This window comes from Pipistrellus kuhlii, unplaced genomic scaffold (assembly GCF_014108245.1).
Source record: "Pipistrellus kuhlii isolate mPipKuh1 unplaced genomic scaffold, mPipKuh1.p scaffold_m20_p_12, whole genome shotgun sequence".
In the NCBI taxonomy this organism is placed as follows: Eukaryota; Metazoa; Chordata; class Mammalia; order Chiroptera; family Vespertilionidae; genus Pipistrellus; species Pipistrellus kuhlii.
In genome coordinates, this window is record NW_023425427.1 from 12,769,772 (window position 1) to 13,058,129 (window position 288,358).

Consider the following 288,358-nt stretch of genomic DNA (forward strand, 5'->3'; position numbering starts at 1 on the left):
TCTTCACAATTAGGAAGAGAGAGAGCTCCTTTGTTTAGGGGATTATGTATTCCCAGCTGTGATTGACAGACACCTTCCATAGTCACCCCAACTTCACTGTGCATGCATCTATATCCCCTCTGTTGGACCCCTTTCCCCAATGACCTGTGGGAAATGGGCTGGTGGTTCTCTGGGGAGTGCAGATTTGCAGCTTTCTGATGAAGTTGCCCAAAGAAATGCCTTTAATATCTGACTTTCCCTTTGTTCCTTTCCTAGTATAAGGAACTAGCTAATTATATTGGTATCAATAATACTGTGGTATACATCCTTCCACTTATATGTCCACATATAACTAGTTCTCTAAAACAGATACCTAGAAGTAGGATTGCTACCTTGAAGATTACACATATTGAAGTCTGTGTAAGATGTTGCCAAATTGCCGTCTAAGACTATACTAAGTTATACATCCAGTAGTAGAGCATAAATGGGACTTCCCACAACTTCATGATGATCATCATTAAACATCTGTCAGTGCGGTAGGTAAAAATGTTTTATTTTTTATATGTATTTTCCTGATTAGTAGTAAGGTTGAACATCTTTTCATATGTTCATGGATCTTTTGCATTTCTTCTCCTGGGTTGTGTTACTTTTTAACTATGCGTCTTCTATTTGGATTACTTTTCTCCTGATAAAACAATCCAAAAAACTGGGATTTGAAGGGAAGGATTGTACTTTAGTGGGGAAATGAAAAACATTATAGTCAAACTTTTATGCTATATTGTTACTGAATATTTTAACTCAGATTCACTCGTGAGTAAATTGAGTCAATATTGTTAGCCACTGGGTAGAGTGAACCTACTAAGATAAGATAGAATGTTGTGGAAGTTTCACTTAGTAATGTGACAAATCACTTCTACAACTCAGGTATCTCATCTGTAAAATGGAGATATTATGGACCCGATAGAGTTGTTTGGAAGATGAAATGAGTTTGATGTGTAGAAAAGGCTTGGAATAGTGCCTGGAATAGGGTTAAATGCTATATAAGTATGAGATATTATTACTATTACTATTATTATTATTATTATTATTATTATTATTATTATTATTACTATTTCCAGGTGGAAGATTGTAAACATGTGCAGTTAAGCAGAGTTTATACACACACAAAAAGTGGTGATTTAATAAGAAATTCAAAAATTGTGTGTTTGAATGCAGCGTGTGACTTGGGGAATAGTTTGGTGATTAATATTAAATCTCCCAAGAGATGATCAGGTATCTGAGAAGTCCACTCAAAGCTGCCAACTAGCTGTTTGAGTTACATTTATCTCCTGGAGTCCAGATAGGCAAGTGGGTGTGTAGTAGGAAAGCCAAATGAGCAGGTGTCCTACCGGAGGACATTCAAAGCAGGAAACGCCAGTAAAACATCCAAACCAAAATCCTTTTGAGAGACATGGAAGTTAGGAGCTCCTCAGATGCAATGTAAAGAGTGGGAGAGATGCACCCCAGGGCCAGGGACTTAACAGGAGTTGAGTCAGAATGAGAACAGGCAGCGAGAGAAGAGGAGGCAGGACAATTGCATCAGTCGTGTTCAAGCTATAGGCCTCACTTGTATGAGCCAGTAGATGTTAGGCAGGCGTAAGTGCAAAGGATAGGACTCACCACCCAGACCAAGTGGAGAATGACCAGGCTAATACCACCTCTGCCTTGAATAGGGTTAAATGCTATATAAGTATGATATTATTACTATTATTATTATTATTATTATTATATAGTAAGGTTCCTTTGTGCCGCAGACATGATATGCAGCGATCACTCTGAATCCAGGGCTCTAATGACATTGATTATGACACTAAGGATCTGCTCATCATGCTGAATTGGCAGGGTTCAAACACATAGATCCATTTTATTAGCTCAAGAAAACGCTGCACCCTCAATTGGTAAATGTAGACATGAAAATGTGTTTCAAAGGTGTAAATATTAAGAGGCTTCTGTAACTAGGGAAAAAATGACATTAATGAGGGAACAAGAGATTGTTTTTTTTCTAAAACATGAAGTATAATCATTGTGAATTCTTCCTAAACTAGGAATTCCACAATGAAAAGTTTACTTCCCTATCCTTCTCCTGCTCCTCCTGGTTCATGCTTTGTATTCAGTGCAGAAAGTTATCTTGTACTTTCTTTTTAAACTGCTGTCTGAATATTTAATCTTGACATATTCCCTGGAGACTCATTCTGGTATTGTAACCTTTCATAATTAGACATATTTGTATGTTATTAAAGTCTTACAGGGACTTTTCATGAGTTTAATTTCAGCTTCAGGATTCATTTGACTATCTGGTTGCTGCTATTGTAAAATTATATCAACAGCACAAATCATAAAAGCATCTTGTCCATATTTGGGGGTTGGGAAGGACAAGGAGCTGGAGGATGGGAAGAAATGGGATGTGACAAGGGTCAGGAAGTAGGATGTGAAAAGGCTCTGACCTTGGAGTCAAAAGGTGCATGATTGAGACATGTATCACCACTTACCAGCTGGACAAGTCACTGAACTCTCTTACATTTGTAAAATAAATAACTGTAGGAGTTATAAAGCTAATATGTATGCGTTTTCCCCATAATAATTGCTAACACTTCTGAGTGCATAGTAAGTGTCAGGAACTCAGCTAAGTGCATTATATGGATGATTTTATTTAATTCTCACAACAACCCTATGAGTTAGGAATTATTAGTTGCCACATTTTACAGACGAACAGCTTAGAGAAGACAAATAACGTGTCCAAAGTTACAAAGCTTGCAAGTGTAGTAAGTGGGGGGTTAAGCTTAGCATTATCTCCAAGATTAAACTTAATCACTGTTTTATGTACAACTTTTTTCTATGTTTTATTGGCTCCTAATACACTTATCAGCACAAAATAACTTTTAGCCAGTAAGCCAACGCTAACTCTCTAGAGTTCTCTGTTTGATAAGGAATTTTGTTAATAGTCCACTTATTGCTCAATAAAACATTGTGTTTGATGTTGTTTTCATTTAGTCCTCATGAAAATCCTAATAAAGCATGAGGAGTTCATCAAAGTCCCCAATATCCAACATGGTAGGTGGGAAATGTGATTGGCACCAAAGTTTACCTAGCTTCAGGGTCTGTTTATTTAATGACAAACTATTTGGAATCACATCATATGCAGAGGTTAAGTTCTAAAGGCAGTATATAAGACAAAAATTGCATATAATAAAATTTTCCATTAAAATCCCTTTAATCACAGAACAACTAACATACATGGGCTATCCGAGGCCACATTGGAGACCAATAAGTTCAAAGCCAGAAATTCTTCCTGCATAATTGGAACAGATTGCTGTTTCTTTAATTTAGCACAGATAAAAGAGTTTATGTTTTTGAAAAGTAAGTGTCTCTAACATAAGAATCATGCCCAGCTCGATAAGATGATCATATTACAAAGTAAATAAAGCTGATTGAATAGCAAGGGAATGTTTACATTTCATGTTCTCAACCAGGGCATGTAGCTGATGAATGAATTGACTCACCTCTACTATTGAATACTTACTTTTTAAATTTCCTCCTTTGAGCACACTTAATATGCTTCTACTATATACTGTGATGCCACATCAAGGGTCAAAGATAAATAGGGTAATCATTATCTATTTTATTTTTTGTTAATCCTCAGACAAGAATATTTTTCCATTAATTTTTAGAGAGAGTGAAGAGAGAGGGAGAGACAGAGAGAAACATTGATGTGAAAGAGACACATCAATTGGTTGCCTCTTGCACACACCCCAACCAGGGCCAGGGAACCTGCAACCAAGGTAAGTGTCCTTGACAGGAATTGAACCTGGGAATCCTCAGTCTGCAGGCCAACGCTCTATCCACTAAGCCTAACCAGCTAGGGGTAGGGTAATCATTATTGATTTATGTAGGCTATGAATATAAGAATGGCCATATTGGCCATAACTGTAGTAAGCATTTAAGTATTAACTTAATCTGAACCTCACCTTTCCTCTCATATCCACATAGCTTATAAAACTTTGCACACTTTTCTTATTGACCATAAGTCCTCAAGCATAGGAACCATGATGGTCCCACTATCCAATTTAATCCCAGAGTCCAGAAGGATAGCTGCAACACAATGGTCCAACTCAGGAAAGTTTTTGCTGAATAATGAATGAATAAGCAAATAATGACTGTGTTCCCTTTAAAGTTAGGATCTTGCTGCAATGTCAGAAGAACCCTTATTATTTTGTGGAGTTAATCTTCACTCAGTTTGACCCTTTAGTCCAGAAAACATGGAGAACACAATCTATTCTGTTTTCTGGATTTCTACATTTCCAATATGCTTAGTACTTTATTTTAGGAAATGTTCAAGAAAGTCAGAGGATAGATTCACTAGTCAAATTGCCTGAGTTCATATGCCTTGGCATTTACCAAACCTCTCCAAGCCTTAGTTTCCTCTTTGTAAAATGGATAAAAACAGTAATTATAGCTTTCATTCGCATGACAATCACTGTTCTAAATGCCTTCTATAATCAAGTTCACTTTACATGGCCAGGTGCCCTGTGAGATTGTGGATCTGTAAGTTTAAGGATCTTTTCTGGGCTGCACAGCCAAGCACTGGGACTCCAAAGCCTGGGTTTCTAAGCAACGCTCTATATTGCCTCACAGCGTGGTCACATTTAAAGTGACCAGCCTTTGTAAAGCATTAGGCACAAGTGTCCAGTGCATAAAGAGGTCTCACTACAATGTTAGTTCTAATCATCAGTAATAATAATATAATAATGGCATGATCTGCATCCAAAAGGGCATGGTAACCACAGGACATACTGTGATTAAGCCTCCTTAACTCCCCTTCAGAGCAGAGAACACGCTATCCCAGCTCCCAGGAGTGCTGATGGTTGGTAACTCACAACCAAGCCACTTTTGGGAAAATGCCCTTTGATAAAGGAAACAGCCTTTCCCAAGATTAACACCCTTTGGAGGCAGCTCTCTTCCCATGTCTGGATGTTAAGGCAAGGTTGGGGGGAGTCAGAGCAAAGGCCTCAATGTGGGATAGCCCCAAAGTTTCTCTGCTCCAGAGCTCCCCGTGGGGTCTTGTTGAGCTGTTACAGCTGCATCACCTTCTCCCTCAGCCCAATCCCTCATCCCCCATGGTGCTCCTCCTCCAATAAACTCCCCACATTCAGATCCTCATGTCAGAGTCTGTTTCTGGACAACCTGACCCAAGACCATAAGAGAAGACTTCACAGTACTGCACAGCTTCCTAAAGCCACACATGCTCCATAAGCATCTGGTTTCTCACAGATAATTGTATCTAGATCTCCTACAGACCACAGAAAGTGGGACACCCCTCTGATGGGCCTAATCTTTCTGGCATCATCTTTCCTTGATTGCCACATTCTTACCCAAACACCTTTCTGGACACACACCTGCCTGTACCTTCTTACTTCTGTCTTGAACCTGTCATAGACATTTTCATTGAAAAGCTAATGATAAAAGTCTGTAAAATTACTTAACTATATGAAATTACTTAACAAGTGTGAAGCCACTTCATCTACTGTAATGCAAATAAATTAAAACATGCCAAAATTTTAGAGTGCCCAAAGAAATCTAAAATTATATCACATTTAAAATGGCCTTACATTTGTTTCTTAATGTTGCTGTGTAAATTGGAATGTTGTTTTCAAAGTAATCTTAAATTGACTTATGCACAAACCTCAGCTCTCATGTTCTTAACTTAAAAACTCAAGTTACTAACAGAAAATTGTTAATAATCTTGAAACTTTCCTAAATTGTACTGGCAAAACAAAACCTCCGCTGAACCGGTTTGGCTCAGTAGATAGAGCGTCGGCCTGTGGACTGAAAGGTCCTGGGTTTGATTCCGATCAAGGGCATGTACATTGGTTGCGGGCACATTCCGGTGGGGAGTGTGCAGGAGGCAGCTGGTCGATGTTTCTCTCTCATCGATGTTTCCAACTCTCTATCCCTCTCTCTTCCTCTCTGTAAAAAAATCAATAAAATATATATTTTTTTAAAAAAAACACCTTCATTTCAGATTGCCTTGTGGCGGGGCCCAAGGGAGGCTGCAATTTTATAAATTGAGCGGCCAGATTATTATAATCTCTGTATGCATAATAATCTGGACACTCAGTGTATATCCTATATAATAAAAGGTTAATACGCAAATTGTCCCCTCAATCAGGAGTTCAACCAGCAGGCAGGTCAGCCAACTGCCCATGTACCCTCCCACTGGCCAGGCTGGCAGGACCCCACCCATACATGAATTCATGCACCAGGCCTCATATATATATATATATATATATATATATATATATATATATATATTATATATACACACACACACACACACACACATACATACACAAAGTGGCCAGATTATTATGTGTTCATAGGTCATAATAATCTGGCCACTCAGTGTATATCAGTATTTTGGGCTGGCAGGATTGAGCTTCTCTGATCAGAGCTTCTCTATGCAAAGAGTTATATAAAGGTTAATAAAATTAACCAGAAAAAAAAGGGGGAAAATAAATGTTCATGATCCTTCAATGACTGAGTTTAAAAACATAATGATCCTCTCCTAATTCTAGCAGATTTACATGGTCACTCGCCATGCCATGGCAAAGGATATTGTCTCACTTTGCAATGGCCAAGTCTGGTTGGTATATAAATGACTGGCCTTCTATTGGCATTATTTTGAAAATAAAAGGACTGTGTATTTTTATCTGTATCCAAACATTTCCACATAGGACAATAAAATAAATTTTCACTAATTGGCTAACTGAACATGTGATGTCCTGAAGTGATACTAACAAAACACAAACACAAGAGAAAGAAAAGAGCAAACACAAGCTGTCATCCCAGGACTGTAATTCTCTGAGGAAGGCGCCAGACATTTGCCCAGGAAGACATGCCCTTGTCTTCAGTTTGCCGGTAGTCCTCAGCCTATTTCTGGTACAGCTGTAAATTTAAATTGGGGGACACAAGAAATGTTTTCCAGAGGGTTTTCTATAGTTTGAATGTTTGGGACCCTTGCCCTGGATTTATATGTTGAAATCCTAACTCCAAAGGTGATGGTAATAGTAGAAAAAGCTTTGGGGAGGTTATTGGGTCATGAGACCAGGGTCCTCATAAATGGGATTAGTGCTCTTATAAAATAGGTCCCACAGAGCAGCCTCTAGGACTGTGAGAAATGCATTTCTGTTGTTTATAAGCTATGGCCTGTGGTATTTCTTATAGCAGCTCAAATGGACTAAGACAGGGTTCTCACAAGGAAAGAAGTCTTCTTTAAGCACCTCAGAAGCTCTTCATCACAGCAGTACTTCAAGTCCATCTAAAATAAACAAGTGAAACTTTTCTCCCTTACTTTCTCAGGAAAAGAGGATGTCACAACCATTTACACCAAAGTGTTTTTCTTAGAACAAAGTGTTTCCACAGACAATGCCTATGAAGAGGCTCCCTGAATCGGACAGTGGATAAGTCAAAGGGCAGGATTTTACCACTAACAGGAGCCTTTTGTCAACACAGCCCAGCAGCCCCAGCTGTGATGACTGCCTATTCCTGCACAGAACCAACCACAACCAGCAGTTTTATTTGCATTGGCAGCTACTTTTATGAATCCAATGTACCCAGTTCTTCAGTGAGGCTTTCCAGAGGCTGCTACACAATTTTTTCATATTCTCTGCAACTGGGCAGAGCATTCGGAAAAGTGGGATACAGGTGACTGGCAAACAGTGACCTGCTTGATCCCCAAGCTGGACAGGAACTGTTCACAAGTTTCTAAATTTTTTTAAACTTATTACTTACTAAATTTTGAACCTAGACCCAAATTTAAATAATGATTTAAAAAATATGCTTGCCCTTGTTTTTCACATCTTAGTAAAGTTTACAAAGGCACAAATTTGATGTTATTCTTAATTTTTTTTTATTTATTTGACCAGGGTTGGGGGGAGGGAGGGTTGGAGGTCCAGGCAATGGAATGGAGGTCTGGGACCCAGATGGAGGTCTGGTCCTAGGATGGAAGTCCGAGTCAAAAACGGAATTCTGGGTCCCTAGATGGAGGTTTTTGCCCCAGGAAGAAGGTTGGTCCCCAGAAATAAGGTCTGGACCCTGGGACTGAGGTTTGGACCCCAAGATGGAGGTTTGGACCCATGGATGGAGATCTGAACCCAGGCCCCAGATGGAGATCTGGGCCCTGAGATGGATGTCTTTGTCCGGAAATGAGGTTGGGCTCTGGGATCAGGATGGAGTTCTGGGCCTCAGAGTAAAGATCTAGTCCCAATGATGTTGGTCTGGACCCTGAATGGACTTCTGGGTCCCAGGATGGAGGTCTGGGCTCCGGATGGGGATCTAGACCACTGATGGAGGATTGGATTCTGGGTTGGAGGTCTGGGCCCCAGAATGCATCAGGGGATGGAAGTCTGTCAACCAGATGTACATCTGAGTCCCAGAGGGAGATCTGAGTCCAAGAATGGAGGTCTGGGCCTTGATGAAAATCTGGGGCTTGAGTGTCTATGTTCGGGAAGAAGGTTGGGTCCCGTGGATGGAGATCTGGACCCCAAGATACTTTCTCTTTGCTGTGGAAGGAGATTGGGCCCCAGGAATGAGATCTAGGTCCTGGGACTGAGGTCTGGGCCCCATGATTGAGGTCTGGGCCCAAGAATGGAGGACTGAGCCTTGGTAGAAATCTGGGACATGAGATGGCTATCTTTGCCTGGGAAGGATGTTGGGCCCTGTAAATGAGGTCTGGGCCCTGAGAATGAGGAATGAGATAGAGATCTGGACCTGGATAGAGAACTGGATTCTGGGTGGGAGCACTGGGAAGGATATCTGGGCCCCACTATGGAGGTCTGGGCCCCAAATGGAGAAATGGACTAGATTGACAACTAGATTCTGGTTTGAGCTCTGGGCACTGGAATGGAAGTCTGGATGGTGAAATAAAGCTCTGGGACCCAAATGTAGGTCTGAGTCCCGGATGTTAGTCTGCACCCTGAATGGACATCTGGGTCCCAGGAATGAGTTCTGGGCCCTCAGTCCTCCATCTGGGACTCATACCTGCATCCAGGTGCCAGATCTCCATCCCATGACTCAGACATCCATCATGGGGTCCAAACCAACAACCCAGTTTCCAAACCTCTATCTGGGTCCAGATCTCTCCATCCTGGGGCCCAGACCTCATTTTCGGGGCCAGATCTCATTCATGGGGCCCAACCTCCTTCCTGGGACAAAGACATCCATCTCCTAGACCTCTAGCCCTTGACCCAGACTTCCATTCCTGGGTCCAGAGCTCCAACCCAGAAATCCCATGTTCTATCTGGGACTAGATCTCCATCTGGGGCCCAACCTCCATCCTGGATCCAGATGTCTATTCAGGGCCCCTCGAATGAGGTCTGGGCTCTGGGACTGATGTCTGGGCCTCAGGATGGAGGTCTGGACTATGAATTATGTCTAGGTTCCAGGATGATGCTCTGGGACCCAATATGTAGGTCTGGGTCCAGGGATGGAGATTTGGGCCCTGGCTGAAGATCTGGGCCCTAGATAGAAGACTGGATTCTGGTTTGGAGGTCTGGGTCCCTGAGTGGACATCTGGGCTCTGGTATGGAGGTTGGGATCTGGATGTAGTTCTGACCCCTGGAAGGAGGTCTGTGTCCAATAAAGATATCTGAGACCTAGAATGGAGGTCTGTACCCTAGTATGCAGTTCTGGGCCCTGGATGGAGATCTGAGCCCTGGATACAGAACTGAATTCTGGGTTGGTGGTCTGGGTCCCAGAATGGATGTCTTGGTCCTGGTATATAGATCTAGGACCTGGATGGAGGTCTGATCCCTGTATGGAGGTCTGTGTCAGAGGAGGAGGTTTAGGTCTGGGAAGGAGGTCTGGGCCCTGGAGAGAATTCTGGGTCCTGGAATGGAGGTCTGGACCCCAGATGGAGATCTTGGCCATGGATACAGCACTATATTCTGGGTTGGAGGTCTGGTCCCCGGAGGCAGGCTTGAGTCCTGGAATGAGTTCTGGTCCCTAGTATTGAGGTCTGGGACCTAGATGTAGGTCTAAGTTCTGGATGGAGGTCAGGTTCCTAGAATGAAAGTTTGGGCATTCTGGGCCCCAAGATGGATGTCTGTACACTGGGAAGGAGATCTGGGCCCTAGGATTGAGATCTGGACCCTGGTATGGAAGTCTGGGACCTGGATGTAGGTCTGATCCCAGGATGGAGGTCTGGATCCTGGGATGGAGTCTGGGTCCTAGGATGGAGGTCCTGGCCCTCTGATGTTATTTTTAGATAGCAGAGAGTACTTACCTACCTAATTACATTCTGATTAATGTAATTCAAAAATTAGTGGCTTGAATGAGCCTAAGGATATAAAAAAATAAGTAAATAAAATAAGTTATACAAGTAAAATAATAAAGGTTCAAAATACTTTTATTTTTATTAAAATTATTTAATATGCTGATATACATAACCCTTATTGAGCATTCCTACTTTAGTTTAAATGAATGTGTTTTTAAAAGCTTATTTATTATAAGATTTTAAAAAAGGATTATGCACTTTATAAAATTGAGAAAACAAGAATTAAAAAACTAAAAGATTGAAGGTATAACAAGATGAACTCTGAAGTTCTTTCAATTCTAAGGGTCTTACATCTAGACACTCTGATTACATTCAGTTGAGTATTTCCCTTATAAAATGTAATACATTTAGATAAATGCAAAATGTGTCCTTTGCTTGCTTTTCTCTTTATTCAAGCAGAATACACAAAACTTGGTGGGCCTGATTGATTGAATGCATGACTGACTTTTGATCTATTATTTCCACAAAGGATTTAAGACAACTGGCAAAAAAAAAAAAAAAAAAAAAAAAAAAAAAAAAAAAAAAAATGCAATAGTGGGATATAGATGGTGTAATCACAAAATTAAGAAATTAATATTTAAAAGGCAAAAAAAGTCCATATACTTGCTGTACCTAAATTTTTAACTTGGTACTGAGTTTTCTGGTAAAGACAGTGAAAGGGTATAATTAGAATTCATTATATTTTTCATTTCTGAAAAGGAGATATAATACTTCTTAATGGGAAATCAAGCTTTTTCTATAAATTAGTTCTAAAAGAATTACAGAGGATTTTACTGTGTTTCCTCGAAAATAAGACATCCTCTGAAAATAAGACCTACTTACAGGTTTCCTTCTGAGTGAAATATAAGGCATCCCTCTGAAAATAAGGCCCTTCCAGGCTCTGTCTCAGAATGCTATTACTAAACATGAGAGACTTGGTCCACTGATTCTGAAAGAAATGGAGTCACAAGAAATTCACCAGGAAATTCAGGAATTGGATTGCTTTGATGATGTTCCAGAAGATGATGACATGATTGTCATTGAATAAATGAGTCAATTCTTGATACTGTAGGATTCACAGTTTGTCTGGTTTGTGTTGACAACTACCGTACTACCGTACCGTATACAGGTAATAAATTTCCTTTATTTTCATTTAACAATAAATGTGTACCATATTCTTCTTCATGGAAAAATAAGACATCCCCTGAAAATAAGACCTAGCGCATCTTTGGGAGCAAAAATTAATATAAGACACTGTCTTATTTTTGGGGAAACAGGGTATATCGGCACAAGTAAGTTGGGTAGTAGAGAAAATGTTCAACCTTATTTCTAGCTAATACTTTAGAATTTTTTTGTAGCAATTAAAATAAATGACAAGTGCATAATATTACATATAATTTATGAAGTCCAATTCTCCAAAGAAATGAACTAATGCAATCCAACTATACAGGTTTATGGTGATTCAATTTAATTGAAAGGGAGAATATGCTGATCTTTGTCTTCTATTGTGTTCTATTGAAATGCAGAGATGTTCTCAAAGACTTGAGTGACATTATACAACCTGCCTATTGAAGCCCCATACTTCTCAGTTCTTCTTTGTTTTTGTTTTTTTATGGTCTATAGAGTTTGTTTGTAGTTGTTCATAATAATAGCTAATAATGAGTGCATGTTATGCACCAGTGTGACAGTTTATAAGTTCAGAAAGATTTCTTCCTTTAAAATTTGAACCTTTTTTCTTACCCAGATGCTAGGTTCTCAAATTCATATTTGACCCATGCCTTACCCTCTACACACCACCAAGGTTACCTTCTCTTCATGAATTTTCCAAAATCACCAATAACACTCCCCATGACTTGTCACCTTAACACAAAAGAACATGTATTAGAACATTTCAATCTAAGATTAGGTCCAAGATGTGACTGAGTTTATTTGGCCAGTCATAGTTCAAATGTACTAGTATTACAAAGATAAAAGAGCAAGGGTACTTTGGAGAGACTGTCCTGATCTCAGCAGCCTCTGCCAGGTGCTTCTTTGTTTTATTTGTGTGTGTGTGTGTGTGGGGGGGGGGGGGGGGGCGCGTATTTGTTTTGTTGTTCGCCTATTGCTTTGTTTTTCACAAGTGTTTATGAATCACAAATACTCTTACATTCTTGCAAACCAGGGTGGGAGAGTGGAAAGTACAGCCAGTGCTGAAACCTCCAGTGGCCCCTATTCATTCATCAGCCCAAGTATGTGATACATCTCTCCTGAATGATGGATGACAAGTGGAGTATGGTTAATTCAGCTAGTACCTAGCGGATGGTAGTAGGAAAGTCAGAATTTGTCAGTAGTTACCGCACAGCTAATTGGTATGTATCATAAGCAAGTCTGGGAAGGTATCAATGAACTAAGATCATATACATCATCCAAGGAAAGGTAGATCCGATTATCCTTTGTACCTACAATCAGTCTGGGTTCTAATTTTCACTTGTTAAAACAAAGACACAACAGAAATGCAGTTCCAGACAGTAAATGTCGAGGATGGGTGGTGTGTGTGGGCACATGTTTCTGTGTGTGTTGAAAGTTACCAGCTCCAAAACTACTCCCCTGAGCAGTCCTTTTGTGGGTCCAAGATAATCTAAAAAATGGCAATTAATCTGGCCAGAAGGACTTTAGAAAATATTAATACTTCATGAAGTCAAAAGACAACATGAGAAAGAATAACACAATGCCGCAAGATAATTTCAAAGGAACACCGTTTGACTCGGGTTTCTGTAGATCACAGAGGTCTTTGCTCACGATGGAAGCTTTTTATGTCCATTTTTTCACGGCCCTACCTTCTTTCTAAAAGCCATGCTTAAAACACATCAAGCAGCATTGTACATATTTCCACTCATTAAGATGTTCTAGCAAAGAAAATTGGCACCTGTATTTGAAAAAGCCCAGTGCTCCTAACGTTTTCATTCTGTGATTAGAATGAAAACCAAAGAGGCTGTGAGAACTGTAAAGATCAGAGTGACAAAGATGTTCTTAAAAAAGAGAAACCAACATCTATACATATGTGGCCGTTTAAGCTATTTTGCCTTAAAATTTCAAAGTGAATAGATAGTACAGTAATTTGTCAGTTGATTCCATATTCTGTTTTAACTGTAAGGACACGTGTACTATACTGAAAGTTTTCCATACTGCTGGCTGCACACTATGCCAAGTACTTTACCTTCATTTTCTCATTCGATGATCACAACAGCCCTATAAATGCTTTCCTCATTTTATAAGTGAAGAAACTGAGGCTTAGAATTGCCATATAGCAGGGAGGCCAGGAGGCAAGAATAAGGCTGACTAATCTGGACCCTGCCATGCTGACGTTCCGAGCTGGCAGACAATCAGATGCCACTTTGCGCAATTACAAGACAGTCGATGCAGGGAAGGTAAAGAGATGCAGTAAATTGAATTTAAGTTGCACAATTTTGACCGAAGACACTTAACCACTTAGGTCTCAGTTTCCCCTTCTGTCAAATGGGCACAATGTAAAGATAATATCTCAAACTTTTTATTTGATTCAAACGAAATAATACACATGAATGCACTTTACCAAAAAGAGAGATTGTATGAATCTTATAATTATCATTAATTTCCTGAGGTGTGGTCCCTCTCTTCTGATATGGGATAGGAGCCAGGCTCCTTGCAATGCTCTGAATAAAAGTTGGAAGTGTTTTTTCTATAAATAAAATGTGTGAACTTCAGCGCATTGAATTTTTTCTTCTTTTTTGCTCCTTGAACATGTACTTATTTTCTGGTTCTTAATATATTTTTTAAATGAAAGGTAACTGGGTAATTACTGCTAGCTGCACACTATGCCAAGTACTTTACCTGCAGTTTCTCATTTGATGATCACAACAGCCCTATAAGTGCTTTTCTCATTTTATAAATGAAGAAACTGAGGCTTGCAATTGCCATATAGCAGGGAAGCCAGGACCTAGTTCAGTTATAACTTTAATTTGCACATTGCTTTTTCTTCCTTTTATTTTTCTTCACATTAAAATGTGTAAATGAGGTGCTACTTATTTAAAAGAAATAATAACCATTATTTTCTATTAATACTTCTTTGATCTCTTCCAGTTTCTAGCAATGTGTAAACAAATATTTTATATACAGAGCTAGAAGCCTGGTGCACAAGATTTGTGCACTGGGTCAGGAAGGTGGGGGAGGAGGGAGAGAGAGGAGTCCTTAGGGATTGGGAATGTGGTAACATAGAATTAATGTGCCATAAATAACTTAATCATTTCCCTATTACTAAATATGAATGTTGTTTTTGGAGGTTCCACAATGTTTCAGTTGTGCTGCAAAATACCTTTTAATTTTCACTGTTTTTTTCTTCCTTTTATTTTTCTTCTTTTTTTTGGTATTAATTTCCATGAGGCAAATTATTTTACCAAAAAAAGATTAACAGTTATGTGGCCCTCTACATGTGTTGATAGCTTGATTTTATAATTCACATAGTATTCCTATATTTTTAAAGCATCAACAATGTTGCCTTAAGTACTTTGAGATATATATTTTCATTTTCCTATGTGATTATAATTACTCTTTAATCTAACTGAACTATCTACCTAATAAAAGACTAACATGCTAATTGACCATACCTTCGCGACGCCCACCAGCCAATCAGGATTGAGTATGCAAATTAACACAACAAAGATGGCGAGTTAATTTGCATACGCAGGCACTGAGTGGCCAGGGGCAGGGTGGGATGCTTACCATGCGATGATACAGGCATTCTGCACCACCCCTGACCACTCTAGGCCTCTGGGCAGCGTGAGAAGGTGGAAAGGTGGCTCCAGGCTGGAGTGGAAAGTGACTCTGGCCAGAGCGAAGGCAGTGCCAGCAGCCAGGGGAAGGAAGGCCCATTCTTGCATGAATCTTTGTGCATTGGGCCTCTAGGCTATATACATAAAACCCTAATATGCAAATAAACTAAACAGTGGAACAATCAAACAACTGAACAACCAATCACTATGATGTGACTAGCAGGGTCACGCACAGAACATGGCATGCATTGGCAACAGGCAGCAGAACACGGAACATGGTGAACGCTGGTCGTGGCAGAATAGTGGAGTAAGTGAGTGGGGGTGCCAGACCAAGGTGGGTGCTGATTGCTGTCATCAGGGCAAGCCTCTGGTTGTTACTGAAAATTCTTTGCTCCCTCATGCTGTGGTCCCACCTGGCACTCACACCCGCTGCTGGTGCCTGGCATTGGCCCCGATTGCTTGTGGTGCCTGGCTGCTGGCCCTAATTTCTCCTTAGGGCTTTTCTACCTCCCCCTGCTCCTGAGGGGCAATTGGGCCTGGCAGCCTACTCTCTCACCCTCTGCCAGCGATGGCCCCACTTGCACCTATAGCTGGTGCCACTCGCACTCACTGATGGTGCTGGCACCAATAGTTCTGTGCTGTCAGCAGGTGAAGCGGGACCGGTGCCATCAGTGCATGGGAGTGGGAGCCAGGAGATAAGGGAGGGACTGGGGGCTGCAGTGGGAGAAGCTGGGCGGGGCACAGAGAATGGGCTGAGACCTGCCCCTGTGCCCACCACAGCTTGCAGCTCACAGTTCCTTTGAAGGTGCAAAAATCCATGCCCTGGGCCCCTAGGATTAGATCAAAAGTGAGTTTTCTCAATGTTGATATGCAAGCTTCCAAGAAGCAGTCATTTTAATAATAAAAATAGCATTTCCCCACTGTTTTTATGCCTATGGATAAGAACTTACTTTAAAATATCATCTGATATGTTTTTCTTCTTGATAATTAACATTTATAATTTTGTACCCATCCCACCATTAAAACTGGACAAAGAGGATAATTTTATTGCATAATTTAAAGGGGCACAGAGAGGACAGAATTATCTTTTGGCTTTTTAGCTCTTGACTAGATTTTAGATTTTTATTTATTTATTTATTTATTTTACTTTTTAAAATTTTTAAATTTTTTCCAATTACAGTTTACATTCAATATAATTTTGCATAAGTTTCAGGTGTACAGCATATTGGTTAGACAATTACATGCTTTAAACCAGATCCCCTGACTATGTAGACAAATAAGACTTGCTGGCATTAGTAGAATCAGAATGAAATAATAATGTATGGGCAACACATAGACACTGTAATCACTTGAAATCAAAACAGCTACAGACAATCTCCACTGCTCATCCCATCCACATACAGATGACCGCACCACTAACTGTGGACGCTGCCGTCACAGGTTACTGACCACCCACTTCTGGAGTGAGCACGATGTATAATATCTTGGCACTAGAGGAGTTACCATTGGGAGGGGTGGAAATCTGTAATAGCGAATTTAAACCACCTGATGGAGAAGCAGATAAACCAGGAAAATCACAGCTTGATTTGGAAAGCAGCAGGGAGCCAGTAGGGAGACTTAAAGAGGAAGATTGAATAGAGGCTACACTAGAGAAGGAAGATTGCTTTTGCTGAAGACCATTTCTGAAAACTTCACAGAAACATGACTGTGCTGCCAATCAGACAAGGACTTCAGGAAGAAGGCACACTGTGGTGGGAGGAAATTGCAACTCTCCCAGTTAAAAAGAAAAAGAAAAAAAGAAAAGAAAAGAAAGGCAGATATGGTCGCTATAAACAAATGGGCTACAAGTGTTTTCATTACCAGAATAGCTCTGCTTACTAATTGCATCAAATGTCAGAGCCAAACAAGAATCTTTAATTGTGAGAACAGATCAGGAAGAAACCCAGCCTACACAGCACCAGCTCCCCCATCTGTGGTCATGGTAGTAAATGTTGCTCTCCTGTTTTGACTGCTATAAAGTAAATAGGATTTTAGTTCTGCATCTGCCATATGCTGTGGAACCTTAGGCTATCAATTTATTATTGTCTGTCTGCCTCAGCCATCAGTGATTCACAAATGATTTAAAACTACCTCCTATATACATATATTAATATGTCTGCCCTCTTCTTACTTTAGGGAGAATTTTTTTTAAATCTCTAAAAAAAATGCATTAAAAAAAAAAAAGATATGTCATCTTATTTCAGAAGAGGAAAGATGCTATTTCCATCCTGCCTCATCCCAGTCAGTCTCATTATACCAGCATTTTTAATGGATGAAATGTTTTCCCATTGAGTTCTTGGTAGAGTTCCATGTGATCATAAGCTAATCACCATGGCTATTGTTTAATCAGCATGATATTGCTCAGTCTCCTCTCCATAGTGTGATAGTACTGTTGGCCGTGAGGACCAACTTCTCATTATCTTTTAATCCTCACCAAAGGATATGTTTTTGTTGATCTTAGAGAGAGAGGGATGGGGAAGAGAGAATCATTGATTTGAGAAAGAAACATTGCAACCCTACCGGGGATCAAACCCAAAACCTAGACATGTGCCCTGATTCGGAATCAAACCCATGACATTCGGGTGCACAGGATGATGCTCCAATTAACTGAGCCACACCAGTCAGGGCAACTTATTTTATTTCCCCAATGATTGACACCTCAAAAGAAAGAAGTATAGTGTTGAGGGGATTTCAGATTCAAAAGGAAGAGATCATTCCTTCAATAACAATTTCTAAATGGCTGGCATCTTTCCAGAAGATTCTGCTTCAGCATAATCATAAGATTTTTTTCCTGCCGACATCAATTGAAAATGGATGAAGGACGACTGTTTAACAAAAGCTCCCACATCACAATATGAAGCAGATCCAAATCATTTTTTAGTAAGCTAGCTTATACCAAGCAAACTCTTTCATCCTTTGATCAAGATACAAAATAAAAATAAACGTCTTGCCAATTAGGTTATGTGAAGAAGAAGCTCTTGTCTGTCTTATAAAGAATAAAAGTTCCCCTTGATGGAAATTGTCCCAGTGAGAACATTCTAGAGGCACCATCCCAAATCACCCAGATTTTCACATATTAAAATATTTTTTGTTTCCCAGCCAGCATGGCTCAGTGGTTGAGCATTGACCTGTGAACCAGGAGGTCATGGTTTGATCCCCTTCAGGGCACATACCCAAGTAGCAGACTCAATCTCCTGGAGGGGGCCCACAGGAGGCAGCTGATCAATGATTCTCTCTCATCATTGATGTTTCTATCTCTCCCCCTTCTCTCTTCCTCTCTGAAATCAATAAAAGTATATATATTTTTTCAGTTCCTTGCTATCTTCAGTATATGGTTGCTGAATAGAGTAAGGAGGATAATGAGTTACAATATTTTCAATGACATTTAAAACTGCAACCATGGTACATATCATTTCACATATGAAACAGAAAAGAGGATATTTGCTGGATATTTTGTGGGCCAATAGGAGAACAGAAAATCATAATGATTCATTATGTGTGGTATTAAACAGTAAGAAGGCCATTTCCTAAGGTCTCCTTATCTATTAAAATGTTTAGAATTTTCATTTATATACTTTGACAAGTGCTAAATAATCAAAGAGCTTTGAGATTATGTGTATCCCTGTCCATCAGTTAGACAGAACTCTAAGAGTCAGCCAGGCCTGCTCATGACACTTCCATTTCACCTAGAGATGGAGATGAAAAGAACACAGTCTTTGGAGTCAGGGGATCATATCTTGGTTTGCTTTCCCATTCTTAGCAAATGGCTCAACCTTACCAAGTGTCAGTTGCATTCTCCATAAAATAAAGATAAACCGTCTACTCCTGAAAGTAGGAGATCATGCATACAAAGTGCGTGGCATGTAGAAGTTAATATAATAATAAGCTCCAGAATAATAAAGATTTCTTCATTCCTATACATGTCCTGAAAATCTTCCTGAAAGTCTCTTTCTAAAGAAACAAAACCATTTTTCTTAAACAGAGTGCTTTTACAGATGTAAAGCATGAGGTCTATGAAGGCAAATAGCACTTAGAAAATTCCCAAATTCTTTTGGCTACAGGTATAAAATTTGTGCTATAAACTGGGCACAAAAAAGTCCCTTAGAAATGTCACAGTCTGTGATGGGCCAAGTTTTATTCCATAACTCATTTGGATAAACACTATGTTGGAATGATTGCCACCAAAGGGGAAGGAGGGAGGGAGGGAGAGAGGGAGGGAGAGAGAGAGAGAGAGGGAGAGGGAGAGGGAGAGGGAGAGGGAGAGGGAGAGGGAGAGGGAGAGGGAGAGGGAGAGGGAGAGGGAGAGGGAGAGGGAGAGGGAGAGGGAGAGGAGAGAGAGGGAGAGAGAGGGAGAGGGAGAGAGAGAGACTGAGAGACACTGCCATAATGGTCCTCCCAGGTCCTATTTTATTCCCTTGTAGTGTTGGTTTAGGAGAGGAATCAAGACATCTAAACACTCAGCCAATAATCCTGGTGGATGCTGAAAAGGCCATGCACTTGTCACAACTGATAGCTTATTCTCCAAAAAACAACTAGACTGAGGACACCACAGTGTTCTTTTTCATTTCTGAAAGGCGAACAACTATTGGCAAACCCTAATTTATCTCTGGGTAATGGGTCTGGCTTGAGTGTTTTCCTGGGTATGCCTGATCACATGGTGCAGAAGGAAGACCTTTCCCTTTATGTGTTCCAGCATCAGCAAAGCCGAAGGCCTATTTGAAATAGACAAAGGGAATTCAATTTTTGCTACTTCTTCTTTACACTGTTTTCTTAGTTCCTAATCTTCTGACTCAAGACCCTCAGATTGTCCTAAACTCCTTCTGTGAGACCCCACCTGGTCCTTTTCTATGTCCCCAAATTCCTGTGTTATGCAAAATGAATTCCTCCTGCTCCCAAAATTCCCAACACGATATCAATGTTAAAACATTCAGGGTAAACTAATTTATACTAATGTTTGATTGGTAGTCCCATAATCATGAGCTATTTGCATCTTTAAGAAAGATGACTATTGACAAAATTAATGCCTAATTAGAAAATAGGACAGTAGTTATTAGGTATCAAGTCAATATCAGCTTATTTTGTTTTTAATTGGTGGAATGAGAAAAGAATAATTGGGTTTCTACGGGGTCTGCTTCTCTAAACTGACCTAATTTTTTCTAGATTCATTCTCTCCTCAAATTCTGCCACCATCGCTTCCCTACCAACTGCACATATTTTTGGTTTGTTTTTACCCAGAAAGGTTCTCATCACAGCAGGGCCTCTGGCAACAGGGACAAAGATGTTGATGTGGGGAGGGATACAATTTGGGCTTATGGGCATTATTAATGAGCGGTGAGCACGCCTATCATCTGAATATTGGTTAAAAAAGCAAACCTACCTTGTTACTGCCGCATAAAAGCCTGACCCAGAGTGAAAAACATTCCACTTAATATTACTCCCATTTACAAAGCCAAGCTAGATATGGGTAGAACTTGAAATATGTCAGGATATGGGGGGGGGGGGGGGGAAATAGTTGTCCAAACTTTTATAAATATGTGACAAAACTGATTTCCCTGGAGAAGCCCCAAATTTCTAAGGGACTTGATAGGAGGCACAGGGGTCCACACGCAGCATGTAGACCACATGTGTCAAACACAAGGCCCGTGGGCCAAATCCGTCCCGCCAGGCCTTGCAATGTGGCCCGCACAGCGCTGTCATCACTGCACTCCGCTGCGTTTCCATCACAATGACAGTTTATGACTGTTCAGTAAACCATTTGGCCCGCAATTTAGGCTGGATTTTAGATTTTGGCCCCTTCTCTGATTGAGTTCGACACCCCTAATGTAGACCATCGGAAAGAACTGTCACAAGGACCCCAGTAGGAAGGAGGAAGCTTGAGCTGTGGGGCGTTAAATGTCACCTTCCTAGGGAACCAGTGCTGAGAACAGAATCGAAGTTCTGACACCCTCCCCCCCATGTACTTCCCTGCAGCTTTCCGGGGCCACCTCCAGGATATCTCAGCTTTCAGTCACCCCGTGGTTGGTACCAGGGAGCACAGATGTGCACAAAAGCACTTTTTAAATTGCCAGCATTTGCATTTGTTTTTGTTTATTTGACTTTCCAACGTGAGTAGATGAGTCGTTCTCATTTCCAACCTGGTAATGTAAAGAGCTTCATCGTCTCTGGCTGAGCCAATTCTGAAATTGGGCTGATTCTTGCTACCAACAATGCAGCTGGGATGAACTAAATTTCAGATCCACCCTGCCCCTCCCTCACTACATGAGGACTTCATGCAAATCACCCAACTTTCGTCAAACACAAGTTCCTATCTACAGAATGAAGATAATAATTTCAACCTGATAAAGTTGTTTTTATGATTTCACAGCAATGTTATCTCTCATGTAGATTATTGTAGCAGCTTCATATCAGGTCTCTGCTGTCCAACCTTAACCACCTTTCATCTGTTATCAACAGAGCAGCTGGAGTGTCCCTGTAAAAGCATAGGGCCTTTGCACTTGCTGTTTCTTCAGCTTGGAGATTCTTGCCTTGTAAGTATCCAAACTAATTGCTTCCTCACCGCCCTTTAGGTCCTAATTCAAAAGTTATCTTCTCAGCCAGGCTTTCTCTGGCTGCTCTATCTAAGCTTAGAAGCCATTCTCTTAATATTTCCTCTTGGTGCTTTATTTTCTCCTTATCATCAAATAACATATCCTACATTTACTAACTTGTGTTTTATTGTCTGTCTCTCCCACTAGAATATAAGCTCAATGTTAGCATTTTGTTCACTCATCCTATCTAATAAAGAGGGGATGTGCTAATTGACCCTCACACCATCACAAAGATGGTGGCACCCACAGCCAATAAAGAGGTATATGCTAATTGACTGCCACACCCTCAAAGATGGTGGCACCCACAGTCCCAAGTAATTCTAAGTTCAGCTAGGATGAACTTAGAATTTCAGATCCACAGTCCCCTCAGCCCCGCTGAGGTGGCAGGTTCATGGCAAGGCCAGGCCTATCACTCCACATGCCTGCCTCTGGAGTCCCCCAGACCCCTCAGCCCTCCAGCCGCCCAGGGTTGCCCGAGGCTCAGGTAACCAGGGCTGGCCAAGGTTTGCGCTGTTGGCAGTGGCAGCAGCAGAGATGTGATGGGGAGTCACTGTCCCCTGATCACGAGGTCTCCTCCTGTCCCTGAGGGCTCCCAGACTGTGAGGGAGCAGGCCAGGTTGAGGAACACTCCCCTCCAGGGCATGAATTTTCATGTACCAGGCCTCTAGTTAACTATAATATGACTCTATGGGGGAAAAACTCAAATTATCTGAACTATACTTTAAATCAGGTGTCCTCAAACTTTTTAAAGTGGGGGCCAGATCACAGTCCCTCAGAGAGCTGGAGGGCCGGACTATATGAACTACTAATTCCTACTGTAACACCTCGGCTGCGCTCACTGCCCAAAAAACCTGGCGGGCCGGATCAGACTCCTCTGCGGGCCGCATGTGGCCCGAGGGCCATAGTTTGAAGACCCCTGCAATCATCTATCCCCAGGAGAACCCTACAGCAATGCCTGGCACATAGTAGGAGCTTAATAAATGGTTGTTAAAATGATGACTGAATCTGAAAAATTATGATCATTGAAGCATGGAAAAGGAGGATGAGAAGGGGGGAAAGGAAAAAGAAAGATGTATGGAAAGGAAAAAAAAGAATCAGGTCAAAGATGCTCAGATTACAGTAATATAGAAAAAGAGGACCAAGCAGCAAAAGAAAGGAGGGGAAATCAGTGTATCATAACTGCAAAGCCTACAAAAGAAGCAAAAGGAAGCATAGGAAGGAAGGGCTATTCTTCATTGTTCACAGTATTCACACAATTCAGCTAGTTTTTTAAAATATGTTTTATTGGTTTGAGAGAGAGAAACATTGAGGAGTGAGAAACACTGATTGGCTGCCTCCTACACATCTGCCCCCTTACTGGGGATGAAGCCCAAAACCCTGGCATATGCCCTGACCAGGAATCAAAATGGTAACCTCTCAGTGCATGGGATGATTTTCCAACTGAGTCATACTGGCCAGGGCTCAGCTGCAGTTTTAGCATGACCTACCTGGGGTAGCACTAACCCCAGAACTGTGGGAATCGTCCCCTCTTCTATGAACCACAAGGTGAGCCATTCCCTCAAGGTAGTCGTGGACCTGTGAGAGGCCTAAAGAACATATAGTGACTGTAGGATGCCATTAGCCAATAGATCTGTTAACCAAAAACAGCACCAGGTATTAGAACTTGGTAACCCCTCCTGTACCTGGCCTATAGTTTCTACTCCGCTCATGTCTGTCTCACTGCCCACTATATCAGACCTCTCTCTTCTTCATCATGATCCATTCTCTTAGGAAACACGTGTGAATGTATATGTGATGCCGAGAATGTACGAGTCCCACTCGAGGGCATGATCACAAGCTGGAATGTGGACCTCCTCAATGCACACAAACGCCTACACAGACAAGCATACCTCCTTACTACACAGTCATGGAGTCCCAATCTTCCTGCAATACCAGGACCAGGGAATTCTACACTCTTCTCACTCAGATGCCAATCCCTGGAATCCTCTGGAACCAGAGGAATTTCCAGAAACTTCACCCTCTATTATGATTCTCACATTTCCCTCTCGGAAGCCTTTTCGCCCCCTCTAGTACTCCAGCCTTGCAAGAGCTATCTTGAGAGTCAGGTACCTTTTGCACTGAGATGAGCAGAGCATTCACTTTGCAACCTTCTTGGGGATTTTATTTATTATAGCTAGATAGAGCTTCTTCATCCTGAGGATTTAAAGCATGGTGGGAACTTCAGCTCAGAAATCAAAACAATTCTCCAGAGCTCCGAGCTAACTGTATTTGCATAACAATTTAACAGAATCCAAACAACAGGGCAAGGTCAGGTGAAATAAATTGCCAAGGTCATGCTTCTCTTGAATTGGTGATGAAATTCAGAATTGCTGATCTCCAGGGCTTGGCCCCTTGCTCTCCCAAATGATATTGTGGCATAAAATAAATTTACCGAATGTGTGAGAACCACGCACCTCCTCTTAAACGTTTCCCTTCCTTCTAATTCCAGATCTTGTAGATCACAGAGGAAAAGATGATATCATAACCCCACCGACCTCATGCATTAGCATACAAATGAAAGAATTTACTAGAAGCAGCGCTCTGGGGGACGCCTGGTCTAAAACCAGGAAATGCTGTTTGACTGGGTTTGAAACTCTCCAAGTAGGTTGAATCTCTTTAATTTCTTGATCAAAGGATTGCTTCACATTCACTGTTTCAATTCTGAGAATCTAAAACCATGGGGATCCTTAAACCCCGCAGAGGCCCACGTGCCAGAGAAGGAGGAATTGAGGGGATTACATGTGTACACGATCCTTGCTTTAATATCCTTAACTCAAAATACCTGTACACCAACACATTAGAGAGAAGCTCATTTAAAGTCACAGCCCCTTTGAACTTATCCCAGCGAACAAACTGGGTTTCAGATTGCTCGGGGCGCAGCTCCAGATTCAGAATCCTCCACGACTGGGGGAGCCCACGCCCTCCGAGGTAGCAGGGAATGTCGCAAGCTGGGGGCTCCAAGCCTTGGAGCGGGGAGAGGGGCCTCGCCAGGCGCGCAGGAAGCATCTGCCGGGAATCTCACCACCAGTGGGCGTTTAGCGCAGCCAAGCGTCAGGCTGGTGCCAGGGCTCAGCAACAGGGAGGCGCCGGCCGAGGCGGGGAGAACTTTGCGCTCCGAGCAGAGCCACCCTTTGCTGGCCAGTCGCGTCGCTCCTCGCTCCTCGGAGGAAGCCAGCGGCGGGCAGCGCCTGGGCGGAAAGAGGACGAAAGAAGAAAGAGAGGAAGTAGCGAGGGAAGTAGGAACATGAAGCCAGTGCCGGGGAAGCCCGCCAGGGGATGGCCCGCGGAGGAGCGCGGCGGGTTTGGCTGCTTCTCCGCATCCCGGCGGCCGTGAGCACCTGCTCCTCCCGCACGACCCCAAAGACATAAGTGCGTCTTGCTCGCTCGCCTCGGTGGAGAAGGAAGAGAAAAGAATCCAAGGGAGCTCATCACCCTCCTCGGTCTCCGCTGCCCCCCTAGGACTCCGGGGGGCCGGACTCAGAGCCGCCCTGCATGCAGATGGGGCGGGCGAGGATCGGGCGCCCCAGCCGCGGGTGAGCGGTACCGGCCCGCCTGGCTCCGCGCAGGGACTGGGCGGGCAGAGGATGCGAGGCGCTCGGACCCAGGAGCGGGATCTGAGAGCGGCGAGGGCGCGCTAGGCTGCCCCTCGGATGGCCCGGGGACCAGAGCTCCTGCTCCCGGGACGGCTTCTCCGCATCCAGTGAGCCAGCCGTGCGCGCGGGACCTGGGGGCGGAGACCTCAGGCGGCGGCGGCTGCAAAGGGGGGCCGGCCGGACGCAGGAGGGGGCGCGCTTTCTGCCCGCGGGTCTCAGTAATGAGGAGACTGAGTTTGTGGTGGCTGCTGAGCAGGGTCTGTCTGCTGCTGCCGCCGCCCTGCGCGCTGGTGCTGGCCGGGGTGCCCGGCTCCTCCTCGCACCCGCAGCCCTGCCAGATCCTCAAGCGCATCGGCCACGCGGTGAGGGTGGGCGCGGTGCACCTGCAGCCCTGGACCACGGCCCCCCGCGCTCCGGACGGCAGCCGGGCGGGCGCCCAGCGCGATGAGCCCGAGCCCGAGCCCGCGACGTGGCGGCCCCCGGCGGCGCCCTCGCCCGGGGCGCGCTGGCTGGGGGGCGCCTTGCACGGCCGGGGGCCGCCGGGCGTCCGGAAGCCCGGGGAGGGCGCAGGAGGGGCCAAGACCCTATGGCCTCGGGACGCCCTTCTCTTCGCCGTGGACAACCTGAACCGCGTGGAAGGGCTGCTGCCCTACAACCTGTCTCTGGAAGTGGTGATGGCCATCGAGGCGGGCCTGGGCGACCTGCCGCTCCTGCCTTTCTCCTCCCCGAGCTCGCCCTGGAGCAGTGACCCTTTCTCCTTCCTGCAGAGCGTGTGCCACACCGTGGTGGTGCAGGGGGTGTCGGCGCTGCTGGCCTTTCCCCAGAGCCAGGGCGAGATGATGGAGCTGGATCTGGTCAGCTCCGTCCTGCACATCCCGGTGATCAGCATCGTGCGCCAGGAGTTTCCGCGGGAGAGTCAGGTGAGGGCACCCGGGCTCGCGGAGTGGAGAGGGCGCCGCTGGGGCTGGGACCATCGCGGGGTTGGGGTTGGGGGAGGGGAGGGGTGTTGGGGGGGCTGAGGAAGAAAGGGGACAGGGAAGTCCTGAAGAACTTAGGGATTTACAACTTTGGTACTGTTTAAGGATTGGACCACATCGGCCGTTGGTAGGTAGAAGTAAAATGAAAACATTTCAAGCAAAAAATGGGGATAAGTGCCGGACGAAGTGGAAGTTTAAGTATAAGATCTAGGAGAGCAATCCGGGTTCTAATGACTAGCTTGGGGGCGGGGGTGAAAGGTGGGGGGAATGTGGGAAGGGCGATGGAGGATCCGTGGCTGCCAGAGTTTCACTCCCTTGAGGAATTCGGGAGCATGTGGCAGAAAGAGCAGCATCTGTTCTCTTTGACTTTAGATGTGCCTGAGCCATAGGCGGTGGTGTCAGGAAGGAAGCACGTCCCTCTGGATGCCTTTGAGTAAATAAGAAATCTGTAACTATCCCGAACCGGTTTGGCTCGGTGGATAGAGCATGGGCCTGTGGACTCAAACGTCCCAGGTTCGATTTCCGTCAGGGGCATTTGCCTTGGTTGTGGGCACATCCCCGGTGGGGGGTGTGCAGGAGGCAACTGATTGATGTTTCTAACTCTCTGTCCCTCTCCCTTCCTTTCTGTGAGGGATCCATAGAATAATATATATTTTTAAAGAAATCTGTAACTAGTACAGAAGCAATAGATAAAGAAGGGTGGTTAGTTAGGCTTGGTTATTATGTGATGGCATGAAATGGATGGGATGAGTCATTTGGGATCATGTCTTTGTCCCTATATTCTTTCTGTGAAATGTCAGGGGCATGTGCCTTGGTTGCCGGCACATCCCCATTGGGGGGGTGTGCAGGAGGCAGCTGATGGATGTTTCTAACTCTCTGTCTCTCTCTCTACTCTTCTGTGAGGGATCCATAGAATATATTTTTTTTTTAAAGAAAGAAATCTGTAACTAGTACAGAAGCAATAGATAAAGAAGGGTGGTTAGTTAGTCTTGGCTATTATGTTATGGCATGAAATGGATGGGATGAGTCATTTGGGATCATGTCTTTGTCCCTATCTTCCTTCTGTGCAATGTGGACTCAAAGGCTGGCAGTATGCAGATGCTCTCTTCAACCCACTTCTGCTCCAATTATCTAGAAATAAAGGAAGTTTCCTATAGGTTAAAAAAATCAAATATATTTTCAATGAAAGAAGCTGTTTGTAAACTTAGTTGTTGACAATAATGATGAGATAAATATTTAAGGAGAGGGTGGGGTTCTTTAAGCAATAGAAGTTGTATGCATTTTGTGCCTTATTTTTATCAAAATATCAAGGTTCATTAAGCCTTGCACAAAGTATTTATGAAACAAATAAATAGTTGGCATTGGTCCCATTGTAGAGGCTGAAAAACTAAGGAATGAGCAAGGACAGATATCAGAAGTTTGATAGAATCCATGCATAAAATATCAAGAAAGTACTAGATTTATTTTTCTAGAAGAATGAACCTTACATTTTTAATCTTAGAAAAGGCGGGCACTAGTTACTTTCAGCAGTTGCTCGGAAGATTCCTGTTTAATGCTGAATCAGAGAGATTTAATCTGCAGAGTGCAGGCTAATTAACTTTTATCTCAAATATTTCCGTCACCTGAATCTGAATGACTATAGGCAGCAGATGGGAAGGCATCGACAACACAGGTGCACAATGCTGCCAATGACCCAAGTGTTACAAACATGGAATTGCATCCATAGGGTGTATCATCATTAATATATGCGCAGCATCAGATCTAATGAAATGCAAGAGTCAGCATCACTTGTTTCTCTTCATTGCTTCTTTATTACCTAATATCTCATAAGGTGCCAATACTGCTCACAGTCTCCAGACGCCTCTCCATTTGTAGATTGTTTGGCAAAGAGTCTTAAATAGCAAGAATTTTTCCCCAAATTAGTGTTCCTTAGTTAGAAGGAAAACTGTCTGTGTTCCAGGATGGGTGTGTGCAGCATACAGCATACTACAACAAGGGACCAGAGCAACCGTGAGGCGGCATCTAACATCCGCAGACTGCAAAGGTTAAGACCCCTCAGGGGAACAGAGTCCTCTAGGGACAACCTCTACAAGCAGACAATAAAAGAACACTCGGCCACACACATTTACTTCTATATTTCAGTTCAGAAACTTTCTTTACATCACTGTTGTCCACTGTTATTTTCATGGCACACATCTTGAAAGGGAACGATTATGATATTAACTCATCTAGTTTGCCCAACTGAGGACATTTTATTTCATTTACCTTTGTGTTTTAAATTCAAACATATCTAACTCACCTTACTTTTAATATATTATTTAAATGTCACCCTATAATGTTGTATCATGAGAATGTCCAGCTCACTACCAAATCATTGTACTATATAATTTTAGGATATGACCATAATCTGCTTTCAGCAAAAATAATAACTAATCTTTCCCTTGCTTCTCCTCAAAAGTAGACCTTTCTCCAATATGCTGATGAGATTTTTTTTAAAAATTATTTAAATATAAGAGAGTGTTGAACTCATTTTACACATTAAGTAAAATTGACGTAATGTAGCCACTGTCCTCATTAGAGTCTACTGCCCAATGACCCAAGTTATTGATGGTGCCAGTGCCTGAACAAGGATGCTACCACACAACCAATGAAATAAAATTGTGTCTCTCGTTTAGACAAATCAAAATTGCTTTAGAGCAGGAGCAGCAACATTTTCTCTCGCATTAGAGCTGCTGGTTTCTTTCACATAAAGCCTTTCATTACTGCATACAGTAGGTCCTCAGGTTACGTCAGAGATCCGTTCCTACCGTGTGACGTAACACGATTTTCCCCATAAGTCAGAACCCAACTGCATAAGCACCTACGTCACTCACATGGAGCACATACACAGCAGTAATGAAGTGAAATAGTAAAAAAATTAAAAAATAACAATTCCTGACCTTTACTTGTGGTAAATAACAAAAACCATAAAGCACGTATGTACACATGTCAAAATGATGGAGCTTTTTTTATATATAAATAAATGGGAGTTGGTGATGTAACCATGAAATGACCTAGGTCAAGTTTAGTATAACCCAAGGACTGTCTGTAATGGCTTTTATGGTACCTACCACAACTTCTGCATGGAAGGAGAAACCACTGAAATGATCCAGTCTCTCAGAAAAGCATAACAGTTTTATTTCAATATACTGTTTATTCAAAACATATAACAGATTATCAGCTTGGAAGGCATCAACTTCCTTCAAGCAGGAAATCCATTGAAAAGTAAGATGGTTAACTACACACTTTTAGAAACCACATATATATTATCACAACATAATAAAAGCTCAAAGCAACATTACACACAGGATAGGGTCAAAGCACGTTTCCATAAAAAATAAAGTCTGACTTGACTACCACACTCAAGTCTCTCCTTGAAGCCAACTTATTTTATTTAGATGATCACTTGTTAGTTCTATGACCTTCAAATGATGTGTTGCATATAGATCCAGTCACATTCATATATAAATCACATTAGGTTTCTATAGTTGTTCTTTCTCTTCCTTCCCCATAGTATTGTTTCTTGTAGGAGTTTTGTATAGTTACTCCAAAGTTAGGTTTACACTCCTTAAAATTTACCAGCTAAGGTAGTGCCAGATACACATTTCTTTCTAAAACATATATCTCATGGTAATCCCATATTGGTTCCATTAGGCAAAGTTAATGGAATAATATACGTTAATTGGCTTAGATCTAAACACATGCAATTAAAAAGTGACTACACAATAATTTTCAACTCTTGTTGGATGTACCATCCACAATTTGCATGTCTCATTGAGCCATATATATTAACTAATTAATATATGTTTATTCCCTTAGAAATATAAGTGCTTTAGATGATCCATTTTCTTTGACAATGCAAGGCTAAGTACTGCAGCCTTTTTATTGGAATTTGGCTAGCACAGCACCACGTTTGTATAGCACAGGGGACAGAACAATGATACCACTATATAACTTAGGGACCTCATGAGGGGATAAAGAAAGGACATTTATTTTTAAAACATCTGCTCTCAACTGTGTTGGCTTTCCTTGACTTGCTCCAGCTAAGCACTGCTCGCTCGCTCGCTCTCTCTCTCTCTCTCTCTCTCTCTCTCTCTCTCTCTGAAGGAAATGTATTTTTTCTCCATTTCATGATGAATGGCTGATAGCAGCACCTAATTATTGCTGACTTGAAGATAAACGATTTCAAATTAAATGTCAAGTGATGCAAAACTTTTCTTAGCAGTGATCTTTTACAGGTTCCTCTTGAAGAACTGAGACCTGGGATTCATTTGGACATTTTTATTGTTAATTTGGGAATTTTTCCTTATAACAGTAATTTATTTTTCTAGATAAATAGAAAAGAGGAGACTGGCAAACACTATTCCTTAGGCAATTAGTCTGTCTCGCCCACTTTTCTTTGTGCCTGCCACAATGTAGTCAGAAAGTGTATTTGATTTTGATCTTGTTTGACTCTTACATCTTGGAGTTAACTTATGATTGAATCAGCTGAGCTAAGTATCTGAATCATCTGAAAACCAATTTCAGTGTCTAATTCCTTAATGTTTTCTCTTCTGCTGTTGCAGAAAGCACCATGGCTTTTATGCCATAAGGTGGTTTTTTTTTCATGAATACCCCTAATCAGATTCTAATCATGTTGGTTAAAAGGACTCACAATCTACCTCTACCTCTTACTCTCCAGTTAATCTTGGGCAGGTGTCTCTGTCTCTGAGCATCTATGCTTACCTGTCAAAGAAGCTACCTTACCATCCAACAGAGTTGTTTTGTGATTTAAAAAAAAAAAAAAAAAAAAAGGACTGTGGAAAATGTATAATGTTAGCTAAATACTAGTAGAGATGTTGATTATGATCTGATACGTATCATCCAAGTCATAATCTCCACTAGATCTCCATTAGTAGTTAGTAATCAAAATGGGATGTGATTTCACATATCTTCATCATCCTCTACCCACTTATTCTCTACCCACTCCCTCATTTTTTTTTCTTTAAAAAATAAAAAAGGGTAGCCCTGGCTAGGGTGGCTCATTTTGTTGGGCATTGTCTCCATGGTTTGATTCCTGGTCAAGGCACTTGCCTACATTGCAGGCTCAATCCCTGGTGGAGGGGAGGGGCATGTGGGAGGCAACCAATTGATGTTTCCTTTTCACATATGTTTCTATTTCCCTCTCCTTTCCTCTGTCTAAAAATCAATAAAATTATTTAAGTAAGTGGATTCACACATAAACACCCCCAAAATAAAGGAAAACAAAACAACAACAACAAAGAACTGGGTTCCTAAGTATGTTGCATATTTGCCTAGGAATAGAAGACATGCCATAGGTACTGTTCTATACCAGTGGCAATATTTTATCTATGATACCTCAACAGTTTCTAGAACCTTAAGGATTGCTGTAAAAGCTTCAATGTGATGCCCAAGATTTTTCAGAAAGTTTGGTCTGTTACTGGTCATAGTTTCTGCCATAGACACACTTATAATAGATCTTTCATGAGATTATAGCCACAGTCTAACTTCTTTCTCTATCCCCAGGCCACCTACTATACCACTAAGCACCCTGGCCCTTCTGGCATTATTTTCACAGCATGTCTTTCTTGATGAAGAAAGCAGTGAGCTGGTTCACATTGGCACAGGCTCCTTAGCTCAGGAATGGAGAAATAACAGTTTGCAAAGCAGCTACATAGAGTATTATTGCCATGGGGCTTCTTATAGCAAGGTATTGTTCATCTTAGTGACACAACTGAATGAGACATGGGAATCTCATTGCCTTTCCTCCTGATCACACTAGTTACCCCCATTGACATACACAGAAGAGTAGAGGAACTATACAGCACCGGAAATGTGATGCCAACTCCATAAAACTAGCCTCTGCTGAGTTTTATAGAGCATTTTGAGAGATGTATGAATAAGAAACTAATGAAAATCTCTAAACCACTCATTTGTCTTTCTTAGGTCTTTCTTTTATGGGATGGGGAAAAGTAAGCAAGGAATAAGCCAGTTGTCTACCACCTCCCTCCTTTTCTTCTTCCCTCAACCTAACACCTCAGCCAGATGTTCAGATTTCATTCTGAAGGTATAAGATTCAGACACTTCCAAGGGAGACTGTGTTTGAGCTTATGCATTGAGGGAGCAGGTACTGACCTGGGCTGGTAGTTAACCCTGACACTGAAAGCCTAGTATCTGGTTGGCCAGGATAGTCTACTGATGGAAATGAGCCTTCAAATGTTCAAGTGGTAAAGAATTAAGCAGATGACTTCTTTTATAGTCAGGCTGAAATATGCTTCATTATTACTCATGTGAGACATAGATACAGGAAAAAAATCAATTATATATATTTGTGTAACATTTATGCTCTTTAAGGCTTCTTCACAAATGTATTCCTATAATCCTCCTAGCAGTACTATGAGGCAGATAACAATGTATAGACAACATAACATATAGAGCATAGAAAGCTATGCATTGTCAACAAAGATAAGACAAATAGCTCCTTTTGAATTTAGTGTATTTGTCAGCCTAAAATCCAAAAACAAACTAGATCCATCACTGCTTTTGAGTTATCCTTGGGGGGGGGGGGGGGGGGGGGAGAGATAAACAAGAGAGATCCACTTCCAGGTTTGATTGTTAACAGAAATTTCACACTAAATATTCAATAATGCGAATTGAATTACATGAATGATGATATATCTTTACAATGGAATACTGTTTATTCAAAATGAAAATTATTTGTTGACAGAAAGATAGAAAAACATTTATGAAAAAGGTGACATTACATCTGTAAAATATAGCACTGGGCAAAAGTAGGTTTACAGTTGTATTATTTTTTTCCATACCAACTATAAACCTACTTTTGCCCCACCCCATATAAAGTGTACAATTTTATTTATAAAAGCATTAACAGTGATTATAACTAGATGGTAGAAACCCACATGCTTTTCCTATCCATACTTCTATTTTTCTAAAAATAAGTATGTATTACCTACACAATGAAAAGCAATAAGAGTAAAAACATAAGTTACCTTCACATTTCCTTACCAGGATTTTCAATACTTCAATATGAAAATATAGATTTCAAGAAAAAAGAAATTGTAGAGTATATGTTTAAATTTATCAAAGTCCTTTCATACACATTTCTATTTTCCCCCATTTATTCTCACAATTACTTTGTGAGGTAAGCAGGACAAATAGTATTACTTTCCTTATTTTGCAAATGTGACAATTGTAGCATGTTAATGGAAGAGAATAGATTTTTGAGAAGCCCAGACCTATGTTTGAATCTTAACTTTACAACTTTCTAGACATTCTTACCTAGGGAAGCATGCCTGATATCCTTGCCCCAATTTCCTGGTGCATCAAATGTGAATATCTCATAACGTTGAGGTGAGAACAACATCATGTATGCAGTAGAGTTCTAAGCAAAGTACCCAGAGCATTGTGTGTTCTTATTATGAGAATGATCATTCTGTTAGCACAAAGTGTAGATCTGTTGACATGGCAGTAATAAAAACGTAAATAATTAGAATAAGAACCCAAGTATTCTAGATTGCTTTCCAGAGTACGTTGATATGTATGCTCAGTATGAATGTGATACTTAGGCTTAGCAGACCCAGTTCCAGTGAGCCAACACAAAGAAAAAATGAAAAAACCTGCTGTTCTGAAACCCCACTGACGTTAGCATTGTAAGGTTAGGTGTGTGAAAAGTTAGCAATGAGGTGACTTGTGAGGTTGTGTTTTAACTGGTTGCTCCCTTGTATGGGTTCTGAATGATTAGATCTCCAGAGCGGTCTCACAGGAGAGATTAAGAATAATGTTCTATTCCTATTAGCTAGTATTAGTGAGCAATTCACAAGTCCTGTCTTATCTCCTACCCTAATTTCTCAGTGAAGCTTCCCAGGACCTAAACTTAAGGAACAGCCTCACTTCATCAATGGAAACAACAGCTTCACTTCATTAATAAAAGCGTTAATGTCTAGTCCCCACGTGCTGGGCTCTTCTGAAAAAGATTGAGTTGGAGCACATGGCTCGGGTTCCCAGTTTCTGCAGCATTTTTAATTCTAATTGTTGATATCTACCATCTTCTATCCAAGCAAATAAAAGGAGGAAGTGGCAAGGACAAAAACAAAACAAAAAAGGTGGTAAACCAGAGATATGGGTTCTGGAAGGACGGGAGCTGGCTTACTTTGCTGTGGGAGGGTGGACAGTGGACTCCCATTGAGCTCTAGGTCCAAATCCCCAGAACCTGTAAATATGTTACCTTCTGTGGCAAAGGGGACTTTGTAGCTGTGGTTACATTAGACATTGTGAATGAAATAAGGAGGTTATCTTGGAACATTCTGGTGGACCTAATGTAATTACATAAAAATGATGCAGGAAGAGTCTGAGGCGAAGTCACTGTGATGATGTAATGATGAACATGGAGATGGGGTGATGCATATTGAAGGGGCCCTCACCAAGGCATACAGGCAGCTGCTGGAAGTGAAAGACAAGGAAATGAATTCTTTCCTCAGAGGCTCCATAAAGAAGGCAGCCCTGCCAACACCTTGACGTTAACCCAGTAAGACTGAGTTTAGCCTTATGACCTTCAGTTATTAGTATCAAGAGAGTAACTGTGTGTTGTGTTAAGTCACTAATTTGTGGTACTTTGTTATAGCCACAGGAAAAACTCATGCCTTCTGTGACACCGATTTATGCATTGAGGAGGTGGAAAAGAGACAGAGGGCCACATGGCCCAGCTCACCCTGGGGAGACAGAGTCTCCTTCAGCTCACATGTTTTGCAGCGGGACAAAAGAAAAAAATAAGAGAGGTGACGCTTGGGTCTTTTAAGATACAATGACCCCACTTCCTTGTAACCATGACCCAATGGATGTCGTAGGCTTCTTAGGGGAGAATGGGGTTCTTAGAAAGGGCAGAATCTAACTTGATGTGGATCAAAGGTTCAGAAGTTTCCCCCTTTATATTCAGACCTTATTTGTACTAATGTAAAGACTTGTGGCAAAGGTGGTTTAAGGGACTCTGTTTTATTGAATGCCAAATATATCAAAACAGTTTGATACATGCAACTTTGAGAGATTTGTTAAGCACAGATTGCTTTTATGATGACAAAAGTAAGGTATGGCATCCACAGATCACCTTGGGTAACATTTTGATGCCTTTAGTCCCTCAAGGCTATAATGGTTTTTAAAAATTAGAAACAGTTGAGGACAATTTAAAGCAAACCTTATTGTCACTCCAATTGGGCATGGCATCAAAGAATAGAGGAAAGCAAATTTTTTAAAAAATTGTTTTAGAAAACTCTGAGTTGACATGGAATTTTGAAGCTTGGGCAGTTTGAGTTGGTCTTTCTATATTAAAGAGTGGGATTTTCCTTTGTTTTTGCAATCTAGATTTATATTGTCATCACTCTGCCAAGTGATTGAGTGCACAGTTCTAAACACAGACAGCTGTGTCTGATGTTCCAGTAGCGTTCTTAGAAATGAGTTGCCACCACTCTCCTCTCCATTAAGGGGTGGTTATTAGCTGAACTTTCAGTGTCAAGCACCATGATGGCTGCACAAGCTGCATATAACCTATTTATTTAATTTTAATTTTATTTGTTTTTGTATTGAAAACCTCAACTCGAAGTCAAAAATTATTTATATTCTCTAGGTCAAAAAAAATTTTTTTAATTATTTCCATACACAAAGTTAGATGCTCAGCATGTCTTTATCTAATAGAATTGCAATCTGGCTCAGTTATGGAATTTATTTGTTTAGTCCCAAACGGAGGTACTGAAACAGGAATTTCATTAAACAAAGAATTTGCTTCTCTGTGTGGTGAATTTAATAGGTACAGACTGAGAGCTGTTATTATGTTGGTGCTGCATGCAGAATTAATTTGAGTCACATCACACATTGTGTTATACACATAAGGAACTGCTTCAATATACACCTGATAATGAATGACAAATCTATACCTGAGTGAATCCAGTGTGCAAGCACAGAGAGCCACCTAGTGGTACCTGAAATATAACTTTATGTCAAACCATCTTATGAATCCAACCTTATAAGACAAAGGCAACGTTTAGTCCTTTTCCTAGACTTTTCACTGTGGGAAAATCTAGGTTAATAAGTGTATTCCTAGAGGGACTGGGAGAAAATTGAAAGCGACTCTTACTAACTTTAGAAATGTAGTGTGGTTAATATTTTAGTAGCTGTATTTATGAATATTTGGCTCTTTGTGCAGTGTGAAAAGATGCTGCCATTTTATTGTGTTAAGTACAACATTTATTCCTTCATTTCCAAATTTTATGTTCTAGGTAGATAATTCTGAAAATTTATAAAATGATGAAGAATAAAATAAAAGTTATCTGTAAGCCCATAACCCCAAAATCTAGACACATGTATGAGTTATAAAATTGTAAACATGCTATGAGGTTTGTTTGTTTTTTACTTATCCATATATTATAAATATATTCTATATTATTAATATTTTTCCGTTATTTTTAATGGCCAGATAGTTTGCCTTTGAATGGATTGTTTTGTGATTTTCTTAATCCCTGTTGTTTGTATTCAGGTTTTTCCCATCACAAAATCAATAACACTGCTTCTGGTGGGACTTTGCCAGCTTTATTCTCCCTTATTATTCTTATAGTTTTGGGAGCCATAGAGCACTCGCTACTTGAGTTCTATGACACCATCATGGTTTTTTCCATATTTTTGGCTCTTCCATTGTTTTTTTACTGATTGTGCTTCTTTCTTTGACTCCTTGTAGCAATAACCATAGTGCTGTGCTGTGTCCAATATGAGTGTGCTATCTCTCTATGAATACTTAGGTCTAAATTGTTTAAAATTATATCATATTTAACAGTCTGATTTCCAAGCAGTCTAATCCAATTTCAAGTGTTCAGTGGCCACATGTGGGAAGTGATTACTATGTCTGACAGTACAGATATACAACATTTTCCATCTTCACAGAAAGTTCTGATGGGAAGTTCTACTGTTTTGATGCATGGAGTTGCAAGGGACAGAAACTCCATTGAGCTCAAAAACAAGGGATTTGTGCTGAAAAACTACAAGAAAATGAAAACAAGCGGAACTGCAAGTAGAGAGGGGTTATACTACTGGAGAGTGTTAGGGCAACTGCTCTCTTTTTCTAACTTTATAACTCTAATCAAAACATCTCACTATGGTCCCTTCTTCTCTTAGTATACATTTTCCAGATATCTATTGGCTCAACCCAACAGATTTGTTACCTCTGCACCCCTGGGTTATATGTCCTTCCTTAATCCAGTCTGCACTAGCCATATGCCTGGGTTAAGTGCTCAATATAAACCTTAGAGCATTAAGTAAAATATCAAAGCCACTACACTAAAAAAAACTTACATTCTGGTGGGGAAGACATATGAAAAGACATACAAACAAATATATAATGTGGTATTACTAAGTAGAGGCAAGTGTGATAGAGGAAAATAAAGCAGGGTAAAGGGTTAGAAGAATGACTATGGTTAGTCAATAAGAGGCCCAGAGGTAGGAATAAGCATAGTGGTATGTATTTATTGAATACCTAAATATCCTTAGCACTATTTGTTAGAGATTTATTAGTGGGCACAATCTCATAGAAGGAAATGTCAATAGTATTATAAGACAATAGCAAGACCTCGTGTACATACATATGGACAGTTTTCAAGGTTTAGATTCCTGAATTTCTCTGTGGCAACACTCGAAACTAGGCTTATCCTACATAATAAAAGGCTAATATACAAATTGACAAAATGGTGGAACAACTGGTTGCTATGATGCACACTGACCACCAGGGGACAGAAGCTCAATGCAGGAGCTGCCCCCTGGTGGTCAGTGTGCTCCCACAGGGGGAGCACCGCTCAGCCAGAAGCCAGCCTCACAGCTGGTGAGCACAGCTGTGGCGAGAGCCTCTCCTGCCTCTGTGGCAATCAGACATCCTCCCAAGGCTCCTGGATTGCAAGAGGGTGCAGGCCAAACTCAGGGGACACCCTCCCCCCTGAGTGCACAAATTTCATGCACCAGGCCTCTAGTTGATATAATAAGGCTATTCTTTTTTTCTTTCTTTTTTTCAGTTTCTTTTTTTTTTAAATATATTTTATTGATTTTTTGTTTTTGCCCCCCACCCCCCCTCCCATACATACCCTCCTTCCCCAGAGTTTTATATCCATTGGTTGTAGTTATATGCATGTACGCAAGTCCTTCGGTTGATCTATTATCTCCCCCCAATCTTCCTCCCCTCCCCACTGTAATTTGACAGTCTGCCTGTTGCTTTACTTTCTCTATATCTGTCTCTTGGTTCATCAGTTTATAATGTTCTTTATCATCCACAAATGAGTGAGGTCATGTGGTGTTTCTCTTTCATCGATTGGCTTATTTCACTCAGCATAATGTTCTCCAATTCCATCCAAGTTGCTGCAAGTGATGAGAATTCCTTCTTTTTTATGGCAGCATAGTATTCCATTGTGTAGATGTACCATGGTTTTTGGATCCAATCATCTGTTGACGGGCACCTAGGCTGTTTCCAAATTCTGGCTATTGTAGATTGTGCTGCTGTGAACATAGGGGTGCATATATCCTTTCTGATTGATGTTTCTAGTTTCTTGGGATATATTCCTAGAAGTGGGATTACTGGGTCAAATTGGAGTTCCATTTTCAGTTTTTTGAGGAAACTCCACACTGTTCTCCACAGTGGTTGCGCCAGTCTGCATTCCCACCAGCAGTGCACGAGGGTTCCTTTTTCCCTGCAACCTCTCCAACACTTGTCATTTGTTGATTTGTTGATGTTGGCCATTCTGACAGGTGTGAGATGGTACCTCATTGTTGTTTTGATTTGCACCTCTCAGACAATTAGTGACTTTGAGCATGTTTTCATGTGCCTTTTGGCCTTCCTTCTGTCTTCTTTTGAAAATATTCTATTTAGTCCATTGCCCATTTTTTAATTGGATCATTCATCTTCCTTTTATTTGTATAAGCTGTCTGTAAATGTTGGAGATTAAACCTTTATCAGTGGTATTATTTGCAAATATGTTCTCCCACACCGTGGGCTTTCTTGTTTTGTTGATGGTTTCTTTTGCTGTAAAAAAGCTTTTTATTTTGATGTAGTCCCATTTGTTTATTTTCTCTTTAGCTTCCATTGCCCTAGGGGCAGTATCAGTGAAGAAGTTCTTTTGGCATACGTCTGAGATTTTGCTGCCTGAGGATGCTTCTAGTATTTTTATGGTTTCCCGTCTGATGTTTAAGTCCTGTATCCATTTTGAGTTTATTTTTGTGAATGGTGTAAGTTGGTGATCCAGTTTCATTCTTTTGCATGTGTCTGTCCAATTTCCCCAACACCATTTATTGAAGAAACTGTCTTGACTCCATTGTATATTCATGCCTCCTTTGTCAATATTAATTGAGCATAGTGATTTGGGTTGATATCTGGGTTCTCGATTCTATTCCATTGTTCTATATGTCTGTTCTTGTGCCAGTACCAGGCTGTTTTGAGAACAGTGGCTTTGTAATACAGTTTGAAGTCTGGTATTGAGATCCCTCCTACTTTACTCTTCTTTCTCAGGATTGCTGTGGCTATTCGGGGTCTTTTATTGTTCCAAATGAACTTTTGGAGAGTTCTTTCTAGGTCGGTGAAATATGCCGTTGGTATTTTAATGGGGAGTGCATTGAACCTATAGATTGCTTTAGGAAGTATGGACATTTTGATGATGTTGATTCTACCAATCCATGAACATGGTATGTTCTTCCATCTCCTTACATCTTCCTCTATCTCTTTTTTCAGTGTCGTGTAGTTTTCTGTAAAATAAGGCTATTCTTGAATAGGCTTTTATATCTCTAGATTTTCTTTTCCAAATCACTCTGCAATTGCTGCTACAATAGATAAATCTTCCTAAAGCAGAGCAACTTTCATTTTTTTATTCATTCAATAAACACATGTCAAATATAAAACACTGTGCTTCATGCTACCCTCTTGCTCAACATGCATTTTAGTTTACTATGACAATGATAACTTTTTTTTCATACTCTAACATTCCTGAGGGGTGAGCACACACCTTAACATCAGTGATTCACAACAAGACTGATTGGCGCAATTGGAACAGAATTCACTACCCTTAAGAGAGTGTATCCATTCTCCAGGTTTATTGAGCATAGTTCAAAAAAGCATTCTATCCCAATTCAAGATTCTGACATGCCTCCCCTGAAGCCAGAGAAACAGGCTACTAATCATCAGCAAATCATTACAGAACATACTCCTCAAGGCCTTCCTCACGTATGTGCAAATAACTCTTTCCAATCTGTGACACTCTGTTGAGAAACGGGCACCCAAAAAGCCTAAGATCTCTAGAAACAGAAATATGTGCGTGATATTTTTATTGATAAACGTAAATCGTTATATGAAAAAGCATTCCTCTGTTATGTATCCCTATAAAAAGACAGATGTACACCCAAGCTGTAACGATCTGCAGATGAATTAAGCTCCAGCTCAAAATTGATTTTTCCATTGGAACAATGTTATCTGTGGCTATTTAGACATCGGGCCAAGCCAAAAAGCCTGTTTGACCCATAATATAGTAGAACTCTGGCCTTAATAGTTCTGTGGTCACTAAACAATGTAACAGATTCTTTCTGTTTGAGACCAAGGGGATGTGGCGTGAGGAGGAAAAAGCAGAAGACTGGCTTCAAGGTATAGCTCCAGACTCATCTGCATAGCCTTGGAAAACCTCCCTGAGCCTCCGTTTCCTCTATAATAAATTACAACTAGTTATAAAATGGGTATCCAATGAGTACCTACTGTGCTATTTTAAAGAATTGATGTGGGTCTCAGTGACTTAATAAACATAAAAACACTAAATTTAAATTTGAAAAACAGGTAAGAAGTATCATTATTGAAACATCATTTTCTTCAGGAAAATACTCCAAGCTTCAATTTCGGAAGCCAGGACCCATCTTCCTCAGAACCGATTTGGCAGTAGGAACCCTTGTTCCACCACCTGCATTGAACCAGGGGGGTCGCTCTGTCTCTCCTGAACGGTCAGCAGTAGCTGGAAAGGGAGGCCAGGGGAGCAGGATTTCCCACTTTCAGACAGGCACTCAGTGCCCCCACGGTCAGCTGCCTCTCTTAGGGGGAAGGAGGGAGTCTGAGGAGCTGACAGGGTAGGAGGACCATAGCCAGGACAGATTAAAATGAGACAGACACTTTGGAAACCAGAGAGTAAGGCTAACACTGCCTGCTTCTGTTCATAAAATTGGCTCCTTAAGATTCCTGAGACTGTTTCTAAATAATGCCTTACACTGGGTAGGGTGACTGGCAAATCATTAAATCCCATCCTAACCTTCATTCCAAGTCTGCCTTTTAATGCTTGCTGCGCAGCGCTCAGGTAAAGATCTCTGTACATCCATTCCATCGAGATTTAGCCAGAGCCTAGACCAGGAGAAAGTGAGGATTTCCTTGAGTGCTGGGAAAGACCAGGAATACACCAACAGTATTAGCCGTGGCCTTCCAACCTCTGCCACAGTGTCCAGTGACCCCCTCACTGCCTGCCTCCATTCTTGACTCTCCATGATGTTCTCCAAGCTGCTATCGGAGAGACAACTAGTCCACTAGCCTGTTTACACCCTTTCACTACGCCCTAAGGACAATGGCATTGTTCTCCAGACTTTACACATTTATGTGCTGCCTTCACAATTATTGCTGTATCTCGGCATCATCTACTGCTATTATTGTTTTTCCTTAATTTACTGTTTTACTCAAATAAATCTATTTTTTATAAATCTTTCCACCCAGCCAGTGTGGCTCAGTGGTTGAGCACCGACCTATGAACCAGGAGGCCATGGTTCGATTCCTGGTCAGGGCACACACTCAGGTTGCAGGCTCGATCCCCGGTAAGGGCCATGAGGGAGGCAGCTGATCAATGATTCTCTCTCATCATTGATGTTTCTCTCTCTTTCTCCCGCTCCCCTACTCTCTGAAATCAATAAAGATATATATATATATATATATTAAAAATCTTTTCATCATGACACTAATGAAAAACCCTTGCCACAAATAAAAGTAAAGTGTAAAAATAAGTACACAATGAGATCAAAACAATCTTTGCTAGGTACCCTTGCCTGAGCCCTTTTTTAAGTGGGAAAATTTCCAGATGTTAAAGAAGTATTAATAACATTCTGATACCAAACCTGAGGGTTTTTTCTTGATTTAACAGGAGGATTAAATGCTAATTGAAAAGGGATTAAATGTCTCACGTTGTGATTCAGTGTTATTTAATGCCAGCTCCCTGAACAACCTAAATTCTCCCACAAACCACCAGAGGATGAATTCTAAGCGGCAACCAAGACCTTTCATTACCCGAGCCTTGCTTGACTCTTATTTCTTCTAGACGCTAACCCTTACCCTGTCCTCCGTGCTCAGCAATGCCTGAAGGTAAATGCTGTTCTCACTGCTTAGAAAGCCCTTTGCCCTGTGTCTGCCTGAAACTCCCATTCAACATTCAAGCCTTTGCTTAAATATCATCTGTGCACAGCTCAGCGCCCACCCTCTCCCCAACACTTCCCTATGACTTTCCTACCTGTGCTTTTCTCTTTTCTAGGTCCGTGGCACAGCCGTGTCATTATTTGTTAACATGTGACTCCTCTGCTAAACTGAACCCTAAGCTCAGTGTATGGCTTATAATTCATGCTTAGTGGCTATTGATGAAACTCAATTAATGGTCTGTTTCCAGCTCTTAACATCTGTGCAAACACAGCATCTGTCAAGGTGGGCTGATGTGAGCCTAAGGAAGTAGACTGCCTTAAGGAAAAGTGTCCCCTTGCACTGTGGTGGACAGAGTTCATGGCCACTCAGGATTTACTGTGTTATGTAGAACAAAGCTGGAAGAGAAAGGCCTTGAGGACATTGATTTTTTGGGGGGGAAAAAAATAGCAAATCTGCTTCTACTACCCTATTGAACTTTTCATGCATTCTTTTTGTCCCTCAATTGGTTTTCCATTTCCTGTTGCCTGCCAATGACAGTAGGTGACATTGTTCTCATGTCTTGGAGTCACAGCTTTCCCTGATTCTCATCCCCACCCCCTCCTTCCTCCAATTTCACACTATTTTGAAGCCAAAGATTCTTGACATGTAAAATTAAAGAACGTGAGAGTTGGTGAAATGTAGTTACTGGAAATAATCATCCATGAAAAAGAGGAAAAAAACACTCCAGAATTGTATTTTATCATGTCACGTCTCCTCAAACAAGTATCAGGAAATGAGACAAGAGTTCAGACCTGCTAAGAATACCCTGTTCTGTTCCTAGCTTCCCATTGTATTCACCGCCTTTCCTTCATCAAGGACAATTCCTTAGGCCTTCAGCACTGGAGGGCTGGCCCCCTGTGTATTAGCCACACCCAGAAAACTTTTCATAACATAGATTCCCAGACTTATCAAATCAGAACCCCTGGGGCTGGAGCATAGAAATCTATTTAAAAACAAACAACTCCTGGTGATTGTGTCTGCAGGTAGTTCTGAGTGTGTTTTGGGACCACATTATCCTAAGAGTCTCCCCTAATGTGATTTTTTTATTGGACCAGAAACCACCTGAAACAAAATTACATTAGGTAATTTTTTAAAGTGTAGATTTTTGGCCTCACGAGTTCTACTAAATGATGTGCTATGGCCTGATATATACATTTTATAAACACCTCCCCAGGGGATTGATATATTCACCGAACAGTTTGAGAATCAATGACCTGGGCCAGAGGTCTCACACTCAGATGCCTCATAGGGGAACAAGAAGGTAATGAAAATGTGAAAAACAGTCCCACATAATACAGTAGGGAGTAATAAAAACTGTAGGTAATTGAAGAGTCCTGACCTTTCTAAAGGCGGCAGCCAGCCACCCCTCAGCTGCAACCTGCTGTTAACTCATGGGGATATAATTTTTCAAAGGAAGCCAGACTATAGATTTTTTTTTAATTACATTTTTTAATGTAAATTCAATTAATGTTGACAACTCACTTTTTTGCAGCTTTATTGAATTATAATAGACTAGAGGCCTGGTGCACAAATTCGTGCACCGGTGGGGTCCCTTGGCCTGGCCTGTGGGATGAGGCCCAAACTGGCTCTCTGATATCCCCCAAGAGATTTCAGATTGCGAGAGGGTGAGGCCAGGCCAAGGGACCCCCACTGGTGCACTATTAGGGCCAGAGAGGGATGTGGGAGGGCTCCAGAGCGTGTCTGGCTCATCTTGCTCAGCCCCGATCAGCCAGAGCCCAGCAGCAAGCTAACCTTCTGGTCAGAGCGTCTGCCTTCTGGTGATCAATACACATCATAGCAACTGGTCAACCGGTCAACTGTCTGCCCCCTGGTGGTCAATGCACGTCATAGTGAGCAGTTGAGTGGATTTAACATCATTAGCATATTGCATTTTGATTGGTTGAATGGCTGACTGGACACTTAGCATATTAGGCTTTTATTATATAAACTGTATGATATTTAAAATATACACAAGATGATTTGATATATGTGTACAGTTTACCTTTGAGTAACGTGGGAGTTAGAGGCACCAACACCCTCATGCAGTTGAAAGTTTGCATATACTTTTTGACTCCCCAAAACTTAACTACTGCTAGCCTTCTTGTTAACTAGAGTCTTATTGATAACATAAATGATTAATGACCATATTTTCTGTTATATGTCCTATATAATGTATTCTTACAATAAAATAAGCTAGAGAAAAGAAAATATTACTAAGATAATCCTAAGAAAGAAATGATACATTTACAGTATTTATTTAAAATTTTACATAGAAGTGGACCCACACAGTTCAAACCAGTGTTGTTCAAGGGTCAACTATACATTGTGAAAGGATCCCCCCATTAAGTTAATTGAGTAAATCACATTTTTAAAACTAATCTGCAGGTGCCTGGCCGGAGAGCTGGGTTGAGTATCATACTATGCAATGAAAGGTTGCAGGTTTGATTCCTTGTCGGGGCACATACCTGGGTTGAGGATTTGGTTCCATATTGGAGCATTTACAGAAGGCAACCAATCAGTGTTTCTCTTCTTCTCCTTTCCTCTCTCTCTAAAATCAATAAAAATATACACTTAAATAAATAAATAAAAATAATCTGCAGGCCCAGTAGGGCTGGAGGATCACCAGTTTGATATTTTTGGATTAGGAAATGTCCATGCATTTGTTGTAGGAAAATATTAGCTGGAAGTACCTCAATGCTACGTAATAGGAGGTAGCAATAGGCCTCTAGCCATAGCAAATACAGTGACTTTAAGGTGCAGTTAGAAAGAGCTAGAATAAGTACATATTGTAAAGGAGAGACAGACACCTAATTTGAAAGCAAGAAAACAAGATAGGGGGGAAAGCACTAAAAGAAATGAATGTAATAAAATAAATTTTAGAAACCTTACTGTGACAATAGAGATGCGATAATGATAACTATGTACAGTGTTTGACTTATTGAGTAGAATGGTTTATACCAAGTGGATTAGCAGTATCATGTGACATATAGTAGGTACTTAACATAAAATACATATATACATATATATATATATATATATATATATATATATATATGTATATATCTAACTATATATCTATTGGCATAGATACAGATAGATATTGATATATTAGGCTCCCTTATTTTCTCTTTTTTTAACCCTTTGTTCCATTACACTAAAATTCAATAGGCACTAAAAGAAAAAAAGCTCATGGCAAAAAATTGGCAAAAAAATGTCCCTTGATACTCGTGTGTGTGTTTCTTTAAAGACAACTGATAATATTTCTATGAGATAATTAACAAGGTGGTGATGACAGAGTGATTGCCTTTATCTCTGTGAGGTCAGTGTTTCTTTTCCGCTTGCCATAATAATTCTAGGGCCTATAGCAGTTCTTTGCATATAGGAAGTCACTTGAATATCTGTTCAGGGAATAAATGAATGAAGTTCTGAAGTGATACCTGTACAGTCAATTCTGTATTTTGTTTTGCTCACTTTTGTTATGTCATGAATCTTTTATATCTCTACAAACTTCAAACAAATCATATTTCTCTGCCTCTTTTGTTCATCTTTCTTCTAATTATAAAATCAGAAAAATAAGAAAGCCTAGAAAAAAAAAGTCTTAATCTCACTCCAGAAACAATCATTCTTTCCTTGCTGAGATATTTCTTGTAGTATTTGTTATATAAAACTTTTTCTTTAAATGTGTAGAGTTTCTATGCAGATTCTTTCATTTGATGTGATATTGCTAGTGTTTTCCTGTCATCATTAATTTGTTTTATTCATTATTTTTGAGAACATTAGTTTATTGCTTTTTATCCAAAGCTTTGTGAATTTATATTTTTTTAAAGGGGGGGGGGCTAACTGGTTTGGCTCAGTGGATAGACCATTGGCCTGCAGACTCAAGGGTCCCAGGTTTGACTCCAATCAAAGGCTGTACCTTGGTTGCTGGCACATACCCAGTAGGGAGTGTTTAGGAGGCAGCTGACCGATGTTTCTCTCCCATTGATGTTTCTAACGCTCTATCCCTCTCCCTTCTTCTCTGTTAAAAAAAAAAAAAAAGTCAATAAAAAAAATATAGTGATGGGGGGAAAATAAGAAGCAAAGTTTACAGACTACTTAGTTCAGACTAAGGATGCAAGACGTGAGAACCTGGTCCGCCATGGTCTATGCACTGGAGTCTGAAACAACTCCCCCAGACTTGCTTCATTGCCTTTACAGATGCTGCATCCCATTCACACCATCTCACAAGACATACTTGGGTCATTAGTCAAAGTCAATGGAATTTACAGAGGATTTTTGATAGGGTTTTTTTGGTTTTGTTGTTTTCTTTTCTTTTTCTTCCCCTCCTGCTATAAAATGAAATTTTCAGTTCATTTCTGAAAAAAATAAATTGATCAATAAATTCACTTTGTTCTGCTTCTACATTACACGAAGCTTCATATGCAACTCAATTTTTTAAAAAGGTTGGTGATCCAACCTTCTTTTCACACTGCATTTTCTTTTCTGCTATTAGAGCTTGGAATGGCTGCTGTTGGGCTTCTCTGCTCTGCTATAGATTTGAGCGAGCTTCCGAACACAAATGGCCTTTATCTCCTCATTTTCTCCTTCTTTTGCAAGTTGGCCAACAAGCTCAGTTAAACCACCAACTGTTTTCTGCAATCGGCTCACTTTGTCCACAAAGTCCTTCCACTCTTTCTTGAGCTTTGTGGTCTTCAGGGTAACTCCTGGGTCCAGATGGGTTCAGCTCATCACAGGGCAGCCCTGCTTCCCCCAGGATGTCCTTGACCATAGCTGTTTCTCTTCGAGCTCCCCTGCCAACCCACAGCAGCCATGTGTTGCCTGTCACCATTATTTTATTAACTGCATATTATCCCAAGTTTTTGGATATACCTAGAATGTTGACATTTCAGTTCTATTTACAGTTTTTGTCATAAAATGTTTCACAATAAATGTCTTTGTTTATAGACTCATTGTCCACTTTGTAGGCTACTTCCTTAGCATATATTTCTGGAAGGTGAAAATAAATGCTAGTTAATTGGAATATTCCCAGGAATCTATGTCATATTGGTATATTTTCTACACACTTGTATAGCTCAGCATGTCTTTATTAGTTTCCTTACAAATAAGAAAATCGACAAGGCATAAATATCTTTCCCAAGCAAATTCAATTACATATCACTTTATTCTCTTTGAGCATTTAATGTAGCAGAAATGAGAAACCCATGATATTTATATTTATCCCTTTGAAGTTTACTTTCTTTCTTCCAAAATGGTTGACAGGTTTTTTTTTTTTAAATATCTTGCCAGATATATCTAAGTACAGTTCATTTTTATTGAGTTTGTCAAAAATGAGATGAGACTATCAAGCTGAGATTTTTTTTAAACAGAATTTTTCTTCAGAGATGTCTTTGATTAGTCCTTCTGTTACCATAATGGTTTATTTCTTAGGTATACCATAATTCGTAAGATTATCTCCCATACTAGGCGACTAGTTTATATCCAAACCAGGGCAGTTTTGAAAGTGAAAAGGGGAGCAGTTAACAACTACCCAGGACAATAGGCATAAAACAGGAATTGTCTGAGTACAAACTGAGACACACAGCCACCCCTATTATCCTTTTTCCATTATTTACAGACCTTGATTCTTATGTTCTGTATCCTAAAAGATTTTTCTAAAATTGTCTTCCACATCACTAATTCAGTGCTTTGCAATATTTATCATGCTTTGTATGCTTCTAAAACATATTTGAAATTTATAATAGAACTTTGTTTTCCTGTTTCCCTATTTTTCATTCCATCCTATTATTGTTCATCTCAACTTGTTCTCCTCTTGTGAATTACTCATATTTCATAAAAGTCATGTTATCCTGCTTATTGTTTCAGTGTCAGGGCCTTTGTGGGTTTTTATCTAATTTTCCTTTGGCTTCTCCAATAAATCATTTTCCAAATGCCTTTCCTTTTCTTTGCCGGCTCTGCAGCATCTTGTACAGGGCCCATGTTGTTTTGATTTTTTTTTTTTTTTTATCGGATGGATGGAGGAGTTCTTATTCTAGAACAATAGGAAATCTATCTACACCCTCTGTTTGCCAACAAACAGGCAGCATAGATTGATAATTGCCTTACTTTGAATTCACTTGTGCTCTAGCTGAATCCTCTTCTAATAAATACAGCTGGACACGAAGTTGCCTAAAACAAATCCCAGTCCTTAGCTGACACCATGCATGTGGTGTTAATGCCCTGCTGTGCCAACCTGGAATCTGCTTCTCCCCTGCTATGTTGCTTTCTGATAATATGAATCAGTAGCCTTTTCAAAATATACAGCTAGGCTGTAGGTTTGTGTATGTAAAACACAATCCACGTGTTTCTGATAAATGCCCACCTGGTTGAGAATCACTGATCTGAACCAAAAGTTCAATACACTGAATGAAGTGGATAAAAAATAAAGACACAGTTGATGGTTTGCATGTCTACTGGTATGATTTCTGATTTCGCTACCTTCTATGATGCTTCTTTTGTGAAAATTAAATCTTTCCCATACACACTCTACTTGGAGATTCAGTTTTCGTCTACATTAAAAATATGTATTTTTTTTTAATCAAAGAAGGGGAGTAATTAAATATCTTTCTGACTACTTCAAAAAGCAGAACCCATGCAGAGAGGGGTCCTGGTGACTTCTAATTGAACTAATTGATAGAAGGAAAGATATGATAGTCATAAGAGTGAAGAGCCAGAAGATCCAGATTGTCTGAGTTTGAATCCCATCCTGACGAGTTACCAGCTATGTGCTACTATGTAAATCACTTAACTTTTCATGGCTTAGTTTCTTCATCTATAATACAGGGGTATTAGGATCTATTTCATTGAGTTTTGAGGAAGACTAAATGAAAAAAACTTACAGGAAGTGTTAAGAAATTCCTGATATATACTATTGTGTTCAAAAAATATTAGCTACTGCCCTGGCTGGGTGGCTCAGCTGGTTGAGCATCATCCATACACCAAAATGTTGTGGGTTTGATCCCTGGTCAGGGTGCAGATGGGAGGCAACTGATTGCTATTTCTTTCTCACATTGATGTTCTCTCTCTCTCTCTCTCTCTTTCTCTCTCTTTCTCTCTCTCCCTCTATTTCTATCTCTATCTTTATCATTCTCCCCCTTCCTTTCTCTCTAAAATCAATAAAAAACATATCCTCTGGTGAGGGTAAAATAAAATAAAAGAAGAAATATTAATTACTATTAGTTCCAGATGTAATTATCAATTTCATTTTTTTTTCCTTATGATTCTTCCAGCTTGTAGTTTATGAAACATCCTTTCATTCCAGCAATAAGTTGATTGTGAATAAAAGTTTTCAGAGTTGTGGGCTTTCATATTTTCATGTCTCATTTGATACTTCAAGTGGGAATTTGTAGAATGCTGCATCAGATCAGTTCCCGAGTTTTATTGGGATTTTATGGATAAGTCCTTGAATAGTGATCCATCACTGTAATTTCAGTTTGAACAGGCAATCAATCATTTTATTTTTGCCTATGCCTTTATGCTATTTCCTATTTCCTGCCTTGCCTACCTCATTTCTTTTTCTATGACTTTGGTGCAGTAACTGGTTTTACTGGATAAGCTAGTGAAGTCCAGGAAGGAAGTTTTTCTGTATGGTTCTAAAGGCCCCCATGGGTGATAGCCACAAGGTGGGAAGTTTAGCTCAAAAGCAAGATATAAGCTATCTTAATAACTCAGTAAACCAGCAGATGTTGAGTGTATCAGTAAGTGCCACAGAGGAAATAGAAACCACACCAGTTATTTGAGGAGAGAAAAGTTAATCCTATCTAATAAAAGAGTAATGTGCAAATTGATGGTACCTTCGCTACACTCTCAAGCCACACTCATCAGCCAATCAATAGCAACTATGCAAATCAACCCAACCAAGATGGCTGTGGCCACAGAGCAAACAGGAGGCTTGGGTTTCCCTGGCAATGGAGGAAACCAAGCTTCCTGCACACCCTGGCCAGCCCTGGACTCCACTCAAGGCTACAAAGTTTCATTTATAGAAGATAAATAAATCCTAGATACCAGGGTCTCCCCTTGGGTTGTGGGGGTTTGTGGCCAGCCTGCAAACCACCACAGGCCCCTTGCCCAGGCTGCCCCATGCCCCAAGGGAACCCCCACCCTGATCCAGGACACCCTTTAGGGAAAACCAGCTGGCCCCCACCCATGTACCAGGCCTCTATCATATCTAATAAAAGAGTAATATGCAAATTGACTGTCACTTCAATACACAAGATGGTTGCCACCATGTGGACAAAAGATGGCTGCCACAAGATGGCCATCAAAGGAGGGCAGTTGGGAGGGACCAGGCTTGCAAGGGAGGGCAGTGGTGGGAGATCAGGCCAACTGGGGAGGGCAGTTGGAAGGGACCAGACCTGCAAGAGAGGGCAATTGGGGGTGGTCAAGCCTGCAGGGGAAGGCAGTTAGGGGTGACCAGGCTGTCAGAGGAGGGAAGTTGGGGGTGACCAAGCCTGCTGGGAAGGGCAGTTGAGGGGGGACCCAGGCCTGCAGTAGAAGGCAGTTAGGGGCAAATCAGCCTGGCGAGGGAGCAATTAGTAGGTGATCAGGCTGGCAGGCAGAAGCAGTTAGGGGCAATTAGGAAGTCAGGTAGGTGAGCAGTTGGGAGCCAGCAGTCCTGGATTATGAAAGGGGTCCCAGATTGGAGAGGGTGCAGGTTGGGCTGAGGGACTCCTCCTTGCCCCCCAGGCATGAATTTCGTGCACTGGGCCTCTAGTATATAATATATAATTAACTAGGTACAAAGTTGTTAGATGACTGGACGAACGATAAGAGAACTCTATGGTGTGAAGATAGCAAATTCTGGAAGCAGTGACCATCCCTGGAGCTGAGGATCATAGGAAGAAGCTGGGATATTAACGCTGAGAAGCTTAGAGGAAAAGCTCTGTGGAGCTGAAACTCGGATATCTGAGAAAAGGGAGTGCTGGCCATGGTGTCTCTGAGCTCCAAGGAGGGGCCTAAGGGACTTGGATCCAGACCTCTAACTATAAGGTAAAGTGATTCGCAAGTGCTGGAAACGTTGAAGAGGATTTCACGGCTTTCCTGGAAAGGAGTGAAGGGATGGGGAAGCGTTGCTGGGGTGATGCTTAAAGGAGCCTCAGAAAACCAATAGGAAGCAAACAGAAAGCAGACAGGAGGAAGCCGCCTCCCCCTCATGGCCTCTCCTGGCAGAGCCTATCAGGATCCTCCATTTTCTTCAGCCTTGCAGTCTCTCCTTAGTGGCATCCACTGGGAGAGCCTATAGGAGCCTATCCCCCAGCAAAGCTTAAATGTGGTTTGTAGACTGCTAGCTCTAGCATTCCAAAACAGAAGAGAAAGGTGGGTTTGGAGCTGAGAGACAACAGCCACATCTGGTACTCAAAGTATGAAGAAATAAATAATCATGATTGCTAGCATTCATTGCATCATTACTGTGTGCAAGGCAGCATGCATTATCCCATATGATTCTTACTAAATCTCCTCTCATAGCTAATACTTTTATCCTCATATTATTGTGACAAGATTAGGGACTACTTGTTCAAGGTCACTTAAGGACTTTATTTGCTTAAGGTCATTCAACTAGTTAGAGGCACAGCCAGGAATCAAGTTCAGTCTTTGTAGCTAGCTCCAAAGCCTCTACACAGCTCTGCCTCCTACAGCGAATGACATTGGTGCTAGTTTCTTCTGAGATGCACATATGAGCAATTAATGTCTCTTTGCTGAACATTGTTTGATTTTGTTTTATTATCAATGAAATTATCATTTCAGAGCATTTAATTTAGTATGTTAGGCATGTGTGCCTCACGGCTGAGAGCTGTGGAGACTGGGCAATTTTCCAGTTCATCTGTACTAAACAGATAGTTGAATCCGACTATGAAATTTAGAAAAAATATATATTAATGTGAATTATTTGCTTTGGCCATCTACTTTGTCTTTTAGATTTTCTGGAACAATGCCTGGTTGCCAATTGACTTTATGCCACATAATGTCATCGTAATTGTTTGGCAAAATTCCTCCCTGGGGTACATCATCACCAGAGGTTGATTCTCCTCAGTAGCCTCTCCATTTGAAAAGCAACTTGGATAAACTGATTATGCAACTTTGCCATAAATATAAATCTCTGAGTTACAAGATGGATCTATGAAACAGGGATGAAATTGGAAAGTATCAGCCTGCTGCAGATCTCTAGACTAGAGATCTCCATTTAGATAATATATTATTGCCCTTAAGAACAGATTTGGGGCATCAATCATTGCCAAACCTTAATATACCCACTGAATTCTGCAAAGGAGTACTAATATTTGCACATATTTTGAAATTCTTCATGCAACAAAACATAATTTTTGTCTTAATTTGTATTTATGCTTGAGATTTTAAAAAAACAAAAGAATTTTCTGACATAGGGAATTTGATTGGAATACACAATCACTGTTATTTGTCATTCAACAGTTTTTGATAGTTGAGACCTAGATCATTAATTATCTTAACTTCTTAGTTTCCACTCACCCACCTCAACTCTGCCCAAACTTCCACTGATCACTTACCTGTACATACTAAACAAGTTTTTGTTTGTTTTGTTTTGTTTTGTTTTGTTTTGTTTTGTTTTGTTTTAAGACTGGACTAATATGGCCAATACATGAAATCTAATCTCTTTATGGTCCCTTCTTCTGACCTCCCAAATTACTGGAATTCACTCTAGAGTTCTTTAAAACAAAGGATTTCCATGAAAAACTGTCTCTTTTACCATTAAAGAATAATTATTATTCTTTAATGGTAAGAGACACATATATAGAATAAGTCTAAGTTTGTGATATTTTAAAAACACTTTTTAAAGGCCCTTAACATCCTCATATTATGGATAAGGTAGATCTTAGAAATACCATTCCTATCAATACATTTTCTAACAGATTCTTTCATAACTAAAAGAGGAATAAGTACAGTATGAAGATACACTAGACTAGAGCATCTCATTTCCTTTGGGTCTTGGGTAGAAAGCATGAGCCTCTTTTTATATCTGTATAATGACACCAGTAAGTCTCATTTGATGAGGATTTTACCATTTACAAAGTAATTTTAGTTCACACAGCCTCACATACACATAACATCCCACAATACATCTGGGAGGAAGGTATTACTGACCCCAAGTTACAATGAAGTTATAAAGAAACAGCCTCGGATAGACTGTTTTACTGAGCAAGTCTTAAAATGAAATTTTCTGGTTTTAAATCCAGTCCTGTCATCTAAACCACTGCGGATTCAGAGCTGCTGCTTTTGAAAACTTAGGTAGTGAGTGTGTGAGCGGCTGTGGCACCAACGGCACCAACTCCGAAGACTTTAAGCACCAGGCTCTGCTGCATCAACAAAACCAGGGGTAGTCTACCAAAGATCCCCTGAGCAGAGAGTTGTGCTCTGTTTTATTAAACAATATATTCTTTAAACTGCCTTTAGATTACCCTTTGGCATGAGAAAATTCATCATCATCTGAAGCTGTTGAGATGGATAAATAATTGCCTTCTGGAAAAGATGGTTAGAATTTGCGGTATTGATCTTGCATACATATTCACATTTTTGCCATTAGCTGCTCTTACTCTTGTGTAGCCGCTAGACACTTTAAGCAACCCAACTAGGAAATATCAATTTCAAAAGGGGGAAAAATGTCTAATTGCAGTCCAGGATATGGGAACATGTGAGCATGTTCTTAAAAGAGTGAGTACATTGCCAAGGGTTATGGGAGCATTTTGAAATTGCCTATGTGTTATGAACATTTTTTAATCCTTCTCAAGGGTTTTTAAAAACATTTACAATAGTTAATTTAGTATTGAGCTCTCTACTATTATGTGAAATTCAGAAAATATGTCCTATATTCATGTTGAGAGTTTACTGCAAAATTTTATGTAAGAGTCCACAAAGTGTCTTGAAAGACTTTTAATAAACATCTGGGAGACATTAGTGTAGACCTTAAAATTTTGGAGCTGGAGGCTCACTCATCTGGTATAAAAATGTAAGGCTAGCCATAAATATGCATATAAGAAATAATACCATTGTTTCTGAAGACTTATGTCTTAAATGAGTAATAAATTGAATTTGGATCTCTAAACCAAAAAAGACTCATTCATTATTAATTATCATTATATAAATAGAACCTTATCGTGGTAAGTATCATATAGATAATTCCTGGGTCACATTAGTCTCTATGATCTTGAGCTCATTGTGGGGTGGGGGTAAGCACAGTGCCCCATTTCTCCTTTCATGCAGAGCATTCTACTCCCACTATGGTTTAGCAATACTATCACATAGTTCCCTCGTGCCAGTGGAGCACAATATGCTTTAATTGGCTCTATGTAGAAAGTCATCACAAAAATGACATTCTCTTATTGGAAAATATATTTAATAGGCACATGATGCTAGTTACTATCACTGGACAGCCCATCCTACATAATAAATAATATTAAATCCCTGAGAAATCATAAAATTCAGTTAGCTCTTCAAGTCCTAAAAATGGGAATACATTAGTCAACTTAGTGATCTATTGACTACTATTAGCACTCAGTCCCTGACATGGCCTCAGGACCCTTTATGATGAATAATAATTTATTCTGATCAGTTAACTCATTGTAGACTCTCCATCCATTCTCTTTTTATCTAGCTCTATCACATAGTCAGCATCTCCTAGGACTGTCCCTCCCACTTTTTGCATTAAGGAACTCCCTCTTTTCCTCACCTGATAATCAGCAGGATGCAACTGGTTACCATTTAGGGGAAAGCCTTGCCAAAGAATTATCAAAAGAGAAGTGCGAGCAACTTCTGACTCCATTCATCTTTCCACTGTCCTCACAAGAACCATTAAACATGAAACATGGGACATCACCCTTGCCCACAGGCTCCCATTCCAAGGGGGAAGTAAAAGTTCACTATCTACTAATTTCAAATCATTAGGATGATTGGTCTGTCATAGTTAAGGATGAAAACAATTGCCTTGATATTACCTTAAAACTGTATGCATATATTTAGTAGTGTTAGAAATGTTTCCTTAAACTAAAGATATTACCATGTTTCCCCGAAAATAAGACATCCTCCGAAAATAAGACCTAGGGCATGGAAAGATAAGACATTCCCTGAAAATAAGACCTAGCACAACTTTGGGAGAAAATATTAATATAAGACACTGTCTTATTTTTGGGGAAACAGGGTGGCAATAGTTTACTTCTTTTTTAAAAAAAATACTTTTATTGATTTCAGAGAGGAAGAGAGAGGAAAAGATAGAAACATCCATGATGAGAGAGAATGATTGGCTACCTCCTGCACACCCCCTTCTGGGGATTGAGCCCACAACCCAGGCATGTGCCTTGACCCAGAGTCAAACCTGTGACCTTCTGATTCATAGGTAGCTGCTCAATCACTGAGCAATACCAGCTGGGCTACTTCTTAATTAGATGACTCCCCATCTATATCTATTTCTTATTTCTGGAGCTTGCCAATCTGGGATATTTTAAAAAGCATAATAGAGAAATGGTAGGTATCTGTATAATGATATCTTGCCTCCTGGTATCACCAGGAGGTATCACTGGGACAACCAAAAGGGAGGTCTCTCTTGACGGTGCCAAAGATATGCAGGACCAGACAATAAACCAGCTGTAAAAGTAGAACAGTCAAAGGATTTGGGTTTGTGTTTTGTCATTTTACCTCATTATACATAAACAGTTATTGGTGGTAATAATCAAGCTAGCCAGTGCGCCCCCAGTTCAGATGATTGACGGTTACCATGGGTACAAAAGTAAAGGCATTTCTGCTGATGTAGCTTCCGCCCTGGGCTACTTGTGGACTGTAGTGCCTAATGCTGCACTCCATAAGACAAAATGGGCAGCTGGGAAATTTTGCACTGCATTTTTAACCTACTATCTCCACAGCTGACATTTCCACATCATGATTGCTTACTCTCCTGGGAAATGCTGGCATCTTTTGCAAATTTCAGTGGCTCTTGAATAACTGCCGTTGGGATGTTGCTTGCTTCTCATTTGCTGATTTAGTCTCCCACCTATTACAAGTCTGCGATTTCTTTTCTGAAATCGGTGAGTTTCATTTGCAAGTTCTAACTAAATAAGGAGATGATTGATCCTTTTGGACTTGGTCATTTGGCAATGCATTCATTCTGCTTCTTTCTTCTGGTGTCCCTTGTGTGCACTGTTCTGTGTTTTTAGATAAGGATTTGGGTAAAGAATGAAATCTGTGACCGAGGAACTAACGGAAGCTCCCTGGTCTCTCTGGGAATTAAATGAACTGTTACTTCAAAGAACCTACGGTGACCTCCTCTAGCAGCACATTCTAATGCTTTGGTGCTTGGCCCCATGGGCAGGGAGGACTGTTTTTCTAATAATGTGTCATAAATTAAATGTCATAATGTCAGTTTTTCCCATGCCCTGACTGCATACTCTTTTATCCTTGCATACTTCCTCTCCACTCTAGAGCTTTACCTACAGGTGGCTAGGATGTGTCACAAAGTGGGAGTTAATACTGTTCACTTCTTAGTTACCATTGAAGGTGTCATATTCATCCTGAACTCACATTTACCCTGAGACAAACCATGGCCAGCCCGAGAGGTGTTTTGTTTGTTTGTTTTTTTGTTTGTTTTTTATGCATCTGGCCCGTATTTATTTGTTTTGACTCGGAATTATCTTAAATAACATCGATTATATTGTAGGAAGTGGAGAGATCAGGAGAGGGACTACCAAATTGTCAATGAGGAGCCTCTGTGTTCCTCTGAAAAGAAGATACTACCGTGTTTCCCCGAAAATAAGACATCCTCCGAAAATAAGACCTACTTACAGGTTTCCTTCTGAGTGAAATATAAGGCATCCCCAAAAAAATAAGGCCCCCAGGCTAAACATGAGAGATTTGGTCCACTGATTCTGAAAGAAATGGAGTCACATGAAATTCACCAGGAAATTCAGGAATTGGATTGTTATGATGATGTTCCAGAAGATGACGACATGATTGTCATTGAATAAATGAGTAAATTCTTGATACTGTAGGATTCACAGTTTGTCTGGTTTGTGTTGACAACTACCATCCTACCGTACCATATACAGATAATAAATTTCCTTTATTTTCATTTAACAATAAATGTGTACCATATTCTTCTTCATGGAAAAATAAGACATCCCCTGAAAATAAGACCTAGCACATCTTTGGGAGCAAAAATTAATATAAGACTGTCTTATTTTCGGGGAAACAGGGTAGAATTAGGTGGGGCAGAACAGCATTAGAGGGAACAAAATATAATTCAATTAAATTCTTCCCTTTTCAGTTCTACTGCCTCTTTCCTAAGAAACTCTTGCCTGATTCCCCACTCTAAGTTACTCTGGAATGCACTCTCTGTATACTCTTTACCTTAGGTTCATAGAACTTATCACTATATCATGAATTTACTTTAAATGATACTTCCCTTCATTTTTTAAAAATAGATCTCATGAGGTAGTAAAACAGTAATTGAAAGAACGTCTCTGGAGCCTGATTTTGAATCCCATCTTGGCTTCTTACCAGTTGCCTGACCTTCCTCAGTAACATGGGGATGTTAGTAGCTCCTACATCACAGGGGTTGTTGTAAGGTGTGGATGGGTTAATGGCTGTAAACACTTAGGACACTGCTTTTCACACAGTAAGCATTCATCCAACAATCATTACCTATTATTATTTTTTCTTGTATTAACATATTCCTCACCTTAAGACTCTAAGCTCTGTGAAGACAGATGACATGTCTGTTTTATTCACTCCCATCACATCCCCAGTGTATGTTACAGTGCCTAGCGCATAATAGCAACTCAACGAATATTTTCTGAATGAAATATAGTATCTAGAAACATGAGTTAGTTACTCTGGAAGTGAATATGACCTCAAACACCAAAAAATTAAATTGGCCTCTCTATTACATTATACTGAGGTATGGAATGAACTAACTAGCCCTATTCTATCAAGATATTACTAGTAGACATGCACATGAATCCATGCACCAGTAGCTCTTTGCAAGGCCTGGCCATTCTGCACCCGCTGCCTAGAGGCTCTCCGTGGCACAGAGGCCCATCTGCGGCTGGGTGCGGAATGCTTGCCTGTCGCTAGGGTGATGACACAAGCATTCCCAGCCCCCCCAACCTTCCCCACCCCCTGCCTCTCTGTGCTTGCTGCCCAGAGGCCCTCTTCAGCTAGGGTGGAACACTTGCCTGTCACCATGGCAACAAAGAAAGCATTCCACCAGGCCACTCATGCAGCTGCCCCACTGGAACTGAGGGACTCCAGCGGGGCTGAGAGGAATGGGCGCCGCCATCTTGTGGCTATGGGTGCCTCCAGCTTTGTGATGAGTGACGGTTAATTTGCATATTACTCTTTTATTAGATAAAATATGAGCCCTGGCCAGTGTGACTCAGTTGGTTGAGTGTCCTCCCATGCACCTAAGTTGCAGAGGTGGGAATCTTTTTTCTGCCAAGGACCATTTGGATATTTATAAATCATTCTCATGCCATATAAAATTATCAACTTAAAAGTTAGCCTGCTATAGTTGGTCAAACAATTAATTAACTCACCCTAATGCCTTGGCAGGGCCAGACCAAATGATTTCTAGGGCCTTATATGGCCCATGGGCTGGACAATCCCCACCCCTGAGTCCCAAAGGTTGACAGTTCAATTCAGGGCACACAGCCATGTAGCAGATTCCATCCCAGGTCAGAGTGTATGTGGAAGGCAACTTATCACCTATTTTTCTCTCTCTCTCTCTCTCTCTCTCTCTCTCTCTCTCTCTCTCTCTCTCTCTCTCTCTCTCTCTCTCCCCCCATCTTTTTCTCCTCTTCTCCCTTTCCCTCTCCCTGCCTCTCTAAAAAAATCAACAAAAACATCTTTTTATAAAATATATACTATATGATGATATTTTAGGAAACATAATTTGATCCACTGATATCCAATTTTGCAGTAAAGAGCTATGTCACAATGAGTTTTTTTAATGGTAGCTGAACTGTCTCATTGTTTTAAGTCAGTGGCCAACGCAGCAAGCTGTTTGAATATGATAATGGTTCCTGGTGCTCAGTAAATACAGTCACTTGCCATTATTGTGTTCCTATTAAAGGAAGCCCTTAGCTTTTTGTTTAAACAGGAGAGAATGTTGTAATAAAGCCACAAGGAGGTAAATGTTCAGATGAAGAAATTTAGAGAGCCCAGTAGGTCAAGAGCAAGACAGAGACAGGTGGAAGTGAAAAGGAAGCACCCAACAGGCTTGGATGGAGCCAGAGGTAGCAAAGAAAGACAGATTTCTAACTGTCAACCACCCCAAAATAATTATCAAATATGTCTTATCAGTTAAAAAAATTACCTTTTGAAGCTTTCAGTAGAAAGATAATTTTAATAATAATTTAAAATCAGACAGCCTGAGTCCATGAGTCAGTCAGCCAACACATACTATCAAACATCAATCGAGGCTCTGAGGAGATAGTGAGGATCCAGTGCCTGGGCCCTCTGGAAACTTTCATTTCGGTAGTGAGAAAATATTCAACAAGTAAGATGGTTTTTGTATTGATCAGTGCTCTGAAGAAGGAAAAAATTGTTCTGTGGAGAAAAGGATGGATTTCATTGTGGGTGGTGCAGTGGGGAGGCTGCTGATGTTGAAGAAAAGCCCAGAAATTTGAGCTGAGCCCTGAATGGTGAGAATCAGTCATCTGGGGGAACGGTGCTCCCACTTTGCATAGAGAAGGGTCGGCATATATAATTTTAGAGAAAAATGGCTTTGAGACCACACAGGGGAGCAAGCGAGTAGGACCAGATCCTCAGGGACAAAGGGTAAAGAGTTTACATTTTGCTTTCATTGCAGTGGGAAACTAGTAAAGTGTTTTAAGCAAAGGAATGATGTGCATTTAGATTTTTTAAAATATCACTCTGTCTGCTCTCTGTAGAACTGATTGCCAGGCAGGCAGTGGTGGAGGCAGGGAGACTAGCGAGGGGCTGACACATTAGCTCAGGTGACAGATGGAGGCTCACTCCAGAGGCGGTGTGATGATGAAAGCGATTGAATTCTCAACATATTTCGGAGTGAATGGGACTTAAGGATGGATGGATGGGTGATATGTAGGAAAAAGGGGATTAAAACTGATGTTTTTGTTTTTGGTTTGAGCAATTGATGTGCATGGTGGTACAACCATGGTGACTTGGGGAGGGCTTTCAGGGAAGTGGATTTGGCACGGGTATTGGAGTGGGACTTAGAGGAAAGAACACAGGAGTCTTTGGACTTGTTAACTTTCAGATGCCTAACAGGAATCCAAAGGGAGATATCAACAAGGCAGTCAAATATATAAGGTCCAGGTTGGAGAATAAAGGGCCTAGGTGGTATTTAAGTTTAGTAGATTAGAGTTTTGCTAAGAAGAGGAGAGGTAAGGACAGAGTGCTGGGCTACTTCAAATGTAAAAAATGACACTCTGAGAAGAAGCACTGGTGAGGTAGGAAGGAATTGACATATGGGATTGAGAAGCATAGAGGATGATGTGTCTCAAAAGTAAACAACTATGTCAAATGGTATCTAGAGGTTGAGTTACAGATAGAATGAAATCAGCCTTTGATTTCAGCAGTATTTGTCATTGATTGTTTTAATAAAAATTGATGATAGGTTTGAAATCCTAATAATGGAAAATGAGTAGGTAGAGACTTTTTTTGTTTGTTGATTTTAAAGAGAGAGACATCAATTTGCCGTTCCACTTATTTGTGCACTCATTGATTGTTTCTTGTATGTGCTCTGTCTGGGGATAGAACCCACAACCTATAGGGACGATGCTGTAATCAACTGAGCTACCCCACCAAGGCCAAGGAAGTAGAAACTTTAAACATCTATAAATATTCAGATTTGTGCTGAAGAGGAGTGAAATATGGAACAGTAGCTAGAGGAGGAAAGTGGTTGATATTAAGGAAATTTGTAAGCAGATGGGAGATCCCAGGGGAGAGAAACTGCTGAAGCCAATTCCAGAACAAGGTCAGTAGGGAGGTGAGAGAGGAATGAAAAGCTGCCCATCATTTCTACAACTGGAAGTTGACAGATGCTTCGGGAACTCATTGTGGACTTGCCTCGATTCAGCTCAGAGCAATCTGCACTTCATTTCCTCGAGAATGTTAAGCATCTTCACTCTTCGCCATATACACTGTGGCAAACCAGACTAATTCAGGGGAAGGACAGGTTTATACTGTAGGTTAGCTGTCCAAATTTCCCTCTCCCCATCCTCCATGCCATCTTATAGCTTTGTCTCTGAATTCAAGTAAACAGAAGCCTTCTTGCTTTCCTTTAATGCAAAATTCAAGATACTTTCTTAGTAATAATAGATGCATAGTAATAATGCATGTGTTCTTTTTTTTAAGTTTTAAAATCATGATAAAACTTCTGTCATCTTCCTTCATCTGCCCCTTCACAGTCCATTAGCTCTTAACATAGCCTTGTTTACTTACTGCTATTTCCATTTACTTTTTTAGAATACTCTTCTAGGCTGGTTGCTGCGATTTCAGTTATTTCTCCAGTTCTATAATGGTACCTCACTTTAGGAACCAGATAACTAACTGAAAGGTTGCCTCAACATTGATACCTCTGTAGAGTGGATCATATTTAAAAGGCATCAATGCGGAGCATTTAAACAAATTGGATTATGAATAATTTATAAAGCACAATAAATGTTTCCCCACAACCAACTTGAATGTAAAGAAAATGACTGAAACATCACGCCCTACATTGTTGAGGATTCTGATTCACTTGTGCTTGTAAACAGTGCCTCGGGGGCATGTGTACTTGAGCAGTTCTGTCAGTCCTCTTGACGCTCAGATGCCACTGTTTTGATTGACACCAGAGAAGGTCTGTGTCTTCTTAGGAGGATAAGGTTTTATGGGAATGCAGATAATATTACTCTGCCCTCTGGAGAGAAACTGTATTAGTCGAATATGAAGAAAGATGACTCATAAAAAAGCGACACACCGCTCAGCTAACGATCAGGCTTCTCTGTCTAAATCTAACTGTACTTCACCATTTATTCATTCAATCCACAAATCTTTGCTGTGGGTCTCTTATTTGCTGGGCACCGTTAACTTGAATTTTTACTATAAAAGATACCATCTCTGGCTTCCAAATAGTCCAAGAAGGAGAGAAGTGAGTAAGCTAATGATGACTGTGCCATGTAATAAATGATGGGGTGTGGCGGACCAGCTGTGAAAAGTGAGGTAGGTAATACACCTTGAGGGTGAGTCAAGTCAGGAATGTTTACCTGGTGAGAGGAGCACACCCTTGAAAGATGACTGGAGTGGGTGATATAAAAAGGCGGGTGAAGAGAAAATGACCTACCTGAGAGCTGGAGCACTTGTGTAATTCCAAATGGCTTCCAATATAAAAGAAAACTAAGATGTACTTAGATACCTGAATAAACAGGACAGGATGACACCACTGTCGTGTCAAAGAAGATAAGGGCGAGGGCTGGAATACATAGAGATGTAACAGTCTGCTCTGATGGATCTGACATAATCTGGAAAGGGAGCAAGAGATAGGATATCAGAACTCTGCAGGATCATCCAGGACACAGGCAGAAAGGAAAAAGAGTATTACTAACATTGTGAAGTTCATATTTTGAGGAGCTGGATTATCAATTCTCTCTTTTTTTTATTTTTTCCTGAAAATAATAAAGACTCCCCAAGGTCCCTACTCCCCAAGTTCCCATGTCTCTGGGTCTGTGGACTGACTTAGAAAACATAATGATGATCTTTGGAGGTTCTTCCCTAAAAGCTTTTGGTGTGATGTGCAAGAGTTTTAAAGAAAATAATGCCAATAGAGGCTAAATAATGCTGTCAGAATAAACATATATAAACAGTAAATAATTTCAGAAAATTCATTCGGCTTGACTTGATTCTTTTTAGTATTAGTATTAGTATTAGTATCTAAAGTATTAGTCACTAACGTTACAATGCTCTCAAGACATGATGTGATTGCATATGTTTGTCTCGGTGGAGAAGAAAAAGCAATGAATTCTTAAATTAGTGCACTCCTCTTACCTCTGTTATTAAGGGCAATTACTTGAGGCTTCAGGACTACAGAGAGAGATGTTAGCGGGTATAAGTTGGGCAAAGCCTGAATCTTTCCTTTAAAATTTAGGAGATAAAATTAAATACAAGCAGCTATTCCTGAATTTTAAATTTTAGCCATATTCATTAAAGACCATAATGAAGGCAGACTACCTCAATTAAGCAAATTATTAACCTTTCTAATGGAAGGAGAGATCACTGCCTAATTCATGGCATCCCATAAACTGTACCGGAATCTGGGTTAGGTGAGCTGTCAGGTCCCGTTCAAACAAAAGGCTAAAAGCCTAAGTTCACTAATTGGCTTTTGGTGAATCATTCCAAATTTAATACTTCTGCCCGGTCTGATTGATTATTGTTCGATTGTTGAATGGGTATGGGCAGTGATTTGGCAAGTGAGTTCACTCACAGGGCCAGATTCTACCCAAATCTTAAATCTGAAAACTAGCCAGCTAGGCCTTTTTTGATTTCCTCATCAGGGACAATGCTCACATAGACCATCCTGAAAGAACACAGGCCCGTTCATGCAGAATTCATTGTGCTGGGCCTGAGGTCACCCAAACTGCTTAAAGAGCCTTTGAGTTTGATCACTAATTCATGAGAAAGTACTGCCTCTGTGACCAGAAACTTTAAAACTAAAATTAACATTTCCAATGCTTTCTTGCTTTGAACCAGGATTTGAAAGGTACAAAGGATTAATTATGTTAATGTGTGCCTCGTAATGCGAGTGAAATAAAATGTCATTGCAGCAAAGCTTAATTGTAATTAGTGGATCACACGTTTTGAGATAAGGTGCTAATGTGGAAATTTACTGAGACACTGTTTAATGGCATGCTAAGACTCTTTCCAAAATGAATGTGTGCTGCCGAAGTGACCACATAATACTATTTCTTTTTTTTAATATATTTTATTGATTTTTTTACAGAGAGGAAGGGAGAGGGATAGAAAGCTAGAAACATCCATGAGAAAGAGACATTGATCAGCTGCCTCCTACACACCCCTTACTGGGGATGTGCCCGCAATCTATGTACATGCCCTTGACCGGAATTGAACCTGGGACCTTTCAGTCCACAGACTGACACTCTATCCACTGAGTCAAACTGGTTTTGGCCACATAATACTATTTCTAGTGTTAAACTGGTTCATGACAGGTATCAAGCAATGAATGGGAATCAATTTTATTTTATTTTTACATTTCCAAATGAAATAATAAGCCATTATGCAATTAAAATGACTTTATAATTATGAATTTAATCTGAGGTGCTAAATTAGTATATATAAAAGCCATATCACATCACAATTAGTTGAGCCATGGTTTAAATGTATAAAGTATGTACTTGTATTAATTTAAAAAATGGCCTATGGAATTGAGAAAAAAAACTTGTGTCAACTATGGTGTTAGTTCTAAAGGGTATTTAAAAAAAGAAATCATCAGCATTTAGCTGAGTTTTCATTCTTAGTGTAATAAAGCAAATTAGCATGTGACATAAGCCATCTCTTAATAATGGTTTTAAGCTGCATTGACATAATCAAATTTCCATAGGAAATTTAACTTGCATGCTAGACAGTTTAATTATCTGGTGCACATTTCAATAGTTTCTGGCCCTGTTGTGAATTCACTTGTCAAAAATTTAAAAATATCTTTAAAGAAAATATGCCAGAGTTTGTCACCAAGAGTGTCTATAACAGTAATTTGAATAAGTTTTCATTATCTGCAAAATCATCTGCTTGCTGATGCTTATAAATGTGTTGGTTCATTCAAGTGTTACTTACTTTGACCAAAACCTGGATTGGTGATATAGGACCTAAAATCATTCTTAAGCCAACATCTTTATTCCAAAAATGCTGAAGATGTAACAAATAATATTGTCCTCCTTAATAGGAAGATGAAAAAGTTGACTTAGAATTTGAAAATTATATCTAACTTTAATATTCTACTCCAGAAATGCCTCCTTTACCTTTATCTGGTTACTGACCTTGCCGCCCCTACCTGTCCAGGAAACAGTTATTCAGATGCATTGTGTCTTTTATTTATTTATTTAATATATTTTATTGATTTTTTTATAGAGAGGAAGAGCGAGGGATAAAGAGTCAGAAACATCAATGAGAGAGAATCACTGATCAGCTGCCTCTTGCACACCCCCTACTGGGGATGTGCCCTTAACCGGAATCGAACCTGGGAACTTTCAGTCTGCAGGTCAATGCTATATCCACTGAGCCAAACCGGTTTTGGCTGTGTCTTTTGTTTTTATAGTGCTGTCTACTTCATAACGCACTTTCACATGTATAACATCATGTGGTTCCAGCATTGCCCTGAAGTAGGTGGCTGACTATTCATTATTCTCTTGTCACAGTTGAAGAAATAGATATCAAGTTTCCCAGAACAGTCCTGAATTCCAGTCCAGCCCATAGCCTCCTCATTCTGCTAAAGCTGACCCATGTTGCTTATAGGATGATCTTGATGTGTTTTACTCTTATTGTAGACAAGATTTTGATATGAGAGTTATACTCTTTCTCTGGCTTAAAGTATATTAAAAGGAGCTGCAGGGAGTTGATAAGAGTAGGCATGCTGACACAATGAAAAGGGACAGAGAGCAGAGAACCTGACCCCGTGGCAGGAGAGAGAGACAATACACTCTCCAAAGAGGCTCGAGAGCTCCAGCGTCAGCGGAATCTCAGCTCCTCTTGGTTCAGCACAGAAGCCAGCTGCCTCCCTGTCCCTGGCACAGGGTCCTGCAGCCAGGCACAGTGACTGGTGTTGGCATCAGAATGCTGTGAGAAGAATCAATTTATGCCAGCTCACAGAAGTGTGATCATTTTATTAACACTAACAATACTAATATTAATAAGCTAATATGTACCAAGTACTGCATGTCATGTATGCGATGAAGCCTCCATGGTTGTCAGATTCTGCCTTCTTCCAGCCTTATCCAACTTTCCCAGCCATCCATGGTCACTTGACCACCAAGTGCAGACTTGGCCTTGCCCAGTATCCAGTACTTGTCTAAATTGTAGGCAAGAAGGTTGTGAAGATATTTGCCTCATAATCTAAACCTCAAAAACAAAACCACTAATTCTTTTAGTCTAACTCAAACTTCAGACCCTATTTATTGTCATAGTCTACTGCCTTATACCTACACTGTCCTCCAGGATGTGACCTGGTACTGATAATAGTACCTCTGGATTGAAGCTCCATTAAAGAAAGGACCACATTGGTCTTATTCTCTACTTTGGCCTCAGTAGTTAGTATCTCTAGTGCCTGGCCCAAAACAGGTACTCAAAATAAGGATTCAATTCTGTTAAATAAATTGAATGTACCAGTCTAGCCTTTATACTTCAGTTCTCTTAGTGTAATGTTCCTAATATTATTATCATTATTACTATCATCATCATCATCATCATCATCATCATTACAAGGAACCACTTACTACTTACTCTGTGCAGAGGCATTGTATACTTTGTTATTTAATCCTCACAAACATTGCCAGGCAGCTACTGTCATTTTCATTGAAGAGAAGTGGAAAATGAAGCTCCGTGAGGCAAAATGATTTTCACAGAGCCTGCCACACACAACTGGTAAATGGCAGAACCACAAAATCAAACAAAGATCTGAGTCTACTTAGGGCAGTGGATCTCAACCTTTCTAATGCCGCGAGCCTTTAATACAATTCCTCATGCTGTCGCGACCCACAGGTTGAGAACCACTAGCAGGGTCGCCTAAGACTATTGGAAAAAAGATATTTACATTATGATTCATAACAGTAGCAAAATTACAGTTATGAAGTAGCAAGAAAAATAATTTTATAGTTGGAGGTCACCACAACATAAGGTACTGTATTAAAGAGTCGCAGCATTAAGTAGTTGATAACCACTGACCTAGAGCCATCATGCTTTTTTCTGTGGCCTCCCATGGGAATTGCAGTGACCTTATGAACCCCAGACCAAGGTTTTGAACCTTGTTCCTTGCTGCTAGTTTTTCCTGATGTCAAATGCCCACATTTCCAATAACTGCCTGTTCCTGTTTCACCTTTTCCTGTGTTGGGGTATTTTGCTTGACCTAACTCTCTCCTAAGCACAGTATGACTACTTCTGTAAAGTACTGTATAGCAGTGATAGGTTTCATCCCCAGAGGTTGCACCTGGGTAGGTCTATCTTGTATGAGTAGGCTGGGAGAACAGGGCTCAGAGAATGAGCGGCAGCCAAAGGCTTTCAAAGATACCAAGAGTCAGCCAAGAGAACGCATAACCAGCTAGATTCTAGAACAAAAGGCAGAAGTGGGGTGGAACACAGATGAACTAGTTGAGTATCAACAATTAGATGGGCCCGGCTGGCATGGCTCAGCAGTTGAACATCAACCTAGAAGGTCACAGTCAGGGCACATGCCCAGGTGGTGGGCTCAATCTCGAGTAGAGGGTGTGCAGGAGGCAGCCAATCCATGATTCTCTCTCATCATTGATGTTTCTCCCTCTCCCTCTCCTTTCCTCTTTGAAATAAATAAAATAAATTTAAAAATAATAATATTTATTAGATGGAACTAGAATGGGAAAAATGCATGATCAAAAGCACAATGCAGGAAGCTTGAATGATTGCCACGACTTTTGGAAATAGGGCCCAAGGAAAGAAGGATTGAGTTGGTTCAAAGGGAACCGCATGCGTGCTCCTACTATTTCTTCTGCCTGAAGACATGCATCCTAGTATTCATGGCTTGGCTGGTAATATGTTTTCAACACATGTTTTGTTGGATGAGTAAATCAGCCATTTCTTTTCTTTTTTTAAGATACTGTTAGGCATGCCAACACTCCCTCCTAAGACTAGGTCAATCTACCACTGGTTGCTCTATTCCAGGAGGTCAAACCAGCCTCCCCAATATTGCTGCAGTGAAATAGCATGATTGGCAATATTATGCCAAGTGTACCATGCAACCAGAGTGCTACCTTCTAAAGCATCCATTCTATTTTACTACTCTGTTACATATTGTTTTATAAATGTACTGGAGACCCGTGCACCAGTGGGGTCCCTCGGCCTGGCCCTGTGGGATTGGGCCAAAACTGGCTCTCAGACATCCCTTGAGGGGTCCCGGATTGTGAGAGGATGCAGGCCAGGCCAAGGAACCCCACCAGTGCATGATCAGGGCCAAGGAGGGATGAGGTTGGCCAGCTGGGAAGGGAGCACAGGAGAGCTCCAGGGTGTGTCCAGTCTGTCTCAGTCCCGATTGGCCAGACCCCAGCAACAAGCTAACCTACTGGTTGGAGCATCTGCCCCCTGATGGTCAGTGCACATCATAGCGATTGGTCAACCAGTCAACTGTCTGCCCCCTGGTGGTCAGTGCACATCCTAGTGAGTGGTTGAGTGGCCTTAGCATATAATTAGTGTATTATGCTTTCATTGGTTAAACGGCTGACCAATCAACCAGACACTTAGCATGTTAGGTTTTTATTATATAAGATCACTCAAAAACCTGAGGGATATTTGTTGACACCCCCATACATATTGGTTGGACACCATTATGGATGGTAGTTTCAACTATGAAATTCAGTAGCATCTAAGTGAAAAATTGAGTGTTTCCCACTTTTCTTATTCTACCAAACACAAAACAGATGTCATTAATTATACAACTGAATTTCTCTGTTAAATTGCTGTTAATGAAGAAATTCAACTCTTCTGATTTCACAAAATTTGCTACAAATGGGAGGGTGAGTGAAGAAAGAGGCTGGAAAGCCAAGTGCATGCTGGGCAGCAGGCTGGGCCCCCTGACTGGCTCACATATGCCAGCCACCCAAGGCATGCCATTCTAACCCATATCGGGACACATCCTAAAAGTGACTTGATCCATGGGCCTTTAGGATTACTTGCAAATAATTGGAACTATAAATATTAAGACTACAAATGCCAAAGCTTCCATTCACATGCTCGTATCAAATGGAGGGAACAGTGCAGAGGACTGGCCGAGAGCACAGGCTTTTAAGTCCTACACATTTGGGGTTGGGATCCAGGCTTCCTTTCTTAGTAACTGCAACCTTGGGAAAATTATTCTTTCTGAGCCTCATTTTGGTCATCTATTAAAGGAGGCTGATCACTGCAGTCACTTCCTGAGGCCATTGTTCGGATAAAATAAGGGACTATACATAAAGCACTAGGGACATCAGTAGCTAGTATTAGCTTTTCATTTGTATTATTATTAGGTTATAATTTCTGGGCAAGGTCCATGCATTATGTTTGCCTGTATCTTTAATGCAGCCATAAAACTAGTTCATTTCTTTAAAGGCCTGGGCTTCTAAAGGAATAAGCTTTAATTTTCAGGAAAAAAATGACTTCGATATCACATAAGTCCAATGAGGTGTGAGATGAGAAACAGAAACCTTCCTGCAGCCTCTTTGGCTGAGCAGTAGCTATAGCAGCATAGAAAGTCGGTTCTGGGCTCCTTAAACACTTCAGCAGCAGCAGACTTATGAAAGGGATGGGATTTCTGTTAAAAGGAGTGGAAATATTATGTTCATTTGAGCTTTCTGAGTTTTGGCCTAGAAGGCAAAACTGAATAGGTTTGCTTGCCAGGAAAGAGCTAAGAGAATTTCATCTTTTCTCCACTCTTACAGCAAGCCTGGTTTCATTACCTCTTTTCTTCTGCCAAGGGAATATCTCACAGCTCTCTGGCAAGCTCTTCACTGCAGCCAATCCTGTTTATGAAACTTTTACTGATCCAGAAAATAGCTTAATCTGTTCTCTCAGGGACAACAAAGATTGATGGGGGATCTCTAGCAGTTGGCACCAAAAATTTCTTGAGTTGTAAAGTGACAATAGAACTGGAAAGTGGCTTGGGTTGGGGGGAGAGGGGGTGAGTGGTACTCTGCTGTAAACATGATATCTGCCAAATGCATGGTCTCCCCAGCCTGAGACAGTGTGGCTGTTTTCCTGGTAAAGAGTTTGTGTAATTGGTATTCGTGAAAGACACCTATTTCAGGGACCATTGTTTGAAGAGAGACAAGAGAAAGGAAAAAGAACAATAGCAAAGAGAAAAGCTGTCCCACAGTCAGTCGCTTTAGCAAGCTCTTCCAATGCAACAACTTAACTCAAGCAGATTGTAGCAGCCGCCACCACCGACCCTCGCTGTGCCAGGCACTTTCCATGTGTTTATCTCCTTCTTGTATTTAATTCTCAAAGTGAATTCATCCCGTTTTGAAGATGAAGAATTTTACTCCAAAATACTGAATGACTTGTAGAAGACCACAGAGCTCCTAGATGACGCAGCCGGGATTTAAGCATATGTTGCCTTATTTGGTTAAATATGTATGTTTTTTGAATCATTATATGTTTAGCTATATATAGTGAATAATTGTTTTTATATGCATTCTTTATTTTTTTTAAAGTCTCAGTTAGAAAATGCCTGTATAGTGAGACACTTGCACTCACCTACCCCTACTAATTGTAATTATTGAACTTTTCCTAGAACAGCCTTCCCCCTTTCCAGTTTTTTCCTGAAAATTAAATCTTACTCCTTTAAAAGCCCAGGCCTATAAAGAAATTAAAAGTTTGCATTAAGGAATCAGGCAAACATTATACATGGACCTTGCCCAGAAATTATAATCGACACTAATAAAAGAGTAAGATGCAAATTGACCATACCTTCACAACACTTACCAGCCAATCAGGAGTGAGTATGCAAAGTAACCCAACAAACATGGTAGGTTAATTTGCATACACAGGCACTGAGTGGCCCGGGGTGGGACGGGACGCAAGCGTTCTGTACCACCCCAGCCACTCCGGGCCTCTGGGCAGCGTGGGAAGGCAGAAAGGCAGCCCCAGCCAGAGCAAAGGCAGTGCCAGCAGCCAGAGGAAGAAAGGCCCATTCTTAGACAAATCTTTGTGTATTGGGCCTCTAGTCTAATAATAATACAAATTCAAAACTCATAATAGCTACCGATGTCCCTAGTGCTTTATGCATGTTGCCTTATTTTATCCTCACAATGGCCTCAGGAGGTGATCAGCCTCCTTTAACAGATTATCAAAATGAGGCTCAGAAAGATTAATTTTCCCAAGGTTGCAGTTACTAAGAAAGGGAGCCTGGATCCCAACCCCAAATGTGTAGGACTTGAAAACCTGTGCTATTGGCCAGTCCTCTGTACTGGTAAAAGCATGTGAAGGAGAGCCTTGGCATTTGTAGACTTAATATTTGCAAGTAATCCTAAAGGTCCCTGGGTCAAGTCACTTTAAGGTGTGTCCTGGCATGGGTTAGAATGGCATGCCTGTGTGGCTGGCATATAGGAGCAATGAGGGGGCCCAGCCTTCTGGGCTAGCTTGCATCTGGCAAGAAAAGAACATTTTCCTCCCTGTCTCCATTAGAGCTTGCTCCTCACATACTGTTTAATGAATCCCTTTATGAAAAGTGTATGATGGGCCTTTGTTGCAACTGGGGACAAAATACCAGATCTAGAAGTTCTGCTAGGAATGGTCTTCTCAGTCTTTCAGGGAAGAGATTATGATCATAGCCCAGGACTTGAAGCCAAGAGAAAAGAATCCTGTTTGACAGATACTCTCATGTTGATTAAGAACTGTGCTAGAAGAAGTGATTGAGATATATTCCTAAGTACTATCCTAAAGAAGCTTCCAATCTAGTGTGATAGATAACCACATAACCAAATAGCCACACTGTGGTGTGAAGAGTTCTGTAATAAAGGGTTGGACATGACCCCATGACACAGACATGAGATGATTCATCCTGTTGGTCAGCAGTCAGAGGAACCATCCAACAAAAACCCAGTTGACCACTGCTGGAAATCAACAGGGCAAAATATTGTGAGAGAAAAGATAAAAGTGTAGCAGCAGCAACAACAGAAACAGTCATAAACACTACATACACTAGTTTTTCTGGAAATCTGCACGGAAAGGCTGAGTTTTGAAGGATGACGATGCATACAAGCAAATGCATTTCCAGGTGGCCAGACCAGGATATCATATTGTGTAGGCATGGAAATGCTCAGTCTGACACAAGAGAAATGCACTGTCCATTGAGACTTGTCTTGGTGTGCATACTTGGAGTATAGGAGATTAAAGACTAGGAATGGCCTCCTAAGCCATACTATTGATTTTGAAATATTTCCTATGAGTGATTCAGAGGTTGTGGTTCAGAAGAATGATATGATCATATTCATGTTATAGAAAGAAAACTGGCAATAGAATAGGGAGCTGAAGCCAAGAAAACAGTTAGGAATAGTTTGTTTCTGCCAGCTAAATATGGAGCTTGCATTCCTGTGCTCTTTGCTTCTAGAAGAGGGTTAAGGCAAAGGAAGAAATAAAAAGGAAGAAGGGAAAAAAAGAAAGCTGAAAGAGGAGGACAGAAAAAAACTCTCTGGAGCAATTTATATGAATCAGTAGTAGGAGTGAGGAAGCAAAGCTTTCATTCCTCTTATCTCAACCTCTTCCAGGGCTTCCCCAGCCTGCAAACCAGGAACTACCTTCCGGATACTGTCTCCTGGTTTTTGACACCTTTCTCTTTTTTGCCTCTCATATCTAATCTTGTCATTAGATTTTAATTTAAAACACACACACACACACACACACTTTTCCCATCCCCCTTTCTATTATTGTCAACACTGGCTTCCAGTGTAACAGTGCAATCAAGATCCTAGAGGGCTCAGTTCCTCTGCCCCTCTTCCATGGAATGCAACCTATAGCTGATCCCCTGAATACTCTGCTTTTATCATTACAGCTTAATTTGGAAGGACAGTCAAATTCTCAAAATAAGTTCTAAGGTTCCATCCTACCTATTGTGTTCATTTACTGCCTTTGGCCATAGTTTTTCTCCCAAAAATCCCTTTGGAATCCTCATTCCTTATTCTATACTTAGCAAATCCTATTCCTTTTGACATTTTTTGTTTGTTTGTTTGTTTGTTTGTTTTGTTTGGGGTTTTTTTGGTGGGTAAAGGCCACACTTCCTTTTGTTCAAAGGCTTGAAACTTTACTGAGAAAGTCCTCCTCATTTCTCTACTGATGTTATTGACTTGAATGTTGGACAGTTTCTCAGAAATAGTTCAATTGTCTAATAGTTCCCAATGGGAACATACTTAGTTCAATGCAGCCAATATTATTGTGCACCTAATACGTGTAAGGATTTGTGCTGAACTTTCTCAGGATGTCAATATGAAAGGATAAATGTGTCCGATATCTGCTCTTGGGAATAACACTTCAATAAGTTTATTCATTAGAGGACTATTTCCACTTACTTGATTAGTAAGTAATTTGTTGACTTTCCAAATATGATATTCTTTCTTCATGGAATTGGTGAGTTCTATAAGTAGATGAAATTGTGATGGAAGCTACATAAACACACATTTCACAATAAGAATCCATTCTCAGTATATACAGAAATGTAAGCAAGCCTTCAATATTGAACTTAATCTTAGTGTATGTATTGTTAATTATGCCATATATCTTATTTTAATCGGGCTGCTAGAATGCAGACTGGGTAGCTTATAAATAACTGAAATGCATTTCTCAGCTCTGGAGGCTGGAAGTTCAAGATCACAGTGCCAGCATGGCTGAGTGAGGGCCATATCTTGGGTCACAAGGCAGCCAACATCTCACTGGATCCTCACATGGAGGAAGGGGAAAGGAAGGTCTCTCCAGCCTCTGAGACCTTAATCTCATGTGGGTTCTTTTCTCATGACCTAATCACTTTCCTGGGCATTAGTATTTCAACATATGAACTTGGGGGGAACACAAACATTCAAACCATAGCACCATGAATATTAGAAGTGCCTTCCTCAGCAGCTAGAAATCTCAGAAACTACTATGATGCATCCATTTCCCACATCATCCTATATAATAAAACCCTAGTATACCAATCAACCAAACGCCAAAAGAACCAGTCACTGTGACATGCACTGACCAGGGGGCAGACAGCCAATGAGGAGCTGCCCCCCGGTGGTCAGTATGCTCCCACAGGGGGAGTGCTGCTCAGCCAGAAGATGGGCTTAGGGCTGGCAAGCACAGCAGTGGTGACGGGAGAGTCGCCCACCTCTGCTGCAGGCGGACATTCCCCGAGGGGTCCTGGACTGCAATAGAGAGCAGTCTGGGCTGAGGTTCTCCCCCCCACCAGTGCACAAATGTCATGCACCTGGCCTCTAATCCTTATATAAGTACCTGCTATTAATTTTAAAGGAAAGCAAATGTAATTTTTTGAAATATGTTGAAATACTAATGCCCATTTCACCTGAGAGGAAAATTTAACAAACAGGTTCATACCAGTAATAAGTAGAAATGGGATGCATAAAGGGCACAGTCTGGAAGGAAATAGACAGGCCTGATAAACATTAAAGACCAAATGTATATATAGTTGTGTCACCCCAATAGTTAACACTAAGAACCAGCTGATAATCTTAGCAAAAATTATAAGGAAATCAGTTGTAAGGAATCAATAATCCCATTAGGTAGGAAACATAGTTTTCCAAATTATGGGAATTTTATCTCAGGTGTGCATTTAAATATTACAGGGGAAAGTATGAGGATTAAGGCTCACTAGAAAGCAAAAGTACCCTATGTTTTAATCCTTGGCCAGAACTTTCTAATTGTTCTTTTTCATATCTTTAAATACAGAATCCCCTTCACCTACAGCTGAGTTTAGAAAATTCATTAAGTTCTGATGCTGATGTCACTGTCTCAATCCTGACCATGAACAACTGGTACAATTTTAGCTTGTTGCTGTGCCAGGAAGACTGGAACATCACCGACTTCCTCCTCCTCACCCAGGATAACGCCAAGTTCCACCTCGGGTCTATCATCAACATCACCGCCAACCTCTCCGCCACCGAGGACCTCCTCAGCTTCCTGCAGGCCCAGCTGGAGAGCATCCAGAACAGCACGCCCACCCTGGTGATGTTCGGCTGCCACATGGACAGCATCCGGCGGATTTTCGAGATCACCACCCAGTTTTGGGTAATGCCCTCTGAGCTTCGCTGGGTGCTGGGGGACTCACAGAACGTCGAGGAACTGAGGACAGAAGGTCTTCCCTTAGGGCTCATCGCTCATGGGAAAAAAACGCAGTCGGTCTTTGAGTACTATGTGCAAGATGCCATGGAATTGGTTGCAAGAGCCGTAGCCTCCGCCACCATGATCCAGCCAGAACTTGCTCTCATTCCCAGCACGATGAACTGCATGGATGTGGAAACCGCAAACCTCACTTCAGGACAATATCTGTCAAGGTAGGAAGCGAGGCCTGGGTCACATCCCCATTCACTGGGCTGGGACAGGAAGTAAAATGTCCCTGTCTGTCTCCTTTGCAAAAGCTTTGATTCTGAGAAGCTTCAAGCTCAAATACTATTTCTGGTTACGTGAGGCCAGTATTTCATGATCTGTCATCTGGAATTTGATCTGTAGACTTTTAGCATATAGTGTGTAGTGGGGAACATTCAGTCTTACTTTTGAACCCTGGCTTAGTCCCATACTAGCTGTGTGCCCTTGGCAAGTTATTTAACAACTCTGGGCCTCAGTTTGCTAATAAACTGGGTTAATATTGAATAGCTTGATATAATAATAAAGATACCTTGAAATTATATGTGAAAAGTACCTAACATGATGCTCAGCTCATAGAAATGCACAAAAATGTTTCTATCCCTGCCCACACTTTTCCCTAGCAACAGACCTGGACAAACATTTAGTCAAGCAGGAAACAGACTTTTCTCTCCTCCCAGGTGCTTGAGACAGTATGCATAGGGGTTATAGGCATAGAACCTGGAACCAGACTCTGAACTTGAATTTGGCTCTGTCACTTGTGTGACTTGGTCAAGTTACCTTACTTCTCTGAGCCCTAGTTTCCTATTATATATTCCCTAAGGTAATCAGTAGATCCTACTGTCCATGGAGACATTGTGATAGATACATAGGTAGGTAGGTACATACATACATACATACATATATACATACATACATAGAAAGAGAACAAACTTAAGAGTTCCTACAAGAGCATTACACACACACACAGATATATAGATATTTTTTTAATTTAAGTATATTTCCTCTCTAGTTCCTCAGTCTGACTCAGAAGCTAAAATGAAAAAAGCCATTTAAATGAAACAATAACCCATTTTATAGAAATGGTTTTCATGATCCCCCAAAAGGAGAGTATCCTTAAAGGTTACTTTATAAGGGCCTAGATTTTTTTTCTGAAGAGGATCACCCATGATCAGAGAAGCCAAATCATATGGCTATTGGTCTTTCAGAGGGAAAGGCTTAGCTCTAGGCTTGAACCCATTTTTAGGCAATCCTCTCAGAACAGGTCCTCTGACCATATTGAGAAACACAAGGCAAGCTCACAGTGTCTTACCTTTTAGAAAGATGATGATTTAATGAAAGGACAGGAGGGCCTAAGCATTTTACATTTAATTTTACACCTGTAAATTAAATACTCCCTAAAGAAGATTGTTAATAAAATGAAAAGATTATTTACTAGGACCTTTTTAATGATAAAATTAGGTGTTCTACCATAATCTGATCTTTTCATTTTCCTCATATTGTATTTGAAATTCCACAAGATAAATTCTATGAATACTTTTATTTTATAGATTATGTCTAGATTTAATCTACTAGTACATAAGTGAGGCTCAAAATTTTGTCTAGAATAAAAAACATTCACCCTCATAACAAAAATATAAGCAACGTTTTTATTTATGCTTCAGAATAGTCATTATTTTAAAAGGACAGGAAAAGCCACTTGTGAAAACTACATTAAGTTATTTAGCATCTTTCTGTCTCGTGTACAAGGGAGAGCCCAAGAAAAATGACTCTGTTTGGATCCTAAAAATATTTAAAAACTACAGGGAGAAATATTTATTGACATGGGTTATAACATATAGCTGAAGGGGTTATTTTATCAGGATCATACTGATCTCTCTGGCTTCTCCACATTTAATTTATATGTGAGTTATATCTCCTTCCATAAGGATCCCATGGCACTTTGCACATGAAATTATGTACGAATCATCACTGTTTGCCTGTGTCTGACTTGTGAGCCAAAATATGAATTTTATTAAGTGGAAATATTACTTAGCTTAGTTTAATACCTAGCAGATAGCAATCACTTAATAAGCATTTATTGAAATTGATTCAAAAAGGAGCCCTGGCTGGTTTTTCTCAGTGGTTAGAGTATTGGCTCTGGGAGCAAAGGACCATGGGTTCGATTCCCTGTCAAGGGCACTTACCTGAATGGCAGGTTCAATCCCTGGCCCCAACCAGGGTTTGTGCAGGAGGCAACCAATCAAAGTATCTCTCTCACATTGATGTTTCTCTCTTTTTCTCTTCCCACCCTCCTTCTCTTTCAGTTTCTCTAAAAATTAATGGGAAGGGAGGAATATCCTTGGGTGAGGATTTATGATAGATAGATAGATAAATAGATAGATAGATAGATAGATAGATAGATAGATGGAAAATACATTTTATATTATGTTTATATCCTACGTCAAATGTAGCTGTAGGAGAAAAACAAGTGGCTGATAGATATACAACATTTTGCTAATGGTATCTAGATAAGTTTTCTTCTGTTACTTTTTCTTAAATAAAATGTTAGGTTTGTGAATAATCTTTGTTCTTGTGGCTATTTCCATAAACTATAAAAGCTCTAAAAAAAGATTGTAAGGTTTGGAGCCCGCCTGCAATTCATATATATAAGGATCATGACAATATGCTCACCTCCATGGATATGCTTGAAAATGAACTCCGAGAACTTCAAGAAATATGCCCAGGACTTCCTAAACTCCTTGGGAATACCATCAAAGAGAAAGTTTCAGGGTTGATCAGGAAAGGTCAAGGGAAGTGGGCAAAACCCTGGATAAAGTCTGCCTTAAACTATAAAACATCTGTAGGTTTTTCATCATTCTTTCTTATGTTGCTGAAATCAAGTCTTTTCTAAAGTCACATCTGCATGCAGTAATTTTCTTAATTGGTCCTGAATTTTGTGACGTTGACCCCGCTTCCTAGCTGCATAATGAAAGCCATGGGGATAATGAGCCATGAAGAGCAAGTGTCAGAGTTACGCAAGCTTTCATTTCTCACGCAGTCATTTTCAGTTTGGGCTGACAGAATTGTTAACATTTTTAAATGTGAATGAAATCGCCAAAAGCGTGGCTTTTCCAGCATAGCCTTTTTAGATGAGAAAAATCGCTTCTCATGGCAGACTACATAGATATAATTACAGGTCTAAAGGATTTTACTCTTCCTGGGTCTCCACAGGCCAGAGCAAATGTCCATCACAACTAAATGTAGATAAAACCCGTAGGGGGGTGGAGGTGTGTGTTCGAAACATGATCTTTAACAATTTATTTGCAAGTTGTTTTTATTAAATGTTAACGATGTAAAGCAATGAAATCGGATACATTGTTTGGTAATGGTTTCATAAATATGTATGCATGGATGTTTGGGGCAGCCAATGAGTATTTGTTGAACTAGGGTGAGGTAGACAAAATGAAGACTTGCCTGCTATCTTTTGGAGCGGACAGCCTAGCACATGATGTTGAAAAGTAACTAAATGGTTATAAAACAAAGGATACTGATTCTTAAAAATAGAGGTATGTTAAGATACACAGAGGAGGAGGTAATTAACTCTTCTCTGATGCTTGGTGATGAGGGAGAAACACTGTTTGGAGCAAATTCACAGACAATGCAAAATCCCCGAGACCCAAAAGAGAAATTGAGTACAGTTGGAGCATACATTGCATATGAAGAGGATTTGATATGATTTTGGAAAAGTAGTTAATTTGATAGCATGCCACACAGGACTTTAACGCCAAGCTAAGGAATTTGAATTTTATATGCGTACTGGATATCACTTGAAAAGCAGAACATTAGCCGTGCCATATTATAAAATCGTAATCCTGTAACAAATTAATCAAATGCGGTAATATAGCATGAAAACCTTGCAAGTCATTTTTAAAAACTATTAGGATATAAATTTCTGTATATCTGAAAATTGGTTTTAACCTTGCCCATATTTATTGCTTTGTTGCATTCTAAACACAAGACTCTGGGGAAAATGAACAGGATTTGGGGGACTTACCTGCTGATCCTAGGATTAGGATTTGCCCATGTTTACCTGAAAACCTGAGTCCTAATGAATCTATTATACCTGAGTAATGCACAGCCTGATCAAAGGCAATTAAACTTTAAGAATTTTTTGCCGAGACTGGTTTGGCTCAATGGATAGAGCATTGGCTTAGGGACTGAAGGGTCTCGGGTTCGATTCTGGTCAAGGGCATGTACCTTGGTTGCAGGCATATCCCCAGTAGGGGGTGTGCAAGAGGCAGCTGGTCGATGTTTCTCTCTCATTGATGTTTCTAGCTCTCTATCCCTCTCCCTTTCTCTCTGTAAAAAAATCAATAAAATATATTTTTTTAAAAAAAGAATTCCAAGAGTCTCCTCATTGATACACACCTTGTTCCCCTTGGCCTAAGAAGCCCCTGATCCTTTGGCCAATTAATCATAGTCCTGATAGTTATTCTAGTTTCTATATAGAATATGGAATCTTGCCTTCTTTAAAAAACATATTTATTATTATTGATTTCAGAGAGAGGATGTGAAAGTGAGAGGGAGAGAGAATCATCAGTGATGAGACAGTATCATTTATTGGCTGCCACCTGCACTCCCTCTACCTGAGCATGTGCCCCGACTGGGAATTGAACCGTGACCTTCTAGTTCATGGGTTGATGCTCAACCACTGAGCAACACCAGCCGGGCTTGCCTTTCTTCTTTGAACAGGTTCTATAGTTCAGTTCTGTATTAAGTAGGTAATGATTAACTTATTCGTTCACAAACATTTGTTGAAGCTTACATATGTGAGGCTAGGCCCTTGGCTAATGCAAGAGACACAAAGAATAGAAGACAGAGACTCTGCTGTCAGAAACTTTCAACCTTCTTTATTTTCCAACCGGGAAGAGGACATGCTCCTATTATCTACAACTTTTATCCTCCCCCACCCCCCTAACCCCCCTATGTAGCTGCTTGTTGATTATTCTTCATTGGGACAACATCCATTCTATAGTGATTATCCTTCAGCAATAGCTGGCATTGTTAGGCCCAGAAAGAAAAAAGACTAAAATACTCATTCCAAAACCACAAGGATATAAATTGATGATGGTCCCCATTTTATTCCTGGATATTAAGAGAGTTCCAGGAGAACCTGAGGCTACTTGATTTGATTCTAATTGGGGGTATTTCCACCCACCTTTACAATCATTTGCTGGCATTGTGACCCCACCGAAATTGTCTAATCTCTGTGAAGCTTTAACTTCCTGAACTACAAGGCTCCCTACTTGGAAAAGTTAAGTGGTATGCCTAAGATTATTCAGCAAGAGTACGTTATCAGGGGAGATTTACATCAGTCCATCTAAATCCAAGTTCCAGGATCGCTCAGAATTAATATAAACTTTCCTTAATCGGGATCTCATTGCTTTATATTATTTCAGCCAAAAGCTATATAAATCAGGAGGCAGGATTACCCATGTATAGGCATTCTTGTCCTAAGGACGCCTATCAAGCCAAATTGGTTAGCCTATATGTTCGACAGGTACTGAAAAGAAATGCATCTGCATTGAACATGTAAGTCAGGGTTTGAGTACTGGTAACACTGGCTCCTTGGATCCCCAAGGAGAACCCGTTGCTGTGGGCTGACCTACTTTGTCCAGCTCTTACTTCTCCATAGCTTCTCTGCCGGGGCTGCCAAGGAGTCGGTACCTCTGGAAAACACATGTGTTGGTGTTATGAGTCTTAGGGACCAACCCTTAAGATCTGTTTCCAGATATTTTCAATAGGAACTACTATCACTGGACTAATTTTGGCTTAAATCCTTTGAATTTGCCCTTCTTTCTCCATTACTTAAGTCATATCAACAGTTGAGTCTGAAATTGGAATGTTTCTAACTTTAGGAGAGCTTCCAAGCTTTTATTTGCACGAAAGATAATTATGTTCTTTGGCTTTTTTACTTTGTGTGCATCTACTGTAAAATTTGGAGAGGAAAAAAAAGAAAAAAATTGTAAATATGTCAAAAGGAGGTATGAAGATATAGTGGTCAGTACTGCAGCTCTACTCTGAGTTCCAGATTTGTCTCTTGAGTCACTTCAATCTGTAGACCCTGTAACCCTTCACATGGATGCTTGACTGGCAAATACTGCATAATGTCCCGTTGCCAGGGCGATGCTAAGGGAAGGGATGTCAGTACCTGGGCTAGTGCTGGGGCCAAATCTAGAGATCTAGAATGAATGAAGTTGGAGTTTTTCACAAAGCAACCAGGAGCAGTCCAAGGGGTGGGCATAAATCACACACAGTTATGTGGAAGAGTGGAGGTTTATGCCAAAAAACAAAGGGAAAGGAAAACAACCTACAGAACTAACCACCATGTGGGAGAAAAACAGAAAAAGAGCTCCAGCTTGCCACTGTGCCACATGAAACCAGAAAGAAGAGAATGTGGGCCCATGTGTCTGATCTAGACATAGTGACCCCTCACATACACCAATAGTAACACAGCTGAAATTTTAGATTAAACTATGACCCAAGCACATAGATTAGTATTTTATTCCCCTTGGGAAAAAAGTCAAGAAAAAAAACGGTCACCTACCCCTTCCTTTCACTTGCAAATAATTGAGTTTTGCAGATATTGGAAAAACAGATCCAAATGTTTCATATATATAAGTACATATGTACATTTAATATGTTATTAAATTACTGTTGCCCATTAACTGATAAAAATCTATTTTAAAAGATGAACTTTGTAAGTTGCTTTAATAGATAATACAATCAATGATTACAGTATGTGGGGCCCTTTGCTCTGAAGATTGAAATTCAACAATTTCTATTTCCAATTAAATTCCTTATCATTGGATAGATTTCCCAATGAGCTACTTTCTATTATTGATACTATCCATCATTATTCAGGGGGAAATGAATTGGAGTTTTAATGCTTGGAACAATCTGTGATTGCAAATACAAATATTTCCTAGTAGGCAGAGCCCTGATATTCTGGCAAAGTGACAAAGAGGTCTCTTTAAGAGATTCATGTCTGATTTGATTTGTGCTGAAGACATGTGTTCAACTGCATTTACCCCACAGGTATTATCAAGCAGTTACTCTGGCCAAGCCCTGTATGTTGCCTAAGATCTAAAGATGATTCAGATAGGCACCTAGATGACCATCTCTTTTGGCTTGATAGTCTGCAGTGTTAGGAAACAGAGCAGTGGGAAAAGGAGGGTTTGTTCATTCCTAACAGCAATTTTGTGGAAGAGATTGCTCTCAAAACGTGTAGAATGTCAAAATCCATGCCTTTGAGGATCTAACAATCTAAAACTTTGAAGATAGATTTAATTGGCTGCCAAATATTTATATGCAAAGGGATTAAGCAGGATTCAAGAAGACAGTTGAGTCACTTTACACTCAGCTCAAGAAATCATCTACATTTAATGTTTGATTTGGGGAGCTGTCCCATGCACAGAGAACAAAATCAAAGCAATGCCCTTTGACAGAATGGGACCATCCGTGAGCTCTGCAGCTAAGAAGGCAATTCATGTGATCATAAAAGGGAGGCAGATACCACAGGGGTCTGCTTCAGTGAAAGATGCCACAGAGTAAAAACTGAAGTAGTAACAGCTTGTCATACAAATAGACAATGATTCTCCAGGGCCATAAAAAAGGAAAGATGGCAAAAGAGACATTGAAAAACATGAAGGGCAGTAAATGCATGGACCTCAGAGGGTACTGGGAGGGGGCCTAGAGTGGCAACAACAAAAAATACTGAATTATAGATAGTCAATAGCTGATTTAAGACAAGATCTCTTTCTAACAGGACAGAATATTGGTATAAGATCCACCAAAGGGAGGAGAAGGAGGGAAAGAAAAAGAAGATAAAATTCAGAAAAAATAAAAATAAAATCTAAGAATATTAAAGCAATAATGAGATAACCATTGAATACCCACATGCCAGAAACTGAAAGAATACTGGAGGGAGGGGAGATAATCTATAGCCTGAGGAAGAGATACAATATGAGAAGGATTAGAAAAAGTCTTGAAAATTAAGAAAAATCACAGATTAAAGACAAATATATATATATGTATATGTATATGTATATATAGCTGATAATTCAGACAACTGGAGGTCTATGGAGGTGTGAATTGGATGTACGTCTTCTGAAAGACATGAGATTATCCAAAGAGAATAGTTTGAGGCTCCTTAGTGATAAAAAAAAAAAAGGAGAGAGAGAGAAAGCAACAATATAAGTGTGAGCTTGTGTTAAATGCAATCTACACTAATAAAAGAAAAAGATCAAATTGACCCGTACCTCCCCGATGACCACCAGTCAATCAGGAGTGAATATGCAAATTAACCCAACAAAATGGCAGGTTGATTTGTATACACAGGCATGGAGAGAAAACTGAAGGCTCCAGCTCCAATGAAGACTAAAGACTGAAGACGACTGAAGACTAAGAAGGCTTGGCTTCTCTGCTGCGGCTGGAGCGAAGGCTTGGGTCCTGGGTACCAGAGGAAAACTGGTGCCAGCAGCCAGGGAAGGAAGGCCTATTGTGCGAATCCTCATGCAATGGGCCTCTGTAGTGTAGAGCTGTGGAAGATGTGAGGTTTGGATTGGAATATTTGTTCTTTGATGCAGATATGAATCATATGAAGAAAAGATGGGATTTCTGAACATCTACTGAGCTCTCAACTCTCCATCATGGGAAACATTGGGAATAGTCCTTTGTTTTATACTGAAAGGACTTTATTGAGCTTTTCTACTACAATCAATAGATCTGGAACTAAATTAAATGTGACCAAAAAATACATATTTAGATTCTGTGCCTAGGAGCAAGTAAGCCTGACAAGAATTACTACCGTAGTATGTGCTGCTGATGAGGGGAAGATAGGGGAGTTGGGCAGAATGTCACTAACAACAACATAGCCAAAGATTTCTAATCAGGCAAAGGCAAAAATCCCCAATTAGAGTTCTCACAGGCTAAAAAATTGTATAGAGCTTTTATGGAAGATGAACAAATCTCTCGTTCCTCAGGGGGAAAATATTAAAAATGGTGAGATGATCATGGGAAAAGAAAATCAGCTCATTTTTCAAGATATAAAAGAATGATAGTACAATTTTTTTTAATAATACAAAGAAAGTTCCCAAAGGGGAAAATAAATTTTAAGACTTTACAGAGCAAAATAGATATTCCCATGAACACATATGATTAATAGACAGCAACAATACAGGAAAAGAGCAAAGATATGAGAGCAAGTTAATAAGAGATAAACAACAAATGAGAGAAGCAGTTATACAAAGAGACAAGTTGGTGAGTGAAAAAGATTAAAGTAGAAATAAATATATGACCTAAAAACAACTGGGCATGGAAGAAGACACATTAAGATGATGATACATTTAAAAACAAACAGGCAGATTCAAATGTCTCCAAAATAAACACTAGAAAAAAATGCAGTTATTATATTATAGAACTAGTTCAAAAGCAATAAAAGATACAAATTTATAATAAATATAAAAATATAATATTAGTAAAACTTTATATACTGAATAAAATAGAAAAAAAATTGGGAAACAACACACCTTAAAATCTTTAGGAACATGACATTTGTACATTTAACATTAATAAATTTTAGCAAATTTAGAGTTGGTAAGAGACCCTTAGATATTCAGATATCAGTAAAATGAAATGTGAGTAAATTTAGTAGCTAGTACATTTTAGCAAGTTTCAAAAAATAGGGCATGAATAATGTAGTTAATCAGATAAGTGAAGGTAACTGCTGCAGTTAATGTTCTATTGTTAAAGAATCTATGAACACAAACATGTCCTCCTCTGAAAAATTACACTGAGTGGCCAAATTATTATGATCTCTGAACATATAATAATCTGGCCATTCAGTGTATATCCTATTTAATAAAAAGGCTAATGTGCAAATTGTCCCCTTGACCAGGAGTTCAACCAGCAGGCAGGCTGGCCAACCGCCCATGTCCTCTCCTCCTGGCCAGGCTGGCCGGCCCCCACCCATGCAAGAATTCATGCACTGGGCCTCTAATATATATATGTATGCATTCAGAAATCATAATAATCTGGCCACATGGTGTAGAAGTGGGAGAAGACCTAGAAAGAAGGGATTAAGACAAAATCCAATTATTTGAAGAAAAATCCTTAAGATAGTACAAATGATATATTTGTGGCTCTATAGCAACTAATTTCTAGAAAAACATCATTTGCCAAAACTGACTCAGAAAAATAAATGGAAATCCTAATTTGGTTGTTTGAAACAGCCTTCTAACTTGTCTTTCTGCTTCTGCTCTTGTCTTTCTTTAGTTTATTCTCAGCACAGCACTGTGATGATCCTGTTAAAATGTTAAGTCATATCGCTTCTCTGCTCCAAACCCACCAGTAGCTTTCCATTGCATGTAGAGAAGAACAAAGTCCTTACAAAGTTCTATTTTTCCCAATTCCCTTCCTTATACTAATAGGTTTTCTCTGACATCATCTTCAACTCTCCTGCCTTTCACTTCCCTAGCTGCTCCTCAAACATACCAGCACAATCCCACTTCAAGGGCACTGGACTTGTTGCTCTCTCTACAGAAAATGCCTGTTTTATTCAGATATCCTCCTGGTTGAGAAAGTGATTAAAAACAAAACAAAATTCCCTTTATTCAGTTCTTTACTCAAATATCACCTTCTTAGAAAGGTCTTTTTTGGCCTTTCTGATCTAAAATTTCACCCCACTACCACCAATCCTAACACATCTTATTGCCTAACTCTGCTTTATTTTTCCTCCTTTGTACTTAGCAGTATCTAATGTCTCATACACATTACCTATGTATAATATTTATTCTCTCTCCTTCACTAGAGTACAAATTGGATTGATTTTTTGTTTATTTTATTCACTACTATATCCCCCAACACTTAGAACAGTGCCTGGCACATAGTATTATCCTATATAATAAAAGGCTAATATGCAAATCGTCCGAACTGTGGAACAAATAGTTGCTATGACACACACTGACCACCAGGGGAAGATGCTAAACGCAGGAGCTGCCCCCTGATAGTTAGTGTGCTCCCACAGGGGGAGCACCCCTCAGCCAGAAGCCTTGAGCCAAGCTCACTGCTGATGAGTGCACCTTTCCCACCTCCATGGCAGCGCTAAGGATGTCCAACTGCTGTCTTAGACCCACTCCCCACTGGGAGCGGGCTTAGGGAGTGGGCCTAAGCCATCAGTTGGACGTCCTCTGAAGGCTTCAAGACTGCATAAGAGGGTTTCAGCTGGGCTGAGGGACCTCCTCCATCACCACCCCCAATCCCATGCAGGAATTTCATGCACCTGCCCTCTAGTTAAATAAATAAATGATTGAATGGGTGATGTGTTGTTTTGTTAACATCTTTATTCATTTGTTTTAATGAATAAAAAATTCTTTAGTACATCAAGTTTTATGTGCAAATGTGGCTTTTAAAATATATCTTAAACACATTCACCACTAATCTTGTTTATACTGTGAACTGCCTCAAAATATTTTTACATAATTTGCAAAATGCAAATTTTACCTCAGCTCCTATGTAAATCAACATGTATTCTTAGTGCGATAATTGAGGATTTTTATTAAAGTAATAAGTTACCCCATTGCAAATGAACTAATGAGAGGAATAGTGCAAGGCACAGTTCTAAACCAGGTTCTCACTTATACAGTGACACCCAAGCCTTTGTCATAGTGTGACAAAGCTACTGAAATATTCTTCTAAGTGGTTACCCAGTCGCCATCTCTTCCTTCCTAAACATACGTTTCATTCTCAGATCAGTATTACTAAGGCAGGTCTCTGGTTATATGAAGCTCAAAAGTCCTCAGAGCTCCAACCAGCTCATTGCACTAACCACCTCCTTGCCTTTCCTTACAACCTTCCTGGATCTGAAAGATTTATTTAGAATTCATATCTAGGCTAGAGCAGCACTGTGGTCAGCACATAGTGTGGTGTTGTTATTTGTTCCTGCGACTCGGGCTCTAAATTTCTATTTTAAAAAATTAAGATTACTTTTCTCCTTTTTTATACCGACATTGCTCTATGGGTTTACACAAAGTTGATATTCAACTAAACACTCCAGATTTTATTTATATGACCTTCCATCGGGCAGAGTTTCACACATTCTTAGTATGGTTTGTGAACTAAATGCAATCGTCTGCAATTGGCCCTTTTTATTTTTATTTTATTTTGTTGATCCTCACCCAAAGATTTTTTTTTTTTAGAGGGATGGAGCATGCACCCACGGTATATAACCTTGATCAGTATTGAACTCTGGACACTTCGGTCCGAGAGCTATCACTCTGTCCACTGAGCTAGACTGGCTAGGGCTTTGGCCTTTTTAAATTACTACTTTTCTTTTTTAAATTATGTGTCTCTCTTTTTTTTTAAATATATTTTATTGATTCTTTACAGAGAGGAAGGGAGAGAGATAGAGAGCTAGAAACGTCGACGAGAGAGAAACATCGACCAGCTGCCTCTTGCACACCCCCTACCGGGGATGTGCCCACAACCAATGTACATGCCCTTGACCGGAATCGAACCTGGGACCTTTCAGTCCGCAGGCCGACACTCTACGACTGAGCCAAACCGGCTTCGGCAAATTATGTGTCTCTTGATTGTGCCATCTTCTCTTTACTTCTACTGCTATTATCTTAGCCCTCGTTGCCTTAAGCCCCTGTGGGGAAAAGCAGAGAGGGGGGAAAAGAGGAAGCAAGAGGTGAAAGAACATTATTCCTTACAACTGAAACTATTTCAGCCCCTCTTCCTTCCAAACCATTTCCTAAGTAGCTAAGGGGAGAAATCTTTCTAAAATCAAATCTAATGATCACTTCCTTCCCCAGATAAAATTCCCTCAATGGCTGTCCATTACCTTCATCGTGGCCTCAGACCTTTTGTAATTCATTTCCCACCCACATCACCAGGTTGGCAGGCAGAAGTGGTTAGGGGTAAGCAGGCAGGCAGGCAGGCAGGAGAGCAATTGGAAGCCAGAAATCCTAGATTGTGAAAGGGATGTCCGACTGCCCATTTATGCCCGATCCCCTGAGAGGTCCCAGATTGGAGAGGGTGCAAGCTAGGCTGAGGGACATCTCTCTCCCACCCACCCCCTCCCCAGTGCACGAATTTCATGCACTGGGCCTCTAGTAATGTCATAAATGGGCATTCTCTGAGTCTTCGTTTCTTGGTGCCAATTGCATAGTGAAACTAGCTCTGTGCTCTGGGGAAACTAAAGACATTTCTATTCTGATTGGTTTGCTTTCCTGTGACAAATGAATACCTCATAGACAACTGAGATCAACCCTGGCCATCTTCAGTATCATTGTCACTGATAAGGCAAAATTGTTTTACTGGAATGACGGGGTTATGTAATCTCTGAAAGATTTCTGATAACTTCTTAGTGCCTTCTTTCCTGAGATAACTTAAGTATATATTTATTCATTGGTAGTCTTTCAAGGGCCCATTCAGTTGAAAATCTATAATCATTAAGTCCCAATATTCTTAAAATAATGAAGGGCTCCTCTTTCTACAACTTTAACTTTATTTTCCCAACCACTAAAGTAACAAAATGAAATTAACCTATTTATTGCTAAACACTTTATTTCCTAGGCTATGTCAGCAAGAGTGTGCTCTGTGTGTGTGTGTGTGTGTGTGTGTGTGTGTGTGGTGTGTGTTTCTTAACAAATGTAAAAGATAAAAGTAGGTCGCTCATTAGAAACACAAATGTAGTCATCCTTTCCTTATGGTACCTAGATAATTATCAATTGATTAATCTGTATATTTTAATGACTTAGATCCCTACTTCTCTAAAGAAGCAGAAAAGCATTTTAAAGTCTACAATAACTGAGACTTCATTACTTGTTGCAAAATAGAACTCATTTTAAGTGGTTAAATCCCACTGGGGAGTGCTAACATGAATAATTACCATTACATGCAATCTACCAAAATGAATAGTTTCACCATTGCATTTACTGATAGTAGCATCTTCAAATATGATTTACATTTATATCTCTAATGAAAATTAGTACATTCTTCACACTTTCTGATTTCTCTATCTCCCTTCTGTGGCAGCATAACTTCTTACTGCTTGTATTTGCATTTGTAAACTACAGGGTAATGTTTGTGGCAGGCATTAGATGAATGTGTCTTGCTGAGAGCCTAGACTTGTAATATCTAAATTCCTCAAAAATATATTTTATTTCACTTTAATTCCTTTTCATTTGAAATGTGTTTTGAGTACCCTCTATGAGTTTATCATAATGTAGAATTTTATGTCTCCCACCTGAAAAATGATACTAAAAGACAGGAAAGTGACCTGAGGACAGCCATGGTAAAAAAAAAAAAAAAAACTTGAATGACACAAAAATATTACTATTATCGATATATCTGGAATATCTGTTACATGTCATGAGATAGAGTATGTTCTTTATGTGCCTTATTTCCAACCCTTACCATAGAGGAAGTATTAGCTTACCCATTTTTCTGATTATGAAGGTTAGAATTCTGTAAGTTGTCCAAGGATGATGCTGGAAGGTAGCTGGACTAGTATTCACAGAGGTGTGTCTGATGTCAAAGTCTGGGCTTCCATTCTGACACTAGGCCACAAGCAAGAGTACATAGGTGCCACTAGCTTTCATGTAACCTCTATTATATTATCTTCCTAGACTCTAGAGCAGTGGTTCTCAACCTTTCTAATGCCACGACCCTTTAATACAGTTCCTCATGTTGTGGTGACTCCAATCATAAAGTTATTTTCATTGCTACTTCAAAGCTGTAATTTTGCTGCTGTTATGAATCATACATAATATCTGTGTTTTCCGTTGGTCTTAGGCGACCCTGTTAGTGGTTCTAAACCTGTGGGTCACAACCCACAGGTTGGAAACCGCTGCTGTAGAGCTTAAGACCATCAGAAAACACAGATATTTACATTACAACTCATAACCATAGCAAAATTATAGTTATGAAGTAGCAAAGAAATAATTTTATGGTTGCGGGGTCACCACGACATGAGGAACTGTATTAAAGGGTTGTGGCATTAGAAAGGTTGAGAACCACTACCCTAGAGAGACAAAGCATTTTCCTGTCCCACCCATGTCAAAACATATATATACTGTCAGTGCCCTGGTTAGCAGAGTTAGGAATCAGTGTATCATTCAGTTCATAATTTTCCTCCCTTTGACTTTTGGCAGAAGCCCTTTCTAAGCCAGAGCCCATTGTTATTCTCTAATGACTTAGAGGGAGGGTAGCCTGAGGCTTCCCGGAGAACTGCAGGCCTATTTATCATCTTTCTGTTTGTCCCCCAGACAATAGCCCACATGCAGCTTTCACTGGTCTCAGGGCGGCAAATATGTTGATTGTTTTCACTCTACCAAGAAAAAACACTGGTAACAAGACTTGTCAGCTTTCTAGAATTATGAATACAATTTTTAAGCAATTATAAAAGTACTAGAGGCCTTGGTGCACAAAATTCGTGCACTCAGAGGGGGTTCCTCAGCCTGGCCTGTGCCCTCTTGCAGTCCAGGAGTCATTGAGGGATATCCCACTGCCTCGGAGGTGGGAGAGGCTCCCGTCACCCATCGTTGAGTCACCAGCTGTGAGCCTGGCTTCTGGCTAAGCAGTGCTCCCTCTGTGGGAGCGCACTGACCACCTGGGGCAGCTTCTGCATGGAGCTTCTGCCCCCCAGGTGGTCAGTGTACATCATAGCAACTTGTCGTTTTGCTGTTCAGTCAATTTGCATATTAGCCTTTTATTATATAGGATATGTATATTTACCAAAACTTATTCCTTGCACCAAAAAAATATTTATTGAGCTGATTTAGTTGTAATCAAATGTAATGACCAGAAAAAATGGACATGTTAAAGATGTTGAGGAACTCTACAGTTTGGAAAATATATAATTATCAGTTTACAGCAAAAAACAATTAACACCTCCCTTAACTAGGAATAAAGAAATTTGGAGTAAGATCAAGAGCTAAGGATCTAGCCAGGATGTGAGGGTAGGAGCTCATTGGCTCAATAAGATAGGACTCTTCTCCTAGAAAGAGTTCAGATTACTCATTCCTAAAGAAATTATAGGCAATGCCCTTTTTTTTTTTTTTTTTTTAAAGATCAGAGTTTCTTCTAAGACAAAGAAGTAAAAATGAGCATGGCTTTCTGTCTTTGGCTTCACCTCTCTCTTTCTTTTTGCCTTTGCTCCTCTTTCCCAGGTTTCTAGCCAACACCACTTTCAGAGGCCTCAGTGGTTCCATCAAAGTAAAAGGTTCCTCTATCATCAGCTCAGAAAACAACTTTTTCATCTGGAATCTGCAACATGACCCTCTGGGAAAGCCAATGTGGACCCGCTTGGGCAGCTGGCAAGGGGGAAAGGTTGTCATGGACTATGGAATTTGGCCAGAGCAGGCCCAGAGGCATAAAACCCACTTCCAAAACCCAAGTAAGCTACACCTGAGAGTGGTTACCCTGGTTGAGCATCCATTTGTCTTCACTCGGGAGGTAGACGATGAAGGCTTGTGCCCTGCTGGCCAACTCTGCCTTGACCCCATGACTAATGACTCTTCCATATTGGACAGCCTTTTTAGTAGCCTCCATAGCGGTAATGATACAGTGTCCATCAAACTCAAGAAGTGCTGCTATGGATATTGCATTGATCTGCTGGAAAAGCTAGCAGAAGACATGAACTTTGACTTTGACCTCTATATCGTTGGAGATGGAAAATATGGAGCCTGGAAAAATGGGCACTGGACTGGACTAGTGGGTGATCTCCTGAGTGGTTCAGCCCACATGGCAGTCACTTCCTTCAGCATCAATACTGCACGAAGTCAGGTGATAGACTTCACCAGTCCTTTTTTCTCCACCAGCTTGGGCATCTTAGTGAGGACCCGAGACACAGCAGCTCCCATTGGAGCCTTCATGTGGCCACTCCACTGGACATTGTGGCTAGGGATTTTTGTGGCTCTGCACATCACTGCCATATTCCTCACTCTATATGAATGGAAGAGCCCCTTTGGTATGACTCCCAAGGGGCGGAATAGAAGTAAAGTCTTCTCTTTCTCTTCAGCCTTGAATGTCTGCTATGCTCTCTTGTTTGGTAGAACAGCAGCCATCAAACCCCCAAAATGCTGGACTGGAAGGTTTCTAATGAACCTTTGGGCCATTTTCTGTATGTTTTGCCTTTCTACATACACGGCAAACTTGGCTGCTGTCATGGTCGGTGAGAAGATCTATGAAGAGCTTTCTGGAATACATGACCCTAAGGTAATGCTTCCTTTTTAGTTCTCTTTATCATCCATTATAACTCCATATATTGTGTCTTATGCTGTAGTTTGTCTATGTTCTTTCATTGAAAACAAAAAATTCCCTCAGCTGCCTATAGACTAGTCCAAAAATCTGTTGCCTCGTTGAATTATATGTTTTATTGTTGTATTAAATGCAACAAAAAGAGTGAAGCATTTCAGGGGGCATTTGTTCCAGAGAAAGTCTTTCTGGTAGAAACATCTATTAGCACAGTTTTTCCCTGTGTTATTTGACTGATAGAATGGCTATCTGGGAATAATCTTACAAAGCATATTCACCCAAAGCAGATTTCAAAAACAGATTATTTCTCTTGAGAATTAATGGGAATAAATATTTAGTATAATCCATATTTTAAATAGTAAAGCATCTTTTTGTCACCATTAAAAAATAATAAATGTTAAGAACTAACATTTTATTATTAGCTCCCAAAGTCAAATGCTAAAGATCTCAGTAGGTATATAAGAAAGAATGCTGAACTAACTGAGGTGGCAAGATTAGAAAAGAACAGGGTGTCCTTATAGAATGCAGAAAGCTGTAGAACTGGTCACCTTGGGTTGGGGGTAGGTCACCAACAGTTACATTACAATTGCCCAAGGACATTTAAGAAAAATGTCTCTAATATAGGCTGCCTTTTTTTATATTCTAGATAGTTGACCTTAAAGGTAGAAGGAAGGAGGATGGTAGAGTTCAGATGAACTGGTAAAGCAGTGGTAAGTTTCACAAATCAGACCCAAAGATTGCCAAAATGAAGTCAGGATGCTATGCAGGAGAAATATAAAGCAATGATTTTAGGGGATTAAAAATACAATCATACAGATAAAAATACAATTTACATAGCAGTAAAACACATTTTTAAGCAGAAGAAACAATCATTCCATTCCCCACTTTACAGCAATAGAAAGGTGAACTTAGAAGCCTAGCCCAACCCATAAGACAAAGTGAGTAAAACTGGATAAGGTCAACTTTCTGTTATAACCAGCAAGTTCTTCATGCGGTGAGAAAGGCCTACATGTAACCACGTTTAATTTGAGATAATGAATTGATTCTGGCTGCTTAAGTATCTGTAATCACAATGTCAGATAACTTTCAATGAATGTAATAGCTCCATTTTTCTTATTGATCATGACTCTTTAGTATGCTATCTACACATTTCACACAATTTTAAAAAACTGTTTTAAGAGTTAAGAATGTGAACACCTCATCACCATTTCAGCATTGAGATTCATTTGCTTCAACCAACTAATTTGAATCAAATAAAATGAAAAGCAAAAAGCTGAGCAGGACAGAACAATTTGTGATTCACTACATGTTCCAGTAGCCAAGGCAGCCTGGGATCTTCTTTCTTTCTTTCTTTCTTTTTCTGATGTGATCAGAGGGAAGAAATAACCTTTTTTCTGGCTGCTCTTACAGAGAACCTCAAGGAAGAAGGGACTGGCTTGCTGTGCAAATAAAATTCCAAGAGGATGGTTCTATCCTCACCTAACTATTTGCCAGAATAATTTATTTTACATGAAAAGTAATACATGTAGTTTCTCATGGCTCCGAACCATGGTCCCCCATCATGTCTCTTCTGGGAAGCAAGTTCCATGCTTCAAGGCAGGTGGGCTCTTGAAAGCATGAGACCAGGAAAGAATCTGAGTAATGTATTTAAGAGATTATATAGGCATTTCTCTGACATAGAACTAGCACTATTCGTTATAGGCAATGCAGAAAACAGAATAGACAGATGGAAACAAACACCGCTGGCCCATCATCCAAAGTCATTTTCTCTTAGCATTGTGAGATAATGGACTGGTGGTAAACATTGCAGTAATATTTTTATCCAACAAGGTCTTCACCTGGGCCTATGATCTAAGGCAGTGTTTCCCAAACTTTTGACATATGTGTACCCCTTCTATAATTTTCATAATGCTGAGTACCATCTCATACTCATGAGAATGTAGAATTAGGTGCAGCTAAGCACGGTGCAGTGCATATCCCCACCAAACTCCGGTGCAATGCGTACCCCCACCAAACTCTTCCTGTATCCCTGGATGTATGCGTACCACACTTTGGGAAACATTGATCTAAGGTATAGACCTGGGCATTCTCAGAACCTTCCAGCCATTGACATCCAGTGTGCTGAGATATAAGACAAGATGAGAAATATCACTTCATAAATTGTGAAGTACTTTGAAAAATAAACCTTATACCTCTGCTCTTGGAGTTGAAGTGGCCCAGCTGAAAGGATACGTGAGCATCTGAAATGAGCTATCTGCTGATTTTAACAGACTTTCTAATTCTTCTTTTCCAGCTTCTCACTTAAAATGCCCCCCTTAGCCCTATTCTCTAATATATTTTTTTTTAAGTGTCAGCTCCTTAGAGAGAATAGGAAGCTAGTGTCATTTTTGTATGGACAAATTATGGCACTGCTTTAGAAAAACAGTCCTAGTGAACGTTCAAGTAAATATTTAAAGTTGAATAGACCCGCTGAGAAGGCAAGAGCAAACTTTAACCTGAAATATTAAAGGAAAGGACATTCGCACAGCTGTAGCAGGGATAAAGCATTTCCCCAAACAATAAAGACCATCTTTATTGATCTTCATAAAGCAGCATGAGGCTGCTTCATAAAACATAGGAGATCATATAATAAAAGCTGGCCTTGAAGAAGGGAGGGACGCCAGAAATCCAAGGCAAGCGAGACATTGAAACCAGAGGTTGAAGTGAGAGGAAAGAAAGCTGAACTACTCTAAGCCATTCATTCTTTCTTTAATTCATCTGATCACAGCAACTTCTGTTCCAGGCGCCATGCTAGGTGGCTGGGTGTTAAATAGTGAGCAAAACAGATATTGTCCTTGCCACGTGGAGTTTATGGGAAGGGAAGACATTTATCAGGGGAGCCCATCCACCAGCTAATGAATTAAATTGTGGGAGCTTAAAAGTAAGTTAAGGCCAATTACAACAGAATCAGAGAGCCTCACAGGAGACCTGATCTACCAGAGAATCAGAGAAGGGCCCCCCCCCCCCCCACCCAGATCCCTTCCCCTCGGAAAGCAAATCTAGCTGAGAACTAAAGAATGTAAATGAGCTCACGGGGGTTGGGGGGTATTAGGAGAAGAGCATCTCAGGGTGACTGTTTAGTATTCTAGCTACATTAACACAAAGTGATATTTCTACATTTTTTCTGCATAATTTCAGCATATGCAGAAGCCCCTAGACTGGAGGGAGAGGGGTACAGTTGTTACCATCCATCATGAGCTAAGAGCCTGAAAAGCCAGGAAAAGGGAACAAATGGATTTTGATCATCAGACGTTCTAGAGAGAAAATTTCTCAAAAGAAGAAAAGTCCAAGCAATGCTATAGTCTGAGGATAGGTGCATTTCCCATGAGCTCCATGTACTTCCAGATCGAAAAGATATGGGGGAAACTCACTTTGGCAACAAAAATTCATACTAGATCAGAAAAGCATCCTCTATAGGAATTGCATTAAAGCAATCTAATGTAGAAACATAAAAGATGATTTGGATAAAAAAATTAAATGTGCTGATGGTAGTACACATTTTGTCAACATATTAAAAACCATTGAGTTATATACTTTAAATGGATAAATTGTATGGTATGTGAGTAATATCTCAATAAAGCTATTTTAATAATAAGCAAACAAGTAAGTTGCCATGTTACCAAATTGGAAGGCAGGATATTGAAAGATGTCAAATTTTCTTAGCTTAACAGCTCTAAAGCGAATCCAGTCAAAATCCCAAAGGACTTTTCTTGTTTGTTGCTTAATCTTCTAAAAATAATATATTAACATTAATATAAAAACAGATTCTAGAAATTTGATATTAAAAACTTAATACTAGCAAAACTAACAGAGAAGCTAATACTCATTGACCACTCCCATATGCCAGACACTCTTGAAAATCACATTAATATAATATACACCCTCCATTAAGTAGTAATGGAAATTAAAATAATCCAAGTAAAGCAACTTTTACAAAAACGCAAAATAAAATTAAAAAATAGTTAAAAGTCTTGTCAAAGCCCTGAGTGGTTTGGCTCAGTTAGAGCCTCAGATTGCAGGTAGGGGGTCCCAGGTTCAATTCCAGTCAGGGGCACCTGCCAGGGTTGTGGCTCAATCCCCAGTGGGGGGCATGCAGGAGGCAGCTAATCCATGGTTCTCTCTATCATTGATGTTTTTTATCTCTCCCTTTCCCTTCCTCTCTGAAATCAATAACGTGTGTGTGTGTGTGTGTGTGTGTGTGTGTGTGTATAAAGTCTTGTCAGATTTTAATACCAATATTAATTATATTTATCCTGAACAATTAGTTCTTGCTCTTTCATTCTCTCCCTTCTGGTCAATGTGAACTTGGTAAATGGCAAGATTCTCTTTGTAGGCTAACATCTGGAGAGCTTGGAGGCAAATTTCTTGCCTACTAAGAGCAGATTTATTGTCATTGCTTTATGCATTTAAGCATGATTCCTGGCTTCGTGTTGTTTCCTTTTCTACTTCATCCTACTTTAATTTATGCTATTCTGCATTTTGTGACCTTTAAGCTACTTTAAATCCTTTCAGGAAGAGAGCAAGATATATTTTAAGTAGTGTTCAAATCAAATAATAAAGAATATTAACAGCAATCCAGAAAAAGAAATAAAATTGACTGAGAAATATAAAAATGTTAAATCTTACATGTAATCAAAGAAATTCTAACTGAAACAGTAATGAAAAGATATTAATTTTTTTCCTTTTTATTTTTGTTAATCCTCACTTGAAGTTATTTTTCTATTGATTTTTAGAGAGCGTGGAGGGGAGAGGGAGAGAAACATTGATTGATTGGTTGCCTCCCTCATGCTGATCTCCGAAATATATGCCCTTGACTGGAATCGAAACCAGTACCCTTCAGTCGATGGGCCAACGCTCTATCCACTGACCCAAACCAGCTGGAGCTGAAATGTTATTTAGACCTATCAGATTAGAAATCTTTAAGTGCTGGTTCTCAATCTTGGTGGAAGCACATAAGACTGGCATTGGCATACATTGTTGTTGGAAGGGAAAGTTGGCACAATAATTTCATAAATCAATTTGGCAATTTGTACCAAGAGCCTTAAAAGGGGTCATGCCATTTCAGCCTTGATTTTCACTTCTAGGAATCTGTCCAAAGGAAATAATATGTGAACAACAATTTATTGCAAAGATTCACTGCTGTCTTGCTCAAAATAGCAAAAACTTGAAAGCCAGGTAGATATCCAACAGTAGCACAATTACATTGTAACATTTCTCCTAAGTGTTATAAAAATGTAGCCAGTAGAGATGATTTTGAATAGTTTTTAAATGTCAAAAAATCAAAATATCATGTTAAATACAATAAAGTTAGGATATAAGAGCATATCTATATTTTCAGTTTTGCAATATGCATATGCATGTGCTATACTAGTAAAGAGAAGTGACTAGAAGGAAATATAGCACAATGTTAACAGCAGCAACATCCAAGCACTGTAATTATAGGAAATATTTATTATTTCTACTCCATGCTTTCTGCAATGGGCCATATGTCATTTATGTAATGGGAAAGTACATGATAAGCCAAGTAGGAATGAGACTATTTGAGACATAAGACAATAATGTCTTCTTGTCTTAAAAAACAAACAGTGTTTGCTCCACATGTGCTGCCGCTGTCCGCAGCCTTTCAGCTCCAGTAAGAGGAGTTCCTCAATGAAGAACACTCCACGGTAAACTGTTTTCATCTTAAAGATGCTGAATTTTCCACAGTTACTTTATGAAACAAATTTTTATTCCCACCCAGTTTATTTCTCTCACAGGACTTAACACAATCTGAAATTGTCATGGTATCTCTTTGTTTACTAGGTAATCGACCCCCTGTGTTTTGCTCATCACTAGATCTACACAGTGTTGGGTGAACAATTAATATTCTGTAATAAATGGATAAAAATTTGCAGCATCATTGGATTAAGGATAGAACCTTCTGCAGGGATTACTTTGAAATCAATGCTTTGGATAAGACCTTTCATAACCATTCTCATCCTAGATGCTATCGAACGAATGGAAGGAAAACTCCAATAAGGGGTGCTGTACTGTGATGCAAAGGGCAAAGTCTCTGTGTTGGACAGATCTACGTTTCATGTATGCCTCAATCAGAGTTTAGTTGCGTGAAATTTAGCTAACTTCTTGCCATGGCCCCTGTGTCTTACTTTGACAGTATTCCAGTAGGTAACGGATGTTAAAGATCTAACTAAAGTTCTGATTCCACTCACCACTCAATTATAAACTTCACAAAGGTGGAGACCAGATCTATCTTATCCACCTATATCCCTAGAACAGTGGTTGGCAAACTCATTAGTCAAAGAGTGGCAAACCATGGCTCACGAGCCTCATGTCCTTGAATGGAGTATGACACAGATGATACTGCCCCAGCCTAAGTGGCTCTTGGTCCCCAGTGGCAGATTGTGGAGTTTAGGTCAGAACTGTGTAGTGATCCAGAAAGGATGAGACACACAGTACACGACACTTATTAGGAGTGGACAAATGTGTATTTCTCTTCCCTTCCTGAATGTTCTTCAAGGAACTTTAGGAAAACCATCAGGACTTAGCTAATTCAGGTTGATAAATGGGAAACAGAACAAATGAGTATGTGATCTGTTTACTTCCTCATCTACATGCAAAATAATTTTGAGATGGTTCTTCATAGAAATTTTAAAATAACTGTAGCCTTATTACTTTCAAATAGATATACTAATTCATACTAACTGCGGCAAAGCATTTTCAATTAGACACCCTGCTGTATTTGCTTTAATGAATGTCTAAGTTCACTTCCTTCATTTGAATACAAACAGAGAATATGCCAAATTTTTGCAAAACTTTCTCATAAAATAGAGGGAAATAGACTTATAATTTTGTCTACATTATTAACCTGCTTAGCGAGCACTCTCTTCATACACATACTTTCTATATCAATGAATATGTCATAGAAATAGGGAATATGCTAATAGACCCTCACACATATCCCAAAGATGATGGAGCCCACAACCATTAAAAGGGCAGTATGCTAATTTACTGCAACGCCCTCAAAGATGGAGGCATCCACAGCAACAAGATGGCAGCACCCAGTCCCCTCAGCCCAACCAGGGCACTTTATCAGGAAGTTGATGCCTAAAAAAAATGTCAAATGCCCAAAAATTTTAACAGTGCTAACCCAAACACAACCTATCAATGTTTACTTAAATTATATTTCAACTAACCTGGCTAGTGGGCTCAGTGGTTGAGCATTGACCTGTGAACCAGGAGGTCAGGGTTTGATTCCAAGTCAGGGCACATGCACAGGTTGCAGGCTCAATCCCCAGTGTGGAGCATACAGAACACAGCCGATCAATGATTCTCTTTTATCATTGATGTTTCTGTGTGTGTCTCTCTCTCTTCCTCTCAGGAATAAATAAAAATATTTTTAAATTATATTTGAACTTGAGATTCCCCCCCCCTTACACACAAGATCTGAAGTCATAGAATTAATGGAGGTGAATCTATTGACAAGTAAGAATGTAAATGAATGTAGAATATAAATATGGACATCTCTTATAGTTTATGTGTTTAAAATGATGATCAATCAACATCTTGAAGGTCCTACATAAACTTCATAACTTCACAATAAAAATATAGATATAATTTCAGTAACAGGGACTGGAAATAACAATGTCAATAAATAATAATAATAGCATTTATTGGATACTTTCTATGTTTGAGGACTATGCTAACTGCTTCATATGGATTTTCCTCATGTAAACCTTACTGCATTCATACACATAAGGAAATAGGGCTTAAAGAATTTATGTAACTTTTCGAAGGCCATATAGCTAATCAATGGTAGAGACAGGTTTCATACTCAACAACATCTGACTGTAAATTATTTTCTATGCATTGTTTTATTTGCACATTCAGTAAGAATGTCCTCCATTTATGCCAGCCAGCCCTTTCTTGACCCTTGAACTTAATCTGAGAAAACTGCTCATACACAAAGCTGATTCAAGGACAGAGACTTCTGCTGAGGCTGTGACATTGGCATTTGTACACACATAATATATGACTGAGTATGGCATGAAGAAGTGAGACTCAGAGTGTTCCAGCAAGAATACGTCCTCCCAGGTACTTCAAACCCTAAGAAAAAGGAGCAATGTGTCTTCATAACATCACAAGCCATTTGTAAAGCACTCCATTCCTTCCCAAACCCTTTCAGTCCAGCACCCAGTTTATCCTCTACATCTGTTGGCAGAAAGCGCATTTCAGGGGAGAGGAGACTGAGGCTCAGAAAGGTTAAGTGACTCTGCCAAAGTTCCAGCTTTCTAATTTCAGATCCATGACCATTTCAATGCCAAGTGCTCCCTCGTGTGAAACTATACTAAAGAAACGACTGGACATTCAAGGGTAGGGATGCTCATGGCTCCCAAAGCTTTGCTCAGCACTTCAGGAAGGTAACTTGAGAAAAAAAATTATCAGAACAAATAAGAAACTCACAATATGTTCATTTAATTATTGCTCCATGCACATCTAGAACTTGTGAATTACCTTAGGTTTTTAGATGGTTTAGCCTTCCAGGGAGCTGAATATTTTGCAGGTCAAATATAAATTGAAGCAGCTAGTATCCTGAGAGGCAAACTCAAGTCCAAAAATACTGAATATATTTTACTTGGTGTCATGTACCACATGACTAATAGGCGGCAAGGGCTTTCAGGGTTATAATTTTAGCCTGAGGTTCTGATAACTACATGAAATCCTTGAGTGGTTTATGATATCATAAGGTGAAATTATAGCTCCCCATGGGCAAAAGTTGTCGAAATGCTTTCAAGCATTGAGTGCCGTTACTATCCTGTCCTTAATGTCAATTATAGGAAAAACTATATTAAATGCCTAGTCATTTTGATAAATGACTTCAAATATACAAATTGTGTTTTTAATGAAAATGGCAGACGGGCAATTCATTTACCCATCTATGCTATAAATATTTGTAAGTCGCCATATACCTACCACTAAGATAAGGGCTGCTGTTACAACGATAAACAAGTCAGATTTCTAACCCTGTCCGCAAAGAAGTTTCATTTTAGTGGGGGACTTAGACATTTCATGATCATAACGTTGTGATAAGGGTTTTGATGATGAACTTTACCAATGTGTTAACAGGAAGCTGACCAGCTTGGGGGTGGGAAGCACAATGAGAAAAGGCCTCCTTGAAGAAGTAGTCCTAGAGCTGAACTCTGAAGGGTGAATCAAAACTATGAAGGAGAAAAAAAGACGAAAGCTCATTCTTATCAAACAGATGAGAGTGAGAGAGAAAAAAAGAGACCTTGAAAGCAGAACACAGAGATCTAACCTCCCCCAAATGATGGAACTGCTATATGGATATGCTAGAGGAAAAATCAGGGATCAAAAAATATTGTAACCTAAGCATTAACAAGAACTATATATGCACATATGTATATACATACATAGTACACATATATATGTATATTTCATATGTATATATGATATATATTTCTCATGTTTATAATATATGCATATAGTATATATAGCACAGCATATATATATATATCATAATGTATTGTATAATGTATACATATAGTGTATGTGTATACAGCACAATATATAATCTATATATACAGGCAGTCCTTGGGTTACATTGGACTTGATGTATGTCATTTCGTGGTTACATCACCATCTCCCATTTATAGTATTTATTTTTTTTAAAAAAGTTCCGTCATTTTGACGTATGTACATATGTGCTTTATGTTTTTTATTATTTATTTACCACAAGAAAAGGTTAGAAATTGTTATCTTTTAAATTGTTTTTACCATTTCACTTCATTACTGCTGTGTATGTGCTTCATGTGAGTGATGTAGGTGCTTATGTAGGTGGGTTCTGACTTACAGCAAAAATCAGATTATGTTTCAGAACTTCAAAGTATATCAATAATAGGTGGAAAGGAAAAGTCAATTAGAGACTTACAGAACAAAAGACTAACTTAAAAATGTGCCCCACATTCTAAATAAAGATCCTCAGATAAAGACAGCATTGCTTTTTTTATTTTCTGATATTTATTAGTGATTCTGTTCCCCAAAAGTAGATTTCACTTTAAAAATGACATTTTTAGAAAGTCTCAATAATGTACCAGTTATAAGAGACACATTTAAAACAGATATAAGCTAAAAACATTTAAAAGCTTGAATAATATAGTTCAGAAATATAGAAATTATTTTTAAATGTATTTTGTCACTTTAGAGTTTATCATAAATTCAAAAATTGTAAAAGGTACTCAAATAATTATTTCCTCTCAGAAAAGCTGTGTGCAAATGAAACTCAAAATAATGAAATATTTGTAACATTTTTGCATTAAGTGCTGTAATATAGTCCCATAAAGAAAGAATCTAGCCTTTGGGAATTGTAAATATAAAATCTTGCTCAGATGTCATTCCTGGGACAAGTGGCATATAATGACTGAAGTTTTAATAGCCATTCTTACTTGGAATTTTTATGCATTAATAATAGTTGAAGTAAAAATGAACAACATTTTCCAAATACAATAACTCAAAAATAAATGGAGTCATTTGTACACATTTTTTTAAATCACCTTGGGCTGAGTCAAACCATGGAAAAATTTAACTTAAAGAAAAACTCTTCTTTCTCCCAAATATCATAAGGATGTAAAAACAGGATTATAATGGAAGTTGTCTTGCAACATTAGCTGCAATGTTCATTCCCCTAAAAGGCATAATTCAGAGCTGTTCAGAGTTATGCATATTAGAGGAAAGTTTGAATAGATAAAAAACTAAATGCTGATAGAAAACCATGCCTCATAAAAAATTTTTAAAAAATAAATAAATAAAAAAGTTTACTTGTCTAGTTTGCACTGAAGGAAAAAGGAAAATATAGAAGTGCCCCCTTCAGCCACATGAAGATACAACAAGAAGTCAGACACCTGGAAAATGGCCCTCCTTTCACCACGCTGGCACTCTGATCTCAAACTTTCAACCTCCAGACCGTGAGAAGTCCATTTCTGTGGCTTATTTTTTAAGAAAGGAAATATTTTTTAAGAAAGGACCAAGTATCCCTGGTCCAAGGGGTGGGGGGAAAGCATGAAAATTCCAATCACAGGGCACTGCCCAGGGCTTACTGCCTGGGATCCTTTGTCGACCCATAGACCCATCAGCTGTCAATTCCATCACTAGTGGACAGCGCCTTCCATGTGAGGAGATGTGAGGACTACCAGCTCTCTGGGGAATCACTCTCCAGGGAATCCAATGCAGAAGTTGCTTTCCTCAATAGACAGACTGCTTCATAGAATACTCAAAAACACTCCTCTTGGCTTCTTTTCCTCTTCTCTCTGACTTCTGAGGTTCATGGATGACAGGGAAAGTATCTCGATCATCTTTGTATTTTCAGAACCTGGTACAGATCTGGCACTTGATCAGCATGAGTTGGGGGAAAGAAGAAAGATCTCTGAGTCTTGTTTCACATGAGAAAACTTGTGTTTGATCTTGTCTCTGCTACGGGACTGGGCTTGGTGATCCTGGACGACGTACTGAAACTTGATGCATCAAATTTTCACCTAAGAAACAGAAATGAAAATTAAAATACCCACTTATAGCCCTGCCCTTAAGCAATTATGAGATGATGTGTATACATTACCTGAGCACAGTGATTGGCCTGTACCAATGTTCAGTAATGATTTGTTCAGTCTGTTGTAGAATTGTAGATGACCATAATCCCAGTGTACAGATGACAGGCTGAATGAAGGACAGATAATACCTAATATAGGGGCTGAGGACCCGCTCTAGTTATTTTGCTCATACTTCTAACAATAGGCCACGACCAAATGCGTTCTTGGTTTCTCCGGCAAGAATTATAGCCAACAATAACGGCATTCAGGATTTATGCTTTGACATACATCTTGAAAATGAAGCCTGTGACCATTTTTAAATGGGAATTCTCAGAAGAAGCCCAGAAGTATTACGAGGGAATATGAAATTCATTTGTATAATTTACAGACTTAAACTAACCCTCCAGGCAAGTGGCATTAATTTTAAAATCTGAAAGGAAAACAACACACACACACACACACACACACTGAACTTATTGTGCCCCTCATTATCAGAATAATAAATCAGCCGGCAAGTTATGCTCTGTACCTAGAGTCTGCAGAAGGATATGAAGAACAATGAACACAATTTCATCCTCAGAAAATGTGTGATTAAGATGAAAACACTGCAGTAAAACCAAGAAAGGAAGTGTGTTCACTGTTAAGTGCCCAGTTAGGATCCTGGCCTCCCTGTCAAAGTAGCCTCCTCACCTGACTTTCTATCTCCTCATCCCATTTTTTTTCTTTATTTTTTTCTCATTTTCCCCCTCTTCTTTAATTTATCACTGTCGGTAACTATCTGGCTTGCCTTTTGTTAGTTGTTTTTCTCCACAGGGGTAGAGACCTTTTCTATGTTATTCATAGGGATTATTAAGTGATACACAGGATATTAAATATATATGTACTGAATTGATGGGAACTTTGTTCTTAAATCTATTATCTGACCCAGAGATCCTAACACGTAGGTGGCAGACAAGACCAAATCAGAGACATGCATGCTTGAAATCTTTCAGCCAGAAATCATTCATTTCTTCTTCCATGATCTTCTTTCTATGAATTAATATAGTTCCAAAAATATTAATGAGGCACTTTGATGGTTTCTAAAACAGTTCAAAGAAACTCATATTCCCTTTAGAACTACATTCAGTAAACAGTTACCTGCACCACACTGGGATTAGTGAAATAATGAAAATGTGGCCTGGCCTGCATGGCTCAATGGTTGAGTGTCGACTATGAACCAGGAGGTCACAGTTCGATTCCCAGTCAGGGCACATGCCTGAGTTGTGTGCTCAGTCCCCAGTGGGGCTGTGCAAGAGGCAGCTGATCAAGGATTCTCTCTCATTATTGATGTTTCTATCTCTCTCTACCTCTCCCTTTCTCTCTGAAATTGAATATATATATATATATATATATATATATATATATATATATATATATATATATATTTTAATGTGTACAAGGGAGAGGTGACACCCATAAGTATAGTTCTCTCTTTCTGGGGAAAATCTAAAAGGAGACAGGACAGTATAAACCTGGATTTTAAAGGAGGAATAAGAAGGACCAACATAATTGGGAACCCCAGGCAGAGGTAATAAATACCCTATGAAAATTGGGTCAAATGTCCTGAGCACTAGGCTAAGAGACAGAAGGTCTTCATTAAATTTCTGGGCTTTCATTTATAGTTGTTACCACTGTATCCGTTACATGTTAGTACAGTAATATCACTTAACCAACAGCCACAAAACATTGGTGGCATACAACAAAAAGCATCTATGTAGCTCAAATACTTGTCAGGTTTAGTTGACCTAGTCTGGGCTCACTATATTGGGGGTCAGCTGGTTGTTGGCTTCAGTACTTGCTGGGCTGAGGTGGCTCTGCTCCACGTGGTTCCTCTTCCAGCAGCCTAATCCAGGCACATCCTTCCATGGTGATAGGACAAGTAGAAATGTACATGCTCTTTTCCAAAACTGCTTATGTCTTGTTGGCCAGCATTCGAGTAACAAAAGGAAGTCCCCTGGCCAGGACCAGAGTTAACAGGGAGGGCACTCAAGGTCACATGGCAAAGGATGGGCATCAGAAAGGGAAGAATTGGACCCATTAACCCAATCAATCAACTGTACCCACTTAATCTCTCTAGAGTTTGGTTTCTTACTCTATAAGTGGAAAACACAATCCCTCCATCTTTTTTATTTTTTAATTACACTGGACATTCAATATTATTTTATATTAGTTTCTGTTGTATAGCCTAGTTGTTAGGCATATATATAATTTATGAACTGGTATGTACCCTCAATAATTCTAGGACCACCTGTCATCATACATAGCTATTACCATATTATTGGCTATATTCCTTAGATTGTATTTTATATGCCTATTTTGTAACTACCGATTTGGACTTCTTAATCCCTTCCCCTTTTTCACCCAGTTTCTCAAATCTCCTCCCATCTGGTCATTCTCATCTATGAATTTAACAATTTCATAGATTATTGGAAGGAAATGTATAGAAGGTGTTTGGAAGTTCTTTAGCTGAAAAAAACATAGACCAAGTTATTATGGAAATCTAAGAGATGGGTGTCACTCTATGGTTTGCCTTTCATCTAGCCCCGTGGTTTGCAAACTGCGGCTCGCGAGCCACATGCGGCATGTGTGGCTCTTCCACAAAATATCACAGCCTGGGCAAGTCTATTTTGAAGAAGTGGCGTTAGAAGAAGTTTAAGTTTTAAAAAATTTGGCTCTCAAAAGAAATTTCAATCGTTGTACTGTTGATATTTGGCTCTGTTGACTAATGAGTTTGCCAACCACTGAGCTAGCCATACATTTAGACAAAACATTAGTTCCTTAGATAAAACATTAGCCTCCCACAAGGCTAGTTCATTTTCCAGGCTATAATAAAAAAAATACAAAATAATCTAATATAAAATAATATTGAACGTAAACTGTAATTGAAAAATAAAATTTTAAAAATAACTTCCAGTTACAGTTACTTTTTTATACCAGTGAGACACACTTAACTTCTTTTAAAAAAAAATAAATAAAGTAAAAAAGAAAGCACACTTTAAAAAGTTAGTATAAATTAATTAATGTCATGAGTTTTTAGGTTCTTTGTCAACTTTCACTTTTTCCTTCTCTACACTGTAGGAGTATTTCCAGTTTGCACCAAGCCAGGTTCTGCATATGAATAATAAACTCATTTCATGCTTCTGGTTTGTTTGCTGTGAGGATTACTCAAGATAGTGGAATCAGAACTTCCATGCAGGTTAAGTTCCAGAGGCAGCACACAAGTTCAATATGTGAAATGGGGGGATGGCACAGTTCCACTCAGTTGTCTCATCTTAGCCAAATTGCTTAATCTTGCTGATCCTCATTTTTCTCCACTGCAAACTTTATGAATCATTGCGCCTTGTTCTTTTATTGTTGCTGCATGAAAATTTTCTCAAATTTGCAAAAGAAGGAGAAAGAAAATGCCTTTTTAACTCAGCTGACTGCTGCCCTCCGATGCTTGGCTCACAAAGCAAAATGCTGCTTTAGTTGTGCTGCTCTTGTGATTCATTTACAGGAGCAAATGTGCTGAACAGAAAGGAAAGATAAGCAAACACACAGCTCAGCTGTAAACCGGGAGATGGTCTCCAGTGGAAAAGCTGGGACAATGCTACAGGCAAGCTGCCCTGGGGGAGGGGCCGGAGGCGTCACCTCCTCCTGGATGCATTGATTCAGAGTAGGTGCTTGACTCTTTGAGAGCCCCTCATCATGGCACCATCACTGATCCCCTGAGCACTCCACAGCAGAGGCAGGTGGCAAATAAAATTATTAGATACAGCCCAACTCACTCCCAAAGGCTAGCCTCAGAGAAAAATAAAGCAAGAGGAAAGGAGTTCTCTTCTTAACTGTTATTCAGTAGTTCGTCTTCCTGTTTGTGTGATTTTTTTTTTTTCTTTTTAAAGAAAATGGTAACCCTGACCAATTTGGCTCAGTGGATAGAGCTTCGGCCTGCAGACTGAAGGGTCCCAGGTTCAGTTCCGGTCAGGGGCATGTATCTTGGTTGAGGGCACATTCCCAGTGGGAGGTGTGCAGGAGGCGGCTAATCTATGTTTCTCTCTCATCGATGTTTCTAGCTCTCTATCCTTCTCCCTTCCTCTCTGTAAAAAAAATAATAAAATATTTTTAAATGGTATATTCTTTTTTTAAAATATATTTTTATTGATTTCAGAAAGGGAAAGACAGAAACATCATTGATTGGCTGCTTCCTGCATGACCCACACTAGGGATCGAGGCTACAACCCAAGCATGTGCCCCAAGTGGGAATTGTGACCTCCCAGTTCATAAGTCAATGCTCAACCACTGAGCCATGCTGGCTGGGCCTGTGATGTTTTCCTTTAGTACCTTCTCTAAGAAGCTGGCTTCCTGGCATCCAAGCTGTTGGGTTACCGACCTTTAGGCTAAACCTCCTACTGTTCTTTTGCACCCAACCTACCCAAAATGAAAGCCACATTCCCCAGGTCATGCTTCAATAGTTAATTCCTCCGAATCATATAATTAAATAAAAACTGGCATTAAAACTTGTTTCTCAGCCACAAGGATCGGGTAGTGTTGGGCCAAAAAAGCTTGCATCACTAGACTGGAGCTCAACTTGTAGCTATTTTCATCCATTTGCATTTAATCAGCCCATAATTGCTGACTCTAGTTCAGGCGAGGTCCTTCCTGCCCGCTCAGTCGGCGAGGACGGTACTGTTGGCGAGGAGCAGCAACTAAAGGAGAAGTTTGGGTTCCATGGGCCACATTTTTCACCTTGAAGTTTTGGGTTGGATAGTAAGTCAATTATATAGACAAAAGTTTTATTCTGATGCCGTGGGCTTAAAGGAATCCTCCCTTTTTCCATAAGAAGTGTCTGTGCTGGCCTCAGGGACCTGGCTCAGACCCCAACTCTGCTATTTACAGTGTATTCACAGCTTCAGAGGGATCATGGTTCTAAAATAATTGCATTCCCATCATAGTTAACTTTGAAAATCCCAGTAAGACAATACCTTACAGGGGGTTGGATTCTAGAGTCAGCTGATAGGTATGTATCACCACTGGCTCCGGCAGCCTGGGTTGAAGAGACTGGGGGGAACTGTTTTATGTCTCTGAGCTTCATTTCCCCATCCGTGAACGGAGCTATTAACGGAACCTACCTCATAGGGGCGTAGGAAGTCTGAAATGACATGATGAATGTGCAGGGCCATGCATGACATCAGCACAATAAATCATAGACACCAGCATTAACAGATCGTTTGGAGCTAATTAAGCTCCCTTGATTGGCCGTGGGGATGTGGGTACAATGGCTGAACTTTTTCAATTTTGTGGATGAGGGGCCTGAGTCAGTGTCACAGCAGTTAAAGGAGTAGCTGATAAAGCAAATAATGTTTATGCTGTGTACTATAGTGGTCAAGAACATAAACAATGGAGCCACACAGGCTGCTCAGTTCTGTCATTTACCAGTTCCATACGCTTAGACCAGTTGGTTGTTTGCTTTGTGCCTCTGGATTCTTGTCTATAAAATATATGTAATGATAGGATCTGCCTCATAAGATTATTGTAAGAATTTAAAAAAGGTAATGTGTCTAAAGCATTTAAACAATGCTTGGCACATGGTGGGCCACATTGTCATCATCACTAGCATTGTGATTATTATTATTCCCTGGGTCTTGACTTGAAAGCATCACTAGTGTTGGTGGTATCAGTAGTGAAATAACTAGTCTGACATAGAGGGCAGAAATGGGCTGAGCACTACAAGATCAGTCAACAGGAAATGGGATTTGAAGGGGAAGTTGAGGAAGACGATGGGAAAGGTCTCGGTGAACTGAAGAGGATAGGCTGCTCTGAATGAGTGGAATAAGACGTTGGGACCAGGGCCAGAGAAGAAGCAAAACAAAATGACTTACATGGAAAACAAAATGAGGAAACAAAGACATAGAACATTAATAACAGAATAGTGATAATTCCTCTGTAGAAAGTCTGTAATTCTTTGAGTTGCTCTCTGTAGTGTCTAAGGGACAGACACTAAAAAGGGCATGATCATGGACCCTCCCTTTGTATAATATTACTATGCATGAGATACAGGGCCATTTTATGGATGTCGCTAAGCAAATTTAGTTCAAGAAATTACTTTTTGGGAAAAGAAATTAAGAATGGAAACTTGTGGTTTCATAAAGAGTAGATTGGGAAATGTTGAACAGAACATACTATAAAGAGAAAATAAAAAACAATTATTTTTATCAGCTATATTCATTTAGGGAGGAGATTATACATTCCACAGGACTAGATCTAGGGTTGAGTGAGGGTTTTTCAAGCTCACTTTTGCATTATTTGTGTGATCTGAGTAAGTCCTTTCTTTACCTTTCTCATCGTGGGCCTAAATCTGGAGTTTGACAAAATTCAGAGCCCTCCTATATGACTTTTGGCTGAGCAATTTATGGTGAGATATTTAAACACAAGCCTTAGTTTCTTGTGTCAAAGTTACAGATGATAATAAATACCTCATAGATTGTTATGAGACATATTAGATAATCCATGTTAAGGTTTTTGCACAATGCCTAACACATAGGAAGCACTTAATAAATAGAAGCTCCCTAATTATCTATAATAATAAAAGCATAATATGCTAATTAGACCAGACAGCTGAACAACCTTCCGGACATCATTCCAGATGTCCTTCTGGATGAAGCCACAACAGTAGGGACTAAGGCAGAGGCAGTTAGGGGTGATCAGGCAGGCTGGCGAGCAGTTAGGGGCACCAGGCAGGCAGGCAGAGGCGGTTAGGGGTGATCAGGCAGGCTGGTGAATGGTTAAAGGTGATCAGGTAGGCAGGCAGGTGAGTGGTTAGGAGTCAGCAGTCCTGGATTGTGAGAGGGATGTCCAACTGCTGGTTTAGGCCTGATACAGGCCAGGCTGAGGGACACCCCCCCTCTGCCCCTCCCCCATGCATTAATTTCGTGCACCAGGCCTCTAGTTATCTATATAAAAATAAATGAATTGACTAAATGGTCTTCAGCATCTGCAGCTACTAACGTCTCCTCTAGCCTCAATTCTGTATTTTTCACAGCCTCCCCAACTTTGACATCTCTCTTCAGGTTCAGCCTCCACCTGTGACCCAGGTAGAAAGAACAAAGAAGAAATAAGATGACAGTGAGGCAATAGAGTGTAAAGATGTGGTGATGCGGACACGGGAAGAAGGATTAGGGCTCAGTCCTCCTACAACCGCCCTGAGACTGTTGGATATTGAGCCCAAGCACTTGGCCCCCACGGGATACAGGATGAATGTGTTTGTTATAGGGAGCGTGGTCAATCCCCCTGGCTCATTTTTTACCTTTAATGAATAGAACACAGAAACTATCAGACTGCTTGTGCCTGGTGAATGGAATAATATGCATGAATGAGTTTTGTAAACAGCGCAGGTCAAATGTTGCTGTTTCTGCTGCTGTTGCTATAACTGATAAACGCCTTCTTAAAAAACCCAAAGGATATGGGCTCTTTACCTACTTTCTTTAAGCTGGCACTGCTGTTTGGATTAAATTTACTATTAGGCATGAGGAATGTCTATCTTATCTACAGCTTCTCAAAGAAAAAGAATCCTTCCCAAAGGCTGTATAAACTAGAGATTAGTAATACAAGTTCTCAGGTTTCTGGATTCAGTTCCTTGATTTGCCACTTTCTGGTTATGTGTGCCTTGGGCAAGAAAGTTGCTTTAACTTCAAGCTTCAATTACCCCTTCTTTAAAATGGGAATAATGCCCTGGCTGATGCGCTCAGTGGTTAGAGCATCAGACTGCACACAGAAGGGCTACAAGTTTGATGCCCCTTCAAGGGCATGTACCTGGGTTGCAGGTTCAATTCCCTGACCATGGTCGGGACGCATCTGGGAGGTAACCAATTGATGTGTGTCTCTCACTCGATGTTTCACTCTCTCTCTCTCTCCTCTCCTTTTCCTCTTCCCTCCTCCCTTCCACTCCCTCTGAAAATCATTGGGGGGAAAATATCCTCAAATGAGGATTAACAAAAAATAAAATAGGGATAATGATTATATGTACACAAAAGGATGCTGTGAAAATTAAAGGCAGTGATGAATAATTTAAGACTTTGGCCTAGTGCCTGGAATGGAGGTATCCTGTAAGTGTTGGCTATTACCATTATTAAAATAATAGAAGAAATAATATAGACAGTGTTATCTACAAATATAGGTAATATTTTCTATCTCTAACAAAGTCCTCATCAAAAGGATGAGTAGTGGAGGAAAGTGGCAAAGAAAAGGATGCCATGAAGCAAGTCCTCTACATTGAATCTGTGTATTATGGCCATTTCTCAAAATCCTCCAGCCTGTGGAGGCTGCTGCAACACCCCCAGCCCCTGGGATCGAAAATTCAATTTAAAATTAGTCCAAGCATCATACTAATGCTTCTATTTGAAGTGTTGTAACCAGAGCTTTCCTATTACTGATCCTAGAAAGAAAGGAAGTACTGAGTAGTCAGGACCTCCTACTGGAGGACTGAATACTCCACGTGGTTGTAAGGAGATATGTGGTCATACTAAAGCCTAAATCTGGGCAGTGCCAGGAAGCCTGCAGAGATGTATCAGACCTACTCTGTTCATTCACCCTCCAAGGTGGCATCTCTTCAGTGAGCAATGGGGTTTTTTAATAGGAACATTTGAAATATAAGAGTCAAGGAAATAATTAGATCAATATTGTCTATACCAGGGGCTGGAAAATATTCTCTGTTTGCAACAGATAGTAAATATTTTAGGTGTTGTGAAACCAGATAGTCTCTTTTCTGCCCACTCAGCTCTGCGGTTGTAGTGTGAAAGCAGCCGTAGACAACATGTAAGTGAATGGGCGCAGCCGTGTGCCAGTAACTCTTGATTTACAAAACAGGTGGCTGGCTCGATTGGTCTGTGGGGCATAGTTTGCTGAGCCTTAGTCTATACAAGGGACTTAATGCAATGACTCAAGTTGTCAAAATGACCCGGGCTAAAGCTCAGATAAATCAAACATGATGTCAAAGTGTGTGTTGCCTAGAGATTAGCTGACCTAACACACGGAACTTCAGAAACAAAAATGAAGAGAGAGACAATAAAATGCTTAAGTTGAAATGGACAAACTTAGCTTCTGTAGAAGAAAATAAGAGTAACATGGAAAAAAAATTACAACATAAATGACTCAGTAATTCACATTGGAAACTGGGTAGGGCTCTGAATTCACAGCCTTATTTTTCTGTATTCTAAGGCAGCAATCTTCAATCATTGTGCCACAGCATTTTTAAAACATGTAATATCTGACTATTTAGTCAGGGGCACTGACCTCTTTTCCCTTAGATTATTAAATTTAAAAAAAAAATGACATCGGCCAAAAAAACAATAGCCATCCAGTGTGAATGAATCAAAATATTTTTATCATTTCAGCAATATTATATATATATATATATATATATATATATATATATATATATATAATGTGCTGCAGAATTTCAGTGATTAATTTGTGTGTCATGAGATGAAAAAGGTTCTAATGTTCACAACATGATTAATAACTCAGCAAACACACATTTCTGTTAGCTAGTGTGCCCCAGATATTCCTGTGTAATTATCAATAGTAATGCTTTTTAAAGAAGTGGTTATGGTTCAGTGGTTGAGCATCGACCTATGAACCTGGAAGTCACAGTTCAATTCTAGGTCAGGGCACATGCCTGGGTTGTGGACTTGATCCCCAGTGGGGGGCATGCAGGAGGCAGCCAATGGTTCTCTCTCATCATTGATGTTTCTATCTTGCTCTACCTCTTTCTCCTCTCTGAAATCAATAAAAATAAAATTTTTAAATGGCCCTTTCTAACCAATTTGAAAGGGCATTGTACTAAGTCCAGTGATACATTCCACTTATTATTTAAGTATAAATCTCAGATAAATACAAATGTAAACCTTAAGTGAGTATATTCAATATTAGGGTTGTTTTGTAATCTGGAGCATCACAATTACCTTGGGCGTAGGCGGTTGATTCTTTCTAGCGTTTGCTTCTGTTTTGTGTTGAGCCCATTTGTCTGCTTTCTGTAAAATGTCTAGCTGACTCTCTCTGTGTGGGCGCTCTGTGAAGAGTTCAGTATCCCATTAATTCTGAACAATTCACATACAAATAGGTAGTTTAACCTCACATATTTCCCCAAGGCCTGCAGAGGTTGGCGCAAATATAAACAGACTTGGAAGAGCTGGTGAAATTTTTATCTGAGACTTTAAAGAAATTCTTTTCTCTCTGGGACTTTCTGACAGTGGCTGTAATCCAGCTCAAGTGTTTCAGCTCTGTGTATACTTGTATCTTCCCTCCTTGATTCAAGCTCTCTGACATCCCTGGCTGTTGGAATTGCACACCACATAGATACACAGGGTGGCTGATGCTAGCCGATCGGGTTGCATCAATTGCTTCTTAGATCCCTTTTCTGATTCTATTATTCTGTGACTGCTGAGCAGCCCATTGTTATTGTTTTTTTTCCATTAGAAGCTCATACAGAGACATTTTTAGAGAACATACTGTTTTGAATGAATTAAGATAAAAATTAAAGCAAAAATACTTTTAAGGGGAAAGATAACATGAAGTGTGACAGAAATATACTAGTAATTTTGTGTTAATAATGGCAACCAATATTTCTCAAGCATCTACTATGTTCCAAGCACTGTATGTATTGCATAATTATGATGATGATGGTGATGATGATGCCAGAAATAGCAGCTATATGTTCAGGACTTATGACCACACAAATGAGGGAGGCATGGACCCTGCCCTCCTAAAAACTTATGAGCCAGCAGGAAAAGCAGACATTGAACCAATAATTTCAAGTGTTAGCTACTCTGTGGAATTTCAGGGTACAGTGAGAGTCAGGCAGACTTCTCTGAAGAGTGACTTTAAGGACTAGCTACACAAAGGGAAAGTAGGATTAAGTTCCTATGGCATCTTGCCAGCGTTATAATGAAATGATATTGAATGAAATAGTACCCTTTGAGGACCTATTGTATAGCATAAAGGCAGATGAACATAAAAGAGATACAGTCAACTGCTTTGGATCAGATACACAGTATTCCAAAGTTTTAAGTTGGTCTTTGTCTAGTTCTAACCAAGGAGGAGCACAATTTATTACCTTAACCACGTAGTATTTTTGTCTGATATGCAGTTCATAATAACTAGATTTTTTTTCTACATGCCAGTTTATACAACTTCTAAAAAATTTTCATGAGTTCTCAATATAAAGCAGAAAATTGTTTTTGTATTTTCTGTTTATTGTTTCCATCTCTTTGCTTCTGAAGGTAGGACAATTACTGATGTGAAAGCTGGGATACGAATGAGCATCTCCCTCCTATGTGTGCATATTTCCATATGCATATGTATGCCTGTGTGTATGGGCATAAAATTCTACATTATTAGATTTCAAAGAGTGATGGGAAAAGAGAATTTTGAAAACAATTCTAAGACGCATTTATATTAAAGACATTTCTCTTTCTCCTTCCTAGCTCCATCATCCATCCCAGGGCTTCCGCTTTGGAACTGTCCGGGAAAGCAGTGCTGAAGATTATGTGAGGCAAAGCTTCCCCGAAATGCATGAGTACATGAGAAGGTACAATGTACCAGCCACCCCCGATGGCGTGGAGTATCTGAAGTGAGTGTCAGCCTCTTGGGGCCAAAACGTTCTCACTGAGGCAGTGTTTTGTTGTTGTGGTTGTTGTTTTAAATGACAGTTCAATATACCCACTGGGTGTTCAGTAATACCTCACACTGTGTGAGATCCAGGAGACAGTATGGAACAGTTTGCATTTAATTATGGGGACTAAGATTACTACTTACCTGCCTAGTCCCAAGTTAGCTCAGAGTGCCAGTAGGGTCATTAGTGGAGCAGATGGTGGAGGAAGCAAATGTTGGCTTGACTTCACTTGAGAAAACAATGGTGCAGAAATTATAAAACACTCAGAGAATGTGGCCAGAAGATAAAGTGTCCCAAAGTACCCATTTCCTTCACAGTGAATCTCTAAGCCCATGGGCTCTCTCCTCTTTTCACAAGGAAGAAGGATGTATCCTAGAGTTTTCCTGTAGATAGGAAGTAAGATAAAAAGCAATGATCCCGTGCCTGCATCCTTCCCATCAGAATCTGTGAGAAGCAATCAAGAGCAATGCCATTGCCAAGGCAGATTACTAGAGCCTGTAATTCAGTGAGGCAGAATGCAAAGGAGGGTGAGTAGGGATGGATCCGCTCATCTAGTCGGCCTGGAAGAGGGGAAGGAATGGCTCCCAACAAGGAGTCCTCTCCCTCCTGCCTAATGGTCCCAGGACAATGACAGATAGTCAATCCTCCAATCCCTAGAATTGCATAGCATCAGGAAACTGGTTTTTCTATGGTTGACCACAATAATCTTCCCAAATTCTTTCTCTTTTTAAGAAAAAAGGAAAGTAAATAACTTCATGGGACAGAATGGCTGGCTCTGTGTTTCTCAAGACCCCTAGTAATAGGCCTCTAAAATAATCTTATGGACTTAATTTTTTTTAATATTTTATTGATTTTTTTATAGAGAGGAAAGGAAAGGGATAGAGAGTTAGAAACATCAGTGACAGAGAAACATCGATCAGCTGCCTCCTGCACACCCTCTACTGAGGAGGTGCCTGCAACCAAAGTGCACGCCCTTGATCTGAATCAAACCTGGGACCCTTCAGTCCACAGGCCGACGCTCTATCCACTGAGCCAAACTGGGCAGGGCAATCTTATGGACTTTAAACTAGAGTCTAGAGAGGAAGCCCAGTGCTCTCAAATTTGTATTGTTATATATGATGCTCAAATACTATGAAATGGTACTTTTAATTTTGCAAAAACAGTAGAGTCTGTCTAAGGCACAGAATTAAGTGCTTCCTGGCCTCCCTGTTCCTCTTCTGTATTCCATTCTTTGGGCAAACTTGTGGCTGAGAGAGAGAATAAGATGCCAGGGAGATAATAGTGGCTTCCAGCTAGGTATCACTGGCTGACAAACCAGGTTCTCCTGGCACAAACGGGTGTGATGGGCCACTGGTGCTCTCCCCAGCTCCACCTCACTCAGGGCATTCATTTATTCTGGAAGCTTCGCCTGAGAAGGCCCCAGTGCTCAGAGTTGACTCCACTCCAGCCTGGAGAGAAAAAATAGGTAGAAAAGCAGGTGTATATGAAGAAATTGAAGCCCAGAATGAGCAGCTTTCCCATGGTAATAGCAAGTGGCAGTCTCAGGACTAGAATCACGTCTCTGGAATCCAGCCACTACTGTAGGCTGGTTTAGGAACCATAACAGAGAAGTAGGTCCTGGATGCTCAAAGAGTAGTCCGTGTTCCAGCAGCATCCGTGTTCCATTAGCACCTGGGGGATGTGAGAAATGCACGACCTCAGGACCCAGCCCAGAATCTGCTGGACAGTCTCAGAGTCCAAGACTGTCTTTCTCTTTAACAAGCTCCTGCAGTGACTCACTGATTGAAGTAAAATTGGGCTTCTAATATCTGGGCTTCTGTCTCCACTGTGGCCTAGTCACTGCCTAAGCTCTGAGCCACCACTCCAAGCAACTACAGTCCTCATGTTACCTCCTGATATCCCAGAGCCCTGGCCTGCAAGGCACAACCCATGGAATCCTCTGTACAAGAAAGGTTCCTCCTGTGTTAAACCTGTCCCTCCCTCTCTTATCAAAATTCCCCTGGGCTTAGTCCTACTCACTGAGGGCCCTGCTTTCTGAGATGATGCTTTTCTAAGAAAGTAATCCCTATTTCAAGTGTCTATTTCTCTTAGTATGTTTATATATGACTGTTTTGTGTTTTATGTATTATGAAATGAATGTTCAAAAAGAGCACGAGTCTATAATGAGAGAAACAACTAGAGACTCTACCAACAATAAGGATGATCCAGCCACACTAGAAGCTGCTTATCCCCGCCTCACACCTAACCACTTCCTCACCAGTGGCTCAGGGCCCCATGAGAGTCTGTGAACTGATTGCTTCTTGCCTCCCTATGTAATAGAGACCTGTCATAGCTAGCCATACTTTGCAGTCTGAAATCAGTAATTATTTAAGGATACCACTGAGAACGGACCTCATGAATTACTTGTTAGGAAAACTGAACCCCAATTTTTATTGCAACTGTAAATGTTTGCAGAGTATTGGTAAATGGTTGCTCTGTGGCTCCCAAGGTAAATTCTGCTAACATAGTGGTAAAACTTTGGAGAAATGACTTTCAATTCCACTTTTTTATTTTATTGCCAAGATTCCATTACAGATCCTCATCATCAGTTCCTAGGAGAACCCTTTTTGGCACTTCCCACCGCTGTAGAGCTAGAGGTGTTCTTCATTTGGGGTAAAGTTAAACATGGGCCTCACTGTAACTTAAATCCAACACCCCGAGGACAAGGGGATGGGTTGTGAATTGATGATTTTACTTCCTGGAAAAGTAAAAGGAGGAAGCAATGGTCATTGGCACCAAGAAGGAACTTGGCCTACTTAACATCTGTCCATGTGTGCCCCAAACAAGGCCATCTGTGTAAAGATGTACATCCTGCCCAATGATGAATCTTAGAGTCTAGGACTGTCTCTCTCTTTCTCTTGATGGTCCCTGGCCATGTTCTCTGTATTGAATTCCAACAGCCTCATTTTTGGCTCTAAATGAGAAATGAGTCAGCCCAGATGGGGCAGAGATGAGTTGTTTTTGCCCAGCTGTTTGGACAACCTTGGGAGTCAGAAAGTCTTCCTTAGATGGATATATGTCCACATCTTTCCAAAAAGGATATGGAGACTGAAAACAAGAGTCATTGCATACAACGTAACAGTTCTCTTGGAAACTCCCTTTTCCTCACTCCCCAACCCCCACCTTTGTAAGTGGTAGCTCCCCTGGACTAATTCTGTGCCTGAGTCCAAAAAATGGGGAGAACACATAAAGGATGCACAAAGCATCTGTTGGCATCTTAATCCCAGCCGATGGCCGATTCACTGATGCTCTCTAGGGACACCTGCTTAAATGATTCTTGCCAGAACTGCTTCCTGGAATGAGAGACATGAATCTTTGGAGATAAATTAATAAACCAGATTACTGATATCTATCACAGATTATTCCCTTGCATTTTTTGAAAGCTAGTCTATAGACTTTAAAGAGACCTTAACTCCCTTTCCCCCAGGAATGCTAGATCTCATATTTGCATTTCATTTTATCTCCTCCTAAATGTGGAATAATGCCTGGTGTCTGAAAAATATGATAGTGATCATGACAGGAAGAAATGAGAATATCCACATGCTGATAATGAGCCCACCTAGCTCCAACACTTACTCGCTGTGTAACTGGGATCAAGTTACTTTGACTCTCTGAGCCTCGATGTCCTCATCTGTTAAAGTGGGATAGTACCACCCACTCGTGATTTCACGGGAGTGATGAAATGTATGGAGAAGAATAAACACAATGCCTAGCACAAAGGAATTCCTCAGTCAGTGAAAGAGAACTGAACCTTCTCATTCCTTTCAGAGTCACTCTGGCTCTTTTGTTGGCTCTAGAAGTAATAAAGGACTGATGGATAGACCCGTTGGAAAGAGGTCATGCTCTCTCATAAGAGAGGCTCTTTCCCCTGGTCTCTTCTCTGTGGGTCAGTGAGGTGCCAACAAGGCCGAGCCAGCAGCTCGTAGCTTGTGCTGCCCTTTGTGTCCAGGTTTCTGTCCCCTGAACAAAAGCCAGCCGACAACCTTGGTGCTTCCTGTTCATTAAGGAATCATTTTTCATTTTTCTTCTCTTGGTCTTAAATGTAGGAATGATCCCGAGAAACTAGACGCCTTCATCATGGACAAAGCCCTCCTGGACTATGAAGTGTCAATAGATGCTGACTGCAAGCTTCTTACTGTGGGGAAACCATTTGCCATAGAAGGTATTAATCAGTCACTCTCAATTCACTCTTACTCAGGATGTGCTCGTTTTGCCAACCTAGCAAGTCACAAATGCCAAAGCCAGAGGCAAAATGCTATTCATCTTCCCTTGTGTTCATTTTCAACGCATAAGCACTTAGCTATTAAGTTGCTGAAGTTAGGAATTTATTTTTCACCTACTCCACAAACATGTATTTACCCACTGTTAGGAAGAGGGGGGGGGGTGGAGAAAAGGTTGTTGTTGCTCAAATGATGTTGATGCAGATATCTGGGAGTGATAGCATAGTGTCATAAATGGGGAATCCAATTTTAAATTCATCTTTATTTTCTAATGGCCAGATCCTGTGTTGAACCTGATGCAATAAACTAGAATGATTACATTTTACCACTGGAAGGACCCCAGTGTTGAGCTAACCTAATATATGTCATACACAAGAAAGCCTAGGGATGTTACATCACCTTTTCATCATCACACAGTTAGGTGATAATACTGGAATTAGAATCCCAACCTCGTGGTTTTTAAGTAAATGTTTTTTTCTACTAGTTGGAAAATAAGTAGAAAAAAATATATCATTCTGTAGCTTATTATAGTAACCTTTAAGAGTACTAACAAAACCTTGTTTGGGACCTCAGGTTTGCCTCTCTCCCCACTGGCAGCAAACTTTTGCTTCCAAGTTGATCAACCCATCAATCAAACTCTAGGGCCAAAGAAAGATTGCTTTGTCAGTAGCTCCTTTCATTCTGGACAACGGTTGATATATGGAACTGGCAGTTTGAACCAGCAAATTTTATGTCTCCCAGCGCCCAGCTTCTCTCCCCTGACAGTACACCCTGACCCTCAAGACAGCCATGTTCACTCGTCAGAAAACACTTCAACTTGAAACAGTCCCAGAGCAAGTGTCCAAGTCCTGTTTCTATAAAACTGTACTTTCCTGTATGTTAACTAGTGCAGCGAGTCTATTCTGATTCCAGTTTTCCAACTACAGTTGGTCCCTGTCTCCCCGAAACACATCAGCAAATTTTGTACTTGAGTCTTTGCTTTTGTGATGAATGAGAATGTAACAGCTGATGCTATTTCTTCATACCTTCTTCTCAGAAAAAAATCAATCTCCTCTCCAGGCAGTGACCTTCACCTGAACCAGGAATAGAATTCAGGAAGAGAGAGATTACATGATAGTGGTCTTCTATTAAGGCTGCCATCTGAGCCCGAATGGTGTAGCTCAGTGGTTGAGCACCGATCTATGAACCACGAGGTCATGGTTCGATTCCTGGTCAGGGCACATGCCCAGATTGTAGGCTTGATCCCCCGTGTGAGGTGTGCAGGGAGCAGCCAATCAATGATTCTTTCTTATCATTGATGTTTCTATTTCTCTCTTCCTCTCCTTCCATCTCTGAAATCAATAATATATATTTTATAAAAAAAAAAAGTCTGCAGTCTGAGATAGCAAAGTCACAAAAAGAAAAGAAAAAGAAGAAAGTTTAAAAACCCAAAGAACATTTATTATATAACCCTATTTTGGTGTAACAGTGGAAAATTCCCATGTTTTTGTGTGAAATCTGCAGATATAGAAGGCATGTTACTTTTTTTCTGTCCTAGATTCACTGGGTAATTGAGGTCCCTTCTGCCATTAGCAGCTACTCAACAATGAATCATTGACTCGGGGCATGAGAATGAGGGACTCCACTTCCCACCTTTGTCCTCAGAAAACAACCCTGTCTTGTCAAAAGGCTGTGGTGAGATGGCTTGTTTGCCTCTGCTGGACCCTAGCACCAGATACCACACAATTAACTCCCGCTGACTCCCTGTTGACATTCCCATCTGTGTGCCTGGGACTTCTCGTCTTGCCATTCTCATCATCTCCAGACACCACGTTGTCTTCAAAGGGGATAAGCACAAAAATGGCCCATGAAAGAGCTCTCCCTGAAAGAGAGCAGAAAGGCTACAGACTTGAGCAGAGAGAGCATTCTCATCATCGTTGTTGGTTTATTCTGGGGAGTGGTGGGAAGAGGGCGGAGAACTATTGCTGATTTACTCTGGGTGAGGTGCAAATCAGAACATTTAATTCAGCCGAACCCGGTTTGGCTCCATGGACAGAGCGTCGGCTTGGGGACAGAAAGGTCCCGGGTTTGATTCCGGTCAAGGGCATGTACCTTGGTTGCGGGCATATCCCCAGTAGGGGGAGTGCAAGAGGCAGCTCATCAATGACTCTCTCTCATTGATGTTTCTAACTCTCTCTCTCTCTCCCTTCCTCTCTGTACAAAATCAATAAAATATAGTTTTAAAAAGAAAGAAAGAAAACTTAATTCAGTACTGCCCCTGGCAACAAGTTCACAACCTAAAAACAGAACTTGGCAAAACACAAAGAGAAGTTACTTCTAAGTTATAAACAGCAATGTGATGAAGATACTAGGGAAAGGCTTGATTGCTGCTCTTTGAAAAAGTATATTAATTTATAGATTTTTAGGAAACATTTCTCTCTCTTTCTCCCCCCCCCTCTCTCTGTCTCTCTTATATCTTCATTGCTGAAAGTATTATAAATGCCCCCTTCTTTTCCCCTATTGATCCTCCTCCATGCCATACCCCCTACCCCAGGCCTACTGCAGGGAATCTTTCTCTCTTAATGAAATTTTAAAAAATATCTCTCGCTTTCCTTTAACAACATTTAGGTTTCTGGAACTTACGAAAATGTAGACTTTATTACTAATTCATTAGACTTTATTGGCATAAAAATATCATCAAAGCAATTTATGAACAATTTTTACTTACAGGACTGTTGCATGTGTCTGGTTCCTGTCACAGGATCGAGGCATATAACAGTTTTGTGATAAGTGATGTATCACCCGTTACATAACTCATTAGGTTAGATTTGAAATAAGTACCATACTTAATTCAGTCGCTAACGTAGTCATCAAAAGCACCCTGGTGTTCTGCATATACTTTTCCAGGTGCTTAAACGACTTTGGGAACTTAGGGGGAAAACGGAGTACATTGATTCCTTCACACTCAATTGTACATTCACTCTGTGTAGTGCTGATATCACACCACTCACTGCGACTACTGAATACACCCCCACCTTCGCCACTCTACCTTTATTTAGGCTTGAAAATAAAAGGTGAGGCAAGTGAGAGAGACAGTGGCTCCACGCTGAGATTGAAACCTTTTCGTGAGCACTTAGCTCAGCAACCCAAAACTATTAGGAATTTAAGAACATGTGGAAGACCTTTGGTCATTTTAAATACTACATACACCAGAGAAAACGCAGACATAATGTGTGCTCTGAGGGTTGGGGAAAGGGAAAGAAAGTGTTGAGATAAAGGAATACATGTCCCAAATTTATGCATTGGAGTTAGCTGACAATAAAGGTCAAAAAAGAAATGGAACTGCACAGTAATGATTTGTGACCTTTCTGCCAAAGACCTTTGTCCATTTTTGAGTTTGTTCTCTTACTTGTTTTCCACTAATTATTGAATACAGCGCTTGGAGCACCAGCTGTGAGTCTGAGTGCTTGGGTTAGAGCAGAGTTGCTGTTACTACTGTGCTACATGGGGCAGGTCTCTTAATCAGGTTTCAGGTTCCTCATCTGCAGAATGGGTTTGTGAATAATATATCTATGATAGGGTTGTAAAGATTAAGTAAAATAAGATGTGTAAAGTATGTACAAGCACATAGTAAGTGCCTAATTATTCTTCAATATGTTGAATTAAGAGATTAAGACCAATTCATATAAAATTGTCTCAGGATAGATAGCCTTCAGCTTCTCCCACACACTTCTCTCACCAATATGATATGCTGGGATAAAGGAAACTCATTTTTAGTGTCATCTTTACAGTTGAGATTATTTCAATACGTTCTCAGCCATTGCCCCAGAGTAGCTACAAGTAAATATGGTATTCCAAGGACTGGCTGCAAAACTGAATTAGTCTTTCTTACTAGAGCCTTTTTTTTTAATGCTACCTGAAATCTTATTTTCAAAATATCTGTTTTCCAACCACATTTCAGGAAGTTCTCTTAGTCCATGAATTTTTAACTATACATTTCCTAGCCAAAATACAATATATTTTCACCACTCTTAGACTGAGTAAAGCTGATTTATCCATGAGGAAAAGATCAGGATTCTATTCTGAAAATTGTTCTCTTGGGCTATTAAGCTGTATGCAATTTCCAGGGTGTCTGATGCCTTCATCTTTAGGGTTGAAGGATTCCATTTTGCTTCACCCATCAGCCACAAAGTAGTCAGCCTCGTCTTTATTGCAAAGCCATGTTTCTAATGATAATGAAAGCAGCTCAGGCTGCTAAGTTGAGTCAGCAATTTAAAAATAAGAACTCTTTGACCAGTGAACACGTCAAATTCGAAAAGTAACTGATAAAGAGAAGGATGGGGATGAAACCTTCTAACTTTTACTATTTTTTATATATATTTTTATTGATTTTCTTACAGGAGGAAGGGAGAGGGATAGAGAGCTAGAAACATCAATGAGAGAGAAACATCTACCAGCTGCCTCTTGCACACCCCCCTACTGGGGATGTGCCCGCAACCAAGGTAGATGCCCTTGACCAGAATCAAACCTGGGGCCCTTCAGTCCACAGACCGACGCTCTATCCACTGAGCCAAACTGGTTTTGGCTAACTTTTACCATTTTTTGTTTCTGAATAAAATGGAACTTTATGTCTTTTAACAAATACCTCTTCTCATTGCCATGTAACTTTTTTCTTATTTCTCCCTGGATAGTTTGTTTTAATAATCTAATAACTATTATTGTTAAAAATCATTAAAATGACAATATTCAATATATGCAGTAGAACAGAAAATTAAAAAGGACAGTAATCTATTTTTAGCAATTGCAACTTAACTTTGACATGATGGAGTGGAGTGATTTAAAATTTATTATTTCCTATGTAGCAATTTCTTATAAATGTCTCTGAAACTTCAACATAGCTTTCGCCCTGGGGCAATTTTTTATACTTTTGTGGTAGTGCCAAAATTCTTTTCTTAGAATATGCAGATTTATTACAAGTATTAACTTCAGATTTTTAAACTGTCTTATCGTGTATTTTTGTCACATCTTCCCAAAAATACCACTGTAAGAATCAGTCTCAGATGCCTTCTCTCATCCTCTCATATGGCAGCAATCTATTATTCATCTGAACTCCACAGACTTTTATCCATTCTCCTCCTTGCATCCTCGTCATTGTATTTCACCCATATTGAATTTATGCCTCACCTATCTTTTTTCCCTAGAAAAGCGCTGTGACTTCCCACCATGTTGTATAGTTATGTGTGTGTGTCTCATCTCCCCATGTCACCATGAGCTTCTGATGGCTAGAATGAGTATCTGATTGAACTTGGCAGCCTCTACAGCACTTGGTGGAGTGTCTGATACAGAATGAGCATTGACTGCATGTTTGTGGGATTAATAAATAGATGCGTAGGTGTACAACAAGCACTTATCAAGTGAAATATGAAAGCTATTCTACCATTGCTACACTAAGCTGGGCTGAGTAATTTAAGAGGGTTTGTAGGGGGAATAATAGAGGCAGGGAGCATCCTTGCTAGTTCATTTCCAATGTATAGCTCACATTTACATGGACAAAATATGCCCATCAATGATATGTATTCGTGTCTGCTGTTGAAAACAGACCGCCAGTTTAGATGACTGTGGTTTTGTACTGAACTACTGCTTAGTTCAACATGATTGTGGTGCTATGGCCTGCATGGAAGGGGAGGAAATAGCCCAGCATTCCCTTCACTTGGTCGCATGCTATGCTAGGTAAAGTGGACAGAGCACTGGCTTTAGACTCAAATAGACCTACTGTCATAGTTAGCTTTGCCAACTATGAGCTGTGTGACCTTGAACAGTTTAGTTATTCAGCCTTCAATATGTGAGGAATACATATTCTGCTTGGGTTCATAAATTAGACACAGAGTGTGGAACGGTGTCTGGCACACAGTAGGTGTCAGTATGTTCTAGTTTTTATAATTATAATCCCAGAGTGATTTCACTGAACTGTATGCTACACTTTAGTACACAGTCTTGGTCAGGTGCATGATCTGCAAAACAGGGTAAGGTTTGTAAAAGGTTTATTATAGAGCAGGACTTGGTATATAGTAAGCCCTCGATAAATACTATGAACATTTGTTGTTGTTGAAAACTATTGCCACAGGGGCTGACTATTATTGTATTTTTACAATATTTTTATGATATAATATCAATAGTTTGTAATATGTTGTGAGAAAATACAATAATATTCAGCAAACCAGGCCTAATTATCCTGACCATTAACCGGCTTCCACCAGAGAGTTTCAATTCCTCCTACTATATGTTTGTATATCCCTCAGTTCTTCATCCTCATACTAGGGGCCCAGCACGCGAAATTACACGAGACCCAAGACCCAGAGTCCTGCAGCTGCTGCTGCCATGGGAGGGGGGACCCAGAAAGCCACCAGCACCTCTGGTCAAGTCCTCCAGATTCAAGTCCCCTCCCACCTGCTTGCACCTGCTGCGCATGCAGCCTCCTGCTGATCAGTCATTACTGCGTGACGGCTTGATAACCACAGCCTTTTTATATAATAGATGTAATAAAATAATCATTGTGCAGTCATTGTTTAATATCTGTCTCCCTAATAGAGTGGATACACCGCAACTTCAGGGGCCATATCTGCCTCGCTCACTGCTAATAAATCCGGACCACTCAACCCAGTGCCTGTTCACTCAATGTATTTGTCCATTGAATGTATGAGTGAGTCAGTAGGTCAGTGAATATTATTATGCATGTCCTAGGATTGTGCCTGGCGTGTAAATAAGTATTGAGTGAATGTATGTGCAGCGGAACTGTCAATAGCATTCGTTATAAGAAATGTTTCTAAAGAAAACTGCTACATCCTTACAATTACTCATCACACACACACACAGAAAAATATATTATTTTATGATAACATCTGCAGAACAGGCTGCTCATGTGAAGCCTTTTATTCTCAGTCTCGCCTTTCTAACCAAAACCAAATACAAAACAGGCCCTCAAAATAGCTTTGTGTATGAAAAATTCTAATCATGCTCTTGACATTGTCAACATTTCCTTGACTTGCCGTTGTTAAGGAACAAACAAAATTACCAGGGAAAAGAAAACATATAGCTCTTCAAAACTCAGAAATCTTCTCTGCATTAGTTATGTCTTGTCTTTTATTGGTTATGTTCACATCTCAGGCCCCATCCTTTTTTTAAAGAAGGATTTGTGTAATTTATGTATCTGCGATAAAAATAGGAACAAAAACTAATCTACTTGGAAGTAAATTGTTAATACAATAATTTTGGCAGGTATTTGTCACTAGTAAATATCTTTGGACTCATGACAGCCTTTTAGTTTTTATCTGTGAAAAAGAAAGTAACTATATTTTAGTTTATTTTCCTTAATTATCTTGAGGGCAAATGTCTTTTTTAATAATAATAAAAAAAATCTGCTATTCAGTAGCTCAAGATAAAATGCAGGTAATTAGCTCTTCCACATGGCTCATCAAAGAGATTCACAGTGCAGTAAGAGTTTGGAAAGCAAATAAAGGCACACAGAGTGAGGATATAGGGTCCAAGCTGCTTAACCAAGCTGACACCAAATTCCCTCCACCTGTGTTCCTCCCGCATCCTTTCCCCTGACTCCCTTGCCTTCAGTAACTACTCTCCTGGATTTTTGGCTTATCATTTCCTTGATTTTTTTTGTAAACATACTTTAACCACATACATAGGAATTCCTAAAAATACATTGTTTTGTTTTGAATCTTCTACATGTACACAGGGGATTCATACTGTAATTTTCCGGAACTGACCCTTTTCACTCCGAATCTTTTTTTTTTTTTAATTTATCTTTATCAATTTTGGAGAGGAATGGATAGAGAGAGAGAGAGAGATAGAAACATCAGTGATGAGACAGAACCATTGATCAGCTGCCTCCTGCATTCTTGGGAATCAAGCCTGCAACCAGAGCATATGCCCCTACTGGGAATCGAACCATGATCTCCTGGTTTATAGGTTGATGCTCAACCACTGAGCTGCTGTGGCCAGACTCAGTCCATATCTTATTGCTAAGAGTCATCCATATTATTGCATATTGTTCTAATTAATATGTTTCACACTATACTATAATATTCCAATTGTGTAAATATTCCACAGTTTACAATATTAACCATTCTCTTGCCAAAGCACCTTTGGGTTGTTTGCAGTTTTTGCTGTTATGAACAGTAGCTCTCATAGCATATCTCCTGGTGTGCTTGTGGAAGACTTCTTTGAGAATGTACTTAAAACTGCTGGTCTTAGAGTATATAATTGTCCACCTACACAAAATTGAATGAGTATTTGAAACATCAAACTGTTTTCCAAAGGGATCATATCAATTTGCATGACCACGAATAATGTGTAAGTGATCTTTTTTATCTGTCTTCTCCCACACTTGGTATTACCAGACTCATTTTTTTTAATCATTGGAGTTAATTATAAGTTGCTATTGTTATTTTAGTTATGCTATCGCATATGTTTCAGGGTCTTACTGTTTAAAAATAAACAAAATAAAGGTAACAGAGCGCCGTGCATGACCAATGATGAGACTATGTCATAAGCCAAAGATTATAATTACAACCCACTTTTGTGTACTTCAGGTCCAATAGCAGGGATGGGGAACCTTTTTTCTGCCCAAGGCCATTTGGATACTTATAACATCCTTCCGCGTCCATACAAAATTAACAACTTGAAAATTAGCCTGCTATCTCCAGTCAAACAATTAACTCACCCCCATTGCCTCGGTAGGGCCAGGCCAAATGATTTTGCGGGCCTTCTACAGCCTGCAGGATGGATGTCCCCCTGGGACATATCTAGCAGAGGCAGATAGGAAACCCTAGCCCTGATAAAGACCTCAATGGTGGCTTCTAAGAATATCTTGAAAGGAAGCGCAGAGGCCTTGGGGAACAATGCACCACCTGTATACTTTGCACAGCCCATTCTTCTCCTTTCCAGACTCATCTACTATGAGGGGCAGCAGATCGAAGGTAATCATACCTCAGATACCTTTGAGTCTTTGGAAGGCAAGATGGTGATGGTTCACCTTACCCTTGTTACCAGGCCTAATGGCCACATCGGCAACCTCTTAGGAGCCTCTTAGGTGAAAATCTCATCTGAGACTACCTTTTCTCCTAGGATACGGCATCGGGCTGCCCCCCAACTCTCCGCTGACTTCCAATATATCTGAGCTGATCAGTCAATACAAGTCCCACGGGTTTATGGATGTGCTGCACGACAAGTGGTACAAGGTGGTTCCCTGTGGCAAGAGGAGTTTTGCTGTCACTGAGGTAAGGGACCACTGCGGATAACATTAACACTGTCTAGCTTTATCTTGAAGAATGGGGGGGGGGGGGGGGTTCAAACTGAGAACAACCAGTTCCCTTTTATAGATATGAAACGGATACCCAGAGATCTTAAGTGATTTGCCCAAGGCATACAGATCATCAGAACCTGCTTCTTTCATGGCAATGCTCTGCCTTTACAATGTAATTATAAAGAAACCTGCAAAGGGAGCCAGAAATTGGATGATTAAGATAGGAAACTAAAAGGTGAAATAAGAGCGCCTGAGAGCTCAGCTCAGGCATTTAAAAGGGAAGCCAAATAAACCAGCACAAGGTCAGCCTGACATTTAAAAGAAGAAAAAAAATCGAAAGCCAACGATAATGGCTTCAAATCGCTTGCATTCGTGTATCTGATTTCCTAGTTAACATATCCACTCGACTATCCTGAAGGCATCTCATATTTAACTTGTCAACAGCTGAATCCTTGATCTTCCTGCCCCAAAGTGCTCTTCCTTCCATGCTTCACATCTTGGCCATGGTACCTCTGTCCGTCCTGTTACTGTTTCCATAAACTGGCAGGTGTCCTTAATGCCCCCCACGTCTCACCTTCTATACCCATCAATAAGCCACATCTTTTGTTTCTATAAAATATGTCCCAAATATGCCAATTTCCACGGTCATCACTTTAGTCTCCAAGCCATTGTCCCTCACCTGGACCACGGTAAAAGTCTCCCCACTGGTCTCTCTGTTTTCACTCCTGCCTTTCTTCAATTAGTTCTCCACATGGATGATCACTGTTCTGCTTAGAAGCCTGCAGTGGCCTCGTGTTAATTAGGGAGCCATGTAAAGCATTGAGCGCGGCCTGCAGTGCCCTGTGGGATATGACCCTGCCTCATTCTTCAGCCTCATAGCATGCTTCTTTCTCTTGGATCATTACAGCCCCAGCACAGTAGTCGTTTTAGGCAGAGATACCCCAGTGGCTTCACTGCCTTCGGGTCTCTGCCCAGGCTGTTGCTTCCTCCTCCTTAAATACTCTTCCCCCTGACACTTACCCAGCTAATGCCTTCTCATTATAAACTCTCAGCTGAAATCTCCCTTCTTCAGAGCCTGCCATAGTTCCTTATTCCATCTGAATCATATCTTATATCTCACATTATTTCATAGCCCTCGGCATCATTTAAATTTTATTATTCATTAACATATATTTAATCAGGTTATTATATTAGTGTATTTCTCCTTCATTAGATTATAGGACCTCTGGGGGCAAACATGTTGTTTACTGTTGTGTTCTCAATGCCTGCTTCATAGATGGCACTCAGTAATTGTGGAATAAATGAAGCAGAGAAACCAAACACTATATATGAGAAGAAGTTGGGAAGCAGAAGTTCAGAACATAAAGCAAGTGTGATATTGGTAGTCTAGGATGCTGAATAATGTCCCCCCAAAGTTAATGTCTTCAGAATGTGACTCATTTGGAAATAGAGGGTTTTTTTGGGTTTTTTTTCAGAGATAATTATTTAAGACTAAAGGCCCAGTGCAAGGAGCTTGGCCCTCACGGCCCTGGCTGCTCCCAGCCCCACGCCCCCCCCACCCCACCCCCACTGGTCGTTCCGGAAGGTTGGTCCACCATCAGGTTTAATTAGCATATTAGCTCTTTATCATATAGGCTAAGATGAGGCAGTACTGAATTGGGTGGCCCCTAGACCCAGTGATGGTGTCCTTACAAGGCCATGTGTAGAGACATACAGGGAAGAAGCGCATGTGATGTCAGATGAGGTGGAGTGATGCAGCCATAAGCCAAGGGAGGTGATGGCTTAGCTGCAACCACCAGGAGCTAATTCTGCCTCAGAGTCTTCAGAAAGAACCAACTCTGCTGATATCTTCATTTCAGACTTGACTTTCTGAAATGTAAGAGGAAAAAAGTTTTGTTTTAAGTCACCCAGTTTGTGGTGATTTGTTATAGCAGCTTTAGGAACCTAATACTGGTAGATGATAGATAGGTAACTAGATAGATAGATAGATAGATAGATAGATAGATAGATGGATGATAGATAGATATTGATTTTACTTAAATAATAGAAATGTCTTTTCCTAACTCAGAAATCAAAAACCCCAAAAGAACAGTGAATAACTACAACTAGAAACTGAGACATACTAGTCAATGCCCTTGACAATTAAGTTTACCTCTATTGTTTTGGACAGCCATGACAAAAAAAAAAAAAGAAGAAGAATATAAGATGGGTTATAAAGCTGTTTAAAGAGAAAAAGAGATGGAAGTTAGTCTGTTTTTAGTACTAAATTCTAAAATAATTCTTTTTTTCATAACAGAATTGGCAATGTTTGCAAAATGCAAACAAAAAAAATTTCCCTGGCTAATTATTGTACTGATGCTTCATAGAAGTTGTGAGCAAAGATTTGAAGGAAGCAAAGGGGAAAATGGGAAATTAGAGAACTAATATGTCCTGTTCCTCACTACATAATAGAAACTGTACATAATAGAAACCAGCAATATTGACTCATTGGTTCTCACTACAAACCCAGAAGGCAGGCATTCTTGCCTTTATTGGAAGAGGTTCGCACGGCTTTCCAGAAAGAAATACTTGTGGGTTTACACTGATCAGCTGAGTTAATTCATCAAGAACGCAAATAAACCAGTTATGTAAATAGACAATCTATGGGTCTGGGCTGCCTATCACTACTTGAGCCAATTAAGCAGAGACAGGGTTGAATCATATATGAGTGTTTATTCCAATGCTGGCAGTATGGGAGAGCAGCAGGTCATCCACCAAAATCTGTTCTCCCTTCCTACCCCAACCCCCACTTAAGCCAGCTGCAATTTGAACAGACTGTCCAATCTCAGAAGGAAGTGAGGGGGACCCCTAAGAGATCAATCAAAGGACTTGAATGCATGCATATAAGCATAACCAATGGACACAGTCTATAGAGGAATGAGGGCCTGTGCTTGGGGGTGGGAGCAGGTGGGCTCTGTTGACTAATGAGTTTGCCGACCAGTGCCCTAGGCCAGTGTTTCCCAAACTTCTCTCATGATGAGAATCACCTGGTGGAGTTGTTAAACTACAGATTCCTGATTCCCAACTAAGAAGTGCTAAACTAGAATTTTTGGGAACATATAGGTAAAATCGTATACTTAACTAGTGCTCTAAGCTTAGCATTAGTTCAGTGTACATTGACGCTCACCTGTGTGCATTTAAACAACAATACATATCCTTGTGCACTGACTGGCACATTTGTCTGGAACAACCCAAGACAGAATTTCAGGATGTCACCTAACCTAAAGATGGAGTGGAATGAAATAAAGCCAATCTTCAGCTCATGGATTGAACTTCCACAGGTCTCCACCTGTTTGCTGTCTTTTTTTTTTTTTTTTTTTTTAAGCTTTCTCCTGGAAAAGGTCAGAAGACAGAAGCACGCCTGGCAATGCTTTGTTTGCCATTCCTTTAACCTCAAATATCATGCACTGCTGGGCTGTGTTAGTGTAAGGAACCAGGACTTATTTTGAAATCAGACAAGACATATTTGAGACCTGCCTCTACTAACAACTTAGCTGGGCAAGTCCCTAACCCACCTCAGTCTCAGCTTCTTCATCTCTTCAGTGGCTCTTGTGCAGAATAAATAAAATAGTCATTAAATGAACCTGACCCACCTCCTTCCCCTGGGGGTGGGGGGAGGGGTGCAGGGTACAGGGCACCACAAGCCGATATATTCTGGAGGGTATCCCACCTAACAGGCGCTCTTGAGGAAGATGTTATTATTATTATTATTATTATTATTATTGTTATTATTATTATTGATTTCAGAGAAGAAGGGAGAGGGAGAAAGATAAGAACATTAATAGGAACATTAATGATGAGAGAGAATCACTGACTGGCTGCCTCCTGTGCACCCCACACTGGGACTGATCCTGCAACTCGGGCATGTGCATCGAACCATGGCATCAAACCATGACCTCCCAGTTATAGTTGACACTCAACCACTGAGCCACACCAGCCAGGCTGTTAATTTCTGACCTTACCTCCCAATTACCAGGTACAGTCCAAGTCTATGTCTATTGCCACGGAGTAATTAACACCCTTTCATTCCAAAAACAGTATCCTAGTTCAGCTAAGGAATTATATGGTCACCTAGTAATACTATTGAGACATGAGAGACACCTTTGGCAGTCGGACATTAATACGTGGTCCCTTGTGAGAACCTTGATCTATTCACCTCTCATTTCTCAGCAACCCCAGAACTGTCTTGCGGCAGTTTCTCTGGAGGAAAAACTCATTTTTTTCCAAATTCCAGGGCTTTATCTCCTCCCCAGAGTCACCTAGGAAATTGCAAGTCCAATTCTGCAGGCCAGACTCTGGCAATTTTCAGAGAAGAATTTTAAATTGCCCTTAGATGTTTCCTCATGATCCTCCCCGCACAGCTGTGCCTCTGCCCACAGTAGACTCATCATAGACCAATTCCATGGGGAAAGCATATGGCAGGCTTTACATTGCCTTCATTTCCTTTGACTCAGGAAAAAAAATATATTTTTTTAAATTTTTTTTCCATGTCACTGAGTGAATTTAAGAGCTCCAGGGAAAGTTTTGCAAGATCCGTTTTTTGCAAATCAGGAAAGGGAAGACAGCAGATCACAATTTAGCCAACTCCCCAGATTCTTCAAGGAATTATTAAGATATATGATGATACCTCTTTTCTAAAGTCTACTGTAAATAATGGGCTGAATAATGTACCTTTTAGCCAACTGGGAATCGTAAAAAGGGAAGAGGGAATGGTGATCTTGGCACAAAAATAGGTATCACACTCAAACAGTTGGAGCAGAGTTTTCCAGAAAACATTTGCAAAGATACAGTTTAAGGAAACCATCAGAAAGAGTGCAGTCTCCCAGACAGGTAAGGTGAAGGAGCCATCACCACATCCAGGCTCAAGTGGGGACAAGGGGGCGCGCCATTCCTAGAACCCAGTGGGGAGCAGGGGCTTTCTACCGGAGCTGGTGCCTCTGGTTAGGGAAAACCCCAGTGCCCGGGCCGAGGGCCAGGGAGTAAATGCCTGACATCAGTCTCCTTCGTGTTCCCATCTCCCGCCACTGCCTTAGATCAAGGCAGCCATCTGTGGGGTCCATAGGAGACTTTCCCAGGGTGCAGAGCAGGATGGGAAAAGGTGAAGAGTGGATGGTGTGTGTGGGGGGGGGGGGGGGGAGAGGCGTGGGAGAGTAACCAAAGGAATGTCCATACATAACCCCCTCGTGGCAGTTCGAGGTGGGGCTGGGCCAGTTAGGAGAAAGGGCTGCAGCCTGACCATCTGAGAATGCAGCTCCTGTACCTGCAGACAGAGTTCACCTGCAGGCAGAGGTCCCCCTGCAGGCAGAGGCCAGGCCTTGTGCAGGAAGGAGAGAGAAGTATGACCAGGCCCACTGAAGGACCCTGGTCTTAGGAGTCAGACCACCCTGGCTCTTCCATGACAAAGGGCCAGGCAGCTTTCTATATCACTGGGACATTTACTTAGTCCCTCCAAGCCCCAGTTTAATTCCTATCTTGCTGGGTTGTTACAGGGTTTTCTGTCTCTGAATCCAGGGATTTCATGTTGTTATTGAGTGATAAGCAAGAGGTCAAAGGTTATGGTGAAAAGAGCTCTGTCCTTGGAATCCAGGGAGTTGGATCACCTGGGGTAGGAAAAGGGAGAAGAGAAGTTTGAAACAATTGAAAAGGAGATCATCACACTTTTCAGTGTTCGTTATGATCCAGGCAAGTGCACAATAGGAAACTTTGCCCCATTCCATCCTTGACCTCACCTTCAACTTGACCTTCACCCCATCCCTGAACTTACTTCCTCCTTGACCTCACCCTGTTTCTAGCTTCCAATCACAACCTGACCTTTAATGCACTCTTCACCCTTCCCATCCTTGACCTCCCCAATCCTGAACTTGCAGTAAGGGATGGGGCCACAGGGCAGGGATGAGGATGTCCGTTAAGGACACTGTTAAGTAATTTTTGAAAGCCTAAGTTTAAATCGTGTGTTTTTAGGAGCCTGTAGAGGAACAAATGTAAACATAGCCATGGTGTCAAAATATCCATGTCAAAAAGGGGCATGAAAACACCATGAACAAAAATTACCTAACCTCGTCCTAACCGGTTTGGCTCAGTGGATAGAGTGTCAGCCTGTGGGCTGAGGGGGTCCCAGGTTTGATTCCGGTCAAGGGCATGTACCTTTGTTTCGAGCACATCCTCAGTAGGAGGTGTGCAGGAGGCAGCTGATTGATGTTTCTCTCTCATCAATGTTTCTAACTCTCTCTCCCTTTCCATTCCTCTCTGTAAAAAATCAATAAAATATATGTATTTTTCAAAACCTAACCTAACCTCTCTGAGTTTCCTCTTCTGCAAACTGTAGGTAGAATATTTGAGGTTTCTGAAACAGCATAATGAATAGAGATAATGTGCATAAAAGTGCCAGACATGTAGTAGTGCTGAGTGGGTGGTTTATATATCCATCCTCACCCTACTATGACCCACTGAGTGACCTTGGGCAAGTCACTTAAGCTTTCCTAAGCTCACTTCTTCACCTTAAGACTGAGCATGCAGCAGTCCAGCTCAGAGAATGCCGTGGGTCTCAAGGGGGTTCATTTTCCAGGAGCCCTGACCTGCCTGGGACACAGGGGACAGTGAACTTCCTGTCCTCCATCCCTGACCAGGGCCCCAGACCACCAAAATGTGCATCCAAATTAAGGTGACCAGACATCCCGCTTTTGGCCGGAGTCGACGTCTGGCCACCTTAATTTACTATATTTTTCGGACCATAAGACGCACTTTTTTCCCCCAGAAGTGGGGGGGGAAAGTCCCTGCGTCTTATGGTCCAAATATAGCCTACACATATGCTTTAAAAAAAAAAGTTTTTTTACTTGCCCGGCTCTGTGTGGTCTCTGTGTGCTTGCCCGGCTCTAAAATGGTTCTAAATGCTGCTGTTTACTTTACAGGGTTGATTACATGTGTTTATGACTGTGATGTTGGGTTTTAATGCACATAAAATATTTTAGGACACTATTTGTTTCAGAATCTTTTTTTCTTCATTTCCCTTCTCTAAAAACTGGTGCGTCTTATGGTCCGAAGCGTCTTATGGTCCGAAAAATATGGTAGATGCACATTTGAAACCTGTTAATATTGTTCCCTGAGAAAACAGAATTTTCTCATGGCAGATCCATTCTTCCCTCTGTTGATTTGAGCGGCAGCGGGGGAGGAAGGGTCAGTCAACTATACATTGAAAGCCAGAGAAAACACACAGCCACATCGAGAAGCTTCAATGTTGGTCCATTTTCTGTCCAGCTTATTTTTTCAAACCCAGAGGGAACAGTATGGGGGTGAGCGAGGGGTGGGTTGTAACTGCAGTCTTTTCTGCTCTTGACAACTAGGTCACGTCTCAGTAGCTCCCTGTCCCTATCCCTTTCTTTTTCAATTTAAAATGTCACTGCTATTCAACCCGCTGAAACGTAGGGAGAGGCGAGGAAAGTTAATGACTGTAGATTGCTCTAAATTGAAAACCCGTGTATGCCGAGAGCCACCTTGACAGCTGAGTGCTTCCCTAGGAATAGCCTATGTAATTAAGTGTAATATTTAAGCCAAGCAGGGGGTCACATGGAACCTATCCAGGTAGTGCTTTCTGGAAACCTGAAGAAGCACAAAGCTGCTCACGTGTCCTTTTAGGATGTGGAGTGGAATTGTACCGAAGAAAGGGAAACCAGTCTCAGAAAAGCCTCATCTTCTTATACTTTGCTCCCAGCACACATTCATCCTACCAGCCATCAGGAAACACTGACCCCCCTGTGTGCCCTCTGTACACCAGATGCAGCCAATGGAGAGATGCACACAGGGCTCACACGCAGGAAGAGATAGATCTGTGGGCAAACCCCCTCCACCACACCACCACAGCGGGCAGCAGTAGAAGAAGCTACAACCTAGAGAAGTGTGACACAGGCAAGCCCAGGACTCACTCATGGAAGAGCAAGAAGGAATCAGCGAAGGCTACCTGGAGGAGGTGAAGTGTATAGCGGGGAGAACCCTCCAGCTAGAGCGTGAGCCAGACGCTGAAGTGATATGCAGTGCCATTAGGCCCCACCCTCCAGCCCCATCCTCCAGAGATGTCACGCTCCAGGTGGACAGGACTCCACGCCCTCTTACTGGTGCCCTCCTTGGGGATTCGAAGGTTCTAGTTGGTCCCCTTCCCCAGCCACAGCTAGAACCAGAAGTACATGATAGGCTTTCACTTTTCCTGTGTTCTTACCTCCCCAACAATCACTGCTATTTGGGATAGTCTGGGATAACTACAAGAATTTCTGCTCTGGAAGTGGACACACTAGGGTTTGACTCCTGTCTCCATCATTGTGTGTTTTTGCAAGCCATGCAGCTTCTAAAACTTCACAGCCTAACCCCAACACTGTTGTTAATAGAGTCTACTTATAGTGAAATATATTTAATGAGCTAGTTTGTGGAGTATACTTAGAATAACAAATGTTTCCTTCTTCTTCCCTGAGTATAGAGCTGTGCACATAGAAGAAAAACATATTTGGTAAATGTGGAGAGCGGCTACAGTGTTTGGACAGGTTCAAGCCTAGGACTAATGAGAGGGCACAGTCCTCTCATAGCCTCATGCTAGTCCCAGCTTGGAGAGCAGAGCCCTCCCAGCACAGTTATAGCCAACAGCTGTAGTTGTAAACTTGAACCTATGGTTTGAACACGTGGCTCCACGTGCCTGAGTGATGTGGACTTGATAGAGTTCGGGAGCATGTAATTGAGTAGGCCTGAAAACCACGAGAATGTTGTAAACATCTTGACCACACTTACTTTACCTCATGGCATCTGGCTATAAAATAAAGACATGTCTTGTAGTCTGTGGTGCTGGTGACAGCTCTCCATCAGAGAGGACAGCATCCCACTGAGACCCAGCTTTCTTCTCTTGTCTGTCTGTTCTCAATCCTTCACCGCATCCTCTCAGGGTCACTTGTTTGCTCAAACCGGAACATTTAATCTTCTTTCCTGCTGAAGTGCTGCTCCTGTAGCTCCTTCTGTACCCTCCTTTCCCCCTAATAGCAGAGATCCTGCCCCACCCAACCATTCCGAGTCTGTGCATGCAAATTAACCCAACAAAGATGGAAGGTTAATTTGGCTGGTGGGTGTCATTGGTTGATTATATTATGTGGGTTTCAAGTGTACAGTTCTATAGTATATCATTTGTATATTGCATTGTGCTCACCACCTGGAGTCAAATCTTCCGTCACCATATATTTGACCCCCTTTGGTAACCACCACATTGTTGTTATATGTGTCTATTTGTTTTTGTTTGTTTTTCTTGTTTATTTGTTGCTTTCAGTTTCATACCCCACATATGAGTGAAATCATGGTTCTTAGTTTTTATTTATGACTTATTTCACTTATTATATTCTCAGGATCCATCCATGTTGTTGCAAGTGGTAGTATTTCATCTTTTCTTATGGCTGAGGGGTATTCCATTGTATATATGTTCCACATCTTCTTTATCCAGTCATGTGTTAATTAACCAGCTTTTATAATATCATGTTATTCCTTTCTTCCAACTCAGCTTTGAGGTTTGAGCGAAAAAACAAGAAGATGGCTTATACAAGCCATTTACGCTTTAAATATTGAAGGAAAAAACAGTACTGTTTACTTTAAATGTGATGGAGGGTTCCTGGAGTAGGCAGACTGGAGACAGAAGGACAATTCGACAATTCTCATTGTGTTTTCCTCTCACCCCATATCATCACAAGGCTAGGGCGGCTCCTTTGTTGCTCCCTGGTTAGTAAGTTTGAATTCTGATACAATGAAAACGAATTCCAGCAAGTGCCCCATCACCTTGGCTAATGACCAAGTAAACAGATCTCACGGAACAAGGGTCTCCTCTTTTATACACCAGAGATGCTTGGGGCATAAATTATACTGTCAATAGTTCTTGCTTTTCCTCTGATTAAATTCAGTGAGCTCATGAACATTTATGAACGTTATTTATTTACTAGGCAGCTAAAAGGTGTGAACAGTGCTCAAACTGATTAGGACTATTGCAAGAGAGTCTTCCTCTTTTTTTAGATTTCCTTACACTGAATCTATGGGTGATCCATCACATGAAATAGGTCTCCTCCCTGATTATTCCCTGTGCTAAGTATTATAGTTGCCTCCAGGCTCGAGATTCCAGGCTTGAAGTAAACAAAGCATGAAAGTGTGTGAAGATTGCCATCTCGTGGCCATGATGTGAGACGTCACAAAATATCAGAAAGGAGAGGGCTTCCCTTCCTGCTGAAGGTCCAGGTTCCCTGTGCAGCTCCCAGAACGGCCATTAGGAGCCTCATTTTCACCGTCTTATTTTCCAATGTCAGCGACTTTTGCACATAACCATCTCATAATTCTTCATCTGAAAACTCTTGATAAAGAAAATAACTTGCTGAAATGGAGGGACCATCAGGCTCCTGATTTCTCCCACCACGCTCTGTCAACTCTTTTAATTTAGTTATTACAGTGAATGCCCAACGCTCCAGATGCCTCCACAGTGCAGTTTTGAACTGAAAGAGTAACAAAAACTTTTTTTCCATAGAAATGACTAAGATTAATCACCAAAGAAAAATTGAAAGAATGGCAGTGAGTCCCGTAATAATGCTGAACTAATATAAAGTTTATGAAATGGGGAATAATAGAGCTCAGCCTCACCTTGTTATGTCAGATCCAACATCTCATCACATCCTCTGTGAGGCAGGAGTAAGGCAAGTCTGGTTGCACACATTCAATGAAATGGCACCATCTTCCCAAGACTGTCTGTTCCCTCATTCCATTAGTTAACTCTTGAGATAATATTTCTCCTCTTACATAGCATTTCTATAGGCACTCCCTCATCTCACTCTTACAGTAGCCACATGCAGTTGACAAAGCAGGTGCAATTATTATCACAGTTGATAGATGAAAACTATGCCTACCCAGCAACCCGACTTGAAATACCCTCCATCACATTTAAAGTAAATAGTACTGTTTTTTCTGCCTCTGTTAGCTGTGCGCCTGTTAAAAGCTCACAGCTAACGGAAGCAGAGTGGAGCCTGGAGGGGTCTGTTTAATTCCTGTGCTCCCTCCACCACCTTTTTGGTGCCTCCTACTAACACACCCTATGAAAGGAATACACTTTCTAAAAGCTACTATGCTGATGACTCCTTTCTAAATGATGCCCATCAAGGTGCTAACGCTGGAGAAAGGCAGTGAAGACTCTGTACGAGTGGCTAATGGGCCAGTGGGAAGTTTGCAGTCAGTCTCAAGGAATGCTGGACTGGGGGAGTCAAAGGCAATGCTGGCAAAATGTTTAGAGCCGTGAGTGGCACACTGTAAACGGTATGTGGGGTGTGTTCATTAAAGGGACATAACAGCTGAAACCGGTGTGGCTCATGGATAGAGCATCAGTCTGCGGACTGAGCGTTCCAGGGTTTGATTCCGGTCAAGGGCATGTACATTGGTTGCGGGCACATCCCGGTAGGGTGTATGCGAGAGGCGGCTGGTCGATGTTTCTCTCTCATCGATGTTTCTGGCTCTCTGTCCCTCTCCCTTCCTCTCTGTAAAAAATCAGTAAAATACATTTTTAAAAAGAAAAAGAAAGGGACATACCATGCATGTAAGTGCCCAGTTTGCCAAGTATTCTTTCTCCACCAGCAGGGTAAATAATAATACAATTAGTAATAATAACCGTGAGGATAATGATGTATCATATTGGCTAACATCGGCTTTCATCCTCACACAAGTGTACAAAATATTGAATCGCTGACTGGATTTTACAGATGGGAAACTGAGGTTAAGCAACTTGTCCATTTTGATGCTGGATAAGATTTGATGCAGGATCATCCTATTTTATAATGGGTCTTTCTATCTGGTGGTGCTTCTTTTGGATCTAGTGAATTCAGCCAAGTGGGATAATAATTCCGTTATGAAATATTTGAGCCTCCAAAACTCTCCTTTTCTGTTAAACTGGCTGGATCCAGGGGTGAGGTACCCTGTGGCCTTGTGCCAGTTTCAGCATGGTTACCTGGAGGTGATCTTTCAGCTGAACTGATGCACAGAGAACAGGCCAGCATTTTTTAAACGAGGGAGGGTTTGCCCCCCTCACACTGATTGGGTGGCCTGGCCTGTTGTTCCTGCAGTGGGAGCACCTGATGTGCTCCTAAAGGAAGAAGGAATGCGAGGACATGTGATAGTCATCTTCACCTAGTAAAAGGACGCATCTGTTCAAGCGAAGGGGGAGGAAGTGAGATGGCCTAGGAGCCACCGTCGCTCTCAACAGGCAAAAGGCTGCACTGGGCACACAGTGCCCTGCAGGACGGCCACCCGGGCACCATCCAGCAGAGACAGGCACTGTGTGTGAGACGTGGATGCGAAGAAATAGGATGATGGAGACTCTACTCCTGGGAACTGCTGTCTTGAGAAAGGCCCGGGATCACGCACTGTGTGCATTCCCAGGAGCGCGATGAGCCCCGGGAGACATGGTGTGTGATGTGTGAGCAGTCTCCTACAAAGACGCTGGACCCCGGGGCCTGGAACGGGCCAGGGGCCAGGGACCAGGGCACCAAAGGATGTCCGTCCTGGCTTACCCTCTGGGAGAACTGAGGAATACGGAGTAGCATCCCGGTGTGGTGTATAGACTCATCTGGTCCTCACATGTGGCCTGTCAATAAGGAAGCCTAAGGAGCCTCCTGCAGTTCCCTCTGCCATGGGCACACTCAGGGGCACATGCTGTGTGTCCTTATCCATGCCCACCTCGTCCCCCCTGCGCAGCATCTGCCCCTCACAGCTTACTGTGTAAGGGAAAAGGGACCCTGGGGTGGTGAGAAGGTGAAACAATAGCCAGAGGACAGGGTTACTCAGAAACCTAGGGGAGGGATTACTCAGAAACCTAGGGGCACAGAGCAGGGAGAGGGGCGGGCAGCCCTGGCTCTCAGCTTCTTCTTCTCTGGGCTCACCCCCTCCTCCACGCCAAAGGTGTCCCCCCATCCCCTCTCCTCCACTCCCTTCTCTGTCACCACCCCCTCCTCGCCCCGCCCCGCCCCGCCCCCAGCGCCGCCTGTTTCCTGGTCTGGTTGGTGGAATCCCGGGCGCCACCCCACCCAGACCCCCACCCCCACCCCCAGCCTCCCTGGGCATAACGGTCCCCGCAGGAGCCGGGCGCCTTCCCTGCATCCCTGCCAGCCGGCCAGCCCGCCCGGCGCCCGCGATGGGGAACGAGGCGAGCTACCCGACAGAGATGGGCTGCCACTTCGACCACGACGAGATCAAGCGGCTGGGCAAGCGGTTCAAGAAGCTGGACGTGAACTCCTCGGGCGCCCTGAGCGCCAACGAGCTGCTGTCGCTGCCAGAGCTGTGGCACAACCCGCTGGCGAAGCGGGTGTTCGAGGTGTTCGACGCAGACGGCGACGGCCAGGTGGACTTCGAGGAGTTCGTGGCGGGCACCTCCCAGTTCAGCATCCGCAGCGACGAGGAGCAGAAGCTGCGCTTCGCCTTCAACATCTACGACATGGACAAGGACGGCTACATCTCCAACGGGGAGCTGTTCCAGGTGCTGAAGATGATGGTGGGCAACAACCTCAAGGACTGGGAGCTGCAGCAGGTGGTGGACAAGAGCATCATCATCCTGGACACGGACGGCGATGGCAGGCTCTCGTACGAGGAGTTCCGCGCCGCCGTGAGCAGCCTGGAGGTCCACAAGCAGCTGGTGGTGCAGGTGTGAGCTTTCGGGGGGAAGAGCGCCGCCCAGCGGTGACCTTGAGGTCTCTATCTCTTTCAAGGTCAGCTCAAGACTGCCCAGCCGCCACCACGGTCTTTCTGATTCCCTTGGAAGTGTCTCAATTTGTAAAGCCACATTTTTTTTTACACCAACCTCATAACCAACTCAGTGTCATTAACTCTTCTCATTTTGATTTGGGGGGAACACCTGAAGGAGCCTGGTGGGGAAGGAGGAGGAAATGGCTCTTATATACATATATATGTCTTTGTCTTTGTTTTGATTTGAAGACCAAATTATAAAGAGTGGAGATGAACTTTAAAAGTTAAAATATATATATATATATATATATATATATATATATGGAAAAAATCCCAGCCAGTGTGATTCAGTTGATTGAGCGGCGCCCCCTGCACCAGGAGGAGGTCACCAGCTCCATTCCCCGCAGGGCACTTGCTGGGGGTGTGAGCTCGATGCCTAGTAGGGGGCGTGCCAGAGACAGCCCATACTTTCTCTCTTCCTCTCCCTTCCTCTCTCTGAAGTCCATAAAAATATATTTTGAAGAAGAAATAGACACTGAGTGGCCAGATTATTATGATGATCTCTGAATGCATAATAATCTGGCTACTCAGTATACATCCTATATACTAATAAAAAGCTAATATGCAAATTTTTCCCTCAACCAGGAGTTCGACCAGCAGGCAGGCCGTCCAACTGCCCATGTCCCCTCCCCTGGCCAGGCTAGCCGGACTCACCCAGGGCCTCTAGTGTGTGTGTGTGTGTGTGTGTGTGTGTACACACACACACACACACACACACACACACACACACGTATACTGAGTGGCCAGATTAATGTGCATTCAGAGATCATAATAATCTGGCCATTCAGCGTATATGTATTTGTATATATCTTTGCTTTTGTACAGGTTTTTTTCATTTTCACTTATTGACTTTTATTGATTTGAGAGAGAGATTAATTTGTTGTAGCACTTATTTATGCATTCATTGGTCGATTTGTTGTTGTTAATTCTCATCCAAGGATATTTTTTCCATTGATCTTTACAGAGCGTGAAAATTAGAGAGGGGAGAGAGAGAAAGAGAGAGAGAGAGAGAGAGAGAGAGAGAGAGAGAGAGAGAGAGAGAGGAACATCAATGTGAGAGACACACATCTATTGGTTGCCTCCTTCACACGCCCTGACCAAACTGGGGGTTGAACTTGCAACCCAGGTACATACCCTTGACTGGAAATCAAACCCAAGACCCTTAAGGGCCAAGACTTTAACTACTGAGCAACACCAACCAGGTCCATTGGTTGATTCTTGTATGTGCTCTGACTGGGGATCGAACAAGCAACCTTGGCTTATCAGATAATAATCTAACCAACTGAGCTACCCAGCCAGGGCTCATGGATTTATCTGTAGGAAATATTTGTACACATCCGGTGTCCGGTGAACAGTTTTCATTTCCTTGTGGTGATTAAGTGTCTTTGACAGGTTTTTAGTTGTCCCATTGTAGCAACAGGGACACATATATTTCTCTTGCCTGGGTACCTTTTAATCAACTCTGTGGGCAACAGAAACCATCTTTCCCTTTCTCAGGCTGCAGCCCCCTAATGATGCATCTGGAAATCCCTGAGCATATGTAATGCTAGCCAGGATAACCTCTAAACAAAACATTATTTATATACTCTGCAATGTGCACCATAAAATACAGCAATTTTTAAATCATGACCAAGGGTTTGAAACATGTGGATTGCATTTTCACAGTTAACAGGATGAGGAAAAGTATTTCAGCTCTAGAGTGGCTGGAATTAAGCCAATAGCTCAATCAATCTACTTACTATAGTTACCCAAGGCCAGTGGTTGGCAAACTCAATAGTCAAAAGAGCCAAATATCCACAGTACAACAGCTGAAATTTCTTTTGAGAGTCAAATTTTTTAAGCTTAAACTATATAGGTAGGTGCATTGTTATTAACGTAGTTAGGGTACTCCTAAGCTGGCCTTGGCTAAAAACTCAAGGGGCCAAAGAGCTGCATGTGGCTCTTGAGCCGCAATTTGCCGACCACTGCCCTAGGCTGTGTGGCATTAACCTTGAACTGAGAGGCTGTTTCGAGTTTCAGCAACTGGAAAGACCTGGCTTTATATGGCTTTGGGGGAAGGAAGACTGTATATACTTCCAAGTTAGAATGCTTTGACTTTCCTCCCTGTTGCTGGTTGCCAACAAAATCTGTACAATTTTTTTTGTGTGTGTGTGGGAAGGAGGTGGAGGATAAGTAGTTACCATTCACTGAACCATTGTCCAAGATAGTTACATTTGTTGTATCATTTAATCCTCAGAGCAACACTGTGAGGTGAGTACCATCTCTCAATTTTACAGATGATGCTGTAGAGAGATCTAGAATCTTCTCCAAGGTCTCCCAGCTGGTTAGTGGCAAAGCAAGGACTTGAACCAGCCTTTCTGACCCCAAACACAGAGCTTTTCCCACTCACTGCGTTGTCTGCCCGTTTGGTGGTGCCTGTATTTACTGCCTCAAATTATTTCTGATCGTCATATTACTGAACTCAAATCAAGACTCAGTTTTCGGAAAAGAGGTGAATAGCTTGTCAGGGAAGTCCCACCTCTTTGGTATGCATACACACACACACACACACACACACACACACACACTGGCAAGGTGGTCTTAAATCATCTTCCGCCTTCATCACATCTTAAAAAATAGTGACAGTATTTAGATTAAACTGCTAACAGCAACCAGCATCCTTTGAGTCTATAAAGATCAGTAACAATATGTCCTCATGAATCCTGTATTAACCGCCTGTGTCTGCTCTCTACCATATGTTGCAATCCCCAAACCACTAGACACCTCTTTTGAAACACAGAAAAAAACATGGACCCAGAGCAGTTGGTTTATCCTCTAAGTTTATCATGCATTAGAAGAATTCTCAAGGAAAAACCTTCGAGGAATTTTCTTTTTTAATTACAAACTCCATTCTTCACTTACACTTTTGATCCTCTCCGTTAGCATGTAGAGTAGGTGGTTATTCTGGCTACCTTGTTCTACCTGTTTTGCATGACTTGAAAAGAAGAGGCCCTTTTCAAAGGAAACATCATAGCATTGAAAGGACACTAGCCATAAAGCTACTGTAGATCAACAGATTCCATCTAACAGCTCAGGGGCTAAATCCGACCCACAAATAAATTGTTTCGCTGTTAAGTTTTACATGGTGTTTATCCTCACAAATACTTTGTTTGCCAAAATCTTCAAGAAACGGAAGATTTTTTAAAAGTCAAAATTAGCATAAAGGAACGCAAACTATCCCAGGATGGGGTGGGTGGCCTTTTCTTGACTAAATTGCCTCTGAAGTGTGGGCTGAAATGAGGTCTCCCTGGAGAGACTTAGCAGGCCCCACTCTTCGGGACAAGAGCTCTAGATGGACTGGCGTGGTCATTCTTTTCAAAAATAAAACAGCTGGCCATAAAACATGTATCCCTACAAATGGTATATTTTTAACGACTGCAACAACAGAAGCGTTCCCATAACACAAACACAGCTGTATCACATTGCAAACTGCTGTCTAATAAAAGCTAAGGGGGAAATTTTAAAATGGAGAAACATTAATATGTTAGGAAAGGGGTTAATAGTTTTTCTCAAACTTTTCTGAAATGCGTAATTGGGCAAACAATATAAATATGATTCCGACAAAAAAAAAAAAAAGAGGGGGAAAAACAAGCATTGGAAACTAGCCTCACTGATTGGAGGCTATTCAAAACAGAAAGACAGGATTGATTATAGAGCAGGGTTACTGGAGGAGTGAGCATCCGTGACTGGGGCAGCACTGGGGGTGGCTGTCAGCAGTGGCTGCGGTCCACGCCACGTCAAAACAGTTATAGCATCTGACCTGGTAACCCCACCTGTTGCAATCTGGGGAATGGTTCCTTATTGATTAAACAGGTCAGTGAGATTGGATGGGCCAGGGTGAGCTTGGCAGGACTGAGGGAAGCCATCCATGACTGAGATCTGTCCCTGGCTAACTCCTGGGACCCTCTTCTGTCCTCGGCCTTTGGGAAGTGTGGGCTGTGAGCGCTCCACTGAAGCCACAGGTGAAGCAATGAAGAAAATAAAAAAAATAAAAAACACGCTTCTGTCTGCCTTTCTTCACTCTCATTATGCGGCTCTCGACATCATGAGGCTGGGCTGTTACTGCATCTCTGGGTGCGATGTTTCTTCTCATGTCACAACTGCAATCATCGTTTTGTCTGCCTCACTGAAATGCGTTTTAAAGATTTGACATTGAATATTCATTGCTCCTCTCCTCCTCCTTCCTCCGACCAGTGATACATGTGATACGTGTCAAGTGGAGTGGGTCCCACCTTATTCGAAAACAAGTTCTCTGGGGACTGCGGTGGGGGGGGGGGGGGGGGGGGGGGACAGGTGCATGTATCCCAGGCACAGCACGTTCACCTGGTCCTCAGGGGCGAGCGGCCGAACTGTGGCTGCAGCTGTGCATCACATCGCAATCAGGCTCAGGCACAATTCCTCTGGTGCTCACAGGCAGCTTACTGTGGGTTTTCAGCTCAGACGGTGAGTTTTGAATAAAAATATTGTTAGAGGGAATAAACAGAGCTCAGATGACCAGGGATCTGTCAACGGTGTTTGTTCGAAAGGCAACGTGGGTTTTGGCTGCAGACAGACCTGGGTCCACAACCTGGCTCCCCACTTATTAGCGGTGTGATCTTGGGTTGGTCCGTGATCGGCAAACCGAGGCTTTCGAGCCTCATGCAGCTTTTTGGCCCCTTGAGTATAGCTCTTCCACAAAATACCATGGCCCGGGCGAATCTATTTTGAAGACGTGGCATTAGAAGAAGCTTACGTTTAAAAAAAAAAATGGGCTCTCAAAAGAAATTTCAGTCGTTGTACTTCTGATCTTTGGCTCTACTAACTAATGAGTTTGCCGAGGTCATTAATCTCTATGAGCCTCAATTCCCTCATCTGTGAAATGGGGATGATAATGTACTTAATGGGGTTATTGCAAGATCATATCACCCATCTATGGTATCTGGTACACATATCAAATGCCCAGTTTTATAAAGTAGCCATTTCTATTGTGTGCATGTAAACAGAAATTTAAAGAAAGAGAGGTGTACATTAAGCTGGAAACAGCCTGTCTGTTACTGAGGTGGTAAGAGGAAAATGAGATGATTGGATGCCCACGGACACACAGAGGGAAGCCGTGTGTCTAAAGGCGAGATGACTCACTGTGGGTTACACTTTTCTTCTTCATCCTGGCAGCGCCTTGAAAGAAAGCAGTGCCAGTCTGTTTAGTGTTTTGCTGGACGGTTGATGATGTTCAAGTCCAAAGTGAATTGCCACAGTTAGCTCTTCACCCGGAGCAGTAATAACACACCGAATCCTTCTGTGATGGCTAGTTCCGGTATCCATTACAGCAGGTGCAGGCCAAAAGCTATTTCCAAACACATTTGCATATACTTTGCAGAGATGAAGTTAGACAATTGACACCACCTGTAGAGAGACATTCCGGGAAAGCTCCAGCACCTGTGTGGCCCTTGGGCCCCGTACACCTCCTCACAAAGCCCAGCATTCCTCTCCCGGGGGCTGGTTCCCGCTGGCATCCTTGGGTGGTCTGCCCAGTCTCCCTGCCTGTGTCTCAGCCTCCTGGGCCTGGACCCGCTCTGTGCCCCTGCTTACCTGTAGTCTTTCATTCACCAGGGATTTCAGAGCCTGTCTTTGAGCCTGAGCCACGGCCTGAAGTAGCGTCATGGAGGAAACCAGACCTGTGGCCCATGATTCACCAAAACCTGAGGTCTCCAAGCTCTGCCTGCCCCCTAGGCACACTTCCTGGAACACCCAGGAGGCCTAGCCATGCCTGAGCGTTCCCTTGCTGGCAGTTTCTCCCGGGTTGGGAGTGGAGGTGGGGAGAATGAAAGAAAGGAAAATCCCTTCAAGAGGATGGGAGGATCACCCCCATCAGTGAAATGAGCTGTTAAGAGGGTAGGCTCTGGCCGGCTGGTGTGGCTCTCTGGTGGAGTGTTGTTCCATGCACCCAGAAGTTGCTGGTTCGACTCCAGGTCAGGGCACATGCCCGAGTTTTGAGCTCAATCCCCAGTAAAGGGCATGCAGGAGGCAGCAGATTGATGTTGATGTTTCTACCTCTCTCCCTCTCCATCTCCGCAAAAATCAATAAAAACTTTAAAAAAAAAAAAAAGTGTAGGCTCTGGAACCAGACTGCCTGGGTTCAAACCCCAGCTCTAACCTTATTAGTTATGCAGCCTTGAACAAGTTACTTCACTCTTTTGTTCCTAAATGTCTTCGCCTATAAAATGGAGATAACAGGACCCACCTGATAGGTCATTATTAATATTAAACAAGTTGCTGCACTGATAAAGAGCTCAGAACTGTGCCTTCCACACGTTACTTATTAAATAAATATTGATGATAATGGTGATGACGACCAAAAGCCTCCAGCAAAGGGCTGACACCCGGCATCCCAGGGCTTGCCCTCCCACCCTACCCCTAAATCGCAATCCGTCTCACAACCCCCTCCATCACTGTGCCAGAGGGTCACGCCTTTCCTTTTTCATTTCCACCACCAGAAGCTTAGAATGAGGACTTTCCCAACTGAGCCTCTCTCCCTTCCTGCCTCTCTCGGTCTAAATCTTACCTCCCGAGTCAGCCTCCCCACAGAGTGCAGGGGGTGTGGGTCAGGTATCACAGGGGATGGCTGTTCGCTGCCTCCCCAGACTCAGGCTGGTTAAAGGCAAGGCCAAAACCCTCCTGTCTCCATCCTGTGGGACTCTGAAGAGCGCCTGGCATGCAGTGGGCACTCAGCCCATCAGAGGTCCATCCTCCTCCATGACTGACTCTTGCCATCGATGTCAGTGCTGAGTGACACCTGTTTGGTAGAGAACTCGGGCAGGTCCTCTTGGGTAGCACATGGAAATCACGTAGCCAAGTGCGGTCACATGTGGTGATTGTCCCTGTGGCTGCTGTAGCGGCAGCAGAGCCCAGGCTTTGGAGCAAAACAAACTTGGACTTGCAGACCAACTCTGGCACCTAAAACCTGCCGGGACCTCAGTTTCCTCAACTATACATGGCCATTATAATACCTTTCTCCAGGCAAAAGAGTAAGCAATCAACAGATAGCAGGTGCCTGCTCTTCCCCCTTCACGGCTGACTCATTTGGGGACCTGGCTCAATTTATCTTACTTCTCTGTGCCTAGGTTCTGCATCTGTAAAAAGAGTACCCGGAACTAGTTGATCTCTGTGTTTCCTGCCAGAGCTACGTTTCAGAATTTTTTAGTTCACCATCTTTTCCCCTGAAACCTTAATCTATGTCATGAGAGAGGTTCTTTTCTTTAAAAAAAAAAAAAAATTATATATATATATATATATATATATATATATATATATATATATATTGTATTGATTTTTTCAGAGAAGAAGGGAGAGGAAGAGAGAGTTAGAAATATTGATGAGAGAGAAACATTGATCAGCTGCCTCCTGCACACCCCCTACTGGGGATGTGCCCACAACCAAGGTGCATGCCCTTGACCGGAATCGAACCTGAGACCTTTCAGTCCGCAGGCTGATGTTCTATCCATTGAGCCAAACCGGTTAGGGCAGAGGTTCTTTTCTTGATAACTATTCCCCGTTTCAATATATCAAATTGTTTCACCCCTCGGACTCTCTCTCACTGCCTCTGTGGAGGCTGTAGCCTGGTCCAGACTCGGGACCTCTGCCCAAGTCCAGGGCCACTCATACCACAGGACCATGTGTGAGTGGCACCCTGGGACCTGCACTCCCTCCTGGCTGGACTGCTTCCACATTGCGGTGAGGTCCACAGGGCACGCAGCGCGGACAGACCCCGCATCCTTTGGGTCTAGGACAGGGGTGTCGAACTCAATCAGAGAAGGGGCCAAAATCTAAAATCCAGCCTAAATCGCGGGCCGAATGGTTTACTGAACAGTCATAAACTGTCATTGTGATGGAAACGCAGCGGAGTGCAGTGATGACAGCGCGGTGCGGGCCACATTGCAAGGCCTGGCGGGACGGATTTGGCCCGCGGGCCTTGTGTTTGACACCTGTGGTCTAGGATAAGAAGAATCTGCGTGCAAGAACGACCAGGTGCGGGTGGTCCGAATGGAGCTTCACCCCCACGGCCTCTCCTTTTCTATTTGGCCCCAGACGCTGCAGATGGGCATCCAGCACTTCTCCGGGCTCTTCGTGCTGCTCTGTGCCGGGCTGGGTCTGTCCATCCTGACAGCCATCGGCGAGCACATCGTGTACCGGCTGCTGCTGCCACGAATCAAGAACAAGTCGAGGCTGCAATACTGGCTCCACACCAGTCAGGTGAGTGCCAGGGCGTCTTGCTCCGATACTCCCAACGGTCAGAATTCCCAGAGGATCCAGAGCCCCACGTCAGACTGACAGTGACACACATTACCGGGAGAATTGAGGGGGTGTAGACACCCTCTGTGTGCGATTCAGTTCCCTCCATCCCCTTCAGTCACTGTCCCCTTCAGTGAAGCTCTCCCTTAGAGCCCCTTTCTTCTCTGTAACCCTCCACGGCGGCTCACAGTGGAAGCAACAGCATTGGGTTTTGTAAAGCCTCGTTTCACTTAATAGTGACAATCTGAAGAGATGTTGGGAAAGATTTTTTTTCCCCTGCGGATTCTTTTCATGCCAAAATTGAAACCCATTAAATGAGCTTGAAGGCCCTGGTTCTCTCTGCATTGTCAGTGGGACGGAAAATGGGGCCACTTTCGCCCCATTCATCTGTTTTGCTGACCACTTGGTTGTCAGAGTACTTTCTTTCCTAGGTAGCTTACTATCGCTGGATTGGTTACACTTGAGCCCTGTTTTCCTACCTTCATCCTGGGAAGTATTTGGTCTCTTAAGGAGAACGCCGGTCTGCCTGATGTGGCTCAGTGGTTGAGGGTCGACCCATGAACCAGAGGTCACTGGTTCGATTCCCAATCAGGGCGTATGGTGGGGGCTCTCTCATCAATGTTTGCATCTCTCTACTGCTCTCCCTTCCTCTCTCTAAAATCAATAAAGACATGTTTGTTTGTTTGTTTGTTTTTGTTTTTTAAAAGGGGGGGGGAGAACACAGATTAGTTTTGTTCTCAAGTGTTATTTCCTTCTTTGTTTTAGCTGCTGGGAAGTTCAGACTTCTTTTTCTTTTTCTTTTCTTTTCTTTTCTTTTTTTTTTATGCGGGCATCCTGGTATAGTTAACAACAGAGTTGGTATGAACCAGGCCCAGAATGCCAGCCAGCTTCCGGCTGCTGTTCTCCCAGCAGTGTCATGTGACTGGGGCAGACTTTTATTTATTTATTTTTTTACTCACCTTTACCAAGTGCCACACCTTCGTCACGACAGCTCTTCTATATATCACATGCCTTTCTAAGCTTCAAATTACTTTTTTCCCCTCCACACAGAATAACTTAGAATTCTTGTTCTCCTGAGATTTGGGGCTGAATGTTGATCAGTTTCAGGCACCTCTAGACATTTGTTTACAGAGGCCCAGGCTTGTGTTGGGGAGATACACCAATGAATCTCGAGCGGTGCTTTGACCCTGACTGGGCATTCCTAGTAACCTCTATGCGTGACTCTGTTCTCTCCGCCAGAGATTGCACAGAGCGCTAAACACGTCATTTGTAGAGGAAAAGCAGCCGCGTTTCAAGACTAAACGTGTGGATAAGAGGTAAGAAGAAACCAGGTTTTTCTTTAGATTTGTTCATGTAAAATGTTAGAGATGAACTGAGGCTCTATGCTCAACAACCTTTCAGACTAAACCATGGCTCTGAGGGCGGAGTCCTTTGCAAGAATTTCATACATCGGGCCTCTAGTGTATTAATAATTCAGATAGATTAGGGCCAAGTTGTTGCTAACCATAATTGGTAAAAGTAGATGTAGTTTCAAATAGAAATAATACAGATGGAAACCATATCTGCACATCTATGAACCCTGAATGGCAGCATAGGTTAAAAATGCAGGAATGGTCTCTAAAGTCGAGCAGCATGGGTCCAAATTTCACCTCAGACACTTACAACATGTGTGGCCTTGGACAAGGTATGTAGCCTCTCCATGCCTCAGTTTCCTCCGTGTGTGAAACTGAGCTAAAAACATACCTGCTCCCTACAGATGCTGTCAGCATTAAATGAGATAATACATGGAAAGCCCTGAAAATAAAGCTATTTTAGCAATCGCTCTTGTGTAAAAAATACATGTAATACAATCCATGGCTTCTGCAGGTAATTAATTCTCACGATATTGCCTCTGGGGCATGTTTTCATGCCCCACTCCATTCTAGCACTCCCAGGCGTTGAAATATGCAGCAGACGTGTTCTGCTTCATCCATTTCCTGGCATTCGTACAGCAAACTCCCCAGAAAAGAGCATCTCGTTACCAGGAGCTAACAAGCATTCAAGGCACAGATGACATTTGAGCATCAAAGCTTCACACCTTCCCCACATCCAACCCGGGGAAGGACGGTTGCCTGTTCCCTCGTGGTGGGTGGCTAAGGATGTCAGAAGCATCTAGGTCTGGCTCCTGGCTTGGCTGCCTACGTTTCTGGTTCATTCATATGCCAGGGGCCTCAGTGGAGGGCATTACCTGCCAGCAACTCTGTCATCGATGACAGATCCTGGGCTCAGAGCTAGGCCTTCTGGGTAATTTGGGAATCTGACATGCACTTCTGTAGTAGAAGACAAGGGAAGAGAGTGGAAAGCATGATTTGTTTTTCTTGTTTGCATCTCCTCTGATACCGCCGCAGTGCCCTTCTCTCCGGGAGGGCACTGTGGCGGTATCATTTCCGATTTCTCTTCCCAGTCAGCGAGCCGCCCCCCTGCCGCTCAGTCTGGGGTCTTCCTGTACCATAGACTGCAGCCCTGAGAGCAACAAGCTCTAGGCTGATGGGGTCACAGCTGTTCTGTGTCATACATGTTTCCTATAATTATTTTGACATAAATGTTTAACCAGAGGAACGCAGAAGGCACAGCAGTAAAGACATCATCTCATAATGATGAGGCATTTGTTTTCCAACCTCATAGAAGCAGGAAGCCCAGTGAGCCCAGTTCCAACAATGATGTGACTCTAAACACATCTCTTTCAGCTAAACTGAGGGCCAAATGTGTCTCTCACTCAGCTTACCCACTTTTCTTGGCAAATCCCCTTTCGGAACCCCTCGTTTTGAGAAGACCCTGAGGCAGAACACATCCTCGTGGGTTGTGTTGGGTCCACATTTCCTGTAACCAACACCCACCTGTAACCTTTCAAAGGCGAGGAGTGTTTGAGGTCCCACCGCTGCCGTGCACCTTCTGAATGGCCTAGTGCAGTGGTTGGCAAACTCAGTCAACAAAGCCAAATATCAAGAGTACAACGATTGAAATTTCTTTTGAGAGCTGAAAACTGACTTCTGTGCATGGGCCACGAAGTTTTAATTGCACTGTATGTGCACGCCCACCCGCACGTGGTATTTTGTGGAAAGAGCCACACTCAAGGGCTTCAACACACAAGATGGCCACCCCCATGTGGTCAAAGATGGCTGCCCCCATGTGGACACAAGATGGCCACCACAGATGGCCGGAAGGGGAGGGCAGTTGTGGATGATTAGGCCAGCAGAAGAGGGCATTTTGGGAGGGACCAGGCCTTCAAGGGGGGGCAGTTGTGAGCAATCAGGCCAGCAAGGGAGGACAGTTGTGGGGGGACCCAGGCCTGCAGGTGAGGCTAGTTGGGGGGAACCAGGCCTGCAGAGCAGAGGAGTTAGGGGAACCAGACCAGCAGGGAAGGACAGTTGGGGGTGACCAGGCCTGCAGGGGAGAGCAGTAAGGGGTGAACAGGCTAGCAGGGAGGACAGCTAGGGTGACTGGGCCAGCAGGGGAGGGCAGTTGGTGGGGACCAGGCCTGCAGGGGAGGGTAGTTGGGGACCAGGGCAGCAGGGGAGGGCAGTTTGGGGTGACCAGGCCAAAAGGGGAGGGCAGTTAGGGGAGACCAGGCCAGCAGGAGTGGGCAGTTGGTGGGGACCAGGCCTGCAAGGAAGGGCAGTTGGAAGGGACAAGGCCTGCAGGAGAGGGCAGTTAGATGTAACCAGGCCTGCAGAGGAGGGCTGTGGGGGGTGGGGGGACCAGCCTTGCAGGGAAGGGAAGTTGGGGGCAACCGGGCCTACAGGGGAGGGCAGTTGAGTGCGACCAGGCCAGCAAGGGCAAGCAGTTAGGGGTGACCAAGCAGGTAGACAGGTTGGAAGCCAGCCATCTTGGATTGTGAGAGGGTATGGGCCTAAATGGGCAGTCGGACATCCCTCAAGGAGTCCCAGATTGGAGAGGGTACAGGCTGGGCTGAGGGACACCTCTCTCCCCGTGCACAAATGTCATGCACTGGTCCTCTAGTCCTACCTACTAAAGAGGAATGTGCTAATTGACTGCCATGCCCTCAAAGATGGCGGCACCCACAGCCACAAGATGGTGGTACCCAGTTCCCTCAGTTCCGCTGGGGTGGCAGGCATGCAGCAAGGCTGGGCCTGCCCAGCTCACCTGCCTCCAGAGTCCCCCAGTCCCTTTAGGCCCCCAACCACCAAGGGCCACCCGAGACTCAGGTAACCAGGGCCAGCCGAGGCTTACGCTGCCAGCAGTGGCAGCAGCAGAGGTGTGATGGGCCTCTCCTTCCCCTGATCTCTGGGTCACCTTCTGCCCCTGAGGGCTCCTGGGCTGTGAGAGAAGGCAGACCAGACTGAGGGAACCCCCGCCAGTGCATGAATTTTCATGCACTGGGCCTCTACTTGATAAATAAATGGATTACTAACGTGTGTGTTTGAGGAAAGGCTGGGAAGAATTTTAAGCCATAGTCTAAAAGTTTATGTTGTTTCTATTTTTATTTAAAGCAGGAAAAAAAAAAAAGTGGATGTTGCAAGAGAATTTACAATATATAGTAAATTTATTTACATATATATTGGTTTCCTTTACCATGTGATTTCATGTAAGTTTTGGTCTCTCCTTCACCCCACTGGGTTTCTTTTCCCTTTCCTCTCACTCCAAGCTACACAAAAATTGTAAACCATATAACACACATTGCAAATAAGATTGTTTTGAAATTATTCAAACTCAATAGAAAATCAGTTGAATAAAATTTTTAAAGAGAAACATAGGCTAGAAGGAGAATTATAACCACATCTCTGATCCAGGTATAAGTGGGTTCAGTATAGAATTTTTACCCAGGCCAGCATACATGAGAGGTAAGGTCTAGCACCCCCTGCTCATGTATATGAGACTTAAACTATGAGAAATGTTAAAGAACTACAGGGTGGTTTGGAATGTGTTTGTGTGTTTTAATAGCTTGGAGCATGTAGCAGTTAATTTTTACTGTAAGAAATTATCTCAATACTTAATGTGTTTAAACAACAGTGAGTTGCTTATGAATCTATGAAATTTGGTTGATCTTGGCTGCATTTGCTCACATGTCTGCAGCCAGCCTGTGGGGCGGTGGGGCGGGGAGGGGGGGGGGGCGGGGGAGAGGGGGCAGCTCATGGCTGGCACTGTCTGTGATGGCCTTGGCTGGGCCACCTGGGAAGACTGGGACTCTTTCCCATGGTCTGCTGCCATCTAGTGGACTAGTCTGGACTTGCTCACGTGGCAGCAGCGGTTCTGAGAGACAGTGGAAGTGTGTGAGGTTTCTTAAAAGTTTGGGCGTGGAACTTCTGTCACTTTCTCTTGCCCAGAACAGTCAGGAGACTGGACCAAATTCAAAGGGGAGGGATGAAAGGAAGAACAAAGGATTGTGACCACTTTTGCCATCTACCAGAGAGGGAAATAAAATGGAATCATCCTATGAAGTCATTCGTGTAACTGAATCAAGACTTTGTTATCCCTCCACCTGCAGGTCCTCTCCTCCTCTTCCTGGCAAGTGAGAGTCCAGGCATAAAGTCTCCCTTTAGTTATACAGATAGGGACCAAGGCACAAGGACCAGAGAGAGCGTTTTTATTTTGTTTGGCCCTGTGGAAGATTGCGAAAGTGGTCCTCTCCTCCTCTTTCCTCCTCTTCTTCTTCTCCTCCCCCTCCCCCTCCCGCCTTCTCCTTCCCTCCTCCTACACTTCCTATTTCTCCTTCTCCTCCCTTCTCCTCCACCCCTCTTCCTCCTCCTTCTCCTTCTCTCCCTCCTTGTCCTCTTCCTCCTCCTCCAACAAGGCTGAAAGAAATCAGCAGCTTTGCTGCTTGGATTCTAATCTGTTATTATAGCAAGAAGCTCTTCTCATTGCATTTACTGTCAAAGTGTTTCAAAAACCAGATCCTCTCCTTCCATGCCTGGCCGGCAGTGACTCGCTGGCCGTCTGCGGCCATCCCTCTGAGATGGTGGTGGGCGGTTCGACACGACCCTGATATAGCGTTGGAGTCTGTTTCTATTTGACTTTCATTATCCAGGCCAGAACTTGAGGCTTTCTTGTGTTTCGCTTCTGCTGTTGTTGATGATGGTATTGTTGTTAAGCTGTCAGTCCCATCGCACATAAAGTCATCCCTGTGATGGGAAATGTTTTGCTGAAACCTGCAACGAATAGGCTTTTATTCTCAAACTCAAGCAGTAAACATCAGGTGGTCCTGCGGGCCGACAGGTGAGTCATATTATAGTACCTAGCCTGAGGCGCATGCATAGAGTCTCACAGCTGAAGAAACTGATTCCTGCTTTTCCTAAAGCTCTGTCTTTCTAGCCACAGACCCTTTCAAGGCAGTGCTGATCTCTGAGCTGTTCGGGCAGAAAGGGGCTAAAAAGGCAGCTAAGGTTCTTGTGTGGGAATGTGCCATCAGCCCTCCAGCGCATACACCCATTCCGGTTTCAGGAAAGCAAAAGACTTGCTAAGACCTGGACCTTCAGCGGTATCGGCTTTTTTAATCCCCTTGGTGTGAGCAAGCAGGCGGTCTGTCCACTGCTTCGTTCTCGCATTTCTGAATGTGTCCCCAGCCCTATGGCATCCACCCAGGAAGCGGCTCGCAGATGGGAAGTGGCGTGGAAGGTCAGCCTCTTTGTTTCCTAGGTCCAACGTGGGACCCCGTCAGCTCTCCGTGTGGAATACTGCCCATCAGAGTCACGACATCCCACGAAAATACATCTTCAGTGAGGAGGGAGGACAGAACCCGCCGGGCCTGGGGCCCCCCCAGGACATCCCCCTCCCTCCACGGAGGAGAGAGCTCCCCGCCTCGCTGACCACCAACGGGAAGGCAGACTCGCTGCAGGGAGCGCGGACCTCGGTGATGCAGGAGCTGGTGGAGCTGGAGAAGCAGATCCAGGTGATCCGGCAGGAGCTGCAGCTGGCCGTGAACAGGAAGGCGGAGCTGGAGGAGTACCAGAGGGCGCGCCGGACTCGGGAGTTCTAGGCGGCCACGCTGCGCCCCCTCGGCCCCTGGCCTTCCTCGGAGCCCTGGGGACACCCGGGGATGCTCCTTTGTAACCACTGATGAAGGTATGGGGGACTGAGGTCTGGGTCTTAGAGGTCAAGTCCGGCCTGTCCGGCAGCAGCTCTTCCCACGCTCACCCTCTAGGTGTCCAGGGTAGCAGCCTTCCAGGGCAGGAATCTAACTAGTCAGGAGCGAGCTCTGGGCAAGGGATCTGCGAATAACAGACAATCCCAGCTCCGCTAGCCCCCGACCTGGTGCCACAGGGCTACTGGTTTTCAGCTCTTTTCTCTGCACTGACAAGGGATGCAAATTCGTTACTCATTCCCTTGTCTTACTGGGTGGCTGGTTTTATTCTCAGTATAGAGCAGGGTTGGCAGGGTTGTGGTTTTTGATACAACTCCCCGATCTAGATTTGTTCCTGCTTTCTGAGTGGGGGACAGGGTCAGGGCTAGAGAAGCTAAGGGCAGCGAAGTGGGCGTTTCCAGACATTGGCTTGAGCTCATCCGTATTGCAGCTGGCCCCGGCTTGATTGGATCCCGTAGAGCCTCGTTTCTCTGAAGGTCCGAGCTCTCTGGCACCATCCTGACATTTAGTAAGGAATATGTCTACATGCCATTACGAATGGGGACAGGGATGAGGTGAGCAGGGACAGAGGACAGGCCAACGAGGCGTTGAAAACAGGCGCCGTGCTTCTAGAACAAAAGCTCTGGGCCAGAAAGGCGATTTGGCTGAGAAATGAACAGGGCTGTCCTTCTAGCCCAGCTCCGCATCTCCACAGCAGTGCGTGCCTTCTGTAGAGGAGAGAGGAAAACAGAGCAAGGATGTGGCCTTTGGATGCAGCCAGGGGGTTAGTGAAAGTGTTCCACAGACCATATATGAGGCCGTTCAGATCAGCAGTCACTTGGCCCTTAGATCTTCAAACCCCACGTGTGAGCCTCAGGCTTATGAACATCACAGGCTACACCATCCAGAAATGAGCCCTGTGCTTTTCATTATCCGTGTTGATAAAAAGCAAGTGAGTCTCCCAGCCTCACTCCCGCTTTTCTTTGAGGAGCTGTGAATAGGTTTGGTCCCTCCAGTTCTCTCCCAGTCCTCATCTAATGCTCTTAAAAGATTGCTGTCAAAAAAAAAAAAAAAAAAATTGCTCTCAGTAGCCTGGCATCCCTTTCCCAGTGTGCAACTGCATGGACATGCAGGGAGGTGAAGACATGTGGGAACTAGAGAATGTAATGCCCCATGTGAGTGTAGACAGGAATCAGGAACTCGTTAGAATGCTGGACCCTTCCCCAGAGGATGGGTGGGGACAGGGGAGAGAATGGAGGGGAGCTCAGAAACCTGCTAACCCGCACCCCCAGGTGACTGACATGGGTGGTCCGAAAGTTAGAAACACTAAAAGTGTGGCAGTCCTAGGCAATGGGGGGAGTGAGAAGAGCCTTTCTGAGAGGATGTATTGTTTTAAAATCTCTATTGTTGAGTTTTACATCTGTCCCCTTTTCTTTCCCATTGACCCCTTATAGCCTGCCCCTGTGGGCGCCCCCCCCCCCCCCACTGCCTCAGGCCTCCACCCACCTATTGGCTGTGTCCTTGGGTTATGTAAATGTGCATACAAATTCTTTGTTTGATCTCTTCTCCCCCACCCACCCTCCCTCACCTTCCCTCTGAGATTTGACAGTCTGTGTGTGTGTTTTATGAAAACTTCAGCACACACCTGACTCACCCTCCGTTCAGGCCCTCCCACCTGCCAGGTACCATTTAGGACTAGGCTTCCTTGTGTTTCAATGATTTATCTTCTCAGTGCTCTTTGTTGCACGCTGATCTATTTGAAGGCCAGTGAGTTTGCAGCTCTGAGTCAAGCCCTGGTGCCCTGTAACAGCTGCCCCTCATAGGGAAGGCATAGCCTACTTTTTGAATGGAATCCCTGCATTGCCACTAAGAGCTACCCAGTCTCCCAGGGAAAGACAGCATCCTAAGCTGTAATTAGATCACACTTCAGTTAATTGTCTGAGAAAACCCAGGGGTGGATGTAGGCAGAGATGCTAATGAAGGAGATGGGAGGATTCTTGTTAGACTCCATCCATCTCACAGATCGAACAGTTTAGCGGGGAGGGGGGGAGCAGGTGAGCCGTGGAAGCAGGACAGCTCTGCTTTGAAACTCCCTATCTCCACGCCCCCCCCCCCCCCCCCCCCAATTCTCATCCCAGGCCCAGAAGTAGGTTTGCAGCTGCCTTTGAAAGATTATGCCCCTTAGCCCTGCCCGCCCACCCGCACCAGCTGGGACACTGTAGACGCAGCTCTGTGCAGCCTGACCTCTGAGTAGCCCGGATGTACAGGTGTACCTCAACTCACGTAACAGCCATGCTCCTAATGTTGTATGGACATTTTTATAATTCAGCTCATCTCCTGACTGTACTTGAGAAGCTGGCTACTTAAAGGAACCCAGAGGTGAATTCTTTTGTAAAGAATCCTTTTGTAATGCAACTAATTGTCCCTTACTGTATCTGTTTTGTAAGTTTGGATTTTTGTATATTGGGTTTACCTTAAGCTTCTCTACTGAGGCATTGTGAGCAGGGTGATGGCGTGGCAGGCCGCCCTGCCTCTCCACAGAGCAGATGGCCTGTGCACAGCTCCTGGGGTGTCCCCTGAGCAATTGCTTGGCCAGAGCTGGGGCCTGCATGCGGCAGTCAGCAGCAGGGAGGGGCTGGCAGCAGGCTCACTGCCATCAGCTCTGCCTGAGATGCCTCTGGGTCTGGGTACAGAAAAACAAAGCATCTTTGCTTGTGGTGAAATGAAGCAGTCTTCATACTTCGTAGTGATTATTTTTATCGGCAGTGATTGAACAGTGTTTTGCAATTTGTGAAACAGTGTGCTGTGTTTTGTAAAACGATTTCATGAAACGGTGGGTGCTTTGGAAACCCTCCTTTCTGTTCTGCTCCACCTGTTCCATGCCCCAGGCTCCGAACACGAGACCAGTCCTCAGGCGGAGGCGGTGTGGCTAAAGGTGTAAAGCAGGCTGCTGCTTTCCTCCTCTTGTGGGCTCTTAGGAGATTGGGATGGCCAGTCTTTCCAAGCCCTGGCATTGGTAAACCTGAGATATGGCATGATGTCGCACACCCCCACCGTTTTCCAAGGCATTCCTGGCACAGGAAGCGCACAGTAAAGCATCTGTGCTTTACTGAGAACAGATCGTTCGTGTACATAGTAGTCAGGGCCTGTGAGTGGGGATGCTTCGAGGTAGAAAACAAGGGATTCTTCCTACAGTGAGAGACAAGTTGGGAGAGTGTCCGGGACAGACAGACAAGTGAGGCAGCTACAGGGGCCAGTCAGTTGAGGTCTTTAATGTGCCTGGAGGTGACTCTCTTCATTACTCATGGATCTTGCTGTCCCACCAGCTCTGTAAGGATCTGCAGCTTCCATGCCAACCGGACAAGTGGTAAGTGGAGCCACTACCAAGAACAGCTTTGCTACATGGGCAGCAAGCTTCTCAGGGTTGGTGGGGGTCTGTCAGAGCCTTGTAGCTAGCGAGCACATCTGGGTGTAGAGAGAGAAGGAAGAGGAAGGAAATGACTTAAGAGCCTCTCTTCCTCCCAACTCAGATGTTTGATCAGGAAACCAGGAAACCCAACTAGTCTCCAGAATAAACTGCTTTCTAGTCATCAAAACCACTTCACCGCCTTCACTGTTTAGTTGTTCCTTCCGTCACCCACCGACGCCATCCATTGAATCCAGGATTCCCTCACTTTTAGTTTAGTTCTTAATCGTTTTATGAAAATAATGTACTTAAAAGTATTTTCTTAAGGTTTGTATGAGTGTTTGCATTGTGTGTTCATTTTAATGTGTTTGCGATCGCTCCGCTCCAGGAAGACCTGCGATGCTGTCTTGTGAGCATGACGTGAACAGGCTGCTTTGCTCCGGCCACTTTTCTTGTACAACCACGTGGGTGGAGGAGATGTCCTCCAGTCTTTTCCATCTTTAGTTTCTATGACTGTGGAATAAACGTTCAGATAGAGACTTCACTTTCGAGTGGACTGCTGACGTTGTCTTTGGAGAGTCAAATGTTGCTGTTACCAACGCTTTCCGGACACATGAACTCTGGACCTAGTCCAGAGTGGGTACACTAGACCTCTAGCTTACAGATGGAAAAACTAGGGGTCAGGGGATTTTACACATTGCCAAGGTCACACAGCTGTGACAGTAGTAGCGGAAATTCTTATGTAGGCAGTGCTGTTTCCAGAACAAGCATACTGAATCGTCAGGATTCTGATTGTTGCCTTACAATATCTTCTTTTTCCTAGGAGCCCCCTGTCTTTCTGCAATATCACCCCAGTCCCTGCCTCAGCCTGGCCCCAGCTCCACAGAGAGAAGCGAGGATGGTAAAGGCACCTGCACTAGTCCATTGTCAACACTGTAGTCCTCGAGTCTCACAGAAACAGTTTTAGGCAAATCTTTTTGCTTCCTAGTTCAATCAAGACCTCGTATAAACACAGCTGCAAAGAGCTCAGCAGTCCTGCAGTGTCAGGCATCTTGCTGCCTCTGACAACTCAGGCAGTTTCAGTTGCTGGCAAACTTGCCGTCACGAATCCCAAGCTGGATGCATTCTTCACACACATTCTTTTGGCATATCCCTAAGTCAAATCTCAGTAAAACACAGACCTACTATAACCTAATTCAGCCACCAAGTTAACCAAGGATTTTTGCATCAGTCAGTCAGTCAGTCATTTTTTGGATGATTTTGAGCCAGGCATTGGCGCCAGCTGCTGGAGATGGAAAAATAAAAAAGCAGATTCCAAATCTCGTGGAACTCAGTCTATTGGGGAGATCAATCTTGCAAAACAACATGACAGGGACTTTGACAAAGATATGCACATCAGGTGCTATGGGAACAAAGAAAACATTTCTGTGTAGAGTGCATGTGTGCACATGTGTGTGTGTGGTAGACGATCACAGAAATCCTCCATCCTGGTAAAAGAAACGTATACAAACCTGGGAAACTACAGCAATCAGACAGCTCAGGAACATCAAATAGTTCAATATGACAAAGTACAGGTGAGTGGCAAGTTATAAGGACAGGAAAGAGAAATGCAGAGACAAGATCACTGTGCTAAATGGGATTTATATCCAAAGACTGTAAGAACCATTAGATTTTAATCAGAAGAGGGACATATTTAAAAGATTGATGTTTCTAACTCTCTACCCTTCTCCCTTCCTCACTGTAAGAAAACAATAAAATATGTATTTTTTAAAAATAATAAAAATAAAAGATCAGAATCCTCACCGCTGGGTGGAACTGGCTGTCAGTCACATGCATTTAGTTTGTAGGGCGATGTTTTGAAATGACTTAGCCATGACATCATTTAATCAGTACTGATGGGACTCAGACAAACATAGACAAATACATATGGTCTAGATTCCAAACATGTCATTTTTTCCCCCTAGAAATAGGAGGAAAAAAATGTAGAAGAAAAACTGACCCCCTCAATTTCTTTATCACAATACAAGTTAATATTTAGCACAGTGCCTGGCTCCTGCCTGTTATAAACAGTTAATATCTAAACCCAAACCACTTGCTGCCTAAGTAGTCTATTTGTACCCAAACCAACAGTGTGATGCCCAGGATTGCCCTCAAAGCACAGAGCAGCCAACTAAAGTGCTGACTGCACATGCATTGTGTCCAGCACAGGACTTGACCCCAAGGTGGCTGAGTGTCTACATGTTGTGTTGGGATAGGAAGGTGAGGGGATCGAGGGACCGTGACCTCTTTGGTGATACTGTAAGATTCCCCAGTTAAACCCAACCTACATGACTGAAATCCATCACAAGTTTTGCTCATTATAGGTAGTGACCACAAAAGGACTGGCCTTATCCTCCTCCTAGGACAGGTGATGATCCAGAAAGAATCCATTTTATGCAACCCTTTGCCAGAGATTTATGATTTCTGCTTGCCTGGTTACAATAAAACTTAAGATTCAAGAACCTGCAACTTTAAGAACTACCTGGAAAACAAGTCACAATCTGTTACCCAACAGTGAGCTGTGAAAGAGAACCCAGAACAGTCAAATAAACCATCTTTTAGGCACCATCTCAGAACAGAGCCAATAAAACCACCAGGAGTAAGTACTTCAATTAACCAAATAAATAAATAACTTAATCACAGTAAGCCCCTTAATCTAAATTAATAATTTCTGTTCAACAGAATTCAATTCTATAACAGCAGGTATAAATCAACTAATAATGGCAAATACAAAGTTTCAAATAAAGACATAAAAGCAATCTGAATCCTGCTTTATTGAAGCTTGTGGAAAATAAAAAGTCCTACAGGAAGATTAGAGAGAATCGTCTGAAGAACAGACAGGGATCAGAATAACCTCCATAGAGAGGTTGATGAGGGAAATTCTCCCTGTGGAGAAGCCTATGAGAGAAATTCATAGCTCACGTACCACCCCCCCACCCCCCTCCTACCTCACCCCGCCCAGCCCCGTAAGGAGTTCCCGGAGTACCTAGACCTTTTCCATCTCAGTCCTGAACCCATCCTCTTCGATCTTAGTTATATTTTAAGATAGAAGGGGCTACAGAATCTGAAATTGATTGGCCTCAAGAAATGTAAAGACTTTAAGGTGTATAGAACATTCAAAACAACTTCAACGAGGAAGCCAGCTCACCTTCACAAGTTACTTCACTGGTCAATAAAAATGAACTGAGTCATCCTGGACATAATTCATTAAGGCTTCAAACCATCTGGGGAAGAGTAGCACAGTTATAACCATATGTAATCCATGTTTACAAAAAGTTCACTACCCAAATCCAGAAATGTTTGCGCCCATACATAGCTTATTTCTAAAGGATCCCCTACATACACTCCCTCCCCAAATGGCCATGCGTCGCCTCTACTCTTGATTTCCTTCTCCATGCCCAACATACCAACTTCACTTCTTCAGGTGGAATGAGCCTGAAGAAGAAAATGTTGAAAAGCCTGAAAGTAGGAAGTACACAAGAGTTGTTTCTAAATCACTTTATAAGCCAACACTTGCACTCAGCAGTCCTTTCCCCTGATGTCATCCAGCTATCAGAGAGAACCTCAATGTAGAGTCTGTGAAGGACAACTATTAACAAAGTGCCTGCAGGCAGCAGTCCAGGAGAGAAGAGGTAGCGGCTTGAGGTGAATGAGTAAGTGCCTGTCTGGCCAGCCCCTCTTCTTCTCCTGGCTTAGGTCAACCGATGTAGATGCGATGGAAATCATTGGCACCAAAGGCAGCATTGCACTTGGGACATTTGCGCTGGCGGGTGTCATAGCGAGTCTTCACACACTCAAAGCAGAAGACGTGAAAACACTTGGTAAGGACAGCATCCTTTTTACGCATGTTGCAACACGGGCAGGTCAGGCGTGCCTGAAAAAGAAAAGTAAAAGTCTGAGCAACCACAAAGGTTTATGATCCAAAGGGCTCTCAAACATAAGCAAACAAGATCCACCAAGCACCGAGGCAAAAGTATCATTTCTTCCACAAAATAAACCATTCTCTGGTTACCTTCATGTACGGAAGCTCAATATTTATTCTCCCCAGCTATTAGTGGGCCACTTCGGGCCCTGACTGACCAAAAAACCCACAAAAACAAAAGCCATACAGCAATCACTGAGGCAGTTTTTCTAACCTTGTAATCCTTAATCTCCTCCATCAGAATCTCATCGCATTTGGGTCCGTTGTCTGGTTTCTTTGTGGTCTCCAGCTTTCTTCGAAGTCTAGAGATGTCCTCCTGCGGGAGGACGGACAGGATACCCATCAGACACACTCCCCTCCCAAACCTCCCATTTGTGACAAAAATAACCCCTCCAACTTCATCACTGTGGGAAGTCCTTTCATGCCCCGCTGTCTTTTAGAAATGTTGAGAATTGCAAGGGGGAATATATTTCTTTTGTTTCAGAACGAGCAACTGTGATCATTTTGCCAAACTGGAGCTGCACCTAACTACTGTCAATTCAGTACTGTGAAAATACAGCCTAAGAAATGAGAAGGACTAAAGTTTTAAAAGATAAAAAGCTTGATGGGATACTTCATTTTAAGGCAATCAGTTTTAAGCTGAAGGTAGATTGGATTAAATATTGGGTCGGCAACTAAGTAATTGCGTGTTTCACACATATATGGCTTCAGTTGAATTTTTAGGTTTGCAGACGTAGTACAAATGTAAAACACATTTTGTTATTTGATAGTTGGCTATTCAGCTGTTAATCAGTAAAAAAAGTTTTTTGATCTGTTTTGTAGTTTTCGTTTGGCGTTCGTTGAAAAATGGAAAATCAAAAGGAACATTTTCGTCATAGTTTGCTTTTTTATTTCCGCAAAGGGAAAAACGCATCGCAAGCTCATAAAAAGTTATGTGCTGTTTATGGTGACGAAGCCTTAAAAGAATGGCAGTGTCAAAATTGGTTTGCCAAATTTCGTTCTGGTGATTTTTCACTCAAAGATGAAAAATGCTCTGGTCGTCCAGTTGAAGTTGATGACGCCCTAATCAAAGCAATAATCAATTCGGACTGTCACAGTACAACACGTGAGATTGCAGAGAAGCTTCATGTATCACATACATGCATTGAAAATCACTTAAAACAACTTGGCTATGTTAAAAAACTCGATACCTGGGTTCCTCACGAACTGAAAGAATCACAGTTAACGCAACGCATTAGCAGCTGCGATTTGCTAAAGAAACATAATGAAAATGATCCATTTTTAAAATGACTGATAACTGGCGATGAAAAATGGGTTGTTTACAACAATATCAAGCGGAAAAGATCGTGGAGCAGGCCAGGTGAACCAACTCAAACAACATCAAAAGCTGATATTCATCAAAAGAAGGTTTTGTTATCAGTTTGGTGGGATTACAAAGGAATTGTCTACTTTGAACTCTTACCACCCAACAGAACGATCAATTCTGATGTCTACATTGAACAACTAATGAAATTAAACAATGCAGTTGAAGAAAAGCGGCCCGAATTGACAAATCGAAAAGGTGTTGTATTCCATCATGACAATGCAAGGCCACACACATTTTTGGTCACTCGGCAAAAATTAATGGAGCTTGGTTAGGATGTTTTTGCCACATCCACCATATAGTCCTGACCTTGCACCATCTGATTACTTTGTGTTTCGATCTTTACAAAACTCCTTGAATGGTAAAAATTTCAATAATGATGATGATGTCAAATCGTACCTGATTCAGTTTTTTGCTAATAAAAACCAGAAGTTTTTTGAACGTGGGATTATGATGCAGCCTGAAAGATGGCAAAAGGTCATTGATCAAAATGGGCAATACATTACAGAATAAAGTTATTTAGTTCCATGAAAAAATTGTCTTTGATTTTCTTTAAAAAATCCGCACGTACTTAGTTGCCGACCCAATAATTAACGGATTTATGGATAAGGACAGAAAAGCATAATGAGAAACAGAAATAGAAAAATTGTAGGAGAATTTTCCTTTTTTTTCTTAATCCTCACTGAGGATATATTTTTATTGTTTTAAAGAAAGGAAGGGGTGGGGGAGAAAGAGAAACATCTATCGGTTGCCTCCCGTATGCACCCTGACCTGTGGGAATCGAACCTAAAACCTAGGCATGTATCCTGACCAGGAATCAAATGCACAACTTTTTAGTGCATGGGACAATGCTCCAACCAACCAAGCCACACAGCCAGGGCTAGCAGGAGACCTTTAAAGTCCTCTAATTAACTACATTGATACTTAATCACCAACTCATTCCTCTACTAGTAAGTATTTATTTCATGTCCACTAGGTGCTAGGCACCATGACAGGCTTTGGGGACACAGCAGGGAAGAAAACAGCCTGTCTTTTCTCTTGAGCAATTGCAGTCAAATAGGAAATGACATGCTTTAGATCACGTGTCAAACACAAGGCCCGAGGGCCAAATCCGTCCCGCCAGGCCTTGCAATGTGGCCCGCACCGCGCTGTCATCACTGCACTCCGCTGCGTTTCCATCACAATGACAGTTTATGACTGTTCAGTAAACCATTCGGCCCGCGATTTAGGCTGGATTTTAGATTTTGGCCCCTTCTCTGATTGAGTTCGACACCCCTACTTTAGATCAATGACTCACACAAGATGGGTCACTTCAGAGCTCAGAAAACACCCAACAAGTGAAATAAAAAGAAAAAAACTGCTCCTACCTGGGCTCGTTTGAAATTAAACATGTCCTTTTCTTTGGTGACACTGTTCTCCACGATCTCTTCCTGAAAATCATGCAACTTCTTCTGAGCCAACTCCAGTTGTGCTTTGAGGTCCTCTGCAAGCTGGGCTGCCTCCATTGCCTACATGGGATGGACAGTACGTCATCTTGTCACCTTTTAGGATTTCCAGGGAGGTAAAACGCTAGCCCGCGTCCAAGGAGTAAGGTGAGCTATGATTTCATCAGTGTCATACTTACGTGTTCCTTTGAGGCTAATGGTCACTTTAGATTACAGAGCAATCAATCAATCATACCTTGCGCTTATTCATCTCTAAGGCTTGTGTCCTAAGACCCAGCTCCTTCTCCCCAGTGCCAATGTTGCTTTGTAACAGATGCTCCTTCTCTTCCAATTTCCTTACTACTTGTAACTGGGCATCAACCTTTGAAGAAGGAAATCAGATTTTAACATAAATAGGAAGGAAAAAAACAAAACTGACTAGGCTCTGTTAATTCACAGGCCCACAAGAGAATCTTCTAGAAACTGTAAACTATTACTGATTTCACCCATGACCCCTACAAACCACATGCAAGATTAGGATAATTAAAAGCTTCACTTTTACACACACACACACACACATATATATATAGTATTTTTAATGCAATATACATACATAAACACACACACACACACACACACACATACACACACACACACACACGAGGCCCAATGCACAAAATTCATGCACTGGGGGTGGGGGGGTGTCCCTCAGCCCAGCCTGCACCCTCACCAATCTGGGACTCCTTGAGGGCAGTCGGACAGCCCTCTCACAATCTAGGACTGCTGGCTCCCAAACACTTGCCTGACTGATTGCCCCAATTGCTTCGGCCTGCCAGCCTGCTTACCCTCTAATCACTACCCTGCCAGCTTGATCTATGCCTAACTGCTCCCCTGCCAACCCTATTGCCCCTAACTGCCCGCCCCTGCCAGCCTGGTCGTTCCTAACTGTCCTCCCCTGCAGGCATGGTCACCCCCAACTGCCCTCTGCCAGCCTAGTCCCCCCTAAAACTGTCCTCCCCTGCAGGCCTGGTCCCTCCCAACAACCTTCCCCTACAGGCCTGGTCCCCCCAACTGCCCTCCCCTGCAGGCCTGGTCCCTCCCAACTGCCCTCCCTTGCAGGCCTGGTCCCTCCCAACTGCCCTCGTCTGCTGACCTGGTCACCCCTAATTGCCCTCCCCAGCAGGCCATCTTGTGGTGGCCATCTTGTGTCCACATGGGGACATCAATCTTTGACCACATGGAGTTGGCCATCTTGTGTGTTGGAGTGACAATTTGCATACTACTCTTTTATTAGATAGGATACGTGTGTATTTGTGTGTATATCCTATATAATAAAAGCCTAATATGCTAAGTGTCCAGTCGTCCAGTTGGACGTTCAACCAATCCTACCTTATAAAAGAGTAATATGCAAATTAACCATCACTCCACTCAAGCCACGCCCTCTATCCACACCCACCAGCCAATCAGAGGGGATATGTAAATTAACCCCAGCCAAGATGGCTGCAGCCACAGAGAGCAGTTGAGAGGCTTGGGTTTCCACAGCAATAGAGGAAGCCAAGCTTTCCACACACCTTGGCCAGCCTAGGCCTCCACTCAAGGATACAAAGTTTCAATTATAGAAGGTAAATCCCAAGAAAAATGGCAGCTGCCACGGAGCTGGAGACAGCAGACTAGGGTTTCCCCGGAAATAGAGGAAGCCAAGCTTTCCACACACTGTGACCGGCCTAGGCCTCCACTCAAGTCTACAAAGTTTCAATTATAGAAGATACATGAACCCCAACAGAAATGGCTAAGGGCCACAGAGCGAGCAGGGGGCTTGGCTCTGCTCCAGGCTGCGAAGTTTCAATTGTAGAATATAAATAAATTCCAGATACCAGGGCCTCCACTTGGGTCACCAGGGGGCGTGGCCAGCCTGCAAACCACCACAGGCCCCTCGCCCAGGCTGCCCCACACCCCAAGGGAACCCCTACCCTGATCCGGGACACCCTTCAGGGCAAACCAGCTGGCCCCCACCCATGCACCAGGCCTCTATCCTATCTAATAAAAGAGTAATATGCAGATTGACCATCACTCCAACACACAAGATGGCTGCCCCCATGTGGTCAAAGATCTTGACTCCATGTGGACACAAGATGGCCAGCAGGGGAGGGCAGTTGGGAGGCACCAGGTGTGCAAGGGAGGGCAGCTGAGAGGGACCAGGTCTACAAAAAAGGGCAATTGGAGGCGATCAATCCTGCAGGGGAGAGCAGTTAGGGGTGGCCAGGCCGTAAGAGGAGGGAAGTTGGGGGCAAACAGGCTGGCAAGGGAGCAGTTAGAAATCAATTAGGCTGGGATGGGAGTAGTTAGGGGGTAATCAGGCTGGCAGGAAGAAATGGTTAGGGGCAATCAGTAAGGCAGGCAGGCAAGCAAGAAGTTGGGAGCCAGAAGTCCTGGGTTGTGAGAGGGATATCCGACGGCCCGTTTAACATGCCTTGAGGTGTCCCAGGTTGGAGAGGGTGCAGGCTGGGCTGAGGGACACCCCCCTATCCTGTGCACGAATTTCGTGCACCAGGCCTCTAGTCAAAGCATAATATGCTATGACATGCACTGACCACCAGGGGGCAGACACTTTGATCAGTGGGTTAGCTTGCTTCTGGAGTCCAGCCAATCGGGACTGATCAAGATAGGCTGGACACACCCTGGAGCCCTCCTGCAGCCCCTCCCCAGCTGGCCAACCTCCCACATCCCTCCCAGGCCTCGATCATGCACCAATGGGGTCCCTCGGCCTGACCTGTACCGTCTTGCAATCTGGGACCTCTTGGGGGATGTCAGAGAGCCGGTTTCGGCCTAATGGTGGAATGACTAGTCACTATTATACGCACTGACCACCAGGGGGCAGATGCTCAATGCAGGAGCTGTCCCCTGGTGTTCAGTGCTCCCCCACAGGGGGAGCTCTGCTCAGCTAGAAGCTGGGCTCATGGCTGGACAGTACAGCTGTGGTGGCGAGAGCCTCTCCCACAACCATGGCAGCACTAAGGATGTCTAACTAACGGCTTAGGCCTTCTCAGAGTGGGGCTACGCCGTCAGCAGGACATTCCCTGAGGGCTTCCAGACTGCAAGAGGGCACAGGCTGGCTGAGGGAACCCTCCCTCAAGTGCACGATTTTCATGCACCAGGCCTCTAAGTGTCTGTGTGTGTGTGTACATATATATATGCATACACGTATCCACACACTCAAGTACATAATTTTTATGCACCAGACCTCTAGTGTGTGTGTGTATATGCGTGTGTACATACATATATACACACACACGTATCCACACACTCAAGTGCATAATTTTTATGCAACAGGCCTCTAGAGCAGGGGTCCTCAAACTTTTTAAAGTGGGGGCCAGATCACGGTCCCTCAGAGAGCTGGAGGGCCGGACTATATGAACTATTGGGTCGGCAACTAAGTAATTGCGGGTATCACACATATATGGCTTCAGTTGAATTTTTAGGTTTGCAGACGTAATACAAATGTAAAACACATTTTGTTATTTGATAGTTGGCTATTCAGCTGTTAATCAGTAAAAAAAGTTTTTTGATCTGTTTTGTAGTTTTCGTTTGGCGTTCGTTGAAAAATGGAAAATCAAAAGGAACATTTTCGTCATATTTTGCTTTTTTATTTCCGCAAAGGGAAAAACGCATCGCAAGCTCATAAAAAGTTATGTGCTGTTTATGGTGACGAAGCCTTAAATTAACAGGAGTCTTCAAACTACGGCCCGCTGGCCACATGCGGCCTGTGTGTGTATACATATACGTATTTGATAATTCAAAGAGTCTAGGAAACCACAGAGAATATTCTTCTCCGAATTGCCAAGAACAGAGGAATTACATTTATAGGTATTTATCTTCTCCAGGCATACTAATGCCCAAAGCCTGGCAATTCATAATAGAACATGTAAATCATATCACAAACAAAAGTCCAAGTGTATCTCTTTCAGAATGCTAGAGGTTCAAAAGTATTCTTTTTCTTGAAACTCATGCACAAAATAGAATCAAACAATGTTAAGGGATAAAAAGTAAAGTCACGCACCCACAAACTCTGATCCCAACATCCAGAGATAACCAGGTAACCACTCTTAGTTTCTCATGCAACCTTCCAGAAATTTTAAAAATACACAGCCCATGCACACGAAGACATGTATTTTTAGCACAAAAGGGATAATAAAACAAATCACTTAATTGTATATTTTATACATTTTTCCATCTTAGCAGGTCTATATTTGTTTTAACAGCTGGTACGCTGTACTCCTTTGTAAGGACATATAATTTACTTACCAGTAACCTAATAACGTACATTTCATTTTGTTTTTCCTATTATAAAAAAATGCCACAATCATCATTTTTAGTGCATATTTTCATGTAGAAATTACCCTACTTCAACAGAATTCTGAAAAGCTGTTTATTCTAATTACCTGAGTCTTCAAAGTCAAAACCTGGTCAGCCAGCTCCTCCTTCTCTTCTTTGAGTAACTTATGGATCTGGTTGGACTTGATACGTTCTGACATGAGCTTGAAATTGGCATCGTCCTTCTCCCGCAACTGCTGCATCAAGCGGATATTTTGCTCCTGCATGTCTTCAAAGGCCTGGCCTGTGACATCCATCTCAGAGAGGAGAGCTTCTTCCTCCTAAAATAAGGAGGAAAAACCTTCATTTTAATGGAATCTTCTAATTCAAAAAAAAAGTAGCACAGGAAGCTAAGCTGCCCCACTGTTCATTCAGAATAAATTAACCTACTGACAAGGAGACACTGAGTTTCAAGAAGCTTCGTTTTGTCATTATGGCAGCCCTAGGAATGCAAAGGAAGCCCTAGTATCTGAAGCCACTGGCACTGACTATTGGTCTGTCACTATTAGTTGATTCGTTCTCCAAGTTAGTCACAACGGACAAAAACTTTATACATCTCAGAATCAGCAAACTGATCCAGTAGCAGTTGATTAAGAGAACGTCTAACTCAAAACCTAACATTTTCTCACTTTTCCATAATTATAATACTGGATTTAATCTACAAACTTTCCAACAGCATTGCACAACAATCTGACTGGTGCAGAACAGTATTTAACATAGTTTTCTTACATTTGTGTTATTATGAGCATGTTTGCATGTTTAAGAGCCATCTGTATTTTTTTTTTCTGTGAACTATTTTTATCTTTTGCCTATTCTATTGGGTTGGTGTGTTTACTTCCCTGTAATTTTAGAAGTTTTTAAAATATATATTATAAATATAAGCCCTTTTGTGATTATTTTTCCCCCGTTTGTCATTTATCTTTTGGCTTTGCTAACAGTCATTTTTGCCATATAGAAATTTTGTGGGAAGTTTCCTTCATTAAGTCAAAATTATCAATCTTTTCTTTCATGTTTTTAGACTCAGTAATAGCTAGCAGGGTCTTCTCCACTCCAAATCTTTAGAAACAATTAACACTATTAAGATATTCAATAAAGGGTCTTTCTACTTGTACTGAAACCAATAGTAGTATAATTTCCTAAAAATTATTCTTTAGCCGAAACCCGTTTGGCTCAGCGGTAGAGCGTCGGTCTGCGGACTGAAAGGTCCCAGGTTTGATTCTGGCCAAGGGCATGTACATTGGTTGCGGGCACATCCCCAGTAGGGGGTGTGCAAGAGGCAGCTGGTCGATGATTCTCTCTCATCGATGTTTCTAGCTCTCTATCTATCTCCTTTCCTCACTGTAAAAAAATCAATAAAATATATTTTTTAAAAATAAAAATAAATAAATAAATAAGAAAGAAAAGTGGCAATCAACAGACTTAAGAGTCAAGCCCCACTTTTCATAAAATGAATGGATATAGATTCTAATAAAGTTACTCTTTTCAAGGTACTTAATGATCAAGTCACAGATTCTAATAAAGTTACTCTTTTCAAGGTACTTAATGATCAAGTCACCATTAAAACTACTTCAATTCATTGTCATGTTGCTATTTCTTAAAAACAGTGAAGGTGTTCCTCACAGTGAACATATATGGTTTTTCCAACCATTTTTGGTATCTTTTTGCTGAATGTCAATAAATTCACTGGGACTTAAAAATAAAGCAACTCGTGCTCATTATCAGAAGGGAAAAGGTCTCTATAGTTCTAGGATTCACAAACAACCATGGTTAACATACTGGTTATTTATTTATAATCTGTTTGTGGCACATGTTTTTTTCTTAGTTTCATATACTTATAAGCAAAATGTATATAATATTTCCTATCTTTCGTTTTAATTTTATATTCATTATAACCCCTGATTCCAGACCAAAACAGATAGGATAAATCCCTCAATAAACAATGTCTGAACAACATGTTATCCATTTTAAAGTATACTTCATGTCTCACAAACACATAAAACAAACTAACTGCAGGATGAAAGACTTCAATGTTAAACAAACAAGCATTTATAGGAAAAAAATTTTTTTAAAAGACTGAAATGAAAGAGCCAATGTCACTGTCAATTACATACCTGTCAGGTAATACTGACTTCAAAAGCTGGTTAAATAAAGTGTGCCCACCTGCTTGGCCATGGCCAGCTTCTTCTGCAGGTATTCTATCTGCTCCTCTACTGCCCGGATCTTCCTCAAGGCATCCTCATCAGCCATTTTCTTGTTCTCTTTCTTCTCCTTATCCTCTAGATCCTTGAGTCTTTGCCTTAGATCTTCCAACTACAGGAGGAAAGGAATCACACAAAAACAAAGAAAAGCTATGATAAAATTTCAAAAAAAATCAATTAATACTGTGCCCAGATGGAAGGCCCGTAACATCAAACTAACCTTTACGGAATTATGAAAGGGGATAAATGATATACACATCTCAGCACTGTTTTAACATCACTTAATTCTAACACTCCATGCTTCCATAGCAACATTTTTGAGCAGGGCATATATATGTTTCTTTAAAATAGTTCTCACCCTTTTTTCCTAGACTCCAAAATTTAAAATAAGACATTCTTCCCAAAAGTAATCAGAAAAGAGAATCATTATAATAACGATCTATATGGGGTAAGGGGGAATACAAAGGTTTGAAAAGACTATTCCTATTCCCAGTAATTCTGGTGACCTTACCCACCTCCTAGTGGAGAATCTGGAAATCTCTATTTCGGATGGTTTTGAAAGGGAAGAAAATGTTGCTAAGTTTTAAACTCTAACTTTAAAAACAAAGAAACCATAGCCTTCAGAAGTGTGAAGAAAAATCCCACAAATGATGATTTTAATCTGAATGACAGGTAATGGCAGGCTAGATTACCTCTGCCTTAGACTTCTTCTCAGCTGCCATTAGCTGAACTTTGTCTCTCTGTTCCTTTGGGGCCGAGCGGTACATGTCTAGCAACAATTTCATCTCCTTCTGGCTCTCCTGTGCCTTCCTGTGAAGAGGGTGGCAGAGGAAGGGGGATGGTGTGACGAGAAACAAAAGACATCAGAACAAGGGAATTTCTAATTGAGCAAAATTATTCTGCAGCAGTTCTATTTTACACTTTACATCACACCTCTAACAGACAAAACTTTTGCAACTATCAAGAGACTTCCGGATATACTTAGGAAGGACAGAAAAGTAAGCTGTATAAAGGAATCATTTCTCCCTTCAGACCAGGTTCCAAAGTTATCAATAAACACTGTGGCCCTTATTAATCAGGCACATTTCTGGGTCCTCACTCTTAGAAACTGATAGTCAATACGTCTGGTCAGGGATCCAGGGTTGTATTTTAAATAAGTCACCCACATGATTCTGAACCACACTTGAAAAAAAATCTGTCTTAAAGAGGCCGAGAGGAAGGGAGGGGAAAGAAAGTTGAAAATATAGTTCTGTTCCTAGATTTGATAGGTAAGTGATTAACCATCAGCCAAAGACGAAACTTTCATCTCTTACTAAATTATCAAACCTCTTAACTATACTTTCAGGTACCAAAGAAGTTCAAACATTTTAAGCACAGTGGTCCCTCAAATCCAAATATCAATAAAAGGCCCAACCATGACCAATGGGGAGCAGGAAGTCCCCAGTTCTACCAGACAGTTATGAATTAAACAGGAAGAGCAGGGGCGATGTGTGAGGTTATACGGTGTTTCATGGACTGTAAAACTGATTTAAAGCCTGCCTAGAAATCTCTTAAAATGACCCAATATGTACCAAACTAGTTAACTGCCAGGTAAACAGATCAATATTATTCTAACAGTGATACATACTCTACCTAATATAAGTTAAATTACAATTAATGCTAGTGATCTGCCAGTAGTTAATTTCAATAATTCTCAGGAGTGTTACTTCAATCATGACACCCCTTCACATAATCTGGATGAAAAATAAGGCCACAACCACCAGGTTTACTGAGACCTGAGCACTGAATTGGACTCCACAGTAGCCATGTAGGTCATTGTGGCTGTATGTACATTTGATCAAGAACTGAGACCACATTAACTGCTCATTTAGTTACACTCAAAGTGATACAATTATCAGATAAGCCATGCCATCCAGGGAACATTTCCTGAGTAATGTCCTAACCTTAGCTTTTGAATCAGAAAGTTACTACGTAAACATTGCTCTTACTTGAGTTCAATCTTCAATTGTTTGATAATTTCTGCTTCCTTTTTCCTTACATCTTCATGTTTCCCTTTCTCTTTCTCTTTAGCAGAATCTCTCTCTCTTTCTGACTCTTTTAGTTTCTGCTTCTCTCGTTCTCTCTCCTTTTCCTTCTCCCGCTCTCTTTCTCGCTCCCTCTCTTTCTCCCTCCTTTCTCGTTCTCGCTCTTCCTCATCCCGTTTGGACTTCATTTCGTTGGCTTCCTCCTGAGATGCCTTCGATGCGGAGGACTGGGCAGACCAGTCTTCGGGATCTTGTTTCACCTCTGCGGGCTCATCCTTAGTGTCTTCAGTACTAGACTGAGACTGCAGGAGGGCACTGCCACTGCGCAGACGTGTCTGGGGGGACAGAGAAATGAAAAAAGCACATCACTTATGGCAACCACACTGCTTTCCTTACTCGACAACTGCTTTACACACTGAATAGGAAATAATACTTATTCTACTAATCCCAGTTACCTTGTTCAGGTCAGTCTGGGCTTCTCTCAATTTCCGTTTATACCTCAGGACTTCCCCTTTCAGCTGGTGATTGTGATTCTGGAGGCTACTGATGAGGTGACGCATCTCCCGGTTTATGGGGCCTTAAACACAGCAACAGCAATGTTATGAAGAACTGTGATAAGGGGAGAGAGGACAGAACACATCAGGGACCTCTAAGAAATGGGGAGAATTGCCAAGAGTCCTTCTCAGAAAATAAAAACAAAACTGGCCAATTTGAGTTGAAAATAAACACACAGGCTGAGAACAGAAATGAATTACAGGATTTGATTTTAGGTCCTCTAGGACTTCTGAGCTCCAGTTAGTACTAACAAGTCCTGGAGACCACATTGTGTCTTTCAAGGAAAGCATTTGCAGCAAAGTGCAGGGGGAGCAACAATAACTGTACCTGCTTGCTCATTGGCAGCAAGGGTCTGCTCAAATTCTATCCTCAGCATTTCATATTCCTTGCGGACCTGGGCCAGGGTATCTTCTAGCTGGATCACTTCGGTCCTCAGCTTCTTATGAAGACTAACCTCATCTCGCTACCAGAGAAAAAAAATAAAAATAAAAAATTCTTATCAAAGTGTGGAAAGATCATCATGTTTTATACCCTAAATTCAATCTTTATGGATCAAAAAAGAAGAAGAAAAAATACAAAGAAAAAAGAGATTACTCCAAAAAGTTCCAATTTCATCAATACTTAATGTACACTAGACGACTACTAAATACTGATTTGAAAATCAGCAGGATACTAAAGAAATAAAAGAAATGGCCCCTCACTCTGAGAATGTTACAATTTAATTGGAGAACTAAACAATAAAACATAATATAAACATATGTAAAATAAGATACACTACATTAAATTCAGTTCACTTGACAGAAATACAGCAAAAAACTATTATAAAAAAACATTATCTTAAGAACTATAGAAGATACAGAAGTGAACGCATAAATAAAAAGTTTCTGCCTTTAGCCCAGTTGGTGTAGCTTAGTGGTTGAGCTTCAACCCATGAACCAGGAGGTGAGGCACATGCCTGGATTTTGGGTCAAACCCCAGAAGGGAGCAGCCAATCAATTCTGTCTCATTATTGATGCTTCTGTCTCTCCCTCTCCCTTCTTCTGAAATCAACTTTTTTTTTTCTTTGAAGACTTTTCTATAGTTATAATGACTTGTAGCAGAGACACAGCTTCTACCCACTATTCTCCATCATGCACATAAGGCTCCACTCACACTAACCTATTTTTATGTCTGTGATTCTCACTGCTCAATGCCCATATTTTTATCTACCAGTAAACTTGTATTTATTCTTAAATTTCATACTTCACTTTGGCAAGTGGAATCTAGAAGGTTCCATAGTCAAATCAGATGCTGTCTCCTTTATCACTGCAAATGTGGGATATGCCTCCACTGTACCACACTGCATTCTAATGGCTGTGATTCTCCCCACTAGCCTGTATGATTCTTTTCTTTCTTTTTTTTTTTTTAATATATTTTATTGACTTTTTACAGAAAGGAAGGGAGAGGGATAGAGAGCTAGAAACATCGATGAGAGAGAAACATTGATCAGCTGCTTCCTGCACACTGGGGATGTGCCTGCAACCAAGGTACATGCCCCTGACCGGAATCGAACCCAGGACCCTTCAGTCTGCAGGCTGACGCTCTATCTACTAAGCTAAACTGGTTAGGGCTAGTCTGTATGATTCTTGATGGCAAGATGCCCATCATCTAGCAGAGGCAAGACCTACAGCAACTCTATAAGTATTTGCTGAATGCATAACAGATTAACTGCATGAGAAAATAGAATTAAAAATTTTTGAGGCAGAAAAGCTTATATACAGAAGACAAAGCTAGCTGTTACCTCAATGAGCTCCACCTGGCGCTGGTGGGTCCCCCTGGTGCCATGGAGCAGGGTCCGAGCCTCATCCAAGTGCGCTTTCAATTGTAGGCTCTCATTGTAGAGGACGGAGAATTGTGATTGCATACACCGATATTCTGGAGTCTCCTTAACCACTTCCTCCACTGCGCTCCGCAGTTCCACCTTAGAGGGATCCAAAGAAAAAAAGTCAAAGCAGAATCTAGCATCTGTGCCCTCAATACTACACAGGAAGTAAAACATTAAACTCTGGGAGGAAAAGAACACATATGTAATACCTTAATCAATAAAGAAAGAAAAAACAAAAACAAAAAAATGTTAAACTCATTGATGTCCTGCACTTGATGAAGATTATAAAGTAGTTCTACCCACTCCTCTAGTTATGTAAAATCTACCCAAAATTAAATCAGATCACCAAAGAGGTAGTACCTTGTACCTGTATTCTTCCATCCAAGAATTGTTTTTACTTGATAAGTGTTCTACATTATGTGTCAGCCTAGATCCAAGGACTCTAGAAAAGTCCTATGAAATTTGCCAGATTCAGGGGGTGATGAGCACTATGAAATTTGCCAGATTCAGGAACAAAGATGAGCACTATGAAATTTTCAGGATGCTTACTTTAAGAACATAGTTGAGGATCCCAATCACAAACTTGTTCTCTTTAATAATAATCACACAGAAAAAGGTTTTTGACATTCAATCAAAAACAGTTATGCTTTTCCTAAATATAACTGCCTGCTTGAATTATGCAAATGCTTCCACTAATTTAACTCAGATTGTTTTGTGGTTTTTCAGTTCAAACATCTTTATTTTCCTAGAAATCAATCAAATTACAAAAGACAGGTGATGGTGATTGAAAGAGGAATGGAAGACTTTCAGAATCCACTTTCTTCTCCCCAAGAACCTGGGAAAGTAAATCCCAATGGGCAGATCTGAAAACCAACAGGATCACAGACCAGGTTTCTTTCCGTTTTGGCAGCTGGAAACTCAGAGCCAAATGCTGTGCCCCCTTTGGCATTTACTGACAATGTGAGTGACCTATCCTCCTAAGGGTACAAATACTTAAGGAAATATATAAGGAAATAAATCAACATACCAATTTCCCTCATAAATTCTGAGGATTCACAAGTAGGAACAAGAGTTGGCCAGCAAAAACGTTTCCGTTTACTCCCCATCAGAGGTGTGTCTCCTACCTTCAGCTTTTCGTTTTGTGTGGTGACCTCGTCAAAGTCTTGCCGAAGTTTCTCCAGCTCACAGTGGCGGTTCTGAGCCAACTCTTTGTTCTCCTCAAGCTCTGCATTCATTTCTTCAAACTGGAGAGATGAAGGAGAAGAGTAAAATGGGAACAAAGAATTTTTAAAGCATTCCCATTCCCAAGTTTCCATCTTCAGTGATCCACTCTTCTGGCAAAACCCTTGTGAACACAATCCCAGGTACCTGGCACAACACTGACACCAATAAAAATCACGTCCTGAGTGAGTTAGACTTTACCTTCCGGGCGTTGATAGTGATTGTGCCGCCATAGAGACTGCTCCCCGCTCCATATACCTTGTAACCTTTTGAGTTCACCTATAGAGAAGACAAAGATTCTTTAGTGAAGGACCCCGAGATTTCAGTCTGGTAAGCAAAGTACTTTCAAAGGAAGATGTTTTTCCCTAAAAAAAAACTACTACCCAAGTCCATGGTTTCTGAGCAGACTCCTGAAAATGATTCTAGTCTCCAAACTATGAATGAAACAGCACTTGCCCGTTCCAGGACTTCTGCTAAGTGTCGGTTGAGTCTCTGTTCCCTCTTCCGAATTTTGTCAATATCCCACTGCAGGTCGTCAATCATGGACTCTAGGACAGACACTCGTGACTCAGCTGTCTCCACTTTATTCTGCAACTTGGAGAACTGCATCCCAAAGATGGGCATTCAAATAAGCATGGAAAAAAACAAAGAAACAAAACCAAGTTAGAAAAGCAATGCCTCACATCAATACCGTCTTCCCAATGCTTGAGTATAAAAGTGAAACAACAGGCTCTTTTAACCATTCTGAGTCAGTTACAATCATGAAAACCATGGAAGTCTATAAGAACTCTTATTTAAGGAAGACTACTTAAGATTCAATACTTCTTCTACCTCTGGGAAACATCGTCTCTCTAGATAGAACAGAATCCCATTAGAAAATGTGTAATTTAGAAAAATAAAATTTTATTGATTTCAGAGAGGAAGGGAGAGGGAGAGAGATAAAACATCAATGATAGGGGATGGGGTTGGGGGGCAATGGGAAGATATGTACACATGTAATACCTTAATAAAAAAATGGGGGAGCCGAAACCGGTTTGGCTCAATGGATAGAGTGTCAGCTTGGGGACTGAAGGGTCCCGGGTTCGATTCCAGTCAAGGGCATGTACCTTGGTTGCGGGCATATCCCCGGTGGGAAGTGTGCAAGAGGCAGCTGATCGATGACTCTCTCTCATCGATGTTTCTAACTTTCTATCTCTCTTCCTTCCTCTCTGTACAAAATCAATAAAATGTATTTTTTAAAATGGGGGGGGGGGGGGACACCTCCACATCAATGATGAGAGAATCATTGATCAGTTGCCTCCTGCACACCCCCTATTGGGGATTGAGCCTGCAACCTGGGCATGAATAGCCTGCAATCCGTGCCCTTGACCAGAATAGAACCTGGGACCCGTTAGTCCCCAGGCTGCTGCTTCTATTCACTGAGCCAAACTGGCTAGGGAAAACGTGTATTTTTTAAGAAACAAAAGATAACATTATTTTTTTCAAACACATAGTATAGGAGACAAAAACTCAAATGAATAGTCAGAAAAGACACCTGTCTTTACCCCCAACTTTCCCTTCTCATTTCTACAAATGATATCCAAAGAGAACAAAAGGAAAGCTCCCATTCTCTATTTTAAGCTCACCCAGGACAATCTTGAATCAGGTACTATACATGCAAAAATCTTTGGTGTTCTCTGTTTATTTAGGAACTACACACCAGCTAATACTATTTAATGCTTTAATTATGAATCTGTCACATGTTCACATTAATCTATGCATATCCTTTATGTTGGTGTTAAAATGTGATGTGCCACCCCACTCCCATGCCCTAACTGATTTGGCTCAGTGCATAGAGTGCTGCCCTGAAGACTAAAGGGTTCCAGGTTCGATTCCAGTCAAGGGCACATGCCTGGGTTCAGGCTCAATCCCCAGTGTGGGACGTGCAGGAGGCAGCTGATCAATGATTCTCTCTCATCATTGATGTTTCTATCTCTCCCTTCTTCTCTGATATCAGTAAAAATGTATTTTAAAAACGAAAATGAAAATAAAAATAAAAAATAAAATGTGGCCCCTAAATTCTTTGATAGTCCGCCAGTCAAGAGGTGGGATCACTGTTTCCTCATCTTAAGCTGAGTCAGCTTCAGAGGCCCAGTGGAAATGATGGTACATAACTCTGAGGCTACGTCTGAAAGGCCGTGAAGGTTCTGCCTGCGGGTCACTCTCTGAAAGCCATCTGCCACACCAGGAGTCTAACTACCCTGAAACTGCCACGTTGGAGAACAACATGCAGGAGTTCCGGTGGACTGAGGCTGACTGGTAGCAGTAACACAAGCCACGAGAGCCATCTTGGACATCAGCTCAGCTGAGCAAAGTAATGTGCCTCTCTAGCTTTGTAAAGCTAAGTTGAGTTTTGGGAGAGGCCTGGAAGAGGGAGGTTCTTTCATCTTGGTAGCAAATAGTTTGTCTTAAAACGTGACCACAAAGTTAGTCTTTTTTTTTTTCCTACACTTTTTACATTGAATTTTAGGGAGTGGAAAGGAAGGAAGAGGGGAGAGAAAGAAACGTCGACTGGTTTCCTTCTGTGTGTGCCCCTACAACCTAGTATGTGTTCTTGACCAGGAATCAAACCCACAACACTTTGGAGTGCAGCTACACTCTAACCACTAAGCAACACCAGCCAGGGCAATTACCCTATTTTTTTATGATAGTCCAATACTATATAATAAAAGGGTAATATGCAAATCGACCGAAGGGCAGAACTGCTGCTTGCTATGATGCGCACTGACCACCAGTGTTGACAGGAGCTGCCCCCTGGTGGTCAGTGCGCTCCCACGGAGGGAGTGCTGCTCAGCCAGAAGCCAGGCAGCTGTGGCAGGAACCTCTTGCCTCGGAGGCAGAGCTAAGGATATCCAACTGATGGTTTAGGCCTGCTCCTGGACTGTAAGAGGTCGCAGGCCTGGCTGAGGGACCCCCCCTCCCCCAACTCCTGCCTGAGGGCACAAATTTTATCCATTCAACCAATTCAAGTGCAATATGCTAATGATATTCTAAGGCTGCTCAACCACTCGCTGATGTGCACTGACCACCAGGGGACAGACGCTCCAACCGGTAGGTTATCAGGACTGAGTGAGATGGGCCAGACACTCTCTGGAACTCCAAAGGGTTGTGGGTTTGATTCCCTGGCCCCAATTGTGCACCGGTGGGGTCCCACGGCCTGGCCTGAGCCCTCATGCAATCGGGGTTGAGGGAGCCCCCCTTCCCGAGAGCATGAATTTCGGGCCACCAGGCCTCTAGTTTTATATAAACAAGCACATAACCAAATCGTGGTTTGAACATGCACCATTTATGTCCACATTTGGACTAAAAACCTACATTCCTCAAGTTCTACGTCATCAATAATGCAGGAGTTCCTATTGCCCCATTCTCAGATGAATTTCTACCAACCCATTCCTCAGTAACATTATACATGGTCTTTTATATTTCGGGTAGTTCATTATTTGGGGGGGTTGGTGTGTTGTTTTGCAAAATCCCCATGACAGTATTTCTTCCTAAAGACTAAGATCCTAAAATGTCAGTTTAAAAAACAGGAAGAGAGTAGGAGAAACATTCAATGATTTTCTTCCTTTTACCTATCTCAGATTTTGATTTCTCTGAACTGGTTGCTTTAGCGCAGTGGTCGGCAAACTAAGGCTCGCGAGCCACATGAGGCTCTTTGGCCCCTTGAGTGTGGCTCTTCCACAAAATACCACGGCCTGGGTGAGTCTATTTGGAAGAAGTGGCGTTAGAGAAAGTTTAAGTTTAAAAAATTTGGCTCTCAAAAGAAATTTCAATTGTACTGCTGATATTTGGTTCTGTTGACTAATGCGTTTGCCGTCCAATGCTTTAGCTTGTCCTACATGCTCCTCAATGTAAAGAGACTTTCTGGAGTAAGCTGACCTCTGCAGCGCTCAGAACTGAGTCAATGTCTGTCACAGGACACTAGGCCAGTACCTCCTGAGACATGGTGCGGTGCTTCTCCTGAAGGAGGTCCGTCAGCCCCTGCAGCCTCATGTTCTCTTGTGCAAGGAAGGAGTTCAGCTCCTGCACTGCCTCCTCCACTGTCACGTTATCTGAGGGAGGAGAACTTCGGGTTAGCATCTGCTCCATCACCTTTTAGAACTGCATATCCCACCAAGTCATTAACATGAAATCTCACTTTGTTCTCTAGAAAACTTCAAGAATTAGGCAGGTTTTCATTCTCTTCGCAAGATAGATTAATTACCCAGAGATGAGGTGACCTTCATGAGGAAATGATCATAGTCAAGGTCACCTAACTCGCATCCCTTTCTATGGAGTCAAAATGCCTTAATAAAAGAAATTGGGAGTTTCTACAACTTTATTCAGATAAGGCAGAATTATTTAAAACACTTAGTTTTAGAAGACAGAGGCATCTCTAATCTGTCAGACTTAACAACAATAAAATTCTATTTTATAAGGCTATCACAAATTCCTATTGTTCACTAATACCAACATGAAGCATCTCTGTGCTGGGAGAGAAGGAGGCTGGAGGGCAGAAATTTCCTTGCTCAACTGAGCACATATAAAGTCATCAAGAATAAAGAACATAGTCCAGCCGGCTTGGCTCAGTGGTTGAGCGTGGATAAATGAACCAAGAAGTCACAGTTCGATTCCCAGTCAAGGCACATGCCTGGGTTGTGGGCTCAATCTCCAGCGTGGGGCATGCAGAAGGCAGCCAATCAGTGATTCTCTCTCATCACTGATGCTTCTATCTCTCTCTCCCTCTCCCTTCCTCTCTCTGAAATCAATAAAAACGTATTTTTTTAAAAAAACATATAAAATATTTTTAAAAATCTTACTCTTTGAAATTAAAAAAAGCAATATCTAATCAACAAAGGAAATTTTTTAAAATATATTTTATTGATTTTTCACAGAGAGGAAGGGATAGGGATACAGAGCTAGAAACATCGATGAGAGAGAAACATCAACTAGTTGCCTCCTGCACAATCCCCATTGGGGATGTGCCCGCAACCAATGTACATGCCCCTGACCGGAATCGAACCTGGGACCTTTCAGTCCGCAGACCGACGCTCTAGCAACTGAGTCAAACCAGTTTTGGCAACAAAGAAGTTTTTTAAAAATATAATTACCAATATTTAAAATACTTACCACTAATAAATTAATGGCAAACACTACAGAAATATACAGAAACAGAGCTATTTCTTCAGTAATAAAATTAATTCTGCTACTTCTAAAAGTGTCTAATTTATAGAGTATCAGAATGGGCTGATAAAATCTTTCCTCGGCTTCTTACAGGACTGTCATGTGGCTCGAAATGTGAAGCACTCAAAAAATGCCAGCATGTCACCGTAAGGACATAACCAGTAACATTAAGCATTAGGATTCCAGGAAATTTAGTGAAAAATAAATATGTGAGAACAAATTAGCATGCAAAGGTGAGTTCTTATCCCTCCGCCTGCTCCCCTTCTCCTGGTTCTGGCCTCACCTCCACTGTTTAGCTTCCGGGACAGGAGCTCCACTTTTTCTTGCAGCTTATCATAGACGGTTACGATCTGGGACACAGCTCGGCGGGAGGACTCCACGCGCTCCTGCAGCTGAGATTCTATCTCCTCACTGGAGCTGCTGGCCAGAGTACCAAGGAAAGAGAAGGCTGGCTCTTGTCCTTCCCCTGAAGAGGGAAAAAGAAGCACCCCACCCCCATGAAATTAATCAACTGGAAATATCAAAACTCATTTTTCCTCTCAAATGGAAAGCCTCAAAGCAAGGCTCTTCAAAGAAAAGTAAATAAAAAGAAATAATAATAATAATAATAATAATAATAATAAAAGCATGCAGTGGCAAGTCCCTGACAGTACTCACCTCTGTCCCGGTCATCTTTCCGTTCCTGATTGCTGTCAGAGTCCGGCTCTGGTTCAGGCACAATGAGAGCTTTTCTCTCTGTGAGGAGGTCCCCCAAACCCTGCTGCAGATCGTAACGTTTAAGGATGATACGGATGTTTTCATCGAACTGGAGAAGATTAGGTACAGTTATAAAAACAAAACAAAATGACACAAAGTTGGCAGTTATAACAAAACAAAGACACAGCTTTGGAAATCAAGAGAGTGCTGCTCCGAGGAACAAAAATGCTCAAATAAAAATCTGAGCAAACAAACAGTTAGCTACCTGACTCCAGTACCGATTGACAATCAACAGGGAGGCATCGTCAGTGGCCTGTCTCCGTTCCAGTTTCTCAATGTGCTCCCGGAGCTCATCTTCAATGGTCTGCCGCTGATCCAGCATTTCTGCCAACTTGCGGTTTTTGGCTTGCAGTGTTCGAATGTCTGAATCCTCCTGCCCCAGGAAACCAATCTCATTAGTCTCCACAATGAAATTAGACAATCAGCTGTTGAATTCAACAAGGCCTTATTAGTTAGTTATTTCCTACAGATAAAGCTATTTCTTTTTTAAAGGTTTACAGTAAATAGTTAAGTAGAAAGAGCGGAAGAAATAAAGGGTCTATGATGATGGGAGGAGAAAATGATACAAAGAAATATATTAGAACTCGACCTCACTCATCTCACTGTTCTATTCGAGTCCACGAAGTATTACTACTGTGAGGCTCCACCATCCTGCCAGGTCATCTCTACCCGGACCCACAGTCCTCTGTCACCTAAGCACTGCCCTTCATTCGCTCAAAACTTTGGAACCTTCTCTCTCCCAGGCCCTCAATATACATGTGGACGTGTCCACATGTGAACAAGCCACATCCTCTAGCATCTAGGCTGAATTCTGGAGTCCTTAACTCCAATGATTCTTTCTTCTACTGTGCTTCAGTCATGCACTTCAAAAGCCACATCTTGGACTTTTGTCTGTAACCGTGCCACGTCTCAAATCTTAAATGTCAACATTCCCAGATATCTCACCCCCTATCCAAATACACCAACCTTCAACTAGATCTCCATCATTTTGAAAGTTCGCCTTTCTCCCTATCAGTCTCCTCTGTACCTTCCATACCTTGACTATACCCTACAGCAAGCATGACAAACTTTCGACCCACAATGAGTATTTTTATGGCCCATCCAATATAAGGATATACCGTATTTTTCGGACCATAAGACGCACCGGACCATCAGACGCACCAGTTTTTAGAGAAGGGAAATGAAGAAAAAAAGATTCTGAAACAAATAGTGTCCTAAAATATTTTATGTGCATTAAAACCCAACATCACAGTCATAAACACATGTAATCAACCCTGTAAAGTAAACAGCAGCATTTAGAACCATTTTAGAGCCGGGCAAGCACACAGAGACCACACAGAGCCGGGCAAGTAAAAAAACTTTTTTTTTTTTTAAGTATAATATATGTGTAGGCTATATTTGGACCATAAGACGCAGGGACTTTTTCCCCCCACTTCTGGGGGGAAAAAGTGCGTCTTATGGTCCGAAAAATACGGTATAATAAATGTTTTAACAAAAATTTCCTAACTTAATTTTTACAATATCCTGTTATACATAATTATTAGTAATGAACTACAACGTTTGCTAATGACTGATTGCTATAATCGTGTTGCATTCATTTCCCTTAGGGGCCTTAAGCACAGGTGTACCATTTATCTCTGCTAATACTAGCAGCAAATATTTTAGCAGCTAATTGTCACATCATTAGTCTTGTACTGACTTGTTTGGTGTACACAATAGGAAATATTTTGCTTTTGAAGAACAAGAAAAATAGGTTTATTTGCGTTATGCTTATTAATTTGTGCAGTTATTCGGTGTCTAGTAAATTCATGTTTAAGAAAAAATATTAGTTTTTATTAAAATGTTCTATTATTTTATGTTAACGATCACTCATTTATTTCAGCCCTTTGTATTCAGCATGTCTTTACCAAAATAAACTTATGTTTCTATGAAAATTTAAGCTTTTGTGTGTGTGTGTGTGTGTGTGTGTGTGGCCCACATAAAGTTAAACCTTGGTATTTGGCCCATGTTAGCCTTTGAGTTTAACATGCTTGCCCTACACTACAGTATAGTCATTCAAACTGTTAACAGGCTCCTCAATTCTCAGCGCTAATCCTTTTATTTCACCTCTGCAAACAAGCCCCAATCAGAATTAATCCACATATCTGACTATTCCTTTCCTGTGCCAGTATGCTGAGACTTCTAAATAAGGTTATTAAATCAAAGAGACTGCTGCCTTTATAAAATAAATTCCTAACCTGAATAGATCTTGAAATTTCCCTGAAGTGTTTCTTTAACAAGGGAGCTACCTCCTATTCTCCATCAAAACAATATCAAACTACCAAGTCCTGCCTCGTCTCACATCACACTAAGCAGACGACTCTGCTTCCCACTTTAAAGATAAAACAAAAGGCATCCGATCGGAAGCTCCTAAATTCCCCATCTCCTGGACCCCTTCATACCACTAACCAACCTGTGCACATATTCTTAAACCTCAACTTGGGCTAAGAAACTTTTCTGCAATGACATCACTCCATCTGTAATTCCACAGTCCTGTCAATATTTTTAACTTGTCTCTCTCTAGCTCCTTCCCTAGGATTGGGGGGGGGGGGGGGGGGGGGGAGGGGGGGGAGCATTCCAGGTCAAGAAACAGGATTGAAAAGGAGATTTTTACTTCATCTAGGAATTAATGAATATTTTAAGGTAAGAAAAAACTATTTATTAGAGCATCAATTTCTTGTTTTTCTTCTCTCTTCCATATTTGTTAAGAACGTTCTTTTTTAAAAATATATTTTATTAATTTTTTACAGAGAGGAAGGGGTGGGATAGAGAGTCAGAAACATGGATGAGAGAGAGACATCTATCAGTTGCCTCCTGCAGCCCCCACCCTTCCAGGGATGTGCCTGCAACCAAGGTACATGCCCTTGACTGAAATAGAATCCGAGACCCTTCAGTCAGCAGGCTGACATTCTACCCACTGAACCAAACCGGTTATGGCAAAACATTTTTTAAAAATATATTTTGATTTTTTTACAGAGAGGAAGAGAGAGAGATAGAGAGTCAGAAACATGGATGAGAGAGAAACATCGATCAGCTGCCTCCTGCACAACCCCCACTGGGGGGGATGTGCCTGCAACCAAGGTACATGTCCTTGACCAGAATCGAACCCGAGACCCTTCAATCCATATGCCGACACTCTATCCACTGAGCCAAACCGGTTAGAGCAAAACATTCTTGATATACCAAAAGAGTCAATAGTTTCCCAATGTACCAGTTTATTAACTGTCAATAAACTATATCTTCAACCTCTTTTCTGAGCACTTCTTTCCCCCCTTGTGTAATTGAAACCTGGATGAAAAAACCATTTCCCCATCGGCTTCTTCTTTAGATCCACCCAGCTTAGAGACCTGGATCTAAAGACAGGGAGGCGTTCTCCTTGTTCCCCACTGCCACTCCCAGGCCATTAGCCCACTTTCTTCCCTGAAACCTCCCAGCTCTGCAGAATCCATGCCATTGGTCTGTATGACCTGCCACCCTGCCTTGCTGCACTCATCTATATATATGCCCAGGTCACTTCCCGACATTTCCTGAAGACTTAGCACTAGATTATCATAGCTCTGCAATACTGACTCCTGTCCAAGTTCTTACTGATTTCAGTTCCCACAGTGATGATCTTTCCTCTGAATTCTAGACCACGTCATTGACTCCTCTCTTCCAGTGACCTGGTCCCTTATTTCCCTCACTCCCCAAACTCTGTTAGTCCTAGCTGAACCTGTATGTTCTCTATAAGTTCAATTCAAACACCCCATTCTCCAGTTACCACCCGTATTCCAGCTAACTCTCCCTAATTTCCTGACTGCAACAATTCTTCATTTCCTCCAGGATCTACAATCTATTGGTCCTATACTTTTTGATATCTTTCATTCCTCACACTTCCTCAATTCCTTCTGTATCACACTTAAATTACGTCATTAGTCATTATAATCATGCCCTTTTATAACGTTCTCCTTCATCATACTTGCCTGGTAAAAACCCCAATCTTGGTAACATCCAACTCTGAACCTATTCCACACAGGCCTACCTCCACACAGCTGAATGTGACTAGAGAAAAGAAAGCACCATGCTGATTGCTCTCATTTTAAACTCATGATCACAAATTCAAGAAGATCCTCATTGCTGCACAGCAACCCTACTCCACCTCTCTAGTTCATTCTCTTCAAGACAACTACTTCATACCTTCTCCTGTCTCTTCAAACCTCCAAACATCCTCCCCCATCCTCACTCTCAGATGAGTCTTGCTTTTGATTTCACTGGGGGAAAAAAGAAAAAATAGAAGCAATCAAAAGAAAATATTCACACCTATCTCCCATAGCAACAACTGCTGACCTCTCTACTAGTATATCTATCCCTTTCCTCCTTCTTGTTGGTAACTGCGCCAGTTAAGGTCAATTCCCCCATCCTTCTATTCAAAGAAATCACACAAGTAACTGTCTCCTCTTTCCACCACATCATCCATTTTATCTTCTTTCTTTACAGAGTCATTCCATTTACAAACATGCTATATCTCCTACAAAAAAAGCCCTTCCCTTAACCTTACATTTTCCTCTGGATACTGCCGCATTTTCTATTTTATATCAATATTCCTCCAAAAACATTGTCTTTACCCTCTTTTCCTTAATTCCTCTTTATGTTCTCTTAAGCTCAGTGCAACCAGGCTTCAATCATCACCACTCCATGAACACAGTTCCTGTCAAGTCTCCAGTGAGCTTAAGGCTAAATTACCCCTCAGTCCCCGCCTTACACAACCCCCAGGCAGCACCTGATCAAGTCCTTCCAGAAACACTTTCTTCCCTTGGCTTCTGGGACCCCTCTCCCTGGTTCTCCTGCTTCACTTGTCCCCCTTTTCTGCCTCTTTGGTTAATCCCTCTCATTCCTTGACATTAAAATGTTGCAGTGCTCCAGGGCTCCGTCTCAGATCTCTGCTTTATGCTCATTCCTTAGAGCAGTGATCGACAAACTCATTAGTCAACAGAGCCAAATATCAACAGTACAACGATTAAAATTTGAGAGCCAAATTTTGTAAACTTAAACTTCTTCTAAAATAGACTGCTCAGGCCGTGGTATTTTGTGGAAGAGCCACACTCAAGGGGCCAAAGACCGCATATGGCTCGCAAGCCGCAGTTTGCTGACCATGGCCTTGGAGGACAGCCTCTAGTCTCATGGACTTATCTACCTCTCCCAGACTGCATATTGCTATGTCCAACTACCTATTCACTCAGAGATCTAATAGATATCTCTAACTTACATATCCAAAATTAAAATTATGATTCATCCTCCTCTGCTCCTCACACTCTTCCCTAGCTCAGTAAGTGGAAACACCGTGCTTCCAAAATCCTGGGGTCACCTGCTGCCCTTCTCTCAGATGCTTCATCTGATCCATCAGCATATCGAGTCAACACTACCTCCACAGCAGTCCAACCACCATGATCCCACATCAAGATTACTGCAATAGCTTCCTGTAGCAGGCACTTTAGTGCCCATGCCATCTCCCATCAGCCTCCCAAGTTCAGCACAGCTGTGGTGGACAGCTCCATTCACTCTGTTGGTGTTTCCACTTCAAGCACACTTTGGAGTCTTACTTCCCTGCTGAAGACTTTCCAATGGCCCCTCACTGTCTTCTGGATAAAGTCCAAACTGGAATGTGTGCCTTGCTTCCCTTAGAACAGGGTCAGCAAACTGCGGCTCGAGAGCCACATGCAGCTCTGTGGCCAGCTTAGAAGTATCCTAATTAAGTTAATAACAATGTACCTATATATAATTTCAGTTTAAAAAAATTGGCTCTCAAGAGAAATTTCAATTGTACTGTTGATATTTGCCTCTGTTGGCTAATGAGTTTGCCGACCACTGCCTTAGAACATGTGGCTATCCTTAAGAACAGCACACATCCCACTCTTTTCTAAGAGTCTGTTCCCTTGTCAGTGCCACCCTACAAACTGTAGTCCAGGAGCTATGCTCAATGTAAAGCACAGTGTCTGGCAAATAACAGATGCTTAACAAATATTCACATTTCTTGAATGAATAAACATCTTTGGGATACCTGTGAGCCAGCACTAGGACAAAATCACCTCCTGCAGCAGTACTTGAACCCGACAGACTTGGAAATGACACTTCATCAGTCTACTATGAATGCTCCTGTTATTCTCTCTGATCCTCAGCCTCCATTCAAATAAATAACAGATGTGGCTTCATAAGCTATCAAATGCAAAGCATTCTAATATCATATCCCCATGGCTGAGTTACAAAATACAGACTCGACTTTTAATCTAAACCAAAACTCATTATAGTGAGCTTCTGATGTCCAATAGACACATAACATTACTGTTAACGTTTGGAATACAACAGTCTAATGAAAATGTCAACTTTGTCAACTTCATAAGAGCAAGGGCAGTTTCATTCACCAATATTTTCAGAATATCTGGCCCAATAATAACCATTAGTAGCTCAAATGTCCTGAGTACTTACCATATCAAAGGTAGTATTTTAATCCTTAGCAAGGACTTTCGTTTTATCCTTTCAATAGCCCAGTGGGACAGGTATTTGTAAGTACATTCTGCAGACAAGGAAACAAGAGGCACAGAGAGGCTACCACGAGGCCGTGCAGCCAGAAGTGATGGAACTGAGAGTCAATTCCAGGCCGTCGGGCTTCCAACTCTGAGTCTTCACTCTTTCCATGACTTTGCTATAGTATCTCTTAGTACCTGGCCCCTAATTTTTCGGTGAGTGAAACATGAATGTAGTTTCCCACTGCCAAATACCTATCATCCACGTGTGTGACGCACCAGATTCTCCAAAGAATATAAAAGCACACCTTTGGAAATAAAGATCAAATGTCAGTTATCTCTTCTTCAGAACTGAACAGACCTATTTTGGGCTCTTTTATTTCCCTCTTTTTTTTTTTTTTTTTCAAATCAGTTCCTCTTACTCCAGAAGGCCTCCAAAATTTCTTACTTTCAGGTGGTAACGGACAGAAGAAAAGCACCCTCTCATGGCATTGTTCCCACATACCGTTGAAGAGACACCCCCGAGCTTAATTGTTTCCACTGTGGTCCCTGAATCTTCAACGGCTGTCCTCTTCTCCGGAGGCAGGGATGAGCCGGGCTCTCCAGCCATTCTCTTATTTCCAATTCCTGACATCCTGGCACAAGACGATAGCTGTTTCCCTGGAGGGGAAAAAAGACAGAAACTTCAGTAAGATACGCTAGGAAAGCAACAATAAAGAGAGACACCTGTTATGTTAAAACTAGCCATTCTCCTGGCCAACCTTTCCACCTGCATCCTTAAACTCCACACCAACCATCATATATATATCTCACTTCCTAAATGCCAAAATCAGAAAAACACGGTTTGAGACAAAAGTTAAGTCTACTGCGTTGGAAAAATCAGAGCTTAATACTAAGTCATTAACATTGGACGAGTCATTTATCATCTCTGGGCCTGTATTTCCTAAACCAGGAATAACAATGGTAGCATAAACTTCCTAATCCCCTTATAAGGAATGAATAAGCAGAGAAAAAACTTAGCATAAAGCCTGCCATGAAGTATGTTCTCAGAAGTGCTACCTCTCCTTTTTATAGGTGCAGTTTCTCTCCTATTTCCAAATGTTCTCCCCATGATTTTCTGCAACCCTAAAGAAGCTAGACCTCGGTGCGCATTCCAGTTCTACCCTTTAGGGAGCTGTGCTGCCTTGAAAGAGCAAGTTCTTGAGCTTCATTTTTGCTCTTATGCACAAGGGAAGCGAACACGAATTGTGTCTGTCCTGTCTCCCAGGGTTCCCGAGCTCAAAGGAAGCAGAATGGATGCCAAAGCACTTTGCTACTTTATAGAAAGCGGCCTGCCACCACCGAGCCTACACACCACCTCCCATTCAAGCTCCATGGGGAGGGGTATCGGCGGGCCATCGCGTGGAGAGAGAGGAGCTGGTGGGCAGGACAAGGGCCTCCATCTCCCTCGCGAGTGGCCAAGGACCCAGGCTCCAGCGCGGGCAAATGCAGGCCCCGGAGAAGGAGGCCCCGAGCCGGAGAGGGAGGAGGTTCCCGGCGGCCCGCACAACCCTTCGCGCCCTCGGCCGAGCTCTAACCTGGCTTCTCCCAAATCGCGACACCCGAGAGCAGAACTCCAGGGGCTTACTCTCCAACGTCCACGGAGCCCTCCCACCTCTCACCCCTGACCCGCAGGCGCTGACCCAGCGGAACTTCCGGGGGCGGGGCCAAATCAAAGGAAGAGGAGGGGGGGGAAGAGGGCGTCGCTTCAACCAGCGGGCGGAAGTGACGTAGGGGGCGGGCCCTGAGCGCCCGGAAGTAGGCGCCGTCTCTCTGGCAACGCAGGGGATTGGGCGGTCCGCTGAGAGCTCCAGGTGTACCCCGGCCTCTCTGATGATGGAGAGGGTGCCCCCGGCTTTTTTTTTTTTTTTTGGCTCGTTGGCCTCTTATGGCAACCTGGTGTTTCTACTTAAATTGCCTTGTTCTGTTGCCTTTTACTGCTTGCACCGAGACTCGTTCAGATTGCCGATTGGCTGAGGGTCCTGTCAGTCTCCGAGCTGGAAAGAAAAAAAATAGCCTCAGACCCGGGGAAAAATGTTAACAGGGAGCCGTGAAAATACAAGGGATTTTTATGGGTGTCTAGGCTTGTAGATTCTTCTTACAGGGAACTACACATACACCCTGCCTAGACATTGAAACACTTGGGGAGTTTTGGTGTCTGTAGGGTCGGACCTGGACGCTGACACTTCTCAAAAAGCATTCCTCAACCCCATCCTTCCCCCAAGATTATAAGGTGCAAACAGTATTAACAATTACTGTTTCTGTGCTTCTTTGGGACAAGAAAATTAATGAGGGAAACGATAAGAAACACAATAGTTTCTGCTCTCTGATTTCAACACATTAGCCTATTTTAAGCTAATTAAGCATTGCTTTTTTTGGTGAATAAAGTGCTATTTCCTATTCAATTAAACTAAATGTTTTCATGATAGGGAGCTAATCAATCTCACATCCATGAAAAGCTGTATGCCTCGCAGAACTATGTAAAACTGCCCAATGACATCAGATAGAGGTCCAGAGATGTAAGAGTAATTGCTAAAGACAAAACGACAACAAAAAACCAACAGTGGAATTTAGGCATCTTTTGGGGGGGGAAAAAATAATCCATATTGGATTTCTAATAGTGGGAAGACTTTGATCCCTGAGCCTGCTGAGTCTTACCTATGGATAAGTAAGAAGGTAAACAATAGGAAAAACAAGTGTTCATGGTTCCAGGAACTAGCCTGGAAATATTGGGTCGGCAGCTAAGTAATTGCGGGTTTCACACATATATGGCTTCAGTTGAATTTTTAGGTTTGCAGACGTAGTACAAATGTAAAACACATTTTGTTATTTGATAGTTGGCTATTCAGCTGTTAATCAGTAAAAAAAGTTTTTTGATCTGTTTTGTAGTTTTTGTTTGGCGTTCGTTGAAAAATGGAAAATCAAAAGGAACATTTTTGTCATATTTTGCTTTTTTATTTCCGCAAAGGGAAAAACGCATCCCAAGCTCATAAAAAGTTATGTGCTGTTTATGGTGACAAAGCCTTAAAAGAACAGCAGTGTCAAAATTGGTTTGCCAAATTTCGTTCTGGTGATTTTTCACTCAAAGATGAAAAACGCTCTGGTCGTCCAGTTGAAGTTGATGACGCCCTAATCAAAGCAATAATCAATTCGGACTGTCACAGTACAACACGTGAGATTGCAGAGAAGCTTCATGTATCACATACATGCATTGAAAATCACTTAAAACAACTTGGCTATGTTCAAAAACTCGATACATGGGTTCCTCACCAACTGAAAGAATCACAGTTAACGCAACGCATTAGCAGCTGCGATTTGCTAAAGAAATGTAATGAAAATGATCCATTTTTAAAACGACTGATAACTGGCGATGAAAAATGGGTTGTTTACAACAATATCAAGCGGAAAAGATCGTGGAGCAGGCCAGGTGAACCAACTCAAACAACATCAAAAGCTGATATTCATCAAAAGAAGGTTTTGTTATCAGTTTGGTGGGATTACAAAGGAATTGTCTACTTTGAACTCTTACCACCCAACTGAACGATCAATTCTGATGTCTACATTGAACAACTAACGAAATTAAACAATGCAGTTGAAGAAAAGTGGCCCGAATTGACAAATCGAAAAGGTGTTGTATTCCATCATGACAATGCAAGGCCACACACATCTTTGGTCACTCGGCAAAAATTAATGGAGCTTGGTTGGGATGTTTTGCCACATCCACCATATAGTCCTGACCTTGCACCATCTGATTACTTTTTGTTTCGATCTTTACAAAACTCCTTGAATGGTAAAAATTTCAATAATGATGATGATGTCAAATCGTACCTGATTCAGTTTTTTGCTAATAAAAACCAGAAGTTTTTTGAACGTGGGATTATGATGCTGCCTGAAAGATGGCAAAAGGTCATTGATCAAAATGGGCAATAAATTACAGAATAAAGTTATTTAGTTCCATAAAAAAATTGTCTTTGATTTTCTTTAAAAAATCCGCAATTACTTAGTTGCCTACCCAATACGTGGCTCCAAGTGGACTTCACATTTTGTCAGGGAAAGCAGAAGCCTGAACTGTGTTTGCGGACCCACCTGCCAGACTGCATTGTATGAGATACAGCACCAATTCTCTGATCTCCCTCCTTTAGCTGCTCAGCTCTTGGCTAACCTTACATCCACAAAACACTGAATGGCAAGCAAAAGTCTTCTAGCCCAAAGTTGTAAGCAGGAGTGTCACAGGCTGTCTTTGGTCGACAGATATGCTTTGTTTATTTTGAACAGTATTAGCTGCCCTTTGTGGTTAAAAACAAAAACTGACTTTGTCAACAACATTTAAAATCAGACATTTTACATAAAAGACCTCATTATCAAGTTCTCTTGAAAGTATGGAAGATCTAGCAGCACTGGGCTTATATTCTTGCATGGCCACATTGCCTGGAGCTGAATAGTGCTTCCATTTTTGTTCCTGTTTACTAAAATCCCCACTATTATCAATTTCCTCAGACGAGTTGAGTTTCATTTGAGTATCATCACCTCAAATGAAATTGTGTTGTATTGAGATAAATAAATTGTTGATACTAAGGGAATAGCTGGTTGCCTACCTGGCATCCATTCCCCCTCTCTTACCTCTTAGCAGAACACAACCAGGATTTTATTCATGTGTCCATTCAGCTCCCTTCATTCTGTATGTCTCTGGCGAAGCTGACTTCACTTATATCTCCAAGGAATGTGTTAGCACAAATAGTAAGCTCCATTCCCCAAACCAAAGTCCTACTAGTAAAAATGGACAGTTTAATCAGAGTGAATTGCTTGCTATAGTAGGACTAAAGCAATTTACTTATCTTCTGAATTCTTAAAATTGATTTTTTTTATAGAGAGAGGAATGGAATGTTTGAAACATCAATGAAAGAGAAATATCAATCAGCTGTCTCCTGCACACCCCCTACTGGGGATGTGTCTGCAACCAAGGTACATACCCTTGACCCACATCGAACCTGGGACCCTTCAGTCCGCATGCCAAGGCTCTATCCACGGAACCAAACCGGTTAGAGCCTTCTGAATTTTTTATATGAAGCCCAAAACTGTTGGAGCCTAATGAAACCAACACAGAGGTGGACAGAACTAAAGAAGAAGCTCAGGGAAATGGGGCCAGATCAATTTAGAATACCTCTAAACTTGAACACACACTTCAGAGTGCTAGAGAAGATACTGAGAAGAGAGCAGATTTTCATTTCTCACCATATAGATAACCATATTCTCCAGCTATTGCTGAGGCCTATGTTTTCCAAAAGCCCTAATCAGCCATTTGACGCCTTTCCCAATAGCCTATCCTGATCCAGAGAGGTAGCTTCACCAGAGAATTGGGAAAATGGGAGAGATGAAGGGTAGGGTGGCAGAAAATTCTCTCATTGACACATCCCCCATTTCCTATCTGTCACCACCTGTTCACCATCTTATTCTAGAGAGAAAAAGAATAACTCTGGAAAAATAAGTTTATCTCTCACACATAAATGGCAGAATAGCGTTTGCTATGCTAAAAGAATATTTAATATTTTATATCACTTGTCTTTGAAAGTTGTCATTGCTGGTTTCAACAGCATTATAAATTTTAAGTGATAATATATATATTTTTAATATATTTTATTGATTTTTTTTTGCCCCCCTTCTTCCCTCCCACACATCCCCTCCCTCCCCAGAGTTTTGTGTCCATTGGTTGTACTTATAAAAGTCCTTTGGTTGATCTATTATCTCTCCTAGATCTTCCTCCCCTCCCCGCTGTAATTTGACAGTCTACTTGTTGATAAGTAATAATATTTTTAAAGGAAAAGGTATTCGTAATTCAAGTGATTTTAATATTTGTCAAGGGATCCATCTGTAGGCTTGCAAACCCTCTTCATTAGCTACACAGTTTTGCCACAAGGTGGCAGCAGACAATATGCATTCCTCCCAGTTCCCTTTCTAAAGCTTTTGGTTCAGAGTGTTGCTGTCAGGCTTCTGTCTTTTTTTCTTTTTTTCTTTTTTCTTTTTTTTTTGATATCTTTATTGATTTCAGAGAGGAAGGGAGAGGGAGAGAGAGATAGAAACATCAGTAATGAGAGAGAACGTGCCTGTTCTCATTTGATCTCAGAAGCTAAGCAGGGTTGGGCCTGGTTAGTACTTGGATGGGAGAGAGAATCTATGATCAGCTGCAAGAGAGAATTATTGATCAGCTGCCTCCTGCACAACCCCCACTGGGGATCAAGCCCCTTTTTCCAACATTTTAAGTAATAGTACTAGGGACCGAATTGTATCTTCTTCAAACTCATATGTTGTGGGGAAACACAGGACTTAGTTGGAAAGTCTGTAAGGAGGGTTCTCTGAAAGGCCAGGGGGGACCTTGCCGGAGGCAGCAGTCCCTGCCTTGACGTTTCCAAACAAGTCTGAGCCCCCAGTGTTTTGCTGGAATCTCTCTGTTTAGTCTTTAGTCGAGTAGAAGCATGTGCTTTCTCAAGCATACTTACCCTGCTGATTGTATCTAGTTTAAGCTGTTGTTACAATAAAAGCCTAAGGAGGCAAACAATTGGGGCTGTTTTGGTTCCTTATGCCAACCAGCCCCTTAGCCTTCTCTTTCATAGACTTGTGTGTCAGAGTCCTCCATTCATCCATCGCTCAGGGTCTGCTGATCAGTCCTGGCAATATGTGATTCCCAATGTGACAATATTTAGAGATGGAGCCCATGGAAAGAGCAGGAAAGCAAAACAATATGTAAAGTTCATGAGCAAAATTCCATTAAAATTTTTATATAGTCCATTCATTTATGAAATAATTTAGAGAGAAATGAAAATCTCTAATATTTAGTCTTTTCAAGCAGAAGCACATCATGGGCCTCCATTTTCTCAAGTCTTCCTTTGTGTTTCCATGAAGTTTCATGGTTTCTTATCTCATTTGTCATTAAGAGAATGGTGGCACTGAACACGCCCTACCTCGTGTAGTCTTTTCCCACAGTGAATATTTTCAGTCCATGCCAACCACCTTACACTTTGTCTCTCAGAGGTTAGCAGCTCAATTAGTTTGTATAATACCACACTTGTTTATTAATCACCATGCCCCATCTGAGTCACCCATCTAAATTATATCTGTCTTTTAAAATTAATTTTAAGTGTCTATTCCATTAAGTCTTTCTAGATAATGTCCCAACTCTTGCTTAAGCTCATCAACTCTGACAATGAAGGTAGTATTAAAACTTGAAATGCAATGCAAGAAGGAGGCATGCCTTAGAGAAGAACGAAGGAAGGCCCCTGCTGGCAGCCAGAAGGCCCCAACCAGCCCTGATGCTCGCCAGGCTAGGGACCCTAAGTGTGCATCAATTTTGTGCACTGGGCTTCTAGTGTACAGATCATCAGGAGGCTGTTTAGTGAACCTGGGATTGAATCAAGCAGAATTAGAGATATTATTTTAATATTAGAGGCCTGGTGCACGAAATTCATCCATGGGGGGGGGGGGGAGGGCGGGGCTGTGCCATCTCACAGTCTGGGACCCCTTGCTCTTTACCACCAGCCCACTGCTCCTTAGTGCTGCTGCAGAGGTGGGAGAGGCTCCCCCCACCACCCCTGTGCTCACCAGCCGTGAGCCCAGCTTCGGGCTGAGCAGCACTCCCCCTGTGGGAGCACACTGAACACACTAGTAGGGGTGTCGAACTCAATCAGAGAAGGGGCCAAAATCTAAAATCCAGCCTAAAGCGCGGGCTGAATGGTTTACTGAACAGTCATAAACTGTCATTGTGATGGAAACGCAGCGGAGTGCAGTGATGACAGCGCGGTGCGGGCCACATTGCAAGGCCTGGCGGGACGGATTTGGCCCGCGGGACTTGTGTTTGACACATGTGCACTAGAGGGCAGCTCTTGTGTTGACCGTCTGCCCCCTGGTGGTCAGTGTCATAGAGACTGGTCATTCGCCATAATGGTCATTTAGGCTTTTATTATATAGATTAATGGTACCTATCACAAAGTGCTGGCTAAATAATGCTACAGCTTCAGAATGAAAAATGTATCTAAACTTATGGTGCTAAGATGAACCAACATTTCACTGTGATTAATATGATCTTTTTCATTTTTAAAAATTAACTGTATTGTATAATTTAAAATTGCTAAGATTGCTAACTTAAATGTTCTCACACACACACAAATAAAACCCACAGAACTTATAAAAACATTATCCCAGCCCAGGGTAATTGTGCTTGTTCAGTTCAATCTCTCAGAGCAAAAATTTGGGGCAATTAGGTTTCCAGGCATACCCTCCCTCACCCGTGTAGTTTATAGGAGTCTCAAGAGAATTCACATGGATAGAGAGATCAGGCATCTTCCCTGATGATTAGTCAGGAGTGGTGAGATGGATCATTGAACACCAAAGAATCTATATCATGCTGTTTTCACATTGCAAGAAGGGTCTGAATTTTAGCAAAGTGTCAGATTAAAAAAAAAATTGTTCATGTAAAGCTTATTTGGCTTTACTTATATTCAATTTGTAAATATGTTTTGATGTGTATAGCTATATAAAAATTAGGGAGTTATACCAATATTAAGTTTATACATTTTTAGCTAACATTATAACAAAAGTAATTTAAGTAAACACTAACGTGATCCATGGGAAATTTGTTTTCCTTTAGAGAGGGGTCTGTACATTACTTAAGTTTAAAAAATACTATATATTACTTAATTTTATTTATACTGTCTTGTGTGGTTCATGGTTGTTAGTTAAAATAGTCTTTTTCATCCCCTACCTTTTAAATTACTCTGAGATCAATAAAGGAAAATTAATATCAATATAACTGACATAGTATATCAATTTAAACATTTATTGACTAACAAATTGCATGTATTAAGATGCCATTTGCATTCACTCTGCTACACAAAGATACGAATTTCTGGTGCCTGAGGCATGTGGCCAAATTCAGTTAAAAGGAGGTCGTGAGCCGGGACCGGTTTGGCTCAATGGATAGAGCGTCGGCTTGGGGACTGAAGGGACCCGGGTTCGATTCCGGTCAAGGGCATGTACCTTGGTTGCGGGCATATCCCCAGTAGGGGGTGTGCAAGAGGCAGCTGATCGATGACTCTCTCTCATCGATGTTTCTAACTCTCTATCTCCCTCCCTTCCTCTCTGTATAAAATCAATAAAAAATATATTTAAAAAAAAAAAAAAAAAAAAAAAAAAAAAAGGAGGTCGTGAGCAGAGGTGTATGATCAGGACCAGTGGTGTATGTTGAGAATCATGTCTTATCAGCATTGTTTCCATACCTCAGAGGAAGAATAAGGCTAGCTCCAAGACGACTAACACAGTTACAGCTATTGAAGTCACAGAGTTGTGAAATCTGCAGAGACAGCCTCCAGCATCCCAGCTCTTGTGAAGTCCTCTGGGGGGCAGCGGAGGAAGGAGCCACCTCCATGATCCTTCTGGCACTGAGCCAACTGCGCTCTCTCTCTCTCTCTCTCTCTCTCTCTCTCTCTCTCTCTCTCTCTCTCTCTCTCTCTCTCTGAACCACTGACCTCATACACACACATACCAACTATTGTGAACTTAAGCGGATGTGTTACCTCTCACAAGCAGCTCTCTCTCCCATTTGAAGCTTGCTTGACCTTGAACTGCAGGACGCCGATATTCTTTCCTGTTGAAGACATTGATTGAGAAAGCAGGAGACACGTACATCTTACTTCGATCAGGTGGGAAGCAGTTCAGGTGGCCTCCCTTTCTATTCTTAGCTCTGGTTGGCAACTTTCACCCTTCACGATGGATCACGTCGTTATGCCTTACTTACTGAACTAAAACCTCCAGTTATCATTTATGCACCAGCCTAGGAGCTGGGTTCACTTGTAGCTTGTAATTGAATAAGGCTTTACAAGTAATTGGATGCCAGGGTAACAGCCATTTCAAATGTAGAAGGATAAAGATACGATCAGTTGAACATGTCCGGGCCATGGAGCACATTTTGACACTGTGCTGGCATTTCAAAGGTTCAGTTAGCCTTGAAGACTACTCCCTCCAAGACCATATGGTTCCCCCTTTTCCTTTTTTGCTTGTGCTCATTTTTATTAATAATTATGTGGACACTTACAACTGACTGATGGCCAAACCTAATTAAATCAGCTTGCTGAAATGTGACCTTAACATTTAAAATAACAGGAAAGAGATATGTGGTATCAAGCTGCTAAATGCTAACATAGCTAAAGTACTGAACATCTTGTCTTGTATTTTTTTATTCTTATAAAGGCTGTCCTACTTTTAAAATTGAGTGCCAATCCATCTGTAAATTTGTATTAAAAGAGTACATAATTCTAATTATGTGTTCTAAAGAAAATAAAGTCAAATAATTATTGAAATGTAACCATAGAAAAATGTTTATAATTTTATATTTTAGAATCAATCCAAATATGGTTGATGTCTATAACATAGAATTCTATCTAATCATTAAAGTTTGATAGAAAGCTTTATTTGTTAACATGAAATAAGCTTACAAGGTATTGCTGAAGGGTAATCACGTTAGAGGAATACGTGTATAGATAAAAACTTTACACCAGGCCTGGGTGGTGTGCTTCAGCGTTTAGAGCTCTGGACCAAGCACTGAGGGATTGCCGGTTCACTTCTTGGTCAAGGGCATGTACCTGGGTTGCAGGTTTGGTTCCTGACCGGGGACATCCAGAGAGTAAGCAAGCAGCTCGCCCACAGTCGTATAAAACATGAATGAGCAAGTACCTTGCTTTGCATTGTCACTGGTTACTGGAAACTTACATTTCATTTCATTGCGTAAACTTATTTTTTTGTAGCTGACTTGCTAGTGTTGAAGAGAGAATCACAGGCTGCAAAGGTGCTAACGCCCAAGATGCCAAACCTAGATTTAATACCTGATTTAATTGCAGTCAACCTCTCCCAGAAACATAATCTTTATCAGCCCATCACGCATGAGCAAAGTAATGTTACATGCCCTCTCCACATCGCCCAACTCCCCAGAGGAACAAGAGGCAGTCTGCAGATAAAACCCTGGCCATTCCCTTCCATCCAAAAGAAAATGTCCTGCTCTAAAAATAATCCATGAGATCCAACCCATTTGCTTTCTTTTACTACCCTGTTTCCCCGAAAATAAGACAGTGTCTTATATTAATTTTTGCTCCCAAAGATGCGCTAGGTCTTATTTTCAGGAGATGTCTTATTTTTCCATGAAGAAGAATACGGTACACATTTATTGTTAAATGAAAATAAAGGAAATGTATTACCTGTATACGGTACGGTAGTACGGTAGTTGTCAACACAAACCAGACAAACTGTGAATCCTACAGTAACAAGAATTTACTCATTTATTCAATGACAATCATGTCATCATCTTCTGGAACATCATCATAACAATCCAATTCCTGAATTTCTTGTGACTCCATTTCTTTCAGAATCAGTGGACCAAATCTCTCATGTTTAGCCTAGTGGGGGCCGTATTTTCAGGGGGATGCCTTATATTTCACTCAGAAGGAAACTTGTAAGTAGGTCTTATTTTCGGAGGATGTCTTATTTTCAGGGAAACACGGTAAAAATCCCCCTGCCAAGCCCTTCCTGTAGAAGGCTAACATGAAATCACACAGGCAAACCCTCGGAGTTTCTCTCTGCCTGCTAGATGAGTTGCTGCCCGATTGTCCAACGCCAATTAGAGTTCCACATTTACTGGGTGGAGTTTTGTTAACCCTTGGAAGCCATAACGTAATCTGTAAGTACACCAAGAAACCTGTTTTGTAAGCACTAACAGTTTGTTTGTTTTCATTTTTGTAATGCAAGTGCCTGATTTAAGCTTTGGTTGTTGAGGCTTAAACTTCAAAGAAGCATTCACGTCAATGAGGGCCATTTGGAACAGATACAGTCCCAGTCACAAGACCCGATAAAGAGCCTAAGATACCTTGTTAGATTTCAGTGCCTGACCATTTGGGCCACTTGTGCTTTTTATTTTATTTTTTCCTTCTGGGGCTTTAAATTCTTACCCTTAAGGTTTAAATTCACCAAAAAAAGTGTAAGCCCAAAACCATAGGCCCCCACCCTCAACCCCAATAAAAGCAGAACCTCAGGCCCATGCATGCCCTCTGTCTCTCTGCCAGAGACCTGCTGTGTGGCCCCAGGTGTGCTGAGTAACTTCCAGGTCCTGTAAATAACACCCCCCCCTTTATTTATTTATTTAAGTTTCCTGATGTAACCAGGAAAAGGTGTCTCGTAATCATAATAAGACCACCAGGGCTAGTCCAACCACACGTTGGCCCCTGATAGGCTGAGATCAGCACAAACAAAGCTTTCAGTTTAGTTCAAAGTCAGAGTCGGCATTTTTGGGGAAATAAGGACACACAGCTGGTTTCAATGATCACCAAATATAATATTATATATCGGTGAGACAAGCCTTTTTCAAGGGCAACACCAAGATTTTAAGCAAAAGAAGACAGAATTTCAAAGTGGTCAATAATGAGTTAAAGAGAGAGTAACTCTTGTTAGAAGGCAGTTTATACATCGAAAAGGGCAAGCACTACTTAAATTACTTTTGATGTTTTTACCAAAAAAAAATTTTAATTCTCAATGTTTCTAAAATGTAAATTATAATGTACTAAATTAGTTTGACTTTTTTTTTCATTGTCTCAGATAATAAGAATGTTTTTATAACCAACAGTATGAGAGTTTTTAAAGTTTTTTGGGGGGAAAATGTTAAGGTCATGGAATAAACATGTTTTCTGATTGATTAAATGGTTTTGTATGATTTTAGCATGCACAGTCATTTTTCAGTTCTGTACTACTGTGCAAAAGTGAGGACTGCTTGTATTTGAGAACATTTTTGTCATGCCTACACATCTGCATAAGATAGCTGGATATCAAATTCTGAATAATAAGTTTTCTTTCTTTAATAATTTGAAAACCTTTCTCCAAGTGTCTTATTGCAACCATGATTGCTGTTGAAGAAATCTAATGACAATCTGATATTTGTTCCCGTGTAGTTGATACATTCTCAGTAAGCCACTAGAATTTTTGCCCTTTATATTCTTACATGTCACTAAAATGTGTTTAACTGTGAGTGTTTTTTTTTTTAATACATATTCTTTTTTTATTTTTTATTTTATTGATTTTTTACAGAGAGGAAAGAGAGGGATAGATAGTTAGAAACATCAATGAGAGAGAAACATCGACCAGCTGCCTCTTTCACGCCCCCCACTGGGGATGTGCCCACAACCAAGATACATGCCCTTGACCGGAATCGAACCTGGAACCTTTCAGTCCGTAGGCCGATGCTCTATCCACTGAGCCAAACCGGTTTTGGCTGTTTTGTTTTGTTTGTTTGTGTTTTTTTATTTACTAATTTCTCCTCTTTGACATTCCTTTCATCTTTTTTTTTTTTAATTGATTTCAGAGAAAGGGAGGGAGAGGGAGATAGAGATAGAAACATGGATAAGAGAGAAAAATCCATCAGCTACCACCTGCACATCACCTACTGGGGACCAAGCTGCAATCTAGGCTTGTGCCCTTACCTGGAATATACCAGCGACCTCCTGGTGCATGGGACATCGCTCAACCAACTGAGCCACACCCGCCGGGTTCATCTCTTTTTTAATTTCAAAAATTTATCTTTCGTTTTTTCAATATTTTCTCTTTTGTTTTTTTCCGCCTGGTATGCAAATTCACAATCCCTCTGAGCCTCATTTTTCTTAACTTGGAATAGTAATAGTAGTGTACTAAAATCATGTGAATTCTGTGTTTTACACAGTGCCTAGCAAATAACCACTCCATTACAGTGGTCGGCAAACTCATCAGTCAACAGAGCCAAATATCAACATACAATGATTGAAATTTCTTTTGAGAGCCAAATTTTTTAAACTTAAACTTCTTCTAATGCCACTTCTTAAATAGACTCGCCTAGGCCGAAGTATTTTGTGGAAGAGCCACACTCAAGGGGCCAAAGAGCCGCATGAGGCTCTCGAGCCACAGTTTGCCGACCACAGAACTAGCCGACTAGATTGACCAGGTCTTGTCAATTGGACAAGATCATTCATTTGGCCAACCCCCAATTTTTCCATCTGTAAGATGGGTACGTTATCATCTATCTGTCAAAATTAAAGGTGGGGATGGTACTGCTTTCAACTCCAATGAACCACCAACACCTCTCCTAGGAGAGTCTGACAGGTAAGTGGAAAGCTACAGACCTAAACCCCATGCGTGGCCAGGTGATCTTGTTAAACCAAGCCTTTCTGCTTTTTAAATACATATTTACATTTTTGGCTTTTGGAATAAGGATAGCACTTGGCTAAATATCTTCTCAAATCTCTCATCATTTGCAAATTGAAGATGGCAATCCCTAAGGCACAGGAGTGAAAGTGATAGCTAGGGGAATGCTCATAGGTGCCTGGGGTAAAGCTGGATACAGTGGAGACTGGGGGGTGGAAGTGGTGTCCGTTATTATCATTAGAAATATATTGTTATTGTTGAGCGTGTTACAGATGTCTCCCATTTTCCCCTTTGCCTCCCTCCACCTGTCTCCAGCTCCACCCCAGACCGTCACCACACTATTTTCCGTGTCCATGAGTTACGCATACAAATCCTTTGGTTACTCTCTTTCCCCTCCTCCTCCCCCTTCCCTCTAACATCTGTCCGTCTGTGTCATGCTTCCACGTCTCTGGACCTATTATGTTTTTATTATGGGCAAAAGCAAATCCCTCCTGCAGAGAACAGCTGAGGCTGCGATCAGCACAGAGACTCCATCCCTACCTCCTGTCAACTTCCTTTGCCAGGAGCCTGCGATTCCCTCCCTGCCCGTCAGTGGGCGCCTTCCGCCGTCATTTTCATCCCAAGTTAGCTTTGGGGGTCGCCCTCGCTCCGCAGCTCGCAGGTCACATGGAGCTGCGCGGCGCGGGGGGAGGCGAGGCGAAGGCGCGCCCCCAAAGCGCTTCGGGGTTCGGCAGAGGCTCCTGCCTGGCACGGCAGCAGCCGGTCTAGGCAACCAGAGGCGGCCCAGGGCGCAGAGGATGGAGCTGGCCGCCCCCACCGGGTAGGTGTCCCCCGCGCACTGTCTTCCCAGCACCTTTGGCACCGCGACCGGGACGCGCACTGGGGAGACTCCCGATCGCGGGGCCGGGGTGCGGGCGGCCGCCGCCGGCGCGGGGAGCAGCTGCGGGCCGGCCCAGCCGGGGAGGGCCCGCGCCGGGCCGTGCGCTCTGGGCAGGCGGCCTTGGCCTTGGCCCGCGCCGCGGAGCCGGCCGCTTCCTTCCTTCCAGAGAACCCGGGGACCCCGGAAGGGCTCCCCGCGCGGGAACGGGGCCCGCGGCGGCGCAGGAATGAATGGGGGTCGCGGCGAGGGCGCCTCCCAACCCTGCGCCCGTCTGGCTGCGCCGCGAGGCCGACTGGAAGGTGCCGGCGAGGCGGGTGTGGGTCCAGATAAGACCCCCTATCCCATCCGTCTGCCTCGCTCCTGCCCAGCCCGGCTGGGCCGAGCCGCCTCCGAGCGGATCGCCTAATGGCCGCCCGCCCGAGGCGAGGCCCATGGCGTTGCCACCCCAGGGCCAGCCCGGCGCGCTCGGACGCGCCGCTGCGGCGATGGGTGTCTGCGGCGATGGGTGTCTGCGGCGATGGGTGTCTGCGGCGATGGGTGTCTGCGGGCGAAGGGTGTCTACGGCGATGGGTGTCTGCAGGCAATGGGTGTCTGCGGCAATGGGTGTCTGCGGGCAATGGGTGGCTGCGGGCCACCTCGCAGCCCTGGGGCCGAGAAAGGGCGGCCAGGCGGGGGCAGGCGACTCTCCCAGGGCCCGGGAGGACCGGCCGAAGGGCGCCCGCGTCGTGATCGGGGCTGTCAGCTGGGCCTGCGGGAGTGGAAACTGAGGCCCGCGGGGCGGGGATGCCCAAGGTCAGCGGCGGGCGGCGCTGGGCCCGGGACCCGGGGCTTCCACTCCGGTTTGCTGTCCATGGGAAGGGCGAGGGCGCGCCGGCCGGTCTCCCTCGCCCTCTCCCCGGCTTGCGCCCAGGAGTGGCCGGTGCCGCACTGCGCCCGCCCGCGGGGCCGGAGGCCAGAGCTCCCGCCGGCGGGTCGGGCCCGGGCATCCCCCACTCCTCGTCCCTGGTGGTCCCCGGGGTCCGCCCGGCGGCTCCAGGCACTTCGCCGTGCAGGCCTGCGCGAATTTCCCCCAGAGAATTAAACCCCTTGTAAGGGAGGAGAGAGCCTTTTTAGGGGTGCATTTCTAGAGTGCATTCAGCCGGGTACTTGAGGAGGTGAGAAGAGACAAGCCTAACACTTTACGTTATTAAGATTATTAGAAAAAATTTTTTTAAAAATATATTTTATTGATTTTTTTTACAGAGAGGAAGGGAAAGGGATAGAGAGCTAGAAACATCGATGAGAGAGAAACATCGATCAGCTGCCTCCTGCACACTCCCCACCGAGCAACCTATGTACACGCCCCCGACAGGAATCGAACCTGGGACTCCCTCAGTCTGCAGACCAAAGCCCTATCTACTGAGCCAAACCGGTTTGGGCTAGAAATTTTTTTTAAAGGCAAAGTGTATTACAAAACTAATTCAGGAAGCAAAAAAAATGTAAAGGAGAAAATAAAGATAACTTAAATTTCATCTTTTAGATGGTAGAGATTTTTCTGGATAGGTTATGTTTTCCCTGCATGCACACTGTTGGACCAATAACATGCCCGCCCCCCTCCCCCCACTAAAAAAAATCGTTTTAATTTGCATGTTGATTACCCAAGGGAAAGGACCACCTTTTCCAATGTGTTGTTGACCCAGGGTCAATCAAGGCCTTTTCCTAAATGTCTTGGCCTTTTGCATTGGTGTGGGTGAATTGACTTAATTCTGTTGCCACCTTTTCGGTGGACTTTCTGTTCGTGAATTTTAAACACTCTTTCTATATTACGCATGAAAGTAGTAATCCTGTCATTTATGTTTCACAGCCTTTCCCAGTTTCCCTAATGTTTTTTTGTCAGTTTTTAAAATCTTTGACCATATGCAAGTTTAACTTTTTATTTAATCAAATCTGTTATTCTTTTTCTGCATTGTTTCTGCTTGAGAACCTTGCTGAAAAGGGCCTTTCCTAACTCAGGTTTATATAACGATTCTCCTGTAGTTTCTCCAGGTACTCTAAAGCTTTCATTTAGACATTTAAGCATGGAATTTATTCTAGGTTGAGTTGTAAAATGGAGAGCTACTGTTGCTGCAAAGCTATTAAGCCTTTTTTTTTCTACCCCTGATTTAAATTGCTACAATTATGATAGAATAAATTATGACATATTTGTATCTGTATGTGGATTTTTGCATCTATGTCAGTATATGTTGGTGTCAGTGCACCAAATTTTAATGACTGAAGATTTATAAGAGGTTTAATGTCTGGTTTGGCAGATTCTGATTACCCACTATCATCATTTTCCTGGGTTAAAAAAAAAAATCAGGTTTTTTGTGTGTTTTTTTTAAGGTACAGTTTAAGTGCAAGAAAATGCACAATTTAAATGTATATATTTTGATGAGTTTTGTCAAATGTAACCACCATCACAATAATACAATCATGGAGTACTCCTTTAGTTTGATGTCATCATGGCACAGGGACCATGTTCATTTCCAATATAGCCTTACAATTTTAGTTTATGTGCCACCAACGTAGCATTTCCTAGCAGTCTCTGTTAGTACTAACGCCAGATGATCTTTAGACTGCTTTGCTAAAGGAACCAGCCTCTTCCTGCTCCACCAAAACAAACAAACTACATTCATATTTCATATTTCTACTTGGTTTTAGATAACAAGGGTCCTGAGAGTAGGGTCACGCTCTCCCTCCCAGTGCCTGACCCACAGGACTCGGTATTTGTTGAATGGGTAGTTGTTAACTTCAACAAATGATTACAAAAGTAACATATGCTTTTTGCATAGACATAGAAAGCAGAACAGGAAACCTCCATCCCCCACACTTTCCTCTCTTCTGCACTAATAAATGATACTCCCCGTTACCAATAAAATGATCAGACTGAACATTTTTCTACGATTCACATTGACATCGTTTGCATTTTCCCCTTAGAGACTTTTTAAATCTGCTTAGTTGCTGTAGCAAATTACCATCAGCTGTGGAACATTTCTCCCCGTTCTGGAGGCTGGGAGTCAGATCAGGGGCCAGTTTCGCTGGTTCTGGTGAAGGCCCTGTTCCTGGTTTACAGAAGGCCGCCTTCCTGCCGTGTCCTCCCTGGCGGAGCAGAGAGAGGAAGCAGGCTCTCACCTATCTCACTTACAAAAGCCCTGATCCCACGAGGAGAGCTCCAGGCAACTATTTACCTCCCAAAGAACCTGTCTCCCAATGCCAGCACGCTGGGAATCAGGGTTTTCATATATGAGTTTTGAGGAACATAAACATTCAGTCCATAACAGAGGCCTAGCGAAGACTCTTCTGTCAGTAGATGTAAACCTTTCTCTCTTCTTTTTAATGTCTCAGATCATCCTCTGGTGTAATTATCCTAAACATCTGCCCTCTTTCTCTCTCTTTCTTCCTATAAAACTGCCCCGAACATTCCCTGTCCGTCTTTGGTAGCATGTGTTTGCATTTCTGCAGGGTAGATTCCTGCAAGTAGAATTTCTGTGTCAAAGGGTATGTCCATAAAACATTTTTATAGATACCGTTCTAACTGTCCCTCCAAAGGTTGCACCAGTTTATATGAAAGTGCCCATGGGCTGAACCCGGCCACTTCCTCTTGAAGTAAATTGAATTGACCTTATGTTAAATATAGAGATAAATTTTTCTCTTATAGAGAAAAAGGCCCCTATCTCCTCTTCCGTTCGTGAGTCTCCGCAGCTGGGGAAATGTTATTTTTCTCCACTTATTAAAGACTTTTTAAAGCGCTCTTCTTAAAATATGTTGCATATTTCTGCATATGTCTTAAATTTATTTCTATCTATTTTAGATACCACTTTGTCTGGTGTATTTTTTATCCCATTCGTTAGTTTGGTGATTGATGAGATGGAACTGATTTTACATATTAATGTTACTGCCCACATTCTGAAAGACTTCTATCATTTCTAATGTTAGAAATGAGTTGATCTGTGCTCATGTGGCCAATTTCATAGCTGGAGAATTGGGGCATATGGAGGTCAACCGAGTTGACCATGGTCGGGTACTGAGCCTCTTCTGTGTGTCGAGTACTGTGCTGGGTCTGTGAGGGAAGCCAAAGATAAATCAGACTGAACCCAAGAACAAGGGCTTTATACATTCCAAGGGCCATGAATAAAGCCATGAGAGGCAGCAGGCACCATGGGAAAAATATGGGCTATGAAATTTGTCCTGTGTTTGGAAGTTGGTAGCTCCCCCATTCCCCCTCCCCCCATATAAATGGGATTAGTTCCATTGCTATTTGAGAGTGCTATTTTGGTCCAAAGAAATAACGTGAGTCTAGTACAATGCTTGGATATGTAGTTGGAGCTTAATAAGCGGTAGCTATAAATAGGTACAGTCTAAAGTAGAAAGTGTCAAAGGAATGCCTTTGGCTGAAAGTTCAAGGAAAGTGCCCCAGTACTTGAGAAGAAAAAAAGGTATTTTTTCTGGTTGGCTTTTGGAAGAGTGTATTTGAGCTGACTCCTGGTGGCTGATGTAGCCTCTGGGAGAAGAGGTGGGTCTGGAAAGAGAGTGGGAACTGGATTGTGAAGAATCTTGGCGAAGAATTTGGAGTTCATTCTGCAAGTCACTGGGGACGCCTTGAACAGGTCTACAGAATAGAGGGCCACGTTCAGACCTGTCGGATGCTGATAACATAAAACGTTCCCATCGTTTGCACAGTGTCTTGTGTCTGACAAAGGCCTTTCGTGACTGTTGCCTCATTTCATCTCCACCGCACCCCCATAAATGAGATAGCCTTTATTTTCCATTTTGCAAGGCGGCAAAACAGCCTTGGCAAGATCAAACGATCCCCTTACACAAACTCACCTCATTAGCAAGTGTTGCTGTTACCAGGTCACTTCAGTGCCAGGGGCTGGCCCCGGGCCTGCCCGCCTGTCGGGGACTCCTGTCAGGTGACCTCCAGGTTCCTGATTTGCACGGGAAAAGTTTCCAGACTGGTTGAAGTGAGAACAAAGCAAGTTTTATTCAGGCAGAGAAAACGAAAGAGGCCAGGGCCGGGGTGGTGAGGCTGTGAAAGAAGCAGAGAAGTTCAATGGAAATGGACTTGGGCCAACTTGAGGGTGAGTTTCGCACGTGGTCTACCTTTTCTTGTGACTCTGTGTTTCCGGGCCCGAGCGGTTGCTGCTAAGTGTTGCTGTGCCAAATTCTGCCTCTGCCTCTGGTTGGGAGGGGGCCTTGTTGTCCTTAACTTCTGAGACCACCTCAGGGGGTTCTTGGATAAACTGTTTCCCTTTGATCTTGCACGGAAGTGAGAGCTCTGGGAAGAGGGTGTCAGCTCTGCTCCTACATCCTCGTTCCCCTTGTTGAGATTTCCCTTAACTGCTTTCTGTCTGGTCTCACTGGGACCAAAACAGCTCCCTCTTTTCTAAAAAAAAATGTATTTTATTGACTTTTTACAGAGAAGAAGGGAGAGGGAGAAACATCGACCAGCTGCCCTCCTGCACACCCCCTATTGGGGTGTGCCCGCAACCAATGTACATGCCCTTACCAGAATCGAATCTGGGACCCTTCTGACCGATGCTCTATTTACTGAGCCAAACCAGTTTCGGCCAAAACAGCTCCCTCTTGAAGTCAGAAGCCTTTGGGGAGCCTGCTGCAGTCGGCTGGCCTGGATGGAGGTGGTGAGGAGCAACCAGCGATGGAAGTGAAGAAGGGCAAGGGGAGGAGAGACGAGGAATGGCTAGGACTCGGGAAATGGATTGGTGTGAGAAGTCAGAACGAACTGGTCTTTAGGGCTAGGTGCCTGGAGAGCGGTGGTGGGGTTTGTGGAGGAAGCTGGCTTGGGAAGCGTGTGTCACAGGGTCGTTATCTCCTGGCGCTCAGCCTGGTGCTCTGCCACCCCTGCTCCTGCGACCCTTCAGCTTCATTTTCGGAAGATGCACTAAAATGTGACGGCCACTGTCGCTCCGTCGATGCATCTTAGCCCTGTTTCACGGTTATTTCTTGGTGTCTTTGTCCTTCGTGGCCTACCCTGACAGCTCCATCCTAGACGTGGTAACAGGCATAATCCAGTTTAGGAACTGTTTGTGTTTCAAAGTGCACTAGCAAGGGGTGGACAAGAATTTCAGTAACCCCGGTGCCTTGGCATCGGGGATGTGAAGGCAGGGTTGCTTCCAGACCACCTCACGCAATGCCAATCGGTAGACAGCATTGTTGGAGGGTGGGCCTGAGCCGGCATCTTCTTGGAGACTATGGACTTCTGGAAAAGGCCATCAGAGTGACACTGTAGACACAGCTCTTTGTCTGTCCCAGCCCTGTGACTGGGCTGGGAGTGGAGCACTCCTTCCCTCAAACTACCAGTGGAAAATTCCATGCCTTCAGGTCTGTTCTCCTAATGCCAGTGGTCTTAAAACCAGGCCCGTAAAGTGAACTAAATTTTAGCTGGGATCGGTCACCACATGCCACCGTGCAGCCATTGGTTAAATCCTTTAAGAAGAGGCTTTAAAAAGCTAAGAAAAACATGGTCCTGAATGCCTACGTAACGTCCTGTAGCTGGATGTTAGGCAGAGAAGACATCTGATCACTGAATGGGGGATCTGATCCCAGCTCCCATGGCTGACAATAGGTGTGCTAGATTGTCAAGACAATTTTTCTGGAGAGGCATGCATTTCCCTAGTCATGGACTTCAGGCTAGGCCATATGCTTGTAGAACCCCCTTTCTTGTGGAAGATGACATAACTCCGCCCTGTCGTACGTCAGAGTTACGGTGTGACTTGCCGTGGCCAGTGAATGCAGTGGGGCGTGATGTGAGTGATTCTGAGCCGCAGCTGTGAGAGCCAGCATGGGCCTCGCTCTCTGTCCCTCTCCCCTCCGCCACAAAGCCAGCCATGGTGAGGGAAGAGGCACTCTGCCTGCCTGGGACCTGGAGTGTAGATGACACGGAGCAGAGACAGTGGACCCATAATGCAAAGGAATGTGAGCAAGAATCAAACCTCAGTTTTTATAAACCCCTGGGACTTTGGGGTCTTTGCTGTAGCCTGTTCTGACCCATACAGGATGTCATGATAGGGAGCCAGGTGCCTTAGGAGCGGGCATTCTAGAAATTGTCCAGGCTCTCTGAGCAGATGGCGAGATCCTATCTTTTTTCCTGAGGGCTTGGAAACCAGTCTGCTGCGTCGCCTTCCTCTGCTCTGTGGACAAGTACATCTCTCTGGCTCACGGCTTCGGCCCGTGCACAGTGAGTGGACTTGACCTGTGGCCCACTTGAGCGAGGCTGTAAATGGATCTGCATATTTTGATTCTTGTATAGTTGCCACCCAGCCGAGGAGCATTCCCAGGTGGCCGTTTCTGCAACTTGACAGGAATGGGATGTCTGTGCAGTGGCCTGATCCTGACCTGCAGCCTGGAGCTGAGCCCAAGCTGAGCTGTAGCTGTCCACAGACCAGCGACCATGAAATGCGTGTTGTTATAGTAAGCCATGAACATCTGGGGCTATCGCCTTGGCGAGGTGACTCGTTTGGTTGGAGCGTTGTCCTGTACGCCAGAAGGTTTTGGATTCGGATTCGATTCCTGGTCAGCACATACTTGGATTTCAGGTTGTATCCCCAGTGGGCGAGTGTGGAGGAGGCTACCAATTGATGTTTCTCTCTCACATCAATGTTTCTCTCTCTCTCTCTCTCTCTCTCTCTCTCTCTCTCTCTCTCTCTCTCTCTCTCTCTCTCTCTCTCTCTCTCTCTCTTTAACAAAAATCATCCTCGGGAGAGGATAAGAAAAATCTGGGGCTGTGCATCACCCTGGCAAGAGCTGATCAGTCAGCAAGGACCATGTGTTCTCTGAACAGAAGGAGCCCCTCTCCTTCACTAATCATCAGTAGAACAGCGGTCTCACACCGGATTTTTAAGATTTCTGAGATGTTAATGATTTCATAGCTCCCAGTATAGGGAAATTGCCTGGGATTAAAGGTCCTCTTTATATCAGCACTGGGTTCCTTAGTTTCCATCCCAATAAGTAATGAAATCTAAGGAACATCGTCATGCTTGCTTTATAAACACAGCTTTAAGAAAGTCCTCTTCCTCCCCTCTGCTACCTGGAACACACAAGTCTCTTTCATACAGAAGTTCTGGAGCCAGCCCTGCAAGAACACCAGGCCCCTTAGCAAGATCCTAGGCCAGCGGTTGCCAACCTTTCGGACCTCACAGACCACCAGTTGACACTGGTTGACAACCACTGTCCTAGACCAAGCATGTCTAACTCACGGCCCATGGGCCGCATGCGGACCACAAATATTTTTGCAGCCCATCCAATATAATGGTATATAAGAAACATTTTAATAAAAATTTTGTAACTTAATTCTTACAATACCCTATTGTACATAATTATTAATAATGAACTACAACATTCGCTAATGACTAATTACTATAATGGTGAAGTGCTATTCATTATGTACAGGCGCACCATTTCTCCCCACTAATACTAGCAGCAAATATTTTAGCAGCCGACTACCCCGACATTAGTTTTGTACTGACTTGTTTGGTGTGCACAACAGGAAATACTTCGCTTTCGGAGAACAAGAAAAATGGATCTATTTGTGTTATGCTTATTAATTTGTGCAGTTATTCGGTGTCTGGTAAGTTAGTGTTCAAGAAAAAATAATAATTTTTATTAAAAAGTTCTATTATTTTATGTTGACGGTTGCTCATTTATTTCAGCCCTTTGTATTCAGCGTGTCTCTATCGAAAAAAACCTATGTTTCTATGAATATTGAAGCTCTTGTTTTTTTGCGGCCCATATAAACGTAAACCTTGTTTGTTTGGCCTGTGTTAGCTTTTGAGTTTGACATGCTTGTCCTAGACCACATGTGTCAAACACAAGGCCCGCGGGCCAAATCTGTCCAGCCAGGCCTTGCAATGTGGCCCGCACCGCGCTGTCATCACTGCACTCTGCTGCGTTTCCATCACAATGACAGTTTATGACTGTTCAGTAAACCATTCGGCCCGTGATTTAGGCTGGATTTTAGATTTTGACCCCTTCTCTGATTGAGTTTGACACCCCTATCCTAGACAATTCAAGCAGGAAGCCAAGGGCCTGGGAGAACTTGGTGCTTGCAGGGCCTCTCCGGTCATATCTGGTGTAAGGGTGTACCCTCACTCAGTGTGTTCATTCAGTAAATACTGTGGACTTGACCCTTCCGTAGTGGTAGGTGCTGGATATCCATGGTGATCCAGACAGACAAGCTTATGTTTTGCTGGGGCAGGCTAGCTGAACCGAGGGTTAGCAAGGAATCTAGCAAGCTTCTGTTATGCATGAAATTGCTGGGATTGGATCTTTATGTCAAATATATTAAAGTTGAAAATCTATTTTCTGTAAGTCGGTACCTTTAAACCCAAAGGTGTAAGTAGGTATTTAATAAAATGCTTTTATCTCACCCTAGTCCCTAAGCCACCTAGTTCCCTTCTCCCTGTCGGGGCACATGGGGGAGGCAACTGATCAATGTATCTCTCTCGCATGGATGTTTCGCTCTCCCTCTCTCTCACTCCCTTCTGCCACTCTCTCTAAAGACCAATGGGGAAAATATCCTCGGGTGAGGATGAACAACAACAACAAAAGTCTGTGAAGAATATGCAACAGACACAGTGTTGTGACTCACAAAGTCTAAAATACCACTTACTGTCTAGCACTTTACAGAAAGAGATTGCCAATGTACAGTCTTGAACATACTGTGGAAGGAAGGCAGTACAAGATGACAGAGCTTTCTCTTATCTTGAAGGGCCTTGTGGACCATGATAAGAAGATTGGGTTTTATTAAGAGATCAAAGGAAAGCTAAAGAATAGTTTTAAGCAAGAGGTTGACATGATCAGATGCATATTTTTAAATCAGTTGTATGCATACACATTTATATGTGCCCCACACACATGCGTGCACACATACACACACACACACACACTCCCGAAAAATCCCACCCCTGGACTAAAGAGTGTCACATTGCTGTGTTACTAAAAACTGTCACTAGAAACGTGTGAGGAAGGAGGATGGGTAGCAGGTTCATACCAAACACAGAGCTGGGCTTTGTCATTATGATCACATTGTCATCTTAGCACTTACTATGTGTCTTTCTCCCCCCACTGCCCCCACTCATGCCCTCAACCCCCTGATGTCTGTGTCCATTGGTTAGGCATATATGCAGGCATACAAGCCCTTTGGTTGATCTCTCCCCCTTACCCTCACCCTCCCCTACCTTCCCTCTGAGGTTTGACGGTCTGATTGATGCTTCTCTGTCTCTGGATCTGTTTTTGTTCATTAGTTCATGTTGTTCATTATATTCCACAAATGAGTGAGATCATGTGGTATTTATCTTTCTCCGACTGGCTTATTTCACTTAGCATAATGCTCTCCAGTTCCATCCATGCTGTTGCAAATAGTATGAATTCCTTTTTTTTTTTCTTTTTTTTCTTTTTTTACCGCAGTGCAGTATTCTATTGTGTAGATGTACCACAGTTTTTTAATCCATTCATCTGCTGATGGGCACTTAGGCTGTCTCCAAATCTGAGCTATAGTAAATTGTGCTGCTATCAACATAGGGGTGCATATATCCTTTCTGACTGGTGTTTCTCGTTACTTGGGATATATTCCTAGAAGTGGGATCACTGGGCCAAATGGGTATTCCATTTTTAGGTTTTTGAGGAAACTCCATACTGTTCTCCACAGTGGCTGCACCAGTCTGCATTCCCACCAGCAGTGCACAAGGGTTCCTTTTTCTCCGCATCCTCGCCAGCACTTGTCGTTTGTTGATTTGTTGATGATAGCCATTCTGATAGGTGTGAGGTGGTACCGCATTGTCGTTTTGATTTGCATCTCTCAGGTGATTAGTGACTTTGAGCATGTTTTCATATGTCTCTTGGCCTTCCTTCTGTCTTCTTTTCGAAAAGTATCTATTTAGGTCTGTAGTAGCAGGCTAATTTTTAAGTTGAGGATGATATAAATACCCAAATGGCCCTTGGCAGAAAAAAGCTTCCCCACCCCTGCCCATTTCTAATAGCCACACAACCTAGACCTGGAATTTCTGGTTTAATATACGCTGAGTCCTGTCCCTTTACCAGTCTCTGCCTCCTCTTCCTTTAGGGTTGACTTGCACTGAACTGGGCCTGCGGTCCAGGATGGTTTGTGCTCGGGACCAGACCTGACCAGAGAAGTCGACCTCATGAGCACGTCCGCCTCCCCCGCGGCCATGCTCCTCCGGAGGCTGAGGCGGCTCTCCTGGGGCAGCACGGCCGTCCAGCTCTTCATCCTGACCGTGGTGACGTTTGGCCTGCTGGCCCCCCTGGCCTGCCACCGGCTTCTCCACTCCTACTTCTACCTTCGCCACTGGCACCTGAACCAGATGAGCCAAGATTACCTGCAGCAGAGCCTGAAGGAGGGCGAGGCCGCCCTCCACTACTTCGAGGGGCTGCCCTCCGCCAACGGCTCGGTGCCCATCGTGTGGCAGGCCACCCCCCGGCCCTGGCTGGTCATCACCATCGTCACGGTGGACAGGCAGCCCGGCTTCCACTACGTCCTGCAGGTGGTGTCCCGGTTCCACCGGCTCCTCCAGCAGTGCGGCCCCCCGTGCGAGGGCCACCAGCTCTTCCTGTGCAACGTGGAGCGCAGCGTGAGCCACGAGGACGCCAAGCTGCTGTCCAGGTACGTGCCCGTGGCCAACCGCTACGAGGGCACCGAGGACGACTACGGGGACGACCCCTCCACCAACTCGTTCGAGAAGGAGAAGCAGGACTACGTCTACTGCCTGGAGTCCTCCCTGCAGACCTACAACCCGGACTACGTCCTGATGGTGGAGGACGATGCCATCCCCGAGGAGCAGATCTTCCCCGTGCTGGAGCACCTCCTGCGGGCCCGCCTCTCCGAGCCCCACCTCCGGGACGCCCTGTACCTGAAGCTCTACCACCCCGAGAGGCTGCAGCACTACATCAACCCGGAGCCCATGCGGATCCTGGAGTGGGTCGGCGTGGGCATGGTGCTGGGGCCGCTGCTCACCTGGCTCTACATGCGGTTCGCCAGCCGCCCGGGCTTCAGCTGGCCGGTCCTGCTCTTCTTCTCACTCTACAGCATGGGGCTGGTGGAGCTGGTGGGCAGGCACTACTTCCTGGAGCTGCGGCGGCTGAGCCCGTCCCTCTACAGCGTGGTCCCCGCCTCGCAGTGCTGCACCCCGGCCATGCTCTTCCCGGCCCCCGCGGCCCGCCGCACCCTCACCTACCTGTCCCAGGTGTACTGCCACCAGGGCTTCGGCAAGGACATGGCCCTGTTCTCGCTGCTGCGGGCCAAGGGCGAGCGGGCCTACGTGGTGGAGCCCAACCTCGTGAAGCACATCGGGCTCTTCTCCAGCCTCCGGTACAACTTCCACCCCAGCCTGCTCTAGGGGGCCCGGGACAGAGACCCTTTCCTGGAATCGGCTGCTGCTCTGAGATGCGAACGCTGAGCTCCTCACTGAGACACGGCCGCTTGCAGATGTTTCGTTGTGTCACGTTGCTGGGGGCAGAGGCATGGGGACAGCCGAGGAGAAGGCCAGTCAAGAAGCTTGGTAGGAGCAGCAGGTGGCCTCAGATATGGACCTCTGTCCCCTCCACACAGCCGCACTGCCTCATGCAGTCTGACCCACCCAAGGAGGCGGGGGGGGGGGCGCGTTAAAATGCCGGTTACGTTCTCCAGTTGTGTTCAGCCCTGCTTTGCGATAGACTCGGGGACTGCCCACAGGACTGTGCACCTCGATGTGACTGCTCGAGGATGTGAAGGGTGGAATTTCGTGAAAGGCAAGGTCCTTTCGGATGGATTTCTTTCTCCCTGGGCATGAGAATGGATGTGTTTCGGATATCCTGTATGTCTAAATAGGCGGGACCAGGTTGATAGATTCTGCTTGCTGACCTGGTATAATGAAAGCCAATAACAGCTGTGCGTTGCTGGCAGCACGGAGGCAGGTGACCTGGCTTTTGTTACTTTCCTTTTTCTTCTCTGCGCTGCAGGGCACTGATGACCAGTATTGTTAGTGAGAACTCCAAGGTACAGCAGAATCTGAAAGCACCTTACGGATCATCAAAGTCAGATCGCTTATGTTTAATGGTGACTTAATAGTGAAGATGTCCGTCCTATTCCGATTATTGGAACACTGGATACTGCAGAATGGTATTGAATGGATGAGCTCATTACGAACGGCATATCCCTCTCCCTAACTTTTCTGGCTAACCCGTCACCCTCATTTCCCTTCCTTCTAGGCAGCATGAGACAACATGGACTGTGAAGTCAGAAGACCTGCACTTTTATTTCAGATTTCTCTTAGGTCCCGGTGGTGTGAACTTGGCCAAGTCATAACCACTCGGAGTCTCAGTTTCTTCACCTGTAAAATGAGGCCAGTGGTACCTACCTTTTCAAGTTGCCTTGAGACTGTATGTAAAACAACTTATACGCGCTTAGCCCAGAGAGGGCACGTGGTAACGTCTAGTTCTTTTCTCTCCTGTAGTAAGTATTGATATATAGAACTCGAGTGTATTTTGGATAAAAGTGTTAATGGTAGTGTTTAGAGTGGGAGATAGGACACAGAGCTGACACCTAGGAAGCTGCTGTTCTAGACCAACCACTGCTAGAATAAAGGCTGACTTGTCCTTGTGGCTTCCGGATGGAACACATCTCGGCCCCACCTCCAACCAAAGTAATTTTTCATTTGAACTGGAAGCGATCTGAGACACCTCTTGAACTTATTCCAAGACTATCATCTGAAAATTCCTTTTCTGGAGAATTACACATAAATGGCCTTTGATGAGACTTAGGGAACGGGTGGGCAACATGCCCCTTCCTGAGGACAGATGGTTACGTGATAGTTCACGCAGTTGTCCAGTCTGGCTCAGTGCCACATGCTCTGTGCTTACATTGATCCTCTCAAGAACAGGGAGGGAGTATACGGAGGTGGGGGTGGAGGAGGCAGTGGGTTCACCATCACACTTTACAAGTGAACGAACTGAGAGCCAGAGATGTTAAACAACTCCAGGACCACACAGCCGAGCAGGAACTGAAACATAGCTCTTCTGACTTCTGGCCCCTGTGGTTCCTCCCATCCATGTTATAGATATCTGTGTAGTCCAATTCTCTTTTGTAAAATATGATTGTAACCTGGACTGAATACTATCTCTGTAAACTAAGATGGTAGAAACTCATTGTCATGGGGAACAAACAGGTATCAGTGTGTGTTGTGTTGTTATAGTGACCTGTTATGTATCTCCCAGGAATGTCCAAAGTGATCAGAGCTACTAGAGGACTTATTCAAGATGTTCAGATTCCACACCTTCATGCCTCCTCTCCCAGCAATGGACCCACCCCTATGTTTGAGAGCAGAGCCAGCCTCATGTTTGAGAATAGAACCACCCTCAACCTATAGACCTCATGAGTTTATTGTGTTAATGATTGGATCTCCGCATGAAAATGTATTTGTCCAGTGGAAGAAGAGCCACACCTAAGCTAGAAAGGAACCATTGCTGGTTTCCATTTCTGCTGTTTCTAATTCAGATGTCTACCACATGCAAACACTCCCTCCCCCGTCTCCTTCATTCTGGATGGCCAAGGCCATCTTTGCCTTGTCTGATTTCTCTGCCTCTACACCAAGAAACTAGAGTCTGCCTTCCTTGGACATTTTCTGCGGCTCAGTGCTGCCCTTTTATCTCTACCCACTTCTAGATTTTCTTCCCTTTTGTCCTTCATTCCTAGAGCCCGATTTTTGTATATTGTCCTTGATTAGGACAGCTAACAGCTTCACACCAAAGCTGAAGTCTCTCATTTAATCCCAAGCGAGGGGACTAGAGGAGAACCCAACTCCCCTTCCCATATCAAGGGACATAGGTTACCATGTCAGTGAAGGTCTCTTAACAGTCCTGCTCATCTTTCAGAGCTTAAATTATAGTCAGGCCTCAGGAGCTCTCATTTGTGACTGAGTGTATTTGTGTAGACATTAGTTCAAATAAAAGCATCCATTCCACTGAGGTATCCTGAGAAGACTTTTTGTCATTGTCCTTTTTTTTCGATGGGATGGATTTTTGTGATGTGGCAATTAGTATCACACACACACACGCACACACACACACACACACACACACATCATTGTACCGTTCCGAGTACCATTCAAAAGTATGGGCTGTTCACTTGAAAATTCGTAACTGAATTTCTTAAATGGAAACACATGAATCGTGCATTCTTTTTTGTTGTTGTTTAAAGAAAAAAATGGTAAGAATACTACAGTGTAACTGGAGAGTCCAAATAGGACTTATAAAATGATAGGACTAATCTAATTTACCTTGGCTACACTTCTCCTTTGGGAGGACTTATTTGATTGGTAACTTAATTTGGGTGGAGAGGCATTCTAATTGGAGTTGATTACTGTGGGACTTTTAGATACACTAAGATTCATTGTGAGTTGTGGTAACACATGCTATAAAACTGGGTAGTTTTAAGTCACCTGAACTATCGGGATATTTTTATCCCAACTACAAGGAATTTGCTAAGGAATGTTCATTAACTGTCACTTTTTCTTTTTTCTTTTTTCTTTTTTTTCGGTTGGATTTTATTTAGAAAACTTTTGGGGCTGTGTCAAAGACAGTTGGGATTGAATAGTGCTAATGGGAAAAATAAAGTACTTACTATATTAGAGCTGCCGTGGAGACCTGCTGTGGCTGGCAGGTCACCCCGGCACTTGGATGATTCACAACAACGTGAGTCATCGCTGCTGAATGGGAATTTTTGGTTGAGAATGGAACAAATCATCGTGACCTTTTCCCTAATGACCCACATGGAAATATGGATAAATGAACTAATCTTTAAAATACATCTATGTTCATCATTTGGAGATAAAAACATGAAACTTCAAAGGCAAATGATGAATTTATATATATTAAAAAAAAATGAACAAGGAACAGGTGGCATAAGAATGTAGGAATGAGGCAGCTTTATTATGTCAGAGAAATGAGAGAAGAGGCCCATGATGAGAGTGAAGCAGAAGGCTCACATATGTCAGCTGTTCTTGCGAGTCCCAAATGCCCTGGTATAATAAATCCTTTATGTGTGTTCGACTGTCATGAAATCGTTATAGGCTCAGTCTGTGGATAATGCAGAGGAGCTCAACAATGGATAGTCAGTGTTCTGGATAAATAATTCATCACCTTGCTGTGGAGGGCCTGGCATTGTGGTGCATTTAAAATAAACTCAAAACCCCTACATTACCTCCCAGGCCACGTGTGATCTGGCCCCTGCAAACTCAGACTTCATGTCTTACCATCACTCCTGTCATGGTTCTCTAAACTCTAACCCCACAGGCTTCCCTTCATTTCCTGGCATTTGCTTCACGGCTTCTTGCTGCAAAGCCTTTCTCTCTGACTGACATGCTTTTCCTTTGCCTGAATCTTTCCTATGACTCAAGTCTGAACTCAATTTTAATTCTCCTCCATCTCACCCCCAGCAGACTTCCTTTCCAAAGCAGCCTCCCCCATTTCCAACCCCCTGATCCATCTGTCACATTATCACATCACCCAGATTGCTTTCACAGCTCTCTCTTGTCATTAACTGAAATTCCCTTATTTATTATCTTGGGTATTTTTCCCCTCTCCATCTCCTGCCATTGAATATATAAGGTCCACAGTGTCAGAGGTCTTCTCTGCTTCATTTAATCCTTCCCCAAATCTTACACCCGTGGTCAGCAAACTGGCTCATGAGCCACATACAGCTCTTTGGCCCCTTGAGTATGGCTCTTCCACAAAATTCCAATGGCCTAGGCAAGACTATTTTGAAGAAGTGGCGTTAGAAGAAGTTTATGTTCAAAAGAAATTTCAATCGTTGTCCTGTTGATATTTGGCTCTGTGGACTAATGAGGTTGCCAACCACTGTCCTGGAGGAATACCTGACACATAGTAGGAAAGGAATGAGACCGAGAAGGAAAAGGGATTTACAGCGGAACTGCTACTGAACTCCAGGGATTCTCTGCTTGGGGTGTTCCAGTGGGAACAAGATGTGGTTGTCGCCAGGTGGTTTTATTTACTTGCAGCAAGAGAAGGAGATGGGATTCCTAAGCAAAGCTCTGCCTCCCCCAGCTAAGCCTTGGTTTTGCTCTTAGATACTCTGGTCAGTTACATGTTTATTTCTTCTTTGCAGTTGATTACATTTATTTATTTATTTATTTATTTATTTATTTATTTATTTATTTATTTATTTAGAGTTCCTGCCAGCTCATCCTATTTGTTTACTGCTGCCTCTGCAAAATCCTGTGCTATATTTTAACATTTACCAAGAAATAACTTTTAGAACTGCCCAGACCTTGAAACAGAACCGCCCACAAGCAGGAATATTGGAAGGAGAGAAATGGGCCTCAGGAAGAAAATTAGAAGGAGAAGAACAAAACGGGAGGCAGTGGGAGTTAGCTATGCTGTCCAGTTTGACCCTGTAAGCGAATTTTGCCTGCATTCCAGATAGGATGGCGAGTACAAAAGGAAGCTTCTTGCGCAACCACACACCTACTCTTTTTCTTTGCTGTTGTTATGGTTTTGTTTTCTGTGTGTGTGTGGAGGGGGGACAGGGGGGGGGGGGGCAGGGCAACAGAGGGGTTCCCTGTGTGCTACTCTCAGGGGAAGGCAGGGTTTTCTTCAGGCTGCAACAGCTGCATTTTCCTGGGAATTAGCTAGACAGGGCCTCTGCCCATGGTGGCACCACAGCCTGTTCTGGGACTTTGAGGCCAAGAGGCAGGAAAGAGTGAAGGAATGATCCTCACACAGTACCCATGAACTCCTCTCAAGTTACACGGGTGATATGTTTCAACTGACCATGTATCTCAACTGCTCTGCAGCCTCTTGCTGAGGACAACATGGCCCCCTAAAGAAGCCTCTCACTAACAAAGGAAATGACTGACACAAAGATTTATTGACAGAAATAGATCAGGTGAAATGGGAATTAGCCTGTCCCAGCTACAGAGAGATCAAGACGGGGAGCTGGCTCTTAGAGCAGTGCTTTGGGGAGAAGATATGTAGCCTTTGATGCAAGAGGGACAACCAGAATATTATCTTTGAACCTACTAAAGGTTATTTCTTTTTCTTGCATTTCAAGAAAAGCAGCTCTCTAATGTCCAGGTTTCTAATCCAAATTAGAAAAAAGATGTGACGTATTTTTTCTGAAACTGAATTAAAAATGCACATTTGGAAGAGAAAAAAAATGACCCCCAGAGAAAGTTGCTTGCCCAACTACGACACACCCTGTTGATAGCAACTTGCCACACCTTTCTCATAAAAGAACCAAGAAAAGCCAAGCAAAAGTGCTCTGTCCATCCCATCTTGCTGACAGAAGCTTGCTGACCCTCAAATGGAGAGGACTGTGAAGTCCACACGTGTCCCCACTCCCTCAAGGTGAGTTTTGCTCCCTAAAGCTTTCCTAGTTCACTGTCCTCCCCAAGTTTCGTGGCCTTTGGGTTTCCTGGGTAAAGTCTGTTTCTTAATGTGGTTCATCTGCTTTGTGACCGACTGCAAGTTAGGTCAGTGTCACGGCAGCCTCTGTCCTTCTTGAGGGATGACCAGAGCTCAGCTATCACCCTTCTCGGAACTCAGAAAAAATTTTAACTGAGGGCCACAGTATTTCCTCTACCTATTCTCATCAGTGTTTCCATATGGATCGCCAAGCCTGAAGAGGCTCATTCTTACTCTTTAAAATTAATTTGTAAAATCCACCCACAATGAAACAGTGTTGGCCAAAGGCCCTAAGAACAGCGGGCCATACTGCTGCTCCCAAAAGAGTGGGGTATTTTGTGATATTCACAAGCATTGTTCATAATACCGCAACTCCTTTAATCCTTACCTCCAAGGATTCCCCCATATGGATGAATGAAGCCAAATAGCCCAAAATAATAAAAGGCCTGAGTTTTTAGCAAGTGTAATTCTTTAAATATATATATATTTCAGAGAGAGGAAAGGAGAGGGAGAAAGAGATAGAAACATCAATGATGAGAGAGACTGATTGACCCAACCCAAGATCCAGGCATGTGCCCCGACTGGAAATCAAACCATGATCTCCTGGTTCATAGGTCGACAAAACCACTGAGCCACATGGGCCAGATGCAAATGTAATTTTTAACCAATTAGGAAGGAATAGCTTCTAATAGCTTCTCACCTCTTGCCCATAAAAAAAATGGGATAGTTTGGCTTATATATGAAAATTCTGATTTTACTTGCCAAAGATGGGTCAGCTCAAGTGAAAAAAAAAAAATGATGCTATCACTCTATTTCTTTGAGACATATGGAGTCCTGTTTTGCATTCTCATGTCAGGATAGTATGTTTTAAGTTTTGCAGGTTCGTTTCAGTGCAGGAGTCGGTTGTAGAGGCTGTAGCATCAAGGTGCATTAAGCTGCAAATAACAGCATCCAGTCTCTCGGGGCCTTAGCGATAATGGTGTTTCATATTCTCACTCACCAGAAGTATGGAGAAGCAGACACAAGGATGTGATCAAGGACTCAGTCTGTCCTTCTCTTCTGCCATCTGGTGCCACTGCATGGGTACTGCAGCTCCAGATACAGAGTTGCCACAGGGCTGCATTCAAAATTTTGCAGGAAGGAAGGGATGAGGTAGAAAGGCTTTTCCTAATGAAGTAGTGCATGTTTTTTTCCAAGGAGAACAATTTTAGGAAGTCTCCTGGCTGACCTCTCCATTTGTCTTTTGCTTGATTTTAATCACAGGCAAAGAGAAAAGGAATAATAGCCCAGTCATAATGCATTTGTTTGTGGCTTTGGGGGGGAGCATTTTTTATTTTATTTTTTTACCTCATAGGCTGTCTGGGGCTTCCGTTAGCCAGGCAGACATGTATGTGAATAGCTCATGGGAAACATGTGAGCTGTGACTGCCCTGTTGCTGGGGGAAGTCAGCAAGATTTTTAATATCCTTCATGTGTTTAACACTATGATATTTAGAAACGGAAGCAACATGGATATTTATTTTATTTAGATTAGATTTATTTAACTGTATGGTCACAGGGTTAGGTCATAAGAGCCTTTTGAAAAGATATGGTTACAGATGAGCTGTTTTGGAGCATTAAAGGGCTTTGAGAAGCTAAGTTTGTCAGATTCCTAAATGCCCAGAGGGTGGCATTTTCTTTTTGATATGAGAGGCCACCTGAGCAACTGAACATGAAACATCACGGAAACAGTAAGGTTATTATTGCCAGTTTCAAGGAAGTACAGATAAACTCAAATCAGAATGGGAATGAACTAGTTAACAACCGAAGATTATGATTTCTACACACTCTCCACACCCCCCTTCCCCCAATACATAACTTTAATTGCTTTAAAATATGGCAGATAAGTCTGAGGAATCATGCGGCATCTTGCTGTTTCAATAGCTGGACAACTTAGATCTTATTTGTCAGCTGCTGACCTGTTCCTTTTTCAGAAACACAGATACCATCCCAACATTTTCTGATGTCCTTGTTTTTCACTGTTGTGGCTTGCTGAAGCAACGCAGCTGAATTTGATACAAGTTCAATGCCGTTTTCTTCAGGAAGCAACTCATCTTTCTGGGCTTGAGCTACTGAACAAGCAATGCTTGAGCGTTGGGTGGTTGGAGCTTTGAGCTCTTATAGCCCACCAGGGGTGGAAGTCCCATGAATAACGGGTGTCCAGACATAGTCCTTATCCCAGTGTCCGCACTTGTGATTTGGGGTGTTCTAGGCCCCTCCTAAGGGTGCTCTCGTTACACTCCATTCCCTAAGGATTGACATGGCACTTGACATAAGTATCTTGACTGACAGTGACTCCATATGGAATTGTCATAAGTATCCAAAAGCTCTGCTCTACTCGTGCTCTATACAATAAATAAAAGTTAAATTGAATGAGTAAAAACTGCCCAATTTCTCTTCTTTTGGATGTCACACAAACTTTGAGAGACTCTATCTTAATTTTCTATGTAATCAGAGACACTTAGGCTTCCTTGCGTAAGACTGTGCAGTTGGAAACATTCATAGAACATAAAAATACATGAGGTAAAGAGGAGAGAGTTAATCTAAGAATCAACGAAAACCTTCCTATAAAACATAGGTTGCTGCAACAAGTACATTTTAGAAAATTTCTAAATCCAGTTTTTGCAAGACTCAAGAGGACCTTGAGTCTACAAATTGTGTAGTCATGCAACAATAATAATAAAAATAAATAAACAAATAAAATGAAAAAGATTTAAATATATCTGTGGGTTGTGGTGAGTTTGATGAGTATGTCTGGGTCTCAAATTTCTGAACCCTGTTCCGTCAACTCCTTTCAAAGGCCACCCCTTAACACATGTGTACAAGTGACCAGTCATGACAAAATCGTCTCCAAATTTTGACATCCTATGTGCAGTTTATGGCTTTTTAGCATCCCATTGTCTGAATGTAATACAATCACTTAAAATTTCTCCCACTAGTGGATGACTTTTAAGTTGGGCTAGACCTGTGGTCTGCAAACTGAGGCTTGCAAGCCACATGCGGCTCTTTGGCCCCTTGAGTGTGGCTCTTCCACAAAATACCTCGGCCTGGGCGAGTCTATTTTGAAGAAGTGGCATTAGAAGAAATTTAAGTTTAAAAAATTTGTCTCTCAAAAGAAATTTCAATTGTTGTTACTGTTGATATTTGGCTCTGTTTGCCGACCACTGGGTTAGACCATGTGACTTGTACCTAAAGGAGCTATCTTCCCAACTGGGGGACTTCACTCTGGTTCTTGCCTAGTCTTCCAAGTGGAGAAAACAACTTTTTCAAGTGGGAGGAGGATCCCAAAGCTGCACAGGAGCAAAGACAGAAGCAATGACATAGAAACCAACTAAAAAAGAGAGATCCCCAACACCCAGAGGCACGGGAGCATTTATCTTAACACAGTTCCACGTAAGCTGTGTCCTTCCTAGAAATACTAATTCCTTTCAGACACCAGAGGAAAAATCCTGAGCTTCCCATGGAGGACAGAGGGTGTGGCCGGCATTTCTCCATTTAGGATTCCTAGAAACACAATTCTTTCCAGACATCCAAGGAAAACGCCTCGAGCTCCCCCTAGAGGACAGAGCCTGTGGCCTGACTGCTCCCTTCTGGGCTCCCGGAGGCTTAATGAACCGGGACCTCACTTCCCTTCTCCAGAAGCGTTGGCCAGCCCCTTCCTCCTGGAGCAGACCCCTCTTATAGTACTTACCACATTTATGCTCTGGTACAGCCATCTAACCCCTGCACGAGTGATCCCAGAAGTAAACCAGAATATGTCAGCCCCCTCCCGCAAAATCCCACTTTCACTTTGAGATAAAGGCGCGGCAAAAAACAGCAGGTGGAAAAATGGGCGCTCCGATCTCCTGAAAGCAGGAGCTGAAACTCCCTTGTGAAAGATGTCCTCCCTAGACCAGGAGGAAAGGAAAATTCTTATCTCCAGAGTGGGGCAGGCGAGGTGAGAGTAATCTGTACAAACAAACCTGGATAAACTCTCTCTTATCATCCCAGTCACCATGAACTGTCCTAATCCAGGTCCCTTTGTCTTGTTATCTTTGAACAACTTACTACTTTTGTCCGACCTCAGATAAGTGCTTGGGTCTTCTTTGGGGTTTCCCTTTCCTGTGGGGCCTCCCATGCCCCTGGAAAAACTTGTTTGCTTTTCTCCTGTTAATGTCTTATGTTGGTTTAATTCTCAGGCCCAGCTGGCGACCCTAAGAGGGTAACGCTTCACCTCCCCTACAGGTAAAAGGACTGTGGCGAGGTCTTCTCCATCCTTAGTAGCAGAGCCTGGAACCCAGCCAGCCACCAGCAAGTATATCGGTGAAAGAATCAAATGCTATGACACTGGTCTCAAACTTGATTGCCTGTTGGAATCACCTGGACCTGACCCCAATGATTCTGGCTTCACTGCTCTAGAGCAGTGGTCGGCAAACTCCTTAGTCAACAGAGCCAACTACCAACAGTACAACGGTTGAAATTTCTTTTGAGAGCCAGATTTTTTAAACTTAAACTTCTTCTAATGCCACTTCTTCAAAATAGGCTTGCCAAGGCCGTGGTATTTTGTGGAAGAGCCACACTCAAGGGGCCAAGGAGCCACATGTGGCTCGAGAGCCGCAGTTTGCCATCCACTGTTCTAGAGGGGAATAGCATTCAGGTTTTTAATGTGCTGCCTAAGTCGGGAATCATTGCAACACACACACGAAAGTAGAGAAAATTGGGAAGAAAACCTAACGCTACATCTCAGGTATAACCACTCTTGTTAATATTTTGGTGACTTTCTCTTCTCAGGGAAATACAAACCCAATGTAGAAACACAGGATATTCTACAAGTCATTATAGAACTCAGTTTCTTTATCCAGCCCCAACCACCCCGCCCAAGCCCCTGCACCTTGTGTGTGTATGGTGCCTATGTACAGTTTATGGCTTTTTAGCATCCCATTGTCTGAAGGTAATACAATCACTTAAAATATCTCCCACTAGTGGATGTTTATGTATTGTTTTAACATTTTTCTGTTCAAATCAGCTCTGCAGTAAGCACCCACATACACATGTTTCTATCACCATGCCTGATCTATCACTGCTATTTATTTTCCCAGTCGGATTGATGCATCATTACAGTATTCTCTCCTCACCTACATTAAAAAAGAAAAGAGAGCAAGGAGGGAAAGAAGGAAAGGAGGGAGGGAGAGAGGGAGGGAGGGTAGGAGGGAGGGAAGGAGGAAAAAAGACATGAAAGTCAAGTTCAAGAAACAGAAAATCTGGCTTTCTTACATATTTCCTCAGCTTATTTTAGAGATGACACATATTGGAATGATGCCCTTTTTCGCACTGATTCCAAGGATGTCAGTGTGTATGAACCAAGGCCAAGTCCCATTTCCTGGTTCCCCCGGGGCCCATTTCTGTAGCCTGAGGATGAACATTCAGGAGGCAACAAGCCGTAGATTTTCCAGCAAGCAGTCCATTAACCACAAGAGGTCACTAGGGCACAAAAGATCATTGCTTCTTTGAACAAGCTTCCTGGCTAAGTATGGTAGTTTTAAGGTGTTTGTTGGCAACAGCAGGAATCGGAGTGATCTGATAGGACAAACCCGTGTCACAATCACGCTTACAAGTTATTGTGTTTCACTGACTAAGATTTTGTTTAGAATGTTTTCATCTACATTCACTAAAGAGAGTGACTATCAATTTCCTTTTTCATACAATCTTGTCAGGTCTGGTTTCAAGTTTATGCTAAGTTTCATAAATAAGTTGGGTAGCGTCTCCTCTTTCTGTATTCTGGAGTAGTATGTTAAGTAAAACCAGAAGCACTTGTTCCGTGATTAAAACAAACCAATAAAAGTGTGTGTCCCTGGAATTTTCCTTGTGATAAGATCAACTTTAGTTTTTAACTTTTTTTATGGTCATTTCTGTTTCTTCTTGAGTCAGAATTATTGTCTGAGCAATTCACAATGAGCCCACGTTGTGATGAGATCTTAATGGATGATGGCCAGAGTGTGTTGGACAGACATATTTTTGATGAAGGCCCTCGGGCAAGTCAGATGGCATCACCCCAAAAACACACGAATGCTAATTCACCCAAAACTATCCCAGCAGGAAAGGTGTAGGCCTGGGTTAGTAATGTGCCTATTTTTTATAGCTCTGATATCATCGAACTGGATAGACTGCCTATTCTTCAAAAAAATCCCCTCTCAATATTTCTTTCAGATGATCTTCTGATAAATAATTAGGAGACTGGAGCCCAACTTTATACTCCATGGTTGTGAAATAAATATTTATATATATACAAGCAATCAAGACAGCTGTGGGACAGGCCTCTTAGAAAAATACAGCTACTTCCATCATTTTAAGCTCCCAGTAGTATATTAAAAATAAAGAAAGAGCAAAACCACAGTCCCAAAACTATGGCATAATTTGAATGTATACATTAGTAAATTAGTGGTTTTGAAATCACACATGAAGCCATAACTACATAGAATTCATTTGGTCATAACGTATCATGTGAATTTGAGGCCTTTTTTTTTTTTTTTTTTTTTTTTTCAATTACAGTTAACATTCAGTATTATTTTGTATTAGTTTCAGGTATATAACATAGTGGTTAGACAATCATATACTTTAAAAGTGTTCCTTCTGCCCTAGCTGGTTAGGCTCAGAGGATACAGCTTCGGCCTGCAAACCAAAGGGTCCGAGTTTTGATTCCAGTCAAGGGCATATGCTGGGTTGTGAGCTCGATCCCCAGGAGGGGGCGTACAGGAGACAGCTAATCAATAATTCTCTCTCATCATTGATGTTTCTATTTCTCTTCCCCTTTTCTTTCCTCTCTGAAATCAATAACAAAATATATTTTTTTAAAATAAAAGTGTTCCTCCTAATATTTAATCCAATAAGGGATTAAAACTTATAAAGAACTCATTCACCTCAATACTAAACTTTCCCCCCCCACACACACACAATCCAGTTAAAAATGGGCAAAAGACTTAAATATACACTTCTTCAAAGAGGACATACAGATGGTCAGTAGACATATGGAAAGATGCTCAGTATCACTAATCATAAAAAAAAAATGCAAATTAAAAACCACAATGAAATATCACTTCACGGCTGTCAGAATGCTTATCATCAAAAACATCAACAAATAGGGTTGGTTGAGGATGTGGAAAAAGGGAACCCTCATGCACTGTTGGTGGGAATCCAAATTGGTGTAGCCACTATTGAAAACAGTGTGGAGGTTTCCAAAAAAAAAAAAAAAAATTAAACAATTTTGACCCAGAGATTCCATTCCTGGGTAAGTATCTGAAGAAACCCAAAGTACTAGTTTGAAAGAGTAGATGCACCCCTATATTTGTTGCAGCATTATTTGCCATAGCAAAGCTATGGGAGCTTTTCTGTAATACTAGAGGCCCGGAGCATGAAAATTTGTGAGCTCAGGGCAGAGGGGTGGATGTCTCTCAGTCAAGCCTGCACGTTCTCACAATCTGGGACTCCTCAGGTAGGGTCCAGTCCCATCATCACAGCATAGTTCTGGTTCCCTGGAATTGAGGGCCGGGGGGAGGGACCCAGAGGCCAATCCGATGGCAGTATGGCTCCGTTCCCACAGCTCTCTCTTGCCGCAGCGCCATGGGTGGCCAGGACCCAGGACTCACTACCGCCACGCCGGCTGGGACTCATGACTGACTCCCGCCTTGCAAGTCGGGACCCTACCCTGGTTCTTGGTCATCCATCTGGTCATTTAGATCATGACAGACCCTGGCTTTTTATATATTAGGATGAAGCTCTGACCTCCTCTGACATGGGTCCTGGAGAAGATTAATTTTTACAATATCCTGTTATACATAATTATTAGTAATGAACTAAAATGCTTGCTAATGACTGATTACTAAAATCATATTGCATTCATTTCCCTTACCTGCCTTATGCAAGGTGCACCATTTTTCTCCACTAATACCAGCAGTGAACATTTTAGCAGCCGATTGCCACATCATTAGTCTTGTACTGACTTGTTTGGTGTGCACAACAGGAAATATTTCACTTTAGGAGAACAAGAAAAATAGGTTTGTGTTACGCTTATTAAATGTGCATGTTATTCAGTGTCTGGTAAGTATAATGTTCAAGAAAAAATATTAGTTTTTACTAAAATGTTCTATTATTTTATGTTAACAATTATTCATTTGTTTCAGCCCTTTGTATTCGGCATGTCTCTATCAAAAGAAACCTACGTTTCTATGAAAATTGAAACTTTTGTTTTTTTGGCAGCCCACATAAACTTAAACCTTGTTTGTTTGGCCCATGTTAGCCTTTGAATTTGACATCCTTGTTGTAGCCTGTATGCTCATAGCCAAGTAGTTCTAGTTTTGACTAGACTTCCTCCTTGGCCAAGATAAAAATATCATTGATACATACCTAATTTAAAGCAAAGCTATTCCAGGTTTTAAGCAAACATGTAAGAACGTCCACCCTGTGTGGACTTGCTTTTTACAACCGCGTTTAAAGGAGGTGGATGTCTCTGACAAAGTAACTCGGGGTTCAGGATTGTCCATATTTGTTTGCCCTTTGCCTTTCTTCTTGAAAATGATTAGCTAGCAGGGCCACTAATGGAAAACAATATTACATCATCTGGGTATAAAAGAATGCTTGTCCTTTGTTAATTCTTCTTTGGTGTCTTCTATTTCTGTTCTCCTCCCACAGTCAGAGAGCAGAAGGAGAGGAGAAAACAACCCATGGAAGAATTGCTCCTCATCACAGCCCAGCACCCACCTCTATCCTCCTTTATCCACAGAAAACGCACAGCTGACGTTCTGTCTCTGATCAGAAAGCCCTCTACTCCTAACTGGTAGTGCAAACTCATTTGCATTCTTCTCTGACAATCTCACAGAAAGAGACTATCTTTCTCTGAACTCACAAGGGGGGTTGCTTCTCTTGTGGCCCTCACCACACAACCCTGGAAGATACTTAAAAGAGGAACCAAAATTGTGATGCCAGATCCAAGTGCCTTTTAAGGAAGGTGGGCTATGTTAGTGGAGGTCTCAGGGCTGCTGAGTGGCTGGTCTCTAGGGGAGTGGATGGCCCTGCCCACTAGCCCAGCATGTTGATTTGTCTGGGGTTACAAAGACTTAGCAGTGTGGTGGGCATGCTGCCTCACCTTATAGAGTAAAAACAGTTCTGACTTCTAAGGGCAATCTGTGGGGAAGGAAATGAGGACATGGCAGAGGAGAGAGAGAAGTTGAACCGCCGCCATGAGTGGGACAACCCATCTGCCACCTGGTGGGGTGTTTCAAAGGACTTTTAAGAATAGGGATGACTAATGCTCAATTTCAAATTGTCCTGTGGCCACCATGTGATTCTTCCCTCTCTCTGCAGACCTTTAGCTATGTCTGCTGTTAAATCAATTAAACAAGGAGACCACTCGAACACCCTGCTGGCCTACATAAGCAAACCCAAAGCCTAAGCCTGTGAGTGCTTCATGGCTACGAAATCAAAACCTAAGGACAACCAATCACGCACAGCCAGCAAGGTGCGCTTTGGTTTTTTTAATATGTATTTTATTGATATTTTACAGAGAGGAAGGGAGAGGGATAGTGAGCTAGAAACATCCTGGGGAGATGTGCAGGAGGCGGCTGGTCGATGCTTCTCTCTCATCGATGTTTCTAGCTCTCTATCTCTCTCCCTTCCTCTCTGTAAAAAAATCAATAAAATATATTATTTTTTTTTTTTAAAAAAAACATTCCAAAATAGAAATATTTTTATTAAGTGACTGTCCTCTTTCTTCCCATTTTTGGGATCAAAGATCTGTGTTCTCACTTGACAAATGACCCAAAGGAGAGTCGCCGAAATGAGCGGCAGAAGAGGGCAGGGCCTGCGCAGGGAACATTAAAAAAGGGCAAATGCAGCCCCTCCCTGCCCCGGAGGAGCCAGGGCACCTGCTGCCTGGCCGTGATCAGTCCGAGTGTGGTCTCCTCTGCTGGGCGCCCTGATGGGACGAGGACCTCCCCGGGCTCCCTGCCATGGAGAGAACTTGTTCCAGCCTCTCGCCCACACCTCCATCTGGCCGCCCAGCGGGGCCTCGCAGGCCCGCAGTCAGCCCTGGCACGGAGGGCGGGTGTGCAGTGGTGCAGGCCAGCCAGCCATCCCCCACGGTGGGTACAGGGGTGCGAATGAAGCCAGCCTGTCTGCCTTCCCCGCAGATGGCCCTTCCTGCCGCTCAGTCTGTTCTGACTCTGGCAGCACGGGCCTGGCCTCATCTCTTTGTTTCTCTCTCCTCTTTCATTCCCTTCTACATCTCCCGCATTAATATTGCCAATTTCTCAGTCTCCTCAAAGCTGTTTCTTCCTCTCTTCATCTCTTTCAGTGAGTAAGGCATACTCTCCTTGGAGTCACAGAGGAGAAAAAATATTTCCTCACCTACAGCTCCTGACTGTCCTCTGAGGGAGAGAGTATCTCTTCTTGGGTGTTACCATGCAACTTCTAAGATGGACTCGGGGTCCAGATTAATTTATCTGCATATAAAATGGAGGAAGTGCCCCAGCTGGTTTGCTCAGTGGGTAGTGCATTGGCCTGTAAACGGAAAGGTCCAAGGTTTGATTCCGATCAAGGGCATGTACCTTGGTTGCGGGCACATCCCCAGTGGCGGGTGTGCAGGAGGCAGCTGATCGATGTTTCTCTCTCATCAATGTTTCTAACTCTCTATCCTTCTCCCTTCCTCTCTGTAAAAAAAAAAAAAAAATCAATAAAATACATTTAAAAATAAAATGGAGGAAGCTTTGGTGGCTGGGATTGAGATGAGGGATTCAGAGTAAAGAACGTAGCTAATGAGGGTGGGTGCTTTGGGAGCAAAACTTTTGGAGCCACTCCTCTTTGGTGACAGAGTTTGGAGAATACGGAGAGGAGAAAGGGATGATGGCACTGATAGCAATACTGTTTATATAGTATTTAATTTTTGCCAGGCATTTTGCCTTTTTGTTCATTCAATACAATCCCCCAACACTGTTACAGGTCAAGTTTTGGGAAAGTTTGCTGAGAAAACTGAGGCTCAAAAAGATTAGAGAACTTGCCCAGAGTAAGAGAAGTAGGAAGCTCGGTGCTGGAATTTGGAGGGCAAGTTCTAGCTGACTCTAAAGTCCACATTTTTTGTTTGTTTGTTTATATTGTTGTTAATATTCACCTGAGGATATTTTTCCATTGATTTTTAGAGAGAGTGGAAGGGAAGAGACAGAGAGAGGATTATCGGTGTGAGAGACACATCGATTGGTTGCCTCCTGCATGTACCCTGAATGGGGCCAGGGACTGAGCCTGCATCCGAGATATGTGACCTTGATCAGAATCAAATCCAAGATACTTCAGTCTAAGGGCCAAAGCTCTATCCACTGAGCCAAACTGTCTAGAGCACATGTGTCAAACACAAGGCCCGCGGGCCAAATCCGTCCCACCAGGCCTTGCAATGTGGCCCGCACCGCGCTGTCATCACTGCACTCCTAGTCTAGAGCCATGGTCAGCAAAAGGTGGCTCTCGAGCCACATTTGGATCTTTGGCCCCTTGGGTGTGGCTTTTCCACAAAATACCATAGCCTGGGCGAGTCTATTTTGAAGAAGTGGCATTAGAAGAAGTTTAAGTTTAAAAAATTTGGCTCTCAAAAGAAATTTCAATCGTTGTACTGTTAATATTTGGCTCTGTTGAATAATGAGTTTGCCGACCACTGGTCTAGGGCAAAGTCCACATTCTTAATAACTGAATTATATTGACTCACCAAAAAATTTTATGGCTAGGCCTTCAGCAGGGCAGAAAGTTGAATTTGTAGGTGACTGGATTCATTCACTTTGGAGGCTGAGTGATAGGTTCTTCATTTTGTGGGAGCATCGGTGACACTGAGGAGGTTGCTAAACAATTGACTGGTCCACCATATGCAGATATGCTGGCTAGCTGCCTGCCCCTCAGTGTCCGGGTGGGTTTTCCCCCCACAGCCTTCCAGGACAGTGTAACTCCAGATCTGGTCATCCTGGCACCTTCATTCCTGAAGAGGGCTGAGATGAGATGAAGCAAACCCAAAGAACCATAGGGGAGGAAGCCAGTATTTTGAAGTAATCTCATCAATAAATAATCCATTTCAACAGCACTTCCTTTAAAAAACATTTTGTAGTCTAACCTAAGCTCTTCTATTATTCTTCAAAATAATTTCCTTTGTTCTATGATAACCAGGAATGTCAAAAACATGCAGTTTGGGGGGAAGGAGATCCTGTGTTTCACTGTATAGATTAGGGGTGTCGAACTTAATCAGAGAAGGGGCCAAAATCTAAAATCCAGCCTAAATCGCGGGTCGAATGGTTTACTGAACAGTCATAAACTGTCATTGTGATGGAAACGCAGCGGAGTGCAGTGATGACAGCGCGGTGCGGGCCACATTGCAAGGCCTGGCGGGACGGATTTGGCCCGCGGGCCTTGTGTTTGACACATGTGGTATAGATGATGAGTTCAAAGTCCCAGGATGACCTTCGAGTCTGTACTTCAGTCCTTGGCCTAGTGCTTACAAGAGTGTGACCTTGAGGCAGGGATGGGATCAACTCCCTCTTCTCCAAAATAACACCTACCCTGTTGACTTCCTGGGGATTGAGAGGAATATTCTATGTGAAGTGCCCAGGAAAGGCCTGTAAGGAGGAGGTGCTCAACAGATGGCAATGACCACCCTTGGGCAATGCCATCCAGCTATTCAGGGTAGAGCCAGGGCCAGAACTCTGTTTTCTGATTTTCAAATGTATGTGTTTGAAAATCACACACACACACACACACACACACACACACACACACACACGCCACAGGAGCAGTATAATGTCTGCTTCTGTGAAGTGACATGGTTTAGAATACTTTGTAGTTATCATTTTCATAGCACTTAGAGCAGTGATTTTCAACCTTTTTCATCTCATGGCACAGAGAAACTAATTACTAAAATTCTGCGGCACATCAAAAAAAATGTGTTTTTTTTTTGCCGATCTGACCCCCCAAAAAATGGGTGTAATTTTGATTCATACACACCAGACGGCTATTGTTGTGTCGGCTGTTGTCACATTTTATTTGACAACCTAAGGGAAAAGAGGTCAGTGCCCTGGCTAAAGCGTCAGGTACTGCGTGTTTTGAAACTTCTTGCGGCACACAGGTTGAAAATCGCTGATTTGGAGGCTACAATAACATGGGAAAGTTAGACAGGGATGGTATTGCTAGGCCAACTTCGCACAGCAGGGAAGGGAGGCTGAGAGGGTGATTTCCCTCAGTTTCACAGCTAACCAGATTTCCCAAGATACTTCAGTCTGGGGGCCTGATTTCCCTCAGTTTCACGGCTAGACCCCCTCCCAGACCTGGTGCCTCCCCACCCATGGCTCTTTCCACAGCACACAATGCCTTCCAACCTACAGGCCAAACAGCTCTCCCAGGAGATAAGGAGAAGTGAGAAATAGGCTGGGATCATTAATGACACAAATAACCAACAATCCCGATTAGATAGTGAGGGGGAAATTGAACTTTGAGACGGTTGAGCAAGAGACTGAGAGACAACACTGACGAGGCAGTACTGCACCCACGCCGATGGCAGGTGGGGATTGGGCGGTCACCACGGACCAGAGTAACCCTTTCCTGTCGGAAAAGTACTGGCTACTCAGTAACTCTGAAATTTTGCAGCCCATTCTTCCCAGTCGCCCCTGCCTCTGCAGCATCCTAATTGCACAGAGTTGCTTCCTCAGACAAGGAAAGCCTCAAGTTCTTGGCCACATTTCAAGCTTCAACTTTACTCTTTTGTCTCAAAGGGGTGGTATCGCTAGAGCCTAGAACTTGGATACTTTTACATTCACTAGCCCTGGGGACTTGAATCTAGGCAGGCACTCTCGTCTCCCTGGAACACACAGGAACGTCTAAAAAGAGTCACCCCGAGGAAATGAGAGGCTCTTGCCCCTGGCTTCATGCTGGTGCTTAAAAAACCACCTGTTCCCTCAGATCATGGTATTTTAGAAAAACCTACCACATCACTCTCCCAAACTGACATCTACTATTCTAACTGTGACTGTCATCAACTACACTGGATTGTAAACTTTAGGTGACTTGTATGGGATGTAGATTCTATCTCAACAAAACTGTGGCATTCATAAAAGGGCCCTAAGGGAATTGGAAGCCTGGTCTCAAAGAGATATGTGTACACTCAGGTTTAAAGAGGCATTATTCACAACGGCCAAAAGGTGGGAACAACCCAAGTGTCCACTGGCCTATGGACTATTATTCAGCCTTGAAAAGGGAGGAAACTCTGACCCATACTACAACATGAATGGACTTTGAAGACATCACGCTAAGTGAAATAAGCCAGTCAGGCAATGACCAATACTGTGTGACTCTCCTTATAGGAGGTACCTGGAATAGTGAAATTCACAGAGGCAGTGAGTAGAATGGTGGTTTCCAGGGTGGTGATGGTGATGGTGATTGGGGGGGGGAGGGTAATGCGGGGGAAGGTGGAGGACAGGAATGCTGAGTTGTTTAATGGATCTAGAGATTCAGTTTTGCAAGAGAAAAGGAGTTTTGGAGATTGCTTGAGCAACAATGTGAATGTAAAACGAACACTACGGACTGAACACTTAAAACGGTTAAGATGGTAAATTTTATGTTATGTGTATTTTAGCACATTTTTTTTAAAGGTGAGGGGGCACGGTGGTTTGCATGCACCATTTTGGGGCAGCTACAGCCTGGAGTTCCATGAATTTCAAAAGAGGATGATATTGAGGACAAAACAGGCTGGAGGATTCCCCAGCATTACATGGCCTCCAAGTCCCGTGATCTCTCAGTTTTGAATATGTTATGGAGTCGAGAGACTTAAAACACACACCTGCCAACTGTCTGCGCTGCTCAGGAGTGACTATTTTCCTAAGGCCTGGTCAGCTGCAGCCTTGCTGTGGTGAACTTTGAGTTCCAGTTACACATCAAACCCCGGAAGCAGGCAAATGCTGATGCCACAGGAGCAGCAGCAGGTGTCACCACTCGGGGGCGGGTGCACCATGCCCTCTGACGTGCTTGGCCAGTCTGCTGTTCACGTGAAGTGGTGCCCGGCAGGAGCAGGGCCACCTGGGTCTGCCTACGCAAGCCATTCTTCCCCGATTGATGAAGGTTTAGCATCCAAGGTTATACCGTGCTGGTGGGGGGGTTGGGGGAGGGAGAGAAATTGCTAATCTATGTAGACTTTGGTGACCCAAATGTAAACAGCTCTGCTCTAGACCACTGAGTCAGAGTGAGTCAGACTCGCTATGTGCCCGTCTTGGGAAAAGGCTCTTTTTGAATTAATAACCTGAATGTTTAGGCTAACAAAGAACTAGCTTAATCATGTTCCATCAATGTCTCGTGTATTCTAAATATAACAAGTTCAGAAACATGTCATAGTCACGCCATCAGAATTCTGATTGTTTGTAAAATTTAGTCCAAAAATAAGCAACTCATCTAAGAGAGCAGTTGAGAGGTCTACCTAAACAATAATTTGGCTAGAGCAAAATTCTAAAGTATTCAACTAGCCCTTCTCAATAAATACTAAGATTCAAAGCCATTCTTTTAAAAAAATGTTCCTATTTCTTTATGACAATTCACCAGAGTTTTCTTATCCAGAAAGCATGCAATTTCAGACAGGGGCTCAGATTGGAGATATCTATAAAAAGAACTCAATGCATCATAGGACCTAAAAAAAAATGAGCTATTGTTATTGTTGTCATTATCACAACAAGGATAATTAGTATTCGTAGCATAAGTGAAATTGTTTTTACCATGCAGCTCTCAGCGGGTGGACTGTTTTTAGTCACAATTCTAACTGCCCAAGTCCTGACCCCCAGCATCTGTCACTCACCCCACACTCCATTCTCTCACCACCATCCTTCTCTACTTCCTCCATTCTTCTCTGGCAAAATAAAACCTGATGAAACCTCCCCAGATTGGGTCATCTGGGTCTGATCAATCAAGCACGGGATGCTGGAATGAGCAGCAGGTGGGGATGGGAAACCAGAAAGAATGCCTTTGGGTGGCAAGTGGGTTCAGGAGGGCTGATGGGAGTTCTACCTGGCCTAGCCCTCCACCATCCTTATGATAGGCTGTGGCCAAGACTTCTCCAGACAAATGAGCCTCAATTTTGTGTTTCAGACATTTCAATTTCCTTTAATAATCACATTCGATGTCTAACACTACCCACTTTTAGAAGCTATCTGGCCCTTAAACTCTATTTAGACAACCTAGTTCTCCCATACTTTCTCCTTCATTTCTTTGACATTTCACTTGTTCACTCATAAATTCTAATGTCACACTCAAAACCATCGAGCACTTTGACTCCACCTCCCCTAATTTTATGAATGATCCCAAAGAAATATATTTCTGAGAATTTAGACTTTCCTTATGATCATGCTTCATTGATCATAAATAGATTTCATTGTTTTTACATTTCCCCATAAGGTTTATTTGCTTTGTTCATTATTTCACTCAGGAAGCACCTCATATCTTATTTACCTTCTCTTGATTTGGATTTTGTGTTAATGCTCAAGTGAAAAACTGTAGAATGAATCCTTACCCGGACGGTGCCATCTCTAGGGGAGATGATGGCTTAGATCAGTCACTTTGAGTTTTATTCTAGTCTCTACCAACTGTAAGACAAAAATGTAAAATTTGAGAGAGAATGAAAATAAAGGCAGTGTGTTGGGCATTAAAAACACTAGGGACCCCGCTTGGTTTTAGGGCATAAGGAAGGGGTGCTTCTGGATGCAGACACTTTAGAAACTTACATAATTCTCTTGTAAAGTTGTGATGCCACTTTGCAGGAGAAAAGTAAGGCTCAGAGAAATAAAGGCAACCTTGGCCAAGGTCATGTATTTTTTTTTTAAGTGATGGAGCTCAGCTAACATTCTTGCCAATTCCTTCTGTGGATTCTAGAGCTTGGCCACGCATTAGCTGTTTGACTTAGAGGAAATCCCCTATTCCTCTGTGTCTCAGTGTCTTCACCAGTCAGATGAAGAGTCTGGAGTAAGAACTACATGGTCTGCTGATAGCCCTTGTAGCTTTAACGTCCAAGGCATACAATGAGTATGTGAGCATGATAAGAAGGATTGGCTGTTTATGAGCCAATCAGAGGTATTAGATATGAACCTCCCCACTAGGCCAACGTGGGAAGGGGAGGGCAAAAGGAAGGAAAAAACCACACACACCACACAACTTTGATGAGAAATCTATAAAAGCCGAGTGTTCCCAAACATTCGTCCTATTTGGCAGCTGCTGCCTCAGCCACGGCTTCTGATCTCTAAGAGGACACTCTGCTCCCAAATTGTAAGTAAAAGAACTTCTTTTGTCTACTTGGACTGCACCAGGGATTAAGGGGTTAATGAACTTGCACCGGGGAAAGTCTGCTTGCTTTTGTTTTCAGGAAAAACAGGAAGGTGGTTGAAAACACTGTGAGCTGCTGAGAAGTTTGTTTTCCTTCACACCTTTCCTGGCAGCAAACTGCTCACGGTTGCTGCTATTTCCAGTGTTACCTATCTGAGGGCTCTTTGGAGTCTTAGCCTGGGGAAAACAACCTGAATGCACCCACTGGGTTAGGTCAGTGGTTGGCAAACTCATTAGTCCACAGAGCCAAATATCAACAGTACAACAATCGAAATGTCTTTTGAGAACCATATTTTTTAAACTTAAACTTCTTCTAACACCACTTCTTCAAAATACACTCGCCTAGGCTGTGGTATTTTGCAAAAGAGCCACACTCAAGGGGCCAAAGAACCACATGTGGCTCAGTTTTGCTGACCACGGGGTTAGGTTCTACTCAGTTTTTGAGATGCCGGCTCATTTCCACTCTTTCCACAACCACTGCTTGTTTTGATGATTTATTTACGTATCTGTCACCTTCTGTCACTTTCTTCATTCTCTTCTCACACGGACTAGTGTGAGCACAGAAGTTTCTTTGTCACAGAAATGGACTCTGATGTGTATTGGTTGCCCTTGGCCTTCATCTACTGCTCAGATGGGAAAAAGGAACAGGCTTGGAGACCTCACAGAACAGAGTTATCATCTGATTATAAATCCTCAAACCTACCACTGGTTTGATGCTTTCTACAACATTTCCCTACTTTGGGGCACCAAGCACCTCGAAGGCACTAAGCTTAAGATATCTGGAACCAAAAGCTGCTGATGTATTTGTTCCATTCTCTCTAAAAAACAAAACCAAAAACAGCATGTTGTGAAGATATGATGCCTTTTAAAATAAACTTGACTTTAAATGGTGGCCTAGGGCTTCACTAGCCAATTGGGAAGCTGCTGCCATCATTGTGTTGGCCAAGGTGTCTCCGTGGAAGACCCAGGCCCAGGCTGGACCTGAGGTGCCGGGCTGGGGAGTGGAGTGTAGCTGTTAGGAGTTCCTTGCCTGTTTAGAAGGAAAGGGCAGCCTTCTCTCTCTGCACGGTGTTCACAGGCACCAGGGTTCAGGCTGGCAGAGCATTTCACTGCCCTTGCCACGGTGGCATTGGGATGAAGGATGAGACTGTGAGCATCTTTTATCCGTACATAAAAGTGCTGCTCTCAGTGCCTGACCAGCACAGGCTTCCAAAGAATAAGCCCCTGGTGTCTGTCTTCTTGCAAATCCATCCGCCTTGCACATGGAGAAGCAAATGGACTCTCCACCGCCTTCTACTTCTCCAGAAGTTGAACATACATATTTCACAAATTATTATCTTTCCGTAGAACCTCTCTCAGGGAGGCAGAAAGAGTCACACTGTAGGGTCCCTTCTGTTATTTTGTTGAGAAAGATTGGAAATTAGGATTCCAAGTTCTACACCAATCAGATGTGATTTATAAACATCACAACTTAGAAGGGGCATCAGACATATTCTTCCTGGGCCTCTGTCTCCTCGTTTCTCACGTTGGCAAGGTTAATACAGGGTGCTCAGAGGTCACTGGCAGCTCTGTTTGTCTGTGGTTACCTTCTGTTCAGATATGTACATACTCACAACCTTCTCCCAGATTTAGGTGATTCCCATGTATCACCTGTTACTGTATTACATATAATAAATTAAGTAACGCGTAACCCTGTTTAGTAAGAAATCAAACACAAAAAAGTTTGAAAAAAGAAAATGAGAGTCATTCCACCCCGTCTCATTCCCTAGGGGTAACCCTGGGGTGGTACTTCCCTGTTTATATAGTCATACAGACGGTATGTGTGTATACTACGTTTTTAATTTTAAAAGAATATTATATATTGCATGCTTCTCTGACACTGGATTTTTTTCCCCATTTAATAATATGATGTGAAAAACTTCCAATGGCACTTTAAAAAATATTGACTCGAGACCTCAGTGAGCAGAGGCCAGGGGCAGAGAGATCACGCTCTGTCATTCCCACTCCCGCTGGCCTCCTGTCCCCGGTGGTGGACATTGGCCTGTGACCCTGATTTATGATTAACAGACGGGTAACATTTGTGCTGATGTGGTACAGACCTTTAATCCTTCTGTAGAAGTTTAACTTCCTATAAACAGATTTGGGTTGATTCGACCTTTCTTCTCTTGGTTTTTCTGGTTGAGTCAGCACTCTGGGCCTGAAGAAAATAGCTTGGTGACAAATAGAAACATGGGAGTCCCTTAGGTGATTCTGTTTTAAACAGTCAAAAAGGAAATAATAATAATAGCTTACATTTTCATAATGCTTTATAAAGCATCTTCATGTTTATCATGCAATTCGACAATTTTATTTTGAGCAAACACAATGAGTAGAGTGCTTATGGGTCACAGGTGATCCATCTGGCAATGAGACAACCAGAGCAGATATTACTACCATTTAATCCATAATAAACTCAGACTCAGAAATTACAGCTTTGCCCATGGTCCCAGCCAGGGGAAGCAGAGCCTGTCCTTGAACCAGGTCTATTTGCTCTCCTAGCAGCAAATGTGTGTCAGATGCTTATGAATTGGTAATGTCAGTGGTGTGGGGATAATGATCTACAGTCCAAGGATTTGGGGTACCTTGATGGTATCATCACCAAGTATTCTGGTGGGCTATAGGCTAACCGAACGAAGTGGAGAATGGCCACATCAGGCCAAAAGCCTCACTGTCCTGGCCTCAAGCCAGGGTACCTGATGGCACCAGAAATCCACGGAGTAGAAAGCCAATTACTGCAGTGCATCTACCTGTCAAATGCGATGGGTCACTAACTAGCTGGTTCAGTCTCAGGAACAGTCATCCCAAAGGTACCCTGGCAGGCATTCTATTTAGCATCACCATGAACATTTACCGTCCCACCTTCATCCATTATGGCTAACAGCATCTACGTAGGCTATGGGGGAAAACTCCCCCTCAGACCTCATTTGTTCATGCACTTGTAATGGCAGAGGGGCCTGTAGGGCTAGTCTGCACACCCAGCTGCCTTAGTCATGAGTCCATCTGAGCCACCCTCAGTTCTGCTGAGGACTCTCCTGCACTCTTTTCCAGACCTGTCACCATGGCCCACAAATTCCCAGCCCTCACCGCGGACCAGAAGAAGGAGCTCTCAGAAATTGCCCAGCGCATCGTTGCCAATGGGAAGGGGATCCTGGCTGCCGATGAGTCTGTAGGTGAGTGAGAGCCAGAAGCTCATAGTACACTAAGCATATTCTTGTTACTACATGTAGCAGAGGCAACTTGATCATTATGTTCCCTTTCCTCTCAGAGGAGTAAAGGCTTATGCACACAGGAGTGGGAGCCGAAGGCTTAGGAAGCAGAGACCTTTGGGGTCCTGTCATTTCAGTAGGCAGATTTCTGAAAACCCAAGACAGACTCAGCCTTTCATTGTCACATTGCCCCTTGCCAGAGGTCATTGGGATTCTGGCTATCTAGCAAGACCAGGAATTCAGTAGCCAGAAAGAGGTCAGATACACAGCCTGCCTCTGCTAATGAGAAGCCAGTTTAAAGTCAGCCAGGGAAGGGCAGAGAGGACCAGGGAGTGTCCACATCTGGCACAGGGAAGAGCTTGTGTCTAAGTGAGCCCGAGAAGGTAAAATGAGAGCTGGGGTGGGCCCGCATGCCCCCAGGAAACGATAGACACCAGAGAAGTCAACAGTCAGATTGAGGGTTGAACCAGAGAGGCTGGGGAGAGGCTGGAGGGCCTTAGGTACCCACCTGGACCAACTGGTGGCTTCCACCCTGACTCAGACATGCCCAGCCCATTCTCTTCCCAACCATCAGCCAATGGAGACAAAAAAGAGGCAGGAGTTCGAAAGTTCTGAGAATAGAGAAGAGTCTTGATGACCTTCCCCGAGAGGGTCTCTGAGACTGGGAGGAGGAAAGCCTGGCTTGCTCCTTATCCTGCCTTTGCCTGCCCACCCATAGGTACCATGGGAAACCGCCTGCAGAGGATCAACGTGGAGAACACGGAAGAGAACCGACGGCAGTTCCGGGAGATCCTCTTCACCGTGGACAACTCTGTCAGCCAGAGCATCGGGGGCGTGATCCTGTTCCATGAGACCCTCTACCAGAAGGACAGCCAGGGAAAGCTGTTCAGAGACATCCTTAAGGAAAAGGGCATCGTGGTGGGGATCAAGGTGAGTACTTGCACTCCCCTCACCTCTAACCGCAACCTGGCCAGTGCCCAGCCCAGGGGCCCATGCAGGGCCAGCACTCCAAACATACCTCCTCATCTGCTTTCTATCACACCTTCCCCTGAGAACCGATCCTCTTCCAGACTTTTCCTCCCATGCCCTCTTCCTTCAACCATTTTCTACAACCATTTTCTACAAATCTCTTAGTGCCTCCATTTCCTCATTTCTAACATGGGTGTACCTACCTCATAAGATTCTTATAAGGATGAAATGTGTTTTAAAAACAGTCCCTGTCACAAAATTATTATTCAGAGCATGATAGCTGTGATTATGAAAGCACTCACTCTTCTGTCTTTAACTATTGGGTCGGCAACTAAGTAATTGCTGGTTTTACACATATATGGCTTCAGTTGAATTTTTAGGTTTGCAGACGTAGTACAAATGTAAAACACATTTTGTTATTTGATAGTTGGCTATTCAGCTGTTAATCAGTAAAAAAAGTTTTTTGATCTGTTTTGTAGTTTTCGTTTGGCGTTCGTTGAAAAATGGTAAATCAAAAGGAACATTTTCGTCATATTTTGCTTTTTTATTTCTGCAAAGGGAAAAACGCATTGCAAGCTCATAAAAAGTTATGTGCTGTTTATGGTGACGAAGCCTTAAAAGAACGGCAGTGTCAAAATTGGTTTGCCAAATTTCGTTCTGGTGATTTTTCACTCAAAGATGAAAAACGCTCTGGTCGTCCAGTTGAAGTTGATGACGCCCTAATCAAAGCAATAATCAATTCGGACTGTCACAGTACAACACGTGAGATTTCAGAGAAGCTTCATGTATCACATACATGCATTGAAAATCACTTAAGACAACTTGGCTATGTTCAAAAACTCGATACATGGGTTCCTCACGAACTGAAAGAATCACAGTTAACGCAACGCATTAGCAGCTGCGATTTGCTAAAGAAACGTAATGAAAATGATCCATTTTTAAAACGACTGATAACTGGCGATGAAAAATGGGTTGTTTACAACAATATCAAGTGGAAAAGATCGTGGAGCAGGCCAGGTGAACCAACTCAAACAACATCAAAAGCTGATATTCATCAAAAGAAGGTTTTGTTATCAGTTTGGTGGGATTACAAAGGAATTGTCTACTTTGAACTCTTACCACCCAACCGAACGATCAATTCTGATGTCTACATTGAACAACTAACAAAATTAAACAATGCAGTTGAAGAAAAGCGGCCCGAATTGACAAATCGAAAAGGTGTTGTATTCCATCATGACAATGCAAGGCCACACACATCTTTGGTCACTCGGCAAAAATTAATGGAGCTTGGTTGGGATGTTTTGCCACATCCACCATATAGTCCTGACCTTGCACCATCTGATTACTTTTTGTTTCGATCTTTACAAAACTCCTTGAATGGTAAAAATTTCAATAATGATGATGATGTCAAATTGTACCTGATTCAGTTTTTTGCTAATAAAAACCAGAAGTTTTTTGAACGTGGGATTATGATGCTGCCTGAAAGATGGCAAAAGGTCATTGATCAAAATGGGCAATACATTACAGAATAAAGTTATTTAGTTCCATGAAAAAATTGTCTTTGATTTTCTTTTAAAAATCCGCAATTACTTGCTTGCCGACCCAATAGGTCTTCCAAAACTGCAATAACTTCTCACAAATAGAGTGCTTAGAACTCCAGGGACTCATTTATTCCTCCTGACAACCTCTGGAGGCTGACTCAGTTATTCTTATTTTAGAGGTGAGGTGAGAATAATAGAATAACACAACTTGCCCGCAGCAAGGCAAAATTGGAGGCAGTTTGAGCCCAGATTGTCCACCTCTCTGGCTCATGAACTTAGCCTTTGCTCTGCTGAGAGTAGAGGCTGCATGCTATTGTCTTCATCTCCTGTAATAACACAGTACCTGCTACGTGAAGGTGCTCCATCATGTCTCTTGAATAAATGAATGAATAATTTAAGGGATGCTGCTCTTATGCAGAACCTCTATATTCCTGGTGCTATATCAGATTACTTATTACTTCCCAAGCTCCAGGCCTGTGCTTTCCATCCTCTTAGGGTTGACCTTGACTCTCTTACATTGTTCCTTCCAGGTAATGACCCCTCGGTAATGAACTGTTGTATCTTTCTGTTGTATCTCTCCAGATAACTAATCCATTTTTTTTTTAAAAATGAACTCCTTGATTTATGAAAGATGGGAACTACTAGTCAGCACCAGGGGCTCTGCTGATGTTTTATTTACTGGGATACCTGACACCTGCTAATTACTTTTTAATTATTTAATTCACAGTTGGACCAAGGAACTGCTCCACTTGCAGGAACAAACAAAGAAACCACCATTCAAGGTAAGGATACTGCCCACTGATATGAGCCATGCCAATATATGCCAATATATGCATTCAAGGTAAGGACACTGCCCACTGATATGAACCATTCCAAATAAGGAAGTGAAAATAAATTATGAATATCACATGGGGTTTAAAGCCACATGTATCTGATTTTCAATCCAAACTCCTCTAGTTAAGAACTGTGTGACTTCTGATTTATCACTTAAGTTCTGAGTCCATTCTAGGGAATAACAATATCTGCTTTGCAGAATAGTTTTGAAGATTGAGTTAAACAATATATATATTATATATATATATTTTTTTTTTTGAAGGTGCTATATATATATAGTTCTTACCACAGTGTATTGCACAGAGAAGATACTCTGTACCTGGGAATATTATTTTTAGAGAAAAATCCAGCAGCAATAGAGAGTAATGGCCCCAGGCTTTGGAATCGGACACACCTGGGTTTGAATCCTGGTTCCATCACTTACAAGTGGTCAGCAAACTCATTCATCAACAGAGCCAAATATCAATAGTATAACAATTGAAATTTCTTTTGAGAGCCAAATTTTTTAAACTTAAACCTTAAACTTCTTCTAACACACTTCTTCACAATAGGCTCCCCCAGGCCGTGGTATTTTGTGAAAGAGCCATCATCAAGGGGCCAAAGAGTCGCATGTGGCTTGAGAGCTCCAGTTTGCCAACCACTGACTTACAACTTAGATAATTTTGCTAGGTAGTTCACTGCCCATGTAGACAAGTATAAGCCAAAACACTGGGTTAGTTATGCAGAATTCAAATCCCACCTCCATCACTCTTTCATATGCAAACTTAGTTAAGTCACTCAACCTTCTGGAGCCTGGATATCCACATCTGTAAAATGAATATAATATTAACTCTTGGGGTCATGATAACTAAATGAGAAACGGTGTGCAAAATGCCTAGAGTCACTCCTGGAACATAGCAAGTATACCAACCAAATATTCATTCCCTCTATTCTTATGGTGTATCCACATGCGCTTCAAAACCATATTTATGAAATCCATGTCTCCCGGCTGAGTATTGGGACCCATGCTTATTTGCCCAATTATTTTTGACTCTCAAGCTCTGCTGACTGGAAGCTAAGCCCAGGGAGAACTCCTTCACTTTATCGGCCCCAGGGGTCGGGGACAGGGCCACAAAGAAGCCATTCTCTCTTTTGTGACTTGCAGGGCTCGATGGCCTTTCTCAGCGCTGTGCTCAGTACAAGAAAGATGGTGTTGACTTTGGGAAGTGGCGTGCTGTGCTGAGGATTGACAACCAGTGTCCATCCGCCCTTGCTATCCAGGAAAATGCCAACGCCCTGGCTCGCTATGCCAGCATCTGTCAGCAGGTGCTCAGGCTTCCCCTTGGGCTAAAACACAGTAGGCGAGTGCTATCATTAGAGCCTATCTTTCTAATTTTACTATAGCCACACCTGAGCCCTCTTCTCCCCCACCAGGGTAGCCTGGTGGCATTTTCACTACTTCTGCTGTAGCCATGGCTGGTAGGGAAAGAACTGGTTGCACAAGTCAGCTAGGAGCCCAAAAGGCAGGTGCCATCAACTGCAGTTCTTCTTCAAAGTGGTCAGGCTTTTGAGGCCAGGGCACTTGCTTGTCTGTGTTCCACCATGTCCAAAGACAGGGTCCTCTGAGATCCCAGGCCAAGGGTGATAGCTCTGACCCAGTCCACATCATTTCATAGAGGATGGAGACTTGATGCTAAAATTTCTAACATATATTGGCACATCCCTGAGATCCATTTTAGTCTGATTTTATTGTATGGGTGCTGAGCTGTAGCCAAAACCTAGATTCACAATCAGAATTGTAACTACTTTTTGAACTCCTTACTTAACCCACATAAAAGGCATCTTTCTTAGTTATTTAAGCTTGACTGCTCTAAAAGGGTGATAGTTAGTTTCTGAAGTAGCCAGAGTAGTTTCTAGAATAAGACTTAGAAATTACGAGTTTGCTTTTATTTTTTCCCCATTTCCAGAAAAAAACTTTTCTTCCTTTCTTCTCTCCTACCTTCCTTCCTTTTTTCCTTTTTCTTTCTTTCTTTCTTTTCTTTTCTTTTTTTTTTTTTTTTTTTTAAATTCTCACTCGAGGATATTTTTCCATTGATTTTTAGAGAGAGTGGAAGAGAGAGGGAAAGATAGAAATACCAACGTGGGAGATACATGCCCTTAACCTTAACCTGAATCGAACCTGGGACCCTTCAGTCTGCAGGCCAATTCCCTATCCACTAAGGCAAACCAATGAGGGCCCTTGCTTTCTTTTCAATCTCACTGTTCTTTTTTGGCTACTAAGCCATGCTCACTAGATATTTCTTTAAATTCTTTTGCATTGCCTTTGAGTCACTTACATGATATTTCTCCAAAAGGGCTTTATTTTGTACCAACCCCAACTGTTGAATAATCTCTTAAGGAAAGATTCCTAGTGAGAGGAGCCTAACTCTGTCCTCTCCTTTTTCCTTTTTAGAACGGGCTGGTACCTATTGTTGAACCAGAGGTAATTCCTGATGGAGACCATGACATGGAACACTGCCTATACGTTACTGAGAAGGTCAGTCCAAATTCTAGTTGAAAATTCTTGCTTTTAAGTAACAGCTATTACTTAACATATATCAACTACTATATGAGAAATATTCTCAGTTGGCATCTTTATGTATCATTGAGAAGGTAAGGAGGTATTATCAAACCTACCACTTTTGGGTACATGGTATGCTCCTTATGAAAAAAACACAGGATTTGCAATACCAAGACTAGGGCGTGAGAATCCATGTACCTACTTGTTGGGTCTCAGTTCCATTAGGTGTAAATTAAGAAATTTTAAAATAAAATGAGGCTTACATAAAAAACAAACATGTGATTAGAAAGTAGTTTGTCTACTTGTGACTTTCTAAATTAGCCACAGTATATCTGTAGGAGAGTAAGAGACATAATGTAATCTGACCTCAGTTTCTTTCTTGGCAAAATTAGGTGGATTAAGATGATATCTGAAAGCACTTCTGTGTCTGAAATGTTTTTATGGCCACTTAGCATCTAAGGGGAAGGAGAATAGAGGCCAATTTACATGTCCCCAACTAACTACACCCAGGCAGTCTCCACTGACCAAAGGGAGTGATGGGAAGGAAGGAGTGAAGCAGCCATGCCAGCGGACCATGCAGTGGGCAGCTAGAGTAGGGGTGGCGGGTACAGGCCAGCTTGTCTGTGCTTAGTGGCTGTGGTTTGCAATACATTGCCCTGATGAGGCCTGGGGGCTGGTTGGGAAGCTTTGGCCAAGCCACATATGAGAATTGCTTCATTCTGCATCCCTGCAGCATAGAAGTGCCAAGGGCAGGTGACTCTAAGGCTGGCTTTGGGTTTCACCTGTTTGGCTTTCTTATCCTTCAGGTCCTGGCTGCTGTGTACAAGGCCCTGAATGACCATCATGTGTACCTGGAGGGCACGCTGCTGAAGCCCAACATGGTGACTGCTGGGCATGCCTGCACCAAGAAGTATACTCCAGAGCAAGTAGCCATGGCCACTGTCACCGCTCTCCACCGTACCGTTCCTGCTGCTGTGCCTGGTACGGCTTTCCTGCACCTCTCACTCCAGGTCTTGGCCCTCAGCCAAATTCCACAAGCATTAGTGTTTGTCCAAAGTCTTCCACCCATGAAGCAGACCCCTGCCACCTCCCAGGCAGCAGCACTTCCCCTCTCTTTGTGATACCACATATCCTGAGTCTGCCCAAATGCACACAATCCATTGATTTCCTCAACATTTCACCTCCTTCCTTACTTATGAAACCCCTTATATCCCTAGCCCAACAAGGGAAAAGAAATATCCCAGACCCAGTCCCATGCAAATCAAGCAGAGAAAAGGTTGAAACATCACATTTCTTTTAGGCCCATTGCTTGCTTTCTCAAGATGGGTGCACAAGCTGGGACTAAGAGGAATTGTTTCTGTCCTTCTAGGCATCTGCTTTCTGTCTGGGGGCATGAGTGAAGAGGATGCTACCCTCAACCTTAATGCTATCAACCTTTGCCCTCTACCTAAACCCTGGAAACTAAGTTTCTCTTATGGACGGGCCCTGCAGGCCAGTGCACTGGCTGCTTGGAGTGGCAAGGCTGCAAACAAGAAGGCGACACAGGAGGCTTTCATGAAGCGGGCTGTGGTAAGATGCTACTACCTCTTACGTACTTGATCACATGGACACTTGGGGCCTGGTTCTGTCATGTGGAAAACCTTGCTTTCTTAGGCCATGAAGGTGTCTCCAGATAATGCCTACTGAGTATTTGAAAATGTGGCACTGGAGCTCAATAGGAAGGTGAGGGCTAGAGAGTTTTGAGTTATCCACACTGGGCGCATAGCTGATGACAGAGGTTTTAGGAAAATTTCCACAAAGACACTTCTGAGGAAAGATAAGAGGGATAAGCACTGAACCTTTCATTTTGGGAAGATGAAGAAGAGAAGCCACCCAACAAGCAGCAATACTATGATAGGATGAACCAAGGATTCTGAAAACAAAGAGAAACAAATTTCAAGGGGTCAGTAACAACATACTTCTGAGAGATTCAGAATAAAGGCTCAGAGAAAGCAGAAATGGACATTTAGGTGATTATCAGTGAACCTCAATAAAATAGTTTCAAGAGAGAGAGGAAGAAAAGTGCATATTCAAGAAGTTTGTCAGAATACCTAGAAAGGTTACCAGGAGAAATGAAGACAAAATGATTTTATTCAACTAGTAACCATTCCTTTTTGGACACCTGTTATGAGCCAAGGACTGGGATGAATAAAGCAGATCAGCCACTGCCTTTAGGGAGCTTAGAGCTTAGCCAAGTAGGAGAGAGCTTGGCATACTTAGATGTCAAGAACACTATCAAGAGCGTAAAAAAGACACCTCATAGTATGAATGAACATATTTGTAAATCTGATAGGTGATAAGGTTTTATTATCCATCTCAGTATCATAGCTGGAAATAACCTAGTTTAAAAAAAATGGGCAAAGGACTAAAATAGACACTTCTCCATCAATGAAGTACAAATGGCAATAAATACATGAGATTATCAGCATCTCTAATTACCAGAGAAATGCAAATCAAACCCACAAAGTGATATCATTTGTAAGCATTAGAAAAAGAAAGCTAGAGGACAGAGTGAAGATGAGGAGAGTGGAGTTCATGGAGAGGACAAGGGCTTAGAGGAAACAGGATTACATAAAACTAAATGTTAATACAGTTGGCAGAGTTAGTCTTAGAAAGAATGGGAGAGACATCACAGAGAGAATGGGTTGAAGTCAGATCTGTTGGGATAAAGAGATGCAGTGGTTGATTGCTGACTGACTGCCGTTGAGAGCATCTGTTGAGAGTGAGAAGGGAATAGAGATTTCAATCTTAACAGCGGAGGAGCTTGAAATCGTCTGCTGGGAAATTGACCAGATGTGATGGTCAACCTTATCAGGCAAGGTGCAGCTGAGAGGAGAGTAAGTTTGTGGTACATTAACTTAGATCCTAAATTTTCCTGACAGCTCTCTTAAGCATGCAGGAAGATTCAGGTCAACCAAAATGGGAATAGCAGGAGAAAAGAGTAAAAGTTTAATAAGGAGACTGAAGAGTGCTGAATTTGAGTGATGGTCTTATGTAGCTTGCTGATCAGAGAAGGCTGGGCAAGAAAAGAATTCACCAGAAGCACTAAAGGAAAGGAAGTTCCCAGGGAAGTTGGGTTATAAGGGGTGTGAGATTGTAGAGGTAGTCCTTTACCTTATGATGATGGAGAGCTGGGCATGGCTGTGCTGGCGTGGCTGTTGAGTTGGAGGGACTGTGAAACTAAGGGCCAGGGGCCAATCCACACCAAAGAAGGGAAGCCGAGTTTATCGTCTGAGACGTGATTCTCAAACTAGTGCGTACATCTGAATCATCTGGTGGGCTTGTTAAAACCCAGATTGCTGGGCCCCAGCCACTTAGTTTCTGATCCCAGTGGTAGGGGTCAAGCTAGAGGATTTCCAGTTCTTAGGTTCATGAAACACACTTTGAAAATCACTGTATATGAAGAAATAAATCCTGAAGAGAGCAAGCAATAGTAACAGTGACTTGAAGAGTGGCATTTGAATATTATTACAGGTTTTATAATCCTGAACTCAACTTTAATTAGAATTTACACAGGGGATCAAATGATCCTGTGATAACAACTACATAAAATTACATGTTTGTGGTCAAATATAAGTAAAAAATGGGTAACTTTTAAAAATAATTTTATTTTCATTTGTTTTTTTTACTATAACAAATCGTACTTTGCCTGATGCTTGGCCATAATATCTGGTCAATTTCTTAGCAGACAACTTCCACATGTGGTCCAAGCTTGTTAAGCCTGACATCCCCACTCCTTTATCCTAATACTAGTGAGAAATTTCTCAAGCTTAATTTCTAGTACTGTTGTTGCGATATTGTTGGTACTAAAAAGAAACTTTCCCAGTAACTGACACAAAACTCAGTCAGCCAAAGAAATGCTCAGAAAACTGGGATAAAGGACCTAACATGTTATAAAAGGAGGATAATGAAATCAGCCGGCAAATTAATGTAAGGGGGGAAATGTCTACATGAAGGTGTCACTGGTTTAAAATGAGAGGCTGAAGCACATGGTTGTGTCTGCTCTAACTCGGCCTCCTCTGTCACCCTTGTTTTTTAGGCTAACTGCCAGGCGGCCAAAGGCAAGTATACTTCCACAGGTTCTTCTGGTGCTGCGTCCACCCAGTCGCTCTTCACAGCCAACTATACCTACTAGAAACAGCTCCAGCTCTTTGAGGTGTCTTGGGAAGAGGGCTGAAAGTGAACAACTTCCTTTTGACTGACCCTGGAAATCAGACCAAATTAGATTGAAGTACTGGAAACACAATACATGTTAAATTCTTTGACACAAGGAAAAAAAAATCAGTTATTGAAACTTAAGTCTGAATATCAAGGATTTGATGAAATTTCACACAGCAGTTTCCTTGCCCATGACCCAGAGTCTCACCTACGAAAAGAATAGACTTTAAAACGACATCTGCTCTCCATCCAAATAACAACCACTGAATGAAATATCTCAGAAGCTAAGGGCAGAGAAGTGCATCTTATTAAATGATCTTAGGTTATGAAGGAGACAGCTGCAACAAAAAGGAAATAAAATAAGCTATAAACCTTCAGTTGGTATTGGATTTTACTTTTTGCTCGTTTTCTAAGGACTCAGTAGATTTCATTACCTTTGACTCTACTAGACGTGATTGATGTTATAGGGTCCTCAACTTTGGCTACTCATTGGAATCACCAGAGCCTGATTAAATCAAACTCTTGATGTAGGATCCTTTAAATATCAGGGTTTCTTAAAGCTCCTTTGATGATTCCATGTAGAGCCAAGTTTGAGAAGGACCAACCTAGGTTTCAAGTTTGAGGTTCTCCAAAATTGAAAGTAATTTATAATTTGAAGCTAAAATGTGAACTGATTTTGAGAAACATGTGGAGGGTATTGAGAGAATCAATGTGACTTTGCTGCTTTAAGCATTCTTCTTTAAGTGGCCCAGGTTTGGTGATATAGGACTACATATTCCTCTGCACAGCCAAGCACACAACCTACTTTTGCAGTAAATAATATTCACATAATTATACTTGATTGCTTTCTATTTTCAGAAAGCCTAGTTACAGAAGAGAATTTAAATATTGAAGCTTTGGATGACATAAAAGTGATGATTCTGGTAAAAAAAAAAAAAGTAATAATTCAACTGACAGAAGGGACATTCAAAGGGGAGGAGAAATAGAGGAAAGCAAAGGTAGCATTAATTCACTTAGTGAGGAGTCAGGAATTCCACTTAAAATTGATGGATTAAGAAATAGTGTTTTAAGTCTACTAAAGTAATAAAGGAAATTGATATAAATCATTACAAGAGTAATACCTATACTTAAAATATAGGAGAAGGAAGTAAACTAAATTCTTTGCCTTGAAGAATACAAAGATAAATGTTATTGCTTAGAGTTGATAAATTAAGAAATAGAGGCATAGCACATTTAGAGGAATAAAATGGAATTAATCCAAAAGGCTTTCTTCTGATGAGAAAAACCTGGTAGTGAGTGTAAGAAATGAATTATTTATAAATGTAATGTATATGTTATATATTTATAAATTCTATATATAAGAAATTACTTATTATGTGTCTCCAGGACATTTGGTTATTTCCATGTACCTGCATTACTTTCTAAAGACAATGAACTATATCCATATAAGCAATGCAAATCCACCTTAAAGGTCATTTAATCCAAGTCTTTCATTTTACAGATGATAAAAACCAAGGCGAGAGCAGTTAAATTACTGGATGATGGTCACACATTTTGGGTGGGTAGAGCTGAAAGATTAACATTCAGGTCTCTTTCTCCTAAAAGGTACACACAACCAGGGAGCAGGTAAAGGTGGACAATAGGCAGTTGGTCTTCTTTTATTGCATCCATTCATTCCATCAGCCACTACTTGAGCTTTTACCATGTGCTAAGCTGTCCTAAAAGCTTTTGTCACAACATCTGTGTGACAAAGCTTTTCTGCTAGAAAACTTTTGTGTAGAGCTTACTCAGCATCATTGGCTCTCTGTGATAGAGAAACCTCTTAAAAGCTCATTTATGGATTGAACACGAATTTATAATCAAGGCTGAGTTACTTATATCTTTTGCTCAAGGCTGAATTACATTTCACTGAGGGTGAGGATTTATATAATGCATTTTCCCTGGTTACTATCTGACATATTTTCCCTACTAAAGAACTGCAAATGGCTTTGAAATCTCAAGCCAAGTAATTTCCTCCACTCAGGGTAATATGAAGACAAGAGTTATGAAGCTACAGGCTTCAATTTCCATTAACTGTGGTCGCTGAGTGAATATATTAATGGCTTCCTAGATTTCAGTATTCTGTCAGATTTATTCTAGAAGTTGTTGAACACCCACTAAAAATAAAACCTGGTACTAGGCATTGAAAGTAATTAAGAAAACCTTCAGCTTTAGCGTTGCCAAGGCATTTGTATATAGACAATTAAACTTAAGGTAGCTAAGCAAGAAACACAAATGCTATTGATTGGAGGTTGAGGAGTGGGGAGGAGAGTCTATCAGTATAGCTGGGTACAGGTTGGAGATTATAAGATGTTAACAAGGAAAGGAACTCAGAAAAGGAACTGCCATTGTGTAAGAAAATTCTATGATAATTCAATGGAAGAAGATAATACCTTGAAGGCATAAGTATCAAAAGCCAAGCTAAAACAATTACTAAATACTGGAAGGAATAAAAGGAAGAGTTTGGTTTTTGCTCTGAAGAGGGAGGGTCAGAGAGGGAAGGAAGGGGTAAGGAAAAGAAGGAGAGGAGCCCAGCTGGTGGGGCTCAGTGGTTGAGCATCGACCCATTTACCAAGAGGTCACTGGTTCAATTCCTGGTCAGGGCCCATGTCCAGGATGTGGGCTCTATCCCCAGTAGGGGTGTACAAGGTGCAGCTAATCGATGTTTCTCTTTCATTTATATTTCTCTCTCTCTCTCTCCCTCTCCCTTCTTCTCTCTCACAAGTCAATAAAAACATTAAAAAAAAAAAAAAAGGGGAAAGAGGGAGGAGAAAGGAAGAAATGAGAAAGGAAGGAAATAAGAGAACACATGAAGATACTAGGGTGACATGGAATTGTGGGGAGATGACTAAAGGACTTTTACTAGTAAGGAGGGATACTGACATATCTAAAGATGTGTCTTCCTGATAGGAAGTCTCGTTTCACATGAGTCTATATCATGCTTTACAAAAACAAGATGAGACGATTTATAATGTGAACTTAGCAGAAGCAGAAGCTGACTGTAACGATGAGAGTATCAGCTTCTAGGGTCCAATGTGCTAAGGCAGTTGCTCAAGGTCACAAAACCAGTAGGTGAGACCAGTGTGACTTGCAAAATCCTCAAGACTTTCAGATAAAGAATTGTGGACCTGCCCTTAGAACAATATCTGCCATACTTCTAGGGTACCAGGTGAATTATCGATGCTCAATAGAGCCTGAGGACTCATGCAATGTTACCAATTCCCTACCTACACCCATTTTCTAGATGATGAATTAAGAGATAGGAGTAATAGCAAAGCACAACACAGCCAGACACAGGTCTCTTTCCATTACTCAAACATATTTTTCTGGCTGTAACACAATCTGCCCCAAGCCTTCTAAAATAGCCTAACAGTACTGGGCATCAATACATGTAAACATATAAAATCAGTCAAGTATTCATTTTGCACTCAGTATATGCTTTGCATTGTAAAGATACTATAGGGTCCTTCTGTGCTTACTATTGAGATGAGGAAAGCAAGGGTACAATTAGGAAACAAAATGGCACACAATAATGTGCTAAACCACAGTGGCATAGGCCAGGTGCTGAGATAAAAAAAAAAGGAATGCTTTACAAAGATGATTTGCAGATAGTTTTTTGTATGATCTTGGGAAATATATACTTCCTCATCTGTAAAATAGGGTTGTGTGATTAGCGATATTTTATGTACAATGCCAGATATGTAAGTTGTGAATAACTTTTTTTTTTTTGTACAGAGAGGAAGAGAGATAGAGAATTAGAAACATCAATGAGAGAGAGTCATCGATCAGCTGCCTCTTGCACACCCCCTACTGGGGATATGCCTGCAACCAAGGTACATGCCCTTGACTGGAATCGAACCCGGGACCCTTCAGTCCCCAAGCCGACGCTCTATCCATTGAGCCAAACCGGTCCCGGCATGAATAACTTTTCTATTCTCCTCTGTCAGTTGGCTCTGGAAGAATGATAAAGGCACTTGAGAGTGAAGATGAATTAGCTGTGACCTGACGAGTACAGGTTACACATGTTGAGGAAATTATAGGGAATTTGACTAGAATGGTGAAAACAAGTGGAATACCAAGGCCACCACTTTTGAAAGAGACAGAAAGTGAAAGATATCAAATACTAATTAAGAACAATAACTTTTACAGACTATATGAACTACAAAAAAATTTGAAATTTATAGTGCATGTATCGTGCTCAACTGGGTATGCCTAGATTTGCCGACACCCTTCTTTAGGAAGACAGATGAAAGTGAAATGCCTGCCGAAACCAGTTTGGCTCAGTGGATAGAGCATCGGCCTGCAGACTGAAAGATCCCAGGTTCGATTCTGGTCAAGGGCATGTACCTTGGTTACGGGCACATCCCCAGTAGGGGGTGTGCAAGAGGCAGCTGATCGATGATTCTCTCTCACTGATGTTTCTAACTATCTCTCTCCCTTCCTCTCTTTAAAAAAAATCAATAAAATATATATATTTTTTAAAAGTGAAATGCCTTACTCATCAAAATTTCAGAGAAATGGAATATTTACAGTGATTTCCATTTTTTTTCTTTCACTACCAAGGACTCCTTTTTCCTGGTTGTTTTATGTTACCCACTGTGACGGTTAATTTTTTCAACTTGACTGGGCTAAGGAATGCTGGTAAACATGTTTTCTGGGTGTGTCTGTGATTGTGCTTCTGAAAGAAATTTGCACTAAATTGCCTTTACCAATGTTGGTGGGCATCACCTAATTCATTGAGGGCCTGAAACCAACAAAAAGGTGGAGGAAGAACAAATTTGCTCTGCCTAAGCTAGGGCATTTCCTCCAGTCTTTATAGGAAGCTCCTTGTTTTAAGGCCTCTGAACTCAGACTGAATTATACCGTTGGCTTTTGTGGTTCTCTAGCTTACAGATGGCAGGCACATTGTGGAAGTTCTTAGCCTCCATATTCACAGGAGCCAATTCCTATTCTATCTACTATCTATCTATCTATATCTATCATCATCATCTAATCTACCTAATCACCCACCCACCCATCCATCATCTGCTTACCTATTTATCCTTTTGGTTTATTGGTTGATTCTCCAAAGAACCTGAATAAATCTATTAATATCTTGCTTCATCTAATTCAACTCTAAATTTTCTTTCAAAATTGTCCCATGTTATTTCAACAAGGAATTTGAGCAATTCTATTAAAAGTTCATAGTGCTTTATTTCAGCTGGGCCCTATATAACACCCAACAAGCCATCATCCCCAAGTCTTCCATTCTCCCCATTGTACTTCAAACCTTTATTATCTATGAGGCTCTTAACTCTACTCCTAGCAGTGCCTACCCCTCTTCTTTCTCTGACTTTCAAAATATGAATATGTCTATTTTTTGAAAACAGGTCATGTCATGCACACTCTATTTCCATACACTAAATCTGTTCTCTTTTTTCTATCAAATTGGAGGAAGAAAACCTCCAAATAAAATTCTTCCATTATAGAAAAAAAAAAGAAAAAGAAAAAATTCTCCCATTAGTGCTAGAATTAACTTTAGATTATAACAACCAATGTCTACCTGCTTTCCCTTATCTTTAATCTCCCTCAAGTTCAGAATGGAAAAATACTCAAATTTTTCTTTAATCTTGATCCACACATTTATCTCTGGATATCTCCACTGTCTCACAGAATAAGTGAGAGTAATTTCCTTTAAACCTTGATTCTAATTTTTAAACACAGTAATATATTTGACAGGATAGATTTATAGATTTTACACCATAGTAACAAAGAACTCTTACACAAAGCAAAAAAAAAAAAAAAAAAAAAAAAAAAAAAAAAAAAAAGCCAAAGCAGGTTTAATGATTAGAACAGATGAATTAATAGGTTTATAGTAACCTTTAAATAAGGGAGCCCTAGTACCAGAAATAAGAATTTTAAAACTGCATGCAAAGTCTAGTTACTATTAAAACCAAAGCAATATCAAAATATCTCAGCTTCCTAACATAGACTCCAGGTCTCTTTATCTTCAATTCTTGGCAATCAAAATATGTACACTTTCACATGCTACTGGTAGTGAAGGAATACAATTATTTGTATAAGATTACAAATATCTTTCACAGATGGAAGGACACAAAAAGAATAGTGTCTTCCTCCACCTTTTTGGGCCCATCTTGGGGAAAAAGGCACTCCCAAAGATTCCTTGGTAACACTTTGCTAGGTTTGTTACTCACATAATCTTTACATGTAAAATTAATGGTCCACTCATTTCACATTTCCGAGAACCACGAGGCATTGGAACTGCTTTCTTGTAACTCACATGCCAAATAACTGGCTTAAAACAATGACAAAAACTTTGGATATCAGTTTCAAAAAAAAATCTGGGCTGTTTCCTTGAAAGCTTCATCATATGCTCAATTACTAGACTTTGGCATGCATAGCGAAACACATCATAGAACCAAAAGAATTAACGTATAAGATGGTGGCAAAGGTCTCTGAAGAATTATTCTAGTTTTCTAACATGAGTGGTTCTAGCTCCCTTGTATCAATGCAACTTTGTCATTCTCCCTTCATTATTATAACCAAATGCTCTGAGCCCAGGTTTAACCTGAAAGATTTGTTTTAAAAAGATGCATATATTACTGAGGCATCAAAACAAAGGCTAATGAAAAATGTTTGTGGGCAGCTGGTTGCCCACGCAGAGTCTTTAAAAACCATTTGCTTTAGGCCAAAGATACTTTCCTTTCTTACTAAATCTGACTCATATTGAGCAATGTTGAAACTGCACTTGGGTAAGCTAGTATCAAGTCCAGCCTAACTTAAATATTTCTCTACATTTACTGCATCCATGTAGTGTGCAATTTTTGATGCTGAATAAGAGATATGTGGCAATTGAAGGCTTCGCCACAAGCATCACATTCATGGGTTTCTTGGGTTTTCATTTCTGCATGCATCTTCTGATGGTTGACAAGGCTGCGCTGTTGACTAAAACTTTTGTCACACTTCTCACATTTATAAGGTTTCTCTCCTGTGTGTATTCTTTGATGCTGAATAAGGCCTGAGTTCCGGCTAAAGGCTTTTCCACATTCATCACATTTATGGGGTTTATTACCTGTGTGAACACCCTGATGTCGAATAAGATTACAAAGTTGACTAAAGCTTTTGCCACACTGCCTACATCGATAGGGTCTCTCACCAGTGTGGATTCTCTGATGTTCGATAAGAAATGAGCTCCGACTGAAGCTTTTCCCACACACAGTACATAAGTAGGGCTTTTCACCAGTGTGGATTCTTTGATGTTGTACAAGATGAGCACTGACACTAAAAGTTTTCCCACATTCATCACATTTATACGATTTTTCCTTAGGGAAGACTTCCTGCTGTATAACAGGACTGCAATTTGGATCAAAACTTTCTTTAGTTTCATTGTATGAATATGTCTTCTCTCTGGTGTGAATTCTCTGATGCTGAATGAGACCTGAGCTTCTACTAAAGGCTTTTCCACATTCTTTACATTTATGGGGCTTATCTCCTGTGTGGATTCTCTGATGACGAGTAAGGTTGCAAAGTTGACTGAAGCTTTTCCCGCACTCTTTGCACTGATAAGGTCTTTCACCTGTATGGATCCTCTGATGTTCAATAAGAAATGAGCTCCGACTGAAACTTTTTCCACATTCAATACAAAGAAAAGGCTTCTCACCAGTGTGGATTTTTTGGTGTTGTATAAGGTATGTACTTAATCTAAAGGCTTTCCCACATTCACCACATTTATGGGGTCTTTCTCCAGTGTGAATTCTCTGATGTTCAACTAGTAATGAATTTCGGCTAAAGCTTTTTTTACATTTGGTACAGTGATAAGGTTTTTCACCAGTGTGAGTTCTTTGATGTTCAATAAGGTGTGACTTCCAACTGAAGGCTTTCCCACAGTCACTACACTTATGGGGTTTCTCACCTGTGTGAATCCTCTGATGTTTAACAAGGCTCCTTCTCTGGCTGAAGCTCTGTTTACACTGATTACACTGATAAGGTCTCTCTCCAGTGTGGATTCTCTGATGTCTAATAAGGGTTGAGCTCACACTAAAGGTTTTTCCACAGTAGTTGCACTCATAGGGCCTTTCTCCAGTGTGAATTCTCTGATGTTCAATAACAAATGAACTGCGACTAAAACTTTTCCCACATTCATTGCATTGAAACGGTTTCTCACCAGTATGAACCCGTTGATGTTGAATGAAATGGGCCTTGCGGACAAAACCCTTTCCACATTCTTCACATTTATGGCATTTCCCTTCTGAGTTAGGTCTCTTACGAATAATGTTAGTGTTTCCTCTGAACATTTTTTGTTCCTGGGTCAAAGGTTCCCTTGGTATTTCCCATAAGAAGATTCCTCTCTGTTTATCTAACCTACCAACAAGTTCAAAGGTTTCTCTACACATGGGATCCTGGTCAGTTTCACTTTTGATTCTTGTAACTATTATACCCTTTGACTCCACTTCTTCCTCAATTTCCTCAATTTCTTGTTTCACAGTTGGCTCCTCATCCTTATCTCTGTTTAAAACATCTAGAATAATAAATAGAAAACAAAAACATCAGCCAAGTTCTTTCCTAGTAAGGAGAAACTGTCAGAAAATTAAATAATTCATATAAATCAAATTAAGATAAATTAATCTACTATCAAATGTAGTTTACTACCTCAGAATATTGTTTTGAGGATTACATTTGTTCATATACACAAAGCTTTCAGAACAGGACCCATTACTTGGTATAAGAGTATAAGCTACATAATTACCATTAGTGAGTATTAGTTATTTGATGTAATGAAATGTTTTTCTTGGAGAAGAGGTATGAAAAGAGTGTTTATCAGGCAAAGAATGAGTCTGCAGGCGCAAGCAGAGTTGAGAGAAAGGTCTAATTAATCAATAGTAAATTAATGCAAGGTAAGGTGAATAAACAAAGAATTAAAACAAGTAGTGGTGGGATAAACTGGTCTACCAAGGAAAAAAGAATAACATAGGAAGAAAACAATAAGTTGAGGAAAATTTAGAATGAGATAGCATTATTATAAAATGTGTAGACCAAATAACTGACAAAAAGGAACACATAAAATGACACTGAAAAAGATAAAAAACAAAAACCATAGAAAGCAAAAATTAACTCATTAATAAGAACTTATTTATTACAATAAAAAGTATTCCAGGCATTGTGTAATAAGCCAGGATTCAGAGATAAGACATGAAGCCTCCTACTAAATGGAATGGACAATAAGTATAAGCGGAGACAAAAAAAATATGATAAAAAAATTAAGTAAAAAGCAGTTTCTGTACCAAGACAGAAAATGGCTTTCAACAAAAATAATGATAGGTTGAAGTGACATGGAGTCCTTGATACAGAAAGACAGAATAAAATAAATATAAGGAAACAAGGTCAGAACTAATAGAAGAAACAAAGAAAAAGAGCAGTTTGTGGTAGCTTATGACTTCACATACAACAAATCACACCATATTCTTCAACTATATATGATTCTCACTCTAAAGATATTAAGACCCAAGTTGGAACCCTTTAGTTCCAAATGATAAGCTGCATGACAACTGAGAAATGAAAACCTCATGCAGTGGTTCTCAATCCTTCTAATACAGTTCCTCATGTTGTGGTGACCCCCAACCATAAAATTATTTTCGTTGCTATTTCATAACTATAATTTTGCTACTGTTATGAATCATAATGTAAATCTGTGTTTTCCGATGGTCTTAGGTGACCCTGTGGGTTGCGACAGGTTGAGAACCACTGCTGTAGAGACACTGTAATAGCAAAATTATAGTTATGAAGTAGCAACAAGAATAATTTTATGGTCAGGGGTCACAACATGAGGAACTGTATTAAAGGGTCTCAGCATTAGAAAGGTTGAGAACCACTGTGTTAGAGGAAAGATAACACAATGGTTCATGATATAACTGAGTAGCATACTGACTTCTTTCCTAATTTCTATCTCTTGCTGCCTGTTGGATACCTTCATTGGGAGTTTCAATTGCTACTAAGCATAAATTTGGCTTAAACAATTTCCTTTTTAGAGTTCCCCCTTTCTCTCAACTTTCTAGTCTTCTAACTGTAAGGTCATCTTTGAATTTTTTCACTTAATCCAAACCAGTCATTAGGTTATTTTATTCTAACAAACAAACAAACAAACAAACAAAACAAAACATTATTCCCTGTAAAAATTACTAAAACTTTACTTTTACTTAGGCTACTTACAGCATTTTCTCTAATTCAATTTCATTGGAGTGTTTCCTTCACACAATTAAAAAGGATAGAACTCCTTCAACTTTCTGCCCTCTACCTATAAAATGATCTGCAATTGTACATCAATATATACCCCATTCCTATCTAAGACTAATCCATCTACCTTCTCTTGATCCCACTTGCCTCTGGGAACTTGTTTAATTAGTAGCATTTTTTCCTCTTTTTTCAATTTGTATTCTCCTTGGACACCTTCCTACCAACATACAAATATGACCATTTACCTTAAATCTGAAATCCTTCCCTTGATGAAAGCCAATCTTGGGGAGGAAAAATCTTAGGTATAGTTCTTCATTTCCTAACTATGTTTTCCATGCCCAACCTGTTCCCATTCAATCTATTCTACAACCTACTGTGAGATCTGGTTTCTGCTTCCAGTATCTAGAGAAACTTATTAAGTCACCAATAACTTTTGGGTAAAAATATAATGGATGTTTTTCAGGCCTTATTTCCTATGGCAGTATCTGACACTGGTGACCACTTCCATTTCTTGACACTGTCTGTTTTAGGTTTCTGTATCATTATAGTCTTTTAATTGTCACCCTACTTCTCCTTAGACCTTTTAATACAATTCCTTCATGTATTTCTCTTCCTTTGTCAACTGTTTATTGTTACACATGTTTACACCATCTCACTCTATATATGCCTCCACACTACATTTACTTCACTGAATTCGGAGAAATCATCACAAAATGGAATTCTATTCATGTCATCTTCTGTAGATTCACCAGCACTCTACTTCTAAGATCAAATCGAAGCTCTTTGCACTGTGATACTCACCACTTCTACATTGTAATTCACCTGGCTACCTACTCTACTATAGTTTAAGTGGACAAACTGCTTGTGTTATAATCTTTCATGTCATTTCACTTTGTATCTTGTTTACTAAATGTCACCCAACATTATTTACCGGTACCTGAAAAACTCTTGATTACTATATTTACTTATTTATGTTAAAATATGTTTTTATTGCTTTTTAGAGAGAGGAGGGGAGAGGGACAGAGATAGAAACATCGATGAATAAGAGAAACATCATCAATTGGCTGCCTCCTGCACAACCCCTACTGGGGATCCAGCAGTATGTGCCCTGACCGGGAATAAAACTCACAACTTCTTGGTTCCTAGGTCAGAGCTCAACTGCTGAGCCACACCAGCTGGGCTACTCTTGATTGCTCTTTAAGATTCAATTCAGCCAAAACCGGTTTGGCTCAGTGGTAGAGCGTCGGCCTGCGGACTGAAAGGTCCCGGGTTTGATTCCGGTCAAGGGCATGTACCTTGATTGCAGGCGCATCCCCGGTGGGGGGTGTGCAGGAGGCAGCTGGTCGATGTTCTCTCTCATCGACATTTCTAGCTCTCTATTTCTCTCCCTTCCTCTCTGTAAAAAATCAATAAAATATATTAAAAAAATATATCTATCTATCTATCTATCTATCTATCTATCTATCTAAAGATTCAATTCAAAGCAATAGTTCTTCAACAAAGCCTTCACTCTTTCTACTAGACATATTTAGGTGGTCTGTTTTTTTTTTTGTGTTTTTTTTTATCACTAGCGCTTGTCCATAACTCCATTAAAGCTATTAGTACACTGTACTTTTAACTGTTTATTTTTGTCTGTTTCACTGGATTGTAAATTTCTTTTAAGAAGGGAAAGTCTCTTCATGTTTACTCAATAGATATTATTCCAGAGGATGTTTTAAAAGGAATAATTTTTATTTATTTATTTGCAAGTGATATTAATATCTACCTAAAATAATTAGGCTATAATAGCAATAAGACTAACATATAAAATAGATACTGTTTCTTACTACCAAGAAAAGCCATTTTATAGAAATGTAGAAAATTAAAATATGCTCTTCACGGTAATAACAAAAATCACAAATAAACTAGAAATAAACCTAGTAAGAAAAGAGAAAGACCCAGAAAAATCATCCAGAAATTTTTTCTGAAGGACATAAAAGACAGTTAAACAGAGAGATTGAGATTCAATATTACAAGGATCTTCATTCTTCCCAAACCAATCTATGAACCTAACTGTATTGTAATCAAAATCCTATAAAACAAACAAAAAAAACCCCCAACAAATTTAGATTCCAACCAGAAGAATGCAGAAAATTAGTTATCCTGAAAAGGAATGTGAAAGAATGACTTATCTTAACAGACATAAAATGTAAAATATTGTTCAAATAAATGAAATAGAGGCACTGGCATAAAAATATATAGGTCAAGTAGATAGACAGAGGAGTTAATGAGTCTAGGCTTCTACATGGAGCAGCCTAGAAATGACTACCCAGTTAATCTGCATTTGGTAGGTATAATCACCTTCTGAGTTAATCTGCTATACTTGCATTATAGGTTCCCATCTTGTGAGCATAGCTAATTTGTCTAGAGTAAGATAGCTCACTCAAAATGCATCTTTCACAGGAATTTGAAATTGAAACTGAAATAGTCTAAATATGACTAGAATTGTAACCTATCAAGACAGAAACTAAAAACTAAAGGGACATAAGCATGTGAACATAGGAGGAAAGACTATTCTGCCAAGGAGAAAAAAACAGGACACAAAGACAGAATTAATTCTCTACTTCCTGACAGTGATCCAATTTATGGTTTTAGTTCTTTTCTGATGTCCAGTTGTAATCCTGCTCATATATTCCACTAGAGGCCTGGTGCATGAATTTGTGCACTGATGGGATCCCTCGGTCTGGCCTGCGGGGATTGAGCTGAAACCAGCTCTTGGACATCCACGGGTGCAAAATCAGGGCTGGGGAGGGATTTTGGGAGGGCTCCATGGTGTGTCCGGCCCATCTCACCCAGACCTGGCCAGACCCCAGGAGTAAGCTAACCTACTGGTCAGAGCATCTGTCCCCTAGAGGTCAGTGTGCATCATAGCAACTAGAAGAATGGTGGGAGGGACAATTAGCATACAGTAGGTCCTCTCTCTCCACATCACGTATTACTGTCTCCAGCCCCAGTTGTCATGGGGCCCTCTCCTCCAGGAGGCACTCCCAGATCCTCCAGGCTGCGAAACAGCTTCCTCAGGTTACGTAGGAGATCCGTTTCTACGGCGCAATGTAATACGATTTTCGCTGTAAATCGGAACCAACGTGCGGGTCTAGTAATAATTAATGTCGTTTTTTAACATTCGTTTAAAATCTTGCTTGGCGTTGACTTGTATTGACATAACCTTCAAACACGTGGTATCTACAGAACGTGTGAAGTGCAATTAACAAGTTTTGCCTGAAAAAGTTTGTGTTTGGTTTGGTTTTTGTTGCAAAACTAGGGCTAAGAAGATGGCGGATGAAGAGCATATTCAGCAATGCATGCTTTACGAGTTCCAATTAGGAAGAAAAGCAAGTGAGGCTGCAAAAAAGATCTGTAGTGCTCTTGGTCAAGATGCAGTTAGCGCCAGAAAATGCCAGCGTTGGTTTGAGAAATTTCGCGAGGGAAATTTTTCGTTAGATGACAAGAGTGGTCAAGGCCGTGTGTCCAATTTTGATCAAGAAGCTCTTCAAGCTCTTTTGGTGCAAAATCCTCAAATTACCCAACAAGAGCTTGCGACTTTAAATTGTTCACAAAAAACAATTTCCAATCAATGGCGTGCACTTGGCAAAGTCCAAAAGTTTGGAAAATGGGTTCCTCATGAGTTGACCGACAACAACCGTAATCAAAGAGTCACAATTTGCAGTTCGCTCCTCTCTCGTCAAAACCGTTTGCGGTTTTTAGAGCAAATTGTTACCGGAGATGAAAAATGGGTGCTGTATGTTAATTTGAAAAGGCGGCCTCAATGGTTGGACAAAAATGAGGCTCCGCAGCCCACGCCAAAACCTGACTTGCATGCAAAAAAGTGATGTTGTGTGTTTGGTGGAATTTGAAAGGAATTCTTCATTATGAACTTTTACCATCTAACCAAACCATTACAAGTGCAGTGTATAGTTCCCAATTGGAAAGGTTAGCCCAAGCTTTAAGAGAAAAAGAACCCGCGCTGATTAATCGGAAGGGCGTAATTCTTCACCACGATAACGCACGACCGCATACTGCAAGAATCACTGCTGAAAAACTGCGCCAGTTGGAATGGGAAGTTCTCCCTCAACCTGCATATTCTCCTGATATTGCCCCTTCCAATTACCATTTGTTTCGTTCTTTGCAAAACTTTCTTCTTGGAAAAAAATTTAATAATGAAGAATGCCTCAAAAATGCATTGACCGAATTTTTTGCATCAAAATCACAAGAATTTTACAACAGAGGGATTAAAATGCTTCCTGAGCGTTGGGCACAAGTAGAAAACAACAGCAACTATATTGTTGATTAAATTTTGTTGTATTGTTTAAATAAATTTGATTTAAAAAAGTATTAGAAAACGACATTAAGTATTACTAGACCTAATACAAAGCACCTATGTCACTCACATGGAGCACAGCAATAATAAAGTGAAACAGTAAAAAAATTTTAAAAGAGCTCTAACTGGTTTGGCTCAGTGGATGGAGCTTCTGCTTGTGGACTGAAAGATCTCAGGTTCAGTTCCAGTCAAGAGCATTATCTTGGTTGCAGGCACATCCCCAGTAGGGGGTGCGCAGGAGGCAGCTGATTGATGTTTCTCTCTCATCGATGTTTCTAACTTTTTCCCTCTCCCTTCCTCTCTGTAAAAAGTCAATAAAATATACTTAAAAAAATTTTTTTTTAAAGAAAGATAACAATTCCTGACCTTTACTTGTGGTAAATAAATAATAAAAAACATAAAGCACATATGTTGAAATGACAGAACTTTTTTTTTCTATATAAATAAATGGGAGATGGCAACATAACCATGAAATGATGTACTGACCTCATGGAGATCAACCTAATTAAAAAAAAATAACAAAGAATAACTACAGCAAAGTGTGATAAATTAAACAATGTATGTGTACCGTATACAAGGTAGCAGAGGAAGGAGTGCTCAGTTCTGAAGAAGAGGCCCTTGAGATTTTAATGAATTATTTGAGATTTTTCAGGTATCTTGTGTGGTCTTCAAAAAGAGATTACTAGGAATTCAGAGCTCAACAAAGAAGATGACAATAGTAGTGATGATAGCAATCAACATGTATATTGTACTTACTACATGCTAGTCAGTGTCCTAAGTGCTTTACATATATTAACTCAGGTAATGCTCACAATAACCCTAAGAAGTAAGTGCTGTTATCATTCCCATTTTATAAAAAAAAAGAAACTGAGGCACAGATAAGTTAAGTAGTTGACCCATGGTTATAAGACTAGTAAGTGGTGGAACCAGGATTTTATTTAGACAGTTAGGCTCCATATTATCTCTCTTAGGTAGAGAGAGATATGAGACTTACCATCACATGATGGTAGTCGATGAAACGAGTATAAATAAGGTCCACCAAGGAAAGTATATAGACTGAGAGGAAGTCTGAGAGTGCAAGGCAACTGAAGGAAACAATAATGAATTTCAAATAGCTATAGAGAGGTGGAACTTAAAAATAAGGTCCAAAGAGAGTCTTTTGCATTTGACAATTGGGCTATAGATCAATGTTAAACAATTAAAGGGGAGTAGTAGAGATTAAAAAAAAAAAAAAGCTTAGAGAAAAAAGTATAGAACACATTAACTACACATAGAAAAACTTGGTTGTGAAGAGAATAAGTAGCAGGTTATAGGGAGCAACAAGAGGCAGATTGTGGCTCAAAGGATAGTTTTTTATTTTATTTTTTATTTTCCTTCTTCTTTCCCCAATTGAAAAAGCCATGAACATACCTATTATCAAAATAAAGACATCAGAAGAGAAGGAATAGAGTCAGAAACTAACGAGGGGAAAAGCAAAGGATAACTGATGTCTAAGTAGTTGGCGAAGCAGGAAGATAGGGGCAGCCTTCAGTGAGCAGATGAGGGGCTAAAAAGTTGAGTTCATGTTTAGTGGCCTCTCTCTTCTTGGTGAAACAGAAGGTAAGGTCTGCTACTCATGATGGACTGAAGGAAAACTCTTGTTTTTGAAATAATCACTAAAGAAACAGGGGAATGACGAAATCAAGAATAAAAACTTGTTGAGATGTAAAAACCCAGTGGAGACTAGAAGAAAAACCATGCATATATACAAGGCATCAATCCTTTCAGTTAAAGAATTTCTCCTGCTGTGTTTAGTAACTCAGGGAGGAGAGAAAAGGCGGATTTTATAATGAATACAGGATTTCAAGCATGCAGAATGGGTAGAGCATAATGACAAGGTAGACAAGAGCATGCTGGTAATAACTTCAAATACAGATTCACAAATTAAATGAGAGAGCTGAAACCAGTTTGGCTCAGTGGATAGAGCGTCGGTCTGTGGACTGAAGGGTCCCAGGTTCGATTCTGGTCAAGGGCATGTACATTGGTTGTGGGCACATCCCCAGTAGGGGGTGCTCAGGAGGCAGCTGGTCGATGTTTCTCTCTCATCAACGTTTCTAGCTCTCTATCCCCCTTCCTTCCTATCTGTGAAAAATAATAAAATATATATTTTTTTTAAATGAGAGAAAAAAAAACAGAGAAGTCAAGGAACAGGAAACATCATTAAGAATGAACAGGTTTATTAGGAAAGGAGTAGGAGAGGAAGAACGGAAAAGAAGTTATAGTAAGCTCCAGTTTCGATAAAATTAAGGATATGATCCTTGATGTGAGTTGCTGAATAAAAAGGGAAAGCAGAGTCCCTGAAGACAATGTCATCGAGGTACTCTGAGGCTTAAGGAATGACTGTATCATCAATGATATAGGTTAGCATAGAGAACTATGAAACATGTGACCAAGTCTAAGTGTGAGGATCCAAAAAAAGCTGACAAATGGCAGCGAAAGGAATTGAGCGGGTAGAGCAAGACTGCTGAGACCTCAAAGGGGAGATATTGTGCTTGAAGCTGGAAAACGAATGCTTTGGGAAGAACATGGAAAAGCTGGGAGAAGAGCAATTTTTCCCTTCCAGCCTTGAGACAGAGGATGGGAAAGGAAGAGGATGTGGGAGAATAAGCAGTCCCTCCCAAAAGAAGTAGTGTCCTTGGGACAGTGCCAGGTTTCAGTTAAGGCCAGCAGGGGTAAGGAACATTATGTGAAGAGGAACAGCGGCTCCAGAAGGCAGTGACGAGGGGTGGGAGGAAAGCAGTGGGAGGATGAGCCAGGAGGGAAAGTACAGAGCAATATGGGAAAGATATTACGAAGACAGGAAGCCAGAAAGGCTTTGTATTTTGGTCACTGCAAGGATTCAAGGGGTCAGAGTCACGTAAACAATGAATGGCTGGTAGGTTTGAATCAGAAGTTTGGAACAAAGCAGTTCTGGTACTGGTACCGGTCCAAGTGTTCTCAGAGTCTGTTGTCTGACAGCCTCTCAGATATTTTAATCAGAGGAACAGCAGATTCTTACCCAGTGAGACCAGGTTTCCATAATTCTCCATCATGACATCTTTATACAAGCTTCTCTGAGCTGGATCCAGATAATCCCACTCCTCCTGGGTAAAAAACACAGCCGCATCCTCAAATCTCAGCAACCCCTGAAATAGTACCATTTCTGTAGTCAGCCCTTGCTGTCTACCACTGTCAGTGGCACTTACCAGGGCGGGGCAGGCTAGAAGGAACATGGGAACTAAGAGTTCCAAACGGGCCTCCCGTTCTGGGAACCGACTCCAACAGACAGGCACCTCAGAATAACCGAGCTGGATCCTTGTCCTTGGGAGTCAGGGGCCTAAGGATAAGGCTTTTGTGGCTTAATAATTATATCCCAACATTTTGATTTTAGTAAGCTTCGCCAAGGACCCCTCAAGCTTTCTTCACCTCATTACCCCATTCTGATTCTCTATTCGCACTGGCTTGTGATCCTGTTCAGCTCAATTCCATGAAGTTCTCTAAACGCCTAGTGTGGATCCACGCGTAGTGACAGGCGCAGAAGGCACAGAGGAGGGTCCAAAAGGATGCCTCCCCTGGCACACTGACAAATGAGAGCCCTAGAAGGGAGCATTTACTAACTTATCAGGTCGCTCCTGATCAAAAGGAGCCCGGGGGGCAGCTTAATCGCGAACCGCACCCTGAGCAGCAGGGAAGGCTACTTCCTCACACTGTACGGGGCCCCAAGACCGCTATTGGGGGGGGGGGGGGGGGGGAGGAGAAGGGGGCTGTGGAGCGCGGCCTAGCTGGAGTAGTGCTGAGAGGACTGGGAGACCCGGAGGGGCGACTTACCTTTGGGTCCAGTGGGGGGCTCGGGGAGGCCATCTCCTGGCCAGAAATTCGGGCAGGAACCTGGAGCGCGCACGGAAAGGAGGCTCTGGTGAGGCCTATCGGACCGTTGGGAGCTTAGGCCCGACCAGGGAGAGGCCTCCAGGCTGGATCTGGCCAGGTCCCGTCTAGGTTCCCCGAGCGGTCACGACCCCAGCAGCATTACAGAAGCGCTTCTTGGCCGCCCCCAGACCCCGAGATCCCCTCCCCTGCTGGTCGCACAGCCTTCCAGGCCCCGCTAGAGCCTCCTCCCCGTTGTCAGTTTCTCCTCCTCTCAGCCCAGGAGCGCTTTGACCGCCCGCCCCCAGACCAGAAGGCGTCACCCGGAACCTTCCCGGGACTCCGCCGAACTACAACTCCCGTCATGCTCCGAGAGCGTGCCGCGGTCCAGCCTGCTTAGGACTACACTTCCCGGCATACCGCGGGAGATGCTTACTAGGAACGGAGGCCGTCTGCCACTAAGCTTACACCCGATTGGCTAGTCTTGGAGTGTCTCTGTCGGCCGGGGGCGGAGCTTCGTCGGGTAGCGCTCCACCGAGATGGCGGCGGCCTTAGTGCCCGGCGTTTCGAGAAAAGGCCTCACGTGGATGATCGCAGGGGTCCCACGCCAAGAATTTTGGTCTCGATTCAGGTAAAGCGAAAGGGTAGGTGGTGGGTCACAGTCATGGGAAGTAAGGGAAGAAACGGAGGAAGATGAAGGGACGAATCCCTGGTCCTGCGCTTGACCTAGCGCGTTAGGCTTCCGCGCTGGACTTCAGCGCCGGTGTCCGCGAGCGAGCGGCGGCGGGGGCCCATCCACTTGTGGTGGCTGTCAGCTTCACGAAGGCCGTGAGCCAAAGATTCACGTGTTCGTGTTTGATCATTGCAGAGAACAGAAAAAGCCCGTGGTGGCCGAGACCGTGGAGGAGGTGAAGAAAGAACCTCTCCTGGCGTGTCCGCCCTTACGCAGCCGGACGTACGCGCCACCCGAAGATCTCCAGAGCCGTTTGGAATCCAGCGTCAAAGACATTTTTGGCTCATCTGCTGCTAGCAGCTGGCAGGACATCTCCCTGGACGATGGTCGTCTGAAGTTCAGCTTGTTGACACGGTTAGCCGATGACCTGGGCCATGCGGTGCCCAACTCCAGGCTCCATGAGATGTGCAGGGTCAGAGACGTTCTTGAGTTCTACAAGGTGCCCGTTCAAGACAGATCTAAATTTGATGAACTCGTGGCCAGCAATCTGCCTCCCAATATAAAAATCACTTGGGGCTACTGAGCAATTCAGAAGAGGAATTGAAATTATTGTAATCATCGAACCTCCCCCCCCAACAAGGAGGCTACTATCAGACCTTTTGATACTTTGAAATACTATCAGAACTGTTCTCTAAAACCACTTATTCTGTGGAAGAATGCATTATTCCTCCCCCCCCCTCATAACAATATGAATTGACAAATAACAAGATTTCATTTTTTTCACATTTGCTGAAACTTTACAAAATAGAAACAGGTCATTAATAATTTGTGAAAAATTCCTTCTTCAGACACTAACTTGGGTTTAAAATATAAGGCCATGGCATGTTGTGTTTAGAAGTGGTTGCATTCTTCATAGGCAAGAAAATGTTTTAAGTCTGTCAGTACTCTTTAAGGTAGTATGATAGGCAGTGTATATACAGTTGAGCAAACAAATTAGATAGGTATAATAGGAATATAAAAGTTTGTGGGGGATATTATAGAAAGATGTTACAACTAGAAATAGTATCAAATGATTCTGTTCATTCCGAAGTAATCTCTGTTGAAATTAAAGTAAATTTCTTGAATTGGTTGTGTTTTTAATTTTTTTAAAGGTGAAATTTGTTTTTCTGCCTTGCCATTTCCTTAGTGTATTATAAATGAAAAAAAAAAAAAAAAGAAGAATATGTGCCAATTATTAAGTGTTGGGACTTTTTCTGTAATATACCAGATTCTATAAATGGGTGTTCTCTTTAAAAGAGATAGTGTTTATTTCAAACCTTTTTTTTTTTTTCCTATAACTTTTAAAAATGCCCTTGAGTACCTATGAATATCCAGGAGGGTAGTGAGTATTCGTACCCTTTGGGGTACTTAATTTGTGGAAATTTCTCAAATGGTTCTGAATGACAAAATGATTAAAGGAGGATGTGGTTAATCAGGAATTATTTTTTGTTCAGACTTTAGATATGGCTAGAGAATAACATATCTAAGTGAAATACATTCCAAGACCCCCAGAGGATGCCTGAAGCCATGGACAATACCATAACATATATTGTTTTTTTCCTAGACACATATACTTAGACCTTTATTATTTAATCTTTTATTTCTCTTTTCCTATTGTGGCAGATTATATTTCCCAAAGACAGCTGCACTAATAGACGTGCACACATGTATTTCATCTAAAAAAGTTATTTTTAATATTTTTTAATTTTTCAATGCACCCGAGGATATTTTTTCCATTGATTTTTATAGAGAGTGGAAGGCAGAGGGAGAGACTGAGAGAAGCACTAATGTGAGAGAGGCACATCAGTTGGTAGCTTCCATACACACCCGACCAGGACAGGGAGCCTGAAACCAATGTACATGCCCTTGACTGGAATCACACCCGGGACCCTTCAGGCCACAGACAAATTCTCTATCCACGGAGTCAAACTAGCTAGGGTCCACATGCTTTTTGAAAACATTGTGACTACTATTTCTCCCAATATGAGGAGGGGGTCTGTGGGAGTTTACTTCCTCCGCCATCTTCACGTGGCCCCACCATCCTATGAACTTGACCACTTCAGCCACTGAATTGGCACCAAGCACTTGTTCATCTGACCACTTCGGGCTGTTTTCCTGGGCCCAGCCTACAGGCTCTGACACTTCCCCACTTCCCACTGTCCAGCAGGCCCCTCCCCTGATAACAACCAATTTCAGCTGGTTCTGGGCCCATCCCCTTCTTTACCTGTCTACTTCCAGCTGACCACCTGGCCAGCCCACCAACCCCTCTCCTTCACATCACCACTTCCTGCTATCCACCCAGCCCCTTCCCCTGATGACAAGACCACTTCCAGCTGGCAACTGGGCCCCAACCCCTTGTTCACCTCCCCATTTCCAGGTGTTACCCAGGCCCTTGTTCACCTGACCACGTCCAGCTGGTCACCTGGGCCCTCCCCTTGTTTTGGAGACACTGCCCCTTGTTCACCTGACTGGCTCAACACACTGACTGGCTGAACTTCTCCCATGGAGGGGTGCACTTTCCAATCGCTGGAAGCTGGGTTAGAGGCCTAACTACCCACAGCCCCAGATCACCTGCTCACAACCTGCCTCTGAGCCCGTGGGGAGGGAGGCAAGCAGGCGGCCACCAGCCCTCCTTCAAGACAGCCATGGGGTCCATCAGCCTCGGGACTCCCCATCATCTCCATCACGGGAGCATCTCACCCTGGAGTGGCCTGCGGCCCAGACGGCCCTTTGTGGGGGTTTGAAATCCCGGCCAGAGTGGTGTTAAGCCCCTGAACACCCTTTCTCTCTGGGAGTCACATCCTCGCCCCTCCAGAGTCACTTACAGATGTCCATGCCCTTAGGGCCAGCTTTCTGTCTCACTCACGGGGACACCCTTCCTTGAGGACAGGAACCTTCTTGGTGACGTCCAGGGTCCAGACCACAGGAAAGTGGGCCTTTTGCGTGCCCTTGTGACCCTCCTCCACATGCAGGTGGCACCACCAGTCTATCCACGTGCCATCTCAAGCTGTTGACCGGGCTCCAAGCCCTGGCTCACAGGACCACTCCTGGGTGCTCACCTGGGCCCTGGGGGCTCAGCCCATTCCAGCGGTCAGTCACCAATTAGGCTGTCCACCAGGCTCCTCCCCCAGGATGATGTAATCAAGTCCAGCTGGCTACCAGCCCCATCCCCTCGGCCTCACCAGACCACTTCTGGGTGTTCATCTGGGCCCCGTACACTGAGGCCGTCACATCACCACTTCCGGCTGGCCCCTGACCCCATCCCCTGGCTCAAAGACCACTCCTGGGCGTTTCCCAGGCACTGGCATACCTGACCAACTTCCGGCTGCCCACCTGGCCCCTGATGACGTAACCATGCCCAGCTGGCCACTAGGTCCTCCCTCCCTCCCTTTCCTTCTTGTCCTTCCACCTGTTCTCACTGGACCGCTTCCGGCTGTTCACCTGGGCCTAGCTCTCCCCCTCGGCCATGTCACCACTTCAGGCTGTTCCCAAGCCTGTGTTCACCTGACCTCTTCCAGGTGTTCCCATGGCCCTTACTCACTTGACCACTTCCTGCTGGTCATCTGGGGCCTCCCCCTTGTTCTAAAGACTCTCACTGTTGTTCACCTGATCACTGAGCACACTGGCCCAGTTCCTCACGCAGATGCATGGACTTCCCAATCGCTGGAAGTTGGGTTAAAGGCCTAACATCCACAGGCCCAGATCACCTTTTGCTCACAGGCTGTTTCCTACCCTATGGGGGGGTGGGAAGCAGAGGGCAGCTAGCCCTCCTTCAAGACAACCACTGGGGTCCATCAGCCTCGGGACTCCCATCGTCCCCACCAGGGGGGCATCTCACCCTGGAGTGGCCTGGGACCCTGACAGCCCTGCCTGCGGGCTATGTTCTCTCTACTTGACCTTGATGGGCACATCCAATATAAAATGACAGGGATTTATGCAGTATGACCTCTAAGGCTACGATATAAAAGGGATATAGTCTCTACTTGGTTTTATCTCCGGAGGTTTTCCCTTGGAACACAGACCAAGCTGTGAGGAAACCCAAAGCAGCTCCTGCCCAAAGAACACTTTTAGACCCTAATGTAGGAGAAATAATGCCCCAGCTGTGCGCCAGCGTCAAATTCCAGTCATGAAAAACCGAGTCTTCAGCTGATTTTATATCCCTAACTTTCATCTTCCAGTTCTGATATCATAAATCATAGTATAGGGCCGAGGTCGGCAAACTGCGGCTCAGAAGGCACATGCGGCTCTTTGGGCCCCTTGAGTGTGGCTCTTCCACAAAATACCACAGCCTGGGCAAGTCTATTTTGAAGAAGTGGCGTTAGAAGAAGTTTAAAAAATTTGGCTCTCAAAAGAAATTTCAATCGTTGTACTGTTGATATTTGGCTCTGTTGACTAATGAGTTTGCCGACCATTGGTATACGGACAAGCAGATCCCAATGAGTCCTGTCCTAGTTCCTGACCCACATAATGTATGAGCAAAATCAATTACTGTTGCACAGCTCTACATGTGGGGTGGTTTGTTACATAGCCAAAATAATCAGAATACCTATGTCTTTGGGGTTAATTAAATATTGATGTCTTCGTGTTTATTCTAGAAATTAGTATATGTATCTGAGGAATCCACACATTTTCAGGGCTGGCCAGAGATAGAGAGAGAGACAGAGACCTAAGCATTTGGCTCATGTGATTGGAGGGCTGGACATCTGCAGGGCAAGGCCAGCAGGCTGCAGGCCCAGGAGAGAGTTGTCGTTTGAAGGCAGACTGGAGGTTCAATTCCTTTTTCCTCAGAAGACCTAAGAGTCGTTTCTGCATGGTTCACACCTACCTATGGACAATTGCTAGTGTCCCCTTGGTACATAGTTGGCACTTTCCTGCCCGGTGATCCCAACAGTGCCTTCACTCCTCATTTGCTACACCCCTAAGGGTTTGTGGAGGGCCAGGTTTCCTGATGTCTTCTGTTCTGGTCAGAAGAGTAGAAAAGGCCTGGCTCAGTGCCAGTTTAACCTGCCCCTTTCTATATCACCTTGGTACCTTCTGTGCTTCTCATAAAGCTTTAGAAAAACAGCATTATTTCTGCTGTACTCCTCTCTCCACCTCCCATCCACCCTCTCCTCCCATCCTTATATGGTCCTGGGAATTAGTGCCTAGCTGGGAGCCTTGCTATCCTGCCCAGGTTCCTCTCCTCTAGTGTGGGAACACAGGGCCAAGTACCCTGCTCTTCCAGACCTTCCAATCTGCCCATGACTTCCAAAGCCCCGCCTCTTCGCCTCAAGGCTCGCTATTTACTTTTAATACATTTGATCACATCACTCCCAATTTATAAACTTAGAGAGCTGAGAAAGGAAAGTTAAGTAACTTGCCCAAGGTGAGTCACCTTGATAGATGATAGAGGTTCAGGGATTTCAATCTTGGACTCTCTGATTCCAGAGATCATTGGTCTCTCAACTGCACCTCATTGGCTGCAAAATATGGTAAGCAAAAATTAAAAGACAAGGTCCCCGCCCCTCAGAAATTCTGAACCTGGAAGCACAGATTATAATCTGTAGGTTGGGTCATTTGTGCATTATGAGAGTGGATAGTGAGTGAGTTAACTACGGGCAGAATTCAGAGGTTCTATGGGAGGCATTTCTGCACCAGGAGGGCTTCTGTTGTTACTTGGAAGAGTGGTTTGCAAACAGATATGGAATAGCACCCGTTCAAAGTACAGATCTCAGAACCTTACTTCAGACTTATTAAGTCAGAATCCCTGGGTGCAAGGTTCAGGAATCTTTGGCATACTCGCAGAGAGTCTTTTCTTTAAGAATAATAATAATAATAATAATAATAATAATAATAATTTTTTAAAGTTTTTTTTTTTTCAAGAGTGAGATAGAAAAAGGAAGGGAGAGACAGAGAAAGAAACTTTGATACGAAAGCACAACATTGAACTGGCCACGTTTTGCTGCACTGGATGTCACCAACCAGCTAAGACACACCACCAGGTCTATTGTATATAACAAGTGGACAGCAAACTCATTAGTCAACAGAGCCAAATATCAACAGTACAACAATTGAAATATCTTTTGAGAGATAAATTTTTTAAACTTAAACTTCTTCTAAAGCCACTTCTTCAAAATAGACTTGCCCAGGCTGTGGTATTTTGTGGAAGAGCCACACTCAAGGGGCCAAAGAGCCACATGTGGCTCATGAGCCAAAATTTGCAGACCTCAGGTATATAATAAAGAGGTAATATGCAAATTGACCCTCATATCATTGAACAAGATGTACACCCCCATGTGGTCAAGTATGGCCACCACCATATGGCCAGCAGGGGGAGGTTAGTTGTGGGCAATCAGGCCAGCAAGGGAGGGCAATTGGGGGTGATCAGGCTGACAGGGGAGCAGTTAGGTGTAGATCAGGCTGGCAGGGGTGTGGTTAGGGGGTGATAAAACTGGCAGGCAGGCAAGCGGTTGGGAGCCAGTAGTCCCAGATTGGAGAGGGTACAGCCTGGGCTGAGGCATTGCCCCCCCTCCCCTCATGCACTAATTTTGTGCACCCTAGTGCACTGGAGGGGGAGTGTCCTTCAGCCCAGCCTGTACCCTCTCCAAATTAAATTTATTTTTTAATTACACTTTGCAGTTAATGTTTTGTAGTAGTTTCAGGTGTACCATATAGTGGTTATCATATACTTTAATCACATACTTTACAAAGTGCTCTCCCTTCCCCCCTAACTCTCCTCCCTGCAATATTTCCAGGGAGACTAAAAACCACAGTGCACTGAAGATGTATATTTGGGATTCATCTTTTTAAAATACATTTTATTGATTTTTTACAGAGAGGAAGGGAGAGAGATAGAGAGTTAGAAACATCGATGAGAGAGAGTCATGGATCAGCTGCCTCTTGCACACCCCCTACCGGTTATATGCCCGCAACCAAAGTACATGCCCTTGACCGGAATCGAACCCAGGACCCTTCAGTCTCCAAGCCGACGCTCTATCCATTGAGCCAAACCGGTTTCAGCGGGATTCATCTTTTTAAAAGCCACGAAAAAGGCAGCTGCCTAAGAGAACACAGTCTTGGAGGAGAAGATCCAGAAGGAACTGAAGCAAAGGAGACTGGGGCTGGGAGTTGAGAGTTGGAGTCAGGGACTGAAAACCAGAGCTGTGTGATGAAACATGAGACTCCATTATGAAACCTCTGCAGGGAAAGGCAGGGCTGCTGACCCACTGCCTGCTGGGGCCTTAAAGTGAAAGTGCTGTTTACTGTTTCTGGGGAGACAAGTTGACCCTTGAACAGAAGGCGGGCGTGTTTCGAAGGATACAAATTAGCAGGCCACCGGCAAGCGTCCAGTACTTGCAGTCCAGTGCTAGCAGTCCAGTGGGAGCATTCCCCACCTTACTGCTTCCTGTCGGGGAATCCAGGGTGAGTGTTTGGGAGAGCGGGGCAGAAACGGTCTGCTTTCTGGTTTCAGTGGCCGGGCCCCTGGGAAGGCTGCCTTTCTTGTGCTGTGTGTGCTTCTCTCATCTCAGCAGACAGGGCAGTTCTCAGAGTGCCCATCGATTCATATCCGTGAGGGTTTATTGATCAGAAATAACTGGCTGCAAAAATCAGGGTTCCGCTCATGTGAATTCATGGAGAGATTGTTTCTTGGCTCAAGACATTGTTTTTAGGAATTTTTTTTTTTTTTTTTTTTTTTTGCTGGGAAAGAGGGGGAGTGCGGGCTCCTGATGAAGAAAGAAAGGCATTAGGCTCCTAAACGGAATTAAGTGGTTGTTTCTTCATTAGGAATGTTCATTTCTATGGGTGACCTTTGGCTCTCTCTTATTTTTTTTTTTTTTTTTTGTGTCCTGCCCCCTGGTGTGTTGGTGTTTGGCCAATTTTTAACTGCCCTTCCTCTGAAAAATCGAGTTCTCCTGGCGGGCATAGACTTGATCCATTTTCCCCTGTGAATGTGGGGGTCCGGAAGCAGCTCACCAACGTGGCATTGAGCTCTCAGCCCCTCTCAGGCTGTATCCCTATTGCTGAGGGCTCCCTCTCTAACAAGGATAAGCTGGTGGGCAGCTGCTCAGTTGTGGGTTCTTGGCCTCTGGTTGCTTTGTATCCTTGGTTTCATTCACACTTTGCAGTGTGCAGGGTTCTGCTTTCTGCTGCAAAGAAGTGGAGAACTGCTGAAACTTGTTTGGCTCAGTGGATAGAGCGTCAGCCTGTGGACTGTAAGGTCCCATCTTCAATTCTCATCAAGGGCATGTACCTTAGTTGTAGGCACATTTCCAGTAGGGGGTGTGCAGGAGGCAGCTGATGGATGTTTCTCTCTTATCCATGTTTCTAACTCTCTAACCCTCTCTGTAAAAAATCAATTAAAAATATATATACTAAGTGGGGAAGCCTGGTAATTTTATATTGGACCTTGAGGAGTCTCCCAACTTCAGTAGTATTGCATCAAAATTCACCTGGGTTTCTATTCTACTTCATCCTCTTTGAGAAATTTCACTCTATTTTATTTAATTTTTTTACTCTCTTATCTATCATTTAAAAATTATATTTCCTCAAACATTTACTGAGCAATTAATATGTGCCAGGCACTATTTTAGTAATCAAGGAATAGAGTGTTGAACAAGGTATAATTCCTGCCCTTGAGGAATAATTTATAATCTAGAGTAGTGCTATAATAGAATATTCTAGTATGATGAAAATGGTCTACATCTACATTGTCCAAAGCAGTTGCCACTAGTTAACTGTGCCTACTGGGCAGTTAAAATGCGGTGTGAGTGAGGCATTACATTTTAAATTTTATTTTATTTTATTTTTTAAAATATATTTTATTGATTTTTCATAGAGGAAGGGAGAGGGATAGAGAGCCAGAAATATCAATGAGAGAGAAACATCGACCAGTTGCCTCCTGCACACCCTGCACTGGGGATGTGCCCGCAACCAGGGCATATGCCCTTGACCGGAATTGAACCCTGGACCCTACAGTCCGCAGTCCGACGCTCTATCCACTGAGCCAAACCAGCCAGGGCTAAATTTTATTTTTAATGAATTAAAAGTTGACTAGCTGCATGTGGCTAAAACAGAGAGATGCAGCTGATAAAGAAATAATGAGCCCTGTTTAGATTCAGACAACCTCTTATTTATAGGCGTAGCTAAAAGGTGCAGACTCTCAGGGTCTTTGCCTAATACCCCCAAAGGGCAGCTCTGAATCCAAAGGACCCTGATGACTTCCACACAGTCGGGCCATCCCCTGTGGTGAGAAGCTACTCTAGCCTCCAGCAAAATGGTCACAGAGCCTGCAGCTCTGCCCTGAAGGGCTGGGGGTGGGCTGTGCTGTTCTGGAGCAGGGGTTTCTCAAGATAAAAACCATCTGCTTTCTGTCTCTGTCCCTCTCTCCCACATTCCACCCCAAGACAGGCTCTCTGTGACTACCTGGGTACAGCTTCTGAATGTGGGGAAGTTAGCCACATACAGAGTCCAGGACCAGCACCAAACGAGGCAGGAGAGGCTGCTGGGAACCAAACTTTCAGAACTTGAAGGGCTTGGCGACGCCAATACATGTTGCTGCCTAGGTGCCCTTTTGCCTCACCTTTTGTCCTGACCCCGAGAGAGTGACCAGTGATCTCTGAGTTTCAATTCTAAATTGCTGGGAGGAGAACTCCCCTGGCACATCTACAGTAGAATCACGTATCTGGACCTGATCCAATCACAGTGACCCTACGGTTGAGGTCACCTGAGGTATAAACATAGGTACTTAGAGTTATTTTCTGGGCTTTTGGGGGAGCAATTCTCAGATAAAAAGGAATCAGGTCTTGGGAAGAAATCTCAACATCTTATATTATTACAAAAGCACTATTTAAGTAGAGTACTTTTATTACATTTCTCGTGTTAGTATTTTCTTGCACGTTATGATTCTCATAGCTCCTAAGCATGTATTGAATACATGGTATGATACCTGAGTATCAATAGGATCCTTCAAGTTTTAGCATATTGATCCTGCCCTTGAGGAGATTGTAGTTCACTTGAGGGGATCGAAACAGAGGCAGGATGGCTGCTGGAGAGTGGGTACGGAAACAATTCAAATTAATTCAACTAAAAAGTAAAATCTGTTAGAGTCAATATTTTGTGTAGAAGTTTTGAGAAAGAAAGCACCAAGAAGACCTGGGAAAGGATTTGTAAAATAGGGGAAATCACTGATCCCTTCTTTACCATCTCTTTTGGATTTGGAGGAGTCTCCCAACTTCAGTAGTAGTGCATCAAAGCGGAGGACAAAGGAAACAGCTGATATAGAGGCTTACAGGAAGGATCAGATCAGAAAATACCCAACAGAGTGTCAAAATGTTGCACGGGACAAGGGATTTTTAAAAAGATTGTCCCATCTCACTAACATGAATGAAAGACCCAGAAAGTCTGCACTGATGCCACCTGCTTCTGTTAAGAACTTTCCAGGTGTTGTAGAAAAACATTCACAATTATTCCATTAACTCAAAAAGAGTTTAGGCTTACGCAATATGGCCAGTAATGCTGGATGTTGATAGTTCAGGTTGGGAAGAAATGAGGTCTTTGCAGAAAATCATTTTCCTTTGACCATCGCCTTCCTTCAATGACTCTCCACAGTGAAGGACTGGACATCAAGAGCCCCTTTGCTGTCCCTGCCAGTTTATTTTCT

At 42.3% G+C, this 288,358-nt stretch overlaps 8 protein-coding genes, 2 long non-coding RNA genes and 1 pseudogene across 22 annotated transcripts in view; 6 read left to right on the forward strand and 5 right to left on the reverse strand.

The window, feature by feature from the left end:
• The first annotated feature begins 24,821 nt into the window (after nucleotides 1–24,821).
• GRIN3A (glutamate ionotropic receptor NMDA type subunit 3A) lies at nucleotides 24,822–163,288 on the forward strand. Its single transcript, XM_036433158.2, has 9 exons — nucleotides 24,822–26,292; nucleotides 75,560–76,164; nucleotides 92,191–93,238; nucleotides 116,412–116,557; nucleotides 120,685–120,800; nucleotides 129,976–130,127; nucleotides 152,078–152,242; nucleotides 153,521–153,597; nucleotides 158,915–163,288. Exons 1-9 carry the CDS (start codon nucleotides 25,594–25,596, stop codon nucleotides 159,252–159,254), a joined length of 3,348 nt encoding a protein of 1,115 aa, XP_036289051.1. The 5' UTR covers nucleotides 24,822–25,593; the 3' UTR covers nucleotides 159,255–163,288.
• On the reverse strand, nucleotides 47,375–47,654 carry LOC118716662 (annotated as a pseudogene).
• On the forward strand, nucleotides 143,340–144,200 carry PPP3R2 (protein phosphatase 3 regulatory subunit B, beta). Its single transcript, XM_036433180.2, has one exon. The coding sequence runs from the start codon at nucleotides 143,367–143,369 to the stop codon at nucleotides 143,877–143,879; it is 513 nt and encodes a 170-aa protein (XP_036289073.1). The 5' UTR covers nucleotides 143,340–143,366; the 3' UTR covers nucleotides 143,880–144,200.
• Nucleotides 163,289–165,853: 2,565 nt separating the features above from the next.
• On the reverse strand, nucleotides 165,854–195,937 carry RNF20 (ring finger protein 20). 6 transcript variants are annotated; one of them, XM_036433160.2, is made up of 20 exons: nucleotides 195,850–195,937; nucleotides 194,728–194,882; nucleotides 187,889–188,056; nucleotides 187,585–187,732; nucleotides 187,211–187,393; nucleotides 185,698–185,816; nucleotides 182,182–182,328; nucleotides 181,927–182,004; nucleotides 181,629–181,748; nucleotides 180,421–180,600; nucleotides 178,968–179,103; nucleotides 178,541–178,662; nucleotides 178,050–178,420; nucleotides 176,754–176,871; nucleotides 176,024–176,173; nucleotides 173,932–174,144; nucleotides 169,749–169,874; nucleotides 169,436–169,576; nucleotides 166,920–167,021; nucleotides 165,854–166,657 (listed from the first exon to the last, which is right to left on the reverse strand). In XM_036433160.2, exons 2-20 carry the CDS (start codon nucleotides 194,854–194,856, stop codon nucleotides 166,481–166,483), a joined length of 2,928 nt encoding a protein of 975 aa, XP_036289053.1. In that variant the 5' UTR covers nucleotides 194,857–194,882; nucleotides 195,850–195,937; the 3' UTR covers nucleotides 165,854–166,480. The 6 variants fall into 6 exon arrangements, with proteins under 6 accessions (XP_036289053.1, XP_036289052.1, XP_036289055.1 ...); XM_036433159.2 differs by having other exon boundaries at nucleotides 195,800–195,922; XM_036433162.2 differs by lacking the exon at nucleotides 195,850–195,937 and adding an exon at nucleotides 191,899–191,972 and having other exon boundaries at nucleotides 194,728–194,867.
• Nucleotides 195,938–209,153: 13,216 nt separating this feature from the next.
• Nucleotides 209,154–222,831, forward strand: PGAP4 (post-GPI attachment to proteins GalNAc transferase 4). Of its 4 annotated transcripts, none has more exons than XM_036433172.1 (2): nucleotides 209,154–209,280; nucleotides 220,439–222,831. In XM_036433172.1, the coding sequence occupies exon 2, from the start codon at nucleotides 220,518–220,520 to the stop codon at nucleotides 221,727–221,729; it is 1,212 nt and encodes a 403-aa protein (XP_036289065.1). In that variant the 5' UTR covers nucleotides 209,154–209,280; nucleotides 220,439–220,517; the 3' UTR covers nucleotides 221,730–222,831. The 4 variants fall into 4 exon arrangements, with proteins under 4 accessions (XP_036289065.1, XP_045435907.1, XP_036289066.1 ...); XM_045579951.1 differs by lacking the exon at nucleotides 209,154–209,280 and adding an exon at nucleotides 209,534–209,639; XM_036433173.1 differs by lacking the exon at nucleotides 209,154–209,280 and adding an exon at nucleotides 209,545–209,666.
• A 22,122-nt stretch (nucleotides 222,832–244,953) lies between these two features.
• On the forward strand, nucleotides 244,954–258,876 carry ALDOB (aldolase, fructose-bisphosphate B). Its single transcript, XM_036433175.2, has 9 exons — nucleotides 244,954–245,117; nucleotides 248,262–248,383; nucleotides 249,138–249,349; nucleotides 251,657–251,711; nucleotides 252,908–253,068; nucleotides 254,195–254,278; nucleotides 255,109–255,283; nucleotides 255,672–255,871; nucleotides 258,381–258,876. Exons 2-9 carry the CDS (start codon nucleotides 248,272–248,274, stop codon nucleotides 258,474–258,476), a joined length of 1,095 nt encoding a protein of 364 aa, XP_036289068.1. The 5' UTR covers nucleotides 244,954–245,117; nucleotides 248,262–248,271; the 3' UTR covers nucleotides 258,477–258,876.
• Nucleotides 245,659–258,386, reverse strand: LOC118716248. Of its 3 annotated transcripts, none has more exons than XR_006741238.1 (3): nucleotides 257,456–258,386; nucleotides 247,274–247,371; nucleotides 245,659–245,990 (listed from the first exon to the last, which is right to left on the reverse strand). It is a non-coding gene; the product is annotated as an uncharacterized LOC118716248 (long non-coding RNA). The 3 variants fall into 3 exon arrangements; XR_006741237.1 differs by having other exon boundaries at nucleotides 245,659–246,824; XR_004987095.2 differs by lacking the exons at nucleotides 245,659–245,990; nucleotides 247,274–247,371 and adding an exon at nucleotides 255,684–257,167.
• A 2,407-nt stretch (nucleotides 258,877–261,283) lies between the features above and the next one.
• Nucleotides 261,284–262,796, reverse strand: LOC123652123. Its single transcript, XR_006741239.1, has 2 exons — nucleotides 262,465–262,796; nucleotides 261,284–262,254 (listed from the first exon to the last, which is right to left on the reverse strand). It is a non-coding gene; the product is annotated as an uncharacterized LOC123652123 (long non-coding RNA).
• Nucleotides 262,797–264,334: 1,538 nt separating this feature from the next.
• Nucleotides 264,335–277,332, reverse strand: ZNF189 (zinc finger protein 189). 3 transcript variants are annotated; one of them, XM_036433166.2, is made up of 3 exons: nucleotides 276,972–277,332; nucleotides 276,163–276,244; nucleotides 264,335–267,056 (listed from the first exon to the last, which is right to left on the reverse strand). In XM_036433166.2, the coding sequence occupies exons 1-3, from the start codon at nucleotides 277,002–277,004 to the stop codon at nucleotides 265,336–265,338; spliced, it is 1,836 nt and encodes a 611-aa protein (XP_036289059.1). In that variant the 5' UTR covers nucleotides 277,005–277,332; the 3' UTR covers nucleotides 264,335–265,335. The 3 variants fall into 3 exon arrangements, with proteins under 3 accessions (XP_036289059.1, XP_036289058.1, XP_036289057.1); XM_036433165.2 differs by having other exon boundaries at nucleotides 276,163–276,247; XM_036433164.2 differs by having other exon boundaries at nucleotides 276,163–276,289.
• Nucleotides 277,333–277,471: 139 nt separating this feature from the next.
• MRPL50 (mitochondrial ribosomal protein L50) lies at nucleotides 277,472–278,478 on the forward strand. The gene is made up of 2 exons (XM_036433181.2): nucleotides 277,472–277,638; nucleotides 277,876–278,478. The coding sequence occupies exons 1-2, from the start codon at nucleotides 277,547–277,549 to the stop codon at nucleotides 278,261–278,263; spliced, it is 480 nt and encodes a 159-aa protein (XP_036289074.1). The 5' UTR covers nucleotides 277,472–277,546; the 3' UTR covers nucleotides 278,264–278,478.
• A 6,624-nt stretch (nucleotides 278,479–285,102) lies between these two features.
• Nucleotides 285,103–288,358, forward strand: part of LOC118716241 (acyl-coenzyme A amino acid N-acyltransferase 2) — an 8,830-nt gene continuing 5,574 nt past the window's right edge. The window contains exon 1 of the mRNA XM_036433169.2: nucleotides 285,103–285,120. The gene's annotated coding sequence lies outside the window, so the exon portion shown is untranslated. The remainder of the gene's footprint in view (nucleotides 285,121–288,358) is intronic.

Excerpts from the sequence above, each read along its gene's own strand:
- MRPL50 (XM_036433181.2), top strand. The coding sequence starts at position 277,547 with ATGGCGGCGGCCTTAGTGCCCGGCGTTTCGAGAAAAGGCCTCACGTGG. Across the intron at positions 277,639-277,875 it reads GAATTTTGGTCTCGATTCAG|AGAACAGAAAAAGCCCGTGG; the intron begins GTAAAGCGAAAG and ends TGATCATTGCAG.
- GRIN3A (XM_036433158.2), top strand. The coding sequence starts at position 25,594 with ATGAGGAGACTGAGTTTGTGGTGGCTGCTGAGCAGGGTCTGTCTGCTG. Across the intron at positions 120,801-129,975 it reads GAAACCATTTGCCATAGAAG|GATACGGCATCGGGCTGCCC; the intron begins GTATTAATCAGT and ends CTTTTCTCCTAG. Across the intron at positions 152,243-153,520 it reads ACTGGCTCCACACCAGTCAG|AGATTGCACAGAGCGCTAAA; the intron begins GTGAGTGCCAGG and ends TCTCTCCGCCAG.
- ZNF189 (XM_036433164.2), bottom strand. The coding sequence starts at position 277,004 with ATGGCCTCCCCGAGCCCCCCACTGGACCCAAAG. Across the intron at positions 276,290-276,971 it reads GCCCCCCACTGGACCCAAAG|GGGTTGCTGAGATTTGAGGA; the intron begins GTAAGTCGCCCC and ends GTACTATTTCAG. Across the intron at positions 267,057-276,162 it reads TGGAAACCTGGTCTCACTGG|ATGTTTTAAACAGAGATAAG; the intron begins GTAAGAATCTGC and ends TTATTATTCTAG.
- PGAP4 (XM_036433172.1), top strand. The coding sequence starts at position 220,518 with ATGAGCACGTCCGCCTCCCCCGCGGCCATGCTCCTCCGGAGGCTGAGG.
- PPP3R2 (XM_036433180.2), top strand. The coding sequence starts at position 143,367 with ATGGGGAACGAGGCGAGCTACCCGACAGAGATGGGCTGCCACTTCGAC.
- ALDOB (XM_036433175.2), top strand. The coding sequence starts at position 248,272 with ATGGCCCACAAATTCCCAGCCCTCACCGCGGACCAGAAGAAGGAGCTC. Across the intron at positions 254,279-255,108 it reads GCCTATACGTTACTGAGAAG|GTCCTGGCTGCTGTGTACAA; the intron begins GTCAGTCCAAAT and ends CTTATCCTTCAG. Across the intron at positions 255,284-255,671 it reads CGTTCCTGCTGCTGTGCCTG|GCATCTGCTTTCTGTCTGGG; the intron begins GTACGGCTTTCC and ends CTGTCCTTCTAG.
- RNF20 (XM_036433160.2), bottom strand. The coding sequence starts at position 194,856 with ATGTCAGGAATTGGAAATAAGAGAATGGCTGGAGAGCCCGGCTCATCC. Across the intron at positions 179,104-180,420 it reads GCCAGGTGGAGCTCATTGAG|CGAGATGAGGTTAGTCTTCA; the intron begins GTAACAGCTAGC and ends TTTCTCTGGTAG. Across the intron at positions 176,174-176,753 it reads AGAAGAAGTCTAAGGCAGAG|TTGGAAGATCTAAGGCAAAG; the intron begins GTAATCTAGCCT and ends TTCCTCCTGTAG.